This window comes from Esox lucius, chromosome 10 (assembly GCF_011004845.1).
Source record: "Esox lucius isolate fEsoLuc1 chromosome 10, fEsoLuc1.pri, whole genome shotgun sequence".
Classification (NCBI taxonomy): Eukaryota; Metazoa; Chordata; class Actinopteri; order Esociformes; family Esocidae; genus Esox; species Esox lucius.
In genome coordinates, this window is record NC_047578.1 from 3,141,774 (window position 1) to 3,425,403 (window position 283,630).

Genomic DNA, 283,630 nt, shown 5'->3' on the forward strand with positions numbered 1-283,630 from the left:
TTTCCCAGCTTAGAGCAAGGGAGTAGTAAAAGAACTCACAAGTTGCTCGCTAGCCCTAAGAGAGTGTGTGTGTGTGTGACCTCAGAATGACTTGGCTCTAATGGCAATCAGATTGGGTGGGGACACGCCTCCCTTTGGGTTTCATGGAGTGTTGCCCCACCCTGAGGTTGGAATGCTGATTCCAGTCCAGGGTTCTGTTTTTTTCTCTTGTTTATCTCGAAGGAGTTCGGGAATCCTCGGCTGACTCAGCGTGTCTTCCGGGTCCGCGTTGAAGGAACATATCTCCTGCTTTGGTGGTGGTGAAGGAGGTGGTGAAGGAGGTGGAGGAGGATGGAGAAAAATAGTTGAAGCGAGAGAGAAGTAAAATGATGAGGTGGAGGAAGAGAGGAGGAGGCGGCTGAGGAGGTGGTAGTGGACGATAAGGAAGAGGAGAATGCAGAGGGAGTTAATCAGAAGGGAGGACACGCTGGCAAGGACCTGAGAGTCAGTCAGGATCGCAGTGAGGCAGCCAGAAACCAGGCAAGCATCCAAAATGGCTGCTCCTGTCAGCAGAGAGCCGGGCGTGTCACAGGGCATGCTGGGATGGATGGGAGCAGCCACTGCAACTTTCCATCCAACTGGTGTCAGATTATTCTAATCGACATTAAGAAAATGTGCACTTTCCTACCACTGACCTAGTTTTCGTTACCTGTAGTGTGAATAATGTAGTGACCAAGCTGACGGAAAGAGGACTGGTACAATTTTATGAAGGTCGACAGGCACTTGGCTTGCTCGTCAAATTGATAATGAGAGACATTGCGTGGGGATGCCTCAGTGGACGTCCTGTTGTTAAGCTGGTTCAAGTGGTTATATTCTCTTTGGTACCTCCCATGTTTTTCCTCAATTTAGCAATTTTGGATGCTTTTCAAAACTATGCCATTTCTTCTCACAAAAAATACCAACCCTGGAGCCTTGAGGACAAAAATGAGACAGAAACTCTGGATTTGTGTAAATATCAGTTTATCAAGGTTTTCCTCAAGATCTGCTAGCACTCCACAGTTTGATAATGGCAGGTGTCAAAAGAACAATTGAGTCTGCTCTCGCAACCCCCGGCTTCTCTCTAGTGCCTGGGGAAAACCTTCCGTCATGGTATGAACGGATTGGACAAAGGATAGGTTCCGTGCTATCGGGAGCAGGGACGGCAGTGTTGTCGGTCAAAGCGCCATAATTTATTTCCACACACGGACCAGATGGAACACGCTGGGGCTTCGTCAAGGGAAAACACGGCAGCGCGGATACTTTTTTTGTTCAACATAAATTCTGAGAGATCCTCCCTTTAATTTCTACATTGTACAGTCGTTGTTGACATAATTGACTCTAACAACAACTAGCTACCCATGACGTTTGATGTTAGCTGAAAGTGCTTCAAACACAAAGGTAAATGCATCATTGTTGCGGTGACCATCCTGACACCAAGAGGTTTGTCTTTCTTGGTCCTTTGCTGGACAAGCTAGCAGAATTCAAGTTAGTTCTTGATCAGCACCACTTTTGATTTAATTTTCACGCAGCAGTTTATCTGTTTATGCTAAAAAAAATTTTTTATTAAAGTCTTTTAAGGAAGTATTTAGTTCAAGTTGGAAAAACTGCATAGTCAAAGTGATCAACCAAGCATATCCAAAATGCTGGCTGGATTGATGGTAGGTGTTAAGAGGGGCCTGGTCCAAAACCCAGGGGAAAATTACGAAGCCCCCCCACCGCCCAGTCTTATGACCGCAACCCGCCAGCACACACAATGATATGTGGCAGACCTGAACACACACCAAAACACACACCCACAACAAAACACACACACAAACACCTTCCTTCCACAGCCCTCCACGCACGACAGCCCCCCAAGACACCCGCTTAGCCAACCCAGGCAGAAAATTAAATATGAAAAGTGGCATATTAAGTTAAATATGCTGAAATTAGTGAGGGGTGGAGGATTGGGGTAACAGTCTTATCCCGCTGGTCATCTGATCTGACCCATAGGGGACGGGAGGATAACTCAGTGGTAGGAGGCTGGAGACAGGAGGCATGAGGCAAGGGGCAAGCCGGGGGGTAGGAGACAGGGGGTAGGAGACAGGAGGCAAAAAGAAGAAGACAGGGGGCAAGAAGCATTGGGCAGGAGGCAGGGGACAGGAGGGAGAAGTAAGAAGCATTGGGGAGGAGGCACCTCAATTACTGATGGTGAATCTGTACATAATATGCCACTGGAAACAGGTGTTCACATTTTCCCTCCACTTGTTTTCCTTCCTTGTTGAATTGGTCACAGGATTTCTGCGACTTTCCCCCAGATGTGTCTTTTTACAAACTGAACTGTCTGAGCATCTCAAGAAAATCCACCTCAGTTACACTCAGTGGATTATCCGGTGACACACAAGCTTCAGATGATTATCCGGTGACACACAAGCTTCAGATGATTATCCGGTGACACAAGTTTCAGATGATTATCCGGTGACACAAGCTTCAGATGATTATCCGGTGACACACAAGCTTCAAATGATTATCCGGTGACACAAGCTTCAGATGATTATCCGGTGACACACAAGCTTCAGATGATTATCCGGTGACCCAAGCTTCAGATGAGAAATGCAGGGGCGCAATTACTGATAAAAGCATGAAAATTGGAACAACATCAAATATGCGTCAAGAAATGACTATTCATTTCGATGTCTTTCCTAAAGCCTCTGAGAAATACATTTAAGTAATTCAGCAGACTGCTTACCCACAAATTACAACACTGATTGCATTTACAGTATTTTTTATACTTGTCGATGGGAATCGAACCCAGAAAGCTGGCATTACAAGCACCAGGCTCTTGCCAAGTGAGCACCACAGAAGCTACAGTACACAACATAATGTGAAATTCAGATTAAATTGTACTAACTTACTTTTTTATATACCAACAGGGGTCCTAAAACTCCAAATCAAATTGCATAATCATCCATCTTGTGTTTGGAGTCAGATATTCTTTGGACCATGTCACCTGACTAGGCCTTAGAAGTGTATGAGTAATGTACACTGCTGAACCAGCAGCCACCTCTATCAGAACTTGACTACTGAGAAGACTGACAGGTCAGTGAGCTTCCAGTGTGATGCATTTTAAGGGGCGATCTGGAACTGCTACGATTTCTTTTAAAATGTTACATTTCATCATCATGTTCACAAATTAATTTTGAACTGCAGATTGCAATTTTAATGAGCATATTGTCCAATTACTGACTTTCACTGTCCCAGAGGTGATAATCATTAAAATAAGGCTATATGCTACGTGAGTAAAGTTAAAAACTGAATTCAAATTTATGGCAGCTGGCTTAAATATGTTAGCGGTTCACTCTTTGTTGTTGTTGAGGTTTTGTTTCTTTATCCCAGAAACCCACAAATTTCTAAATTTAGCTGTCGGGTTGATCATTATTAGGGTACAATCGTGCACACACACACACACAAAGCAGTGCTGGGCTGTTCGTCCATGTCCAAACAAAACCCTGAAGAAATACACAGCTGTTGTGTTCTCTGTGAAATCCTGCAGCTGTATAAATGGATTACAGCGTATGTGTGTGTGTGTGTGCGCACGCGCACATTTGTGCAGTGGAAAAAGGGCAAAGTGAGAACAAAGCAGGGTTTGGGGGCAGATGGATGGCAAACAACAAACAGCAAAAGAGACCAATCAAGCTGTTTTAATTGGCTTCCTGTTCCTGACACCAGCAGGGGGGTTAGCTGCCAATGAACCCAGCTTTCAGTCAGTGGTTATGCTACAGGTATTTTTGACATGTAAGGTGTGTGTGTGTGTGTGTGTGTATGAAGACACTGAGTAAGTGTAAACATGTGGTTGTACTCCCTGTTCTAACCAGCGTTTAAATAGCCTTGTGGTCAGGTACTAAGGTATGTTCCTACAGCCTCATTCACGTAAACCTCAAAACGGGTCCGAACTCCATAATGAGTCAAAAAAAGAATAAAACAATCATTTAAACACATTTAAACAACGCCCTACAGACTCATCAGTGGTCTTCAGTCAAGACAAACCGAATGAATAATGGAGCAGAGATGTTTTTTTTTTTTTTAATCTGGAAGACTACAGGAATGTTCTTCACGGCAGCCGTGCTTCTCGTTCAAGACAGGAAGTGCCAGTCAAACCGCAGGAATGCCAAGCACCACAGCAGACAAGGTTTTCCACAGGAGGGAGAAAGGTGGGGGTGGGGGGGGGGGGGGGGGGCAGGAAGGGAGCCAGTGAGAGAATAGGTGAAAAAGAGGCAGAGAGAATCAGAGGATAAAGTGAGGGAGGACAGAGAGAGACAGAGAGAGAGAGAGACAGAGAGAGAGAGAGAGAGACAAGGACAATAGATGAATGACAACCCACCACTAGGGGTTTCAGTGTGACCAGGGCTTTCCTGTGGAGATGATGTATCCTAAAATACGGCCATATTGTTAGGTTCCGTCTCCTCTGTGTCACGACCTTCGTATAGAACCACGCTATTAAAAGCTGACTGCTAAGTATCGCTGTCAAGAGAGGGAACCCAACGGTGAAGGCCATTATTTCAATAGCAGGATCCAATTCCCCTCAGAAGAAATTCTAATATTGTACTCCAATCTGACGGGGGGAAATATTAGCTCTCGACTCTTGAAACATTTGGCTGAGCACGTCTGCTAACTAAGAAGAGCGTTCCTCTCCCTGACGTCTCTGCGACCTGGTCAGTGACCTCTGCTAATACAAAACACCCTCGTGGCTTTCATGGATGCGTCCTAAATGGCACCCTATTTTCTATTCAGTGCACTACTTTTGACCATGGCCTTTTAGGCCCTAGTGCCCTGGACAGTGCAGTGTTTGGAACCCACCCAGTGTGTGTGTGTACACGCTGTGGAAGCCCCCCTGTTGAGGAACTAATTACAGACACACTCACATAGTTTGAGTTACACAACAACACACACATACTGTCACATAGCACAGTTATAAAACAACACACACACACACACAGACAAACTGACATTGTGTTGTTATACAACACAGGTGATCAGACACATACTGGTCGGCTGAAGAAAAACAGCAGTGCCTGGAGTCTCATTCCATTTACATTTCATTGTAGTCGCCATGATTAAATAAAAAATACAACATGTAGTTTGGCAGAGCATTCAAAGGGGTTGTTTCAGTTGTTCCAGGTGGGGGGGGGGGGGGCAGTAGTTAGATTTGAACCTCTGACCCTTCTGAAAAACAGCTTAATATATCAGTCCCAATCTGCTGTCGCCTGTATTTTGGACACTGACATTGCTATACAGTTTCTGAGCTCTCTGTGCTGAATATCAGGGAGGCTCTGATCCCAGTGCTCTAAAAAGAGCCCACTGTGGATGGAAACAGAAACTATCCCTTCCCACAGATACAGAAGCAGCCGGGACAGACCTGAGGGTCTCTCCACTTGCCAAGAGTCAGGGACCCGCTCCACGTCGGAGTCAAGAGTTAGGGACCCAGAACCTGATCCACACTGGAGTCAAGAGTCAGGGACCCAGGACCTGATCCAAACTGGAGTCAAGAGTCAGGGACCCGGTCCACGCCGGAGTCAAGAGTCAGGTACCTTGGACCCAGTCCACACTGGAGTCAAGAGTCAGGGACCCGGTTCACACTGGAGTCAAGAGTCAGGTACCTGGGACCTGATCCACACTGGAGTCAAGAGTCAGGGACTCAGGACCTGGGTTAGGTTTAGAGGCAGAGGGGGAGGAGGGAGAGAGGTTGGAGGGAGAGAGTGTGGAGGGAGTTGGGGGGGGGGGGCAGAGTGCCGGCAACGCTTGGTTGTTGGCCTCATTTGAGCCGCACGGAAGAAACGAACGGCGCAGCTCAAGAGTCGGGAAGGTTAGGCGCTGGAGCGGCGGCAATCTGACAGGCTTCAAGGACTGAAAGAGGGAGGTTTTTCAGACCAAATCCCACAGGTGCTCGTTCGAGGCTAGGGTGTATCACATTGCCCCCCCCGCCCCTAAACCCTCTCATAGTTTCCTCTAACCGTGTTCAACCACCCAGTGTGTCCTAAATGGTGCCCTTTTCCCTATATAGGGCAATCCTTTTGACCACAGTCTTATGGAGCACCAGCGCACTAAGCAGGGAAGAGTGTAGAATTTTGTGATGCGGGAGCAGACCGAAGAGGCCTTCCACATTTGGCCCGTCTGGAAGGAATTAAGAGGGGAAAAAGGTGCATGAGGTGGTCGTACCAATTTTCCCAGAGTCAGGGGACACACCCAGAACACTGCACCATTGCCCCCCCCCCCCGTGACACCATCCCAGCCCTCCCTAAAGCTCATGCCGTATCCCGTATCCCCTTCTCGACCTCACATACAAAAAAAAAAGCGAATGAATGCTGGACAGCCCCCCTCTTAACCCCCAAACTCCCGTCGATCTCCAGAGGGCCGCCTGGGTCTGTCGCCTGGTCGGATTTTCAGCGTGCGTTCTAAATGACACCACACCCCTTCAGCAGTGCCCTCATTTGTTCCACAGGAATCCAGTGGGCCCTCGTCAAAAGTGCACTGCATATGAAACGGGGTGCCATTTGTGGCACACAGCTGAGAGCCAGTCGCTGTAGCCGTTGGTCTCTGGGGCTTGGAGACTGTCGGGATACGGACTGTCCCACAGAGAAGCTAGCTGGCTCAGGTTCAATCACGCACACGGTGCCAGATAAGATCAAGAACATTTTATGGATGCAGTTTCAGCATGGTATTTTTCTTCTTCCCTTGCTTTTTCCCCCCCGACGCATTTCTTTCCTCCCTGTCTGTCCCTTTTTCTACTCTCCCTCTCTGTCTCTGATCTCACTGCCTCTTTCTCTCTCCCCCGAGTCTCTCTTTCACACCCTCTGCCTCTTCACTCTCCCACATTCATCACACTCCCTCTTCCCTTCTTTTTCTTCCGTGATTAATCACCTCTTCGGGAAAGCTCTGGTGCTTTGCGGGCCTGGAGGGCTGGGTCCTTTGAGAAGGACTGTCGTTGCCATCCAGTGGCTGTTTGACGCCGCCACAACATCTGACACCAGCTGTGAGGTGAGGGAGCGTGCCTCCCAAATGCAACCCTGTTCCCCATGTCATGCACTGCTTTCGACTATGGCCCTTATAGCTCTGGTCAAAACTATGACCCATTATAAGCAGTAGGGTGACATTTGGGAAATGGCCCGGTGCAGGGTAGTGTTTGATTAAGCACGGCTCCTTGACATCAGCTGCCTTACCCAATTATCGACCAAGGAACACATAGGCCATTTGAAAATAAGAAAGGCCGGAGAGCCTGTTTAATGTCCTGTAATCTGTTACATGGAAGACGTGGCTGAAAGGGGAAAAAATCCCTTAGAATCCACCGACAAGAAGACCTTAGCCAGCAGTATTGGCACACACTCCTCCCCCATAAAGAACGGCACCATATTCCCGACCACATTTATGACCAGTCAATACCCAGCCACAGACAGAGGGTGTAGCTGCTTCCAACAACATAACGCTGCATAAAATATTATCAACAGACCCAGGGAGAGATAGAGGTAAAAACTGCCAAGAAGTTTGTCCGCGTTCCATATAATATCCTATTCCGAAGTCACTGGTTGCCAACCAGGGGTACTTGAGAGTACTCCTGAGACCAAAGGCTTACTTGTAAAACGAATATGACGGGGCACTTTAGGGGTACTCGGCGCAGGACAAAATTCAGCTGGTGGTATAGTCACTGAAACAGGCTGGGATCCACTGTAGGCCACGGTCAAAAGCTGAGCCATTTGTAGGTAGAATGGTGCCAGAGAAGGCAACTGACCTTGGGCTGAGTAGTGCAGTGTTCTCGGAGTAGGGTGTCCTCCCCCAACCAGGGAGGACATTCGTTTAGACTAGGACCCCATATTTAAATCTAAGTAATTTTCAACATACGCTTTTACCCAGAGCGAGGTACGCTTTTATGTACTGGCTTATTAGAGGATGTTACAGAGGTCACTATGCCTACAGAACGTGTGAGACTAAACGTATTTCACTGCCTAAGAAAGTTTCCCAAAATAAGTATTGGTGGGTGATACAGACAGACTCATTGACAAAGCGCCTGAGCATGCTGCAATATCCCATGAAGAACCAAAAAGAAGTTGTTACTCCATACTGTTCCCACCAAAGAAAAGAAACACTGTCTGTTTTGTTTTCCGCTTGGAGGACACAAATAATTCAGCAGTTTGAGAACGCACTCTGCATGTCCCCAACGCCCAGGCGTGAGGGTTTTCACAGCATCACCACAGCAAGGGCCTGGGGGACAGGAGATACAGGCCTACCCAAAGACACAGGAGCGAGGTCACACACTGATGTATGAGTGTGTCCCGTGACCTCTAGGTCGGAGGTCATTCATATATAAGAGAGGAGGTGGGTGGGGAAACGGATGAAGGAGGCAGAGAAGTATGGGAAAGCCGCCATGACAGACATGCAGAGGGGGAGAGAGAGGGAGAATATTCCACAGCAACTCAAAGGATCCCTCATGGGGGAACCCTGGCATCTGAAACACGTTAGAGGCAATCGATGGTGATCCGGCGTGGAGAACGAGGCGGAAAACCAACAGGCCAACTGACAGACCCATTTGGGACTGGGGGGGTGGGGGCTGTGTCCTCTATCTGTTATGCCAAGTGTCCATAAAACGCTGGACATTGTTTCCAGTCTGGTGTGAGAAAGAGCGGGGGCCGGGAGTTGTGGACCGGGGCCAGGCACGGCTTTGTTGGTGGTCAAAGCAACGGCAACATTGGCACCAGAATCGGGGGGGAGCTGCGGAGCCTTGGACGCGAGCCAGGTACAGTTGATCTCTCCCCGGTGTCACTGGAAACACTGACAATGTTGGCAAAGCACATCACCGCCTTGGTCTGGTTTATGGGGGGGGGGGGGGGGGGGGGGGTCGCAAGAGTGCCTGGTCATGAAGGACAATGGTGCCAGCGGACAACATTTAGTTGGCCAACTTCTGTGGGCCAACGGGGGAAAAAGATCTTTGTCATTAATGTTTTCATACTTGAACAGAACCGGTTGAATCAACGCTGGTTTTACTTCACGCCAGGAAGTAAATTAACGTGATGTTGCTTCACCAGCGTCGACCATGGATTGGATTCGCAAAGTCATTCGAGATTTGGGAGAACACTTGGTTGACTTCAGGTTCAATTAACGTTAGTTGTCAACTCAACACGGGTGCTCGTGTGAAGTCATTTCACAGCTTTTGCCATTAGTAACATCACACTTCATAGTAGGAGGATGAACTAATAATGGTGTGTTGTAGGCACGGTGGATTTGCTCATATTTCAACTGAAAGATGCATCAATTACAATATGCGGTAAACTACGAACGCCAAAAACAGAGTATTTAGGGCGAAGCGGCTCCAGCTGTTGAAAGAGTCAAAGACCTGCGGGAGAAAGAAACTGTGTTCCCACAAGGAGCCGTGTTCCCACAAGAAGCCGTGTTCCCACAAGGAGCCGTGTTCCCACAAGGAGCCGTGTTCCCACAAGGAGCCGTGTTCCCACTAGGAGCCGTGTCCCCACTAGGAGCCGTGTCCCCACTAGGAGCCGTGTCCCCACTAGGAGCCGTGTCCCCACTAGGAGCCGTGTTCCCACAAGAAGCCGTGTCCCCACTAGGAGCCGTGTTCCCACAAGAAGCCGTGTTCCCACAAGGAGCCGTGTTCCCACAAGAAGCCGTGTCCCCATAAGAAGCCGTGTTCCCACAAGAAGCCGTGTCCCCATAAGAAGCCGTGTCCCCATTAGAAGCTGTGTCCCCATAAGAAGCCGTGTTCCCACAAGAAGCTGTGTCCCCATTAGAAGCCGTGTTCCCACAACAAGCCGTGTTCCCACAACAAGCCGTGTTCCCACAAGAAGCCGTGTCCCCATTAGAAGCCGTGTTCCCATAAGAAGACGTGTTCACTATGTAGTGGCCTACTTTTGATCAGTGCCAGAGTAGTAGAGCTACGTGAACAGGGAATAGGCCGTAAGTTAGGACAGATGGGTTGATGTTCGCCCAACTCTCTGACAGTTCCCCTGAGACCCTGGGTGGAGCAGACTGGATCTGAACCCCCACAACAGACAAGAAATACAGACCCGTCAAGCACAGCCTGGGGAGGATTCACAGTAAGCCTGGGAAGGATTCACAGTAACCGGGGGGAGTGTGGACCCATCAAGCACAGCCTGGGAAGGATTCAGTCATCGGTGAAGGAAATTGAGGGCGTCCCGTTTGAGATTAGGACGAGATTGACAGCGCAGGTGGTTTTCTCTGTTTCATTGGTGGTATGGGGTGTGCCCCATCTCCTGTTTAGTTCAACAGCTTTGACTGGCCAAGGGCAGCGCACCGCTTTCAGCAGGTGGAGAAGGCGCCAAATTCAGGATCTGAAGTGGGTTTCAGGCATCGCGTGACTGAGAGACTGCGGATCCAGAGAGCAGCCAGGGTGTGGTCCCAGTCCCTGGGGGCATCCCAAATTACACCCTGCAACCTATGCAGTCCACTGCCCCTTCACTGTGGCCCAGCACTCACAGAAAAGGTGTGCAGTACACAGGGAACATGTAGACATTTTGGCTTTTCCAGTAATCTGAAGCAAAGCCTGCATTGGGCTTGAGTGGCCAGACATGGGGCATCCAATGGGCCCCGTCTTCAACCGGTCGGTATGGACAAGTGCCCCTCTGCGTTCCGTCGTCACCGACTGTGAGCGACATCTGCAACCCATTTCACACCCTAATTATCCCCGGGTGAACCTTATGGAAAATGCGACGCAAGCAATTGGAATGTAAACACAGGATAGGAAACTCCCATGTCTGTTCTCTTTGCTGTATATATACCACGAAGAGTGTGTTTTCAGAATTTTTTGTTGTTGTAATTTTCATGTCAATTGCTAGGTTGGTATTTCAAAAAGGGGCCACAGGGGTCAAATATGCACCCCTTTTCACCTATCAAGTATGTTTTCATTTGTTTTTGGTGACATGACTTTGCTGGTGGCGTCAGGTCTTTCTGGTGTGCGTGTCAGAGTGGCAACCAATAGCGTGTCACGCAAAACAGACATTAAAAAGAATTCTCCACTCCAATTTTGCGGCCTGTTTGTTCACAGCACATCGACTAAGAAATACCAAGTCAACCCTAAAAGCAAACGAGCCTGCTAACACATGGGCCGAACAACGTATTCCCGCCAAGCCTGCAGTACAGCTGCACTGAGTTTGTCACAAATGACACCCTACTCCGTATTCGCTTGGTCAAAACTAGTGAACTATCTAGGGTGCAATTTGGAGCACATGATGCAGGTTATGTTAGCGATGTGGCTTCCAAATTGCAAAAAATAAAACATTTAAAAAAAAAAGTGCTACCAATATCCAAACCACTGCTAGAATCATCCCAGCATCCAGAAGGCGCTGTTCCAGAGGAATGTGCACGACACAACAATTCCGAATGCTGAAGCAATTACGGCAAGTCAAGTAGGACGATGAAGCGGTCATCAGAAGCCGCCTGTGTACCCCAGCCAGGGAAGAAGCCGGCTCATCGTACTCAATCACGCATAAAGACAGGGCTGACAGTTTGACGAGTAGGGGGGTTAAACTACTTGTCTCCAATAAGGCCAAGCAAAGGGATCAATGGCCAATGTGTTGCAGGCCTATTACATTTAAGTATGCAGGCACAACACAGCAGGTATTTTTATCTAAAAAAAAATACTTGGTTGACAGCGCAAGACGAATGTTGCTTGGTCTCAATGCAATCCTCTGAGAACTAATTGAATTCAGGCCTTGGGTCCACACTTCTCTTGGATTTCAATCAACTAGTAAGGATAGTGTACAATAACTTGTTGAATTCAAACAAGGGTTCATGTACTAAAAAATAAGTGTACTGTGGACCTTAAGTAATTAATATGTATTCTCTCATTAGTGACAGCGTTTTTATATGAATTACTTAATGGGCACCAGGGAAAAATTCAAAACCCAGGAACAGCTTACTGCAAAAAGCAGGAATGACAGGTTGTGTACTATGTTTTATTGTTTTACATTTACGTGTGTACATAATGTTTTAGTTCCAGATGTTCAATGGGTGAGGAAGGAGTGGGGCCAGCCACTGCATCTAATTCAAGCATGCATATTTGGAAAGAGAGAGAAACTAAGACAGAGAGATGAGTTGGTGACAGAAGTGAGAGACTGGAGACACAGAGATGAACAGGACCTTTAGGTGACAACCCATTTCATATTTAGTGCATAATGTTTAGCCCTAGCCCATATAGGACGGGGAAAGGTACCAAATGGAACAGGATTCAGTAAATCTGGTTGCCAGTCGCCCTGCGTTCCTTTCAGCTGGGGAAACCAGCCAAGCCTGGCTGCCACTGGCCAGCCTCCACTGGACAGCCTGGTAAGTGAACAAGACGTCGGCCGAAGACAGGCACGCACAGTAACACACCTTGTAAGGCACACCGAAAACGTGCGCGAGTCCACAGCCAAGCCATGTGCGCTCTCCCGGGTAATACGGAACTGGATGTTTCTTTCCACTCTCCTCCTTTTGATGGTCGTTCTCACGAACTGACAACTGAATGATTAAAGCTGGCAGCAACAAGAGGCCACCACCGGGCTTCTCTCTGAGGCGGTAAAAAGAGTGAACAATCGGAAAAAATATGTGAAAATAAGACGAGTCATACGGCAGTTACAGACATTAAATATCTTACCTAACATCGAAACCTTGGGAAAAAGCTCTGCTGCTGAAGGAGGGCTTATTTGTGATACCGGGGACCCTCAGAAACAAATGCATACCGAATGTATTGTGCAGCAAACGCGGCCGCACATCACAGTCAAATTGCTGCGTTGCCAGAGATGAGATAATCATCAACAAAGACCAATGTCGGCTATGCGGTCTCTCACCATCAGCACTCAGCGGAACCTCAGAAAGTCGTTAGTCGTAACTCGACTCCCGTGAAGGTGCACGACTCCCGAGAAGGTGTGCATAATTACGAGACTTCGCCACAAAGGCCCAGCACCATATTCACATTATAGTGCTCTAGGCCAGGCATAGCGCAATAGGCTACATATAACCAGGCATGGCCATAGGAAACGAACTGCATGGTAATAACAGTTCCATGTTGGATGCGGACCAGAAAGTGACATAATACCTCGCTGCCATTGAGTGCCGTGGCAACGCCCGGCTGTATTTTCTCTCCGCCGACTGTTGCGGAAAGGCACGCTATTCCATGTACAGCGATCCACTCTGGTCAAAAGCTGTGCACTTTGATAGGGCACAGTGTGACGTTTTGGCTGTAGAATAACACACCTAACCTCAAGAAAACGGTTGCGTAAGGTAATATCCGTCCTAATTAAGGGGGAAAGGAAACATCACTTGAGAATGGGTCGGTTGCGGCTCCGGCCTCTGGTTTGCACCACAAGCGAGGAAATGAGGCCCCGTTCCAGGCTGACACAGAATCCACCAGGGTTCAGCTGGGCTAGGGGCTACACACTAAAATAGGGTCACAAGTTTCGCAAACGCTGACAGAATTCCAGTGATTAACATCACATTTCGGTGACTTCGAAATCAGCATAGGACAGCACCGCTCAACAGCGTCGCCGGGCACAAATCAGAAGAAATGTGCAGACAAGTTGACTGGCTGACCGTGTCCATTAACAATAATTTGCGTAGCATATACTAACGGATACATCCAGGAACACGATGCATGAGCATGACTGAAAGCTACCCTAGTGCGAGACTATCGGCTCGGTGGCCAAGGAAGCCGGCAAACGCCACGGAGGGAGAGGAGCCCTGTAGTAGCCTGTAACAGTGGAACACTTATGCTTCCACAGTGCGGACGTAAGCTAGGCTATAGAAATGCACATTTTAGCGCCCAGCCTCCTGACGTAATGTACGGGTTGGAGCGTACCTTTATATTTCCCACCCGGGAATACTTTAACGCCAGGGAGGAGGGTTGAAGGGCTACCAGTTGGTTTGAGAACCTTCCCACCGCACGCATCTATTCCAGAGCCAGTTTGATTCAACTTGTTAAAAAAACACTTCTGTTAAGCGTAGGCACTTACATGTTCTGAGCCTGTAGTCGGAGCTAGTCTGACACCTGCTGGCGTGTCCATGTTAATGTATTATTTAAAGGATAATTGTAACGACCTTTAATAATGTTACTATAAAACGTTTCACAAAAGGAACTTCAGTTTTCAGACATTTTTTATTATCGCATATTGAGAAAAGTAATATAAATTAAAAACAGGTAGACAGTTACTTTTGTTTTAAAACTGTGGTTATATTTGACTTTTTTCCTACTTTACGGAGTAAAGGCATCAGAATGTTTTATAGTCCAAGATTTTGTAAAATATACAGTTTCATCACAATGACACTTTCATGTCATTAGGTCAGTTTTACAGCACAGTTAAAACTATGATCATCATAGCAACAATCTACAAGTCAGAGCCAATTCCATCTCAATAATCCCAATGGCCAACATTGTTTTGATTTCTTTCACATTAAGAATTGTTTGAGTGTTTAAGAAAGTTTTGAGTGTATGCTTCTCTGAGAAAATAACTTTAACTGAAATGGAATTTAACCAAATGCGGGTCTTTAACGGTCTCCATCCTGCTTAGCTGCTCCATCCTGCTTAGCTGAGAAAAAGATGCATGCCTTAACGTTACTGCAAGAGGCTTGGTCAGGTCTAAGATCTGTCTGTGCGGTTACTTACGCCAATGTTAATCAAGCGGGAAGACCCGAAATAGACCAAAATACAGGTTACAAGAGGTTCCCACACATGCAACAGTGTTCGTATGGGTTTATTATGAACATACTTTACCTTCATGTTGGCAGTTCAATAAAACAGTGTTCAGCAAATATATCCTCACCTGAGTGACAAGGAATACAACTGTAATGGAGTGTGGCTGTGAGACTAACAGTTCACAAAGCAGAGAAGGTGCTGGAAATATACAGGTTACAAAAACCATTTTACAACCCTAAAAACCCAAAGATTAATTTACAGACAACAGTTAGGTTCTGTTTCATTTGCTATTCATATAGTATCTGTCCCTCTCTTATGTCATCATTCATTCATAATAGTATTAATAGCAATTCAACATTTGGAAATACATTGTTAGTGTTGGTGCAGTAAATATCACAAGTATCATGAAATGAAACCAAATCACAAGAATCTCTTTATATTAATCCACCCCCCCCCCCTCCATCTACACCAATATGCAGCCTTCATTTGAATATAAATACAGTTGTACTATCTTAAAAGAGAGACAGGAGGCTAGGTTGAGGCCTTAAGAGCAAGAGGGAAATGTCAGTTGACAGGTTAAAAGTTACATCTAGGCCAATCTCTTTGTGCTGACGCCACTTCCCCAACCCTGACATCTGCAATACTAGCCAAGCACTCTTCAGAAACCGGTCCCCAGATCACCCGGGCCTGGGCTCGTCTTTACGGTCGGGAGGGAAAATGAAATAAATAAAGAGGTGAAAGTAGAGGAGATGGTGGTGTCCGCTCATTTGCTCGCCAGCCAGATGATGATGCCCAGGATGGTCAAGACTAAAGACAGGACCATGGCCAGGATGCACATCTTCTTACGGGACCTTTTCTGTGAGAGCAAACAGGAGGGGGGTTGGTGTGAACAGAGGCATCATTCATCACAACATGTTCAGGCTAGCTGTAGCACTGAGCCAACATATTCAGGCTAGCTGTAGCCCTGAGCCAACATATTCAGGCTAGCTGTAGCACTGAGCCAACATATTAAGGCTAGCTGTAGCACTGAGCCAACATATTAAGGCTAGCTGTAGCACTGAGCCAACATATTAAGGCTAGCTGTATCTCTGAAGCACTGAGCCAACATATTTTTGGCTAGTTGTAGCACTGAGCCAACATATTTTTGGCTAGTTGTAGCACTGAGCCAACATATTTTTGGCTAGTTGTAGCACTGAGCCAACATGTTCAGGCTAGCTGTAGCCCTGAGCCAACATATTCAGGCTAGCTGTAGCCCTGAGCCAACATATTCAGGCTAGCTGTAGCCCTGAGCCAACATATTCAGGCTAGCTGTAGCCCTGAGCCAACATGTTCAGGCTAGCTGTAGCCCTGAGCCAACATATTCAGGCTAGCTGTAGCCCTGAGCCAACATATTCAGGCTAGCTGTAGCACTGAGCCAACATATTAAGGCTAGCTGTAGCACTGAGCCAACATATTAAGGCTAGCTGTAGCACTGAGCCAACATATTTTTGGCTAGCTGTATCCCTGAAGCACTGAGCCAACATATTTTTGGCTAGTTGTAGCACAGAGCCAACATATTTTTGGCTAGTTGTAGCACTGAGCCAACATATTTTTGGCTAGTTGTAGCACTGAGCCAACATATTTTTGGCTAGTTGTAGCACTGAGCCAACATGTTCAGGCTAGCTGTAGCACTGAGCCAACATATTCAGGCTAGCTGTAGCCCCGAGCCAACATATTCAGGCTAGCTGTAGCCCCGAGCCAACATATTCAGGCTAGCTGTAGCCCTGAGCCAACATATTCAGGCTAGCTGTAGCCCTGAGCCAACATATTCAGGCTAGCTGTAGCACTGAGCCAACATATTAAGGCTAGCTGTAGCACTGAGCCAACATATTAAGGCTAGCTGTATCCCTGAAGCACTGAGCCAACATATTTTTGGCTAGTTGTAGCACTGAGCCAACATATTTTTGGCTAGTTGTAGCACTGAGCCAACATATTTTTGACTAGTTGTAGCACTGAGCCAACATATTTTTGGCTAGCTGTAGCACTGAGCCAACATATTCAGGCTAGTTGTAGCACTGAGCCAACATATTCAGGCTAGTTGTAGCACTGAGCCAACATATTCAGGCTAGTTGTAGCACTGAGCCAACATATTCAGGCTAGTTGTAGCACTGAGCCAACATATTCAGGCTAGTTGTAGCACTGAGCCAACATATTCAGGCTAGTTGTAGCACTGAGCCAACATATTCAGGCTAGCTGTAGCACTGAGCCAACATATTCAGGCTAGTTGTAGCACTGAGCCAACATATTAAGGCTAGCTGTAGCCCTGAGCCAACATATTAAGGCTAGCTGTATCCCTGAAGCACTGAGCCAACATATTCAGGCTAGCTGTAGCACTGAGCCAACATATTCAGGCTAGCTGTAGCACTGAGAGCCATCCTGATTAATCTCTACTAATGGAATATAACGTGAAACTTTTTGTGGATTTGTATTTGTGGAGAACTAGCATACACTCACATTCTGAATCACACCACATTCCCCTCATTTCCTTGTCTTATTTTCTACCTTGTCCTACCATGTTTGTCTAGTCTCAAATCATCTTTTGCACCTGTGCAACAAATCCAGCAAAACAAAATGCCTGATTGTTTTCCTACGAATGGCAGCACACCACTAGACTTTCACCTGTGAAAACTTTAAAGGCGCCTGCCTGCCTTAGGAAGGCTGTGGGTTACTTCATGACCGACCAGTCTACACTGACCTGGTAGTAGGCGGCTCTCTGGAGCTGTTCTGTCCCTCGATCCACATGGACTTCCGCACTCTCCACGTTGGCCTCAATGCTATCTGTGAAGGAAACATGGAGGGGTCATCAGTCCCACACACCCACAGAACTTAACATGGTTTTAAAATGCAAAACTGATCCTCGAACAGCAACACTACCCCGAGATCGTTCTAACAGCGATGGGACTCACCAATCAGCTCTCCCTGATCATGAATCATCACCGCTAGGTCCTTGAAGATCTGGTTCACATCTAAGATGTCAGACTGAAAATAACACACACAAAAAAAACATTGCTTTCTTTGCTATGTGACATGCGTAGATAGTTTGCATCAGGCACTGTTTGTATCCCAAACGGTGTGATAAAATAAATCCAGAGCAGCAGTTGTGTGGGCAAAAAAACACCTTGTTCCTGAGAAAGATCTGAGCAGAACGGCCAGACCTGTTCAAGCCGACAGGAAGGCCATGGAAATTCAAATAACTGGTTACAACAGTGGCGTGCAAAAGGGCACCTTCGAATGCACAACCCGTTAAATGTTAAAGTGAATAGAGGCAAAAGGGCTCCAACCTAATCAGAGAAACCTCAATTGAAATAAAAAATGCTGAGAAGCTATCGGCCCGCTCGTACCAGTAACCGAGGAGATCCACTTCCCTGACAGATCTTTACTGGTGCCGAGATAGCGGACACCTACTAATGTAACACCCTGATTGTTCTTGTTCCAAACAACTGAAATGACACAGAGCCAATGGGAGAGACAGGCAGAGGTAGCGATAAGGAGACAAAGGCGCTCTGAAGGGGCCGACCTCCAGCTGTCGGATGTTGGTCTCCCTTTCCTTGATGAGTTCCAGGTCCTCTTCTGTAATGGCCACCTCCTCCGTCTGCGTGGTCGTCTGACCCCAGTCGTCTTGACTGCGGAGAGAGAATAGGCGGCGAATCACACAAGGAAAGACAAGATTCAAAACACTCAGAACCATATCCTAGACCTGACGGAGAATCAAAACCATGTTGAACCTACTTATCAAAAGAAACAAGCTGTTCCTCTGAGGCGGCATCTTCAGCCTGAAAGAGGGGAGCCCAACATCAGATATTTAAATAAAACATAAAAAACATTTTTTTTAAAACACCTTAAGGATTGAAAACAGACAACGTGCCAATGAGACAACGTGCTCGGCCTTCCATTGATATGGCAACGGCCTTTTCAAAGCCTTACGGAGAGACGTGAGCCGGCTCTCGCTCTGGCCACAGATTCCTTCTCCTTCTCCGCAGCCCGGCGCTGGACGGCCTGGAAGTTGTTGAGGGCCGCAGAGAAATCATTCATCAGCCGGTCCTTCTGGATCTTCTGTTGCCTCTGTGGGTTAAGGACAAAAAAAGGGGTCATTCAAACGTCAGGGTTACTGGAAGTGCTTCCTTTGGCACAGACAATGATTGCGTTTAACGTTGTGTGAGGGAAGAATGGTCCTGCCCCCTCCCGGCAACAGGTGATTCTCTGCAAAAACCCTCCCCATGGCAAATTTCACCCTTTTTTATCATGTCCAAAACATATTTGTTAATGATACAGCCAGTTTCAACTTTAGTCTGTGGAAGCAATTGGAAACGGTTTAAAATTCTATCATGGGCTTAAAATCGCTCTTCCAGTTAAAACACCAATTGTGTCCACATTGATCCAAATAATGAATGCCAAAAACGCTAAACCAGGAACTACTCCTGAATCCCTAATCGTCCCTTTCCTCCTGAAGTTGATGGGTTATAAAGCCCTCCCTCCACACAAACACAGGAAAGAGCTTCCTCAGCAACACATGACAACAGAAGGGCCCTCTGAGTGAGTTCATGTGGGGCCGGTCGGTTTGGGATTCACAGAGAAATCTCTCCACGAGAGACCAGTGCCCTCTAGATTCTGACCAGGGTTAAAGGGAAGGACTGCAGAACCAAAGCTGATCCTAGGTCAGTACCCATGGAAAACATCACCTCTTAAACATTCAAACTAACACAAACGTCACTCACACCATCTGATGGGACTAGACACTGACCTGCTCTGAAGGCGCCGAAGATAGCGAAGCAGAGCCCAGGTCTTTCAGATGCTTGTTGGTCTCCTTGGCCAGCTGGTTTGTGTAGTGCTGTACCTGCTGTCTATAGGAACACCAACAGCTTACATAAGCAAGACAGACCGCAAACTCTCAGAGAATACAACACACATACTGTCAACGGGTGTACAAACACGTGTGTGTGTGTGTGTCTGGGGGGTTACTTACAAACGGTCCTGCAGTTCGCTGGTGTCTTGCTTCGTACCCAGCTGATTCACCATGCTCTTTATCTGAGCAGCTGCAAAAACGCAACCTCATTTTATTGCAGCTAAACAGCAGGCTATAGGGTAAGTTTTTCATAGACTATCAAGTTACTGACTCACCGTTTCGTTGCCCACCCACCCACCCACCGCTAACCTGGGGCGTTCCCACCACCCCCTAGACCATCACTTACTGTTCTGTGTGATCTTCTGGATGTTGGAGCTACATGTCTGGATCTGGGTGTTGAAGTCCCGTGGCAGGCTCCGATAGTTTTCCACTTTACCGTAAGACATGGCTGTTGGTGTGGCGGCCTCTTCTGGGGTGAAGATGACGGGCGGCTGGGCGGTATATGCACTGGGAATGTACGACCGTCGTCTGGTGGGTGATTTCTCTGGGGAATGAGAAAGTCTTTTTTTTGTCATCATCACCCAGTGAAAGCATTTGAAGTACGGCTTAGAGATGTATTCATTGTCCTAAGTCTATGAGAGAGTGTGTAACAAGTTGAAAGTGAACAGCTGAAAGTCAGGATTCCACGCCCTTATTTTGCAAAGCATCTTGTCCGGCTCAGCAATATCCTTAAATTCACCATCTTGATCAGGGCCCCTACAGATATTTTTTTTACCTGAACACTGGCACACCAGAATAAAGTAGTCAACTGATCACCAAGCCTTTGACTAATCAAGTGCTCCAGTGTAAGGTAAAAGCAAGAATACTGAACCAATGGGGAGGCCCAAGCAGAGAAGTAACCCTGATCTAGGACAACAAATCCGACTTTACGTTCTTTATTAACGGGGGAAACTCAATAACGACAATGACGGGAGAATTCAGTGTAAAAAATCAAAAGCCTGGCCCCATTGACCGTGTAGCACGATTACAAAAGCAGTTGTTAACTCCCATAACATCAACATCAGACTGACACGTTAGCTCACCGATCTCTGGTTAGCCTTACAGGTCACTATACAGGACATTGCCCTAGTTAATGGGCATTTGCTTAGCTAATAGTGTTACTACTTAGCTGGTAGTGTTACTGTGGAGTTCTTTACTAGCTAGAGGATTTAGCTTGCTAAGCTATCCCGTTAACTAGCTATTTTGCTAGCTAAACCCCCTGTGTAATTAAAATACTACAGTATGACTGCCGATAGTTCGCTGTGGCTGCAAATACCCGTTAGCTAACAGTTTACCTACCTAACTAACAACGTCACGTTAATACAACTCGTTACCGTCCGCTAGCTCGTATGGCTAGCTAGTAGTAGCTACACTAGTGTTAGCAGACAAATCAGATTTGTACGCTTCCCAGCTAATTTAAAATACACGAGTGATTTCATTTTATCGCGGGTTAACTATACATTCACGCAGCTTTACGCGGAAAACAAGACATTCTTACGTGATTAGAAGGTTGCAAAGCATCCGTTCCGCTTCTCTCTTCTTCGTTGATCAGCCCAAAACCCAGCCTCCCAACTGTCAAATGACGTCATTGCGTGCAGGCGTAAACCTTTGCTGAAAGCGCGTGGTAATGAGGTAGATAATCAGTATAATAAGTCTCATTAAAAAGGTTCAAACTATTTTAGATAATTTTATTAAAAACATTATGTACATATAAAATCAAATTCAACGCAGTGGACAATAATTAACAGCTTTCACCTGGTAGCAATACAGGATACAAAATGGCTTTCAGAATCTGCACAAACACACTAGAGTGGGCCTAATCATGCTAAACAATAATCTTTTTAAGCCCCGTCCACTGTGAGTTTCATTTAAGGTCCCTCTGGCAATGATAGCCCGCGCATGCCCTTCAGTCACTGGGAAAACTTGTGACTCTCATGTGGTTTTTGGCATGCCGAGACCTCCCCCTAAAAGCGCTCAGCCATACACAATGTTGTGGAACATTCAGCGAAAAAAGAAAATACTATTTTTTAAGAAGTCTCTGAAAAGTAGGATAATGAATCACATCAGCTCTATTCATGGAATTTCTTTCAACATTCCACAAGGTTGTCCCTTGTTGTAGTCACGCCAGTATAGTTTGAGATACATATGAGAGACGTCTACCTGGCAACACGAAACATACATTTATTCCATCTTTAGAAAAACACATCGACACAGACAAAAGGCAGAGGGCAATATTACATAAGTCACTAAATTGAAAAACAAAACATTGCACAGCAAATGAGAACAGGTAGCTAGTCTCAGTTCAGGATGGGCCAGTCGTTCACTGCCTTTCTAAAAGATGCATGTTAATAAAATGCACAAAATAAAACTACCAGAAAATAATGTCCGTAAGCAAAGGGCAGTTATGTACTAAAGATATGCCTTCAACTTCTCATTCTTACAAGATCTAGAGAACCAAAAATGAAAAGCTAAAGAACACAGATTCCCTTGCTGTTCCATCTAAGGCCTCAACAGTAGATAGGTTCTGGAAGGCTACTTGTGCTGCCAAAGGCCAGTTCTGGGGATTCCAAAGGTTGCCAGTGGCACTCGATAAGTGCATCATACAGTTCTTCACTGTGTTCCATAAACATCCTGTTGGCTTCTAGAACATCCAGCTCTGGGTTTGGATCTACGGTAGAAGGAAAGACCAGCAGTGATTACTTGATCTTTGCTGTGTAACATGAACCCAAGATCCCAGTTGGTCAACAACAACTTAACCATTAGGTCCTTTGGTAGCAAAAGTTTCACATCTTCTGCACAATGATATATCAATACGCTCATTATGAACTACCTCAATCCTTGCGTCATCAAGAGTCAATCAGATGAAAAACACCTACCTTCCAGACCGTCGTCTTCAACAGCTTCACTCTCCTGAAACATTAAATAACTTGTGGTGAGTGTGCGGCTAACATTGCGTTCAAACTTCCCAAACAAAACTGAAGCGGAAAACGCGCGGCACGTATCCAAGTGTCAACACTTGCAACATGTCAAACCGACAGGAACACGGTGAAGTTACCTGGGGATAGTTCTGCGTGTAGTCGTACTGGTTGTAGCCGTAGCCCCCGTAACCGGCTCCGTTCTGGTCGTAGCCCCAGCCACCCCAGCCGCCGCCATATGGCTGCTGAACGTGCTGGTTGTACTGATACTGGTTGTGCCGGTATTCCCCTCCGTGTGACCCCCACCCCCTGTTCTCGGGTTGACTTTGTCTTGTTCTAATGGAGACCGGGGGGGGGGGGGAACATTGTTGGTAACCGACAGAACATTGTTGGTAATGAAAGCAGATTATATCTCTAATCTCTTTATGGGAAACAGATCCGTTGGGGGAAGAAGCTCTGCTAGGGTTTTCTTGAGTACTTGTCCACCAGAGCTTTTGCCAACAGGAATCGTCAAAACGTACGCTGGAAATGTACAGTGAGCTGATAGGGATGGCACTATAACCCTGTGGTCTTTGTAGGCTTTAGTTTTATTATTTTGATCCATATTAGATTTAGGGGGCAACAACACATTTAATACCTTCATTTTAGGTTCCCAAAGGCATAAGAAAAATTGGCTTCACAGTGGTTTCTTAAAAGGCAGATGTGTTAGTTTGCTGTCTAGTCCTGATTCTACACCTTGAGTTTGGGTCTGACAACGAGGACCAAGCAAGTCATCACAATGCGGATAAATTGGAATGAATCAGGATCATGGCCAAAACATTAACTGTGCTAAAATTAACTCTATGGTACGTTATGAACAAAGCACTGGTGAGCTCAATGACTGCAAACAAACAAGAAAGACCACGATAAGCAGATGACTGAAGAACAGTTTCAATGGTCTAAGAATTTTTTTTAAATCTTGATAGTCAAACCAAAAACCCTCTCCAGGAAGTAGGCAAATAAGACAAAGACTACCAAATGCAGTGTATCACATGTACACAAGATGCAAACCACTAGGAAGGTCTTACAAAAAGAACAGTCAGGTGAAAGTTTGCAACCAAGCACTTAAACAGTCATGCAGAGTTCCAGAAGACCGTCTAATTGACTGATGAGACAAAACAAAGAACTTCCCAGGGTGTGAACTTCCTTTCTCACAAAACTGTCTACTCCAGGTCCAGAGACAACTCATAGCATAGCAAGTAAAAGGCAACTCACTTGTTGGCAGCCAGGCTAAGTCGTAGAGGCTTGCTTCCCAGCCCCACGGCACCCTGACACTCCTCCAGCGCTCGCTTCTGAAGCCTCTGATCTGGGAACTGGACAAACCCACAGCCTCTGCAAACGAGAAACGTCCAGGGGTTGTGACTTCGAGTGTTTCGTATGTGTATTTCTAGCTCTGAATATATATTTTGATATCCTTGACACTCTCTGCATTTCAACCGGACCTGCCCTAAAACTTGGATTCAACTTTGGAACTCAGTTCTGCCGTTTGATATTTTTTTTTATACACCTCTAATCAGGCAGTGATTTAGAGGTAATTATTAATGTTTAATGAAAAGCAACAGGCTCCAGACCTCGTATGGTACATGTTGTATATCCCTGCTCTATAACATCCAGGAATCCCATCACTAAACTTCGATTTGAACTAGAACGCTTAAGCAGAGAATATGTTTTTGGTAGCAGAAAGAGTGGGCAGGTAGTCTAGTGGTTAAAGCATCTTACAAAGCATTGTACAAAAAGGACTGCACATCAAATCCCATGGGTAGCGAGGGAAAACATGTTTCTATCCTGGAGCGAGACGATAACCCTAACAGCTCCCGCGAGGGTGTCAATTAAAATTACAAAAATGTGCTGAAAATAAAACAGAAGTGTAACAACGTTACTGCAGTAGTAGGAGTAGTGGGATAGTAACTGATCTCATCCTGTATGAAAACGTAATGTGAAAGCTTTAAACAGCACAGCTAGGCTAAACGCCCAGCATAGTGAATACGATCATACTCCTGGACTCACTTGGAGTTGCCCACGGCGTCCAGCACCACCTTCCCCCCACGACAGGACGGGTAGCGGTTATAGAAGAACTCATACAGCATCCCATCATCCACTTCAGGTGTGAGGTCTCCCACAAACAGCGAGTAGAGTGGACTGCAGCAGAGATAGTCAGGTGTTGATTTCCCCTCCCTTCCATCAGAGCATTTCATACATTCTAAGTAAGCTGTCCCAGTGATATACCTGCTTTCTCCTTGCTTCCCAAAGGTGGCCCGGTTTAACTTGAATCTTCGAGGCTGCAAAGTGCATAGAAAACGTTCTTATTAGTCATTGACAATACGTCCAGATGAGCTAACAAGCCCTCTAATTACAGATCTATTCAGACCGTGGGCCCCAGTTGGATACAATTAACTACCAGTGATCTGAGAACATCAGAGAACACCAGTTGGAAGAGATCAGTACTCAGAGTTGAGAACCCCTAAGCAAAGGGCTAGTGGGCTCTGGTCAAACATAGTGCATCACAAAAAGATGCCATTTCTGACACATTTCAATTAATAATATCCATGCAGCTATATAATGACAGACGGTCGGTATTTACCGGCGTGGCCCCAGGTAGGGCTTTCCCGTTGACTTTGCGGAGACACCTCTCAGCCGTGGCTTCATCTGTCAGCTCCACGAAGCAGTACCCTGCCGCGCCCCTACTGGAGACCAACAGAAAGAAGGGGTGTGGGCCCGACGTCGCATTCACAGATGATGACCACGTCTCACTGCAGGGCGGCTATAGCCTTGGCGCAATTGGAACGTGGTTACTAAACCACATGTTGACAATGGGGTTGAGCAAGGACTAGCACTTGGAGATCGGAGTTCATAACGACAAAAGGTATGTGTTTTTAAGAAAAGTTCCAATTCAGTTCCAGAGAACAACGTTCATTTACACAGAACTGCGTGTTATTCTTTCAGAGCTGAAAACCATTGTTTTTCTATATTAACATTGTTTTGTTGTCATATGTTGCCCAAGCTTTTGTTCAGTCCAGTCAGTTTGCCTAGGTAACATTACCAGTCTGGCATCATGCCACTCAATGTCATTTAAGCATTCCAAAGGCACAGACTGTAAACCAGGCTAATAGAAAACACTTGTCGGTCAAAAAAGTCATAAGTAAAATACTTACCCCGTCATCTTGTTGCGGATGATCCGGACACTCACCACCAGCTCCCCCATAGTCCCAAAGGCTCGGGTAATGAACTTCTCGTCCATATAGGGCTCCAACTACAAAACAAACACAGCCACACGTGAGAATCGTAACACACTCGATATACCAGGCTCCTAAAGCAAACCACCGGCAAATACGTTTGTTTAGTAAACAACCGGCCTATATTGGTTAAGCACGTAGAAACATCTGTACTGTACGTAACTTGGGTCGCAACTGGATCTGTCTCCATAACAGTTTCGAATACTTACTTTTCGACAAAGACTAACAAACCAAGACCGTTAACTAGCAATCTACGTTATACTGACAGCTGCATGTAACCCCATATCAATAACATTAATCTGGAAGTAACGTCATTTATTTCATGGCTAACTAGTGTGGTAGTAAACATAACTTTCAAGCTATTGCACACATACTAAGCTAGGTAGCTAGTTAAGTTAGCGTTCATTAGCAGCTAAGCGTACGTGTAACACATTTCCACTGAAGAGGTTCGAAATACTCACGTTTCCCATCCATAGTGTGCTCATATTTTCGACCTTAATTCATAAAACTTCGTCAAGATAAATTAACAGTTATGAACCCCGGTAATGACCCACATGGAGCTCGAGATTGATCGTTACTGTGTCGTAACTAAGTCAGAAGAAGCAACAAGGGAAGTCGGTATTCTTCTTCTTCTTCTTTCGATTTTGGTTGGCAGATCGCATCCAACAGAAGGTGTATATACCGCCACCTACTGCACTGAAGTGTGGGGTCGGCACCGCTTCCGCACTTCATATCTTCATAAAAAGGCTTGTATTCCAAAGAAAACGCCTTTATCACTACCTCCTTCCCTTTCCCTCACCCAAGAACCCCACCCAAATCCCACACCCGCCTAGCCTCCATAACCTTGTCATATATTGGCTCCCTATAAACCTCATACCTTTCACAGAAAAACAGTATACTCGTCACACAAGCCCGTTTCATGTTTTGCCACTACTCTCAATGCAGCGTTCAAACCCGTGTCCAAACCGCAACCTGCTCCATACCACTTCCTCTCTCCTATGCCCCACAATTCCCATCTCTGTTCTCACAGACCTATGTAGTCTAGAAAATGTCTGCCTGTACTACCCTCACCCATAACTCAATCCCTGCTGCCCATATCAAGGACTGGAACTCCCTGTGGCCCGACCGGATCTGGACACTCTACCTCATTCCTCCTCGCAGCACTTTTCACCACCAAATCAGCCTCTTAATTTCCCTTCAAATCAGCATGTGATGGAACCCAACAAAATCTCACTACCACCCCCAATCTCTCCAATCCCAGTAATATCGCCATCATCTCCCCAAACAAATCCTCCCAGTCTGACCCAACATGTTTCACACTACTAAACACTGTCACTGAGCTGGACAAAATGACCACCCTGGTTTCACATCCTCCACCTATCTCAGACCAGCAGAACCCCACATGCAAATATAATAAAATGTGTTCATATAAGGAAATCAGTCAACTTCAATAATTATTTATGACCTTCTCTATGGAATTGACATGAGAAATGCTTTCGTTTAAGGAGTATTTCTGAGATATTTCATTTCAGCTTTTGAACATGGAACCAACAAGTGTTGCGTTTAAATGTTTAGTTCATTATACAAAGCTGAATCAAAGAGTTGTTAATTTACTCAATTTTATATAATAACTTTACGTTTTAGATAAGATTGAAATTGACGATACGTAATACACAGTAACCTGACACCTTCACCTTTTATTGTGGATTACTTTTTTATTTTATTTGTGGTTATAAAATTTCAGTAGAAAATGTTATTCACAGCAAGGTCATAAGTATACCTTGTAAAAATATGATTGAGATCAAATCCTCTCTTCAAAACCAAGTAACTGGTATGAACTAAAAAAAATACTCCAATATTAACTAGGCTACTAATGGAAAACACCTATCATCCCTGAGCAAATCTCTAACATCACTTGCTAAGGAAATGACAGTAACAGTTTGGAGTTACATACATTTAGAAAAGCAATAAATTAATATTTTTTACTTAGCATGACAGCTACATTTGGAGTGTCTGTGGATCCAGATTTTCAAGAATCATATTTGTCAACGCTAAAGGTAGATAAAGATGCTGAATCCACTACCCACTCAGCTGCTGCGTAATGCTCAGTAAGACAGACTGTGACTCAGCTCCCTCTTACACACAAGTACTTAGAACTTGGCCCAAGAGTTTTATTTAACTGTAATATAAAAGAATGCATAGGTTCCAATCCTAGGGCAAATGTGTTAACAATCGTTGGATGACAGGAATACAGCTTGTTGGGCCATTTAAAATATAGTGGTGGATCTTAGATGTTATTGGGCTATTGAGCATCCAGGATTCCGGGGTCCTTAAGGTCAATGGCATTTTGAACTTTACACAGTAAAGGTTTTTTTGGCCAAAAACCCTGGTTGCCTTTTCTAGGATGCTGAAATGTATTGCTGGATCTTCAGTGATCCAAAGCAAACACCGGAATGGGATGAGAGAGCCTGGTCATTAGCCAATCAGTGATTCTCAACCATGTCAAACTGGTAAAAAAAAAAAAAAAAAGACTTCACAACTGGTAACTCCAAGTTTACCACTTGGTTATAAATGCAGAATTTCATCTTCCCCGTATTGTTCCCTTTTGAATTTACATCAGATTAACAATACCTACATGAATTTGATGTCACATGTTATCCAATGTTGCTCAATTAGCCTGTTAATGAACTTCCACATGCCACTGCCATCTGGTGAAGTTAGCATAGCATTAACATGCACCTAGTTAACTGGGCGTACCAAGAAGCAAGGTAACTAGCTTATCCAGGCAGGGGTGTAAAATTAGGCGGGACGTGGGGGTCATGACCCCCCTAATATTACAGACAGGTCAATGTGACCCCCCTGGAAGAGAGTGAAAATCCAGGGACAGATTGACCCTAAACCCCCCCAATATAAAATCTAAACCTACAACGTTGTATCCAATTAACTTCTGGAGCAACTTTGTAACGTCCTGGGTAACTTCCCGAATAACCCTTACACAAAAGGTAGATACGTTTTACTCAAGGTACGCTGTCATGGCAGTTTACACTGCATCTCTAAACTGCTACAAGCAGGTTATCTTCGTGGTTAACACCAAATCAACTAACCGACATCTGAATCGTAGTACCATTTAATACCAATTTAGAGAAACAGAGTTTGTCAACCCTGACTTTCCTTGATAACCCTGAGTAGGTTAAACTCCCTTTGTAGTACAGCCCTCGGGTCAGACCCAGTACGCCATGGGATTACATTACTTGACACAGTGAAGCATTGGCTGGTGCTTAAATTTTAACTTGTTTCTACTGTTCACAAAAATGCCCCTTATTTGTCCAGTTTGACACCACGCAACCGAAAACGTCAGCCTTGCGAAATCTGATGGTCCTTTGTAAATAGTAAATCATGAACACAGACCTTCATATGTATTCATTGTGAGTTTTATCAGCTGTTGTACAATATTAAAGAGCAAGGAGGAAAAAAACACATTTACTGCTCAAGGCATTGAACCACTCAATAACACGCCCTCGTCAGTACTTGGATATGTGTTTTTATTCAATGATCATTTGTATTATAACATTCTTTTTACATTTTCTAAAATTGGGCTACTGCACCAACTGGTAATATGGACGTTCCAGGAAACCAATTTCACAGTGAGACGTAAAGTTAGAAAGTTTCTTTCATGGTAACGGCTTCACCTTTACACAATGTAAATTCATCAGCATTGGCCATATTTAGGAAAGTGTACAACCAACTTAAGTCGATTTACTGGCTGTGGTCTTTACCGCTAGCCTGGGAAAAAGGCGGGTTGTTCCATACTGCCTACTCTGTCACTTCTTTATATCAAATTATTTGGTATGACAAGGAGTGGCACAATGGCACAAACCGTCTAGCACACAGGCTACTTCACTGCCAAGTTACATATATTATGGTCAAAAGGGAATGTTAAGGGCTTTTATCAAACCAGGATAGGGCAAAATAAACCAGAAAAATAAAAAATCTACCAGAATTAACCCTTTGTGATCACAACCACACGACCCTATTCCAAAATAGACATTTAAAACACAAGCCCAAGATCGTGTCCCGATACAAAGTGGAAGAAAATATTCACCAGGCAAATAGCAACCGCCTTTTAAGTTGGTTGAGTCACACGGATCACTGAGCGTTTCCAAATTCTCATGAAAGAAAACGAAAATATGGCTGATCTTGACATTTTTAATAGCCTCTGCAAACAGGATGTGCTAAGCAAACAAATCACGTCGTAAAATAAACAATATACGTCATAACGAGCCTCTGCCGCCGTTAGAGCACAGAACCGTTGCACCGTAGAGAAGCACGTGTGGGTCAATGACTCCGCCCCCCTCTTGTTCTTACTGCGTAGCTTGAAGGAATATTAGTTCAAGCATTTGAAACGTGACTGCTCAAATTGAAAACATTTTCCTTGTAGTAAATCACTGACAGCTTAACATAAATTCTAACGAATTGCGATGTGTTCTAAAACATTTACGTCATAAACGTCACTACTTCGGTAAATAAGTGCCCCATAATATTAGCACGACGGAATGTGAAATCAGCAGAGAAAGCAACAAATGGTCTGTAATATAATTACGTTTCCTACATATGGTAATACCCTGAAAACCATCAAGTCTATAAACAACAGTCAAACATATTCGTGATGTTAATATGAATTATTAGTATTTATGTACACCCCTCGTCATGTGAGGAGCACACTTGTAAGGCAGAGGTCTACTGTGGAAATGTTTTTTCATCTAGATCTAGTCATTCCCCAAATACTGTGAGAGGTAAACGGAACGCAATGACAAAACGTTATTATGACGGCCGAAAAATCCCCACATGACAGAACCACATTACGGTGACTGGGCTGAACCCTACAGTGACTGAACCAGATCGGTCCAGATAGGAAATAAAAGCAACTCTTCCAATCTCACACCACGACCACGGTCATTTAATGTGTGCAACTAGTTCCACTTTCAAACGAAGTGCAAAAATAAGATCGTAAAATATGCTACAAGCCCTTACCTAAAAAAAAATATTCAAAATAAATACTGTGCATGATTAAGTTCAGATAATGGAGTCATTCCCCTCACCCCATCTTAATTCACCTCCACAATAACTAGCTAGTTTAGTTGGATAGATATGATTTAAATTAATTGTTTAGTAAGGCTCATTACATTCAAGAGGACAACCACAACATTTTCCATCTTTACAATGTACCCCAGTAACTAATAAGTGCACCTGGAAGTGCCAACTGTTCCTCAGTGAATCACTGAAGTTTGGAAGAGAATTGCATTTTAATGACAGTGAACCAAAAACCACAACTGTTACTTAGTGAAGTGGCGCAGCTGAAATTCTCTGGTTTCTTTGCTTTCAGGGAAAATTAAGAATTCTGCTGACGTTCACTAAAGTGCTTATTTCGTTCTGAGACCTGTAAGAACCATTTCTGTGCACCCATAGTAGGTTAAACCAGTCAACGGACAAACTGCACACCAATCATCTAACACCACAGACAGCAAGATAAATTACTGCACAAAATGAGGTCCGCGTACACCATCATCTAAAGCAGGGGTTCTGAACCTCTCCTTGGAGGGCACCAGTTGGCCAATCCACCAGTTGGCCCATGCACTTGATCTATTTCAGAGCTAGAACACCTGCTTCCACTTGCCAACTAATCGTCAAGCTCTCAGATGAATTAGGTCAGCTAGTTCAGGGTAATAACCAAGCTGTGAATGGGGGTCCTTGAGGAAAGAAACACTGGCCTAAGGAACATGGGAGGGCAACAAGACATGGAGTACAAGTGTGGATCTGGTTTCAGACAGGAGAGTTCAGATGAAGGAGTAGGGAGGTGCAGTGGGAGTGGATCTGGTAGCAGACAGGAGAGTTCAGATGAAGGAGTAGGGAGGTGCAGTGGGAGTGGATCTGGTAGCAGACAGGAGAGTTCAGATGAAGGAGTAGGGAGGTGCAGTGGGAGTGGATCTGGTAGCAGACAGGAGAGTTCAGATGAAGGAGTAGGGAGGTGCAGTGGGAGTGGCTCTGGTAGCAGACAGGACAGTACAGACAACCTTCAGTAGATTTGCTGCCTGATGCTCTCCAGTTCTGTGTTACAGTAGAATGGAAACTTTAAGCTTGAGTCCTAAATGACACCCTATTCCAGTGCACTGTAAAGTAAATGAGGACGCATCCGAGGAGGACAGTGTGCTAGTTGGGTCAGTACAGAGTCCGAGCCTCCAGCAACCAGGAGGAAGACGAAGAACAGCGGGATGAAGATGGTGACGAAGGAGCCTGCTGGGCCGAGCTGCTTTCCGTTTAAACACATTCAGTCCATCTTCTCCTTCTGCACAAGTTTGGGGGCGTCCACAAAGTCACGCCCGTTGAAGACGATGACAGCAGCTGTGATGGCGGCCGCCGCTCCCCAGAACAACACGTACGCCAGCGACTCAGTCCAGGTGTCACCTGGGGGGGGGGGGGTGAGGCAAGTGGTTAGAGATCAAGACATCGATGGGACAAAGATACACACCCCACCCCAGATAGAGGGACATCGGAGGAAATATTAATTCTGAAAACAAATGCTAAGTATTTAGACTTCAGCAAAGCTAGCACACGCTAGTGTCCTCCTACCGGCTGTGAGCAGGCAGATGATACACATGGAGAAAGCCACCACCATGATGACAGGCAGCTGTGAGAGAGAAAAAGACACACTTCAAGGCTCTGGGAACAACATTAGAGAAGGAACAGCATTAGCCAGGCGCCGAGACGGTCTACGCCTCAGCATTAGCCAGGCGCCGAGACGGTCTACGCCTCAGCATTAGCCAGGCGCCGAGACGGTCTACGCCTCAGCATTAGCCAGGCGCCGAGACGGTCTACGCCTCAGCATTAGCCAGGCGCCGAGACGGTCTACGCCTCAGCATTAGCCAGGCGCCGAGACGGTCTACGCCTCAGCATTAGCCAGGCGCCGAGACGGTCTACGCCTCAGCATTAGCCAGGCGCCGAGACGGTCTACGCCTCAGCATTAGCCAGGCGCCGAGACGGTCTACGCCTCAGCATTAGCCAGGCGCCGAGACGGTCTACGCCTCAGCATTAGCCAGGCGCCGAGACGGTCTACGCCTCAGCATTAGCCAGGCGCCGAGACGGTCTACGCCTCAGCATTAGCCAGGCGCCGAGACGGTCTACGCCTCAGCATTAGCCAGGCGCCGAGACGGTCTGCGCCTCAGCATTAGCCAGGCGCCGAGACGGTCTGCGCCTCAGCATTAGCCAGGCGCCGAGACGGTCTGCGCCTCAGCATTAGCCAGGCGCCGAGACGGTCTGCGCCTCAGCATTAGCCAGGCGCCGAGACGGTCTACGCCTCAGCATTAGCCAGGCGCCGAGACGGTCTACGCCTCAGCATTAGCCAGGTGTGGTCTTCCATCAGGTGGCACAGCCGTGAGTTTAACTTGGTGACGACGGGGTGTTTGCCAAACGTACGGTAACGGTAGTCTAATCAGTGCCTGGACGTCCTGAAGTCAACAACATAATTCACGTTGAGAGGCTGAAACAGCGAGAGTTTACAGACCGTGAGGAACTTCCAGTCCTTCTGTGTGCGGAGGGGAGTGGCTCCCTCTGTCTCATCCACCGTGTAGTTCCCAAGGAACAGATCAATGGAGTCCTGGTGAAGAAAACAAGTACAAACCTCACCCTTGAGCAACAAAGGAACCAGTGCTGCAAAATACAGTGCCAGTCAAAAGTTTCAGGTGAATTGGTGCATCCAAACATGTGTTGTATATAAATCCCATATGAAAAAAAAACATTGGGGCACTGAAGGAGCAACGAAGTATCTGAAGAAAAAAAAGTGCATATAGAATCCAGTTCAAATCAATGAAGCGGACTACGTGTCGTTCTGTTTAAATGTTAAATATATGGGTCGTGGCTTATGTTGGTGAAAACCGGTCGTACCTGTCTGAAGCCGTCAGAGAAGTTGTTTTTGTAATAGCGGACTGCAGAGTTCCATCCATCCATCAACAGACCCATCTGTGTCCTCTTCCCTGTCCTGGTGAGATTAAACAACAGAACCATCAGTAAACCCCATCTACAAAGTCTCCGGACAAGGACATCACAGACAAGCAAGGTACTTGACTAAGTGCCATAATGTCCACATAGAAATGGCAAATAAACAGCCGCCATCTGGTGGCGAAGAAATAACAACGCTCTCATGTCGCCAGCAACATCTCCCACTTATCAACCAGCAAGCACCTCGAAACACAACCTCACATGCAACCTGAAATTATAGCCCAACCAACAGTTGACCTCTGACACAAGCCTTTTCTCTGGTGACACGGTAAGTCTAGATTCAGTTCAGAAGTCGCCATACCTTGTGAAGTCGGTCTTCAGGGCTCCCGTGCCAGCATACTGCTTAGCACATGCATTGGCGTTGTCGGCCCAAGCTAGCCCAGATGACAGAGACACGGTTAGTAAGCAGACCGGACAGGTCAACGTCATTCAACACACAACAAGATGCATTCACACTGGGGCTAACGGGCTAGCCCCCCCCTGGGGCTAATGGGGCTCCTAAACAACTTAATACCGTTCTTGTAAATCCTCTCAAAGTCCGCCTGCTCTTCGATCCGCTGGCCCACGTGGAGCACCCCCATTCTCTGTGGACAGGCATCAGACAGACACAACTGATTCAAAACCGAGGCAGGGCAGAGAGAACTACAGCCCAGGCAGTCTTCCACCTGGGGCAGTGTGACCCCTCCCACCCACCTGCAGCTGGGACTGGATGGAGCGACGGGCCAGCATGCTCTGGATGACATTGGTGCGGTCCAGACAGTCCATGCAGTTACTGCGGAACGTCCCCTTCTGCTGGGAAACCACCTTTCCCTCAGTGTCCACCAGGAAGTAGCTGTGGAGAGCAGAGACGGTGGGGGGGGTGGGGCTTCAGTGTTTATTTCATCCTTTATGTATTGTGACCTTCATTTAAACCTTTATTGAACTCATTTTAACTTATTTTGGCATGCGGGTCGGCCTGATATCATATGCATCCTATACATAAAACACACAAATGCAAAGAACATTATACATTTGAAACTTTCTGCCCAGTGCCACTTCTGCCGGACTACCTACGAGGAACTGCATCAGTCCATTTGAATATTTCTGAGATTATCCGAATGTGAGGCGTAACAAACAAAAGACGATTTACTTCGGTACCGACTGAAGAGATTGAACCATCACTGAGGCAATGTCTACCTGCCTGTAGGTATGATTCTACTTCATGGACGAGAGCTTTAAACACAAGTGTGCAGTGTGTCAACCTACAAGACCTTCAAGAAGGCCAGCCCAGTTTCTTATAGACTCCTCGGGTGTGCCGAAATACCGTCGCCATCAAATGTAACACGCTGTAATAACCTGCTTAAGAACTGAATACCTCAATGTGCGGTTGACATAGGCATAAGGCTGTGGGTTGGTTATTCAAACCTGTATTCGTCTTGCGTCTCAGCCACGCTGTCCACCAGGATATTCAGCCGATCCCATCTCATCCGGCTACACTCCTTGTGGAAGTCAAAGGCCACATACCTGGAGACAACAGTGCATGAATGGGTGTCACCCTTGCCGACCTCTCACCCAAATGAATCCCACCCACCCACCAGGTCACACAAATGAATCCCACCCACCCACCAGGTCACACAAATTAATCCCACCCACCCACCAGGTCACCCAAATTAATCCCACCCACCCACCAGGTCACACAAATGAATCCCACCCACCCACCAGGTCACCCAAATGAATCCCACCCACCCACCAGGTCACACAAATGAATCCCACCCACCCACCAGGTCACACAAATGAATCCCACCCACCCACCAGGTCACACAGGGAAAAGTAAAAGGGTGGTTCTCACTTAATCAAGCCGTTCTCCATGCCGTTTACCATCTTGGCAAACGCCTGCTCCAGTGGCTTCTCTGACCCCTTCTGGTTGACCTGGAGGGAGAAAACATACCCTCCATTTTGGATCTACACATTTCCAACACTTCTCTCTCACTTAAATTTTACACAGTGACACGTTTGGGCTAATGTACATTCTGTAAAACAAGATATGTTACCAGGTTCAGAATGGTCTGCTTTCCATAGATGAGGACCTGAGAGTCGAAATGCCTCTGGAAACCATCCATCTACGAAAGAAGGTTGTAAATGAATTATTCATATGTTAGAGACACCACCAGTGTTGTTTTGCCAATACATTTCCTCCAAAAAACAGAGACAAATGCCCTGAGCTAGTTTTCTCTACAAAACTAACAAGACAGTATGTGAAGAACCTTACGTGGTTTGTATTCTTGCTGATCAATGGCTTGGGTTTGTATTTCAGGTTGGGTCTCTGAGACCAGAAGAAGGGCATGGAGCCTCTCGTCTGTGGAATGAAAAAGCATTTTACAAGATTTATAAAACGCACTACTGCTACCACCATTACTACATCAACTACTGCATTATCAACTGCTGCTATTACTACATCAACTATTACTACTGCATTATCAAGTGCTACCATTACTACATCAACTCGCCTGTACAAATGATGCCCTGCCTCCATTATACAGGACAATCTGCTCCGTTTCCACAAAGTTAGCTGCGTGGCCCTCAGAGTCAATACCTGAGGAGAAAAATAATAATAATCAGTGAACGACGATGCATGTTCACAGGGCCATTAACGACCAAATCATTGTTTTAACACACCTGTCAAGAGATACAAGCCTGCTTCGTGTCATGAAATATAGGGCATATATTTATATAGTAACAGTGCACGCACACGCACGCACACGCATGCACACGCATGCACACGCATGCACACGCATGCACACACACGCTCCTGTTGTTGTTGCCTACACTCTGTCTATGGTAGTTGGCAATTACATTAGACATGGAAACGACATTCCTACCATATTACTGTCAATCTACATTACCCATTTACCACGAGGAATGCTGTCATGCTAATTGGCTTAACTGCTAAATATGTCTGCGAAATGGGTTTTCTGAAAAAGTGGAGGTTCATCACAATTTCTACAAAAAGTCAACCTGGTATTAGTTGTTGAGAATCAGACATTAGTATAAAAAGATAAGTATGTTTCACAAAGACAGCCATTCAAAAGCTCCTGTGACTGAGCCTGAGTAAACAGCATTTTATTAGAACTATTTATATGCATGTTTTTGGGTCTCCAGAGTGTTTGCCTGTAATTGACAGTATGCCCAGTGTACCGTGGGACTTTAAGCGGTAGTACTCAGCAGATAATGGACCTCACACGTGAACCCACTGCGGCTCTGATATAACCGCTACGCATCGACCGCCGCCGAAGGCCTTAGGGTGCGATTTGGGACGTACCCCGGACGTAGTACCGGACCCCGGCCCGGAAGCAGCTCCGCCGGGAGATCAGGATCCATTCGAAGATCTTCCCGTTGATGCGACACGGCTTCATCACGATGACTGCGGCGTCCAGGTCAAGGACATTAGACAACATGTGTCCCAAATGGCATCACGTCCCCTCCGTTAAGGGCCCTACTTCTGACCAGGGCGACCAGAGGGCTCTGGTGAAAGCGCACGCATGCACGCAGGCACACACACACACACACACACACACACACACACACACACACACACACACACACACACACACACACACACACGCACGCACATGACAGGGGAGCGCTCATCTTCTAAGTGGAGGATGCCGCTTCCCAAACGGCCTGTGGGAATTGACTCATGAGTCAATTTTATGAATCAATTGTGGGAATTAACTTGAGACAAGATAAAACTGGTTCTCAGAACATATGTGAGATGGGAGGGGCCGCGGCGGGACAGTGGAAAGGATACATCCATGGATGACAGGCAGAGCAAACCTGTGGAGCTGAGAGGTACAACATAACATGGCTGGTCACCGGACGGATCAGATCAAGAAACAAGTAACAAAGCCTGTGGTCGTCTAGAATGAGTCGTTTACAAATAGCAGTTCGTTTCGGAGGGGTAGGGATGCATCTTCTAACATATTCTAATCAGAATTTCCTTTATTCACTGCACACACGTTTACACAAAACCTGTATTGGACTTGCTGTAATGGCGCTACGAATGGAAGACAACATACAGGGACAGAATACCAGATATTTACACAAACTTGACATCCATCTTCATACAAGGGGGGGGGGGTGTATTGAGACGTAAGAGTATAGTCTATATGGTCATTTACAGTCAATGGCCACATCTGTAGATATTAGGCTCACTTTTGTCCGACCAGAATAATGACAAGGCCAATGGGGGCGGTGCTTGGACATTCTATCACTTACCTCCGGCTGTGATTGGATCTCTCTCAGAAGGCTTCCGTTCCACACAAACCTCGGGTCTGCCTAAAAGACAGGAGAATCAGTCAATCAGCCCTGCAGTCAGTCAGTAAAGTGACCACAACTCCCTCTCTCTGCCCATCAGCAGCAGTAGTAAGTCATCTCTTTCATCAGGCTGACCTACACAGGAACCTAGGGGGCCATGTTCTGGGCCAGGCTCTTTGTGACAGGTGACGCTTTGGGACAAGGATGATTTCTGGGACAGGGAATGAAATTCTCCTACCCTATCCCCTCATTCTCTCTCCCCACACCACCTTTCTCCCCTCACCTCCTACAGTCTACCTAACCCTCCCCCACAAACCCCCCCCTCCCCCCTCCCCCCTCCTCCCCCCCTACCCTCTCCAGCAGGCTCATCTCCTGGAACTCTGGGCTGACGTTGGCCAGCCTCTGGAGCGTGTGGGTCAGGTCATAGCTGGTGCAGAAGTAGAAACCGTCGGTAGTCAGAACGCTGTTAATCATGGACAAGAACGTCCTGTTGTCTTGCATCTGGAGGAAGGACAGGAAACAGATTTTATCTAGCTTGGCACACATTTTGACACATTTTGTCTTTCTCAGGTCTCATGTGGGTGTAGAGTAGGGCTAGTGTGCATTAGAAACAAAAAGCCGACTAACTGGCCTATAGAAAAATAAAACAGTTTGCACACATTTCACAGCGTCGGATGTTGTGAAAAAAATACACCCTGTCAAAGAACCTGTGTCTTTTAAAACAGAGGTCCATGTTATTGTTGTCCAAGTCACCTCACTTCTCCCTCATTAGTAACTGCCACTTAACTCACGCCCTATCCTTCATATAGGGCACTCCTTAAGCAGGGCCCATCGCGATTGGGGAGCCATTTAGGACACACCCAACGACTTGGTGAAACTACCTAGCAACCCTGGGCTGTTAGTCCCCTCCCACCACATCTAAGGTCGGGGCTAATAGGATCCCCACACCCTCCTCTTGCCATGAGCTCAGCAGGTCACATTTTAAGACATCACGTTTCATTCCTTAAAGCGACTCAGGTCTTTACAGCGAGCTTCTCGCCAGGACATTCTCTGGCTCACATGGCCCTGAGGAGTAACTGAAAAGGTTTTGCGGGGCCGCCGTTCTAGGGGAGGCTTGTGAAACCCGTTTTGTGTGCATCGCCTGCAGGCTTCCACTCCTCCCTGGTACTCGATTGAACAATACGGGTCACTGTTCCGTTGTGGAGAACGCGGAGTGTTGGGGACTTCACTGGACACACTGAAAGAGGAGGCGAGGCAAACTTACACTAAATTGCGTGTCAACTCCCTTCGGGGGAAACAGGAACAAGCACCACAAAAGTAAACAGAGTCAAATTCCACTTATCATAATAAAAGCGGTTAATCTGACCGCACAGTAACATCAGCTGTGTCCCAAATCACACCCCATTTACTCGGTGGTGCTTCTACTTCTGACCTGAGCCCAGTCAGTGGAAGTGCACTTCACAGGGAACAGGGTTTACTTCGGGACACCGGTTATACAGTGACAAGCCGATTCTTTTCTTTCAGTTCGAGGCTCAGGAATAGCAACACTTAATGAATAATACACAAGGCCTGCTTGACTTGACATGAGATACCGGCGTTTGTCTTTTGTGATTCAAGCAGTAGGCAATAAGAGGAGCCGGTCGCCACTCGTTCAAAGCTACTTTGTGGGTGTTCAGTTACCTCACACGGCTGTGGATGACAACATAGCATTGTACATTACTCACTGCTTTTAAAACACCTGGACAGGTTTAGACTGCCTGTCAATCAATCAAATTGATTTTATAAAGGCCTTTTTGCACCAGGTCACAAAGTGCTTTTACAAAACATCCAGCCTGAAACCCCAAAGACCAAGCAATAACAGGGTTGAGCCACAGTGGCTGGGAAAAACTCCCTAATGTGGTCGAAACATAGGAAGAAACCTAGAGAGGAACCAGGCTCTGGGGGGTGGCTATCCCTCATGTGGCCTGTGTGTGGATTTCCATAACACAAAGTGGCAGGTGTGGTCATTTTTCAACATGGTTTGTCCTAAGAGTCGATTTGTAGGTGATCCAGGGTGTCAAACCTACTATCCTGCCATTGTGAGACACGGTCCACGGAATGAGCTACAAAGGACCATGTATTGGAGGATGGACTGTGTACAGACCAACAAACCGGAGTGCGTAAGTCACCTGGTTCTCCATCAGGCTGGAGTGTGTGAGTGCGTTAATCACCTGGTTTTCCGTCAGGCTGGAGTGTGTGAGTGCGTTAATCACCTGGTTTTCCGTCAGGCTGGAGTGTGTGAGTGCGTTAATCACCTGGTTTTCCGTCAGGCTGGAGTGTGTGAGTGCGTTAATCACCTGGTTTTCCGTCAGGCAGGAGTGTGTGAGTGCGTTAATCACCTGGTTTTCCGTCAGGCTGGAGTGTGTGAGTGCGTTAATCACCTGGTTTTCCGTCAGGCAGGAGTGTGTGAGTGCATTAATCACCTGGATCTCCGTCAGGTGCAGCGTTGTCTTCTTGTAGGAGATTATGTCAAAATCAACCGCCTTCCACACTGCTTGGCCCAGCAGGCTGCCGACGTTCCTCTTCTTGGTGATGACAATCAGGTACATCCCTGCGAGGGGGAGAACACACTGAGCATGGCAGCACTTCAGCCCAGACCCGCCCACTAGGATTTGATTGGGCGAGGGCACGGACATACCTGCCACCAGGCGGATGGTGCCCATGATGCCACAGATGGGCCTGGTGTTGGCTGACGGAGGAACGTCCTTCTTCCCTAAAGAAACAGGATGTGAACACTGCATTGTCGACATGGTACCACCAGACACACATCAGCAGAGCAGACTAGTTTAAGTGCAACACGCCAGGCTCAATTTGTTTCTGACCCAGACAGAGTGGCAAAGTTTGTTATATGGGAATATCAAATATTCAAAACGTCCTCCCTTTAAGAACCACATAGGCCTTTTCACACTGCATTGTTCTAAGCCCTGGGCTAAGGTTTAACCCTTAGGCTAAGGATTCACACTTATATTCCTAAGCCCTGGGCTAATGGACAAATATGGCACAATACCATTTACATTCTTTCTGGCGTGTAAATAATGTCACAATACATCTCTGACACATGATCAATGTTACGCTAACATGATTCAATTAATGACTTCATGACATTGGTTGATCAAGATGCCCACCCTGTCGATATTTGCTTTGACAACATGTTAAAACTACGCAAAGAAAGAAAAAAGTGAGCCAACATTAATTATTTCGACAAATTTTCTAGATTTACGTCCAAAGCAAGCTGCAATAATTACTTCGCTAAGATTTAGCAGTTATAATGAAATTACAAAAGTTTGCAGAGTGAAAGGACCAAAACAGAAATACAGAGTTGTTGGTAAGGGAGTGTATGCGTATTAAGTGAAAGGGCAGGTTTTGTGATTGGACAATAAAAAATCTATGGTTTTGTTCTCGACCCTGTTTCAAACTGGCTATTTTGTCATCGTGTCTCTGGGGCTAGCCCTGAAAAGTAGGTGCTAACCCTTCTCCGGAGCAGGACGAGCTAGCCCTGGGCTAAGGGTGGTGCTGGCCCACTTCAAAATATGCAAGTGTGAACACTTGGTTAACCCAGGGCTTAGGAGGCCCTTGGGCTAAGGTGCAGTGTGACCACGCCTCATATGGTTTATGGGTCTTTGGCAAGTTGACCAAACCAACGTTATGGAGGAAGCGCGGCTCCGGTGTAGACCTCAGCCGGTGCACCGCGTTCTGGGACTGTACCGCTCCCGGCCAGCTGTGCCGCAACCTGGAGCGGAACCTGGCTGTAATGGCTCTGGTTGTTGTGCAATCGCGGCCATGCGGCACATATTCAAGATGTTAAGTGACGAAAAACTCTTATTGACCGTTCTCCACATCCGATGCTTCTGACAGTAATGAAAATGGAAAACGGACCCGTTTTCCAATCTGCCTACACCACTTTCCTAAATGCAGAGGACTGCGGTTTCTCACCTGTCAGAGTCATCTCATTGGACACCCTGTCGATGGCCAGGACAGCGTCGGCTCCATCGTCACAGGCCTCAATGTAGAACTTCTCTGAGGTTGTGTGCCTGCGTGGGGAGGAACATGGAAGACCAAACACTCAAAAGCCGACTGGATGAATGGCACATATGTAAAGGCTGGCAACCAACTTCAGTTTCATTTGTCTTGCGCTTTTCATTTTGCAGTGCATTACAAATTGACCCATTTCGCTTGTGGCCTCGTCGGACCAGCCAGCGAGTAGATCTCCTGGGCACCGTGCAACAATGTCCTCTACTTTTTACTGAGTAGGCAGAAGCATTACAAGAACTCTGGTGAAATTATCTCAGCAAGTCAGGAGCAACGTTCCACAAAAAGGCCATCGGGAACCGGAGGTACTGCACACAACTAATGTAGCACAGTTCAAGTTTATAAATGGCAGGAAGTTAGATCATGACAGGGGTGATGAATACATCACTACAGTCTGAAGAAGCAGAGTACACATGACAGCACTGACATCGAATGTGGAAGGATCACGGCGGTAAGCTTCAAACGCCACAAATTCACAAGCATTTCAAGAGTGTGTTTGCTATTTTTCTCTTTTTGGAATTGTTTTGTTTATTACGTAACTGATTCAAAAGAGACCTTGGTTTCAATGGATCGCATCTGTTAAAGGGTAAACACATTAATGATTCTGTTTGGCGTGTCAAAAGTGACCACATCATCTGCGTATCAGTCAGACAGAGGAAATGCCAGAATGTCCAACTCTGGTGGTTTCATTGCTGCTGGGATGGTCTAATTGTTGGCGACATATAGGAAAACATGGCGTGTTCTCTGATGTTTCCAGTTTTAATATGGCTTCATGATAAGATGTTATTTAGTATGCACATTTCTGAATTCATAATGAAGCTTCAGACTGGTTTCTGTTACAAAAATAGAGTATGCTTATCATTTGATGATAGAACAAATCTAATTGTCCAGGCTTCTTTCATGTCAGTATTGGCTTATGGGGATATTGTGTGGCAGCTTCTATTTTAACACTGTTGTATTCTGTATAATGTTGTGCTATTCGTTTGATCTCTGGTGAGCATTTTAGGACACATTGTATTTTATATGAAAATATTGGATGGGCTTCTCTGAATGTAAGAAGAGAACGAAATGCTTTTCTGTTCATCTACGAAACCCTCTAACAGAAACATCGAGCATCACTGACATCACCCATCAAGGTTAAAACGGTCTGACTGGTTAATATTGGATACAGCTCGGAAGGTTACTGAGCTGGTTAAAACTGGTTTTAGTTATTATGACCCATTAATGTGGAATGAGCTTTAAGCAGAGATCAAGCTCAAGAACCTTGAGTCATTTATAGTGTTTAGAAGCCTTCTGTTGGTTTCTGGTTTTGGTACTGTAAATTAATTAGCATTTTAATCTGTTGCCCTAATTCTACTGTGTTAAACATTTTAACTATATTTTAATGTATTAAATATCTTAATGTGTTAAACATTTTAAATGGTTACATGTTTAAAGGTTACTAATTTGTTTTTGTATTTGTCTTTCAGTCATTTCCTCCCTTTTAAATTGTATTATCAGGATACACATGCAGCCTAAATGTGAACTTGTTCTCAGTGCTGTTCTGAATAAAATAAAAAATAAATAAACAATGGAATATGAATCATTTATCTAAAACACAGATCAGATGAATCACTGAAATGCATTGTTTCACACAATATCTGTGTCAGATCTGGTACTTGTATTCCTAATTCTCTGATAGCTGCCTGGACCGACGCACCCACACCAGGGTGGCAAGCCACTTCTACACAGCCTGTCTTCCAGTGAGTAGTGTAGATATGCTGCATTAAATCATGTAGACAAGGAAGCCTGAAGTGGTGCATTCAGCAAGACACAGGAAAAACAATGGGCCTAACCCAACACAAACAGCCTGGTATACATTCATGCCTGAGCAAGTTCGGAGGGTATCCAGAAGGAACAGCAAAATAGGAGAAACCTATTTTGTTAGGCAGGTGTGCCTGGTCATGACTGATTGGCTGTGGTTTCATAAAGCGGCAGACCAACCTGCATGCTGGCTTAACGCCGGAAAATCCTGCACCAGTATAACGTGGCCTTTTTTTAAAGTTTGTTTTAAGAAAATTAATTAAATTAAAATGGCAAAGATTCATAGAGGGGCATTTTAAACCTCGCTTGGCAGCCTGAGCTGAGTTCAAGACAAAAGTCTTATTGTATTGGGCTTAGCTTTACAACATTTCAACACATTCTCACAGCACAGGAAAGCCAGGTTCGCCCGGATATACAGCCGGCATTGACAACCAGTTCATATATGCCGCATGGCTAATATTTTAACTGAAATAAACAACCTAAAGTAGACTACAGGCTGCTAACCCATGCCACTGTAATTATGAAGGCCCGGGACACTGCAATGGGACCATTGTTTGAGGCATGTGTCTGACTTGTAAATGACAACTGAGCTCTTGGATAATCCGATCCCCACCCCAATGTTGCTCAACAGTTCCTGCAAAGTGTCACACCCACTACAGTAAAGACAGCACTTTAAATTTACCCGACCGGACAAAATGTACCGATCTGACGCAAAAGCTCGGCAGATGAAACAATGTCGGCGTGCCAGTACCGTACCGGTCTGCTGCTAGATCATCTGATTATAATGGCTGTTTTCTGCTGTCATCACATGGTTATCCATATGACTTGTCTACTCCGCGGCAAACGTGCCAACCAGAGAACTGAGCCGTTTTGTTGACTAGACAAGTCATATGGATAATAACTACCTGATCAACTAAAAACTAACCTGAGATGACCGGCGACTGGTTAGCTAGACATAATGACTTAGAGCTTAGCTAGGTAACCTACTTCAAGACTCCATCATTGCCACTACATTCAGCAATCTACTGTAGCTGGTTAGCTACATTAGCTTAATGTCAACAACGACTTTTAACAACCATGACAAGATAAGGACATTTCTCCCCTGTAAATCTCTGTAGTTGAGAACCTAGACATGCTATTTGTTATACTTCAATGGCGTGATTAAAAGCGACGCACAGTACTTACAAATTATACCTCTCGTAGGCAGTAACCATCTTCACTTCTTGAAGCTAACTGACCTCAGTGACGTGGGAATAATAACCTTTCGAGGGGGCGAGCCAGAGGTGTGGTTAGCCCTGCGATATGTTGAATCAACTATGCCACCTAGTGTCCACAAATGTTTTTCAACCGTATTCGATAGGATTAAAGCAACTGTAGGCGACTAAACTGTTATTTGTAGATCAGCCAGTCAAAATGTACCCATACGTTGGTGATTTGATTATCTCAAACAGGGCCACTGTGTTGAGTGGCAACCTAATTTGGTACTTATGTACTAATCACCTTGTATTATAAAGACATGTATGAATATTCCAGTCGGCCACAATTCATCCATGAGCCAGTGGGTTAGATTCTCTCGGACGCGCCGAATCAAAACGCAGACATATTATGTCTAATTGTCTGACACAGAGATTGTAAATATATCTTACTGCTAATCAATCAATAATCGTTATTTATGTAGATAAGTTAGTCGGAAGTCGTCTGAAATTTTAGATTTTTAAAAAAATTTCTAGTTAACTTGTAGGGCTATCTGTAAACAAACTTGGAAATGTAGACATTACGATATTTTATAATTAAATAGCCCTACGAAATGGGTCATTCGGTAAAATAAACAAACCTGGAAATGTAGACATTACGATATTCTATCATTTAACAGCCCTACGAAATGGGTCATCAAGTAAGATATAAAAACAGGCATTATACTTGCTACCTATAAATCTGTAAGGACCCATGTCTATAAATACCAACGTACACCCGTTTCCTCTTTCTCTCTATGCAAGGCTCTCACTTGTGTTGACTCTGTGGAGGTCTGGAACGCATAGTAATCATGTCAAACTCGGTTGCAAGACTGAACCTGTGTACTTCTGAGCTCACTGAAAGCAAGTGTGGCTGAGCATGGTCAAGTCCGAAGTTTGCAAGGTAGGTTTATTTCTCATCAAGGAATGCCAAGCAGTTCATCTTAGTTAATTAGCATGAAAGCTAACAGCAACACCATGTGCGTATGTACACGTGCAGATGTTTCTCATACTCTGGGATCATAAGCATGCTTATTATTCTGTTGGAAATATCATGTCAACCTACGAGGTGACTATCGTTTAATTAACCCGCGTTTTCTCTTTCAGACGAACTAATATGAACCGAACATCCTTGAGCTCCGTAGCCGTCTTATGGGGGAGTGAAGTTTATTCGAGGTACGTTAATTATCCAAGACGGTAGCCGTGATTAAATGTATCGCAGTGTGTTTATGATGATTCACTAGACTAGAGTCTCTGAATTTTGGTGATGTTCTTTCACAGTGCACTGAACCGCACTTTCCTCAAGTCGAAATGTCCGACTGAGAAGGTTAATAAGCTAATCTAAACCGTTGCGGTTTTTCAGGTTAGTGGATCCGAATTCCACGCAGCAGTCCATCTCTTTTGACGGTAAGTTTTTCTGGCTTTGATTGGTTAACGTGGCCTGGAAGTTACCTCAACTGTTCTGTACTTACCACGTGTTGAGAAGTTGCAGGGATGTTAACCTAGCGTTAATCCCCGTTTAAAATATGGCCACGTTTCACCTGAATGTTCCGTACAATGTTCCTGACATGTTGCTTGGCTTGCATAGTCGCGTGTTAAATATGATGATTCTGAGAATGGTTTCGCAACTCTACTGAAATTTGTGATGTCATGTTTCTCTTGGCTATCTGATTAACCAGTTAATACTAAAAATGAACAGTTACACAATGTCTTGTGTTAAAGTTTCAATGTCTTGTCCAACATTCCAAGGCTCCTGAGAAGTGAAACCACATGGTCCTGATGAGTTCCTAGAACTTGGCTGGAGCCCAACACCAACCAAGGATCGTCAACACATGTAGGTGTTATGCCAGTCAGTGAGGGTTTTGGCCACATCTGCATTGATGATGATTTCCTAGACTAGAGTCTCTGAATACAACATGAAGTTAACTTCACAGTGCACTGAAAATGCCCCCTCTGTATAATCCTGTGTTTTAAGTGATTTCCTGTTCTGAAGAGTTGTTCTCTTTTTAGGTTGAGAATGGAAGATTGCTGCCTTCTGTTAATGCTGCTCCCGCCCAATCTAAAGGGATGCCTGGTTAACGTTAAGTCTGAGTAAGTGGCCCCAACTAGCTGTTGGTGTAAAGCAATGTCCCACCCTGTGGCCGAACTCTAGTCAGTGATGTTCACAATTGTAACGCATTCGAGTTTAACGACCATGATAATATCTTACATGCACTACCATCTGAGACATGAGGCGACATATTTGAGTAACTACAAACCTGTTAGCTGGCATTTTATAACTTGTTTGTGTCCACCATTCCAGGTTCTTGGGCCTTCCACTTGGTTGTCCTGCAACTGTTGTGGCAAAATTCTGGTGAGTTATCGGCTATTTTTTAAATCAGACCTGCAACTAAGTTATTTACACTGGTCTGTTATAGTTGCCCTTTTTATTAAGCAAGTGTCCATAGCTTTGACTGTCTATGATGATTGCGATTTCGGTTCCTGAATTAAACTGATGCTTTCTCGCAGCGCACTGAGACAAAATTAAAAACATCTTAAATGTGAAGGACTTCCGACTGTCTTAAAGGGCTGTTCATATAGTGGCCATCACTAATTAAGGTCTCTTGGTTTTTCAGGGGAACCAGTCTCTGCCACCATAACTGCCTCCTTTGATGGTGAGTTCTTAGTTAATTTCTGGACGAGTAATGTTAAATTATGGATGTTCAATTCAGAAATGTATGCATTGATGATGATTTCCTAGACTAGAGTCTCTGAATACAACATGAAGTTAATTTCACAGTGCACTGAAAATGCATTCTCACTATCATACCTTCCAAGAAATGCATGTAGCAGTTTTTAGTTCTAAAATACCCCCCTCCCTGCCAGGTTTTCCAGTTGAATGGAGATTATTCTGGAGGTGTCCTGTGTTTTGGTGAGTAATGCACTGGTCACAGTTCAGTGTCCCATACTACACAACTCCCTACATGGTGCATAGTTGGGTTCTGAGTAAATGCATGGAACAGTGTGCAGACGCACAACAGTGTCTTTAATACAAACCAGCCAGTGGGTTCTGGCATGAAATTATCATTTCCAGGGCTCATGTCAAACCAAAGTTATTTCAGTGCTGTGACCACATTGTTACTTGCTGATTGGGATTTTCATCCAGCAGTGTGGAAGGTTACAACCTGAAGTTCTCATTGTGGCAATGGATTTTTTAGGAACTGAATACTAGTAAATCTCATCGTGGTTATAACTATCAGACATGCATGACACCCTGTAGTCAGACATACCATGCAACCTAGTAGTGCATGGACACGGCAATTTGTCAACAGTTCACTTATGTGTAATGTTTTCTTTACAGGATGTGCTTGTCTTTGATGGGAGCGGTTCAGAAGCATGCCATTGGTGAATTCCTGTGATGTGATTGCAATGGATTTTGCAGTATTTGAATAAAATCCCATGAAATATGTATCTTGTCCTTTCTGTCACCTTAATGCGTCGTGTCTTATAAACCAGTTAAAAATGTTTGAACAGTTTTCTGACAACTTGGTGTCGAGGCGTTCAGGACAATCTGGTTTTCTGATCTACTCTGACCCTGTTTCTCAGTGGAACGTGTGTAAATGCCATTCACGAAAGTGCATTGTGTGGTCAGCCTCATTAATACATAGGGTCCGAAGACATGACCACGTTATTTTTATATATAGTAAAAGCCTGGTCTTTAAGCTATCCCGATGAATTATGGGGGGAAATACTTCACCCTCGTCACGTCGGCAATGTTGCATCTAAATGAAAAGCACATTTTAAATGACAAACGGTTTCTTGTTGGAGAAATTAACTTGTCTATTTTGGGACGTAAAGGGGTGGAGAGACTGATAGTAAGAATTAATATATAGCAACAATTTGAAAGCGGGGGAATATGGGCCGAAGTGTTGAATACTGTAATATGACTAGGTCTAAAGACGAGCATTTCAATTGCGTTATTGCCGCTGTCCTTTCTAACGTGACCGACATAACAAAGGCCAGCCTATGAATACGTTACAAAGTAGAAGGCACTGTGAAATCGCTAAACCGAGGGCAATGATAATTACTCGCTTAACTCTACTTGAAGAAATTTCATTGAAATCATCTGGACTTCTACAGGAGAGCTGTGCCATGTTCCGGTACTGAGTAATGCGGCAGACGTTCAATTGTCTAGTGTTGAAAAGGCTATGACCATGATGCCTACTTCCAGATGAAGTTCACGCGCAATCTGATGTAAGCAATTTCTTCTTGTTTTCCACCCCACGGATGTATGCCAGCTGTTTCCGGTTCCAGGTATGCTAACCAGTTAGCAACCTAGCCTAGCTGAACCACTATGTAATCAACGTTAGTTGGTGGTCGTGTGTTTTCAAGTAAAAGGTTAGCTAGCTGGCTACCTATCTAGCTAATGTCGTATATTCGTCTCCGTAAAATATATTGGTCGACTGAGGGAATAAATCCACAACCTGTAACAAGGGTTTCATTTGAGACAAATCGACTTTGACAAGAAGTTATCGACGACGGATAACGTTTGCTAACTACTGTATTGTAGCTAATTAACTGTCAAACGGGACGAGGTGAGTGCAGCTTTATCAGGTCAGGACTTCACCCAACTGACGATCAACTGTAGGTAGTGTTTTTATTAGTTTGGCGACACTTTTAAATGGCTTTGTGTTAAAATTAAAGTTCAACTTTAATTTTCGGGAGCTTGACAGCTCATTGCTGGTATAAGTGTAGATGTGGCAAGATTTGACAAGCTAGCTAGTTAAATTTAGTAAATTCGCTAAGGTTTTCGAACAAGTACAATAGGAAGCGCTGTGCACACTGATTTATTAATTATGCATTGTAATAATTAGTTAACTGAGTAATTGCAATGTTTTTCCTTCCAAGGATACACCAAGAAGTGGAAAAGCGACTACACGCTGTTGGATCAGAAGATAAATATATATAAATATATATTTTTTAACCAAATCTCTGGGACTGAGGAATCTAATTGTTGAATATTTGTCGCCACACATTCTTCCACTGACGTAGCTAGAAAATCTTCAGCTTGTATAGTCAGCTGGCCATGTACTTTAGAAAGTACCTAAAAATATTGTAGCTAAATAGCCTAGTATAATTTCAATGCTTTGTGTATGCTACTTTCAGAAAAGCAGGTTTTTCTTGTCTAGTGTACTCTAAAGACGATTGGATTCTGACCAAAGCAAAGATTTTCGGATTACAACAAAAAGGTACTATTTTGGCAGTTGGTGGATAATCACTTTTTATAAGAGGAAAGTGTAATTGAGGAAAACATGTAGCCGGTAACTCCTCTCGTTGGAATTTTTCTTTGGGCGTTGGGGTTACACTCTACCTATCGGAGCGACGTGTGTCCTTAGGTACACACTCCCTCTAAAATATCCTTCTTAGTGATCTAACCGCAAGGAGTTGATTTGACTCATTTTATCTATTGTACTAGCCAGATTACAGTCTAACTAAAACTGACGATACAATCTCAGAACTATCGCAAACAACACTGTTGGTATTCTCAATAACCACTAATCTCAGTTTAAAGTCCAGTCCCACTTGAGAAAGCTAAATTTGGGGAGGCAGCATGACAGCTGTCTTAGGACGGGTTTGGGGGTGGGTACGTCCGACTGTCTCCTACCGCCCCTGGGGCAGCAGAGCAGCACCTGATAAAACCACGGGTGGCAAACTGGTCAAAGACGAGGGGCAAGCGAAAGGCAGCTGGGGCTTGGGGAGGATAACAACCTGGGTTTGGGGAGACGGACAGAAAAGGCAAACGAGTGACCAAACAACAGTTATTGACCAGTACTGGGAAGCGAGTGAGGAGAATATACAGTCCATGGAAATTGAAGATCTCTGCGCTGGCAAGCATGAGACTGATGGGAAAGCAGAACGTGTTGGATCCAGGTGGTGGAATAAGGTTCTGCCGTACCCCTCAGGCTTTCTTTGGCCAAAGGCAACTGAACCCGGTGGGATCAGGCAGAGGAAATGTGTCGGGGGTGGATGGGACACTGAAAATGACGGGGAGTGTTCTGACTACGGAACCCCTCCGCCTTCTCCAACACCCACCTCCTCCTCGTCTGCGTTTCGTTTTTTCGAACGCGCCTGGAACGGGGAGATTGTTCCGGAACACTATGAGATCTGCTTTAACTTCCTTCGCCACCTGTTTGACCTGTTTGTGGTGGGTTTCTTATGGACTGTCTCCCCCCCCACCAAGTTGGTCCTGGAGGTTCTTGGGATCCAGGGGGGTTTGAAGCTGTGGCTGCACGGAATGGCCATGTTCTTCGTCTCCACTGTGGGAATGGCTGGATTGCTTTGGCTGGTCCAGGAGTATCTCCCTCAGTTTGCTCTGGTGTATGGCATCGTGCAAGCACTGGTGATCTCTGTCAGCGTCCGGCAGAGTGTGATCCTCGGAGAGGGGGTTGAGGAAGAGGAAGAGGAGAAGGAAAGGCAAAAGGAAACGGAGGAAGAGGAAAGGGATACCGGCGTGAGAGATGAAGGGGAAGTTCCAGAGATGTACCTGACAACAAAGGAGTACATCAGAAGACAGATGATTCATTAATGAATGTTTGTTCGTTAGGTAAGTTCTCTATCAGAGACCTATGGGCCCTCATTGCCCTGAATGATAATCCTTGTATTTTTCTCTTTCCTGATTGACTCTTTGCTTTCCAGTTGTTCTTCATACTAACTTTGTATGGATTTTAACCCTTGTTTTGTGTTCACCAGTATTTTATTACATAGTTTCTCTAGGAAGTTATTGTTTTGTGGTTGTCATGGTTATTCAAGTGCACAGCTCGACTATGGAGCTGTTCTGCTTGGATCTATTTTTAAAGCGTGCAGCTGGTGAAAAAGAACTGTGACATTCTCAGAGTGGTGTGAAACCAGCCGAACTAATTACATTTATATTTGTACCATTAAGATTATTTTTTTGTCACTCAACCGACTTGATTATCCCGAACAACTTGCAGGAGCAGTTGGTGTTGAGGCCATACACCAGTGGGCCAAGCTGCCTTTACTTTGATTTAATTTCATCCATGCCTGGACATTCTCATTAATATTCCACCTCTGAATACTGCAGGTTGCAAATGCATATTGAAAAGATTAGCTGGGGAATGGTTTGTGAAGGGGAGCCGGAACGCATAATGGCGGTTGTCCTGCCTCAGCTGATGAGTGGTAACATTTTCTGACTCTTGCTTTTTGATAATTCCATGAAAAACAACAGATGACACAAGAAGGGCCAGTGTCTACACAAACTACATCTGGGTTCTAAACACCCATGGGAGCTCTTTCCACTGTAATATTTCTGCTGCTTTGTCATTGCCTGAAAAATAAAACGCTTGACAGTCTTCGTACAGGTGGGTCATAGCATGGATTGACAGACAGCTTGTGATTGAAATTTGCAAGAGCTCTTCCTCTAAGTAGCCACTCCTCAGCTGCCACTCACCAGAATTTGAAAGTAGGCGGGTTTGTTCTGTGGTTCGGTACATTAAATGAGCATTCATTCCACAGGCAGGTGGCTCTCAAACCTGTCTTTGGGGGAAAAAAACTGGCATTTCGCTAGGCTACATGTCTTTTGAACTAGCTTATTTGATTCAGGGCAGGACACTTAGCTGACAACTTGAATGAAGTGTGGTATGTATATATCCATTACATGGACCAGTTATTGGTCCCTGACAGGATGTTTTAAGTACCTAAGCCAGAGACTGAAATCTCTCCACCCAACTATGGTAAAGAGGAGATGCATTTTGGTTCATTGCTAGAAATTGCTTAGAATAACGTTTAAATCTTTGTCATAAATACAGTGCCTTCGGGAAAGTATTCAGACCTCTTCACTTGTTCTATATTGTTTTGCCATAAATCCTCACACAGTATCCCATAATGACAAATCAGAAATGTTACATTTAAAATATTTGTGACAATTTATTGAAAATAAAAAAACAGAAATGTGTGCCTTTGGCTGTGGTCACAGCTTTGACTCTTCTTGGGTATGTCTTTAACATCTTCTAGTACTGTCTGTTGGTGATTTGTTTTTGTTTTATTGTTTTTGTCCAATAGAAATTGTTTGAGAACCTTTCACAACTAGAATAGTTGTACTGTTTGTTGTCAAGTGAATATCACTCAGATTGTTCCATATGACCTTCCAGTGTTTATGACCTTTGGGCTATTTAAAAAGCTGTACACTTTTTTTTTTTTACTGATTAGTTTTGTGTTTTTCCACAGGCAGTCAAACTGACATGGAGCCAAGGATTGAGAGAAGTTATGTTTCAAGAGCCAACCAATGCGAAACGTCACAACCAGAGCTGTGCGGTTTGCATTGAGGAAACTGAGAGGCTGGCGGACTTTAAACTTACATTTCACCTCATAACTGTGGTAGTTAGTAGCGCTGACATCAAAGCACATACACTTTATGTCTTGGTCACAAAGGCTCAGTGATAAGTTTTATATTTCACCTCAGTTCTGCTGGGGAAAAGCACATCCACTACAAACCAGTGTCTAGTCGTATCCACAAAGCATATGAGATTTGTCCATAATGTTAAGTTCTTAACTGCAAACTGAACTGTCAGCACTACTACTCCTAGATGCTTTTGGATGTGGACCCTGGGCATAACAGCACAACTATAACACACTTTCCTATATTTTAGTGTAGTTCTATTGTTCTGCCTTGTTATAGAATCCTGATTCTCCCTGAAATACTTGTTTTGTGACTTAACTTAAAGCCAATGAATCTTCAGTGGACATTGCAGGACGACAGGACAGAGTACCAGCAGCATTTCTGCAATTCTTTTCAAGCATTCTTTGATGTTCTCTGTAGAAGATATGTTTCATTTGCCTTTGAGGTTTCCTGTGCCATAGTAACATGTGTACTGTGTAGTACAACTTTTATTGTTTTACTATATTATACCTTCTTAATGGTACTCATGTATTGACGTTTTTGTCCCCTGTCTTCTCACAATTATGGTTCCTGTTTTTAAAGGTAGCCCTACAGCCTTACAGATCCGAATTACTAGAGTAACCATTTGAAAAGATACTTATTTTATTTTTAAAAATGTGGTGTTAAAATTGTCCAGTTGCAAATTTTGCACAAGCCCATACAAATCAACAGTGAATCTCAGGAAATCGAAATTACATCAGCAAGTATTTCTGTCTGCGTGTATGCCACAATATATGCATGCATAACAGGGACCTCTGTCAAAGCGCACCCGTGTTATGGAGGCTTTGAAAAACATTTGTTTCTTCAATGGCATTTTTAAGTTGTTTTCGTACGGTGGCAAAACGAATAGTTGTCAGAATGTTCTAGTGTGGTAAAAACGTCTACCCTCATGATGTACCGATAATGGGACCGTTGAAAGTGATACTAAATACACAATTCTTCTTTGCCTTTTTTTTGTTCTTGTGTTCGATGTCACGTTTTAACATTTTACCCTGTATGTCAATTATAAATGAGGATGTTATTTTGAAATGTAAATGTGCAATGTTCCCGACGAGTGCTGGACCACTGTCTTATTCTCAAAAACAGTAAGGCTGCAAAACAATTGGATTAAAACCCAACGCGGTCACGTTCTGTAGCTGACCATTGCTTAGTGCGGCTGTTAGAAAATAACCAAAACTGCTTACTCTTTTGCTTATGAAGGTATGATGGTTCTACATCATATATAATTCCTTCTGACCGTGCCACAATGTTTTCCTGCTAAACACGCCCGTGTCGTTCGAGCGGGACTGCAGGTGAGATGTAGGCCGAGGCACGTGTTTGGCAGGAAGGCTGACTTCGGATATGACTCTGTCTTAGATTAATGTACACTGACTGAGCCTGAAATACTTCACTGGGTAAATAAAGCTGTGGTCTTTTTCTAGATTCCCACGTCTCTGTATAATAATTTCCCCCCGGTAGTCAATAACCTCATGCTGCGTTACATATGCGACCGGAGGCACCTCCGTCCCAACAGCAAGGTACGAGTCTCACTGCACGTGAAAAACGTGGGCCTACTGCCTTTTTCTAGGGAGACCCTATGTAGCACTCCATTATAGGGAATAGGTTTATTTGAGACACCCAAGGCAATGTACTGAGAACGGGGAGCTCTGACACTTTCAGCTTGAGGACTGGAGGACCAGAATAACCCTACTGATGCCAGTCCCTGAATATGACGTGTTCAATTTGACTTATTTTTACTACAGTTTCCATGGCTACCAACCACTAATTCTGTCTTCCTGTGTTGACCCAGTTGTCATCCACTGTGGGAGATCTGGTGGGTTACCGAGCACTGAAACCTAAACACAATCGTGGTTTATCATTAGTGCAAAAAAATTATATTAATTGCTAAGGAAAATCTTATTGAATTAACTTCAAATGAGCTCTCTCCCCTTAAGTGGTTCCCAGCTCCGTCCTTGACAGTACATTTTTATTGTAGGCCTTTTTGAGAACTGGAAACGGGAACCACTGTTCTAATTGATACTTCCTGGCTTGAACATTTTCAGGATTGTAGTTAAATGTCCTTCCTAAATAACATCACAAACCAAAGTTCATATACATTTTCAGGCAACCTTGGACTTTTTTTCTTCTCTTCCTGTAACATCCGGTTGAATTAATGAAACACACGGGGACACAAAGATTTAATCACATGTCACACCTTTTTTATTTTTTTTATTCACATTAAATTCACTCTCATGTGATTTATTTTATGTACAGAAAGGTGCATTGCCAACAGGAATGTGGATCCAGAATAGAAGATGTGGTGGCGTTTTGTGTAATCCCTTTATGCATATAGTATGTTGTGGTTGTCATTCCAAACACATTTGAAGTGGTATGTTTAGAACCACAGGGGACAAAGCCATAGACAGTGAAATGTGGCAAATTGATACAGTCCTGAACACAGCTTAGGTCAGCTTTTCACCATGCACCTTCACCCTAAAAATTCAAACCCTGAATCTCCCTCCCACACATTCAGTTTAAGTGCCCAATCTGAAATGCTGCCTACCGTTTTCAGTCCAACTTGATTTAGGTTTGGTACAGTATGGAATGTACACAGCTCTGAAGAAAGTGATTTGTCATTAAAAACTAAATATTATGCTCATCACCACAGATAAGGCAAAAGCAATGATTTATTTTCATCCACATGGCAAACTTAATTGAAATGCCAACCACCCAGCATGCAGCTGAAGACGGTACCAGGATTCTACTGGTGCATTGATACTAAGAGGGGGGTAAATTAATAAAATGACCACACCAAAATGGCAATATGTTGCATATGCATGAGGTCGAAGCAATTTCTGATTTGCTGACATCAATTACAAAATAACCTTTCAATGGCAACATACAAACAGCGTCTTTTTCATGGTGCTGAGACTAAATTACTCAACACTTAAGGATTGTCTAAAGAACGGAGAGAATTCGGCATCAACCAAAGAAAAATCACTGAACTCCTCAACCAAAGCAATATGCAGTCACATGAAAAACAACACATTTCTCTCAAACCTTTCCTCAGGAGAGTCATAAATAAAAATGTTATTGGCCAAAAAGTTTGTATAAAAATCAAAGAAATAAGATCAGCAACACCTAATTTCTCAAAAGAGACTATTGCAAGTTGTGTGTACTCTTGAGTGTGTTTGTGTGCGGGATGGGGACAAGCTTTTACTAGCAGGCTTTATTTGTTTATTACCTTTCAGGATGACTGAAACTAAAAGTGATCAGTATTACTCCAACCTCAGTGTGGAAATACCTATCAAAACACAGAACAAAATACATTATCCATTTCACTGGGCTTTTAATGTTAAAATAAGCTGCTCCACAGCAGCTATCCTAAAACTCTTTTCACTGTTAATTTGAAGCAGTAGTGAGGTAGGATGCATCCCCAAAGCCACACTAGTACTCATTTAGTGCACAAAATGTACACTCAAGCCCATAAGGTAAGTGCACTATGCAAGGTTCAATTTGGGACGCACCCCTGGTGTTAGTCTGGGAACCAGGCTATTTTTGCTCTCTAAAACATTTCATCATCCATTCTTTGTTTCACAAGCAGAAACACTGTCTGGCAACCAGTCTAGGATATTGCAACATAATTATGAAAGATTAAGTATTAACACAAAGAAATAAATAAGGAAAAATGTTCATATATATATATAAAAACAATTATTGTATTATATACAATGAACTCCAAACCCCACAAGATTTTTCTAATTGAACAGGCAGAAGTGTAGACTTATTTTTTCTTGCCTTCTTTCCCCTCCAAGTAACACAGTGACTGACCTAAATGACAGTGTGTTGTGTAGTAGTATGATGTGTCATCAACAGAATTACCCCCTCAATTCCTCCCTTACCGCTACTCCTAATCTCTAGTGGGCGTGTGAACCCCCAGAGCTCGGTGGCACCGTAGTACCCCCGCCCCCTCCTCTGTGTCCATGCCTGTCTTTCCCGTGTCCCAGAATGCAGTGCGCGCTCCCACAGCCCTCGTCACCCTCATCCCCTTCACTTTCGGAGGAAGACTCTCCAAACTGTTTGGGCTTCTCGTAGACGCAGCAACCTGCAAAGGTGTCAGCAACATTTTATCCATCGATGACATCCAGAGTTGCAGCACGCACAGAATAGATAAGGACATCTAAACACTCAGAAACCAAGGAGGTGCAAAAAGGAATTGCGCAGCAGTCAGCCATCTGCAATTGCAGCATGCATACAACAAAGGAATTTAGAAATGTTCAATGAATGAAATGTCAAAGTCAAATTAACACCTACATTTGGAAGACCTCCTTCCCAGATGCTCATTGTCAACTGTATCACTGGACCACTCCACCTTCTTGTCAGTCTTCCTCTTCCTCAGTTTAATTGTCAAGCTACGTCCCTCCTGAAGAAATTACACAGCCCCATTGTTTGAAAGTTTTACGTATTCTTATCTTCACCTTCGTGCACACAGACCTTGTGTGTTTCCCTTATCAACAGAATATTATAGGCAGTCAACATCAGATATGCCGGTGGGCTAACAGGCCGTTAACCCTGGCAACATACTACATTTGTCAGTTAGGATAAATCAAGTAAAATCAAATAATTTCGCAATGATGGCATGAGCTAATATCATTTAAACCTTCTTCGAAATGCAATGATAACCTGTTAACTAGCTAACGAATCTGCAACTTGCCATCTCTGAAATGCGGCTTCAACTGGGTTACGGTAAACAACAACTAATAGCCAGTTCGCCTGTCCTATTCATTTTTATACCAAGCTAATTACTCTGTGTGCCGTTTTAGTTTACCTGCTGGGGCGGTGGCGGTGTGTTAACTTGAACGGTCTCCGTTATTGTCTCGCTAGAAGTACCTGGCGCCTCCGCCATCCTGACGATGTTAGTGTGTCGGTTTTCAGGTCGCGCCAACAAGACAAATGTAAACTAGCGTTATTTTAGGCACGGCGACCACTCGGTTTCTTCAACCCGACACGTTTTATCAAATGAAACGTGATCGATTCTGCCGTGGAAGCTAACTGACTCCTCTTCGGATGTTCGGCTTGAAGCCGTTTGGAGGAAGTAATTCCTAGACGGACTTCTTCCGGTGGCTTTGCGCACAAATAATTCCGATGGAAAACAATATACATCTATATATTTTTTTAATAATTTTATTTTTAAACAAAAAATTCAAACAAACATGTATTTATTTTTTTACAAATATTTCATCAACGTTATACTCATAATATAGTTTGTATTCAGGTGTCATAACACTTGCAGTTATAAGTGAAACACAAGTGCATTGTTCGGTCGAAGTTGAAAGGTCGCAGTTAGCAAAAGATGTCTGCGCCCATGACCGCATCATAGAGAAGGTAGAGTACCTTCGTGTTCTTTACTACTGGCAAAATGTTATCGCAGTTTATGAGTATCCCGTTTCTGAATGTGTGACAAAGTGAGAGAAGTCTATGAAGGGTCGCTGAAAAAAACATATATGTACAGCTCGTGAAATGGAAGGTTTTGAGTGAGGAACAAGGGTTAAAATTAAGAGACCACAGCAAAGTGAACACTTCTGTTCCTCACTCAAAACTGTCCTTTTCAAGTCTTTGGAAAGGAAAGAAAAAGGTGCAGTGGTCTCTTAATTTTTTCCGGAGATGTATATATATATGGTATTTACACTCACGTCTGAATTCTTCATTTAATGCGTCACTCAACTCTCATGCATACACTTCTCCAGGCATCAAACCAAAAAGAAACCAAATAACTGGCAATCTGGGACCAAATCGAATCATACCTGAAATGGATGAATCGAATAGATTTAACATTGTTTAAACATTTTCACTCATCAGTGACTTGTGCAAATCAGTGTTCTACCAAAGATGCAGAATTTGGCGAATAACAAGTGATAATTTTTTTGGCCAGATATGTAATATGTTGTTTACATGTGCATAACGTATTACTAGAACAACTATCATATCTCAGTTAACCAAGAAATTATACTTTTGAAAGCTTTTGATGACATGGGGCACATACCGTCGCATACATGACAATCATACCTGTTCCGAGACCCATTTTGGCACGACAGGGCCACTCTTATAACCTGTGACCTAAAATCCTGGAGTGCGTCTTTAACAACTCAAAATGAAAACACCTTCCTGTGAATCCTGTCTTTAGTTTTGCGGTACTCGTTCAAATTACAGCCTGTGATTTGATTTGCAGGAGATGTGGAGGACAGCTTGTGGTCTCCCTGTACGGGTAGCAGAAAGAGGGGTACAGAGGGTGTGGGAAACATGGACCTGTTCTTACACTTCGTCAAAACCCTCTTCTCAATCAGCTCCCACTCTTCGGACTCGGGCTGAGAAAGAGAGGCGAAGGAAAGAGAAGGAAGAGGCCATACTTGGCAGTCAACACAATGTATGGGGACATGGATTCCTATAAAGTACATACAGCAGATATAAACATATTCACCACACTTTTTGCCCGTTTGGTTAGCTTACAAAATTGCATTGGTATTGGTTCAGTTTAGAAATGTTAGGTGACTGATTTACTAACAGTATGATAGTACAGGAGTCTGGAGTTGGATGCTCCAATTCCACTAAAAGACGAGAGCTTTTTGAAAGCCTCTTCATTGAATACATTTTAATCCCATTTTGTGGTGCACAAAAATGTGAAATGAAAATCAGAGGAAGGTGAATACTTCTTATATCCGCTGTACTCCCAAAAAATGTAGACAAATTAATCTGACACGACTACAGTAACTTACTCCACCATCTGGACTACACATCTGGAATACACATTTCGACTACACATCTCGACTACACACTAGCCTAATTAGTCCTTGACATTTTCACATTTTGACACTCATGCAAGTTGATTTCATAATACATCGATTTCCTTTTAAGGGTCCTGAAGATCAAGGAATGAAATGGAGTGATAAGGAGAGAATAGCATACAGTGCCTCAACTCCTCCAGGCAAGAAGAAAGGTGATATATTTCCTACAGCCTACTGGGAATGGTTGGGTTTGTCTGTTAGAATTAGCCTGAATGTCATTGGCTTGCCTCATTGCCATTTCCATGTCGGGTAGATTATTATTATTATTCTGTTATTCAGTTATTCATAGTGAAAATGTAAGCACCCACCACTGTTAGTTAACATGGATAAAAGCGTCTGCTAAAATAACAGACATATTCACAGCAGTCATGTTGGCAGACACCACGCTGCCCTTTCCTTCCTCCTACAGCCCAGAGTATGTGGAGGCCAGCTGGTACCAGTGGTGGGAGAAACAAGGGTTCTTCACCCCGGAGAACCACGTAAGAGAGTCCGACACGCGAGGACACACTGAATGACCTTACAAACAACGTCACGACACAGTGTAGCAGCAGCTTATTCATTCTCACGTTATTCAGTCTGTGTATTCATCGCAGTGCCTGTATGTTCCCAACCAAACGTTTAGGACAATCTACCGGGAGCTGTGAATCGGTCTTTCTCCATGTGTATCCCTCCACCTAATGTGACTGGCACGCTTCACCTTGGTCATGCTCTCACAGTGGCCATAGAGGATGCGTTGGCTCGCCGGTATGTATTTCTCATCAACAAAGATGGAATAACTCAGAGTGGTGTCAAAGCTGAAACATTATGCTGAGTGAGTTCTTATGTGTTTCACTTGGTTTAAGAGATCGGATTGAAGAGCTGATGTGGTTGACTTGGTTTAAGAGATCTAATTTAATGGCAAATGTGTTTGACTTGGTTTATGAGATCTGATGGAATGTGTTGTTCTACCAGGAGGAGGATGCAGGGTTACAAAGTGCTCTGGGTACCAGGCTGTGATCATGCTGGTATTGCCACACAGGTACAGTGTCTCACCACCTCACCTGGCTGTCCATGTTCTCTGTTCCTCACCTGGCTGTCCATGTTCTCTGTTCCTCACCTGGCTGTCCATGTTCTCTGTTCCTCACCTGGCTGTCCATGTTCTCTGTTCCTCACCTGGCTGTCCATGTTCTCTGTTCCTCACCTTGCTGTCCACGTGCTCTGTTCCTCACCTGGCTGTCCACGTGCTCTGTTCCTCACCTGGCTTTCCATGTTCTCTGTTCCTCACCTGGCTTTCCATGTTCTCTGTTCCTCACCTGGCTGTCCATTCTCCTTGCATGTTCTTTACAGCTCTAAAGGATGTCTCTACAACTGTCACCTGACCCCCGATTCAAAAGGCCATGCTGGTCTTCTTCAAACATGCTGTTCTGAAAAAGTGATCTTACATCATCTTAGACACTTACAAATCCCAATCAAAATGAGGTCAGGTTTTTGGGAGGAGAAGTCACTTCTATGTCTGTTTCAATGGGCTGTAATCAGTTGTCACTCATGTTTGTCTTTTTTTAGCCTTTTATTTTTAATTATATCCTATTTTTCTAATGTGAGTCTTCCAGCACATCTGGTGCTTACCTGGTTGTTACCACACTGGTGCTTACCTGGTTGTTACCACACTGCCCGCTCAACCAGGACATTTAGAACAGAATCTTTCTGCACCTTTATTTTTTATTTTTAAACCTAAGATTGGTTTACCAGGTGGGATTTTTCCAACGGATGATCATTTCAGATGGATGATCGTTTCAGATGGATGTTAGTTTCAGACGGATGATCCTGTGAATGCTGTTTCCTTTGAACTTCTTCAGTCCATGGGGTGAACTTTGGGATCAGTTATCCTGTGTTCATCCGCCTGGTCTGTTCCTCAGACGGTGGTGGAGAGGATGTTGTTCCGGGAACACGGGAAGAGAAGAAAAGATCTCAGCAGGGAGGAGTTTCTACAGGAAGTGTGGAAGTGGAAGAAGAGGTAAGTATGGGCTCTCTCTGTCTCTTCATCCTTTTCCTTATTTTTTTCCTCTGTTCTACTGCTGACATGTGGCCAGAGCTTCTGACTATTAACTGAATGTATGCTAGGTCAAATCCAGCTTGCAGAACAAGAATACATCTGTTAGTCTGACCCTGATTTTCCTGATTATGTCACCTCCTGATTAGCATCACCTCACCTCCAATTTGAAGTGGTTGAGTTAAAAGAGGAGGTCACATTTCAATTGAACCGTGGCTGTTTAACTGACACATGGGTGAATTGAATCTCTTACCTTAATCCTCCCTCTTTTCTGTGAGCCAGTGCTTTCCCCTGTAGTGAGTTTAATCACATTCAGTAGATATACTGCATGTCTACCTGAGAGTTAATACGATCCAATTTTTGTGTCTCAAGTAAAGGAGATGAGATCTACCATCAGCTGAGGAAACTTGGTGCGTCTCTGGACTGGAGCAGAGCCTGTTTCACCATGGATCTGGTAATACAGTGCTATTACACCTATAACTGTTATCATATACAGTGTTATTACACTCCTATTACAACATTATCATATACAGTGTTATTACACAGCTATTACAATGTTATTATACCTAGTATGATCACACAACTATGATCACACAACTACTGCATATCATATACAGATTTATTACTGTATTATAGAGAACAGTATTGCTATGTTATATACAGCATTATAGCAGCATTTTAGCACCACAACAGCTTCATTATAATAATTGACTACTTATTATTGTAATACTAGTAACATGGTTTGATGATTTCATCACAGGCTCACTGATTTCTTCCTTTGTCACTCCTGTTTGGTGTCTGTGTCTGTTTGGTGTCTGTGTCTGTTTGGTGTCTGTGTCTGTTTGGTGTCTGTGTCTGTTTGGTGTCTGTGTCTGTTTGAGTGTGTCTGTGTCTGTTTGAGTGTGTCTGTCTGTGTCTGTTTGAGGGTGTCTGTCTGTGTCTGTTTGAGGGTGTCTGTCTGTGTCTGTTTGGTGTCTGTGTCTGTTTGTTTGGTGTCTGTGTCTGTTGAAACCCTGTGTATTTCTAGGGTTTCAGCAGTGCTGTGACGGAGGCCTTTGTCAGGATGTGTGATTCTGGTCTGATCTATCGCTCGGAGAGGCTTGTGAATTGGAGCTGTGCTCTGGAGTCTGCAGTCTCTGAAATAGAGGTCAGTCTGCCGTCTCTGACACAGAGGTCAGTCTGCCGTCTCTGACACAGAGGTCGGTCTGCCGTCTCTGACACAGAGGTCGGTCTGCCGTCTCTGACACAGAGGTCGGTCTGCCGTCTCTGACACAGAGGTCGGTCTGCCGTCTCTGACACAGAGGTCGGTCTGCCGTCTCTGACACAGAGGTCGGTCTGCCGTCTCTGACACAGAGGTCGGTCTGCCGTCTCTGACACAGAGGTCGGTCTGCACAATACTTTTTCCCCCTGGCTTTTATTTTGAAAGATCTTTTGATGTTGTTTGCAGGTTGACTCTAAGCAGCTATCAGGAAAGACACTGCTGTCAGTTCCTGGTTACCAAAAGAAGGTGGAGTTTGGGACCATGTTTACCTTTGCTTATCCTTTAGACGGTCAGGGTGAGTGGATATGATTAGTACCATTTCACATCTACTTTAATTGCTCTAAGGTCTGTTGTTGTTGCACAAATAAAACTTGAAACCTGCTCCACGCCGTGTCAGATGGGGAGGTGACAGTGTCCACCACTCGTCCCGAGACCATGCTGGGAGATGTGGCCATCGCTGTACATCCAGAGGACCCGCGTTATCAGGCCAGTAGACCTGGCTGCCCAGGGATCCACATATCCGGCTTTAGGTCTTGAGCTGTGTGATTGTTGAACCCTTGTTTTGATGCAGTATGGGTTTGACCTACTGGTAGACGCTGGGGGTTCTCTTCTGGCTTGGACTTGTTTTACTCGCATTCGGTCGCCTTTTTATTTTATTTCATTGGGTCTTCCAGGCAGTTCATGGTAAACACTGCCGACACCCCTTCACCGACCGACTCATACCCATCATCACAGATGCGACGGTGGACGTGGAGCTGGGTACAGGTACTTTAACTGTAATTCTGAAATCAACAGGGATGGTCGAACAGCAGCGAGTCATGTTTGGGGCTGTGTTAGTGTGGTCATAATCAAACACCCTAATAATTCATCTAAAAAATTCATCTCTTATTTACTTGTTTTCCATATTCTCTCTCTTGCCTCATCTCATTTAATGTCCCTCCTTTTCTCATTCCCTCCTTATAAGGGGCTGTAAAGGTCACTCCAGCTCACGACCACACTGACTTCCTGCTTTCCCAGAGACACGGTCTTCCTTGCCTTACTGTGATTGGAGGAGATGGCGCCATGACCCCACTCTGTGGCCAATGGCTGGAGGTACAGTAGACAACGTCAGCCTAAAAATGTTGTCTGTCTCTGGATGGACAGTCAAGCCTCTCATAACTGAGGTAACTTTCTCAGAGGGAGCTCATCTTTCTCTACCACCCTCTCCTCAGGGAGTGAGGCGCTTTGACGCCAGAGAACATGTGATCGATGCACTTCGAGAGAAGAAGCTCTTCAGAGGGAAGGAGGATCATGCCATGTCTTTACCCCTCTGCAGGTAGAGGGCGACACATTCAACCAAATACATCCGCTGCCTCTCTCATACTGACTGTCTCTCATACTGTCTGTCTCTCATCCTGTCTGTTTTTTTTATACTGTCTGTCTCTTTCACTGCTGTTTGTTATCCTGTCTGTCTCTCTTGCCATTAACAGTGTATTAAACCCACATTCTGGGATAAGTCAAAAGCATGATACTTTTTGATACTCTTTAATTATAACGGACAGTAAAATAAACATGACCGTAAGTTAGAAACAACTGTCCCCTCTCGCTTAGAAAAGAGAACATGTCTGAATTTTGTTTCCTGGCCCACTTCTCCAACCTAACGTGTTCTTCCTGTCTTTCAGCCGCTCTGGAGATGTTATTGAGCCTTTGTTGAAGAAGCAGTGGTTTATGCATTGTGAAGAGATGGCCCAGAGAGCCATACAGGTAATGAACTTCTGTTTCTCTTGTAGTCTTTGCATTTAGTTCCCCATTCCCACCATAGTGTGTTCATTTTGTTACCAGGGCCCATGTCCTGTAGGTCAGAAGGCCTGTCTTTAACCAGGGCCCATGTACTGTAGGTCAGAAGGCCTGTCTTTAACCAGGGCCCATGTACTGTAGGTCAGAAGGCCTGTCTTTAACCAGGGCCCATGTACTGTAGGTCAGAGGGCTTGTCTTTAACCAGGGCCCATGTACTGTAGGTCAGAAGGCCTGTCTTTAACCAGGGCCCATGTACTGTAGGTCAGAGGGCCTGTCTTTAACCAGGGCCCATGTACTGTAGGTCAGAAGGCCTGTCTTTAACCAGGGCCCATGTACTGTTTGTAAGAAGGCCTGTCTTTAACCTGGGCCCATGTACTGTTGGTAAGAAGGCCTGTCTTTAACCATGGCCCATGTACTGTAGGTCAGAGGGCTTGTCTGGCTCATTTGAGTCAATGAAGTGGATGTAATGCATGACACTGACTCTCCCTGTCTTCCCCTTTCTCTCTCTTCTCCCTGTCTTTATCTGTCCCTTCTTACTCTCTCAGGCAGTGGATGAGGGACAGTTAGAAATAATCCCACACTTTTATACCAAAACCTGGAAGAGCTGGCTCTCTAATATCAGGTCAGTGCGGTGGCACAATGCACAGGTTTGGAAAACAAATTGTCTGGAAGATTACCACAGTTAGGAAGAATGAAACATTGCATCTGGAACGTTCCACGTATGATGCAGTAGACCCTGTTTGTTGATCTGGGAACAATGGTGGGACGTGTCAGAGATTCAAAGACCTGTGTGTTCCTGATCTCACTACTGCTTGACTGACGCCAGTGCTAAGCAACACCACGCCCTGCCGTCACTGCCTTGAACCTCTGACCTCTCCTGTCATGAAAGAGTCTTTGTTATGACTTATGTTATTTTAACAACGGCCTGTCTGTTTGTGTTGTCCTCATCAGTGACTGGTGCATTTCCAGGCAGCTTTGGTGGGGTCACCAGATTCCGGCCTATCGAGTGTCTCTTCCTGGTTCAGCAAACACAGAGGAGGTGGGGCTTAGTCAGTCATAATCAGTCAATCTGGCTGTAGCAGTGAAGCTATGCTTCAAAGCTGTTCTGCTTTCGTACATCAGGGGTTTGTTAACATACCCACGAGAACTCCACAACACTCGGCCATTACCGTAATGAGTGATCAGTGACGCTGCGGTTTTTCAAGACAGATTTCACGTTCTCACAAGCGCTGTCACACATTTCAGCCGATGCATTTGGAGGCTAACAGTGGTGTGTTATGAAACACGCTGACTGGCCTTCCTTTTCATTCCTGCAGGAACTTTGGGTCTGGGGGCGGAGCCAGGCGGAGGCCAGGGAACGTGCCGCTGTGAAGTACGAAGTGACACCTGACTCCGTTACTCTGACTCAGGGTGGGGTCCCTTAACATGCCTTCCACTCTGCCTTAAGATCTCTTCTGCAGCATTTAAAGCCATTGAACAACTACTGACACCAAAGGCCCCCTGGGCGCCATGTAGCTTCCAGAAGATACTCACATGGGGCTTAACCCAATGTATATTGACATTTGTTCTCCCTTTACCACCCCCCCCACATGCCACTGGTCAGACCCTGACGTTTTGGACACCTGGTTTTCCTCTGGGCTCTTCCCTTTCGCCATGTTGGGCTGGCCACAACAGGTACCGGCCTCCTGTTCCCCCCATATCTGTCACTCCCTGTGGAGGTAAACATTGTGTTGCCTATGACTGACGGGACATCACTGGTACATCCTGTGAAACGCTCTCCGTCTTGTACTGTTCTGTCCATGACAAATATCTCCCCTTTAGACGAGTGACCTGAGGCAGTTCTACCCAAACACCATACTGGAGACAGGAAGTGATCTCATTTTCTTCTGGGTAGCCAGGATGGTAATGCTGGGAACAGAGTTGACTGGACAGCTGCCCTTCAAGCAGGTAGCTGATGGTTGCCAGTTGATAAGTGTCTGATATTTACAACTGCAGTGTCCGACGTTAACGCTAACACTGTCCGACGTTAACGCTAACACTGTCCGACGTAAACGCTAACACTGTCCGACGTTAACGCTAACACTGTCCGGCGTTAACGCTAACACTGTCCGACGTAAACGCTAACACTGTCCGACGTAAACGCTAACACTGTCCGACGTTAACGCTAACACTGTCCGACGTTAACGCTAACACTGTCCGACGTAAACGCTAACACTGTCCGACGTAAACGCTAACACTGTCCGATGTTACCGCTAACACTGTCCGACGTTAACGCTAACACTGTCTGATGTTAACACTCAGATGTTTATGATAACACTGTCCAGTGTTTACGATAACATTCCTGATATTAACGATAACAGTGTATAACTACAGTGTATTATATTAAGTATCACAGCTTTTGATATTAACATTAACCACGTTTGCTATTAAAGTGTCTGATATTAACAGCACCAGTATCTGCTAACCAAGGCTAAAGCACTCAATACATTTCTCCTTTCCTCCCCCCTCCTCTCCCTCCCTCCCTCCCCATTTACCTCAGGTGCTCCTCCATTCTCTGGTGAGGGATAAGCATGGCAGGAAGATGAGTAAATCTCTGGGAAATGTCATCGACCCTTTAGATGTCATCTCTGGCATCTCTCTAGAGGTACGCACACACACACACACACGCACACACACGCACACACACGCACACACACACACACGGACGCACGCACACACACACACACACGGACAGACGCACACACACACACACGGACAGACGCGCACACACACACACACACACGGACAGACGCACACACACACACACGGACACACACACACACACACGGACACACACGGACGGACGCACACACACACACACACGGACAGACGCACACACACACACACACGGACGGACGCACGCACACACACACACGGACGGACGCACGCACACACACACACACACACACACACACACACACGGAAAGACGCACACACACACACACACACGCGCACACACACACACGGACACACACACACGGACGGACGCACACACACACACACACACACACACACACACGCACACACACACAGGAGATCCATCCATTTTTATGAGTAGGAACACAGTTTATCCTAGGGAAGATAAGCTGGCTGATAAATCCTGAGGGTGCTGGAATGACGGCGCTGCCTCAGAATTGATGTTGTTGTTCTGGGCTGTAAAAACAAGGTTGAGGATTATATTCATGCCTCAGTAAACTCTGCAGTGATAGGTGGCGATCTGCTGTGGACAATCAGTGGAGCTGCTCTCTCATTCTGTCTCTTTCTTAGCCATACACTTTTACATGCCTGTCTCTTTTTCGTTCTCCATCTTCCACCCACCCACTACTACATCTCTCTTTCACTTTTTCCCTCTCTCCCCTTTGCTCTTTTTCTTTTGTCTTCTCAGAGGCTCCAAGAAAAAGTGAAAGAGGGTAATCTTGACCCTCGTGAGAGCGTGGTTGCCATGGAAGCACAGGTCAGTCACTTGCCCAGCACCATCCCTCGACTCCCTCCTCGTTTCCTCTTCTCCGTCCCTCCTCTCCCTCCCCTGACTCCTTTCCTCGTCTCCTTCCTTCTTCCGCTGTCTCCTTCCCTTGACTCCTTCCCTTGACTCCTTCCCTCGACTCCCTCCCTCAACGCCTTGTCTCCCTTCCTTGTCCCGTTAGTTATTTGTAGAGTTTCTGTTCTGTCTGATTGGATGGGTTCATTACATCCTCTGTGAACTCTCCCTGACTCCCCTCTCTTTCTATCCCTCTTTCTCTCTCTTTTCCCCTCCATTTGCTTGGGCAGAGTAAGGACTTCCCTAAGGGGATTCCAGAGTGTGGAACCGATGCGCTCCGCTTTGCCCTCTGCTCATACAAGGCCCAGGGTGAGTGGTTTTCTCCTCAGGCATTTCGTCTGGAGAAAGAAAAAGGGCAAACACCAGATCAGTCTTTATTCTGTTATTTTACTCTTGGCAGTAGCCCATCTAGTTTGGAAGTTCTGCGCCAGCTCCACAATAATCGCATTCATAACTCTACAATATCAATATCTCCCTTGCTAATGTGTCTCCCTGTCTGTCTGTCTGCCTGTCTGTCTCCCCCCCAGGTGAGGACATCAGCCTGTCTGTGTCCCAGGTCCTGAGCTGCAGACACTTCTGTAACAAGATGTGGCAGACGGTTCGGTTCACCCTGGGTGTGCTGAAGGACAGGGGGGCGGAGCTACTGCCATTGGAACAGGTAATTGGTCATATACCACCATGGGTGTGCTGAAGGACAGGGGGGCGGAGCTACTGCCATTGGAACAGGTAATTGGTCATATACCACCATGGGTGTGCTGAAGGACAGGGGGGCGGAGCTACAGCCATTGGAACAGGTAATGGGTCATATATCCTGAGTGTCGGCGGGTGGTGCAATGGATTAACAAACCGCCGGCTAACACACATGCCTGCAGGGTGGTTCTGAATCAGGGATGTCACGTCAATGGCATAACCAAAATTCACAGATAATCCTTTGTGTAAAACATCAGGAGCCAGACCATAATAACCACTGATCTGTTGGCATAGAATGCTCTCGCCCTCTAGAATGCTGACAATCCCAAATGCTGCTGTAGCTGGACATTTATCTTATAAATATTGTCCACAAAGAAAATGAACTCTCTTCTCCACTAACTCTCTGTCTCTCTTTGTCTGTCTCTCTTTCTTTCTTTCTGTCTGCCTCTCTCTTTCTCTGCCTTTCTCTCATCTCTCTGCCTCTCCCTCATCTCTCTCTGCTTCTCTCTGTCCTTCCAGACTGCTCCTCTGAGCGGTATAGACCGGTGGGTGTGTTCTAGGCTGTACAGCACGGTTCTCCAGTGTGAGCAGGGCTTTGACCGCTATGAGCTCCACTCCGTCACGGCTGCCCTCCACTCCTTCTGGCTCCACAGCCTCTGTGACATCTACCTGGTGAGGAAACCCCGTCCTGGCCACGGTTTCATTAGGACACAATGAAGTACAGGTGCCGGTCATAAAATTAGAATATCATCAAAAAGTTGATTTATTTCAGTAATTCCATTCAAAAAGTGAAACTTGTATATTATATTCATTCATTACACACAGACTGATATATTTGAAATGTTTATTTATTTTAATTGTGATGATTATAACTGACAACTAATGAAAATCCCAAATTCAGTGTCTCTGAAAATTACAATATTACTTAAGACCAATACAAAAAAAGGGTTTTTAGAAATGTTGGCCAACTGAAAAGTATGAACATTAAAAGTAAGAGCATGTACAGCACTCAATACTTAGTTGGGGCTCATTTTGCCTGAATTACTGCAGCAGTGAGGCGTGGCATGGAGTCGATCAGTCTGTGACACTGCTCAGGTGTTATGAGAGCCCAGGTTGCTCTGATAGTGGCCTTCAGCTCTTCTGCATTGTTGGGTCTGGCATATCTCATCTTCCTCTTCACAATACCCCATAGATTTTCTATAGGGTTAAGGTCAGGCGAGTTTGCTGGGCAGTTAAGAACAGGGATACCATGGTCCTTAAACCAGGTACTGGTTGCTTTGGCACTGTGTGCAGGTGCCAAGTCCTGTTGGAAAATGAAATCTGCATCTCCATAAAGTTGGTCAGCAGCAGGAAGCATGAAGTGCTCTAAAACTTCCTGGTAGACGGCTGCGTTGACCTTTGACCTCAGAAAACACAGTGGACCAACACCACCAGATGACATGGCACCCCAAACCATCACTGACTGTGGAAACTTTACACTGGACTTCAAGCAACGTGGATTCTGTGCCTCTCCTCTCTTCCTCCAGACTCTGGGACCTTGATTTCCAAAGGAAATGCAAAATGTACTTTTATCAGAGAACATAACTCAGCAGCAGTCCAGTCCTTTTTGTCTTTATCCCAGGCGAGACGCTTCTGACGCTGTGTCTTGTTCAAGAGTGGCTTGACACAAGGAATGCGACAGCTGAAACCCATGTCTTGCATACATCTGTGCGTGGTGGTTCTTGAAGCACTGACTCCAGCTGCAGTCCACTCTTTGTGAATCTCCCCCACATTTTTGAATGGGTTTTGTTTCACAATCCTCTCCAGTGTGCGGTTATCTCTATTGCTTGTACACTTTTTACTACCACATCTTTTCCTTCCCTTCGCCTCTCAATTAATGTGCTTGGACACATCTCTGTGAACAGCCAGCCTCTTCAGCTATGACCTTTTGTGTCTTGCCCTCCTTGTGCAAGATGTCAATGGTTGTCTTTTGGACAGCTGTCAAGTCAGCAGTCTTCCCCATGATTGTGTTGCCTACAGAACTAGACTGAGAGACCATTTAAAGGCCTTTGCAGGTGTTTTGGGTTAATTAGCTGATTCGAGTGTGGCACCAGGTGTCTTCAATATTGAACCTCACAATATTCAAATTTTCTGAGATACTGAATTTGGGGTTTTCATTAGTTGTCAGTTATAATCATCACAATTAAAAGAAATAAACACTTGAAATATATCAGTCTGTGTGGAATGAATGTATACATTATACAAGTTTCACTTTTTGAATGGAATTACTGAAATAAATCAACTTTTTGATGATATTCTAATTTTATGACCAGCACCTGTATTTCACTTTGAGGACGTTGGAGTTAACCATTGTTTATTTTCACAGTCTGTGGGATCTGTAGGAACCTGTAAGGTTGCGCATCTGTTTCCGCCTGGTTGTCGACAGTATAATGTCTTCTGTGTAGAGCCAGGCCTGCCTGTGGTGGCCTCTCTCTCGACAGCAAGGCCATGTTGGATGAGTCCGTTCTCAGTCATGCATCCTGCCTGTGTGTACTCTCTGTTAAAGGGAGGGCCATTATTCGTTGATTCTTTCAAGTGGGTCATAGTTCTCCTTTATTTTTTTTTCATGTGGTTGTGTCACTCTCAGTCTCAGTTTCCTCTGTCCCCTCTCCTGCCTCTCTGTCCGCCTGTAGGAGTGTATCAAGCCGGCGCTGACCCAGCAGGCCGGTGGAGGCGTGGCGTCGGGCCAGGTCAACGCGGCGGACAGCGGGGTCGGTCACGGAGAGGCCCGGGTGTCTGGCAGTGTGCTCTTCCACTGTGTGACCGTCTCCCTGGCGCTGCTCTCGCCCTTCATGCCATTCCTCACCGAGGAGCTGTGGCAGAGGCTCCGCCCCCTCAGCGGCCAGGGAGAGGATGGGGTCACGACCAGCCTGTGTCTGCAGTCTTACCCACAGTCGGCACACCTGGTGAGACATGAGTGTGTAGTATGTAGTACACATGAAGACACCCTGTTGTCTACACTACAATGGGCAGTTTATTAGGTGAATCTTTTCACGAGTCGGACAACTTTGCCTCCAGAACAGCCTGAATTCTTCAGAGCGGGGGTCTCTATAAGTTGTCATAAAGACGTGTGTGTGTGTGTGTGCGTGGTTGCGTGTGTTCCCGAGGTACTGTTCTGCACACAGCTTTTATACTGGATGGTTATTTTTACGAATGTGGCCTGCTTGTTGGCATGCATGGTTCCTTCCCTTTTCTTGTCGACCGGCTGTGTTCCCCAGAGACATCTGCAGCTGACTGTTTCATTTGTCGCACTGTTCCCTGTAACCCTGAGACACTGTCGTGCGTGAAGTCCCCAGGTGGGCAGGCAGTACTGGAAATGGCGCTTCTGACATCAACACTCGCGTCGCACTTGGGTTTCTAGCTCTGCCATTCTGATGTCCAGCCAAACTGTAACTGCCTCACAGCCTGCTGCCATGTTGCGTGTACCGAGGAAGGGTCCATTTTTGGCTACAATTGGGGGTGTACTTAAACTGGCTGCTGAGTGTGTGTCCGGTGTACGGCCTAAACCACGGCTGTTCTGTCGCTGTGAAATTAGGGACCAAGTAGCTATGGACTGAAGTCCTGCTGGCTGGGTATCGGTGATGATTATCAGGAACGCAGGAGAGTTTCACCATGGCGAAGTCACAGGGAGAATACAGTGATATCATGTGGAGAATGCAGTGCTGTCCGTTCTGTTTTGGACTTCCCTACTTCAGCTTATTGTTTTTTTCTTCCCTCACACCCACCTTTTCTTTTTTCCCCTCTCTCTCTCTCTCTCTCTCTCTCTCTCTCTTTCGCCTTCTCAATTTACCCTTTCCCTGTTCTCTCCCTTTCCCTCATCCTCTCCCTTTGCCCTTTCTCTTCTCCCTATTGTTGTTTTACTTCCTGTCAGGCACACTGGCACTTCCCCCAGGAGGAAGCAGACTTCTCTCTGGTCCAGGAAGTGGTGAGGGTAGCCAGGTCTCTCAGGGCCCAGAGTGGTGTGACCAAAGAAAGGCCTGACAGTAAGTCCCACTTATCAAATGTATTTGATGCAGCACTTTTTCCATCAACAGGTGTCACAAAGTGCTTATACAGATGACCAGCCTGAAACCCAAAGAGCAAGAGAAAATGAGAAAATAAACTAAGAAAAACTCCCTAATAGGGTCAGAACCTAGGAAGATACCCAGAGAGCCTGTCTGAGGGGGGGCCTAGCCTTCTCTGATCCTTTTGTATTATAATTGTATCTTTGTTAATGGGAAAATTATGGTAATTCTTTTAATTTGATGATAAGTGTCAGTTTTAGTGATGAGAGGATTTAATCTGCCAGATGCTAAATGTTTTATAGGGTGTGTTCATGCAGCCTTTTTTTTGTATAATAAAATAGTAATAGTATTGTCATTAACCTGAAATAGCCTAATTAATCAATAAAAACAATTCATTTCATGCATTCCAGTGTGGGCTGCAGGCAAATCTGATGAAAATGTCTTAAGATATGCGGAATCTTTCTGCCGTTTCCAGTGTGGGCTGTTTGTTCGGTCAGCCAAGCCCAGACTCTCGTCCGCTTTGGCCCTGCCATTCAGACCCTGGCCAGGATCTCTACCTTGCACCTCCACTGCCCCCGTGAGGCCGGGGGAGACTGCTCCCTATTCTCCCCCTCTGCTCCACCCAAAGGCAGTGCTGTGGGTGTGGTCGACCACTCCTGTCAGTTACACCTCCGGGTGCAGGTATGCAGCATGTGGTTCCTTTTCAAAGACACAGTTGTTACGCCTCTGTGCTGTTGGTTGTGTTGGTGTGGCAGTGGGCGTTTGGTTTTCGGTGGTACCATAGCATTTGGTGCATTGATAATAGTCTATTTACATTTCACTGTTGCCTGTTTTCTAGGGTTTTCTCTTCCAGGGCTGTCCTGTAAAGTATTGGTGTTCTGTAATATGATGCAAAATATCTTTCTGGGGCGTTTCAGGGTGAAGTGGTGTTGAACAAACGTGGTCTGCAGCTTTCCCAGCGCAAAGAGAAGCTTCTCTGTAAGCTTGAACAGTCGCTGTCTCGAACCCGGGTGCCAGAGTACTCCGAAACGGTTCCAGAGTGGGTGAGGCTACGGACTGAAAAGAAGGTATGTTGTCAGTGCAGGGAGGTGTGTGTCAGTCACAGATTGATGAATGAGCCGATGTTGGAATGCTCCCATTTTCCACATTCCTCTCTTCTGTCACCAACAAAACAACTGCATGGAACTTTTGGTACCAATAGATTTCTAGTGTTAACCGTTTTAGTTGAAAATCACCCTTGACCTCTTGCCCCGCCCAAGTCAGATTGTGGGGTATAGAAGATGGAATGAAACCCTGAACTTTCCCTACAAGCTGCGGATCTCCGGAGAATAAAATGTTTACTGTGCTCTCTATGGGAAATTAGCATGTTCCGGCTTTGGCAAACCACAGCAAAACAAGCATTTGTCACATGAGCAAACTCTCTTTCATCTTGCAAACAAATGTGTTGATGTAAACTGGAGCAATGTGTGACATGTTATCCCAATATGCACCTTAATAACTATACTGGGCACTGGGGTCTGGGTTAAAAATGGTAGAAAGTAGCACACTATATAAAACACATGGTGCCATTGGTGTTGCAGTCATTGATTAAGCTTGAAAAAGAAGTTGCTTTGTGTTTCTGTTGCATTTATGTCTTTTCCTTTCATCCTCAAAATGCATCTGTTCAGATCTCAGCCTTGCAGCACGAGCTGAGAAACATTGAGGAGCAACTGACAGCACTACAAGGACCAAGACAAGACAACTGAAACGCAGATAGTGTATCCTGAAAGGCAATCCATTTTCATTAAGCTTGGGTCAAAATAATTATTAAAGCCTCCACTCCGGACTGTCACCAGGGCTTCAATTCGGACATTAATCATGTAAATGATGGACCCATAGGTGTTCTGGCAGTGAACACAACTGCACACCTTGCCCTAAAATAACCAAAGTGGTAACTACCGTACTGTAGTGATCCTTGCTTTGATTCAAGTCACATAGTTCCTGAATGTAAAATATTAAATTATTCAGATACCACTTTCGTGTCATCCAGTTTTTTTGTCTTATAAAAGTGTTCATTGAAATACACAATTACTTTTCTTGACATACATTATTTACTGGAGGTTTAAAGTTGTGTGAAGTATTGTGTGGTATGGTTTGACAGCTTGTCAACGGATTGAAGTGAATCCAGCGCGAGAGGAAAGGGCGCAGTTAACGAGAGCAGGGAATAATTCAGATGACACTGCCAGGTGATTAGGTAAGTGGCAATGCCGGAAATAATTTACAAATAATCGAAAATAAATGTAAAGGCACCGAGTTCTGTTGCGCAGAACTTGCTGACTGACCACTGACACGGTAGACTGCACAATTACAATGCCACAATTTCAGGGGAGTGCCACCGCCTCACGACGGTTGTTAAGGTACATTGTTGCTAGGGAAAAATGTAAAGGGGAGGAGGAACGGAGGAGGTTAGGGGTTGGCCTTGCTTAATGAGTCAATCCGGAAGTGTGGAGAGTACATTTAGCGGTGGTGTCAAATAGAAAGATAGAGACAAGTACCAGTAAAAGACTGACACTTGGTTAGAGAACAGCTGTGTAGAGGAATATGGTTGTCGGAAATTCATCTCAGTGAATTCAAATGCCGATTTTAAAACGGAACACATCTAAATGGCGGGTCCAAGGTAGTGAGGGGTGAAAGAGGGGGAAATGTGAGCTGGACATTCAGTAAGGTAGCTATTGACACGGCAGAAGGGAAAGGAAGAAAAGTAAGAAAAGACGATCCAGCTAAAAAACCCACATTATCAACATCCCAGGTGGCTTTCCAGATAGCATGCAACACGTCCTACTGGGGCAAATGGCAAAAGGTGAGCTTGTAATTGTCGTCCTACTTAGTTAGCTAGCTAACATTAGCTAGCAGTCTGAACTGAAGCTAGCTTGATACAATTTTGTACTTGATTTACCTAGCTCGTTATGGAACTATGCTGTAGCTTGCCATGTAGCTGTAATATTTTATTTCTGAACAGCTAAAATGCTGAGACAGCTAGCTAAAGTGTAGGCTAGTAAGCATCAACAGTATGGAGATTTAAGTATTGCAATTTCCAAATATTTAATTAAACAAATTAGGGTTACCATGGTGTAGAAATTCAGCCAGAAACATTACTTTGATAGCTTGCAATTCAGTCCAGTCATGCATACACTAGTAAACCATTTTTCACGTTTGTATATTGCTCATTGTAGCAGTCTTCTGACATTCCATTAATTTGGCAAAGGCGTTTACCAAATTGTTGCTGTGCGGCTAGTTGTTTACAATGTAGTCTTTTTCGACTGGCAAGAGTCGAGGTGCAATGTTGTACGCCGTTAACCTAATGTCAAGAGAAGCGATGATGGCATGAACACATTTGCTTCGACTGACTTCAATTTACTTTATCAAGTACTGATTTTGTCTAATAGGCTAGTTCCTCTCCTTGGTTTCTTGTCGTATTCGATCTTCCATTTATAACTAATAACGAGTTTTGATACGTATCTACTCGTCTTGAAAATCCATATACTGTACTCCGCTAATTTCAAGACGACTACCCGTCAATTCAGTTGACTTCAACTTTGACCTTCTAACGCCTGTATTTAAACCTACCAGGTACTTACACGTGTCAGTGAGAGAGCGAGAGCGAACGAGAGGGCGAGTGAGGAAGGGGAAAGGAGGGGTTTGAAAATGAGATTTCGTTTTAGTTTACTGTTTCTGTGTGAGTGGATGTCATACGGTCTGTAGTGCATGTGAGGAACAGTTCACTCTTTTCTACCAAGTTGTCCCCTTCAACCCTTTTGTCTTTAAACTTTATGAACATGTGCTGAAAGAGAACCACTGGGAGAATTGGACGGTTCGCTACTTCAGGTACAGAATAACAAAGCTTTTTTTCTCTCCGTCTGGCAACTTATTTTAAACCCCAGACTTTTGTGTATCATGTCTCTTTCTATGTAACCCTTGATTGTCAAATTATTGTTTAATCTTGTTTTTTTTTTCTTCTTTTACGTTCAGCATTGATGTTTCTGTCCAACCGTAAGTCTGTGCTGTCTTTTCGTCGCTGTCTGTGAACCCCCATACTTCCATACTTCCAGTCTTCTGTTTTTTTGTCTTTCCCCTAATCTGTTCTGTTCCCTCCTCATCCCCGCCTGGAACTGCTGTTGCAATCCTATCACGTACATGTGTTTTCCATGTAACGTTAACCCCGTGTGTGTGTGTGTGTGTGTGTGTGTGTGTGTGTGTGTGTGTGTGTGTGTGTGTGTGTGTGTGTGTGTGTGTGTGTGTGTGTGTGTGTGTGTGTGTGTGTGTGTGTGTGTGTGTGTGTGTGTGTGTGTGTGTGTGTGTGTGTGTGTGTGTGTGTGTGTGTGTGTGTGTGTGTGTGTGTGTGTGCGCGCTAGTTAGTATCCACTGAAATAGATGTTTTCTCTTGGCGTGTCATGTGCAGATGGAGGAAAAGGGTGGGAGAGACTGTTGTCTCCCCGGATTGTGTGGAATTTATTGATTTCCTGTAATTCAAAAGAAAATTGTTGGTATAACTACTGGTTTCCTGGTATTTGGACTGTTAGCAGAATGCAGAGAACAGGTCCTGCTGTAGCCAGACCGCGTTCTTCATCCAAGCCAGGAGATCCCCTTTAAGCAGGGTGGGTACTTAGTCTCATTGCCAATGCTTACTAGATAATCACCTGTCATTCGTTTTGACACCCTGTTACCTGTATATCGCTCTACCCTCGTCTCGGGCCCTGGTAGATTTCAGCGCACCATAAGATAATATTGCGATTAGGAGCACAGTGTCGGTCCTTCCCTCCCCATGAACAGAGATTATTTTAATATTCACAGGGGTGTTTCAGGATGTGAGCCTAAGGACGGTACTAGGTTGGGTCAGGACCTAGACCGGATCAAATGCCTGTGCTTGACGCTTAAGGTAGAGCAAACTGCTTATTGGTCTGAAACTGCATGTGAACCCGTTTCTCTGATATGTGCGTTTGGTTTATGACACTGGACTTTGTCAGGTCAGCACATTTTTATCACAGAGGAGGGAAAAAAATAAATAACGTAAGCTGTGTCCCTGACCCGCTTCTGGAGCTTGGATATGATGCGGTCAGCTTGTCTAAGTATTTACAACATTATAAATTCAATGGGAAATTGGTGGCAGCGTCTGGCTGTTTGTGTGAGGTGAGGGAGCGCGCTGGAACGTCTTAAATCATCAGCGTGTCGATTTTGTGTGGTTCTCAGTCTGTTAGTGACTTCATCAGCAGTAACTCATGATCTGCGACTGAATTTGGCTAACGGCAGAGGGATTTATTACCAAGTTCCTTTTCTTTTGAATGTGTGACGTGCATTATATGACAATCCTCTGGCACAAGCCTGGTTTCAGTACGAAAACACTAAGTGAACATATTCACTGTGAACGGCTTTAACGGAAGACTAAATGAGAAGGATACCCAGCTTGCCAAGACCAGAGGAATGGTATTTCTAAAACCATCTGTGAGCAAAGAAAAGAGGGTCTCCTGACCCTGACAGAGGGGTTTAAGGCACCAAATTGATGTGCTGTGGCACGGCTACACCCTGGGTTCTACCCCCAGGGTGTCACTACTGATCGTGACCGGGAGTGCAAGTGGGCGGTGCACAATTGTAAAGGTGCATAAGGATTGAGGAATTAATCTTGGGATTGCCAAGCTCCGACAAAACAAAAGACCTGAGATGCACCTCAAGTTCTCTTTCTAAAAAAAAAAAAAAAGTGTGGAGTACCTTCTGTCCCTCCAGTCACAAACACTGTCCCTCCATGTGCAAGTTTAATTTCTTGTTAGGGGGATTCTTGGGCACCAAACTGGCTCTAGCTCAGAGATGCCCTTTGGGTAATCCTGCCTGTGTTCTAAATTGCCCCCTAGCCACTGTTCAGTACAGTGTTTTGCCATGGGCCTTGAGTGGGGGATAGGGTGTGGTTTAGGATGCACGGTGGGGTGGAAGGTTTGGGGGTGTTAAAAATGGAAATGTTTCATGAATGTTAATGATGTAAACAGTCTTGTTTATGTTCATCATCTGGAGAAACCTGCAGGTAGCGAGCCATAATAAAAACCCTCAAGTGCTGTGTGACAAATGGCACCCTGTTCTGCTCGTAGTGGGCACTAGATGGGATATAGTGTGCCATTTGGGACACCGTCCCGCTGCGTCTGTTTCCCAGCAACACAGAGGCATTGAGAGGGACCAAAGTGATTGTCATTTAGGGCCTTATTTGCTCTGAGTGTAATCCGCTCCTCAGTCAGGAAAACTGAGTGTGTTCCAAATGGTTCCCTTGTGCACTTCTTTTAACCAGTGTCCATAAGGGCCATTTGGGACATGCTCAGTTCCTTTAGATGCTCTGTTTAGCATGTTTATTCTCTGGTGGGTGATTTAAATAACTTTTTTAAATATGGCACGTGGGGTTGCTATGGGTAAGGTCCAGCTAAATGTTTACACAAAGTCAGTTTTTTAAATATTATAGTACTACAGGATACTGGGGTATTATTTCAGGCTGTACCCTTTTGTGATCATATTTTACATATTACTTGACTTCAATTTCCACTGTTTCCCATAGCAACAAAATATCTGCATAACATTTCCTGAATTCGCACTTTCTTTTGTTTCAGGATGATGGCCAAGGGATAACGGACAACTGCCACCCGCTCCACCCAACTGACCCAGGTTCTCCTTCCTCTTATCCACTCCTTCCTGTCATCCAGCGCTTTCCTACTTTTTTCTTTTTTTTTTTTTTCTTTCCCTGTTTTTCTTAATTTCTCCCTGCCTCAACTCCGTCTCCTGCTCTGGTGTTGCTCCGAGGAGATCCCAAGCGATACTACAGAACGCTACAGTTTTCCATGCTTCTCCTCCATCGGTTTGTCTCTGCTGTAGAGGTCCACCACACTCCTGTCATGTTATCCATCACCTCCCCCGCTGATTGGATGAGCTGCAATGATCATGTGATCAGTCCTCTGTCCTCGCCACTCCTATTGGATGCCCTCTCCCTCTTATCTTCGTGATTGGTCAGGACCCTGTGGGCTGTTGTCATTTCAACACTCACATTCGCTGTCCTCTTTTCCTTGCTCTAGTCCATTCTCTGGTGTCATTGGGCCATGGTTCGCAAGAGAGGTTCCCTTATCTTGTGTGGAGCTTTCTTATTTGTCGCCTGCAATGGCTTGCTTCTCCTCTTCCTTTGGGGAAGGCCTCCCGTTGGTCGATTTGGAGAGGGTGGAGGGGCTGAGCCTGGCGGACGGGAGGAGTGGGGAGTGGCCAAAAGAAAAGGGGGTGGGAGCAATCTGGCTGGAGAGGTGATACGGTTGGCTGAGGAGGTAGAGTCGGAACTGGAGACCCAGAAGGAACTTCTCAAGCAGATTCAAAGCCACCGGTCCTGGTGGGAGAAAAGAAATGAACCGGGAAAACGAGAGGCCGACGCAGGGAGAGGGGAGGAACGCGAATCCCCGCCCCCGCAGTGGCCACCAGCTTTACCTCCGAAGGACAGTCCAGAACACAACGACCAGCGTCAAGAAAGAAACACACAGCCGTTAATTGTAGCAGCAGACCTTAAAGAAGACGCCAAACCAGACAACAACGTAAGAGAACTGCGAAACGACACCAAACAGGAAGTACCTGGGTCCCAAGTTGTCATTCCTGTACTGGTCATCGCCTGCGACAGGGTGACTGTGAAAAGAAGCCTGGACAAATTGATCCAGTACCGCCCCTCAGCAGAACTCTACCCAATCATCGTAAGCCAGGACTGTGGCCATGCTGAGACGGCCCGTGTGATTGGCTCGTACGGCAGTCAGGTGCTCCACATTAGGCAGCCGGACCTCTCGGACATCCGGGTGCGGCCCGAGCACCGGAAGTTCCAGGGCTACTATAAGATCGCCAGACACTACCGCTGGGCTCTCAACCAGGTGTTCACCGTCCTGTCTTATTCCACTGTGGTGATAGTGGAGGATGACTTGGAGGTAAGTGACATGCCCACACACACACACACACACACACACCCCGGCCTGCAGGTACGATTAGCGAAGAGTAGAGTGTCTGACTTCCTGGTGATGTGCAGAGGCCAATCTTAAAAAACAAGCTCCCGATGAGTTCTGCTCACCACTTTCACATTGGCACCAAGTGAGAGGAGTTTATAGGGACATGCCTGAAGCGCAATATAAGTAGGTCGGGCCCTAACATATTTTGATATAGTTTTTTTAAGATTAGCCGTTGTGCTCCAGCGTTGGTATTATCCCCGGGGCTTAACTTCTTTAAGGGTACCGACGACCCTGTGGCCCGCTACTTAACATGAAGTGCTTCGTTTGTACTGCAGCACTGAGCTTCAACGAAGCCCCGTTCTGCTGCAGCGTACTGAAGAGCCAGCCTCGCTCTGCCGGCTCAGCACTTTCCATAGATTTAAATGGGCCTTTGATGGGAAGGTATGCAACTACATCTGGCTCTGATTCAGATGAGGGACAGTGTTGATCCAAAGTGTTCCTCATTTGTATGGGACATTCATTGTAATCACCGAAAGCGTAGGGTTCCTATCTGAAACTTTTGTAAATGTTTTTTTTATAACTGGTCTACATAATTGTTTTCGAAAATTGTGCCTTGTCGCTAGAATATTAATGCAGCGTGGCTATGACTGTTGAGTGATTTGTTAGAACTGAACTTAGAATCTAAATGAGAATCTTTGCCCGTGTCGGCTTTTGATTTGACTGACCTGTAGAGTCCCAGGCAGGCTGTCGGTTCAGGCACTGACACCAGAGGCCTTTCCTTCTGTCACGTTTAACTGACCACCAACTGCATGTGAGTCATGCCAAGTTGGCCAGAGAGGAGTGGGTACATGGGGAGGAGCCTGGGAGGCTCGAGTGGGTACAGGGGGAGGAGCCTGGGAGGCTCGAGTGGGTACAGGGGGAGGAGCCTGGGAGGCTCGGGCGGGAACAGGCAGAGCGGGCGGGGACAGGCAGAGTGGACAGGTCTAATCCCTGTGTCTAATGCAGTGGACAGCTGTAATCCTGGTATGCATTCCCAGATTAGCACATTTAACTGATTAGTGGATTAACCAGGCTGGCTCCAAGCAGGGAGGGCTTGGGATCCCTTAACTCTTCCTTGTTCATTATTTCCCCCATCAAAGTCAGACAAACTGGCCCAAATGGCACCCTATTCCTTATTAATCATTGAGTACTCTGTAAAGGACAGAGTGCCAATTGGGACACGCTCCAATAAAACTGCCATCTGGGTAAATTCATGTCTTAAGAGGGGGAAAAAAAACGACATTGCCAGAATTCGGCACGGTACATGCTGTGAGAGGTCGGGGAAAATGCGTTGTTCCCATGAGTCATAAGTAGCCTTTCGGCTAAACCTTTACCCCTTAAATCCATCATGGAGAGAGGGGGGGGGATCACTTGACTTAGAACTGTGTCCACTTATGCAACTGTTTTCTAGGTTAGTTTTTAACACACTGTGTACTTAACTCAAAGACCAAGGTTGTTTTGGCAGGTCATATGGTGTTGACAGGACTACCTTTGGATATCTGATCAATGCAAGGCCAAAAAGGGTAGATGTCCTTCTGTCCCCAGTTTTTAAATGTTTTTTATTGGACCTGCTTAAATTTATTTGTTTTGTGGATGTTCGTAGACATTACCCACTCTTTCACACCACTTTCTGTACAGATCTGCACAAAATACCTTATTTCAGAAGAATGTTATAGAACATAAAAATAAATCAACTAAATTGATAGCGTATGTTTTCATTCCCTAGACTGAGTTCTTGTTTGAAGCACCTTTGAAAGCACAGGAATAACAATAACAACTTGTTTCTGTACCTATTGTCTCAAGCTCAGTAGATTCTGTTAGGACTATAATGTTTCAACATTGTCAATGATTTTAAGCAGATGTAACCACTCTGGAACAACCAAGACCTCTTGGAAAGCCATTCTGGTGTGACTTGGACATAAAGATATGTGTAACAACATTATACGTCATGGTTTGGCTTTCAGTGGGTCAAGGCCGTCTAATTCGCTGGTCGATAGATTCACGTGTGAAGTATTTCATGCGGTATGAGTCTGACTTTCACCTGCAGGACTGACCGGTCGCGTATTGCAACAGGATTTCCGTTGCACTGTCATAAAAGTGTAGGTGTGTGTTAAGCGCGTTGACCAGGGCATGAATTTTCAAGGTCCACGTTTTATATTTAAATAGTCAAACTGCGATTTAGGATGACCTTTGACTTTATTTCGATCTGATATCCAAACATGGTAGATGGCCTCAGTCCCCAGGTTCATTAGACCTGATCAAATGTGTTATCTCTCGGCATGTTTTGCATAGCTTCATGATCGTTCATACCAGAGGTACATTTGCTTCTTATTAGTGGAGTAGAAACTTGCTTCCCAATCCGTGTCCCAACTAGCGACTATTCCCTATCTAGTGCAGCACTATGCACTCTAAAGAGGTGCTAAAGAACGCTTATGTAGGGAATAGGGTGGCATTCAAGACACAACCTTCGTTCTCTCACTGTAACACCATTGGCTGACCAACACTCTCTCCCGTCCAGGTGGCCCCAGACTTTTTTGAATACTTCCGTGCCCTGCACCCCATCTTGACCTCTGACCCCACCCTGTGGTGTGTGTCGGCCTGGAACGACAACGGCAGGGAGGGCCTAGTGGACCCCGGGAAGCCAGAACTCCTCTACAGGACCGACTTCTTCCCTGGGTTGGGCTGGATGCTGCGGAAGGATGTCTGGGCCGAGCTGGAGCCCAAGTGGCCTGCGGCCTTCTGGGACGACTGGATGCGTCATCCCGAGCAGAGGAAAGAACGTTCCTGCATACGACCCGAGATCTCCAGGACTATAACCTTTGGGCGCAAGGGCGTCAGCTTGGGTCAGTTCTTTGACCAGTACCTGCGCTACATCAAGCTCAACTCCGAATTTGTGCCTTTCACCAAACAAGATTTGTCTTACTTAATGAAGGAGAACTTTGACGTGAACTTTGTGAAGGAGGTTTACAGTGCCCCACTGGTGAAGGTGGAGGAGGTCCAACAAGGTGGCGGCTTAAGGGGAACCGGTCCATACCGAGTCCAGTATTCCAGCCGAGACAGTTTTAAGGTCCTCGCCCGAAGCTTAGGGGTTATGGATGACCTGAAATCGGGGGTTCCCCGGGCGGGCTACAGGGGCGTGGTCAGCTTCCTGTCCCGTGGACGACGGATCTTCCTGACCCCACCGGAAGGATGGACGAAGTATGATGTTAGCTGGAGCTGAAAGGGCCGAACCCGACGCCACGGACGGCGACTCTACCTGTGACCGACTGACTCGAGAGGAGCTCCCTCTCAAACCAAAGAAAACTGACACGAGATTACATGAAGGATCTGAGGTGACTGCGCCAAGTTACAACCAGCCGGTTTGGTGAATGAAGACATTGGATACATGAAAGTAGGTTGAAGGAGAGTTGGGCCCTCATTGTTTTTGAATACGAGTGAAAAGCTGAATGCAGTGTAACAGGGAATGATACCACAGAGAGCTGTCTCTCAGGAAAAAAAAGAGAACCATTTAGTATTTGGTGGTTCTCCTGTTTCCGCCTGGTGTTGGAGAGGTTGGTGTTTGCTTCGACGTGGCGTTTTTGAAAGGAGATCTGAGCGGGTCCTAGGTTTGAGCGGGTCCCAGGATTGATTACATCGAATGGGAGGCCAACCCGTTGGCTCTTTGTGTGGTTTCCCGTACTGCTAAGTGGAGGCCAAACCCTTACTCTCTATGTCCCAAAAGGCAACCTGTCTCCCCATGTAGTGCACTTCACCCAACCCAAAGTGTGAAGGGAAAGGGTGCAATTTGGGAAAGCCTGTTCAGAGACCTTAACCGCAATCGACTCACTTTAAGTGAATGGATGGGGTTGAGTATACAGTATTATACTGATATTAATTTAATTAGTAATATGTGATTATCAGAATTGATTTATTCATAACATGAAAACGTATGATACATTTTATTTTTTTTTGGGGGGGGGGGGGGCTGCTATTTTGTGAATTATTTTAATTAGCTAAGTGGTTAATGGTTTGCAAACCAAACCTCCTACAGCCGGCTGGAGGGTCATACACATCAGGCGCTCGTTTAACCTGATGTATGAGGCATTCTGTTGGGTCCTAAATGAGTCTAAGCCCTATATACGGCGCTATGGACTAGGGTTTCCTCCAGGAAGCAGCTATTGACCACACTTGACTCTCACACAAAGGGTTGGTTGTAATTCCATTCAGTTCAAACAATGGTATTTTACACTTGGGTTTGTTGAAGAACCGAATTACTTTTTTGTTTATCCTTTTACATGATGGGCATAAGTGGGTGATAAGTGATGAATAAAGGATTTTTGTTAATGTACTGTATTTAGTTCTGGGGAAGTGGTGAGGAAGATTGATTGATCATGTGTCTATATGGTAATGTGTAAAGAAACACTGCCTGGTGTGTTCAAAACTTTAATAAGTCAAATAAAACTGACTATTTTGATATGTCTACATCTATTGTCTTTTTTGAGCATCAGCAGTTTTAATATTCTCACCTTAATGGATCCTGTTGTTTCTAGCCATTTTCCAACAATTCACAGTTCTGCTTGTGACCTCCTGTGTCCCGGAAGGGACCCTATTCATAATAGTGCACTACCTTTGACTAATCCCACATGGGCCCTGGTTCAAAGTAGTGCACTATGAAAGGAATAGGGTGCCATTTGGGGTTCAGACACTGCTAGTCTATCCTTTCCCACTTTCTCATCCAGTATCCTGTTGACTCCTCCCTCCTCTGACTCCTCTATTCTATTGACTTCTCCCTTACCTGGACAAACCCAATCAAGTCTTTCACATGTATCACCTTAATCAGGTCACTTCACAATACCATGCAAATCCTAGCTGCTCTGCACTGAGAGGGTTTGATTGGATGAAATGGGGTTAATGTTTCACCCAGCCAGGGGGCAAGAGGGAGCCGCAACAAGATCACCTGTCAAACCATCTCCGATGTCCACCAGAGAGAGCATGGGCTCCATTTGGGACTGGGCCCTAGGGATCAGTTCAGGTGTTTTGATACTACCAGCTCTGTCCTTCCAAATAAGTCCTGGGAACATGATTCTACTATGGCTGATACCATATCTTTTGCTTTGTCTGTTCTGAAATATATGTTTAGGTCTCAGGGGTACTGTTCGGTACTAAAGCTCTGTCTAGGAAAGTCTGTTACTGGGTTCAGAGGTACTGTTCTGTACTGTAGGTCTGTTACTGGGCTAGCAGGTACTGTTCTGTACTATAGGTCTGTTACTGGGCTAGCGGGTACTGTTTGTCAGCAGCAGGTGTGATGTCAACCTCATCTCTGCAATAGGCATCAGAGATCACCACCAACAGATGTTGGCACTAAACCGTACAACGCCTGCATCCCAAATGACACCCTTTTCTCCATGTGCTCTGGTCAAAACTAGTACAGCACATCGGGGATAGAGTGCCATTTTGGATGGACACAGAGGCTGTTCACAGTCAGTCTAAGCAATGGCAGGAAGTTTCTTTGACTGTGACACTCCTCAGATAGCATGAGATTAGATGTTGGGAAAGTAAATCTGAGTCCAACAAATGTATGAATCCACACAGAACAGACCTTTATTTGTCTTTATCATTAGAACACTGTAACACTTCCCACATATCATTTCCTTCATAAACAACCTCTTCTGGCTGGTAAACAACATTTATAGAATATAAAATGCAGCAATTTGCAATCCAAGAACATAAAAAAACATAACTTAAATTCTCTTTAAGAACTACCTAGTCTACAAATAAATACAACAAAATAACACTTAAACAAACGGCAATAGAAGTGACACGATGCTCAGAGACGTTCCTCCACCAGTGGCCCTATTCTGCAGTGGTCCAAATGTAGTCATTCTTCAGGCAATGTAATGAATGCCAATGGATAAGGAAATGATTGTACTGATCTGGTACGCCTACTTCAGCTATTGAGTCAAATTCGGTGGCAATTTCAGTAGGCCAATAGAGCTTGTCTTCTTTACCTCGTTGGTTCAACTGAGGAGAGATGTAAAGAAAAAAATCTGTTAAAGCAAGGCTAGATCTCATGACAGTCTCTACCTCCGTCTGGGCGTTCATGCGCACCCTTGCAGTCATCACAGGTGTAGGGGCTAAATAAACCTTCCCATGGCCCCCGCAGAGTGAAACCACACCTCCTTTCACACAAGGAGTGAATTTAGTGTCGGGTTCACGCACATTCACACTCAAGATTGGATATTTGTGGTGGTGGGGGAACCACCACCACAGCCAGTTGAGAACCACTCGTCTGAACTACACTAGCATGGTGCTTTGTATAGAATGTTCACCGTCGCCATGGTACGTCCTGCTGTGGGTGGGGGGGTGTCAGAGATCCTTAAGAGACAGGGTTGTCGTGATTCTCAAATCAGCCCGTCGCACCGACCAACCTGCTTGGAGGGCTCTTCTTCGTCACTGGCTTTTTGATAACCCGTCAACTCCACCCACAGCAGGACGTACCATGGCGACGGTGAACATTCATTCAGTCACAGCTGTATGTGTAACTTCTTGTTTATAAAAAAATACACACACACACACACACACACACACAAGGTGCATGTTAACATTCTGGTTCTTAGCTGACTTGTCCTGTTCATCCAGAACATGAGCAAAGACTTATTATTGACAGGGAAGTGTTGATGATGTTGTCTAATGTGACCGCAAACCTACTGTCAAACAGCACTACAAGTCGTTTTCAGCAACCTGGTTTACACATTTGGTCTGGAGACAGAACCGTCTTGAGGACCGCCCAGCGCTAAAACCACAAAACGGTACGTACTGTAAGAGGAGATGTCAATCTCATCGGGCAGCTCACTGATGTTGACTTCGAAGCGGTCCTGGACATCGTTGAGGGTGCGGGCGTCAGTCTCATCAGACACAAAGGTGATGGCCAGGCCTTTGGTGCCAAACCTGCCTGCCCTGGCAACCTGGGTAAGACCAACACGATAACCAGTTACTTTTAAAACATACAATCTGAAGCAGTTAACTTTCTTGGCAGTACACTATTTAATAGGTGCTATTTCATAGTTTTGACATCTTCACACATTTTCTACAATTGTTCCGTAAATTAGTAGGTGTGTTCAAACTTGACTGATGAACTCAATAAAAATATGGGAAAACTGCACAGATTTATGGAACGGATTTAGCCGCTATCACTCTGTATACATATTTGGAATAATCCTTCTCTAATTAAAATCTACAAAGACGGTACATTCAAATATAGGTAGAATAGGAATACTTTCCCCTCCTTTATGAGCCTAAGTGCATTTCCAGTGTTTCTCGATTTCTCTATGAACACAATGTGAGTAAAAATGCCTTTACATTTCCAGTATGTGCAATTGCCTCCATCTCCAGGGAGAGGAGCACAGCTGAGAGCAGGAGGTGGCGTGGTGAGTGTGGCGTTATCAGAGCCTTGGTGGCGAGACCACCAAAGGACAAAATTCATTTACATAACATTTACATAATAAGAAAAATGCTATTCTCTATTCACACCAGATAAGGTGAAACTCTCCCTGGGCCAGAGGTACATCATTATGCTCAACACACACGTTGGCCTCCTGTCCTGGAGGCGTATAACGCAACGTAAATGCACACTGAGTCTCTGTGGGTCAATTTAGACAAACCAGTTTATGTTCAGTTCCTGATCCGCCCCATGTGTAAACGTGTTTTAACTATTTGATCTGGTACTTGTGTGACGGTGTCTCCATCTGGACTTGTTGCAAAGCCGTCCTTTGGGTCCAGTGTGTTTTGTTTTAGGTTAATACAAGTTCACTTTAGCAATCAAGAAGAATGCCTGAGTGAATCATAGGAACAAACTCAAACAGGCAATTGGAAAAATCAGTACTAAGATAATCAAAACCAGATATTTTGACTGAGTTACTGTTTGGAACAACTTCTTGTGAATGTGTCCACTGTTTTTTATAAAAGTAATATTTTCAGCCTGTCACTTTATACTTGAGTAGTGACAAGTGTTAAAGATTGAACCTAATCTTCAAAGGCAGGCAGGTAGAACTAAAAGTTGATTTCCAAACTGATGATACCAAAAACGAAAAGGAACATTTTTCAATCTGGGTGAAACTTTTGAGGCAGAAGAGGAGAAGTGTTGTTATGTGAGACCTGTCAGAAGAGAAGTGTCGTTATGAGACCTGTCAGAAGAGGAGAAGTGTCGTTATGAGACCTGTCAGAAGAGGAGAAGTGTCGTTATGAGACCTGTCAGAAGAGGAGAAGTGTCGTTATGAGACCTGTCAGAAGAGGAGAAGTGTCGTTATGAGACCTGTCAGAAGAGGAGAAGTGTCGTTATGAGACCTGTCAGAAGAGGAGAAGTGTCGTTATGAGACCTGTCAGAAGAGGAGAAGTGTCGTTATGAGACCTGTCAGAAGAGGAGAAGTGTCGTTATGAGACCTGTCAGAAGAGGAGAAGTGTCGTTATGAGACCTGTCAGAAGAGAAGTGTCGTTATGAGACCTGTCAGAAGAGGAGAAGTGTCGTTATGAGACCTGTCAGAAGAGGAGAAGTGTCATGCAGACCAAGAGACTCACCCTGTGTAGATAGGTGTCTGAATCCTCAGGCATGTCATAGTTGAAGGCAATGTTGACCCTCTCAATGTCCATCCCTCGGCCAAACAGGTTGGTGGCCACCAGGATGCGCCTCTGGAAGTCTTTAAACTGCTGGTACCGGGACAGGCTGAGGAACCAGGTGGAAACAACGGTGAAATTAGGAAACAATGAAAGCAGGTTAATAACTAGCTGTTACCATGCCAAATACAGACCTTATGTACATAGAATTTGTAATGTATGAACAATGATCTACAAACCAATGTACTGTAGTTACATTCCTAATCCTTTACACAACAGCCCAAGACAGAGCTCAGATGCTGGAGTTGTATTTTCCCTTACGTTAAACCGAGCCCCAAACTTAATCTCTAAAACCCCAATCATAAAGGAACATTTCTCTTTCTTTAACAACCTGATGTTATATTATAGACAAACAGTAATCTGTGGTTTAATTTTCGTTAAACAGCCCTGGTAAACTTTAGCAAAATCTAGCCATTGCTAGCTAAAAGTCTATATAAGTAATAGGGGCATATTAGCATGTTTTCAAATCAGTTTTGAGTAACACCAAATCGAATATGTGTCTTTGAGAATTTTTGTAACACATGGCTTAAATTAGCACGTTTGCACTTTCCGGTTCAAAGGAAACCGAAACACAGATTCCAGCTGATCTTGGCCCCACAGACTGCGTTCGGGTTAATGAACCATGTAACAGTAAGTTGTAAAAAGCTGAGATTGTCTTTTAACCTGAACTGCTCCCCATCCCCCCCCTCCCCGAACACACCGTTCCTCCTGGGGCATCCCGCGGTGGATGGCGATAGCTGGGAAGTTCTGCTCCACCAACAGCTGGGCCAGAGCCACACAGCGCTGCACCGACTTCACGAAGATCACCACCTACAAAGCCAACACACCGATTACAAACAAAACACACACAAACACACAGGCATCTTGCAAAAGAAACTGATCCCAGCTCCCTCATATTTGTTTAGTCCGAACATTTAACAACATTAAATAAGAAACTAGACTTAAAATTCAATGTTTCATCATAATTATTCAACGATTCGTCATTGGCATTTTGGAGCGCATGACCTTCCTGCGCACAGCCTCCACGAAGACCACCATGTTAGCACGAACCATGGACCAAAACACACATTTCACCAGGATAACACCGCAGTCTGCATTTGCATATTTCTCCGGTCAGCAGTTTCATACACTATGTCTCCTTGCCATGTGATTCTGTGGAACTACTGCATCCTGTTTCCCAGGACCTGGTTGAACTTATAATTTGCGCAACAAATTCTCCCCGGCCAGCAGTTGCTTTTCCCGCTCGGTTCCTCCTGCCACGTTCCATTGTGGGGGACACAACCTTGTGAACTCGAGTACCTGGTTGAACTCCAAGACGTCAAGGAGATCGAAGAGCTTCCTGTTCTTCTCGTTGTCCTTAAGCTTGACGTAGTACTGCTGCAGCCCGTGGAGAGTCAGCTTGGTCTCGTCGTCGACAAATATTTCCATAGGCTGAGTGGAGAGGACAGGGAGACGGGTCAGGAGGGGGGGTGGTTGGGTGGGAGGGAGGAGGGTTAGGGTGGGAGGGGGGAGGGTTAGGTTGGGGAAGGGGTTGGTATATATGGAGCACAAAAGAGGGAATGGGGTTTGAAGGGAGTTGTGGTGGGTTTTGGAGAGGTGCCCGAGTTAGGTAATTTAGGGGTTTTTAATGGTTAGTTTGAGCCCCGGAGTGTTGTGGTGGGGGTTTGAGAAGGAATGAGGAGTTGGAGGGGAATACAGTCATATAACAAGTTCAGGACAGAAGGTATACGGGTGAAGGATGGACTCGCAAATTATAGGAATTGTGATACAAATGTAAAAAGTGAAGCGGTGAGAGGGAAATCAAGGAAAGTAGAAAGAGAACGTTTGGCGGAGTTGGATGGACGTTCCCCTCCCCCAACACCAGATTTGAACTCCCTCAAACACACCCAGAAACACAGACGGACAGACTTCCAGACATGCATTTACAGACAAGGTACAAACTCAATCTGATGGAACAGGTTAATATAGACAGACAGACGGAGTGACAGACAGGTAGGCAGACAGACAGGCATGCTATGCTATTAAACAACTGATCTGATTTCATATTAAATCCCACAGAGCTCAGATGAAATGGAAAGTTATTGTAAAATGTATTAAACTAAAGTATTTCATTAGTGCTCTATAAGGTCATTAAAACCCTCATTAGAGTGACTATGGCTTCCCACTTACTAAAAGATCAATACCTCTTCACAACACACACCCACAAACACAATCATCAAGCCACTAATTTGTCCCTGTCCATCTGGCAAATAAGATCATTGCACAATACAATCAGCATGCTAGGAGAATGTTTCCTGACTGTCTGATTGGCTGACCGACTGACTGTTGAAGGGGCTGCCAGTTAAAAAAAAAAAGCCTGTTGAGCTACATTTCTGTTATTTTGTATAAGACATACAGGGCTGGATTCGGAGATACGGATTAAGCATAGTCTAGGACAACAAAATAAATAAGGTTCAAGAGAATACTTCACTGAGACTGTAGTTTTAGTCCTAGACTAGACTAAATCTGTCTGTGAAACCGGCCCAAAGTCTTCTGAGGGTAGCTCAGAGTTACCTCGGTGATTCAGAGTTACCTCTGTGATTCAGAGTTACCTCTGTGATTCAGAGTTACCTCTGTGATTCAGAGTTACCTCTGTGATTCAGAGTTACCTCGGTGATTCAGAGTTACCTCGGTGATTCAGAGTTACCTCGGTGATTCAGAGTTACCTCGGTGATTCAGAGTTACCTCGGTGATTCAGAGTTACCTCGGTGATTCAGAGTTACCTCGGTGATTCAGAGTTACCTCGGTGATTCAGAGTTACCTCGGTGATTCAGAGTTACCTCGGTGATTCTAGATCCACTGAAGAACAACATTATCTGTGAATCTCTCGTAAAACTCCCACACTCTCTCTCCTCGGACCTTCGTCATCGTATCCTTGGTTGCCGATCCAGTCTTCCTCACGTAACACCACCCTAATATTCCTCCGTTTCTCAACTCCTCACAAACACACTCAAAGTCGGAACCTACTGGTTGTGTCGGACAACGTTTCATTTCTGTGATTTATTGGTATATTGTTGCCCGGGCGGCAGCTTAGGACAGAATTTATGCCATTTTCGGTTTTCGAGACTGTGCTGATTTTCCTACAGGGCTGATCGCTTATCTGTCTCCAGACATTTACCTCAGTTCCATTTAAAAGGGAACTGGCTCGACTCAGCGGACCCAGGCAATTCCACAGTGCTTTTCTTTACACATTCTTGGTAAAGCAATTAAATGCACAGGTCTCAGAAAGCCAGGCAGCTTCCACTGCAGAGTTTTGGCTCAGACATCCTCCTGGTATCTTTATTTGCTCATTTTATTTGTTTGACTTAGGTTCTTTGGAACACCTCTTTCTTTACATTTGCTTAATTAGGCTTTTTTGTCCTCTGAGAGTTTTGCCGGGTTGTTGGCTAAATTAGTAGTTACAGCTCCTGGGAGTGCGTTCTGTATTAACTACAGGGCAATGAGATCAGGGTTTTATTAGCAGCGCTGGAGCAGAGCGGAGACACTCGTGCCAGAACGGTAAAGCAATTTCCTTAAATTAATAAAAGGTGGCAGGTCAGACGTTGTTATAAAGTTTCCGAAAAAACTAAAATATCCCTTAAATGTTTTTGACCAAAAGAGCACTAAGGAACAAACGCCATGCCTACCTGTTGGCAAAGTAACCTGAAAGAGATGAGAACTTGCGAAATGCAGAAGTGAAACCCGGACCTATTTTCACCCCACAGTGCCGCATGTTTCAACTGTTCAAATGCATATTTCAACTGCACAGAACTGCACAGTCTCAAATTTCAGCAGACGGTGAACCAGCGCACTCTTACTGCTAGGTGTTAGTGTACTAAAAACAGGCCCCTGATGTAGAACAGGCCCCTGATGTAGAACAGGCCCCTGATGTAGAACTAGGGCTCTAGTGTCCATGAAAGACTGGCGTGCAGGGAGACACTTCGCGGTCCCTTTCATCTGACGGCTGACTCAGTGGGGTGCGGGACTCCACCCCTCCATCCTACCACTCCACCTGGCAGGGCAGAGCAGTGGGGTGGGAGGAGGAGGACCAGGAGGAGTGGCGCATGCAGGCAAAGGACAGGAGGAGGCGCATAATTACATCTTGCATGAACTTTCGGCAGACAGGGCGGATCTCCTTGCTCAGGGTGGCGCTGAACATCATGACCTGCTTCTCGTGGGGGGTGATGCGGAATATCTCCTGGACGTCCCTGCGCATGTCTGGGGGGGGGATATTCAGAACAGCTGACTGTATGAAACGAAAGGTACCTCAGAGTGGAAACACTGGATGCATTAAGCTTTACTTTTAGTTTAACGCTGAGCCTGAGCAGCGGGTAAAAGGTTGACGATTCAAGAGTCAAGAGACTACACACACACAGCAAGACATTAACAATTGTCGGTGAACTGTTTCTCAATAAATGAAATAGGACAACACACTCACCAAGCTGTTCCAGCATCTTGTCACACTCATCCAGGATGAAGTGCTTGATGTGTCTCAGGTTGAGGTTCTTGTTGCGGATGAGGGCCAGGATGCGCCCCGGCGTTCCGACCACCACGTGGGGGCACTCCCTCTTCAACACCTCCTCGTCCTTCTTTATGGACAGGCCACCGAAGAACACTGCCACCTGTTGTTGAGAGAAATGGAGAGGAGTCTTCAGGTCAGCCCATGATTTCTCGGGCCACGGACAACCTCCGCTTGGAATCTCTGCAGTGCAGCGTCTGTTGTGATCACTGTACTGCATGTGACATCACTGCCCCTCAGAGAACTGTGCAATAAAATGTTGGGTCCATAAATATTTTGTGCGTCTGACTGTGGGAAAGAGGCTGTTTATCAAGCTCAAGTTTGTAAAAAACACTTTTGACACTGATAAGAAGACTTGCTGAACTGTGGGGACACCTGCTTGTTCCAGCCAGCTGGGGTTCAACTGCAGATTGAAGAGAAAAGGGTCCTTTGCACTTGCCCCATAATCTTAACCATAATCAGTTCTGTGATTTCTAAACTTAACCTAACCATAACAAAAATCAGTACTGTGATTCCTAACTTTAACCTTAATAATCAGTACTGTGATTCCTAACCTCAACCTAATTATAACCATAACAATAATCAGTAATGTGTTTCCCAACCTTAACCTAACCATAACCTTAACAATAATCAGTACTGTGATTCCTAGCCTTAACCCTACCCACAACCAGTACTGTGATTCCTAACCATACCCCTAACCAGTGCTGTTATTCCTAACCTTAACCTAACCATAACCTTATCTCAAATCTAATCAATAATCAGTACTGTGATTCCTAACCTTAACCCAAACCATAACCAGTACTGTGATACATAAATTAATCTACACAGAATGTGTTACGACAATGCATTGACACTCTGGTTGATTCTTTCCCTCCCAAAGTGTGTACTGCACCTTGATAGTTGGCATGTATTTGGAGAATCTCTCGTACTCCTTGCTGATCTGAAATGCCAGCTCCCGTGTATGGCACATCACCAGCACTGACACCTGGTTAAAAATACAATAGAATGAAACAGCTCTAAACAACTGTCTGACAGACAACAACAGAGAGAGAGTGAAACAGACTGTAAATCGCTCTGGATAAGAGCATCTGCAAAATAACTAAAATGGAATGGAATGATGGGACAAAATACTGAGAGTAGAGGGGCTGAAGAACAGGAGAGACACAGAACCAGACTGATGGACAGACTGGCAAAAACATAAAAGGAGACAGAAACAGAGAGACAGGAACAGAGATTACTTGTCCAGTGACTGGCTCCAGCTGCTGTAAGGTGGCCAAAACAAACACGGCCGTCTTGCCCATACCAGACTTGGCCTGACACAGGACATCCATGCCCAGGATCGCTTGGGGGATGCACTCGTGCTGAACTGAAATACATAAACAATAACATGGGCTCTGTGCGCAGGCATACATCACTAATAACTACCATAACAGCCAGTCGCTAATACATTCACTCCCTGAAATTGTACTCCATGATTAGCCAACGAATACAGCCTAGATCCTTGATAGATCTTGACTTTGACTCACAACACCGAGTCAAACGTCAAATCTGATTTTTACTCATATCGCAGTGTCTACCTTCCTGCCTGACTTTGACTCATATGGCAGAGTCTACCTTCCAGACTGAGTTTGACTCATATGGCCGAGTCTACCTTCCAGACTGACTTTGACTCACCCTCAGAAGGGTGCTCAAAGCCACAGTCCACTATGGCCCTCAGCAGCTCTGGCTTCAACAGGAAGTCCCGGAACCCGGAGGAATGGATGGACACATAGGAGCCCTTCACGCCTCCCTTCTTCACGGACAGCACGTCCCCCCCGGCCAGATCCCCAACCGCATCCACGTCCTCCTCCTCGTAATCCAGCAGCTCATTGTCCACATCCTGCTCAGTCATTCTGCCTGGGACCCGGAGGGAGAAACAGTCATTTCAAAGCATAGCGAAGCCGTTTCTCAGTCAACTAACGCAGAAGGTGTCGGCAGGTGTCCCGAGCAAGATAACATTTGTTCACAAATACAGATAACCAGGGACCAACAGTGATTACAGCGATCTACTGTATTCTCCAAATAAATTCACTTGTGAAGAGAGTTTTGAACCCAAAACAACTGTTCTTCCATGGGAACATTACACCGTACTATAATTTTTTAAGCAAAAAAAGAAGAGCTTAATGTATTAGACCATCGTCCCCTCAATTGAAGTCAAGGGCAGAGGGGGCAGCTTTTGTTATTTGGACTCAATGGCATGTAAAAAAAACATCTGATTCACCCAAAGGAAAGTTGAGAGAGTTAGGGCTCGGTGTTAAAAATGATATGTCCTGCCAGAGGTTTTGTTGTGTACGGGAGTACATAACTGCTGAGAGGAATTAACTTCTGTAAGTACACGTAGAGCACAGATGAGCTTTGACCTTTCCAAACCCCAACAACATTACCAAAAATGTGCTTTCAACAATTATAACATATATGGACATGAAAGGCACGATTCAGCTAATGCATTAAACTGTTTGGAGTTGACAAGCTTGTAAAAACAGTAGCTATATTTCAGTTTAAGTTAAATTAGAGAAGGCCATAACTGTCAAATAATTAAAGTTATTCATATAACTAATTATTAAACCTGCACTGCTCATTGGGGAGAGCCGGCTGCTACCGTATCTATCATGACCGCAAGATTATCAGGTGTTTCAACTCACAACATTCCATTACGCGTGTATTTATTTTGCCAAACTGCAGAACGAAACGGGGAGGGAAATACTTGCAACTCTGTTTTTGATTCAAATGCTTTGCAACTAAAAGGTCCCAGTTTCGTTCTGTTCTGGCAGTTTAAATAAACATTTTTCAACTAACAAAGTATAATTTCTTATGAGTAGCTAGCTAGGTAACCGTTAGATAGCTGCAGAAGTAGCTAGTTGCCTAGCAAGCACGACTCAGTCGTGAGGCACATTTGTGTGGTGTACGTTCCTGCAGAGCAGATGGCTAAGCTAGTCAGCTACTAGCTATTCTGCTATATTCTACACGTTTTGCAACCCAAAAAATTGACACAACGAATATTAAGGATTACCGTTTTTTTCTGTTGAACGTTGGGATTGTTTACCTTGTTCGTGATGATGAAACGTAGCTACAGCCTTAGGAATTGACAGCTAACTGCTTCTGACGTCATTAACGTGCGACTCTGTTAGGACGCGTAGAAAGTGGTAGAAAGTCCCGTGCGTGAGATAAATATTTTTTGTCTGAGAAAGTGTTCAGTAAGGACAAAACGTTTGTTTACATTTGTATTTCCACGCCGATAAGTAACAACAATAAGGTAGCTAACAAACCTTGCGGAAAATGTCTAATTTTTAGCTTTGTGACAGCTATTTATTGTGTTGTTAACGTTGGTTAAACACGTGTTGGGAGTATATTAAGTGGCCTCGGTGGTACCGTACTGTATCTAGTTTTATCCATATACTCTCTATATAAACTGTGACTACATATCTTAATAGATCGCTCGGTGTATACCTATATATCTTGAATATGTTGCTCTGAAAATATCGATATGTCTCTGCATATAGCTACAGTGTCTTCGGTAATTATTGGGACAATAAGTCATTTATTCTTTTGGCTCTATACTCCTAAGGTTTATCTAAGAAATCAAACAACTACTATGTATTTAATGTATACATTAATGAGTGTATTTGTGTACATATGGGTTTCACAGTTTGGTAATGACACCAGTTTTGTACATAGTTCCCCAATTTCAAGGCACAAAAATGTTGGGAGAATTTACCTGACAGGTGTTTCTGGTTAGTCAGGTGGGTTCCGCAGAGAATCAATACTTCATCCTCACAATAACTGTTTGATTCCAAATCCCAACTTTTGGAGTGTCATGCCAAAGTATTTGTTTTACCGTCCCAATAATGGGTCGGTATATCTTAAAAAAATTGTTCTGCATAGTTTTGTGTTGTCATAGATCGTTCTGGCGGGGTCAACCCTCACATGGTTAGTTACTGACAAAAGTCTGTTGACTTTGTTTACTGAAATCGTTTATCTAATGAAAAATGTTTATCTAATAGATACTGATGTCTTGTTTCGGTGGAGATCCCAATTTCTGCCCTGAGTGTGGCAATGTGCTGCCTCTTCCTGGGCTGCACGACACGGTCACCTGTCCTCGCTGTGCTTTCAGCATCCCTGTCCGCGGTGAGGATTGTTTTTTCTTTTGTCATCAAAATGTTCCTGTCGGAAATTAAGATGTAGGATAGTGACTGTAAACAAGCACTAAGTGGTCAGAGCTATTATGCCATTTACTTATCACATTATGACTGGCCATTTCAGGGATCGTGCCTGCTTTTCACGGACACAAGTCATAATCTGAATGTTATATTCAATCCAGCCTGTTTATATTTTCCTACATATTTATTCTGTGTGTTTTTCAGAATTTTCTAGTCAAAAGATCACGTCTACGGTCGTCTTTAATACTTTAGAACTGTCCTCTGTTACTGTGGAGGACGAGGACTCGGAGCTCAAGGGTGCTGTGGTAAGAAAGCAGGAACTGCAATAAAGCTTTGGGTATTTAGAACAACCTGTCTGATGTTTGTCTGTCTTTGACCTCCTCAAACTTGTGCATCCTAGATTGACAGGCGCTGCTCTCGCTGCAATAAAGAGGGGATGGTGTATCACACCAGACAGATGAGATCCGCAGATGAAGGACAGACAGTATTTTTCACCTGTATACATTGCAGGTAATGTAGAATGTCAACAACGACATCAACTATAGCACACTAAAAAACAAGTTTACCAAAGGAATTCTAAATGGTTCTTCAATCACCAGATTTATCAATTTGTTAATTATAGTTTGTTCTGAATTACAATATGAAAAGCACTCAGACCACATACTGTAACTATAAATATTCCTTGTTTTAGTTTGTATTCGATAATGAGTGGATATGTTATATACATAATATGTAATTTGGGTTATATTTCTGCATTCAGATATCAAGAGAAAGAAGACTCCTGAGAGCTTGAGTTGCGCAGATGCTTCTCCATTCCCCTGGACCTCAGTATTCTGTTCTTGTGCATTTTTGTCTGTAAACAAGAATGTGCTTGATCAATGTAATGCAAACTTTAAATGTATTGTAGTAAACACAATTGGTATGCTACTGTGTCCTGCATTCCTTCTTATGAGGCTTGGTTGGTTGCTTTTGTATGCTAAGCATCATTTGCAGTCGCATCATTTCACTGCATTTTAAACTGGTATGGGATTTTTTTCCGCAGAGTTTGGTAAGTGATACGTGTAATACAAAGAGGTGTTAGAAAAGTATTGGTTGGTTTGATGTGAATTCTTTTTTTCATTTCTACCTTTTTTGAACACGAACAGTGAATTTGCGTCATATACATGTTAACGTTTAAACATTTGCAAGTGATAATTTTATTAGTTTGGCCATCAGTATTTATCAAAAAAAGTTGTAAATAATCATTACACTGCTACGCTTCGTGGGTAGAACAGTTACTGCAATCATAAAGCTCCACCTAGCGGATGTCTGAATCACGTGATCATCCAACATGGCGTTGCCTCAGCCTCTTGTTCACCAAATATACTAAAGATTTCTGAACTAATTCGTTTATAGGAGTATTTTGGACACTTCCAAACACAAGATATCCAAACACAAGGTAAAACAATAACAAGTCGATCCATGTGGGTGATTGAACGTCTTGCTCACAATTAAACACTGCCTTCAAACTTCATTAGCGTAGCTAGCTATCAAAGCTTTTGTAGTCATAAGACTTGTCCGTTGCAATAGAAGAGCAACAAAATCAGTAGATTCCGTTGTATTTGTCCTCTACAGAAGATGAAGCTGCGCGTGCAGTTACAATGCAAGAACCTCCACGAATATCTAAAAGAGTTAAGTCCCACTATCTTGGACAAACTGTACAACCACCCTGCCACATGTCTGGCAGTTTACAGGTATAGTATGCGCCGGATCGATCATATTAGACAACCGCATCAAAATAAAATGCACTGCACACAAAACGACACCATGTGGGCCATATTACAATTACATAAAAGCAGAATGCCGTCTTCAAACACGAACATGTTACTTTACACTGACGTCAGTACCTGTACCAGGCAATGTACAGAAATTGTAAGAGAAATTGACAAGTGATTTTTGTCTGCTCGTGTTTCATCTCTGCCTAACAGGGAGCTCCCCCCATTGGCAAAGAATTATGTGATGCGGATGCTGTTTCTAGATCAACCACTTCCCCAGGCGGCCTTGGCTTTGTGGGTTAAGAAAGACAGTCAAAAGTAAGTTTGTGTTCATTTCAACCATTTAACACCCATCAAGTCTTCTATACTTAATTCAAAAAACAATTGGATTGTTAGATGACTTCCTCATAACCAATCTCTGTGGTTTATCTTCCCCAATTGTGGAACCTGCTACCATTTGAAGGGAGGATACAGAGTCCCCATCCATTTTCTGATAACTACTGAAATCCTACTTTTTGAGAAGAGTATCGAAAATAACCACCTCTCCAATATAACTGCTGTAAAATGTAACCTCCATAGTTTCGTCGTCTCTTCCCTTCTCTTTCCTTAGGGACCATGATGAGTGTGTCTCGGTTCTGTCAGGGCTCCGACTCTGCCATACCCAACAGCTCCAGGGAGGCCTGCAGGGGAACATCCTGAACCCCATATTCAAAGACAACCTGAGGATAGCGCTACTGGGAGGGTACGTTTAATGGGTTCACTTTCAGTAGACATCCAGGCCACATTCTGAACAGTTGAATGTCTTGTTGAACAGTTACAAGACATTCAACAGCCAAAGGAGACATCTGTTGACTCGGATGTCTGGCTTATTGCGTTTCAGTATAGTTAGACCTACAGAACTGTGTTGCGGTAGAGTCACCTCATCCGTCTGTCTCGTGGAACAACGCTGAACGTTTAAAGTTCGCTTTGTGCCTTTACTGCGCTCCCCTCCTCCCTCACAGGGGCAGAGCGTGGGCCGACCAGGGGGACAGCCTGGGTCCTGACAGACATGCGCGGGACGTGGAGAGCCTGGACAAGTACGCCCTGGAGCGCTGGGAGGTGATCCTGCACTTCATGGTGGGCTCGCCTAGTGCTGCTGTCAGCCAGGATCTGTCCCAGCTCCTCATTCAAGCTGGCCTCATGAGAGCGTATGTACCACGCCGTGATGCACCCGTTACTATACACACGTGTTGTCATGACCTCCACTCTGTATCGTTTTCCGTATTTTAGTTCTTGAAATGAGCTGCGAATTCACAACCTGAAACTGGACTCTGAGGGGTTTTCACAATAAGAGTTTACCAGTCTCCTCTTAAATATTTTATCTTGACCTTTTCTCCTGTCTGTTATCTCTCCACTTCCTGTTCCTCAGTGAGGTTGGCGACGCTCCCTGTATCACCTCTGCTGGTTTCCAGTTCCTTCTCCTGGACACTGCCTCCCAGCTCTGGTACTTCACCCTACAGTACCTCAACACGGCGCAGGTATGTTGTTTATCTCAACACAAAAGTCCCTTCTGTGAAGTGCATGTCCTGACTTGTTCTCTCGCTTTCTCTCTGTCATTGTTCAGACTCGTGGGATGGATCTAGTGGAGATCTTGTCCTTCTTGTTCCAGCTTAGTTTTTCCACATTAGGCAGAGTGAGTGTTGTAGCATGGATACTTAATTGAATTTACACTCAAGTTTTACCTTTGATTGATTCCCTAGTGATTGATAGTGTGTTGCCATAGAAAGACAAAACATCTCATTGTTATGGACTGAATTAGTTAGAAACCAAATAGCTTCTTCCAATGACTGTTTAATATATATTTTTTCAGGATTATTCTGTGGAAGGAATGAGTGAGTCCTTGCTTACATTCCTTCAGCACCTCAGAGAGTTTGGCCTCGTGTTTCAGAGGAAGGTGAGATACAGTGAATATCAAGTCTCAGGTCCTCCCTCTGATTAATCATCCAAAATGCTGAACTGCATGTTTAATCAGAATATTTTTGGGGACACGCTGGAGACAGCACTACAATAAAATAAAATAAATTACATTTACACATTAAGCAGCCAGATGGTTGGGGGACATTATGCAACTGGATCTAGAACATTCCCTCACAGTGCTCGCCCCAGCCTAAACTAATTTTAAGGGACACGCTCCTGTCATTACTGTCACAAACCGAAAGAGGCAGGGAACTGGAGAGCCTTTCTTCCCAGCTCTGTAAGGGCTGTAGGGCAACACTCAACACAACAGTCATGTGAGCATGGATGATCGTTTTCGATTGTTCACTGGACAATGTAGCTACTCCAGTAAAATGAGCAGTCTCTTATGCGGCTTACATATAAAGATGTTGTGACACTGGGCTCTTTTATCGCTTACCAGTTTCATGTCAAATAAACCGTGTAAAAGGTGACTGAACCCTAAAGGATAGGCAAGAGAGCCCGTAAAAGTCCAGGCTGATGTAACATGGTTTCACTCATGTCCTTCTACCTCCCCTCAGAGGAAGTCCAGGCGGTACTACCCCACCAGGCTGGCCATCACCCTGTCCGCCGGCACCACCGCCAACTCCTCCTCAGCCACGGGCGTGGTCCCTGGGACGGGAGACTCGGGTTTCATCGTCGTGGAAACCAACTATCGCCTGTACGCCTACACAAGTATGTAACCGACGGACGTCCTCCCGGGTGAACTTTCCGCGGGTTGTGGCGCCGATCTTAACGAATCACCTCTCATTTGACAACACTGACTGGATGACACACACGTACGGCGATCGTGTAGGTAACGGCTGTCATGACCGGAGCCTAGTCTGCTTGTGGCAGGAGACTTAACCGTGTCCCGTTTCCTCTCCCCAGACTCTGAGCTGCAGATCGCCCTGGTGGCTCTGTTCAGCGAGTGTCTCTACCGCTTCCCCAATGTGGTGGTGGCTCAGGTCACCAGGGAGTCGGTACAGCAGGCCATCGCTAACGGCATCACTGCACAGCAGGTAGCTGGTTACTTCAAAGGACGGAACAACATAATGGAGTGTGTCTCACTATATTGAGCTTTTTGGTGGTGTATTTTTTTGTTGTTTTTTTTTTATTTTACTGTTGTACTGGTTTGTTTTGAAGTGTTTCATGTTTTTTTTCTTTTCTTTTTCTACCCAGATTCTCCACTTCCTAAGGACCAGGGCTCATCCTGTCATGTTAAAACAGGTGCCTCCCAGGATCCATCTGTTCCATTTCTTTGTATTCTTCTTTTCTCTCTCCCTTGCCTATCTTCTTCTGTCTTGGCAATTTGGGCCTCTACCACCTATTCTGTCTCTCTGAATGTCTGTCTCTCTGAATGTCTGTCTCTCTGACTGTCTCTGTCTGTCTCCCAGAACCCAGTGTTGCCCCCCACCATCACAGACCAGATCCGACTATGGGAGCTGGAGAGAGATCGACTCCAGTTTACTGAGGGTGAGACTGTGTGTCTGTCTCTGCGTGTGTCTGTCTCTGCGTGTGTCTGTCTCTGCGTGTGTCTGTCTCTGCGTGTGTGTGTGTTTTGAAGAGGGATTAATCATGTACCTCTCACTAAAGTGTCTGATGACTCCCTCCTGCCACGTCACCCAGGGGCAACCAGGGTGTGGTCCTCATCTATGGCCACATTACAATGAGCTGTGAGGATAACAATGGTACTGTGAGGATAACAGATCTGGGTGTCCCCTGTCTGTCTTAATACTATGACTATTATTCAGGTCTAAAAGGCTGAACTGATCCCAGATCAGCAGGCCCACACCGAGGTGGTCAACCCCAGTTGTTTCTCTTGCTTTGTCTCAGAGACCTTTAGCTGCTCTTTGAGGAGTTACCACGCTGACTGATTTCTTCCCCCAGCAGGCATGAATGACGTGAGGTCGGCTGTCCCTGTAGGATAGCACTATGTCAAACGACAAATGTGCGTGTGTTGAGTTGTAACTTATGCTCTCAGATCTGCTGTATCCTGGAAATAACTGACACGTTATTGATGGGGGATGTACCTTTAACCTCTATCTACAGGGAGTGTCAGATTAATTGTATCACTCTGGTTCCCGCTCTGTATTTCTCCCCAATCTCTTTCTTTCTCTCTACCTCACTCTTTCATATATATATATATATGTGTGTGTGTGTGTGTGTGTGTGTGTGTGTGTGTATACATACATGCATACATTGAATCAGGTCCATCTGACTTTAATTGTTGGCAAATAGCTCAAGATCTTTTCCTCTCTGTTTTTCTGTTCCTGTCTGTCTCCATCTCAGGAGTGCTGTATAACCAGTTCCTGTCCCAAGCTGACTTTGAGGTGCTGCGGGATCGAGCTCAGGTCAGATCTCTGTTTTATTCCCTCTCAATACACAAAGGTCACAAAGTTCAGCATTGGCCAAGCCAAGTGATAGGAATGAAAATGTCAGTAATAACAAGAAACGGCTCTGCTACTCTTCCGTCTCCAGTGTCAGGCCATGGCATCAGCCTCAAAGCTTTAAGGGAATGTCTCCCTTCAAGTATATGAAAGCTGCTTTACTTTGAGTTCACTGACCTAGACCAAATTCACCAAGAACTATCAATGTTTGATTAAAGTAATTTTGTGGTGTAGCGTGTAGAATATCACATTCACTCAGGGCTCAGAGCAAGGCAACGAAACATGTAGTGTGGATGGAAGAACTGTTTTCATTGTTGGATCTCTCTCCATCAACAAGCTCCTGTGTGCATAAGAAAATGTAACTACTGTTAAATGAAACAGTCATCCTGTGACATTTTGAACTATGAAACCTGACATTCCCAGGCGTGTCATATGTAAGTGTGCTGTAACATACCATCTCCTCATTTTAATGTTTTCTCTCCCAGTGCAACCTTGAAACTCTTTACCTGCCCCAGACACTGGCTGCAGTCTCCAAGTTGGTCCCAAATGGCACCCTATTCCTTATAAGTGCACTACTCTCAACCAGGTCTAAGCTGCATTTAGACAGCCTTAACACCAAATTCTCAAGAGGTTAAGATTAGTGGACTGCATAGGGTGCCCTCCCGTCCAATCTCGAACCCTGATGTCGTGCTACGCAGGGATTGGGGGGGGGCAGGGTGTGGGGCTGGTGTTTGGGATATTCTGTCTCATCGTGTGTCCCTCTCCGTCCTGATCTCCAGGGTATGGGCTGCCTGGTGTGGCAGAACGTAACTCATCGTGTCATGGTGGTGTCGCCCCAGGGACACAGCGAAGTCAAGAGGTTCTGGAAACGACAGAAAAGTCACACGTGATGACAGACGAGAGCGACGGGAAGTGAGGCGAGAGATGGAGGGGTGATCTTGCTTTCTGTGACGGAGGGACATTTTTTTGACAGTTCTGTTTAGATGATCCTCTGAAGGGGAGCTCTGGTGAGAATGCAGGATCTTCAAAGGGCACAGCAATGCGAGGACTCCAGCCATGCCCGATGTGCTCTCGTCCTCTGTGGTTGTCGTCGGGCCAAACACGATTGGCATAATTTGAAATGGAGTTCGCGAGAGATTTGTGCGCCCCCGGGGTTACAATGACTGTAAATGGAGCGAGCGAGTAGCTTGGACTTCTGTTAGTGATTCAGTCCATGTGGTTCACTTGGTGGGCAAACAAAATATTTTGAAGAAATTTGTGTTTCTGATTGATACCTGTAATTGTAAGCAATTTCCAGCAAGCTCATATGTTAATTGTTTTCACAGGCAAAAATATGGAAATTGGGAATTTTACAATCTTGGGCTGACATCATGCAATGCATTTTCAATATTAAAGCAAATCTGTATACATTGTTTTCTTGAAGTAGTGGTCTATCATTTAATTATATGAAAAAGTATATCAATTGACCCATTGCAACACCCCACGTGCGGCAATCAGTCAGTTCAGCATCAGTTCAGTCATCTGTGCTGCCGATGACAGAAATGTTGAAGGAGACTGGGGTGTGAGAGGAATCTGTTTATCAGATAAACACTAAACGAGTGCCTCGTTTTGACGGCCGTTTACAACTTCATTTGCTTCTTGATTTGTCGGAAGACTCAGCCCGTGGCCAGAAATAAGCAGAAATACCGGCTTGTCTAAGCGTCTGAAGCTACAAGGCATTCACGATGACGTTATCTGGTGTAAGTGGAGCTTGTGCTAGCTCGCATGTACCTGCAAGTTAGGCGACTAGCAGCTAATAATAGCTAGCGTTGTTAGCCTGCTAAGGAAAGCAATGACTTGATTGCAGCATTTAGTTTCCTTACGACATATGTAGATGTCTAGTTTTGCTAGGAGTGGACCGACAAGCTGCTTTTTGCGAAAGTGAATTTCGAGCATGTGGTGCACATATAGTTCCGATTTTAAGATTTATACGACTTAAAACAAATTGACGTTTCATCTGTTTTCGATGACCCACGAACGCAGCGGGCCACACTATAATGGAACCAGGGTGCTCGCGTGAAAGTCCATCTGGATCTGGAGGTCCGGAACCAGCCGACCTACGAGAGGAGACCCCCGGGGAGGAGGCTGAGGATTGTGATAGCAGCATCCTGAAGGCAAGAGGAGGAGAGGGAGATGGAGGCAATGAGACCAACACCGTGGACAAGATGAAAACAGTACGCGAGGATGGCGTGTGTACTGAGAAAAAGACTGAGGACGAGGAGGAAGAAGGGAAATTTGAAGAAGAATTGGACCCTAGAATTCAGGCAAGTTAATTGTCATGTTTTCATTTGAAGTGTTTATACAATCGCCGCCTTGTAACTATACGCTTGTAACTATACGCTTTCCTTATGTCTTCTCATTGCAAAAGCATACTTGATACTGTATATTCACTACGGCGCGGCGTGAAAATAGCTAAATGAGCAATTAACAAACAAAATCAGTGTGGCAGCGGCTTGCGCCATTTGTGAAACCTAAAGCTCATCTGCGTTCCAAATTTCTCCCACAGTTTTACATTGTTTCACGCTTGCTGTAAGGACGTGTATCATGCCAACTGAAACCCATTTTCGACACTTGTAGTGAAGGCCAGCGCTAATGCTAAACCTCTTATGCAGTATTCCCACTTTCTCTGTCTCTATCCCTGTCTTTTTCTCGGTCTGTCTCGCAGGAGGAGCTGGAACACCTGAACCAGGCCAGTGATGAGATCAACAAGCTGGAGCTGCAGCTGGATGTGAGTGAGTTGTCCATCACATAACGTCAACACTGGGAGCTACGTCTAGTCCGTGCTCAGCGAGACCCGGCCTAGCTGGCAACTAACGGACCTCTGGGTCTCTGTGGTCCGTTTGCCCGAAAGGCCTGTATTCTAGCCCAACGCTTCGTGACATTTTTTTTTTTCTCGGGGTGTAGCCCGCTCGGTCTGTTTCCTGGTGTTGAAATAGGGATTATACTAACCAATATGTGTAACAGGATCTTAATTCTCACCTTAAACCATGAAGTTAAGCACTTACCAGGTCCTCCAACACTCGCCGTTACGTCAGTGCGTGTGGTAACACAATGTGGAGGTTGGAATTTGAATGTCTGCTCATGTTGCCTCAAGGTCTGTTTTGAATATCTCTTGTCATTGTTGTTATTGCTGTTACTGCTCCATTGATGTCTCATCTGTCTTTCTAAAGGGCTTTGGCAACAAACATTTGATTGAATTAAACAAACCAAACAGATGTCATGCTTGTGTTCAGGACGCCAGGTCCAACTACAGGAGGATTCTAACTGAATCAGCCAGGAAGCTGAACGGCCAGGGGTCCCAGCTGGGCACCTGCATCGAGAAGGCCCGACCATACTATGAGGCCCGTAGGCTCGCGAAAGAGGTGGGTGGTGTGTGTGTGTTTATGGATGGTTGGGTGTTTGCTGGTGTGTGTGTGAATTTTGGTTTCTGTGCATCTATCAGCCCCTGATGTCCCTATGGGTGCACAAAGAGAACTTGAACATCGTGGGGGCGTTTGGCAAATCCCCATGAGGGCTTTCTGGCTTTAATTTAGGGAAAACCTTTAGTTTTTTTAGAATTGGGGTTTCTTTTAAGTGTAGGCATTACTGGTTAAGTCTAGAGTTGGACTTTATCACAGTTTTAAGTGGTAATTGGAGTTAGGATCCATTTTAGGGCTAGGAAATGGGGAACGTGGACTTCCCAGTCAGGGTTAGGTACCCATGAGGATAGAAAAACAAAAGTGTGTGTGTGTGTGTGTGTGGAGTACATTCCAGGCTTTTGAAGATTATCTTGTTTTACAAAACAGCTATTTAGTCAGCCAGCCTTTCAGTCTAATTTATTCTTAGGACTTGTTCTGGACATGTTTGCATGAGTACATTTTCATTAAGATGCTAATATGAATGTAACCTTCATAAATTATTTTTGGCATGTTGCTTGGAGCCTCTTAATGAATCCTCCTAATTGATTACTTACAACTTTTAACCCTTGATGAGACAGGACCAGAGTGCCCGTCTCATTCACCCAGAATTGGGTAATCTCAAATTGTAATTAAACTAATGCCAGTCATCAGGAGAACCATTAAGGGATGTTATTTGAACCAATTTACTAAATAATAGATCGGGAAAAGTGACTCGTTTGGCGGCGACCGATCCTGTGGACGGTGCCTTTAAAGGGCCGGATGAGACCGGAGAAGCAGGGTGTGATCCCCTAGCCGTGGCGGGTGTGATCCCCTAGCCGTGGCGGGTGTGATCCCCTAGCCGTGGCGGGTGTGATCCCCTAGCCGTGGCGGGTGTGATCCCCTAGCCGTGGCGGTGTCTTATTCTATTCGCTGGGACCGCGTAGCGTCTGCCTCATGGCCATTGAGCCGGATAGGCAGTCGGTGGAACCGTGCTGGGAAAGCTATAACAGCCGCGCAAACCCGAGAGCCTTCATCAATCTTCGACTAACGACCTTAAACTTTGGGCAACCTTGTGCGTCGACACGCCCCACACACACACACACCCCACGCCTCCTGTCAAAGTTGGTCGGCCTTGCGTTGGTGTGGTCCCAAATGTGCAACCTGTCCGCTGTGTAGTGCACTCCTTTTGGACCAGGGCCCTTGTCAGAAGTGGGGCCGCTGTGGAATAGGGTGCCATTTGGGACGCTCGCCGTCTCAAATTCCGTTCTGCTTCTCTTCTCCGTAAACCGACGTTAAAAATGTTTTTTTCTTTGACACAATTTGCAGACTGGCCAGACTAGAATACAGTCGGCTATTTTTATGTTTCCCTTCTCTGAATGGATTATAGCCATTTCGTTGTTGTGTAGCTGGCTAGTTGAAGTGTCACCACAGCCACACTCTCACTCTCCTGTTTTAAAGAATAATCCTGTCTTCCATTTAGGTATTAATCAAATATGCACTTAGTCATGCATTGATGTCAATGGGAGACATCAATGAAAATTGGCTTCCGTGTCAGATTTCAGCGTTGTTAGAAGAGTGGCTGTGGAATAGATCTCATTTCAATCAATGAAAACCGTTTCATTTCTGGCGTTGCGTCTTCCTGCAGTGTGTAACTGAAAACAGATCCTGGGTTCTATTTATGGCAGCTTGTTCAGCTTAGAGCTGTATAAACCTATTTCAGTTTGTGGAAACATAACAAATGAACTGATCAAATGTAGGCCTTTTATTCAGTTGAATTAAGAGCACTGACGTCTGCTAATGTTGCCTTGTTTTCCTGAAACGTCTTGCAGTGTATTTCAGTTGAGTTGTTTCTTTATAATCCTTTCCTGTTCGGACTCCAGTGTGCCCACGCATTCTTTAAAATGTCCTATCGTCACTTGTCAATGCATGCCGAGACGAAGTAGACGTTTAAGTTGTTTTTCTATTGTTTCAGCCACTTGGTGTTTAACAACCAAGACCGGTCTGTTGACGTTCACTTGTAACTTACATCGCCCTGTTTCTTTGATGTGATACCGCCATGTTTTGTGCGAGACATGCGATCCAATTCCTAACGTGTCCCGCTTAATGTCCCGCTGTGCATCTTTGGGGTATCGCTAGGATTCACCGCTTATTCATAGGTTGAGTGGTTCAGTGTTGTCTGTCGCTGATTGGTTGTGGTGTCTGATTCAGATTTTTCACTGAATTCTGGTTGGTTGCTGTCGTCCTAGGCCCAGCAGGAGACCCAGAAGGCAGCGTTGAGGTACGAGCGGGCCGTATCCATGCACACAGCCGCCAGGGAGATGGTGTACGTGGCCGAACAGGGTCTGCTGGCTGACCGGAACACTCTGGACCCCACCTGGCAGGAGATGCTCAACCACGCCACCTCCAAAGTAGGACATGGCTTTATTACAAAGAAGAGTGGCTGTGTCCGTGGAATGGGTTGGGGCTGTGTCCGTGGAATGGGTTGGGGCTGTGTCCGTGGAATGGGTTGGGGCTGTGTCCGTGGAATGGGAGGGGCTGTGTCCGTGGAATGGGAGGGGCTGTGTCCGTGGAATGGGAGGGGCTGTGTCCGTGGAATGGGAGGGGCTGTGTCCGTGGAATGGGTTGGGGCTGTGTCCGTGGAATGGGTTGGGGCTGTGTCCGTGGAATGGGTTGGGGCTGTGTCCGTGGAATGGGTTGGGGCTGTGTCCGTGGAATGGGTTGGGGCTGTGTCCGTGGAATGGGTTGGGGCTGTGTCCGTGGAATGGGTTGGGGCTGTGTCCGTGGAATGGGTTGGGGCTGTGTCCGTGGAATGGGTTGGGGCTGTGTCCGTGGAATGGGTTGGGGCTGTGTCCGTGGAATGGGTTGGGGCTGTGTCCGTGGAATGGGTTGGGGCTGTGTCCGTGGAATGGGAGTGTGATTGTAGCTTTCATTGGTTGTGACTGTAGACAGTGGAACATACACCACCTCCACATTAGAACAGTGCTACTGTGACGACACTGTGAGACAGTTGATCAGTCATAATCATTGTGTGACTCGCGGGGCTGCATTAGTTTTAATTAGCGCATTAGGTGTAATTAAAGGCTTGTGGGGATATTTATTTAATTCACATTATTATTGGTAGGGCCACACATTGCCTGTGACAACACGGTCTCCAGCAGTGTCAGAGTCGCGTTATTCCCCGTAGGCAAGTTGCCAGGGCGCTGTACTGATAGCTGTTAGTTAGCCACGTCTGTCAGGCCAACGTGTAAAACCGTGTGTGTGGCGGTCTCCACACAACGTGTGAGGTTCATCGGTACAAACGGTCCCTCGGCTCCTACGTGAGCGTGCGTTGGCCTGCCGAGAGCCACGCCGTGGAATGACGGGGTCTCTATACGAAACGTTGAGCCTACAATTATTTGGTTTTAAGCAGACCGGGAAATGAAAGAGAATTGTTTTCTGCATCATGCTGGGTAAATATGAGTTTAGTTTAATTGTGGCTGTATCCTAAACATTTGCCTGAACCTGCCGTGACCTTGTGTCCGACACTGGGCTGTGTTCAGAGGGTATCGTGTATGTGGACGGTGCTGAATCTCCTTTGTTTCCAGAGGTTTTTTGTTCTAGGGGACTGAAGGTCGTTTTACTCTGTGCCCAGTTGTGCCACTTAGATACTTGAGCTTGGGCACTGCCATTGAAATCCATTAATGAATGACCAATAATTCATTTTCTCTCACATTATGTTGTTTTCTCTAATGGTTGGGGCGCTGGTGAGTGAGACAAATCAATGCATGTTGGTTGTTCTCAACGTCTCATTCTCACACTTCTGTTTTAGTCTCTGAACAAAATATGAGCAGTATTTCATATTGTGGCTCTGTATTTGCCGACAGGCTTTAAAGGGATTATTTTTGTGCTAGACAGTGAATGCTGATGGCGAAAGCTGTAAATCTACTGTTAGAATCTATTTTTTTATTTAATGTAAAGGACAGTCTAATTATTTTTTAGCCAAGTAATTAAGTGCAGACTTTAAAGGTCTGGAGGCACTGGAAAATTCTTAACTTAATGATCTATAATATACCTCCATTTATTACTAAACAGTCTAATTTCATGAAGTGAATTGAAACTGCGCTGGACAGTTGGGGGACACAACAGAATAAATCTAGAGAATAGTTGAAATGGTTTACGACTATCCAAGAAAAGCAAGATTGGCGTAGGAGGGAATCGCTTATGAAGAGAATATCCGACTGGGGTGAAGCTTCTTTTTTTCCGGACAAATTCCAAGTTATTTGGGAAAAAACATCTGATGGAAAATCTTTCGCTGGTATTTCTTAACAACTGTATCATAATGTTCACCAGACTGACAAGCAGTAATTCATAGCAGCGTCTGTACGACTGAGGCCTTAACATCCGTTGGAGTGGAGCGAGTGTCGGCCTACAGGATGATACTATTCAGTTTTTCACCTGAATCCCATCACAGCCCACTCATCGAAATGAACATTGTTCTGGTGGGTACTTGTACGGAGCTGGTTTGCCGGCTGAGTCTTTAGGAGTTTGAAGGTGGCACCAGAGCAGGTGGGAGTCCTGCTTCTAAGTCCTTGAACATGGTTCACTGTGGGCAGTGAATCGATTGAGTCCTTACACCGAAAATGTCCCGGAAAAACTCTGATCTGCAGATGTCCTGTGGTTATAATCTTTCAGAGAGGGAAGAGGGTCTGTTTCAGATTGTCTGTGACTGTATCCCTGGGTGAAACTTTCAGAGGACCGTCTTTATCTTCCTATCTTTCCTGAAACGCCTTGTTACTTCAGTGTCAGCACCTTTGTTTTCGTGTCAGCAGTGACAGTGCAGAATCCCTCCTCAACAGTTCAATCACAAAGCACAGAATCCTGACAATGCGAGCCACATGAATAGTCTCAAACAGCCTCCCCTTTGTTAGTTACCGCGGTTTCGGTTTGCCCTTTACCGCATCGTGAATTAAATGGGATGTCTGTCCACAGTTGCTGTCCTGGGTAGTTCCCCCGTGACCTGGCCATAAAGGTCCCGCCTGACCCCAATCCCCAAGAATGCTTTTGACGTCTGGATTGGAGATTGCTTTATCCCCGTTACAGTCGTAAATTCTGTACAAGGACCATGTCTTCAATCAGTGAAGTCTGCTCGTAGCGGCAGGGAGCTATAAGGGCCGTCATCCCTGGTCTTCTTATCAATGTGTCTGGCTTTTGACCCAATAATGTCCTGACACTAGTTACCGGACTGTGAATATTTGTCAAGGAGCAACATCTCTGTAGTGGACAGTGGATGCTTGTGGCTAAAGCTGCGACATATCTCCAGGGGTTCGGCTGAGTGGAAGTATTCACAGCCCTTTGACCGTTTCCACGTTTTGTCGTGTCACAAAGTCTAATTAAAATTGATTTACTGTGCTTTTATCGTGGTTGGGCTAAAGCAAAGTATTCTATAAGGTCAACGTGAAAATACGGCGCGGAAAAAAAACAACACGTTATTGAGCAAATGCATCCTGATTTTCAAGCGTAATGGCATGGGTCCGCTTTAACCTGGAAAGACTGGGGATTTTTTAGTTTTGTTTTGTTATGATAAGAAATGCATATGGGCAGACAGAAAAACCTGCATCTATTAGCTTTAGAAATCCAGTTACTGTCGGGGTGGGATGGCTGAGAGGCCACAGTAGGCGGAACGAAAGGCCCTGATAGGCATGTTCGTTTTGAGCAGAGCCTGCCAGTTCATCTTGCTGCTCCGCAGTCAAGCGCCGTGGTCTAGCAGTGGATATGAGCTTCGGCTGGAAGCCAGTGGCTGAAGACACGTCTGTAATAGGCAGTGAATACTTAATAACCGAATCCCGCCGAAACCGAATAAAGCTTATATCCGTGAACTCGACTGTGAACACCGGCCAAAAGCTAAATCCATGTAGGAGACGGTGAATTATCACGGAGAGGCTTCGGCGAGGACCATCCATCTCCTCATCCTTGAGATTGTGCTTGAATTAGGTCCAAATGCAAATGTCAAGTCATTGAGCCTCCTCGTCCGTTTGAAGTGGACGTTCATGGGCGGGTCCCAAGCGGCAGCCTGTTCTGTAGACACTGGGCCTGACCGTGGCCCTCCGTAGTGTACTTCATGGGTAACGGTGCCATTTGGGACAGCATTTGAACAGCTGTTTAGTATGTAGTCTGAGACCTGCGTGGCGCGGGGGGGGGGGGTCGGACTTTCTCTGCGTTTAATCAATGATGATTAATGTCGACCAGTACTCTTATAAAGATCAAGGTTGAGCGTCCTCATTCGCATTCGCCAGAGTTCCTGCTCCTCTGCTATTCTGCGCCTGGGAGAAATTAATCTATTGCAGCAGAAGTGACTGGAGTGAGCGGCGGCACACTAAACTCGTCTTTATTGGATTGAAGGGGGTGTCTGCGGGTCAAACCGGGTCAGTGGTCTCGCCAACAACCAGGTATTATCATCACCGGTTGGTAGTTCTGCTGATGGCTTTGTGATGACGCCGCCCCCCACGGAGTTGAGTGGCGAAACCCAGGCACCCGGCTCTCGGGTTGATTTAGTCCGAGGAAAGGCTCCAGGCGTGATGATGGCGCTGGTGACTGATGGAGACGGAAGCAGGTTGGACATCCAAGGGCATGATGGACGGCTGCTGAAGTGTGGGTGTGTGTGTGTGTTTGTGTGTGTCCCAGGTAAACGAGGCAGAGGAGGAGCGTCTCCGGAGCGAGAGGGAGCACCAGCGTGTTACCCAGCTGTGCCAGGATGCTGAGCAGCGTGTCCAGACCCTCCAGAAGTCACTCAGGAAGGTCATTGTCAAGTCCAAACCGTACTTTGAGCTCAAGGCTCAATTCAACCACATACTGGAGGTATTGCTTTGTTTCTTTTTCTGGGGAGGGGGGTGCGGTTTAACTTTGATACGTGTTCAAATACATTTTTAAATACACTTGAATACATTATTTGATTGCCCTATGGCTCTGTAATTTCATTTCGGCTAATCGTGTAGGAGAGTTTATACGCTTGGTGTACAATTTTACTTTGGGTCTACTGTTTTCCTTTGTTGCAAGTTACATGTTTTGAACTTGTGACTTGCAACAAAGAATACCTGAAAATCCTAACTTCTTGTTAAAAATAAATAAAGTTACTCCAACTAAAAACCTCACTCATTCCACCTTGACTTGTCAGTAACTCCAACACATCACATCAGGTACCCTAAAGGTATGTTTGTTGTTTTTCAGGAGCACAAGGCTAAGGTGGTTCAGCTGGAAGAGAGAGTTTCCAAGGTGAAGACGCGCTACTCCGTCGCCCTGCGCAACCTGGAGCAAATCAGCGAGCAGATCCACGCCCAGAGGGGGAGTGGCCGTGCCACCAGGGCCCGCCCTGTGGCCTGTGGTGGGAGGAGCTCCCCGGTGGGGGCGGAGGCTGAGGTCAAAGCGTCCGTCAGGATTCAGGTTGAGGCGGTGTGTGCTGGAGGCGGGGCACTGGAGGGCAGCGAATGGGTGGACGGGGAGAAGACACGCCTGTGGGTGGAGAGGCACAGGGAGCAGGGCTGGGGACACAGGGAGAGGGGCGAGGCTGGCTCCGACTCCATGTCTGTCATAAGTCTCCAGACCATCGCCTCGGACCTGGAGAAGTGCGACTCCGTGGAGCACCTGGGGGACCTGAGCGACGTCAGCAGCCTGGTCGGGGAGGACTGGGAGAAAGAGCGGGCCTTGACAGCTGAGAGCAGGGAGGAGAACAGGGCCACAGGGGTCAGGGAGGTGGTCGTCCCCACCCCGAGGCAGGACAGACTCGAGGAGGTGCGGGGGGCGATGGGCAGGGAGAGACAGGAGAGCTTCGTCAAGCAGCACCACAGAAGTGTGAGCCTGTGAGACCAGGGGAGCAGTGACTGGCTGATTGATGATGGCTGATGGACGGCTCAGATAAAGGATCCCAATCAGAGGCCAACGTGCAGAAGAACAAAGACTGAGATTGTAGGAGTGATTTTAGACAAGAGGCATTACAATGTTCCGTGGAACACCGGTTCTGATTGAACCTTTAGGCCGATCCCAAATGGCACCCTGCTCTCTTTACAGCGCCCTGCTTTTATCCAGGGCCCGCGTCAAAACTAGGGCGCTAAGTGGGGAGTATGTTGCTGTTGGGGACTCAGACAGCGTCATTGTGACAGTGCAGAATGGGGTATCTGGAGGAGGGTGGCTGGGACGCCGTTCACACATTAATGAATCACAACGGGAGGCTGAGACAGAGAGGAAGTGTACACTGATTCGCCGGGTCCCCCTGGGACTTGTAGTTCTCACACTGTGATCTATCAATTGCTCCACACGCGCAACAAATTGTCAGCGACGGAGACCACAATGCATGACAAACACACTGAGGCAAAGCCAGTCGAAGCATGTTACTGTACTTTACATATAGACAGAGACAGAGACAGAACGACAAATAGTGCTTACTCTACTGATCGTTTCACATGATAGCTATTTTAAGATTGTTGGAGGTTTTGGTTTAGTCAGAAAACAAAACATTTTGTTGCCTGACTCAGTCCATGAATGCTTGCCTTTCCCTCAATATTGATTGAATAACCACAGACTTAGTTTTTTGGCTTGCCCTTGGAATGAACAAAAAGCATTAATGGAACAATACTACCATCTCTCGCTCTCCCTAGAAACATAAAAGGAATATAATTATTGTATTCTGAACACCTGAAGATAATTAAATACAAAACATGTTTTTTTGTTTTTATACCTCTTTTTTTAATACTTTTCTTTTTTTTTACTAATTCTTTCCACTGCAGAGATCCTATTAAATTATTCTATATGAAAGTAATTGTAAGTTGGTTTTTTTTTACCCCCCAAACGAATGTTCTGGAAATGTTCCCAGCACGTAGAACAACAGCAACTCCTAGACTAGTGAAGTGTTTCACAGATGACACCATTCTTCTTTGTAGTGTACTCGTTATGGCCGGTACTCTATGTTCTCCTGGTCAAAAAGAGGGCACTAAATGAGGAATACTGTTCCTTTTTGGCGGCAGCCTGTCTCTGTCATTACTGCACATTAACTTAAAACTTCCACACAGCTTCATGCTTTGACCTTTCACGACTCCTGCTTTCTGTTCGTGAGGAAATTATGTGTCTACTGGCCTGTACACCGTCAGTCCCAAATGGCACGCTTTTCCTTTCCTGGACCATGGCCAGCATGGCTCAAAAGTGTGCTGCATAGGTGAAAGGGCCATTTGGAACACTTCGTTTTTGCGCTGCGTGGCGGGAAATGGATCCAACTGCTACAGAGGGATACATGTGAATTTTAATGTACTCATATTTATTTACATCAAGTGCCTTGGGCCCTCCAAATTGTAACATTCTGTAGGGGTTCAACGCACAAATGCACAGTAATATTTTTAGTAGTAAAGGAACCACGATTCTAATTTCTCAAAAGTGTCTTCATTGAATACTGACATTATTTATTAAATTGTTTAGATTTAAATTTCCTGTGTTTTCCCTAAGTTGATCTTGTTGAAACGTTAACTTTAATTTCAAATGCTCTTAACGTGACAGTGTTACACGCCCATCCGGTCCTCTCCACCCTAGACAGAAATGACACCCTATTCTCTGTATAGTACACTAAGCCTCACCCGGGTCCATAGGACAGTGGTCAAAAGTAGTGCTCATCGGTAGGGAGTAGACAGCAGGGATCTGTTTGGGACACCCTCTGGGGTTGAGCCAGAGACCTATCTCTGCACCACAGCTGATTTGAGGTCAGCATTTTCAGTGTGTAGTATTAATGGAATGTCTTCTTATTTGTCTATTTAGATTGGTAGGGTTGTGTATAGTGTATAGCATGCATGTTAAGTGCTACTGATCTTCATACAAAGGGCACTATTTTCTACTGGAATAAAGCAGTGGACTATACAGGAAATGGGGTATCATTTGTTATGGTGCGGATAAACAGTGATGCTGATAGCTTATTAATCATGTAGATGGTAATGTATGGAATATGATGCTGATGGCTTATTAATCATGTAGATGGTAATGTATGGAATATGATGCTGACAGCTTAGTAATCATGCCGATGGTAATGTATGGAATATGATGCTGACAGCTTAGTGATCATGCCGATGGTAATGTATGGAATATGATGCTGACAGCTTAGTGATCATACCGATGGTAATGTATGGAATATGATGCTGACAGCTTAGTAAGCATGCCGATGGTAATGTATGGAATATGATGCTGACAGCTTAGTAATCATGCCAATGGTAATGCATGGAATATGATGCTGTAACAATTATTAAAAGTGTATTTAATAATTTTACATTTGCGGAGTTCAGCTGTGTTGGTGCTGCTAGACGGCAATGCAGTAATTGTTTTTTTAACTCTGCATTTCTTTTCTTTTTTTTTGCTGATAGACTCCGTAGAATTAACCAGTCGTCCCTGGCGGTTACTGTGCCATTGCAAGCCCCATAGGGTCCTCAGGGCAAAGGGATGTGCCTGGGCAGGCTGTGGTCCGAAAGCAATGGAATAAAGTCTGATATCTGGCTTCAACCACTTTACTTCGTTTGCTGTTGTACGCTAAATGGTTTAGAGCTCTCTTCCAGATGTGAATTCTATACCATTCTTGTCACAGTCACGCGTCAGCTCCATTACACTCAAAGGTAACTTCAAAGTCTGTCAGTGAATGCTAGCCATGGCTAACTATGCAAACCATTCTGTCTGTTTCCATGAGAGTCGGCATATGTATTTTATTTCAGAATGAAATAGGCAGCGTTGAGACTTATATGCATGGGCACCAATTATTATATATATATTTTTTACATCCATCCCCAAGGCAAGAGGTGTGGCCACTGTGAAACTCCATCCTGGAGCTATTGTAATGCAGTCCGAGCCCGACGCAGCGTTAAAATAATAGAGCACTAGTGATAACAGCCGTCCCACAGAGGTTGATTTCAAACGGCACCCTATTTCCCACAGGGCTCTGGTTCTAAGTAGTGAACTGTGTAGGGAATACAGTGCAAATTGGAACGTGGCCGGATGCTGTGCCGTATGTACAGGAACAATGCATGTTAATTTCTATTTCGTGGAAAGTGTGAGTATTGCGGGCGTGTGGTGAATGGGCGGAGGAAGGAGTCGCATCTGGGTGAGGACCACACCGTGGGCTGAAAGGGGTGGTGAATGAAGACGGGTGTCTCATTTGGCGGGGGGGGGGGGGGTGGTGTCATTTGAGACCCCCCCCCCACACGTGGCACGCTACACAGGGCTCTGGTAGCACACTGAACAGCGTGTCGTTTGGGTCGAAGCCAGAGAAAACTGAAAATTATTCTCTGTCTCTCCAAGCTTCAATTATTCAACACTGATATAAATATAGAGAAGAGCTGCGCTTAGAACCAAGCGGTCGCGTGGGGATGGCTTTTGGGGGGGGGGGGGGGCGGACTGAAAGAGGTGAGAGGCGGACGAGTCGTGGAGAAGTGTGATAATTGATTTGTGATAGAGGACGATGAATAAAAGGGTTAGTGACAGGCAAGTTGAGGCAAAAACATTTAAGACACATTTTGGGGCTTTAACAAGTAGAAGGCAGAAAATTATGGAGTTAGAACTCACAAGGGACCACTGTGAAATGGAGAGCAGATGTGAATCTGATAGAAAGGATAACTGCCCTTTGAAGAGCTTTAGTTTGCATCCCAATTCCAAATACTACCCTATTTCCTAAATAGTGCACACCCTTTAAACAGAGCCCTAATGACCGTACTCAAAGTAGTTCACCATTTTTAATTAATATATGGGGATATGGTGCAATTTGGTGTCGAAGCTTCGTCTTTATTAAAGACATTTAATGCTTTTTAGAGCTCACCTTTCAGCCTCACATAATAGAGCACTCCTTTCTGCACCACAATCTAGAACTGTCAGACCCGAATCACCTTCTGAAGATGTCCTTTCAGCAGCGGTGCCGTTCTTCCAGTGAGTGACAATCTACAATCTATCAATGCATCTGTTGGAGATGAGGTGGAGTAGACAATACACCAGCCACCATCAGGGCCGGTTTAATCTGTGTCGGCGGAACATAATTAGCCTGCTGAGATAACAGAAAAGCACAGCATTATGAAATCTCATTATTTATTGTGGACAGGGTGTTATTTTCTTTACACTGAGAGCTGGTTTTGCAGACAAAGTTTAGCCTACTCCTGGACTACAAAATCAAGCTCACTGGAAATGGCTTAAAATGTTTCTGCGAACCAGCCCTTAAGGAGGTTGTTCTCTTTTCTTCTGACCAAGCTTAGATCCAGGAGGAAATGTTCCGTATTCAAGCTTGTAACATTAAAGACCTCTGCTGTTTTTGACAACCAACTGATGCATTGAAAACAACACCATACCCTGTAACCTGGATACATATGGCCTCGAGCACTGATTTGGTCTCGTCTAGTTTAGTTGGTAAGACCATGATGCTTGCAATGCCAGGCTTTTGGGTTTGATTCCCACTGGGACCGGCACGAAAGCGTATGCCCTCGGTACCATAGACCTAAGTCTCACAGGGAATCTGCTGAATTAATGTAATGTCTACTAGCTGGGTATCGATGGACGAATATGGATCTTCTAGCAACTCCAGAATCTGGTCCTTAATTGTGGTGGCCAGTTAAGAGTCCAGATCAGAATCGGATCCAAACCCAAGATAGAGCTGTTGGTGGCGAGCGTCCCTCAAACACTGAAGATCGTTACTGCTGGAAGCGTGGTTCCCAGTATAAATGCACAGGGTGCTTTTTCATGGTTGTAAAACTAATTCTCCAGATACGTTGGTATCTTATTTGGACCACGTAATTGGTCTTTGTTCTGTTAATTCAAAAGGTGAATTTGGATTTACAGTAAATAAATTGTAAACTACAACAAGTGGTGAAAACTCTTTTACTACTTTTTTTTTCTTTTTTTTCAATTTCTGTTGATGAAAAAATAAATAATCGGGAACCAATCGAATGTGTGTTTTATATATTTGGACCCAATGTTATTTAATACTGTTAAAATTAGGGCGCATTTCCCAAGCTCAATCTTTCATGATGCAGAGCTGAGACAGGTCTATTTGTCTTTTGGTTATGGCAGATCCATTTTCACCTACACGCTCCCTTCTTTCTGTTATCATCCCTCGCCTAAAAAGGACAGGACAGTGTAATCTAAACTGTTTTATATATTCAAATTAAAGGCAAAATAAACGATAAACGTTTAAATCCCTGTAATGACCCCGTTCTGTAATAGAACAACCCTGTGTACCTCACAAATGCCACACTATTGCCTATGTAGTGGACTACGTTTGACACGAGCCTTTGGGTGATCTCTGAGGATTTGGTCAAAAGAAGTACACTACATTAGGAACGTGGCGCCATTTACAAGGAAGGCTTCAGCCAGCTAGGAGACCCAACCGTACCCGCCAACCAGCCGCAGAATGTGTTTATTACACTCGTAGAGAGACTACGAGTATAAAATCAAAATGACGCGGCCCAGGGAGAAGGATGAGCCGAACAGAGGGAGTTGATTGGCTAGCCGCTGTTTGCCATCAACGCGGCTTAGGGGGAGGTCTGTACTATTTATCTATGATGTTTGCACCCCATCTGTCTTTCCGTCACCCAATAAGCGCACTCATTTCTCCCACCGCTCTCCCTACTAGCCTCAACGAGGCCCGTCCTCGTAAAGGCTACACCGACACACTGTTCTCCACTGCAGATAAGAGGGGAAGAGTTAACGTTGCGTCTCGCCCGGTGACGTCGTTGGTGAGTGAGCGACTGAGGACTGGGGATCGAAAAGAAGGAAGAGAAGTGAGAGAGAAAGAGAGAAAGAGAGAGAGAGGAGGGAGGTGCACACTGCAACATCGCCTGTGCTGTGTGTGTGTGTATGTGTGTGTGTATCGTGCTTTTCGCGACAACATTTTACACCCGTCAGAAATACAGCGAGATTTTTTTTAACTGGGTCAGAGCATAGACGTATTGCAGTCTTGGTTTTCTGGGCAACATTTGTTTGAACAAACCACACTTTCGCACAGCTTTTGACATTTACATGTATATTCTCTTTCTGCGAGTCGTTTTCGATGGGAACATGGCAATTGATCGAGCGTCTAGTATTTGTGAGTATGATTCGGATAGCGGGCAATAAGCTGGCTTAGGTAGGTGAAAACAGTATGCGTTAGCTTTTTTGTACTTTGATGGACTGGTAATTCACATGCACATTTAAATGAATGGGATTTCACTTATTTAAAACAAAGTAATACGGACCTATTGGCACGTGTAAGTTATGCTACTTCATAAACACATATGTTGATATTTGGCTTTGATTTTTAAGCGCGACTGTTAATTGGTTTATTTGATGTAGCCTGGTTAAATATCCTACATGTGTATTTCTAATCTTTATAATTGTGTATGTAATGGCGACAGTTATAGGCTTAACTCGGCATTTGACCCGTTCCTGGTTTTGTATTTCATCAGTAGCCTTTCAGCAGTTTTCCCCGTAAGATTCGGTCATATTGAATACATTTAGGCTGCCGCTTGTCAGTTGAGGTGGTCGCTTGTGCGCGTGCACACGCACTCTCACTTACACGCAAACGCGCATTCACTGGCGAACGGATCAACACGCACGCTGAATTTACACCAACCAAACCTCTTTTTGGGATCGTCTCCCTCGCCAACTGTCAGCCGGTGCCAGAAGCTGAGCGGGCGGTGCAGCAGTAAGTTTGGACGTTGCAGTTGTGTCTCGCTGTGGTGCTGCAGAGCTCGATCATTTCTCGTACATCCATCTCTCCGTTTTTCATTGTCATCGTTTCATCCCCTCTCAGCATTAGACGTGTGAGTGCTGTTTTGGCCCGTTACGACCCCTCTGGATTTTGAGTCTCAAACGGGAGGGGTCTCATTGTATTGATGTGACAACAAAGACCAGTGTAGAATGAAGTGCCAGTTTTATGTTTCAGGTGGTCACTGTATACCCATATAGGGCTGAAAGTGTGCCTCTATAGGTTTTGAATGTCACAGGGGCTAATTCATTGCCGTGACAACAGGGAGTCTTTTCTGACATGAGCCCTCACTTTTTCCTCACTTAGGTCTTGTGCAGAACCAGACGTGGGAGTATATAGCAATACATACTTATTACACTGCATGTGTGCCAATCTTGTCAACACTCGCCAATTACTGAAATATGCGCTTGGTCAATTGTGGGTTTTAAATGACGTCGCTGGATTTTGACAAGCACACAACATTGTTGGAAGCTTTCATCTTACACCTGTGGCTCTGGCTGAACCGTTTTAACTATGCTGTTATCCATTCGTTTTTATTGAACTCCGGGCCCGGAGGGGTCGATGTGCTGCTGTTTCCATCCCTGGTAATTAATTGACGAATTACAGACATTGATTGGTCTCGAGAGTTCTCTCACCTGGCGTTCCTCTGTGTCAATCTGTCCCTAATGAGTTGAGTCAGAACCAGCAGGACTGCGCTCCGGCCACCTGCAGGACGGCTCCATAGCGCTGCGCCAATACGCTTTCAGCGCACGACACTGTCCATAGTTCTGAAACGTATGTAACCGACGTGTCTGAATTAATTGTTCTGAAATGCGTGTAAAATGACAAGCTCGTCAGTAATGACAGGCCTTCCGTGTATTTTCTGAACGTAGAACCATTGCCACAGCTTGTTACTTAATCAATCACAATGGAATACTACTATTTGGGTGGGTGGGTGTGTGACAGGAAGATGGAGGTATTGTGTAAGAAACTGTACGTATTTTTTGTGACAGGATACAAAACAGCATCAGAGTATGTGAGTGCTGTTCCAGGTCAAATTTCTAATCAGTTCCAGGCCTGTACTCTCTTTTATAAGCGTAGACCTGTCTTGTACCATGAGGCTGAGTTCATGAGTACTATGCTCAGATGTGTACATCTTGGTGTGTATATTCCATATTGGTACTAGCATATTTCTTACTGGTGTGTGTGTATTGGTGTGTATATTCCATATTGGTACTAGCATATTTCTTACTGGTGTGTGTGTATTGGTGTGTATATTCCATGTTGGTACTAGCATATTTCTTACTGGTGTGTGTGTATTGGTGTGTATATTCCATATTGGTACTAGCATATTTCATACTGGTGTGTGTGTATTGGTGTGTATATTCCATATTGGTACTAGCATATTTCTTACTGGTGTGTGTGTATTGGTGTGTATATTCCATGTTGGTACTAGCATATTTCTTACTGGTGTGTGTGTATTGGTGTGTATATTCCATATTGGTACTAGCATATTTCTTACTGGTGTGTGTGTATTGGTGTGTATATTCCATATTGGTACTAGCATATTTCTTACTGGTGTGTGTGTATTGGTGTGTATATTCCATGTTGGTGTGCATATTCCATTTCGTCATGTAAACAATCCACTTCATTCTACTGACTGCTCTCTCTGGATTCCATCTGGCTGTCTTTCAAATGCCACCCTATTTCCAATGTAGTGCCCTACTTTTAACCAAAGCTTTATGCGCCCCATGTATCCCCTATGGGCTCTGGTTTAAAGTAATGTATACTACAAGGAATAGGGTGCTATTTCAGATACTGTTTTATTATATTGTGTTGACTGCTTTTATTACTCTGAGACATAAACCCAGCAGCCCGGCCATCATTGCAAATTATCACTTTTCATTAATTAACATATTTTGCCTGTAAAGTGAAAGTAAACATCTAAATATTGCATTTTCAGTGCACCCGTGTGATTTTGCCAGCATTGTCTGCAGTAGGCTTCACCTGTCCTCCTGCCACTGCTTCCACAGCATCACTGGCAGAGACACCCGACCCCAAGTCTCTATTTAAAACGTTGTGCTCTTCTCGGCATTACATCTGCAGTGCTGTGCGAGTGCCTTTGGATGTTGTCTCTCCGATTTATTGGGCTGTACCGCACATTGTATGCGTGTGTCCCTGGCAGTTACCCATCCTCTGTTTGGGCTCCGAGTAAGTTCTCCTGTTCACCTCTCTGTCCGCGGGCTCGGTGAGGATCCTGGGTAGGACACTATGTTCTGGCGATTCATTTTGTTTAACTTGTGTCTCATTTCCAGGATCCTGTCACTGCCTCTTGGTTGTGTCTTTCTGCGGTAATGTGTTTCTTACATAATGTTTCTCCTGTGTCCCAAAGTACACTGCACTGCTTCTAGCAGTCCTTGGTACTTCGAAATATCACAGAAGAGTCTCGATGGGTGCTAGAAGTTTATTTCTTTTTCAGTTTTATGGACGAACTCTGTTGCACCTTGTGACAACTAATAAAGAAAAGATTACAATATAATGAGTTTGTGACAAAGCGATTTGTTCTAATATACATTCATAAAAAAAAACTTAAATGTATTCAGTCATTTACAAACGAAGACACGCATCACATTCCCACATAGCATATTAGCTTGACGTATACAGAACAAAACTTATGTACATACTCTGAATGACATTCTGTACAAACAAAACTTACCTCGCTCCGCGTACCAAGACTGCGAAGGTAAAAAGTGCGTGATGACTTTAGTGAAAATCTTTATAGCCAACGTTGATGAGAAAATGTGTGGTTCAGTTGGTAAAAGATGAAAAGATGCAAGCTTCTAGAAAACGTGAGCTGAGCTAATTAAACTCTGAACTCTTGACCTCATGATCTCAGCATGACTGATAGTGGCCAATGAATGTGTGGCAGTTACTATACCTGTCCAAAATCTTAAGTAAACCGTGTGTGTGTGTATACATGTGTATAGATATTATTTATTCTAAAGCTAAGATTAGTCAATTTATGTGGACATTTACACTGCTTTTGAACTAAGCCTTATGGGATACAAAAAACACATGTTTTGGGCACTATATAGGGTGCCATTTGGGATGCATCCTGTGTATTTTTTTCAGCAGTGGATTGCTTAATGTGTGTGTATGTGTACAGGTGTGTGGAGCTGGTGGGTGTAAACAGGGTTAATGGATGTTACCATGGTGAAGTATGGTGTTATTTTTACAGCGCTATAGCGACCCCCCAGGGAGACTGTGGGGAGAGGAGGTACTCTGTTAATTGAGTCACTAATGAAGAATTGGGGGTTCACCGTGGTGTGTCCCCAAGTTTGCTGACGGTGCGATAAATGTATTGTGTTACCGTGCAATCATCACACAGGCACCCCGTTTCTGAGAAATACAGCTTTCCCAGGAACAGTGACTGAGGATTACATCTGCACACAAACAGGAGAGAGGGAGAGAGAGCAAGAGGACAAAGAAAAGGAGATTAGAGAGAGAGAGAGAGAGGAGACAAAGGGAGATAATTCCAAGACAAAAGGAATTGAGAGAGAAAGAAAGATGAGAAAAGAGTCAGAAAAAGAGAGCTAAATAGACAGAGGCCATGGAGAGAGGAGAGAGCGAGAAGGAAGGAGAGGAGAGAGCGAGAAGGAAGGAGAGGAGAGAGCGAGAAGGAAGGAGAGAAGAGAGCGAGAAGGAAAGAGACAAGAGAGCGAGAAGGAAAGAGACAAGAGAGTGGGGGGGCTAGGAGAGAGAAAGGAGAGGGATAAGGGGAAAGAAAGAGAGGGAAGGATAAAACGAGGAGAAAGGGAGGGCTTTGAGGAAACCGAGTAATAGGAGAAATAAGATGGAAAGAGAGTGGGAGTGTGTTAATGGACAGAAAAGAGAGAGAGAGAGAGAGAGAGAGAGAGAGAACAGGGAGACAGAATTGAGAGGAAAAAACAAGGTAGGAGAGAAATAAGTTAGAAGGAAGTAGAGAAAATAGAGACAGGTCAGGCAAAATGATTGAATATGAGGTGTAAGTGGCACACATCTAGGTGCCAGGATCAAGGTGACTTGCAGGGCTTAGTCTACAGACCTCTATCTGACTGACCAGGTGACTAGCAGGGCTTAATCTACAGACCTCTATCTGACCGGCCAGGTGACTAGCAGGGCTTAGTCTACAGACACCTATCTGACTGGTCAGGTGACTAGCAGGGCTTAGTCTACAGACACCTATCTGACCGGCCAGGTGACTAGCAGGGCTTAGTCTACAGACACCTATCTGACCGGCCAGGTGACTAGCAGGGCTTAGTCTACAGACACCTATCTGACCGGCCAGGTGACTAGCAGGGCTTAGTCTACAGACACCTATCTGACCGGCCAGGTGACTAGCAGGGCTTTGTCTACAGACACCTATCTGACCGGCCAGGTGACTAGCAGGGCTTAGTCTACAGACACCTATCTGACCGGCCAGGTGACTAGCAGGGCGTAGTCTACAGACCTCTATCTGACTGGTCAGGTGACTAGCAGGGCTTAGTCTTCACAATGTTGTCATCAGGGAGCTCCAAGCCATCTATCTGTGATACCTGAATGACTAGATGTTAAGCCCACCCCTGACGGGAGACTTACAGAGACGTTTCCTACAGTACAATATGAAATGTCTCACAGGGCTTTGGATGATACTGGTCATTAACACCCTGGAGCCACCAGCAGAATTGTGTGTGTGTGTGTGTGTGTGTGCGCAAGCCGACAGTAAGAGCTACTTTCATCCTGATGGACAGTGTAATAGAGTCTCCTCTCACCTTCTCCTGTCTGAGTGGAAGATATATAAACACACACACACACACACACACACACACACACACACACGCACATCCCTCCTGATCGGTGGGCCAGCCAGAGAGTGATCCCCCCTTAATGCAAACCCACTACAGTTACTGATTGACAAATGGAAGTGTCTGCTGCCAGGTAACCAGCCTTCCAGTCTGGCTCCGGGGTGTGTATCCCAAATTCCACCCCATGCAGTGCTCTACTTCTAACAAGGGCCCTGACCCAAAGTGGTGTGCTGTGAATGGAATAGGGTGCCATCTGAGATGCAGACCAAGGATTAGTGTCTGAACTGGACATGAAACACGCAGAGATTTGATCAGTCATTACCTGACTGTCTACCTGTCTGTTTCCCCTCGACAACCATCGCAGAGATATGATTGGTCTTTACCTGACTGTCTACCTGTCTGTTTCCCCTCGACAACCATCGCAGAGATTTGATCAGTCATTACCTGACCGTCAATCTGTCTGTTTCCCCTCGACAACCATCTGCTGCTGGACATTCATTGGCTGTCACTGACCATATATACTGACTTGGCCTTCCATTTCTCTCCTCATTTTATCCCTCTCTGTAATTCTCACTGTCACTTTTGGTCATATTTCTTCTAATCTGCTTCTCCCTTGCCCCCTCCCCATCTCTCCTCCCTCTCTTGCCCACTCCCTATCTCTCCTCCCCCTCTTGCTCACCTCATTTGCTATCCGCGCAGATGGTCAAAGCGGTGAAATTCTAAGAATCCGCTGAATTTATTCATGTTCATTATAATTTTCTACCCTTTTCATGCACCTGATTGAGTGGAGAGTGGCTCTGTGAGAATTTGTGTGTGTGCAATCTTTCACATTAATTTGAATGGGCTCTGCATTTGCTGTGTATTTGGTGTGTATTTGCAAATAAATTAGAAAATGTGCTTCTTCCAAAGAGGCTGAACTCTTTTGCCTTAAAGGTCTAAGAAGATTAGAAAAATGGGCAGTATAGCACTGGTGACTTGGAATAAATTGTGAGGGTACAGTATATTTGATTGGATTTGACTGACAGGTACTTACAGTATTTCCAGGCTGCACATCAGCCTGTGTCCCAATCCAATCCCTATGTCCTGTTTCGATCTGGGCTGTCGTTCTCTGTTAGTTTAAACTCATTGTAAACGAAGCATGTGATAAAAGTCTGAGTTATGAAAAGGAAAAAGTTTCAAAACAATTGTTGTGCTCCATTAACCTTTGAACTTAGATGTGTTCTATAGCTCGGGAGACAAATGCCTCGAACCAAACAGGCCAAAAGCATCTGGTCCAGCTCTCGGAGGGATATCTAGAGCCTTGTGCTGGCAACACCATGCCGTGCTTGTGTGGAGACTCCTATAGTATTGACACTACTGTAAACATTTTCTTGCCGTTTATCAACCTTCTATAGAATAGGAGCTAACGACTTCACAGGAGCTATTGACTTTATGCAAATATAAGCAGGCCAATGTTTAATAACAACTTTGCCACCATCATTATAATTATTATGTTGTCAAATTTACTCAAGACAGATATTATCATTAGCGATAATAATCATTCAAAATATTTTAGCTAGCTCAAATCAAGTGAACTCCCCTCTATTGTAGCTAGAAGCTAACTACATTTTACAGTCCATCTGGTGACATCCAATTTGTGACAAAATGTTTTCCCTCTTGTTACCCTTCTTTAGAAACAGCATTGTATATTTGAGTTTTCAGTAATACACTTTAGACCAGTGTTTCTCAACCCTGCTCCTGAGCGCCCCCCTGCCCTGCATGTTTTTGACCTCTCCCTGCTTCGTCACAACTGATTAAAATGACCAGCTCATTATCAAGTCCTTCATGAGCTACATCAGATATGTTAGGGCAGGGAGAAACCTAAAACATGCATGGCGGGGGGGTGTCCAGGAGCAGGGTTGAGAAACACTGCTTTAGACCAATACTTCGTAAGTGCCCTTCCAGGAGGCATTGAGTAGATAACGCAGTTAGACATACATTAGTCCTAGAATTAATGTCAAAACAATATTTTGACAAAATGTGCAACGCATAAATAGATTCCAGATTAAAGAGTTACCTCTCAGAGCTCTGTAGATGAAGGGTTACCTCTTGGAGCTTTATGTGCAAAGGGTTAACTCACAGCTTATTGGATGAATGGTTTCCTCTCAGACCTTCGTGGTTGAATGGTTTCCTCTCCGAGCTTTATGCATAGGGGTTAACTCCCATAGCTTTATTGATGAAGGTTCAGTAATTGGAAATATCAAATAGTCAAAAATTTCTTAAGTGTAACATTTCGAGTGTTTCATTTAAATGATTTGTTTTGTTTGCATGTACCCCGCCTCCCCCGAGATGCCCTCAGAATGCCAGGGATAATGCATTATTTATGACAATCAGGGGGCAATTATGGTTGTGCCCTGCTCAAGGGCAGATCCAAAACACATGTCCACCTTCTTGGATTAGGGATTTGAACCAGCAATGTTTTGGTTACTGGCCCATTTCGAACCAACCTGGGTGAGCTGGTTTGTGGACAAACACATACATTAAAGTATGTGGATGAGTTAGGGAATGCATTGGTGAATGGACGAGTAGCTAAGCTAATGTTAGAGGTAGTTGGGATGCAGCCGGTGACCCAGGGTGATTGAGAGATAGTTGGGATGCAGCCGGTGACTCAGGGTGATTGAGAGATAGTTGGGATGCAGCCGGTGACCCAGGGTGATTGAGAGATAGTTGGGATGCAGCCGGTGACTCAGGGTGATTGAGAGATAGTTGGGATGCAGCCGGTGACTCAGGGTGATTGAGAGATAGTTGGGATGCAGCCGGTGACTCAGGGTGATTGAGAGATAGTTGGGATGCAGCCGGTGACTCAGGGTGATTGAGAGATAGTTGGGATGCAGCCGGTGACTCAGGGTGATTGAGAGATAGTTGGGATGCAGCCGGTGACCCAGGGTGATTGAGAGATAGTTGGGATGCAGCCGGTGACTCAGGGTGATTGAGAGATAGTTGGGATGCAGCCGGTGACTCAGGGTGATTGAGAGATAGTTGGGATGCAGCCGGTGACCCAGGGTGATTGAGAGATAGTTGGGATGCAGCCGGTGACTCAGGGTGATTGAGAGATAGTTGGGATGCAGCCGGTGACTCAGGGTGATTGAGAGATAGTTGGGATGCAGCCGGTGACTCAGGGTGATTGAGAGATAGTTGGCATGCAGCCGGTGACTCAGGGTGATTGAGAGATAGTTGGCATGCAGCCGGTGACTCAGGGTGATTGAGAGATAGTTGGGATGCAGCCGGTGACCCAGGGTGATTGAGAGATAGTTGGGATGCAGCCGGTGACTCAGGGTGATTGAGAGATAGTTGGGATGCAGCCGGTGACCCAGGGTGATTGAGAGATAGTTGGGATGCAGCCGGTGACTCAGGGTGATTGAGAGATAGTTGGGATGCAGCCGGTGACTCAGGGTGATTGAGAGATAGTTGGGATGCAGCCGGTGACTCAGGGTGATTGAGAGATAGTTGGGATGCAGCCGGTGACTCAGGGTGATTGAGAGATAGTTGGCATGCAGCCGGTGACTCAGGGTGATTGAGAGATAGTTGGGATGCAGCCGGTGACCCAGGGTGATTGAGAGATAGTTGGGATGCAGCCGGTGACTCAGGGTGATTGAGAGATAGTTGGGATGCAGCCGGTGACTCAGGGTGATTGAGAGATAGTTGGGATGCAGCCGGTGACTCAGGGTGATTGAGAGATAGTTGGGATGCAGCCGGTGACTGAGGTTGTGAGGACAGTGTTTTGTTATTTAGGCCCAAGCGCCATTGACGATGGGCTGTATCCCAAATGGCACGCTATTCTGTGTGGACCGCTGGTCAGGAACAGGACACTATAAAGGGTTTAGGCTGCTTATCACCTTGGTAACCACAGATTTTTCCAGGTCTGCCTTTTCGTGTCAAGCGCCTGATGCATCCAGTTCGTGTCCCTGTGTCTGTTTAGGGATATGGGCGAACAATTTGAGTTGTGAAGATTTCTGTGATTGTTGTTCCGCAGCATGAATGACAAATACGTCTCAATTTGTCTCCCCTTGTTAAATAATAGCTAAATTAACATACATTAAAATAGCACTATATGGTATATGAGGGCCAGTTCGGCGCCTTCAAGTGAGTCGGGAAAACAGAGGATGCGATGACGCATGGAGCAGACTTGCTTGACTGGCTGTTACTGGAACTAAATGGCTAATAACGGTGTTAATGGGGATGGCAGGCAGAACATACGATTAGCTTGATTTCCAATTAGACCAGTGAAGTCTCGGTATCCACTACTCGCTGCCAATCACCCAGGTGATAAAGCTGTGCACTGCATCGGAAATAGGGGTGCAATTTGGGAGGCCCCGCATAGCCTCTGGGGGAGGTCACTGATGATGTGGAGGCGCAGTTATTATGGACAGTCCCAAACCAGAGTATGTGAGTGGAGTTGAACGGCAGGATACTCCGCTCCTCACTCTCAGTGTGGGTAGTCAGGCCCCGCGACACGCCTTTCTTGAGCGCTCCACTGAAAACAGCTCTCGCTCACATGAAAAAGAAACTGGCTCCAAATTTGCCCCATTCATTTTCTGTTTAAAGTCATAATTAAAAAGGACGGCTAAATTTTTTCACTATGTAAGTTGACCATTTTATTTTTAAATAGGCCTATTGAAACAGCCATGTCTGATTTGAATGAAGCCTATGGCCAATAAACATGAACATTTGACTGTATAAGAGCTTAATCTTTCAAAATAAACTTAATGTCATAGGCTATGAATTTTGAATAAAATGTTTATTATTAGCTTATTATTCAAACTATATAAGCCTACCTAGCTTATAATGAAAAAGTAAATCATTTGCTACATCCCCAAGGCTGCCAGAAAAAGAAAAAGTTATAATAATTTAAAGAACACCATGTGTCTACGCTGTATAAAAACTAAACACACGTGTTTAGAATGTATATATTTTTAAATGACCTAGACAACAAAGCCAAACGGTTTGTCTTCATAGTAGGCCATCTGCATGTATAAATCAAGAGCTTCTAAGTCAATCGCAGTGATAGTATCTTCCAAGACATGGTAGAGAATGTTTTCTTTATTACCTACACTGCAGAAAGAATCGTGCCTGTCGGTATCCCGATTCTTTCTGCATATTCCCAGGGCTTGTAGAGTAAGGTGACCAGATGTCTGAAATGAAAATGGTCAATATATCATTAAAGTATCTGATGTTATTATCTATGGAATAAAAAACGGGGGACAATTGCGGTTTCTTGTATTTAGTCTGGGCAGAATAACAGCAGAAGAGAACATGAGCAACATTTTTAAACAAAGCCAACAGACTTTCTTCTACAACAATCGTTCTCCTCTTTTGTTCACTCATCTTTCTTCGTTCTTCCTTTCCTTCTCTTTACCTTTCCACCTCATCTTTTACAGCCTCCTCGCTTCACTCTTTTTACTCCCTCAATTTCTCCTTCTCACTCTCTTCTACCCCCTCTCCTGTTTTTAATAATAAATAGTACACTATTAGATAAAGTACTTTGGTTAACAGATTCCCATTGCTTGCTTAATTTTTTTATTAGATCTCAAAAACATAGTTTGTAATAATAAACTGGAAGGCTCTGTAATCATATCTATACCTTTCCTCCTCAATGTCCTTCAATCTTCTTCCTGTCTAGTTTTCCTCCTTTCCTTCCTCTCCACTCTATAACAGAAAATATGATGCTAATATTATCCATGAAGAACATTCCACGGACGGCCGAGTGTCTGCGGGTTTTTCCTACAAATTGGTCCCAGTTCACACCTAAACAACCAGGTGAGAAACTAAACAATTAGTAACAAAATTAGTCAATCAAGTACAAGGTGAGAGTGAAAATCTGCAGATACTCGGCCCTCCGTGGAACTGTTTGGACACCCCTGTCCTACATAGCTAACGTTAGCTAGAATAACCTATTTAAAACCTTTTAATCTATTTACAAATGAATTGTGACATTGTAACATCACTAGCTAGTATTTAAAACGATTGAAACCTGTCTCGACAAAGACGATTGTGGTGATGTTGTGGATTCACTTGACACATGCTAGCTTCTGGCTGAGTTTCCCACAGCAGTTTTCTTTAAAACTAGCGTGAGCAAGTAGAAAAGTGAATGAAGTTCCTATAACGAGCAGCTCCCTCTGTTGGCCAAAAACAAGCTCAGCGCGATTGAGACGTAAATCAGTTGGCTCTGCTGCCCGGTCTTTTTTGCCACGTAAAATGTAATTTCACTTTGCGGTCTCTTTAACGCACAGTTAAAAACGGGAACATTTCCTGGGACATGCCACAAAAAACGGGGACTGTCCCCGGAAAAAGGGGCCGTCTGGTCTCCCTATTGAAGAGTGTGATTTGAGCTTCTCTCTTCCTCCCGCCACACCCAAGCTGCGGGTGTATTACGGGCTTTTCTCCGGTTGTTCGCCCGGGATTATCGTTCTCTACAAATTAACTAATTACTATCCCAATAACAGCCTACGTTAAATTCCCGCCAAAAGAAACCTGATTATAAACATTTTGTGGGTCCCCTAATCTAAGTAAGTCACCTTTCATTACTCCTCTTTGTCTCATTAGTTTCTTTATGGAAGTGGCAATCTCAATATCATCTTAATCATAGAGCTTAGCAGCACACAAGTGTCCTCCAAAAGCATGCGGAGCGGAGCAGCCCTGACCACGTTGAAGTACCCGAGCGATATTGAGCGACAGCATTTGGCCTGCTTAAATATCAATCCACGCGCCACTCAAATTGGGCCCGCTGCGCTCCCACTCCGCTCCGCTCACCTATGCCTACTCTGTCCCAAACACACACACCAAGTCAGGTTCATTACCGGTTGCTATGGGGAATAATTCAACCCCCGTTAGCTTGTGTTTGCCTGCCTCGCAGGGATTGTTTTTACACAGCGTTGTTAGTTCAATTTTTCAGCATAATTCCGAACGCAGCGTTGAGCGTTTCAAAACAGGATGCGTTCAGGACGGCTGGCTTCAGTCATTGTGATTTAGCGTTATGAGGTGAGACACACTGACTGGCTGTTCCCCTCGACATCCTGTGCCTCTCTGCACAATGAGCCTTGATTACCATGCGAATGTTTGGCCCAGATTGCAAATGGGGGTATTCATCTCTTAGCGGGACACGAAGCGCAGCTCAGAAACATTCCAAACGGCACCCTCTTCCCTTTGTCACGAACTTGTTTGACACAAGTGCACGATTTAGGGAATAGGGTGTCATTTGGGCCACGAGCCTTGGCTTCAGGAAGATTTTTTATTTTTTTTTGCTCTTCACAAGAGGCTACAACCACGATAGCAAACCATCACACAGGCGCGTGCACAGACAACCCCCCCTCCCCCCCGACACACCTTTCCTCCCCTGCAGGGAACAGGAGCAGATATGTGTTTCAAAATCACTGTTGCCTGAACGCGGCTAGAAGCTGAATGACACCGCTATCTCCATCCCTTACATCTGGACCGGCAGAATATTCCTCCGAGTGGTTTGGAGGATTTCCGCATCCAATACTAATGGAACTCCTTGCATTCAATTCATCTTTTCTGGCGAGACAGATAGTGTTTACACAGCTTAAGCCTCTCAAGTCCTCTTAAGATGTGTCAGTAGCTTAGTTATAAGGCCCTAGGGATGGTTGTTAGTGTAGAGACCAGATATAAAACTGGCTGGCTTTCCCCCTGTTGGGATCAAGGGAATGTCCAGTTTCTGCTGGTGGTTCTCTAAAGCTCCTGTTTAATGGGCTCAAGCGGAGTTCGGTCACACCCCAAATGGTGCCCTATTTTGGCCATGCGGTAGCGCCCAACCAGAGCCTATGACTGATGCCATTTGGGAAGCGACCCGACCTGCACTTTTTACTCATTTGCGATATTCCTGGGATTGGTTTGAATCTGTGCCACTAAAGTCACTTGTTGTTCTGCTGAGATCCAACTTCAGGTCACGAGAATAACCAACCTGTAGACTAATGCAGTAGATAATATTTTGGCAGGGAAGGGGTCTGGATGTCCATGCTTTCAGCTTACTGCTTAGCTTGGTGAGTGTGACACCTGATTGCAAGTGTAGATAGAGTACCAAATTGTATTTACATATTCTGACTGCAGTGTTTTATAGAGCAGTGAATGTTTGGAACTCCCGTCTGTCCTCAGTGACTGGAACATCAGCATGACCTTTAAATGACTGATAAAACCATATCACGTGGCACAGAGAGGACTGTGAACCAACGAAAACACGTTTACCCACACTAACACTCCCATCTACGGACAATGGTTTTCATTGTATTGTAATATTTTATATTTTTGCGACTGTTCCAGTCGATCCATGTTACCAGTGTTTTTGTTTTATGTTATGTTTTCCGTGGACCCCCTGGAAGAGTGGATGCTGCTTTGACAAGAGCTAATGGGGACAGACTGAGAGACAGACATGCTGAGAGGGTGTCAGACAGAATGAGGGACAGAGACTGAGACACACACACAGACTGATAGAGAGACAGACAGACTGAGAGGGAGACAGAAAGACTGAGAGTCAGACAGATTGAGAGACACACAGACTCAGCGAGACTGGGCAGAATTGGCTCTGGAATGCGTCTCCTCCATTTTAATTACTCTGGTAAATGAACCTGCCCCGTGTAAACAATCTGGAGAAAAAGATTTATCCAACCCTCAGTTTTCTCTTAAGAGAAGATGTGGAGTTATTCAGAGTTAAAGATGCTGAGAACCAACCCTTGGTTTTCTCCCAAGCTCATTTAAAAATCGGGAAAAGCTTAACCAAGTCATCAACTGAACACAAAATCCAATTGATATTTGACTTCCCCTTTCAAACCAACACCTTGGTCTGCCACATTTGGTGGCTTGGGAGCAATTAGCATTAACCGTCTTGATCAGGGACAGAGCCACAGGCTGCTCACTTTGCCACCCAGCGCCAGGCCAACAGACTTCGGCAATCTGTCAGACGGCTGAGAACCAGGTGTTGCTTATATTAAGGTCAAAACAAGGTACCATGATCTGTCCAGATCTATCTCTGCTGGTGAACCATGTAAATAAATTATAAATAGTTAATGTACTATGCTGTATTCATTCCTCTTCTTTCCTGCCTAAAAGTAAGTTCTGTCTGTCAAACAAAACTCAAGAAAAATACAAATAATTCAGGGTCCTTACAATCATTTTGTCTTGGCATACTTTCCCCTGCCTCTAACTGGCCCAAAGGTTAATTCATCAACGTTTAGTGAATATTTGTTTAATCAGTTCACTACCATGGATTCCATCTGATTTGTCCAGGAACCGATGGGTTGGACCAGAGCCAGAACATACGTGGGTTAAGCTACCTTCACAATATCGTTCATTGGCTTTGATTCTCTGATTGGTTATCGATGATCACAATGATTACTGGCTGCGTTGTTTTACAGAACATTACTTTTGATGTCACAACTCCAAAGGGAAGTATTCCAAGACTGAGATATGTAACAAACGTCAGTGTAGCTGGAGGGTCGTCAGGCAATCACCATCTCTCTACTCTGGCTTGCTCCCTCTCTATCTCTCTCTCTGCTCCTCCCATCTCCCACCCACCTCCCACCCATCTCCCACCCATCTCCCTCCCATCTCCCTCATCTATCTCCCTCATCTATCTCCCTCCTATCTCCCTCCCATCTCCCTCATCTTTCTCCCTCATCTATCTCCCTCCCATCTCCCTCATCTATCTCCCTCCCATCTCCCTCCATGGTCCCTCCCATCTCCCTCATCTATCTCCCTCCCATCTCCCTCATCTTTCTCCCTCATCTATCTCTCTGTCATTTGTTCCCATGTCCATCTTTCTCTCCCACTCTTGATTCAATCTCAAGTTAAGAGATGGCATGGGAAAATGGGTTTACATTTCCAAAGCAAGTTTTAAAAAAAAAGCTACATAAAAATAGCAAAAATGAAAACAAAAATGAAATATTAGGAAAGTTTAAGTAGACATTACACACCCTTTCTGACGTCCTTGTTTTTGGCTGTAGGGAAGGAATCAACCCCCCCACTCCACTTTCTTACTCGCTTGCTCCATTTCCCCTCTCTTTCTTGCACTCCCTTCCTTGCTCCCCCCCTTCCTTGCTCTCCCCCTCTTTTGTCCCCCTTTCCCTTGTGTCAAGGCTCTGTCTTCAGAAAACCAAACTCCACGAGGTGTCTCATCTTTTCAATATCAAAAGTATATATCGAAAGTAATAAAGAAATTATGCAACTTATCTAACACATTGTAGTAAGGCGCAGACATGCGAGACATGACGAGAAACAGTCCTTGAAATGTCACCCCTCACAGGACGTGGAGTGGAATTTGAGAGTGAGGAGAGGAATTAAGGCAAGGGTCAAGTAGAGCTATTCACCCGCATTTCAGTATACTAGCAAGGTTGTGTGTGTGTGTTTGCGTGCATGTGAGTGTGTGTGTTTGTGGGTTCGTGAGTTTGTGTTTGTGTGTGTGTGTCTGCAGTCAACTTTATTTTCTTTCTCAATTCAATCCAATTTAAATTATTTATTGGCATGGGAAAGATATGTTTACATTGCTGAAGAAAGTGGAAAATGAAAAGCTATGACAAATAACAAATGTAAAAACAAAAAGTAAACAACACACAAGTTTAAAATGAAAAAACAATATTTATTTCCTCTCTTTTTCTTTCTTTCTTTCTCTCTTGTTCTCTAGTACATATACAATCCACATATCAATCCCAGTACCACCGTGGAGAATACCAAAATCTGGTACTCAGAATATAAATAAACAGAATATAAATAAACAGGATATAAATAAACAGGATATAAATTAACAGAATATAAATGAACAGCATATAAATGAACGGCATACAGAGGGGCATACAGTGGGATTTTCTGGATTTTTGTTTTAGATTCCGTCACTCACAGTTGAAGAGTACCTATGATAAAAAGTACAGACGTCTACATGCTTTGTAAGTGGGAAAACCTGCAAAATCGGCAGTGTATCAAATACTTCTTCTCCCCAATGTATAAATAAACAGGATATAAATGAACAGCATATAAATACACAGGACAGAATATAAATAATCAGGATAGAAATGAACAGGAAATGAACAGGATATAAATAAATGGAAAGTGACCAGTGACCAATGAACATCGGACGGCAGCATCGACTGAACGTGTGCATGCGAGGGGAATGTTTTTGTGTGTGTGAATGTGTGTGGATGTGTGTGTGGGTGTGTGAACGTGTGTGTGGGGGTGTAAATGTGTGTGTGGGTGAATGTGTGTGTGAAAATGTATGTGGGTGTGGGTGTGTGAATGTGTATGTGTGTGTGGGTGAATGTGTGGGTGGATGTGTGTGTGTGAATGCATGCGTGTATATGTGTGTGGGTGGATGTGTGTGTGGGTGGATGTGTGTGTGTGTGGGTGGATGTGTGTGTGTGTGTGTGTGTGGATGTGTGTGTGGGCCGGCTGAAGAAGTCTAAGGTAGAGTGCTGGATTGACAGGTCGTTTATTTAACAGTTTGATTGCTTGGGGGTTGAAGTGTTTCTTTTTTCTTTCAACCTCTCTGTCCTGAACCATCTCTGTCTACCAGATGAATGATGGATCTGTGGCTGAGGTCCACCATGACCTCTCAGGCTCATAATGGACATCTGGGGAGGAGATAGTCTGAAGGGGTGGGGCAATCCGAACTCCTCCCCCTCTGAAGGAGCCGCGCCTGGCAGTGGTGTGAACTGAGGGTTTGCTCAAGATGGTAGATGCGTCCTGGTGGATTTGGTAATGTGTTAGAGTGGGTAATGTAGAAACAGTTTACTGAGTAAATGTGTTCCATGTGTTATTGGCTAATGTGGTCATGTTTTTCTAAGTCATGTGGTACTGGGTCATGTGCTACTGAGTAATAGGTCACTAGGTAATGTGGTAATGTGTTACTGGGTCAAGTGGTAATGTGTTACTGGGTAACGAGGTAATGTGTTACTGGGTAATGGGTTACTGGTGAAGTGGTAATGTGGTACTAGGCAATATGGTAATGTGTTACTGGGTGAAGTGGTAATGTGTTACTGGGCAAAGAGGTAATGTGTTACTGGGTGGAGTGGTAATGTGTTACTGGGTGAAGTGTTAATGTGTTACTGAGTAATGTGGTAATGTGTTACTGGGCAATGTGGTAATGTGTTACTGGGCAATGTAATAATATGGTAATGTGTTACTGGGCAGTGTGGTAATGTGTTACTGGGTGAATTGGTAATGTGGTACTGGGTGAAGTGGTAATATGTTAATGGATAATGTGGTAATGTGTTAATGGTTAAAGTGTTATGAGGTAATGTGTTGGTGGGTTTCACTTTTAGAACAATAGGATTTGAAATGCCAGAACTGAGCTGCCAACTGAAAGATAAAAAAAAATTCTACTTTTGTGAAGTATCAAACCACATTATTCTGAAATGTTTTGAAAATTATTTATATTTAAAACATTTATTCAGGAACTGGGAGGAACAAAGTTTGAAAACACTATTTTGGGCTTCCCAGATGGCACAGCAAGCTGACCACCACAGTTTTGGTTTGAGCCTTTACTGTGTTACTAGCTGACAAGTGGGCATGAAATTCAACGGGCAATGAAAATCGCCCAGCATCGCCCAGGCAGTTGGCCATGACAACATCCAGCGGATTTCTCTCAGGTGTCTGCAAACCTAACTGAGTTTGTCAGTGTGGTCTCACAAGTCTCGGCTCGCGTGACTTCCTGGTTCAGAAAGAGCCGTGAGATAAAACATTGACGCGTACAGACACAAATAGTCTCACAAATTGAAGATTTGACAGTGCCACAAAATACAATGGATATGGATTTTATTGTGGTCTGTGTGCATGTGTTTAGTCTGTGTGTTTATTTATTCACCGTCCTCTTCATGCTGTGTGATATTGTTTTATCAGTCTTTTAAAGGTCATTGTGTCATTTGAGTAGTTGAGGATGTAAGAGCGTTCCATTTGTTCATGGCTCTGTAAGATACTGTGGACATCTGGGAGTTTATATTAGACTTATTAGACTTATCTCTTATATTAGATATTAGACTTATCTCTTATATTACACTTATATTAGATATTAGACTTAGACCAGTGAGGAAGTCTTATGGGCCGTGTATGGATACCTGAGCTCACTATACAGGTGCTGGTCATAAAATTTGAATATCATCAAAAAGTTGATTTATTTCAGTAATTCCATTCAAAAAGTGAAACTTGTATAATGTATACATTCATTACACACAGACTGATATATTTCAAGTGTTTATTTCTTTTAATTTTGATGATTATAACTGACAACTAATGAAAACCCCAAATTCAGTATCTCAGAAAATTAGAATATTGTGAAAAGGTTCAATATTGAAGACACCTGGTGCCACACTCTAATCAGCTTATTAACCCAAAACACCTGCAAAGGCCTTTAAATGGTCTCTCAGTCTAGTTCTGTAGGCTACACAATCATGGGGAAGACTGCTGACTTGACAGCTGTCCAAAAGACAACCATTGACACCTTGCACAAGGAGGGCAAGACACAAAAGGTCATTGCTAAAGAGGCTGGCTGTTCACAGAGATGTGTCCAAGCACATTAATAGAGAGGCGAAGGGAAGGAAAAGATGTGGTAGAAAAAACTGTACAAGCAATAGGGATAACCGCACCCTGGAGAGGATTGTGAAAAAAAAACATTCAAAAATGTGGAGGAGATTCACAAAGAGTGGACTGCAGCTGGAGTCAGTGCTTCAAGAACCACCACGCACAGACATATACAAGACATGGGTTCAGCTGTCGCATTCCTTGTGTCAAGCCACTCTTAAACAAGACAGCGTCAGAAGCGTCTCGTCTGGGTGTCTCGGACTGGACTGCTGCTGAGTTATGTCCTCTGATAAAAGTACATTTTGCATTTCCTTTGGAAATCAAGGTCCCAGAGTCTGGAGGAAGAGAGAAGAGGCACAGAATCCACATTGCTGGAAGTCCAGTGTAAAGTTTCACAGTCAGTGATGGTTTGGGGTAACATGTCATCTGCTGGTGTTGTTCCACTGTGTTTTCTGGGGTCCCAGGTCAACGCAGCCGTCTACCAGGAAGTTTTAGAGCACTTCATGCTTCCTGCTGCTGACCAACTTTATGGAGATGCAGATTTCATTTTCCAACAGGACTTGGCACCTGCACACAGTGCCAAAGCTACCAGTACCTGGTTTAAGGACCATGGTATCTCTGTTCTTAATTGGCCAGCAAACTCGCCTGACCTTAACCCTATAGAAAATCTATGGGGTATTGTGAAGAGGAAGATGCGATACGCAAGACCCAACAATGCAGAAGAGCTGAAGGCCACTATCAGAGCAACCTGGGCTCTCATAACACCTGAGCAGTGCCACAGACTGATCAACTCCATGCTATACCGCACTGCTGCAGTAATTCAGGCAAAAGGAGCCCCAGCTAAGTATTGAGTGCTGTACATGCTCATACTTTTCATGTTCATACTTTTCAGTAGGCCAACATTTCTAAAAATAATTTTTTTGTATTGGTCTTAAGTAATATTGTAATTTTCGAAGATACTGAATTTGGGATTTTCATTAGTTGTCAGTTATAATCATCACAATTAAAAGAAATAAACATTTGAAATATATCAGTCTGTGTGTAATGAATGAATATGATATACAAGTTTCACTTTTTGAATGGAATTACTGAAATAAATCAACTTTTTGATGATATTCTAATTTTATGACTAGTACATGACATATTTCCATTTCTTATTTCAATAATTTATTTTCAAAAAATTTTCTAAATAGTGTTTTTCGCTTGGCGATTATGGGGTCATGTGTATGGCAACTTCATGGAAAACTCAAATGTTGTCACCTGGAACAATGTAAACCCGGGTTAAAACATTAGGATTTGGTGATTCTGTAAGGGTTTTTACTCTGTGCTGTGAGACGCTCCTCAGATTGGCACCAAAAGCGATAACTTTGCTGGAAGGACCGGTGACACATTTTTCTCGGTTCTGCAGATTGACAGTATGTTGGATATCTGTTACTGAAACGGACAGATAAATGACCTTAAAGCCTGTTTAAACAAAGAGGACTGTGAAGTGACCTGAAGACACACCTGCTCAAAATCCCACATGCACACTCGTACGCTGTTGTTATGGTCACTTTGTTAGAATATAAATTGTGTTTATATATAGATGTTTTTTTTTTTACAACTGCATTTCCAAAAAAGGATGCTGTTTAAATGTATAGAAAAACAGAATTAAATGATTTGCAAATCATTTAAACCCTATATCCCATAGAAAATGGTGCCCAAGACAACATATAAAAAAACTGATACATTTTATTATTTTTGGAAAAATACATGCCCATTTTGAATTTGATGCCAGCAACATGTTTCAAAAGTTGGGAGAGGGACATGTTTACAACTGTGTTGCATCACCTCTTCTTTTTACAATACTCTGTACGTGTTTGGGAACTGTGGAAACCAATTGCTGTAGTTTTGAAAGTGACATGTATTCCTGTTCTTGTTTGATATAGGATTTCAGCTGCTCAACAGCTCTGGGTCTCCTTTGTTGTATTTTTCATTTCAGAATGCGCCAAGTGTTTTCAATGGTGACAGGTCTGGACTGCAGGCAGGACAGTTTAGCACCTGGACTCTTTTAATGTGGACTCTTTTACTACAGAATCGTGTCTGTTTTTAATGTAGTGACGTCTGAAGCCCGAAGATCACGGCCATCCGCTATTGGTTCTCGCGCCTTGTCCCTTGCGGACAGAGATTTCTCTGGATTCTCTAAATCTTTTAATGATATTATGTACTGTAGATGATGAGATCACCAAACTATTTGCAATTTTACATTGAGAAACATTATTCTTAAATTGTGGCACTATTTGCCTGAGCAGTCAATCACAGAGTGGTGAACCACCCCCCATCTTTACTTCTGAAAGACTCATCCTATCTGGGATGTTCTTTTTATACCCTATCATGTTACTGACCCGTTGCCCATAAACCTAATTAGTTGTGAGATGTTCCAACAGTTTTTGTTCTTAGCAGTACACAATTTTTCCAGTCTTTTGTTGCATCTGTCCCAGCTTTTTTGAAACATGTTGCAGGCATGATATTCAAAGTGGGCATATACTTTTCAAATAACAATAAAATATATCAGTTTCAATATCTGATATGTTGTCTTTGTACTATTTTCTTTTAAATGGAGTGTTTAAATTGTTTGCAAATCATTGCATTATTTTTTCTTTTCATTTTACATAGTGTCAACTTGTTTACAACTTTTTTGAAAACGGGATTGTACAATTTATATTTACAATTTTCTTTTAATTTCAAATGTGCTGGATTTTTCTAGTCTATCAATCTATCAGGGTTTTGTTCTTCATTGTGTTCTGTTGATCCCAGTAAGTGTAGATGTTGTTTCAACAGGAGCTAATTGGGATTTAAATGTAGAAATAAATATAAACTGGTTTGTTTTCATTGTTGGCAATCTGCCATCATATTACAAATGTCTTTGTGTTGTGCGAGAGCATTCCCTTGTTATGTGGTTAGTCCTCTTGGAGCATTTTTCATGCATTGGTTTGTCTTCAAAGCAATATCTTTTTGACAAGATAAACGTTTAGACACGAGCCGCGAAGATCAGTAAAATTACTGTTATTCAGCACACTACAGAATGGGGGTTCCGCAAGGTTCTTTGGGAAATGTGATGATTTGTGCAGAATGTATGACTGCAGTAAGTGACTGCGTAATAGAGTCAGATAGGAGAACAGCTTATAGTTCACTAACTCAGCTCATGGTTCTCAATATTCTTCTCAGGGAACCCAAGCTGTTCCAGAGGTAATTCTTTCAATTAACACTATAATAATAACTATGGAATATTCTTTGTTATGTCAGACATGAAAATAAATAACCTGTGTAGTTCTTCAAACAAATCTACAAAAAATACTTTCTCTATAATGATTCTAAGATCAAGATTTTGTAGCTTGGAACCCTGATTGATTTATGTGGTCCTTCAACCAAAGTTGTGATTGGTAGATGTGGTCCTTCAACCAGATTTGTGATTGATTGATGTGGTCCTTAAACCAGATTGATGGTTTAAGAACCACATCAACCAGAGCTGTTATATATGTTGTACTTCACCCAGAGATGTAATAGATGTGATCCTTCAACCAGAGATGTAATAGATGTGGTCCTTCACCCAAAGTTGTGATAGATTGATGTGGTCCTTAAACCAGATTGATGGTTTAAGGACCACATCAACCAGAGATGTAATGTATGTGGTACTTCACTCAGAGATGTAATAGATGTGGTCCTTCAACCATAGATGTGATTGATGTGGTCCTTCAACCAGAGATGTAATAGATGTGGTGCTTCAACCAGAGATGTAATAGATGTGGTCCTTCAACCAGAGATGTGAAGGATGTGTTCCTGCAGCCAGAGTTGTGATTGATAGAGCTGGTCCTTCATCCAGAGGTGTAATAGATGTGGTCCTTCAACCAGAGATGTAATAGATGTGGTCCTTCAACCAGAGATGTGAAGGATGTGGTCCTTCAACCAGAGAAGTAATAGATGTGATCCTTCAACCAGAGATGTGTAGGATGTGGTGTTTCACCCAAAGAAGTTGTTGATAGATGTGGTCCTTCACTCCATGCCGTCACTCTTAGTGAACAGGAAAAATACATTTCACAGTAACTGGAGGAGACAAATTGTCACGATGGGTTAAATGTTGAAAAATTTGAAACCTGACAGGGAGAAAAAGAGTCTACAAGAACGGTTGCCAAGCAACATAATTAGGCAGCGCTCAGCTTAGGTTCTGGAGAACAGAAGAGACGACCCTGCTGTCTGCTGTCCATGTTCAGACTGTCACCTGGCACCAGCTCAGGGCTTTATTTTAGCATGCGTCCGTCCACGTGTGATTCATGTAAAATGTGTTGAATGTGGACGTGCTGTACCTGTATCCATTGCTCTGTCTCTGTACATGTGCAAATACATGCAAATGTCAGCGCTTGTGCCCTGAAGATCCACAAGGACACTTCTCAGGATCTGTGTTCTGGATGCATGAATTCCCATCACCTGAGGAGTGGCTAGCACGCTCACGGGCCGGAAGGCTGTCCGTGCTCAGACGCGGGAAAATGTGGGTTATCGAGAGTGGTGGTGTGACAGAGAGAGAGCGAGGGAGATTGAAAGAAAAAGCAGAGCGAAGAAAGCGAAGCAGAGAGAGAGGGGTGGAGAGAAAGAATGTTCCTGCCCCCTGCCTGGTCTGACACTGCAGGTGAACTAGATGTGTTCATGGTTCCTTGGCCACATTAACATGAATGTTTATCTGAACACTGTGACTGTTAACCCTCTGTAGACAGGTCTCACTGCACTACTATGGTCCCTCTGTTGACAGGTCTCACTGCACTACTATGGTCCCTCTGTTGACAGGTCTCACTGCACTACTATGGTCCCTCTGTTGACAGGTCTCACTGCACTACTATGGTCCCTCTGTTGACAGGTCTCACTGCACTACTATGGTCCCTCTGTTGACAGGTCTCACTGCACTACTATGGTCCCTCTGTTGACAGGTCTCACTGCACTACTATGGTCCCTCTGTAGACAGGTCTCACTGCACTACTATGGTCCCTCTGTAGACAGGTCTCACTGCACTACTATGGTCCCTCTGTAGACAGGTCTCTCTGCACTACTATGGTCCCTCTGTTGACAGGTCTCACTGCACTACTATGGTCCCTCTGTAGACAGGTCTCACTGCACTACTATGGTCCCTCTGTAGACCGGTCTCACTGCACTACTATGGTCCCTCTGTAGACAGGTCTCACTGCACTACTATGGTCCCTCTGTAGACCGGTCTCACTGCACTACTATGATCCCTCTGTAGACCGGTCTCACTGCACTTCTATAGTCCCTCTGTAGACCGGTCTCACTGCACTTCTATAGTCCCTCTGTAGACCATTCTCACTGCACTACTACGATCCCTCTGTAGACCGGTCTCACTGCACTACTATGGTCCCTCTGTTGTCAACACAGGATCTCTGGTTCATGTCAAACAGACATTCATTTCTTATAAGAAATTGGACTCAGAAAAAACATTTTTTTTAGATCGCAATTGAAGGAAGAAATTGTCTGCAACGCACGCTCAGCTCTCCCTGGTTGTAATGCAAGTTGAGTCAACCAATTACATGCCTTTCTTCCAGCACCTAAAGAAAACCGTGTCCTGAGCACAAAAAAATATGGATTTTCCGTGTGCCTGTCAAATATATGTAATAAGCAACTTGTGTCTATTTCGCGAAACCCTTTGATACTGTGCTGGTATTGGGGAAGACTATAGACCAGGGCCTGGAGGGACGCTCACACGGCTCTCTGGAAAAGAAGTGCACTATAGAGTGAACAGTGTGTCCATGCAGACTCAATCTGTTATACCAGAAAGCAATACGACCGTTCATTGTGTGAATTGTAATTCAAGGTTATTTTTTGGGGTGGGTGCTTAGGAGGGAATAAAGGGTTAATGAGTGAAATTCATTTAAAAATATCACAAGTTCACAACTAGACTACAAGTTTGCCTTTCCGGCAGCAATGGAGCAAATTCAGAGGCAGCATCTGTTGACATGATGGAAAAATCATAGATTGGGTTTTTTGATTAAATCGCTTTTTTTTTCATTGACTTCGAGATCAGCCTCACAATTCCACGTAAAATAACAGTGAATGGAACTGGACACATTGTCATCTTAAACGGTAGAGGTGGCAGCAGCGCCTTGTCACGCGTCAGAAGCTTGTTTGTGCACGTGTGACGGACTCCGTCCATGAAAACGCAGCTAGGAGTGTCGAGAGTGTGGGTCTGCATGTTAAATGGCTTCCTATTCCCTATGCTGGTCAAAGTAGAGCCCTATAAAAAGGCCAATACCACACATAGTGGTTTGGAGCGTCACGTGTGGACTCACTCCAGGGGGGCCACTCATGTGGTTCAAAATAATAACACATCAATCCAATTACCCCGCAATTTACTGCAATTTACTGCAATTTACTGCAATTCACTGCCTCACTCCGGGTCTTGGGCTGAGCAGGGCAGTGACAGTGAGGCGTTGATGCATTGCTAACGGAGTTCTGTCAGGCTGGGTCGGTATCGTCCCGTTCACCAGAAGGTTGGACTGGGGGGCTGAGGGAGGTGCACGTGTCAGATTTTAATTTGCTACAGCAGGAACATTCCCTGTCAGTGTCTGTAGACACTGATTACTATGCAACCAATATAATTAATAAAAGAATGTGTTGATACATTTTTCATTGGGGTAAAATCAAATCTGACAGTCGTGGAAATTACAAACTGTAGATGTTTTCCTTTTTTTTCTCCCTTCAGTACTCACAGCAGGGCTCAGCCATTTCATTCACATTGTGAGATTAGTACCTGAAACAATACTGCTGATGACTTCACAAAGGAAATAACATGTGACTGGCTTCAGGACTTGGGTGGTGACACAGTGTAATGGGACTGGATGCTAGGTGCCGGGGTTTAGGGCTGGGTGCTCCTTTTTCATCTGTGCTTTAAATATGTGTAAGCAATGAGGGTGTAAGGGATGTGGCACATGGCCAAGAGCTGTTCTTAGGCACGATGAATCGTGGAGTGCCTGCACACAATGCTTAGACATGTTATATTGGCAATATGTCACAAATCCCTCGCGGTGCCATCTTGCGATTATAAACCGGTTACCAACGCAGTTAGAGCAGTACAAAGTGATGTCATACCTGTAGTATACAGTCTCATATACCACGGGTATCAACCAATCAGCATTCAGGAATCAATCCCACTGGTGTGTAAATATGTATATATTTTGTAGCATTATTCTTTCTCTCGTTCCCTCTCTCTTACTATATGGCTCTTTGGTAACTTTTCAAGCCTCCACCTTTTCCGTCTTATAATATATACCTCTGTGTCTCTCCATCCTTTACCCAGAATGTTTTTGGCCCTCCATGCCACCTGTAACTCTCTCTCCCCCCGCCCCTCTTCTGTCCTCAGGTGTGGGGATGGCACCGTCATTCATTCCTTTAATTGTCTTGCTGTTCCCACTGCTCACTGTGGCCACACACAATACAACTGCAGGTAATGACTCCATGCTCTCATATCAATGAGTGTCACTGACATGACAGATGTGCCATATTTCTGTGTGTGTGTGCGTGTGTGGTGTATGTACTGTCTCTGTGTGCGTGTGTGGTGTATGTACTGTCTCTGTGTGCGTGTGTGGTGTATGTACTGTCTCTGTGTGCGTGTGTGGTGTATGTACTGTCTCTGTGTGTGTGTGTAGTGTATGTACTGTCTGTGTCTGTGTGTGTGTGTAGTGTATGTACTGTCTCTGTGTGCGTGTGTGGTGTATGTACTGTCTCTGTGTGTGTGTGTAGTGTATGTACTGTCTGTGTCTGTGTGTGTGTGTAGTGTATGTACTGTCTCTGTGTGTGTGTGCGTGTGTGGTGTATGTACTGTCTCTGTGTGTGTGTGTAGTGTATGTACTGTCTCTGTGTGTGTGTAGTGTATGTACTGTCTCTGTGTGTGTGTGTAGTGTATGTACTGTCTCTGTGTGTGTGTGCGTGTGTGGTGTATGTACTGTCTCTGTGTGTGTGTGTAGTGTATGTACTGTCTCTGTGTGTGTGTGCGTGTGTGGTGTATGTACTGTCTCTGTGTGTGTGTGTGTAGTGTATGTACTGTCTCTGTGTGTGTGGTGTATGTACTGTCTCTGTGTGTGTGTGTGTGTAGTGTATGTACTGTCTGTGTCTGTGTGTGTGTGTGTACTGTATTTACTGTCTGTGTGTGTCTGTAGTGTATGTACTGTCTGTGTATGTGTGTGTGTGTGTGTGTGTGTGTGTATGTATTGTCTGTGTATGTGTGTGTGTGTGTCTATGTGTGTGTGTGTGTGTGTGTGTGATTACAGGCCCTCCGTCTGTTTGGCTCTTTTTCCCTTTTCTCATCAGCCAATCGGTAAGCTCCTTGGCCTGACATTACCATAGCAGCCCCCCCATGAGACCATGGCTGCATCCCAAATGGCACCCTATTCCCAAAATAGTGTGCTACTTTTGACCCTAGCCGCAGTGGCCACCGGCTCAAAGCAGTGTGCTGTGTGAGGGCTTAGGTTGCGGTTTGGGACGCGGGCCTAACCAGAGACAACCAGCTGCCACTTCTGACCCCCTCCAACAGCCAGGCCTTGGCAGCCTAGCATGAACCCTGTGGTTTAATGCCAACAGACCAGAGAGAGGAGAGCGGTGCCATAACACGGATGGCCGTTTGTTGTTAACACCCGCCGCTTGTTGCGAGCACCACATGTTCCGTACTCTGTCCCAGGGAATGGTTTTACGTTCCACCACTCAGGTTCCGCTGTAACACCGGTGTACCCTGTCCCAGGGAATGGTTCTACGTTCCACCACTCAGGTTCCGCTGTGACACCGGCGTACTCTGTCCCAGGGAATGGTTCTACGTTCCACCACTCAGGTTCCGCTGTGACACCGGCGTACTCTGTCCCAGGGAATGGTTCTACGTTCCACCACTCAGGTTCCGCTGTGACACCGGCGTACTCTGTCCCAGGGAATGGTTCTACGTTCCACCACTCAGGTTCCGCAGTGACACCGGTGTACCCTGTCCCAGGGAATGGTTCTACGTTCCACCACTCAGGTTCCGCTGTGACACCGGCGTACTCTGTCCCAGGGAATGGTTCTACGTTCCACCACTCAGGTTCCGCTGTGATGCCGGCGTACTCTGTCCCAGGGAATGGTTCTACGTTCCACCACTCAGGTTCCGCTGTGATGCCGGCGGGTTCTATGAACCTGGCTGATGTTGACATTCCATAGTGTCTCCTACATAGAGTACTGACTAACACTGGAGAACATCTCCATCTCCCTCTAGTTATTCTCCCTCTTCCTATCTACTCCTTTCTCTCCTCCTCAATCTCTCTGTCTCCTCCCCGTCTCTCTCCTCCACTCTCCCTCCACTCTTTCCCACCCCCCCTCTCTCCCCACTCTGTCCCCCGACTTCTCACCCCCCCCCGTCTTATAAATAACACACTGTGTATGGACAGGGTTTCCATATGCATCACATTAAATAGATGTTCATTCCATCAGACTGTCATGGTGCAGAATGAAACATTAACCTCCTTGTCATTGATGTCATGTCAAGTAGTTTGTTCTGTCCTCTTCTATTGATGGATGGGATAGTGTGTGTGTGTGTGTGTACGTGCGTGCTTCACTGTGTGTACTACCAAATGAACTAAAAGTAGAATCTGCATAATAATTCACATTTTCTCATGCTGCCTGATCTTTTTTTGCTTGCTCTACTACTCTACGAAATGAATTAAGTAAGACCTTGGGATTAGATGGACCTATATATCAGAAAGTGTAAGTCTCATATAGCTCAGTTATGGCATTAGCAATGGCAGGCTTGTGTGTTCAATTCCTATTTGGACCTGCATGCTAAATTACTAAAATATAAAATATCTAAAACTTTAGCTCTATATGGTAAAAACAAATGAATACAATCAAATTTGTTAGAGCATGTTTAATAAAAAAAGTTAGAATTGATTCTATGGCGCTTTTCATTGCGAAAATAATCTCAAAGTGCTTGCATTAAAAAAATAGAAAAGAAAGAATGGTAACATAAAAACATCTAGCTACTGTACATAACAGAATAGGTCTGGACTACTGTATATAACAGTGTAGGTCTGGACTACTGTACATAACAGAATAGGTCTGGACTACTGTATATAACAGAGTAGGTCTGGACTACTGTATATAACAGTGTAGGTCTGGACTACTGTACATAACAGAATAGGTCTGGACTACTGTATATAACAGAGTAGGTCTGGACTACTGTATATAACAGAATAGGTCTGGACTACTGTACATAACAGAATAGGTCTGGACTACCGTACATAACAGAGTAGGTCTGGACTACTGTATATAACAGAGTAGGTCTGGACTACTGTATATAACAGAGTAGGTCTGGACTACTGTACATAACAGAATAGGTCTGGACTACTGTATATAACAGAGTAGGTCTGGACTACTGTACATAACAGAGTAGGTCTGGACTACTGTATATAACAGAGTAGGTCTGGACTACTGTACATAACAGAGTAGGTCTGGACTACTGTACATAACAGAGTAGGTCTGGACTACTGTACATAACAGAATAGGTCTGGACTACCGTACATAACAGAGTAGGTCTGGACTACTGTATATAACAGAGTAGGTCTGGACTACTGTACATAACAGAATAGGTCTGGACTACTGTATATAACAGAGTAGGTCTGGACTACTGTACATAACAGAATAGGTCTGGACTACTGTATATAACAGAGTAGGTCTGGACTACTGTACATAACAGAGTAGGTCTGGACTACTGTACATAACAGAGTAGGTCTGGACTACCGTACATAACAGAGTAGGTCTGGACTACTGTACATAACAGAATAGGTCTGGACTACCGTACATAACAGAGTAGGTCTGGACTACTGTACATAACAGAGTAGGTCTGGACTACTGTACATAACAGAATAGGTCTGGACTACTGTACATAACAGAGTAGGTCTGGACTACCGTACATAACAGAATAGGTCTGGACTACTGTACATAACAGAGTAGGTCTGGACTACCTTACATAACAGAATAGGTCTGGACTACTGTACATAACAGAGTAGGTCTGGACTACCGTACATAACAGAATAGGTCTGGTCAGCGACTACAGCAGATTACGCTTAGAGAGGCACCATAGCAGGCTGTGTTTTGGGTTCTAATATTGATGTGCCTCCTTTGGTGGTCATTATTCTTCCTTGTCTTGATAAGCCAGGGCTAAGCCCGTACTCCGAACAATCCCGGTTAAGTCAGGAAAGATTCATGCCTCCACTCCAGCTATTCCTCGGCTTAAAGCCTAATGGTTTGAAACAGCCTAAATACGGACTTCCTTCCTACGCAACAAGTCACAATGTTTCAATCGAATTAGGCTACTTCATGGTTCTGTTGGACAGTAGGTACACAGCTGTCCGCATAAAACTACAGCATTCAAGCTGCGCACGTCACATTCAGTGAATAGCAAAACGTGTCTGTTACCGAACACCAAACAGCTTAATAACATGCTGAGGACGTCCAGCCATGTCTTCGATACTGGGCACAACGTGTGTTTGTATGCTGACATACCGAGCAAAGCATGATGTCAGAGTGCTCTCAGTCAGTCCTCTGGGTGTTTTATGCGTTGCTTTTTGCTTGTGTGGTTAATTGGCACAGAGACGTGTTGGTTGAAATTTTTATTTGCATAAATGTTCTGTAATTATGAATATAAATGTAAAATGATGTGCAGAGCTGCGGTCCAGTGATTTTAATCTTGCATCCATCCTTAATGCAGGTCCCTGCTGAATACCGTGGTTCTGTCCCCGGTGTCCTCCTATCAACTTAACCTGTCCATCTCCCACCGCTTAATCTGTCTGTCAATAGAGCATTACCAAACACGTGACTCCGCCATTAAAAGAAAACAAAGAGCTGAATCAGGATCGAAATGTTGAAAATCTAATTTCCCCTGGCCGATCATACTCTGCAGCCAGCTCTGACCGCAGGAGCTGGAGCCCATCTGTGAAGGTTGGCAACCTCTCAACCTTTCGGCCCGTAGCGCAGAGTGGCTTCCAACCGTGCCACATTACCCACGCTTAAGTAGTAGCTAGCCTCGATATCATGTTATTATTAGCCCTACCTGTGGACACAGTCATTTAAGTACATTTTATAGTAAGTGTAGTGTGTGCACGTTTTTGTTATTGTACAAGCTGAGGTATGAAAATATGTGTAGTGTTTTGTAGAGGTGTAGGTTTTTTGCCGGACACCGCGTTGAACCTGGCCCAGTGTTGATGTTAAGTCATTTTAGACCGCAAACACCTGCAAAACAGGTATTTCCGTCATCCTAAGTAATTTAACTACATGTCCAGTCCTTATATTTGGCGTACACGTCAATATAGAAAATAGGGTATCCCAAAGGCCAAATAAAGTCATATAAATTAATTTAAAGGAATGCGGTATGTTTGCCTTTTGGGGAATGAAAGTTAAGGGTTTGTGACTGCAACGATTTGAGCTTTCTACATTATATTTTATATATATATATATATATATATATATATATATATATAAAATATATATATAGGCCTATATGTTTTTTTGTTGTTGTTTTTTTTACAGTCTTCTATGAACTCTGCTGTAGCTTTTATCACGTACATCGACTAATTAATTCATGCTATTCCGCTACAGCAACATATCTTTTTAAACCATTCCAGTTTGTTGCTTGGCCTGAAGCGGTTGTTCCGGGTCAGATGTTGAAAGCAGTCTCGCCGTTCCAAACCTTAGAGGTATTCTGAATGTATGTTGCAGGTAAACCCCCCCCACCCACTGTGGTTTGTATTCCAATCAGAATGACACCACATCACTCTGCTGGCCAGCATAATGCGACTGTCAGGCCTGACGTAAACTGCGGTATTATATTGACTTAAATAATTACATTTAAATGACTACATATTTACTGTAACAGCCAGTCCTCCAGCACCAGGAGACACAGGACTGGGCGCTGCTGATACATCTGGAATTCACTTTCCATCACCCTGGAAAATATGCAAATCAGGCTTAAATCCATGCAGCCGGGCTATTTAATTCCGTTCCCAGATCGCCAAGACATTCAGGGTTTTCAATTTCTGTATGAATTCATGAGTTTTTTTTTCATGGGACCTTGAAATGGTTACTCAAAGGCATCGCTTTCAAAAAAGTGTTTGATTCCAAATTGCTTTTTTCCAGTGTTACATGGACTCACTGTCATTGTGTTATTTTAAATGGCTACCTTATTGTTGTATTGCGGCATAGTGTGTGTTGTGTATGTATGTATGTATGTGTGTGTGTGTGTGTGTGTGTTTAGCCTGATATGCATGTCTTTCCTCAAAACACATTGGAGAAGATCAGACAGAATGGAATCTCCAATACAGTTGTATTCCAGACAGAATCTCCAATACAGTTGTATTCCAGACAGAATCTCCAATACAGTTGTATTCCAGACAGAATCTCCAATACAGTTGTATTCCAGACAGAATCTCCAATACAAGTGAGGAGGCAAGGAGTTAGGATGAAAGAATTGACAGAAGACATGTGGCTCCACCTAGAGGTGTACATGAAAACAGCTTCCAGAGACCCCACAGATTGTTTACGTCCCAAATGCCATTCTATCCTCTATTTAGTGCACTAATTTCTGGGGTTCCCTGTGGGTGGTGGTCCAAGGTAGCGGAGTATAAAGAAAGTAGGATGGCATTTGTGAAACAGACATAGGGCAGGGTTGGCTAGCTGGTGGGTCCAGGTTTTTCAAAACACATGCATCTCTCTTTCTGCTTCTCAGGAGGCTGTGCCATCATCCGCCCTCCCAGAGATGGAGGGATCAGATACAGAGGGCTGACACAAGAGCAGGTACAACCGGTGGCTGCCTTCAGCTTAAAAAAATCAGCTCATGTATTTAAGAGCTAATATCCCAGCAGATAGAAATGAACCACTAAGAGCTTCCCTGGAATGTCAGGAGTTGGTCACATTCCCCTTGATGTCCTTAGGATGTTGCCTGTGTGCTGGGATATAGTTAGATTGGCAAGTGATATAAAAATTTGACTTGCTGCAGTGAATGGATTGCAAAATACAACAAGATGCTTCATAGCATTTTATTTTTTCACTGGTGTTATTTATTATTTAGATGCATTATCATGTCGTGTGTATTGCTATGTTAATAATAATCATGTATTGTGATGTTTTATTTTTGTTTTGATCCCTGGAAGAGGTTATCCATAGAGGGCCAATTGGGAATCAAGATGCATAGTGAAATACTGAAAGCAGGACTGTGACCACGGACTCCAGCGCTAGGCTGTTGTTGAGAGAGAGGACCATTTTAAATAAAATAATCAGCTCATCACATCCTTTCAGCAGGTTAAACATTTAACAATGTTGAATGATGTGATGTGTCTGAATCCAGAGAGTCAGACATAAAAAAAGAAGGGAAATTTAAGGCCAAAACTATTACTATTATAGAAATCACTGTACAGGATTGATGACCATTTGATTCATGGCCTCAAGTGCCCCTGTTATTCAACAGTGACCCAGTGACTGACAGTGTGTTGCTGTCTGTTTCACTGTGCTCGTCTGTGTGTGTTTGTGTTGTGTGTGTTTGTGTTGTGTGTGATCGTCTGTGTGTGTTTGTGTGTGCTCGTCTGTGTGTGTTTGTGTTGTGTATCCTCGTATGTGCGTGTTTGTGTTGTGTGTGTTTGTGTTGTGTGTGTTTGTGTTGTGTGTGATCGTCTGTGTGTTTATGTGTGCTCGTCTGTGTGTGTGTGTGTGTGTGTTGTGTCTAGATACGCAGCGTGCAGGTGTTGCCCGTGGACTATGAGATTGAGTACATCTGTAGAGGAAACCGGGAGATTGTGGGACCCAAGGTGAGGAAGTGTCTTCCCAACAACACCTGGACGGACCTCACCCAACGCAGCAGATGTTGTGAGTACAGCTGCTCTCATTCCCACCTTGGGATGGGCCGTCTGCCTATCCGGGCAAAACCCATTACGTCTTGTATATGGAATGGCCATTGCCTAGCAGAGGAATGTACTGTAGTTGGAGGCGGGTCGTGTGTTAGAAATGCCAGTGATGACATTCTGGTCCCAGTCCGCCCCTGTACAACCTCCTTAACAGACTGTCCATTGGTCTACCTCTTCCTAGGCTCCACCCCTCACTGCCTTAACCGCACCCCTCCATTTCCCGCCCCCCACTCACACAGGGGGACTGAACTGCTAGGACTTGACAGACCAGGCCGTAGGTTTTGAAGGTTTGAAGGAGGTAAGGGACTCCAGACTAGCTGTACTCTACTGCAGTCCGCTCGAGGCATGACACGGGGGCGCCCCGGATAAGCGACAAAACACCTCACAGGAGGAAGGCACACTAATCTGAGTGTGTTCCACTTGATGCCACGCAGCTTTGGTGCTCATCACATTATCGCATCAGGGAGAGTAATGAATAGGCACTGTTTACCCTCCACTAATGCACTCTGATTCACTGGCCTTCTCACTCACTCACTGCCCCTTTGTCTCAAGCTGATCACTTAGACTGACTGGCCCTCTGTCTCGCTATTCCTCACTCTGATTACTGTCTCACTGGCCCTCTGTCTCACTGGCCCTCTGTCTCACTGGCCCTCTGTCTCACAGGCCCTCTGTCTCTGTGTCTCACAGGCCCTCTGTCTCTGTGTCTCACAGGCCCTCTGTCTCTGTGTCTCACAGGCCCTCTGTCTCTGTGTCTCACAGGCCACCAGTCTCTGTGTCTCACAGGCTCTCTGTCTCTCACAGGCCCTCTGTCTCTCTGTCTCACTCTGACTCACCTCTGTCTCACTCTGACTCACCTCTGTCTTACTGGAGATGTTTCTTCACACTCGCACACCTGCTTGTCTTCACTTTGTCCAATGCTGTCCCTACCAAGCAAAGCTCTTCATATACTCTACTCTTGTAGACTTTTCCCAAGTCCCCTTCAACACTAATCCACCCCCCCTCCCCGTCTCAGTACTACAGTGCCCAAGAAAGTGGACTTCCCTGGAGAACGGGCGTGTGTCCGAGTGGCCCCCGGGTTCCCTGGTGGAGGGGACCGAGCTGCAGTACAGCTGTCTGCCGGGGTTTGTCATGGTTGGCAGGAACTCCACACACTGCAACAACATGGGGAACTGGGACTCCCCGAAACCTGTCTGCCACTGTGAGTACAGACGACGTGGCGACACGTTCTTCCACAAGGACTCTCCACTACAAGAACTAGTCAATTTGTTTCGAAGTAAAGATTTGAGTTGCCCTCGGCCAAATCCAGACTTACTTTTGGATTTGTAGCATATTCTAATTGCAAAACTACATAACATTTTGCGGGATGGAACACTGACACGATGTTTGGGACTGCCCACATCATAAAATCAGGGACCTTTTTTTGGCTTGCGAGAGTTACCAAACATGGCTGACATTACAGCAAAACTCTGTAGCAGTCCTTCTAGAGAAGCCATGTCAAACCCCTTCCATGGAGGGAACTGGACTGGTCCCAGTGAAAGTTCCTATTCGGTACATCATACTACGGAATATGCATGCATATTGCGCCCATAGCTTGACACGCTTCAACCATGCCTCTCGAGACCAATGAGGGCTCAAGTCTGTCTGAAGACCCACCTTTCAGGTGACATAATCACACCGCTGCCATTCTCAGCTCTTCATTGCATTCAAAGGAAGGATTCACCCTACTGAGTATAAATTCTCTTATTCCCTGCGAAGCACACCCATAGCTTGATGCTCCCACCACCACGCTTCACCGAAAGGGATTGTATTAGCCAGGTGGGTGATGAGTGGTGCATGGTTTTTGCCTGATGTAGCACTTGGCATTTAACCAAGTAGTTTATGTTCTCATCGGACCAGATAATCTTTTTCCTCATGCTCTCAGAGTCCTTTAAGTACTGTTTGGCAAACTTCAGACAGCATGTCAGGTGCTTTGTACTCAAAAACGGCTTCAGTCTCATCACTGCACCAAGACCCGATTGATGGAGTGCTGCAAAGATCAATGTCCACCTGGCAGGTTCTCCAATCTCTGCAGAGAAACTCTATAGAACTTTTACCTTTGACATGCAGCGTGAAGTGTGGGACGTCTTTCAAAATTGTATTGTCTCCAATTAAGTTCTAGAGACATCTCACGGATGCTGAAAAGACACAGAATGCATCTGAACTCAATTTGGATTGTCATGGCAACGGGTCTGTATACTTATGTACAAGAGATATTTTATCTTTTTATTTTTAATAAATACAGTATCTCACAAAAGTGAGTACACCCCTTACATTTCTGTAAATATTTTATTATATATTTCCATGTGACAACACTGAAGAAATGACACTTTGCTACAATGTAAAATAGTGAGTGTACAGCTTGTATAGCGGTATAAATTTGCTGTCCCCTCAAAATAACTCAACACACAGCCATTCATGTCTAAAACGCTGGCAACAAAAGTGAGTACACCCCTAAGTGAAAATGTTAATAAAAATGGACAGGAAAATGGTGAAAGTTAAAAAGAAAAAAGCAAGAAATGCAAAAGTGCAGAGACACTTGTCCTTCCATGGAACGGGTTTGACGTGATTGGAAGGATGCCTTGCTGTTGATTACCGTACATATATAGTATAAACCATCAATATTCAGTCTGGGTTTAGTTGCTTGTAATCAATACAAGTATTTATCTTTTTTCCCCGCCATGTGTCCATTCATTTGAAGACGACAGAAACTACAAAGGTAAGAGCTTCAACATTTTCCCACTCCGATTGTTGTTCATTTGTTTGCTATGAGTTTTGCACTTTGTGTAACTATGTTTCGTGAGAGGTAACTTGCCTGTAAAAGCCCTTATGGTTTGCACAGCCCCTTCTCCGACCACATGATGGCAGTATTGCGCTGAAGATGCATCCGAGTTGCTCCAAAATCCTAGTTGCTCAGCATTCCTGGATTGCACACGATCAGGACTATTTCTGTGATCAGGGTAATAAAGAAAAGATAGCGTATGCGTGTTGTGACCATGTCATGTAAATGATCACGTTCATGTAATTCAACGCATCAACCCAATAATAAAACCAGGGATCTCGGGATACACAATACATTACAATATCCTAAATCCATCGCATGCATCCAATTCAGTGTGCTTTTGTATGTCTTGTAGGCGATTTCAGATATGAGATTACATTTTTTGTCATTGATCAGTTTTATGCAGTATTGCTTCACTGTCTTTGGTGGCAACGTTAGATGAGGACCCAATAACTGCGCGCAGTACTTATGAACAGGGGGGGCAGTATCAGTTTGAACAAGTAAAGTGATTATAGAGTTAATGAGTTAAACCCCAGACTGTTAGACTATGCCTTTGTGCTGGCTACTGGAAACCACAAATCATTGTGTCAACATATTGTTATAACTACTAGGAGAATGTCTATGCACACTTAAGGGCTTTACAGAGTACTGCAACAGTGTCAGTTGGTGAATGCGCGTAGAAAGAATATAGCTCCGCATGTTTTGGTTGTCTATCTGTTCAATGGCCGATTGCTTTTCGCGGTTTGTTATCATTTCGCGTACTAGCGGATATGAGCTGCTCATCCTATAAGCGTTTGTTTGACGCCCAGCATCACATAATACGCACAACGCGTTGTTAAGAATTGGGAAGTGTGCACAATAGAACCTCTGCGTGCCACGGCTACCCAAAACGCCTTTCTCTGCGGCCCTTTGCGGAGCTGTCTACGTTAATCTACGGAGAAGTATAGCCTAACGCCTCGATCACACCTACGGCGTCAAAGCAGAAAGCTTGCAGAGCATTTTGTGCAGCTACACAATTACTTAGAACTCAGTCATTCTCCACAGATGTTGCATGCTGCTTTTGATTGAATGGATAATCATTGTCGCTGAGCATATTGTGTGTCAAGTAGCTACCTACGCAGGCTACCAATTATTGGTTAGCTAGCAGCTTGCTAACATAACCATATGTTTTTTAGATTTTGTCTTTTCATCCCTCTATCAGTACCATTTCTCATTGAAAAAGCAAAAACATTGTGAAAGCAGGTTACGTAACGTGGGCTTTTTTTTAAATAGTTTTTTACAAGCCTTACTTTAGATAGTTTAGTTCTTAATTCCAGTTATGTTGAACTTTTTTTCAGTAATTGCAAACTTTTTCTTATAAAAATGTTTAACATATATATTTGTTGATAAATCACTAACTACATATTTCAGAAAATGTATTCTGCAAGCGTATCATATTTGACAGCTATAATATATTCGCCCTCTAAAATTAAAAGCTTGGAGGTTATTACAAATCTTAATAGTCAAGATATTGATAGGTTCATTCAACAATGAGACCAATGGCTGAGATCGCGAAAACAGGATGGGACTTCCACCGACTGATTGAGGAGCTTCGGCTTTCAGGAGAGGAATTTCGTAGCTACTTTCGTCTGGACCAAGGCCAATACAATCAACTGTTCCAGATGGTAGGACCACGGATCAAAATGGACAAGCAGCCCAATTACATTTGTCAGGTTGAACGCCTGGTCATTTGTCTCCGGTAAGAAAAATGTAATTGATGTGTAGTGTTTAATACCGTAACTGAAATTAGGAACTAAACAATCTAAAGTAAAGGGCTTGTAATAAAGCCCATGTTACGTAACCTGCATTCACTTTCTTTATTGCGTTGAGTTTTCATGAGAAATGGGACTGATAGAAACATGGAAAGTCTATAATGTTTAAAAAACATACGGTTATGTTAGCTGCTAGCTAATTGGTATCCTACATAGGTAGCTACTTCACACACAATATGTTCAGTGAAAATTATTCTCTCCTTTTCATAAAAAGCAGCATGCAACATCTGTGGAGAATCAATGCGTTTTGAGTAATTGCGTAGCGGCACAAAATGTTCTGCAAGATTTTAGCATTGACGGCGTAGGTGTGATCGAGGCGTTAAACCAAGTTTCAAGAGGTCGTTTGTTCCCGACTTCAAAATTAGTTTAGGGTGTCAGGGTAGCTTAATAGTTGGAACATCTGACCATTGACTGAAAGGTTGTCTTCCACCCCTTTTGCTCCCAGGTTGCTGCTGAAAATAATGTGTTCTTAGTCGTACTTGTCTTGTAGACTCCCAGGTTGCCCAGCAGTTAAAATGTTGGTCCATGTGCCAACAAATGTGCACATTCTGTCATACTCAACGTCTAGGGGTGGTTGGTTTCAGAAAGCACGCCAACACACCTGTACGGTGTGTGGAGCAGTTCAAGACGATCAGCCCGTCACACAATCAGACGATGTACCACTGTTTAGTTCTCCAGCCAGCCGCTTGAGGGTAGTATTAGAGTTTTCATCTATTGAGGTCATGAAGTCCAACGCTAGGTGGCAATATAGCATCAGAATCACTGGCTCCTTTTGCGGTTCTTTCTGTTTCTCCCTTTCGCAATAGTTTAGACGTGCTAGTTTTATTGTTCTCATGCACATGGGAAGATATTTTTATGGATCCAGCAAAAGCGCTTATGAATCCCAGTACGATGCTGTCGGTTTATTATAGTTTTACAGTGCAAAAAGGAAAGGGAGATTCCAAAATCTACAATAAAAAAAGTACATATAAATCAAGTAAACGGGATATGTGAAATAAATAAATAAGAATAGGGACATGCAAAGGGACCAGTGTAGGTGATAAATCAGCCTGGACTGAATATGTGAGTGAGTGTGTTTATGTGTGCACGTCGAGTGTGTGTGAAAGCGAATTAACACCGTAACCTTCAGGGGACAGAAGCTTGATTCCAGTCTTCCGTTCTGGTACTGTTGCTCCTATACTGTCTTTGTCCCCCGAGAATCTTGAAGGTGCATCGCCAGAACTCTTTAAGGGTGCTTAGGGACGTGATGACTTTCTTCAGTCTCTTTAAAAGATGAGGACTCACTGTCAGGCTACCCGTATAACTTTTATATGGGGGGGGGGTGCTTTCTCTTTCATCATACCTCGTCATATGTTTCATCACATGTCGAAACACAGACACCATGTCTACACTGAAATTGCAGTTTGTCTTGAGGAGTTCCGGTTACACAGGAAATCGTTAACACGGCGGTGATGGCATTCGTTGTTTTTCCCGAATGGCGCCACGGCCCGGATCGCCCGGAGTCCCAAACGGTGCCCTAACTCCCTGCTTAGTGAACCAGGGTAAAAGAGGCGCACCTAGACTCCGGGGACGTGCAGCGAACTGCATGGAATAGGGCGGCATTTGAGAGGCGCTCTGAGTGTCGCGCCCCGGACGGCGTTGGATAAGTGGATTAATAGCTGTGTCCGTGTCACAATACGCACGAGTTAGAAGATACAAATAATGCTTATGGGATATGAGAGAGAGGGGGGGGTGGGGGGGGGAAACAAGAAGAGAGAGAGAGCGAGGGAGAAACGGCGGAAATGGAGGGAGAGCGATGGCTCTGCCACAGTAATCAGCCGTTGAGCGAACGTTTCCCTTGATATCAACGAAAGCCGCTTCGCAGCCAATGGCAACGGAGGAATCGCCAGGCTTTGATTGTTGGATAGCTGACACAAGTGTTGGTCCTACATTTCTAAAGGAAATAATGAGGGTAGCTTTTTGTCTCCGCTGTTGAAGGTAGGGCATCACTCTGGCGTGAGCTGATGGCAATAATACAGCCGAAAGATAGGGACCGAGAGTGAAAGAGAGAGGAGGGAACGAGAGAGTTGATCAAAATAGAAAGGGAATGATGGAAGGAACCATGACAGAAGAAACAGTGATTGGGGATCGAGGGAGATGAAGACAGGGAGGGAGAGACGGAGAGAGAGATGGAGAGAGAGATGGAGAGAGAGATTTGTCTGCTGTCTATTTAGCAAATGGCAGAGAGTGTTCTGTTATGACCCCATGGAGGCGGAATGTTCCCTGCCTTTTCGTCAAATTTGCCGCAAACCCACCTGAGTCCTGTGTGTCGGCTGACTAACTCCAGAGTGTCCTGGCTCGTCTGCCACTTCAGCCCGCCTGGACTCTTAATATCTCACCCGGCACAGCCAGAAGAGGACTGGTCACCCCTCTGAGCCTGGGTCCTCTCTAGGTTTCTTCCTAAAATTCGACCTTCTTAGGGAGTTTTTCCTAGCCACTGAAATTCAACACTACTGTTGTTTGCTCCTTGGGGTTTAAGGCCGGGTGTCTCTGTAAAGCACTTTGTGACAACTGCTGTTGTAAAAAGCGCTTTATAAATAAATTTTGATTGATTGATTGATGAACAGCAGAGACAGTTTGCAGCAAGGCACATGACATGGCGGAAATAGTGTTTGTCCCAATAAAACATGGTTTTTTAAAGTAAAACATGGTGGAAATAGATTTTGGTGAAATAAAATGTGGGCAAAAATAGTTTTTGTTATCATAAAACATGCCAGAAATTGATACTGTTGAAATAAAACATGCCGTAAATAGTCTTTGTTAAAATAAAAAATGGCAGAAATTGTTTGTTAAAATAAAACAGGGCAGAAATAGCGTTTGCTTCCATAAAACAGGGCAGAAATAGCGTTTGCTTCCATAAAACAGGGCAGGAATAGCGTTTGCTTCCATAAAACAGGGCAGAAATAGCGTTTGCTTCCATAAAACAGGGCAGGAATAGCGTTTGTTGCCATAAACCATGGTGGAAGTAGTGTTTGTTCCAAGTGACTAGGTTGGCGGAAGTCAAAGGTCACTTCAGACCTCCGAGACTGGCAACCACTGCCAGCGAAATAGCTAATCAATCAACAGTTGAGGTAGCTATATCCTTGGTATTTTCCTGCCTGTTCTTTTGCTTTTAGTGTTCCATGCAGCCTAGTTTTATAACGTCTACCACTTCAATTATGGATAAGACAGGCTGTGTCCCAAATGGCAGTCAGTGCCTTACCTAGTGCACTAGATTTGAACAGGGGCCACTACTGTACGTGCGCACAGAACAGGGTGCCCTCTGGGCCGCAGCCACGGACCGGAGTAAATCGCTGCGTCCTCTCGGGGAGCTGACGCCAGGCAAACACTCAATTGAACACCCACAGTTCCAAGCCACTGGGTTAAATCGGGCATCTTGTTAATAAGCGACGCGAGGAGACAGCGTTGCTGCAAACAACCAATAGCGTCCGTCACGGCCCGGGTCACGCGGCTGTCACACGTTGGACACGCATCATCTGCTGTGCAGGTCTGTCATGCATTCAGAATAGATTCAAAATAGGATTCTTTTTCTAAAGGTGTTTCTTTAGGTCAAAGTCGACCTTTGACCTAAAGAAACACAATGATCTTGTAATCTCAGGGGGCTCATTTCAACATACAGGGCCTTTGATTTCAAATGCATTTAATAATGACAGTAATATAGTTGCTCGCTGCTATAAATGTTATAATTGTGAGGTGTTCTCCAAGCCGGTCTGTGAGGTGTTGTTCTAATCGTTGGGTGTAACGTGGGTGTAACGTAATATTGTACCACAGGCTTTCTCTGTAGCATGGAGCTGTGCACTCTATGTTGAGGCTTGCATTGTCAAGTGAGACCGAGCATTAATCTGGATGTCGGCAGTGATGTCAGAAGTGATGTCAGCAGGGCCCAAGACAGCAGGTAGCAGCAGGAAGTAGATCTTTAATTAAGACAGAGAGCTGAGCAGTGGGAGGTCTTTGGTCACTGTGGGACGTCCCCCTGCTAACCCCAACTACCTGGAACGAGCCCAGTGGGGGAAAAGGTCAGAGCGGAGGCTTTGTGTGTGTGTGTGTGTCTGTCTGTGCGTGTGTGTAGGTGGAGGAGGGAAATCTGAATGTAAACTTAAGGCATGTGTGTGTGGCAACTCTGTATAGTGTATCTATATTTTGTTCATATATGTGTGTAGGAAACGCATGCTTATGTGTGTTTGTGTGTGATCGTGTGTGTGTGTGTGGGTGGAGTGATTGTGAGGGAGTGAGTTAACGTGGGTAGCCACTCGCCTGGGAAACGTAAACACTGTCGCAGAAGGTCCCCCTGAAGGTCCCAACCCAGCGTGGTCTTCCCGTGACATTATGAACGTGCATTTTCCATTTCCATTGCAGTCGTTCAGGAGTCACCCTCATCCAGAGACTCACGGCTAGAAGCACGACGTGCACAGCCTCTTCTGCTGAGCGCTTCATGAGACTCTGGGCCATTTGTAAATTAATGAGCGAGATAAGGAGAGAGCTGTTTATATTTAGTGAGAAAAGACGAAGGGAACGAGAAAGTGAGAGCAGAGGAGAAGAAACGAGATAATAAAACTGAGGGGAACGGCGGATGAGTGAAGCGTGTTGTAAACGCGGCGTAACATCACAGATCAACACTTAGCGCCGCACATGAATAATTCAGCAGTCTCTACAAGGGGAGTAATGAAAAGCACAGGGTTTAAAGGTCACAGACATGTCTTCCAGGAAGTAAACGGGCAGCTGGGGGGTGCATTAATGTCCCACCAATCAGATGGGGCTCCCAGGTCACATCTGCTGCTGCACTAGTGACAACACACACTAATTCCACCACTCCTAGTTTAACCTTCCGCACCTCTTTACTACAGCACAGCAGATGTTTGTTTTGAAAGACACACTATTTGCTTTATAGTGTGCTATGCTCACCGCATAGGAGGTTGTTTGGGATACACAACCTCGGCATCACCCCGGTGTCCAGTAATGTTCTTCACAGCAACCTGGCCAAAACACCACAGCCCACCTGGTCTGCAACATCTCAACCCGGGCAAAACACCACAGCCCACCTGGTCTGCAACATCACAACCCGGCCAAAACACCACAGCCCACCGGGCTGCCATTTGGGATACATGTCCAGGCCTCTCTCCTCAAAGCAGTGCCCTGTAGGGAAGTTTTCCATTTGGGACAGACCCTTGGCGTCCTCTGCCACTGATGTCATGGTCGTGACAGCTGGGATTTATCGTTGTTTCCATCACTGCTCCCTGTGTCTTCCGGGCCGTGCTGGAACAACGTGCCTTTCCTGAAATGGGGAGGGGTGCCTTCCATTCTGCCTTGAAGTCTCGGAGCCCAGAAACGAGCCGGACGTTCTGGTTGGACAGGATGCACGTCACGGACGTCACGGAATGAAGCGTGTGTAGAAGTAGACACCCCAGCGGAGTTTTGATGTCCAGCTGTCAACGGGGCCACAGAAGGTGTTGAAAATGATTGCATCCCTGTGTCAGAGACCCTACCAGAGAACAGCCCTTAACTGTGGTATATTGACCATATAGCACACCCACTTGTGCCTTGCTGCTTACCCATTTGAGCTGTGTATGTCAACGCATATTTACACTGGAGTGTATGTCACCGCATATTTACACTGCAGTGTATGTCACCGCATATGTACACTGCAGTGTTTTTCAACGCTTATGTACACTGCAGTGTACATTAATGAATATTTACACTGCAGTGTATATCAATGCATATTTATAAGCACATTTATGTCGATGCAGCTTCTACTGCAGGGATTAGGGGGGTGTACAGTAGAATGGGCTGTATGGTGAGTGTTTATATGTATACGTGTGTGTGTGTGTATATATGATGAGACCCCAATGGTAGTTGTCAGTGACAGGGTCATTCCTTCAGACACTCTATTACACTTAGCATTTTCTTCCTTGAATTGGGCATTCAGAACAAACTGAAAACTGTTTTGTTTTTGAGATGTTGTATTACGGATACAAACTAGCTTTTCATTCATTCATCCAAGCTTTATTTCATAATTTGGTAAATGTCGCATTCTTATTTCATGACACTTGTTCACTGCGAATGTGGAGTTAGAACGACAATAGTTGCACCCTAAACATGAGGAATTGGGGAGCCCGAAATAGCTAGGGCACGATCCACTTCACACACTGACAGCCAGGGAGATTAAAGTGTGTTTTATGGATGCACTGCAGCTCGCGTTAACATTATTACATTGAACAGGAATGAGAATGAGAGGAGTGAGAGAGGAAGATAGAGGGGCAGAGAGAGGAATGGCGTGGAGAGAGAGTAAAAAAAAGGGGACCGGAGAAAGAGACGAAGCGGAATGGACACAGTGAGTGGAAGGAAGTGTAAAGCAAAGGAAATCAGTGTTTGACCGGAGATGGAAGAGGTTCAGGAGCGGTCTTATTCAAAGCCGGTCTTCTGGTCCAGTGTGTCACGGCCCTCTCCTCACTGCTCCTCGTCAAAATCCCAGAATAATTGGTGTCTATTTGTGTCCTGTGTATCCAGCCCGGAATCATACCCAATTAGTTTTTATTATTTTATTGTGATCCTCATTAGCCGCAGCCAAAGCAGTGGTTACTCTTCCTGGGGCGTAGATATACATCAAAATAGACCATGTTGAGTGCCTACCCAATAGCAATTCACTACACACATACATAATACCTAATAGGTTATCTGTCTCTTCAAAGTCCCAGTTGTGCTTTTTTAAAATCTGTTTTAAGAGCCTTTCTATTTTAAGTCCCTTTTCTGCTATTAGGTGTCATTTTATCTGTTTTAAGTCCCCTTTGTTGTTTTATGTGTTTATAAATTAGATGTTGTTGCTAGCCTGAGTGTCAGAGTTGTAGTCAAGTCTCTGTTCAGTGATGTGGACTTCGAAGACACCGTTCTGGGACCTGGGGGTCTTCGAAGGGACCTCCAATGGAACGCCTTGTGTGGTATTGCTGGGTGTCTGAGCCGTGTGTTAACTGTCTGAACACAACATCCTAGCACCTTTTACACATCTACATCTCTTACCAGAAACAATAGTGAAGGAGTCGGTGTGTCCTTGATTCAAAGCCAAGAGGGAGTGTTGGACGTGCGTTGAGGTTTCCTCTCTGTGTATGTTTCAGGGTGATGCATACTGCGCGGTTCTGCACCAAGTGCAGCTAACCCTGGTTCTTCTGTGAGACACATGACAATGTGACCGGGTGGAAGCTCAGGTGGGAGAAAACTGAGGTCTGCAGGACTCATTATGTCAAGAAAGCGGAGCGGAATTTTTACTGTCAGCATGTTGTCAATTTAAAGAAAAAAACTTGTTTCTCAGTCTACATTGGGTGCGCTGTTTTGTTGTTCTAGTCATTTATGGGATTGCTTGGGTGCCCTCGGTGTTGGTGGCTGAACAGAGGAAGACGCCATTTGCATTTACTATACATCAATGTCGATATGAGAGTGCGCTGGCCTGCATCACCCGGGCCTACGCCTCGAGCACGCCTGTGGAATGAAATATCCGTCTGTGTGGGTGGGTCTCCTTGTATGAACCGGCTTGAGTGGGACTTACAGTGTCACTTCACTGAAGGGCTCTTAACACAGTGCCAACACAGAAGGATAGCAGACTGGCTTGCATTTCGATGGCATTTGTTATAGCTAAAAACAGTCAAAGAAAAGGGCCAGCAATTGGATCTGCAGTGGTCTCCCAGCCAAACACGTAGAGACCACTGATGACTGCACGTTTCCCAGTCCCGTCGCATCGATGTCTCAGGACCCAAGACAACACAACTCCTGTCAGACTCAAGAAGGGTTGCAGGAAGCTTTTTCAAGGCTTTGAGATTCTCTCCTGAATGTCATAAGTTGATCCCACATGAATAACTGTGCTTTGTGGCTAGGATTTAAATACGGATGCTTGGAAAAAGTGTGTTTAAATCACAAATTTCAAGATGACCAGTTTCTGATTTTGGCCCGGGGTTATTATAGCAACTTCCAGCAAGTTCGGGAGAGTTGGAGTTCAGGAATTGGCGTAACCCTGGCTATTTCATTGGGTAAGGTGTGCTTAGTACCCCTGGGCTGTGTGGCTGTCCCACCTATTTCAGGATGAAAGTGCTATTTCTTTAAGACGCTCAGGATAAGTCTGCTAAATAACTGAAAAATATATGGGTTTATTAATGCCCTGAAGCAAGGGTAAATTGGTTAAAAACTACATTTTTAAGTGCATGTCAAATTGAGTACGTCTGTCTGTTTTAGTGAAGGAATGTGCCACTGAAATAAAAGAAAATTACCCCGTCCCCCATTTCAGGATATCCACTTTGTAATTTAAGGCCCAGCTACTTTACATAACATCTGGTAGACCAGGTGCCATCTACTTTACGTAACCCCTGGTAGACCAGGTGCCATCTACTTTACGTAACCCCTGGTAGACCAGGTGCCAGCTACTTTACGTAACCCCTGGTAGACCAGGTGCCATCTACTTTACGTAACCCCTGGTAGACCAGGTGCCATCTACTTTACTTAACCCCTGGTAGACCAGGTGCCATCTACTTTACTTAACCCCTGGTAGACCAGGTGCCATCTACTTTACATAACACCTGGTAGACCAGGTGCCAGCTACTTTACGTAACCCCTGGTAGACCAGGTGCCATCTACTTTACGTAACCCCTGGTAGACCAGGTGCCATCAATGTCCAGATTCATATGTGATACATGAGATACATTCTCCGGTATTCTACCTTGATTTTGCTCACAGGCGCCCAAACTGCCACTAGAAGTCACTAGAGGCAAGACAACAATATTCATTACTAACCCCCTCCCAAAAACAGGACACTGCCATCCAATTTTCTATTTTCTATCCTGTTATTGTTTGTAATACTTCCCTCCATTCAACCATGTCTCAGAAGGGCCTTTTAACTTTCCTATCTGTATAATATCTGCCAATACTGTCCTAAAATTAAATATTTTTCCCAAGAACACAACATTTTCTATTGACTGACCATAATTCCCCAGGTCCCTTAGCAGTACAGACTTCAGGCTCAATCAAATCCTGCAATTATGATTTGGCAGCCATTCCTGGAATTGACTGTTGTCTTGTCTCAAGGAGATTTCATTATCTGTTTAATTTATTTAGTCTTTTGCAATAGCTTATGTAAGTCATTCAAAAAAAAAAAAACATCCTCTACAATAGGCTAGATTAATGGTTCCCAACCAGGGGGACAAGGACCCCTGGGGGTACTTGGCCTATCCACACGGGATACTTTCTTTTTTCATGTTTTTACCAGTTATGCTGGTGAAATTAGGTTATTTGAAATTTGATATTTCTACTTTAATCTTTGAAACAATCTGAAAAAATTGTTACATAAGGCCATGCATTTCTGTAAGCGTTGTGGCCATAGTTAAATCATAAGAAAACAGGTTCGACTGAAATGCCCCTTGCGTACTTGAGAAACTTTTCCTCAAATTGAAAATGTTGTCATTTTCTAGACCGCTCCTGCGGTCAAACGTGGAAGGGTATGTGGGGAAGAAGAGAAAGATGAAGACATCTGTGTGAGATGACGCAGGTGTATGTGATGTATTCGGAGGACGAGGAGGACAATGAAGAAAATGACAACCTGAAAAGACTGACTGTATCCCAGTTTTGGACTTCATCCGGTTTGCTTGTGAAGCTTTTCTGATGCCGCTGCTGTGAGGAGGGTTATAAGGAGGGTGGACTATATTACACTGGACTGTGTTAAGGGGAACAGGGGAGGGAGGAGGGTTAAGGACTTGAAGAGAGGTATATACACTCACCTAAATAGGAACACCTGTTCAATTTCTCATTAATGCAATTATCTAATCAACCAATCACATGGCAGTTGCTTCAATGCATTTAGGGGTGTGGTCCTGGTCAAGACAATCTCCTGAACTCCAAACTGAATGTCTGAGTGGGAAAGAAAGGTGATTTAAGCATTTTTGAGCGTGGCATGGTTGTTGGTGCCAGACGGGCCGGTCTGAGTATTTCACAATCTGCTCAGTTACTGGGATTTTCACGCACCACCAGTTCTAGGGTTTACAAAGAATGGTGTGAAAAGGGAAAAACATCCAGTATGCGGCAGTCCTGTGGGCGACAATGCCTTGTTGATGCTAGAGGTCAGAGGAGAATGGGCCGACTGATTCAAGCTGATAGAAAATAACCACTCGTTACAACCGAGGTATGCAGCAAAGCATTTGTGAAGCCACAACACGCACAACCTTGAGGCGGATGGGCTACAACAGCAGAAGACCCCACCGGGTACCACTCATCTCCACTACAAATAGGAAAAAGAGGCTACAATTTGCACAAGCTCACCAAAATTGGACAGTTGAAGACTGGAAGAATGTTGCCTGGTCTGATGAGTCTCGATTTCTGTTGAGACATTCAGATGGTTGAGTCAGAATTTGGCGTAAACAGAATGAGAACATGGATCCATCATGCCTTGTTACCACTGTGCAGGCTGGTGGTGGTGGTGTAATGGTGTGGGGGATGTTTTCTTGACACACTTTAGGCCCCTTAGTGCCAATTGGCCAACGTTTAAATGCCACGGCCTACCTGAGCATTGTTTCTGACCATGTCCATCCCTTTATGACCACCATGTACCCATCCTCTGATGGCTACTTCCAGCAGGATAATGCACCATGTCACAAAGCTCGAATCATTTCAAATTGGTTTCTTGATCATGACAATGAGTTCACTGTACTGAAATGGCCCCCACAGTCACCAGATCTCAACCCAATAGAGCATCTTTGGGATGTGGTGGAACGGGAGCTTCGTGCCCTGGATGTGCATCCCACAAATCTCCATCAACTGCAAGATGCTATCCTATCAATATGGGCCAACATTTCTGAAGAATGCTTCAGGACCTTGTTGAATCAATGCCACGTAGAATTAAGGCAGTTCTGAAGGCGAAAGGGGGTCAACACAGTATTAGTATGGTGTTCTTAATAATCCTTTAGGTGAGTGTATTTCTGGTGTGAAAGAAGAAGCAGCAGTAGGAGGAAGAGGAGGGAGGGTTCCATAGCCAATGATTCACAGTTCAGATAACGGTTCCGATAGAGACAGTTCAGATAAAAACAGCTCTGTTAGAAACGGTTCCGATAGAGACAGTTCAGATAAAAACAGCTCTGTTAGAAACGGTTCCGATAGAGACAGTTCAGATAAAAACAGCTCTGTTAGAAACGGTTCCGATAGAGACAGTTCAGATAAAAACAGCTCTGTTAGAAACGGTTCCGATAGAGACAGTTCAGATAAAAACAGCTCTGTTAGAAGCGGTTCCGATAGAGACAGTTCAGATAAAAACAGCTCTGTTAGAAGCGGTTCCGATAGAGACAGTTCAGATAAAAATAGCTCTGTTAGAAACGGTTCCGATAGAGACAGTTCAGATAAAAATAGCTCTGTTAGAAACGGTTTCGATAGAGACAGTTCAGATAAAAACAGCTCTGTTAGAAACGGTTCCGATAGAGACAGGGATGGTTTATCTTTTGAGGAATAGGCCTGACTGATTCTGTTGTATTCTCTGTCTCTTTAAATGTTCCTCCACTGCCACCCATATGCAACTAAATGCATTCTTTTTTATCACCATGTGTGGGAGGTGTGCCTTTGTTTTGTGTACGTGTGTGCGAGCGTGTGTGCGTGATCCTGATGATGTAATTTGTGTCCCCCAAATGTTCATGAACAAATGCAATTTGCTGGGAAATTGAGCAGATTGAGTTGCCTAGTCAATGACTGCATTCCATGGCGCAATGAAAAGGATGAGCAGGAAAAGGAGGATGAGTAGGAGGTTAAGGACTAATGCTACAAATGAGACCAGCCTTTATCCTCTCTTCTTCCTATCTCTCTCCTTTCAGGGCGTGATCTACTTTGAAAAAACTAGCCTGTTAGATTCATGTGGTTTGGAAGAGAGAGGATTAGATTTCAGCAGGCCCCCCTCAGGCCCCCTTAGAATTTCAGTGTGAGGTACATTTCAGCTTGTTCCCTCCGTTGCCCACGGTGATCTGGCAGCCTGTGGGGCCAATCAGATGCCCTGCTGTGACCTGGAAACCTGAGCAGCCAATCACATGGCCCCACTGTGACCTGGTAACACACACGGCCAATCGTATGTCCTCGCATTGTGAAGGCAGCCACCTGAGTCACCCCCCCCATTCTGACCAAAACGTATCATTCAGGACTTTAATGAAAGCTCTGATTTGCACCCCACATGGTGTGACACACTTCAGACCGAGGCCCAGAGGAGGGCAGTGTCAGAGGATAGGGTGCCAATGGGCCTTGGTCAAAAGTAGTGTACCATTCAGTGATATAAGGCCCCAAGTCTCTGGACGTTGTGCCCTATGTAGGGAATAGTGTGGCATTTGTGAGTTAGATGTAGTGTCGCTGGTTTTATTTTCTCCCCCTCCGTCCAGATGGTGTGATATGGTAATGAGTGTGTGTGTGTGTGTGTGTGTGTGTGTGTGTGTGTGTGTTAGTTAGTGTTCGTGTTGTGGTGACTCTGGCTGTCCATTTTCAATTTGGCTAAAGGAGGAGTAAATCACCAGTCAGGGATTCATTGAGTTTAGAAACAGAACAGACATGCTGAACAAGACAGACATATTGAACAAGGCAGACATATATCAAGCTGTATAGACCCATCTTCAACAGGACAGACATACTGAACAAGAGAGACAAATCGAACAGTACTGACAAATTAAACAGGACAGACCGTAAATGGGACAGACCCATCTTTAACAGGAAAGACATATTGGGCAGGACAGACATTTTGTCTGTCCTTCTATTGGAAATTGTAAAAAGAAGTCTCGATAGACCAGACCGCCATACAGTGGGGAGCACAAGTATTTGATACACTGCCGATTCTGCAGGTTTTCCCACTTACAAAGCATGTAGAGGTCGGTAATTTTTATCATAGGTACACTTCAACTGTGAGAGATGGAATCTAAAACAAAAATCCAGAAAATCACATTGTATGATTTTTAAGTAATTAATTAGCATTTTATTGCATGACATAAGTATTTGATACATAAGAAAAGCAGAACTTAATATTTGGTACAGAAACCTTTGTTTGCAATTACAGAGATCATACGTTTCCTGTAGTTCTTGACCAGGTTTGCACACACTGCAGCAGGGATTTTGGCACATCCTCCACACAGACCTTCTCCAGATCCTTCAGGTTCCGGGGCTGTCGTTGGGCAATACGGACTTCCAGCTCCCTCCAAAGATGTTCTATTGGGTTCAGGTCTGGAGACTGGCTAGGCCACTCCAGGACCTTGAGATGCTTCTTACGGAGCCACTCCTTAGTTGCCCTGGCTGTGTGTTTCAGGTCGTTGTCACAATCCATCTTAAATGCTCTTACTGAGAGAAGGAGGTTGTTGGCCAAGATCTCGCGATACATGGCCCCATCCATCCTCCCCTCAATACGGTGCAGTCGTCCTGTCCACTTTGCAGAAAAGCATCCCCAAGTAATGATGTTTCCACCTCCATGCTTCACTGTTGGGATGGTGTTCTTGGGGTTGTACTCATCCTTAATCCTCCAAACATGGCGAGTGGAGTTTAGACCAAAAAGCTAAATTTTTCTCTCATCAGATCACATGACTTTCTCCCATTCCTCCTCTGGATCATCCAGATGGTCATTGGCAAACTTCAGACATGCCTGGACATGCACTGGCTTGAGCAGGGGGACCTTGCGTGTGCTGCAGGATTTTAATCCATGACGGCGTAGTGTGTTACTAATGGTTTTCTTTGAGACTGTGGTCCCAGCTCTCTTCAGGTCATTGACCAGATCCTGCCGTGTAGTTCTGGGCTGATCCCTCACCTTCCTCATGATCATTGATGCTCCACGAGGTGAGATTTTGCATGGAGCCCCAGACCGAGGGAGATTTACCGACATCTTGAACTTCTTCCATTTTCTAATAATTGCGCCAACAGTTGTTGCCTTCTCACCAAGTTGCTTGCCTATTGTCCTGTAGCCCATCCCAGCCTTGTGCAGGTCAACGATTTTATCCCTGATGTCCTTACACAGCTCTCTGGTCTTGGCCATTGTGGAAAGGTTGGAGTCTGTTTGATTGAGTGTGTAGACAGGTGTCTTTTATACAGGTAAAAAGTTCAAACAGGTGCCGTTAATACATGTAATGAGTGGAGAACAGGAGGGCTTATTAAAGAAAAACGAACAGGTCTGTGAGAGCCGGAATTCTTATTGGTTGGTAGGTGATCAAATACTTATGTCATGCAATAAAATGCTAATTAATTATTTAAAAATCATACAATGTGATTTTCTGTATTTTTGGACCTCTACATGCTTTGTAAGCAGGAAAACCTGCAAAATCGGCAGTGTTTCAAATACTTGTTCTCCCCACTGTATGTTATCGTGAAAACAGAAAAGGACTCGGGACAGATAGGTCACAGCACTTTTTGTTCAAGGGGTTCTTTAAAGTCAAGTTTCTGTTTGTGATCTATTATATGACGATACTCACAAATATACAAATAATAGTGCACACATTTTTAGGAATATATTGTGCAATGTATTGTATTGGTATGTAAAACCTCTTCATGGAATCTTTGTGATATGTGATTTGTGTACAGTAACTAACTACCCTGAGACAAGGACTGAAGGTGTTAAATTACTAAAATGTAAATGTTAGCAATGTCATAATTTGTGTAAATAATGATCATTAATGATACAGCAATAAATCAATTACAAAACTTCCAGTAATGTAACAGTTCCTCCAGAAATCTTGTTATTACAAATCCTGATTTCTCAATGGTTCTCCCCTGATTCCAGGAATCCAGCTTGTAGGTCCAGGGCATTTCTTTGTTCTTAGCATTGCTTATTTAGAGATTTTGCTCAGTTTGTTCCAGCGCTTATTTTCCACAAATCCAGTGTCCATTCGTCTTTTTCCATCACTGTGCACCTTGCACTATAGACATTTTCATAAAAACAAAGCTCATTAGCCGCCATTCCTGCAGACTGTCGTTCTAGTCTCCGTACCCTCTGACAAGATTGTGAAAGTTTTAGCTATTTATTGTCCTCGATCGGTGCTTATACGGGTGTGCTTCATTCGAATCGATTTACTCCCTTCGCTGAGTCAGGCTGTAGGAACTGGCAGGTGAATAGACATGCACACCCCGTCCCCCTTTACTCAGCCAACCGAGCCCTACGTTCCAGTACCTCGGTGCCCACCAGATCCACCTCTCTCTGCCGATGTGTCTCAGGAGCTACCGATTTATAAATGAAGCAGTGGCTCCCAGTCTCCTTCACTTTGTCTGAGCCAGATACACAGAGCCCATGAATACCAGATGTAGCCTGGAACCAACAGTCCCATCAAGCCCATCACAGAGATGCCACCAATGCCAGCTCCAATCTCTGCCACCCCCCCCCCGACATCCCACCCGGCCGTTCACCATACCAGGGGCGACAAACATGTACCACATTGTTTTTTTAAAAGGGGCACACAGTCCAATCAACCCCGTCACAGAAGCACAGCTACTGCCAGGCTATATCTCTGCCCCCCCCCCAGCACAGCTACTGCCAGGCTATATCTGTGCCCCCCCCCACCCCCCAGCACAGCTACTGCCAGGCTATATCTGTGCCCCCCCCCACCCCCCAGCACAGCTACTGCCAGGCTATATCTCTGCCCCCCCCCACCCCCCAGCACAGCTACTGCCAGGCTATATCTGTGCCCCCCCCCACCCCCCAGCACAGCTACTGCCAGGCTATATCTCTGCCCCCCCCCCCCCCCCACCCCCCAGCACAGCTACTGCCAGGCTATATCTGTGCCCCCCCCCACCCCCAAGCACAGCTACTGCCAGGCTATATCTCTGCCCCCCCCCCCCACCCCCCAGCACAGCTACTGCCAGGCTATATCTCTGCCCCCCACCCCCCAGCACAGCTACTGCCAGGCTATATCTCTGCCCCCCACCCCCCAGCACAGCTACTGCCAGGCTATATCTGTGCCCCCCTCCTTCCGTGACACCAGAGGGGACAGACATGCACCTCATTGTTTTTTGAATGCGCATTGAAGGGGAACAAATGTGATTTTTCTTTGAATTAGTTCTGGCTGGCATATTTCTGTTCAACAATGGCTGAAACCGATGTCTGATACTAGCCGCATCAAGCTCTGTGGCTAGAGCATACATGAATGTGCGTGACATTGAGTGTACATGTTCATTCATATGTGTGTGTGTGTGTGGGCTTGGTCCTCGTTAGTCTGTATGGTGAACACACTGCAAACAATTTGTGTCCAGAATGACCCGAAGACGCGTTGCTACATCACTTCCTGTCAGTGCCCTGTTCCGTGCCGTGCATGTTGGGTAATTAAGGTGTTGTCTCAGTACCACTCCTCCTGGCACGGCGCTGGGTAGGCAGTGCCTGTTAAAGGCTTTGGAGCTAGCTGGCGCACTCCTGCAGCGTGAGTGGTTTCACATGTCCCAACACTACAATAAGTGGAGCGTATCCGCCGAAGTGGAGAGAGAGAGGTGGAGAGAGAGAGAGGTGGAGAGAGAGAGAGGTGGAGAGAGAGAGAGGTGGAGAGAGAGAGAGGTAAAAACAGGAGGAAAAAGATTGAGATCAAGAGAGATAGTTACATAGCTACAGAGAGAGAGAGAGATGTTGAGTTGTACTTGAGTGTTGAGGGAGAGTGTTGTTGTAGTGGTAACCGGCTGATATTATCTGTGTGTGGGAGTGAGAGTGTATTTGTATGTGCATTGATGCAAATGCATTGTGTGTGTGTGTGTGTTTGTACTGATCTAGATTTTTCTCTGTTGGTGTGTTTGATCTTCCAGTAGGAGTCTGTCCACTCCGTCCTCATTATCAGGGAAAGGTGCCAAGGTCTCGTAGCACGAGTCCAAAGCAGCGCCCTGCTCCCCCTGTGCAGTGCACTACCTTGAACGATGACCAGTAGAGCTTTTGCCAGGGATAGTGCGGTGTTTAGGGGTTAGGGGGATGTTTGGGATTGAACCGTGGCTCCTTCCTCCCCGCGCAGCGTACTGCACTGTGCCCAAACTCACAATGCTGACACCGTCTTCTGTGTCCCAATGGAGGCCGTATTCTGTCTGAAGTGGCCGACCGCGGCGTGTGTGGCAGGCATATGCCGCGCCCTGACACAGGGACTCTACACACGGCCCAAATCACAGCCTACTTCTGTTTGTTCGGTGCTTTACAGTTCCGCGCCGTGTCCCCGGCGACTGACAGGATGGGCTGTTTTCTCACACAGGACTTCATCTCCCTCCCGTCGGCATAGAGACTGGCCCGTCGGCATAGAGACTGGCCCGTCGGGCGTCATGGTGCATACCAATTCCGCGACAGGCAACCAAGCCGGACGGCTCTCACGGCTGACAGGCCCGGCACCTCCGGCTCCTCGAAATGACAACAACGAGGGACGCCCAAGTTGGCATTCAGATCGGATTGAATTAACCTCGTTCGGATCAAGGAATCCATTAAGCAGCGCCATGAATTAATCATCGTAGATTTCTGTGGAACAGCCTAATGAGCGGGCGGGATAGTGGAATGGCCGACTGACGGGCCTGCTGCTAAGATACTGTAACCAAAGCTATGTTTTTCACGGTTACGTTCTTATCACTGGCTGGGGGAAGGACAAGGGCCTCAGTGTGACACCTAGATGGTAGGACACTTCTGAGCAGAGATGCAAACTCCAAAAGCTAAGCTCCTTCCTTCATTGAGGCAGGTGGCTTATTTATAACAAAATCCCTTGATAGGGCCAACCACTCTAATTACTTATTTTCTGACAAGATAAGCAAACCTAGACACGCCAACAATAAACGCGTAGCTTTTTTTGCATATTCATGTGTAACCGACCGGATAATGAAAGACAACCACTGTCATTTTGAATTCCGCAAAGTTAGTTTGGAAGATGAAAACATTATTGCTGTCTTTAAACAAGGACAAACCACTTTGTACCCGACCGCCTGGATGTTAAATTCCTGAGGTACAGGTAGCAGAAAGCATACCTAAAACCCGACCACCTGGATGGTAAATTCCTGAGGTACTGGTAGCAGAAAGCATACCTAAAACCCGACCGCCTGGATGTTAAATTCCTGAGGTACTGGTAGCAGAAAGCATACCTAAAACCCGACCGCCTGGATGTTAAATTCCTGAGGTACTGGTAGCAGAAAGCATACCTAAAACCCGACCGCCTGGATGTTAAATTCCTGAGGTACTGGTAGCAGAAAGCATACCTAAAACCTGACCGCCTGGATGTTAAATTCCTGAGGTACTGGTAGCAGAAAGCATACCTAAAACCTGACCGCCTGGATGTTAAATTCCTGAGGTACTGGTAGCAGAAAGCATACCTAAAACCTTGGCCAAAAAACTTCAGTTTATGCGCAGAGTTATGTCAGCCCAGGATCTAGGTGAAAGTCCTTCTGCTGGTTGAGTTTAGGCCATCGATGGGAAAAAATTTTGTTTGGTCAAAACACGAAATGAGCAGACAGCTAAAATTCAGCATGTTTTTAGGGAATGGCACTAAATATGGTCAGCATTGACAGAAATAGTTGGAGGTTCATGGTAAGTGTGTGAGCTTCCGTGTGAGACGTCACACCAGCTTCAGACATCTCTGATCTGATCAGTGTATTGGATCAACACCCCCTAACGGAAAACCGGGTACTCATTAACGGGTGCCTCTTTAACCAGGGCATTGCTGAGTCCCACAAGGCAGCTGGCTTGGGCCTTCGGTGTTGTCTGTTTTCACAAATGACCTTCCCTCACCTTGAAGAGAGCCTTAGTGTCTTTGTATGCTGACGTCCCAGCAGCATACTGTAGACGTAGGCTAGAATAGAAAAATAACTGATCATCTTAACACTGAGCTCTGGTCAGCCTGAAAATGAGCAAAACCCATTGTATTTTACACAAATCACTCCCTCAGCACTGAACCTCGTCAAAATATGACTGAATAGACTACTCTGCTTGGTGTAAATATAGATAGCCAGCTTTCACGGTCAAGACACATCATTGGTAAAATGTGGGAAGAACTTATTGCACAGCTCCACTCTGCTTTCCGCTCATCTCAGCCAGACAGGTCCTAGAGCTGCTGCTATGACAAATGACAGTGGGTCCAGAACAGAACAGCACGCGTTCCACTTCAATCTACATGGATGATGAATGTCAGTAATGTTTATGTAATTTCTCTCCAGGGTTAAAATCGCTTCATTGTTGGTCTTTGTGGTGAGGTGTTAAAATTAAACTGTCTGTTCACGCGGCTGGTACAAGGTTCTGACACACCTCGGTGTTGTACGAGGCATTTCCCTGAGGTCTCCGGTTCAGAACAGAGGCTGGGAGACATACAGTTTTTAACAGAGCCATGACTACATGGAATAGTCTTCCACCACAGGTAACTCCGGCTGGTGAAAACCAGATAGGAAAACAACTGAATAAACTACGTTGAATACTTTTTAAATTACTGTTATTGTATTTTTTTTTATGGTGTTTTGCATCCTGTACTATATTATATGGCGTATTGATATGTGATTTCTGGTTGTGATACGGCTTGATGTAGGTGTGACTGCAACCTCGGCTGGCTGGTATTCTGTCTGTTTGTCTTGGAGGGAGGGAGTGTTGTTACGTACAGTAAAATATGCATTTTCCTTGAGTTGTGTTTGGATTCCTGTTAAAATCCAAGCACCACTCAAGTACAGGTAGCAGCTTAATAAATACTAAAATACAAAAACCTACGGCACATCACAGCAACACTCCTTAATAGTTCGCTCCAGCAACAGTTGTAATTCACCTGCCTATTCTAATATCACAGATGATAACTGGAATGGGGTGCGCCACATTATGGTACTGTGGCAGCCGTTGCCCAAGCGTGTAGGGGGAATAGCACATTGCCTTTGACCAGAACCATGTGGGGTTCCACTACGAACCTGGAGAGGTTCTTAGATTTTATCTTCTGTGCTTTACCATCCTTGGCAGAGATTCAGCTGGCTTCCCTCAGCAACCACAGTGGATAAAGATGAAGCAGGCGGACCTCCATGTCAAGCACTGCCTCTGGCCTCATACATTGATGTAGTATAGAAGCACTGCCTCTGGACTCATACGTTGATGTAGTATAGAAGCGCTGCCTCTGGCCTCATACGTTGATGTAGTATAGAAGCACTGCCTCTGGCCTCATACGTTGATGTAGTATAGAAGCACTGCCTCTGGCCTCATACGTTGATATAGTATAGAAGCACTGCCTCTGGCCTCATACGTTGATATAGTATAGAAGCACTGCCTCTGGCCTCATACGTTGATGTAGTATAGAAGCGCTGCCTCTGGCCTCATACGTTGATGTAGTATAGAAGCACTGCCTCTGGCCTCATATGTTGATGTAGTATAGAAGCGCTGCCTCTGGCCTCATACGTTGATGTAGTATAGAAGCGCTGCCTCTGGCCTCATATGTTGATGTAGTATAGAAGCACTGCCTCTGGCCTCATACGTTGATGTAGTATAGAAGCGCTGCCTCTGGCCTCATACATTGATGTAGTATAGAAGCGCTGCCTCTGGCCTCATACGTTGATGTAGTATAGAAGCATCGAAGCACCTTATATGTTGAGGCGAAAGTAGAAATATCACCTCATGAATAGAGAGTGAGAGACAAATGGAGGGTTATGATGGAATCAGCAGCCCCATGTGCTGCAGACATTTTCTTCCAGCACCGAGCCACTTAATCTAATTCCCTACTTACAAAATTACCCTGTCATTTAAAAGGTCTCCAGGATTGCCAATCAGCTTTGCATGTAAATGTCAGTTAAATCTATTGACAGCTGAGGTATGCAACCTGCAAAGCACATCGGAACACTGTAACAAACTGACTGGTTCCCTTTGACGATACAATTTGTTTTCATTTGCATTCCAGTTTGATTTGAACATGCTACAAGTGACACCCCTGTTACACATCCAGAGCGAATTCAACGTAGAGCTAATTTAGGGCGCTGGGGAAGCCAAAGCGAAGTCAGAGTATTGGGAGGCAGGAGGGCGAGACATCGCTTTCGAACCAGAAGGAGCATGAAAATTGACAGAGAGAAACAAAAAGAGACTGAGAAGTGTGAAGGAAAGAGGGGGAGGAAGAGAGGTGGATGGCTGGGAAAACTGATCGAGGGACACTGGAGATACAGAGATACACATCAAGATGCCAGAGAACATTAGAGGAAGTCCAGTGAATTGCTGTGTCAGGAAGACTGGCAGAAGAAGGAAAAAGTAGAAGACAAAGAAGAGAGACAGATAGAGAGATGGGAAGAAGGGAAGAACGGTGCAATGTCCTGCCTCTTCTGGAAATGAAGAGATGGATGAATAAAGAAAAGAAGACAAAAGAAGTGATGAGATAAGGATCATTGTCAGGCATCAGTGTGCCTATACATAATTAAAGATGCTTTTACGCACACACAAACATGCGCACACACACAGATTGGTTTGGTGTGACTGGTAGATTTAAGGGGGCAACTATTAAGTCCATGTTGACCTGTGTGTTGGAGTGGGACAAAGAAGTGAATAATTTAATCATAGTTTCATTTGCATTATAGTAAATGTCATGATATTTTTTAAATACATTAAGAATATGGTAAAGCAACAAAAGAGTAGATCAAAAAGGTGAAGAACCACTTGAAAGAGGATTGGGGGTGGTTTGGGGGAGACGGAAAAAGGCAAAGAAATGAGAGAATCCAAGTCTACTTTGATATTTACTTAACATTTGTGATGAAAGTATTGGCTTCTAGTAGAGCTCTCGCTGCAGTATGTGGCAGAGGACTGAATGAGAGCGAGAGCAGCTCCTAAAACCGGGAAGGAAGGCAGTGTTGTGTGTAGTTGGCTGGTATGGATGAAAAAGGAGAGAGGAGATATAAATGAGACAGGCCGTGTTAAGGGATAGCAAATTCAAAGTGGATAGTGACTCCCCCCATATTAATCTCTCACACACTGCAGCAGTTAACGGAGAAAAATTGCTCGGATCTGTTCGGTAGAAATGTACGGTCACTCGAACGCTGACATTACCGTCTTTCTCCCGTTCTTTCGACCGCTGAACAGTAACTGGGATCAAGGCGACTCTCGTCATCTGCTTTCCCGTGGTTTGGGATTCCGTCGTTCAGATGCGGAGTTGTGATCACGCGCTTCGCTAATAGACAGCGCGCGGCGAGAGGGGATGGCAGGGACAGACAACTGTGGCATGTTTATGTATTGCGGCGGTCCGTCCTACACAACATGTAGGCTACGTTAGCTAACGTGCGTTTTAATTACATCATAGCGCAATACCTTCAGGGAGAGGAGTGAGTGTAGGGAATTGGAAAGGGCAAGGACAGAGGAATAAAACAGGCACGGTTGAACAGTAGACTAGCGTTGGATGCAGGCTGTTCATTTTCCTTTTAAAATTGTTTATTGTATTTTACTGAGGGGAGGTAAGGAGTTGCTGTCCTCTTACCATTTCTCTTCTTTCAATTCTGTCTGAGACTTTAGGCAATTGGACTATTTTCACCCGCGCCCAGTGATAGCTACGTTACATTTCAGAACCCTGGACAGCGGAAATACTGACACAAACAATTGTCGCTGGATAACCTACTACTCATTTTGTACATCTGCAACGTTTGCGGTTTGGTGCTATTGATATCGATCGAGCACGTCCAATTAACCGACTTCCAACTGGCTTGTGTTGTTTATTGACCCTTATGTCTCTGTTTTGTCCACTTAACTTACACTCAGCGATTGATTGCGTTTACCGTGTAATCTAACTGTAAAGATATCATTCTACTCTGCTTATTACATCCAAACGGCTTGATCATTTGCTTGGCGTCAGTGGATTTGGCTCATTTTCGTACTATTGTTCCGAGACGAACACGTGTTGAGTGTCGAGACAGGACACAGAAAATAGAATATAAATAGAACCACGATTTTACATTTCAGCTTAAGTAACTAGTGTTCAAAGAAGTTGGATATTTTATGGCTTGGCGAACACGCACTGCTTTACGCACGAACAAAACAATCCTCAACCATCAGTAGCATATACAAACATTTGTTTTTCTTTAAAACCACGCTTCAAAGAATCTAAAACGTCCAACATGGCGGTGTTCTGTCAAGGTCTACCCAGTGGTCGACGCTCCACCCTCGGTCAGACAATGATCCTCGCCTCGCTGACTTTACTCCTCTTTTGGTCCTGCCCGGCTCTAGGCAAGAAGAAGCTCTACATCGGCGCTCTCTTCCCCATGAGCGGAGGCTGGCCCGGGGGCCAAGCATGCCTTCCTTCCGCTCAAATGGCCCTGGACTTGGTGAACAAGAGAACGGATATACTGCCGGACTACGAACTGGAATTGATACACTATGATAGCATGGTAAGTGACCCTTCTAAGTTACTAACAACTTATTAAAGAGTGACATTGGTGGAAAGACGTATTTTCCATCTATCTTAAACAAAAATACGATATTTTGCGGGCATTTCTGAATACACTCAATCAATTTAGCCAGTCTCAGTGTCCCTCTCCGGTTGTTTATTAGTTTTATTAATAATTCAGACTGAATCGTTGTTAGTAGTATTTCTATATAATGGATTGCTTTTACTGCAACTTTGTTTTGGTTATTTGCATAATATGAATACCCAGTCTGAGTAAATGTACGTAGGCATAATGCGTGCCTTAATTGGGATAATAAGCTCTCCTCTGTGAATTGTCTAATTTCCTCAGTTGTTTTGAATGAGCGCCAACAGACTGTGTTTCTTTGATTCATGTTCTCTATTACGGGATAATGTCCATAGAAATTATATCTTATAGCAATGTTTATCACGATGTAGCCTGTGTTATACTGGTTTAAGCCTCTCAAGCTATTTGTATCATCACTTTGTCTATTTTAATCGTATGTCTTTATTCTTTGAATAATTGTCCTTGTGTATCTTTATTACTTGAATGTTAGTCCTTGTATGTCTTCATTATTTGAATGTTACTCCTTAGTAAGGAGTAAGTATATTACTTAAATATGACTGCTTGTATGTCCTTATTATATGAATACATTTCATTCTCATTTTTAAAATAATTTATTTCTGAGAGTCCTTTGGCCATTGAAATGCTCAGTCTGATTTTGTGGGAAACAAGAAACCAGTTTGATGATGCAGACTGCTAGCAGTAGAGCTGCATCTCACTGCTGGCTGGCCTCTGATGCTAAGCAGGGTTGGTTCTGGTCAGTCCCTGAAGCTAGGCAGGGTCGGTTCTGGTCGGTCCCGTCCCAGGATATGAGACCAGATGCTGCTGGCAGTGGTGTTGGAAGGCCAGTTGGGGGCACTCTTTCCAGGTTCGAAGGTCAAATCCCAATGCTCCAAGGCAGTGAAAGGGACATTGCCCTATGCTGTCTTTCAGATGTTACACAGGAATCCAGACTGTCTGCAGTCATTAAAGATCGCATTGCACTTATTGGAAGAGTAGGTTTGTTAACCCCGGTGTCCTGGGTTGTTCATACCCTCTACTTCCCCTAAACTGTTCCTAAAGTTGTTGCTATAAATGAGATACATAAAAAAAAATACCACAGCCCGATCGGCTTTAAGGCGCATCTAGAGGCCACCCACTTACCCAGATGAACGGTCTTTGAAGCGCAACGGGTTTAATCTTGATTTCCAGGCAAAAACTTCAGTCCCGCATTCAAGAGTAAATCAACCACAAGCTCTTAGTGAAATGCATACATTTGAGCTTTGTCAAGTGGCATAAAATATAGTATTTACATATAATCATGCATTCTATCTGTAACTGAGGCTATGGATGACTTGTGATGTGAAAGCAAATACGTTTTTGTATCGAATTAAAAGAGATCCTTTTTACAATTTATTCAATGCTACAGCCACTGGACTAAAATTCAATGCAGTTTAAAATGACTAAATGCCTTCACGTGTCCTGTGCTACTGCATGGAACAGCCACGAAACGGGCTGCTAACGACAACTATAGTAGTTTATATGGAGGACACAGAGAGAATTTCTCTGTAATTTGCTGTTTGAGAGACAGAGCTGAACTACAAATATGTTTTGTCAGTTAGCCCGAGCCCAGGCAGAAGCACTGTCAATACTCAACAGCAACATCTCCCACTTGTGCTTCTCAAAGACCTGAGCTAGCTATTTGCCGTCGACGACAATTCAGGTTTGATAGACCCTGAACATGTATTTCAAGGTTGCGACAGACTGCATGGCTGAAAGCTGCTCTTATAATCTAGGCTACTGTAACATCAGCTTGGTGTTGAGCTCGCTTTCAAGCACTGCTAAGAGACAACCTATTTTACACTTAAGAATGTATTTCATAACCCGTCTAGTTATTAAGGAAGCAACCTTTTGTATTTAGCCTTATTTTTATTTGACTGTGAGCCAATGACAGTGTACCTATTCTATTCCTCATGTCTGCGCTCCATTGATGTCTTTACTGCGCTCCATTGATGTCTTTGCTGCATCTATTCCATGGGCTAAAACAGCAACATCCCATTTTGGACTGTGCTGGGGCCTTCAAATAAAATCAGAATCCAAATCAACTTTATTCTCATGAAAGGTAGATTTTTGTGTAGCATACCAGTCATTTGACCTGGTATAATTATACTGACAACAATAAACAGATTATAGAAACCGGGAATGTTGGAGAAAGTTGTGTGGAAATGCTGTCGACACTGAAAAAGTACACTAATACATAACGGCTCTCCTGTTTAACCTTACACCCTCCTCCAATTGCAGTTTACTTCACTCTGTCCAGTCACATCGTCTGTGTTTTGACACGCTGCCCAAGTAGCATATTTCCTTTCTCCACTAATTGGTCTTTTGACAGATCAGCTCTGAAGAAAAGATTTGATGAAGATCTGAGCACGTATGGTCAGAATTGGGCCACCTGTCAAAACGGCGCTCTCCTCTTTCTTACATTGCATATCTTTCCCCTCTCTCTCTTTCTCTCTTTCTGTCTCGCTGTTGTCTCACCCTCTCTGTGTCTTTCTCCCTCTCTCTTTTTCTTCCTCTTTCTCTGTGTCTCTCGCCCCCTCTGCCTCTTCCTCCCACCTGCGACTTTCCTCCAACCCCCTCACAGGAGATAGATGCCAACACGCCACCCCCACCGTCTGGAAATAGTTAAATGCGCTGTGACTGGCTGGTGTTGCTAAGTGTGTTGCTCTGATTGGTGGAAACTGCTCTGCATTGGAACTCTATTTCAATAGATGGTTGAGGTGCTGTTGGTTGGGGTGGGGGGGGGTGTGTGGGGGTGTGTGGATGATGGGGAGGAGAGGGAGTTTGGAGGTTGGCATGACAACAGTAACCAAGATGACTGCAGTTCAAACAAACAGAAATACCGATTTCTCTCAGAGAAAAGAGAGAAGATTGTGGCACTTAAGTGTAACACCGTTGCCTGAACGGAGAAATGGACGGACAGAGAGATGGTGTAGCGTCTCGCCCATTTCGGGAATCTCCTATTTAGTGCTCACTGCAGTTAGCCGAATTTAAGAAGTGTCTCCAGTCAGAGCGTTCATCCATCACTCATCCATTGTAGCCGCTTACCCGGTTGCAGACAGCCAGGCCAAAAGCCGTGCCGGGTGTCTGTGGAATGAGCTGGCGAACCCCCCTTCCCGCGCAGACTGGCGGAGTAAATATTCTCTGATGGATCTTGGGGGTTCGGGACAACAGACAGTGACACTACTGACCGCACAGAAGAAGTGCCTGGCTTACGTCCCAAATGGCTCCCTATTTTCAGTATGTTAGCCTCGTTAAAAGACCTAAGTAGTTCTAAGTAGCAAAGTATAAAGATGGTGTAAGAGGCTTGTCAAATTTGTCGCCTATCACCTGGAGGTAAACCCCACTGTCCAACAATACCCTCATCTGTATTGACTGGCTCTATACAATTAAGAATACAGGAAATTAGATATATTTATATAGGGAAAACCTTATAATGAAATCATCAACATTGGACTGCAGCTTTGTACAATAAGTTAACAAATTAACAACTTAAGTACTTACAAACAAAAAAAAACTAAATAAAATAAACACAGAGGCTTACCTTTGTAGCTAACTTGTGGTGAATAAATTAATGTTACTTTTTTTTCAAATGCAATGTATTTATTTTCTAATATTATTATGTTGCATGTTGCTGTATAAAATGACAGACTTCCCTGGCTGTGGGATGTTGATGGGACCGCTGTCCCCATTTGATTCTTCTAAGATGAGGCTTAGCCAAGAAATACCTTTTGTTCGCTCGGTTTGCCGTAACAGTGAATGCCACTGTCCCCCATTATACAATTTATAGTCCTATAAATATTTAAGAGGCAGTATGAGAAATTTAAATGACAAGCTACATTCGGGGATTTGTTTTTCATCAAAAACATCAGACTTGTCTTGGCAAACAGTTTTGGGATAAGGAAGAAAGGAATATGTGGTACATCACAAATGCGAGGGCAAATTGGAGCTGCAAACATGACAGTCCATGACATACATCTTTTAAACAGGGGTCAAAACAATGTTATATTTTAAAATAACAGGGTGAGATAGTTCAAAAGTAGAATCAATGGTTAAATAATTGAAGTCACCATTACTTAGATTCCCAGTCTGTCGCTTAGACAGCTGTAGTGTAGTAACTTTGCCATTTAACTCAGGGAAGATTTCCTATCCAATGACTGAAATATTTACATTGCAAAATTCACCTCAGGTCTGTGAGACTTGTCTCCCCTGGCTGTAAGACTCTGCTGGGACTCCCTTCTGATCCTGCTAATATGTGATGAGAGAAATGTTGTGTATTGAGTACCGCTGAATTATGTTACAGCTTTATGACACTGTGACAATGGCAATATTAATTGATAGGTAATTGACTCAGCAAACTGACATGTACGGACACTATATGCTGTAGGCTCCCCAGCTGTAGGCTCTAATCCTGTGCTTTATGCTCTTAATCCTCACCTTCAGATGTAACTATTACGAGGGATGCGTTTAGTCCTAAGTGTAGGATTAATGGGTTTAATCTGCAGCCTAGGTCCATAACCTTTATTGTAACCCCTCTGACAGAGATAATTCAGTTATGGTTTATGGACCATTCTGGTTTATTATACGGATTGACTTTTGCGACCCTCTCTGAAAATCATCTGATATATTTAAAATGCACTATGAAGACAATATCATACAGTCAACAACAGTGAAATTATGTGAATTTTATATGCATAACGTACATTTCAGTGACTCCAGACCCATATTGTTTTGGCTCTAGACCCAGGTTTTTCTGGCTCCAGCTCCAGGTTTTTTGATAATCCAATAATGCTGATATATCTGACCCTTTTATAAATTATATAGTAATTAGTAGATTGAATTTGGAACCCGGCATTTCCTTCAAGATGAATGGCTTTGACCACAGAGGTTTTGCTTGGCTAAGCATTGCTGCCCTGAATCAGAGCAGCTGGAAAACAGCTACACCACTAGTGTCTATCCAACAATGAACAGGTGCCAGCAAAACCTTTCATTAAAATGAAAGAAACGGTAAAATAAACTGTTATTAATACAAAGCCTTTGGAAGGTATTCAGACCCCTTCACTTTCTTCTCATCTTGTGGTTTTATAGAAATGTTGTCGTTCAATAGATCAGCTTTGCACACCTGGATTTAGGTAGTTTCTCCCTTTCTTACTTGTACATCCTCTCAAACTCTGTCTCGATTGTGTGGGGAGCATCATTGAACAGCGATCTTCAGGTCTCCCCACAGATGTTCAATGGTGTTTAATTCCGGGTTCTGGCTGGGCCACTTAAGGACATTCCCAGACTTGTCCAGAAGCCACTGCATCGATGCGTTGGTTGTGTGCTTTGGTTGTTGTCATTCTGAAAGATGAATCTTCACCCCAGTATGGGGTCCTATGCACTCTGGATCTGGTTTTCTAGGAGCTGTCTATATTCTATGTGGTCATCCTTTCCTCGATCTGAACCGGTCTCTCAGTCCGTGAGCTATGACTTGACACAATTCTCAGAGGTCTACAGAGATACCTTGGATATAGTTTGGCACTGACGTGCACTGTGAATTAAGTCTGAATACTAATGTGCCTGAGATATTTCAGTTTTTCATTTCCAAAATATTTGGCACACATTTCCAACAAAGTGTATTTGTCATTATGGGGTAAATGATTGATGGCAAAACATTTTTACTAAATGATTATATTAGTTCACTGAAGGGGTCTTGCATGCTTTCCAAAGCCATTGTACGTACCGTATATACTATACTGTGTGTGTGTGTGTGTGTGTGGACTGGTCTCAATTCTAAACTCAGTTGCACATGGCTCTTTAATCTAATTTGTATTTTAAAATTGCATGTGGAATTTAAATTAATAAAATCAATACAATTCACATGGCTAGTTCATTCTCCACATCACCATGATGTCTATTTTGACATCTAGTGTGTTTACCAATATCATTACAATTGAAACCATTTTAGATACTTGCTGTTGTCATAATAAGATCTTGTTGTGTGTTTTTTACTGTTACTCTTCCCATGAAAACCACAAATTACCTGAAGACATCTGAATGAAGTTAATGTTTGAGTGCATGAGATATCTGTCTACACGTTTGCACTGGCTTGCAGTCTCATACTCGCTTTAAAAGGCGCAAGTTCTCTCCCCCCCAATAATATTCCGGTCTCGTTCAATCCTTTTCTATGCCTGAATAAAGGAAAAATGCCGACAAAAAATGGTCTTCCTTCACCTCCGTTTAGAAATCAGCTTCATGATGGCGTGTGGCCGATTCAAATTCACTGTTTAACTTTAATTCAAATATTCCGCTTAAACCCTAAGTCTGGTGTGTGTTAACCGATTCTGTTGATTTGTTACGTTCATTACTTACCTTAGCAACGTGTTGTTACGTATCCACGTGCAAACAGTTAGAAATACCAGCACACCCACACAGATGAGTTTGTGCTGCCACGCGTTTCTCTCTCCCTCTGTTTCTGTGTTTTGTTTGTACCGCGTGTTCTGTCTTTCTGCTTGCGCGTGTTGTTGGGATCGCAGATCCCGCTTACCATGTCCCAGCTGCGGCTCAGTTCATACGGCGGAAGGGGAGCTCGTTGCTCGGCCTCTCCTGGGTGGGGGAGAGCGTGAGAGCGGGAACAGCGTGTCAGAGGGGGGCGTAAACAAATTTTGCTGATGGCCTCGAGGGGTCTGCTGTACCAGTTGAGACTCGCGATCCCCAAACACGACACACGATAGGGAAGGAACAGGCAAGCGCTGTAGCTGATTGCTGTTGTCTGACTGGCTTTAGCTCCTCCATTTTGGAACTGGAGGCATTATTACGCGTGCCAAACGAAACACGGCGCAATCAAGAGTAGCCTGTGCACATGTCTCAAGTGATTGGGAATGTGTCTGGCCCTGCTTTTCATTCCAGTCCGAATCGGAGGTTCTATAAATAGCGAGCCAAACAAGACCCATTGAAGAGTATGGACTGTGTTCCAAAGGGTGCCCTATTCCCCATGAAGTACACTACTGTCAAACAGGGCCAAGAAGAGTATGGTCAATAGTGGCGCACTATTTAGGGAATGGGGTGCCAATCTCTCTATAGCACTAGCCAGCTGAACTTTTCTCCTTGCTCATAATGGGACCAAATGATGGTTTGGTGTGTGTGTTTCCCGTGGAATGTTTTTAATTTAGACAAGGGGAGGGTCTACACTGAGAGCAATCACTTAATACAGATGTAGATCTGGCCGGTGGATTTGGCGATTTACTTCTCTCCTATAATTAAAATTGCTGGGGAACCGTAGGGTCACATCCAAAATGGCACACTACCCTTACGTATTGTACTATGTCTCGCCCAGTTACATAGGACTCTGGTCAGAGGAAGTGCACTATGTACAGAATAGTGTGCCATTTGGGACTTACTCAAGGTAAAGCGCTGCAATTATATGCCTCGGTAACAGGGAACGCTGTTTGTGGTTAGGGAGAGGGGAGATATGTGGCCTCAGGGCACGGCTAACTTGATTTGTGTGATTGCACAAATCAAACAAAATCACACTACACTGTATAAGCAGTCTGAAGTAATTTTTTCCTCTCCGGGCGGTTTGGAAAAGGTGGATTGGCAGTTCCAAGGAAGGTGTATGAGTTGAGGAGCAGTTGAACGTAGAGAAGAGTTTCAGCAACACGCCGAGGACAACGAGGAATTTCAGCTTTTAAGAACCTATTGGTTCTGTTTTTTTGTTGTTGTGAAAAATACATTATTTTATTTTAATTCCATTGTTTCTGTGCTTCCTCTCTTTACACTGTGCCCAAAATGAATTCCCCGTTAGCACTCTACTTCCCTACATAGTGGACCACAGACCAAAACGCTGAATTATTGCACTGTAGGGAATCGTATGTCACTTGGGATTTACACACACTTCAACCCTCATCTCCGGCACTCCAGGGTCTCCTGACATTCAGCGTTGGTGCAGTCGAACCGCCCAAATGTGGTTTCCCTCTCCCGAACAACCTAATGAACAATGATGCCCCATACCCGAACCATTATCATTTAAATTGAATATCGATTTTTCATTGACTGCATGTTGAGAGAGAGAATTGGAAACACCATTTGTTAGAGGCTTTGACCAAAGACCCAAGTATTTGACTGTTGTTGGGAAAATGCTGTCCCAGCATTCAGATAAGTAGGTGAATCCCAAACCACACCTGATTCCTAGAACGGTGTGTACTATCTTTAACTGGAAGCCCATGGACCCTTTCTGCCCTCGTGGGAATAGGGCTTGGAAAACCGGGGGTTGTTTGGGAACAGATGAAGTTGTCTTTTTGTTTGTTTCGTTTCAGGAATAAACTTTTCCCGAGGACAAATCCGTGTGCCCTTGCCTCACCTTGGCTCTGCCTCTAGACGCTCCTGTTTACTGGCTGTGTTATGTGCAAACCAGTGTGAAATGAATCGCTGACTACCTCACTCCTGCCATAGAGCAGTTTACCATGCAAATAGCACTTGAATGTTTCAAAGTTTTATTTTATTTATGCAAGGTGTCATATGCCATCTGTCTACATCACTCTCACTCCTTTCTCTTCCTCCCTTCTCCCACTTGACCTCTCCTCCTTTCATTTTTCCCTCCATTTGACCCTCACCCACCCATTCCATTCACCCAAATTCTCTCTCTTGTTCTTTTCTATCTGTTTTCTTTTTTTCAGTTGGTTTCAGGATGGGTTTATTTCATCCTTGTTTTCTGTTTTCCTATGCAGTGCCCTCCTTTAGAGATTTGTCCTCATTTGTCTTGTTCTGTACCCCTTTCTGTCCCTCTAATTCTCCCCCATTTCCAAAGGTATTTCTAGGATAAGGGTGATTCTTAAACCTCCATGTTCCTCTAATCAATGTGATCCAAGACGATTCTAGAACCTTCATGTTCCTCTAATCAATGTGATCCAAGACGATTCTAGAACCTTCATGTTCCTCTAATCAATGTGATCCAGGATGATTCTAGAACATCCATTTCCCTCTAATCAGTATGATCCAGGATGATTCTAGAACCTCCATGTTCCTCTAATCAATGTGATCCAGGACAATTCTAGAACCTCTATGTTCCTCTAATCAATGTGATCCAGGACGATTCTAGAACCTCCATGTCCCGCTAACCAATGTGATCCAGGACGATTCTATTTGTGTGTTCATTTAACAGGCGCTCCCGTCCAGAAAGATTTGCAACCACACAGCCCAGTTGTAATAAGACTGATGTTTCTCTGTTGCAGTGTGACCCAGGCGAAGCCACTAAGTTGCTGTATGACCTGCTCTACACAGAACCCATCAAGATCGTCCTGATGCCTGGCTGCAGCTCTGTATCCACCCTGGTGGCTGAGGCTGCTCGCATGTGGAATCTCATAGTGGTGAGTGTGGCTCTGTGAACCCCAATGTGCTGTTGTTACTCAAAGCCGTTCAGGAAAACCATGACTCACAAAACATAACCAAGTACAGTTAATTAAAGTGCCATTGTATGGGTCTGGACTTTGGTGTCAGCTTGAAAATGTTGAGTAACATGCTCATGCCCTCCAATATCCTTTCCCAGCATGCACTGCCTTTGCCTTTTTGAATTCTAGACTTTCCACCCATGACTGTGTTTGTTAGTGACAGAGACAAATGGATGTTGAATGTGTTCACCTTCAGTCATTTGGTCTCCCAAGGCGAATGTTGTCATTTTTGTTGAAGTCTTCATAAGTTTCCAATAGCCATGTGTTCTGAGGCCTCTCTTACAATTGTAGATAGGCAGGAGAAGTAATTGTTATTGAATTCCAGTTAGAGTTGGAAGATGCAACACTTACATTCAACCTGCATTTATATTGAATAGAGTAAGGGGACTATTGAATACTTTAAAATTGGAATAATAATTACAGTAGTGTGTTGTCATCAGTCCCTCAATGTGTATGTGCAGAAACACAGTACCAATACATCAACGAGCTGTAGAGCATGCTCAGGAAAAATGCATTCATTATAGTGGCTTAATAAAAAATGTAATGGTTTGGTTTTGAGTCAGTAACACAAACATTCAAAGTAAAAATAGCTCTTCTTTCACTGAGTAAAATGTACTAGAAACTAGAAATAAAAAAAATGCCTGAGGGATTACAATGACTGTGTGTGTGTGTATGTATTTGTTTGGGAGTGGGGGCTGGGCATGTGTCAGCCGATTGGCCTGCTACATAGTTAGCCTGCCTGTCTGTCTGTCTGTCTGTCTGTCTGTCTGTCTGCCTGTCAGTCAGTCTGTCAGTTAGTCTGTCAGCCAGTCTGTCAGCCAGTATATGTATTAGAACACACTGTACCAGATGTGATTGTCTTTTTATCTCAGTCACGAGCTTCTGGCACCTGTCAAGGGCCTGTGTCCTGAATGGCAATGAGCTGGCCTGTGCTGTGCACCAGGGCCCCAGTAAAGAGCAGCTAGCTGCCCTGGGAATAAGGCTCCGTGTGGGACACCGGCCCCCAGTGTCAGTCAGATAGCCGACAGGCCAGTGGTCTCTGCAGGAGCTCCGGGGAGCTGGGGATGCTTGAGGGCCTCTGTCTATGAGCTGCCCTGGCACCTGACAACGGACCTGACAGACCGGCACGCGCCTCCAGTCTGGCCTGCTGGTCGGGTGAAGGGGTGGGCGGCGGGGGGGGGGGGGGGGGGCAAATAAGACTTGTTGAGGAGGCTGAGGAGACTTGTTGAGGAGGCTGAGGAGACTTGTTGAGGAGGTTATGCTGGGACTAATCACACAGGTTTGTCCCTCCACGGGTTTCAGTTAGAAATGGGGCTCTTGGGTTTCTGCAGGGCGGGTAGAAAGTAGTGCGCTACAGAGGATGTAGTGTGTTGTTGAGGACGTACCCGCGGTCATTTAATTTGGTTGAAGGCTTCCCTCTCCGTCACACTTGGACGGACTCTGTCCCAGAACATGTCGCTTACGGTCAAACGACTCGTGTTTTGTACGCTGTCCATGTGTGGTTATCCATCATCTTCACACAGACCGTAAGCGACATGGTGGGGGGGCATGGCAGGGCAGGGCAGCGGGGTGATATCTGCATGCTAACGGTTACACAGTCATTATTTCACCTCCTTTTAAGGAGGCCTGGGTAAAAGTGCACACTCACTAGAAAAAAGTTCACAGAGCCGAGGCTGTTTGGGAACGACCCCGTTCTTTCACTTTTTCATGCACGTTGCTATTTCGGTCCCAGTTTCCCTCATCGGGCTTCATGACCCACATTCCTCTGTCGTGCCTCGGTATCGGGGAGTCTTACACGGCGTCCTACTCCCTACCTTTGTAGCGTGTGACTCTCTTCCACGGAGACGGCGCTGTATAAATGACCGTGTCACCCTGCAGCTGATCAATGTAGCCGGTTAATACGCCACTGTGACCTACTTTACTAGGAATGTGGCTCAGGGATATTAGACCAAACTGAGTGGTGTGGCGCTTTGACTTGATTATGCTAATTCTCCAGTTTTATTTTCCCGAGTCGTTTTTATTAGTTTTTTCCCAGTGTTTCCAATATTTTTCTTTGTTTTTCTTCATTCTTTTTCGCGTCTTTTCTTTCTCTTCCTCTTGCCTTTTCCTCTCGCTCCCCACTTCTTTTTCCCTACGACATAGTGGTGACCCGCCATTTTGTCTCCAAGTATCAATCTAACAGTCTCCTAGTTATCCCCTTATTCTCCTAGTTACAGTGACAGTCTCCTAGTTAACCCACTAGTCTATCCTAACTGTCTCCTAGTTATCTTGACAGTCTCCTTGTTGTCTCCTAGTTATCTTGACAGTCTCCTTGTTGTCTCCTAGTTATCTTGACAGTCTCCTTGTTGTCTCCTAGTTATCTTGACAGTCTCCTTGTTGTCTCCTAGTTATCTTGACCGTCTCCTTGTTGTCTCCTAGTTATCTTGACAGTCTCCTTGTTGTCTCCTAGTTATCTTGACAGTCTTCTTGTTGTCTCCTAGTTATCTTGACAGTCTCTTTGTTGTCTCCTAGTTATCTTGACAGTCTCCTTGTTGTCTCCTAGTTATCCTATGGGTCCAGTTCTCCAGCTCTCTCCAACCGCCAGCGTTTCCCAACATTCTTCCGCACCCACCCGTCAGCAACCCTACACAACCCCACCAGGGTGCAGCTTTTCCAGAAGTGGAAATGGACCAAGATCGCCACCATCCAGCAGACCACGGAGGTCTTCACTTCAGTGAGTGTGGAACCCAACCCTAAATGTCCTTTTAGAATATAGGTCCAATCTAGAACCCACAGTCTTCCACTGTCTTCAGGAGCCCTTGAAATAACCTATTTGCTTCCACATGGAACCCAAACCGGGTTCTCCTATAAGAACAGTCCAGTACATGTGTGTATGGCACAGGACCAATATAAACACTCTATATTTGACATTTAACCTTTTAAGACCCAGATTTATTCGAGGATGTTCCTCACTTGGCAGATGGAGACCGTCAGTGAATGCATGTTTCGATTGGATCATGAATTCGTTTTGTAGGTGTAGCTGTGGTATGAGACTGTGACCGCGGCTCAGCAGATTGACTTGGCCTTCTAATTTACACATAATCAGGTGTTTTAGTGGAATTCTTTGTCTTTTCCTCGTCTCACCGCCACCTACCCGTTCCGTGAAGCTCCGCTCTCCTTTCATTAGCCTTGACACACCACATTTCTCAGTTTTTCACTCACCTCATTCTATTGGCTATCTCCACTTCCTGTCATCAACCACCCATCGTCTTGGCAACATCCTCATCGTCCTCTCCTCTTCTCACCTCTTGTTATCTCGCTGCCTTTCTGTCTGTCTGTTCTGTGCTGAAAATATAATAAAGCCAGAATTGCATCCGAATCAAGAGTTGGCCCTGTTTTCTCTCTCCTTCCCGATGTATTTATCTGTCTTTCCATTTTTCTGTTAGACGCTGGATGATCTGGAGGCGAGGACAAAAGAGGCAGGCATCGAAATCAGTGTTCGTCAGAGTTTCCTTACAGACCCCGCCCCGGCTGTCAAAAACCTCAAGGTTTCAGTTCACCTTCCATCTACCTCAACCTCCGTCTCTCTCTTTTTTCTTTTTCTTCCTTTCTTCTCTGCGTCTGTCCCTCTATCCCCCTGTTTTCCCCCACCCCGCTGTCATGGCAACTGCCAGGTGATTGAACACATGAGATCAATCATGAACAAACCCCAGAAAGCCTGTCTCACACACACACACACACACACACACACCATTAGTACATCGTCTCAGCGGGGGGTGACTAGACATAGCGTCAAACATAATCACAGCTACCGTCGCTACTGGAAAAACACAGCCATCACTGGAAATCCTGGCTTTTATTTTGAAGAGAATCCATTTAATTGGAGACCAGGGATGCACCCCCCCCACACACACACACACACCCCCCCACACCCCCCCCCCACACACCCCCCCCCACACACACACACACACCCCCACCTCAGCTCTAGTTCTCCCCTCTCCCTGAAAGCTTTGCTTTCTTCCTGATTTGCGCCCATTTTAGCGTAACCTCTCCTGGCGTGCCGGCCTAGTTTTGGTGTGAGGGATTAATTGGCTATTTCAGTAGGAGCCGTGGTAGCGACATAAATATAACAGACCAGAGGGGACAATGAGTGCTGTGCTGTGGGTTGGTATGGGAGGAGGTGTGTGTGTGTGTGTGTGTGTGGTCGGTCGGTCTCCTCAACATTTAGTTTCGGCCCCATGTTGTGTTTCACTGTCTCCTGTTCTGTTCCTTGACACTCCCATCTTCCTGTGAACCCAGCGGCAGGACGCCAGAATCATTGTGGGTCTCTTCTACGAGACGGAAGCCAGGAAAGTCTTCTGCGAGGTACAAAAGCAGTTTGCCTGTTACAAATTGGTTACAGGCTCTGTGTATTGATATGTTGAGATGTCTGTAGATGATGAAATCCTTTTGTGTGTCGTCTTTCGGTGTAGTTTGATAGCGGCTTGTATTGCTCAGTGCTGGCATCATTCTCTCCAGCTCAGCTTTCAGGCTTTTGTTTATCTGTGTCTGTGTTATCTCACTGGTCCATACACACTAACATCCAAGTTACACTGCTCATCTACCCCCCCCCCCCCCCCCCCACACCAACTCCCCCGCTCTCTATTCTCACTCTCTCTCTCCCTGTCATTCTCTCTCTACTCTCCTGCAATCCGTCTCCCTCTCAACCCCCGACCCAATCCTCCTACCCAACGCCCCCCCCCTCCCCATGCAGGTGTACAAGGAGAAGCTCTACGGGAAGAAGTACGTCTGGTTCCTGATTGGCTGGTACGCGGACAACTGGTTCAAGATCAAGGACCCGTCGATCAACTGCACGGTGGAGCAGATGGCAGAGGCGGTGGAGGGCCACGTTACCACGGAGATAGTGATGCTCAACCCCGAGACGGTCCGCGGGGCCTCCAACCTGGTGAGGAGTTTACACTGCCCGGCCTGTGTCCGAGATGACACCCTACTTCCCGGGGAAAAGTAGTGCGCTGCAATGGGAAACAGTGAGCCGTTTAGGACGCGGCCCCGGTCTGATGCGTGGGGCACCTGTTCTGCTTTGGCACCAACCAGGTTAATAATCATCTCTGAGTGGGTTTGTGTTCCCTCAGCAGTTATTAGTCAACATACCAACAACCGGCACTGCTGTGAATTTTTTCAACTGATTGGAACTGACTTACCACACAAGCAGGAGGCACCCAGTCCGTATGTCCTGGGTGATTGGGTCCTGGGTGATTGGGTCTTGGGTGATTGGGTCCTGGGTGATTGGGTCCTGGGTGATTGGGTCCTGGGTGATTGGGTCTTGGGTGATTGGGTCTTGGGTGATTGGGTCCTGGGTGATTGGGTCCTGGGTGATTGGGTCCTGGGTGATTGGGTCCTGGGTGATTGGGTCTTGGATTATTGGGTCTTGGGTTATTGGGTCCTAGGTGATTGGGTCCTGGGTGATTGGGTCCTGGGTGATTGGGTCCTAGGTGATTGGGTCCTGGGTGATTGGGTCCTGGGTGATTGGGTCTTGGGTTATTGGGTCTTGGGTTATTGGGTCCTGGGTTATTGGGTCCTAGGTGATTGGGTCCTGGGTGATTGGATCCTGGGTGATTGGGTCCTGGGTGATTGGGTCCTGGGTGATTGGGTCCTGGGTGATTGGGTCCTGGGTGTTTGGGTCAGATGTGCGGTAGACCTTGTGAGGATTTTATTATAATGCTTGACGTGCATCGCAACATGTATCACTGATTAACTGCTTGTGTAACTGCTCAAGTCATCTGTCACTCTTTCCTGTAGAGACCTGTTGGCTCTGGTCTATAATACTGTGCTATTTAGCCATTGGTGTTGACCCAGTCCACCTCTCCTGAACCTGTTCAGTACATATAACTGTATATAACACACACACAGGAGAGTCATATGAGCGTCCAATGCTATCCAGAGCAGCTGTTTTATTAGCCGTGTACTTTGAAGTTTCACCTGGTGATGTTGTTCTCCGTAATGGCTCCCCCGCGCCGCAGCTTGTTTTGCAAATGACCGCTTCTGGCCTGCGGAGGGGCTGGAAACGACAGAACTGCGAGGGAAAAAAGCTCCTGTTGGGGCTGGTTGTTCACTAACCTCGCCGTCACACCGTGGTGTCTGATGATGTCAACTCGGCTGCAGGGCGCTCGCATCCCAAATGACACTTGAAATCCTACACGGTGCCTGGCTATTGCCCTACGGGCCGTGGTCTGAAGTACTGCTCTGTGAAACAGGATTGCCAATCATTTCGGGGGACAGTTGTTGGGCTGTTCTGGGGACAATTGTTGGGCTGTTCTGGGGACAGTTGTTGGGCTGTTCTGGGGACAGTTGTTGGGCTGTTCTGGGGACAGTTGTTGGGCTGTTCTGGGGACAATTGTTGGGCTGTTCTGGGGACAATTGTTGGGCTGTTCTGGGGACAGTTGTTGGGCTGTTCTGGGGACAATTGTGTGGGCTGTTCTGTGGACAGTTTTGGGGCTGTTTTGGGGACAGTTTTGGGGCTGTTTTGGGGACAGTTGTGGAGCTGTTCTGGAGCTGTTCTTGGGACAGTTGTGGGGCTGTTCTTGGGACAGTTGTGGGGCTGTTGTGTGGACGGTTCTGAGGCTGTTGTGTGGACAGTTCTGAGGCTGATGTGTGGACAGTTCTGGGGCAGGTCCAGCTATTGTCTGTTGCCTGGAGAGTGTGTGTGGGGAGGGAAATGGGGTGTGTAGGGAGGGGAAGCGTTGTTTACCATTCCACTTAGTCCAGTGGTCCTCTATACCTCCACTTAGTCCAGTGGTCCTCTATACCTCCTCTTAGTCCAGTGGTCCTCTATACCTCCTCTTAGTCCAGTGGTCCTATATATCTCCACTTAGTCCAGTGGTCCTATATATCTCTTCTTAGTCCAGTGGTCCTATATATCTCTTCTTAGTCCAGTGGCCCTCTATATCCAGGCTAACATCCTGACCTTCAACATGTCCAGTTTTCCACATCCCCACAGCTTTAATTGGTTGAGAATCATAATTTCCCCTTTGTTTTGGTGTGGAGCATTGGAAAGGACCTGACAGCTTTTTGACAGACTTGTTTACTTCGGTTATGTGCAGCATGAGTAGAGACAGGCCTCCAAATAAATGTCCCCCGCATGATGGCAATTTCATCCTAAAATGCTCCTGCACAAAAAGGGAGCGCAAGGGCATTCTATCAGAGGGCAAACACACACACGCACACACACATCTGTCTGATTAAGTAGAAGAAACCATGTTTCCAGCCCTCCTGTGGTAAAGGATGTGAGATGAGGTCTGTATCTTTCTGTGGATGTGTGTGTGTGTGTGTGTGTCTCTGTCTCTGTGTGTGTATGGGTGTTTATGTGTGTAAAGCATAGTCTGTGCATTTTCTATTAACTCATCCTTAATGGAAAAAAACGCTGCTGTTTCTCTGCGTGTTTCTTGGTGTGCTTTACGGATCGAGGAGGTGCTCCTTGTCGCGGCTAAAGAATGGACTGCTGATAGTGGCTTTGATGGACAAGAGGAAGGGATTTTCTAGGATGGATGGAGAGTAGGCTCTCTACCTGATTTACATAATGAATACCCCCCTCTTTTCCCCCTCTTTCAGCAAATCTTTCTCTCTGTCACTGTTTTTCTGTTTTTTTTGTCTTACTCAATCTTTCTGTTTCTCTTTGTCTTTCTGTCTTTCTCTCTGTTTATCTCTCTCTGTCTTTCTCTCTGTTTTCGCTGTCTTTCTTTCTGTCTTTCTCTCTCTCTCTGTCTGTGTGGAACTGAGGAGCGAGATATCGGGTTTGAAATAGACGCTGTTCAAAGTAGCAAACTAAAGTTTAGAGCTCCATGTAATTACTCTGGAGAAGACGGATGATAGCGTTTCCATTCTGAGGAAACTCAGCCAGAGGACGCACTGCTTAGAAGAAACCCTTTTGCAGTTGATCAGGAAGTATTTTTTGCTCAGACCACTTCCTACAACGAAGACGCACACACACGCAAAACAAGTTTGAAATAATTTCTCAGTCAAGCAAGAAGAGCGCACACAGACACACAGACACACACACACACACATTCAAGACGTCACAGATATGTGAAAAAATTGGTTTGAAAAAAAAATACCCCTCTAAAACCCTCTCTATACCTCCTTCCATTACTCAGACATCACAGGAATTTCTCAACCAGCTGATGTCCAAGTTGGGAGGGAAGAACCCAGAGGAGACGGGGGGTTTTCAGGAGGCCCCCCTGGCCTACGATGCCGTCTGGGCCTTGGCTCTGGCCCTCAACAAGACGGTGGGGCCCCTGAATGCCAAGGGCCGCCGGCTGGAGGACTTCAACTACAACAACAGGGACATCACGGCCGAAATCTACCGCGCGCTCAACACCAGCTCTTTTGAAGGAGTGTCGGTAAACATGGAGATTATTAATGATACTGTGGTATACTGTACACTGATATCGTTAATGTGATTGTAGCCTGACCACTTTGGGGGAGGGAGGAACAGCAATGCATATAAAGATTAGAGATGCTACCAATTGTCCGGTTGATAGTCTTGATAAATGACCGTTATTTTCAGGGTTCCCCGGGCAATATATGTTATGTCGTTCAAATAAAATGTAAAAGAGAGAAAATGCGGAAGAAAGTATGAGGCAGAGAAAGGGAGAGAGAGAGAGAGAGAGACAGAGATAAAAGACAGGGCAACAAAAGGAACAGACATTAAAACAGGATATGGCATTAGTCCAATTCGGTGGTATGGTAAATAATCTGTTTCTCTGTGTTTCCGTCTTTCAAGCGGTAGAGTTTAAGCGTTCTGTCATGTGTGTTTCCAGGGTCACGTTGTGTTTGATGCCCAGGGTTCTAGGATGGCCTGGACACTCATCGAGCAGCTACAAGGTAAACTACTGACTGGGATTATCAACCACTTAACCCCTTCTGGGGTTTTTCATCCATGTCGATTCACAGTTCATTCACACAAAGCTGCCAAGTGGGTAATTGTCAGGGATGAAAATACAACGTGTTCCATATACAGAATTTATCAACAATGTGACTGTTCTTATCTCCACTGAAACACATTTTTTTGACGAGGGGTTAAGTTTCGGTATGTGTGCGTGTGTGTTTCATGGATGAAGGTCTCAATATTTTCCCGTGGCGCTGTGGTACTTACTCATAATTAAATTATATAGCTGGGAAAAAAAGAAATGTCGTATGCATAAAAAGTTAATATAACTGCTTGAATATTTCATAGAGTGTTGGAAGGTTTCACGAAAAGCCACTTTCAAGATGCTGCCAAATGTGCTTTTCTGAAATGCAGCGGTTTCTTTTTTTTTTCAGAATGGCAATGAACCCAGAAGTATCCACAATGTCCGGTCCCTTGGTTTAGCAGAAAACCTGCTGTAGCTACGTTTAAAAACTCATCATCTGGAGAGACAGAGAGACAGAGAGACAGAGAGGGACACTGGCTGATTAAGATATTTGTTTACATAAATGACTACACATGGAGTTGCGCAGTAGCCATGGTAATCAGAGAGGTTGTAGCCATGGTAATCAGAGAGGTTGTAAACAAGTACCTCATGTGCCAGTTTGTGTCAGGTTTGAGATAGTGACTTCCCCCTTTTCTCCAGTTTCAGCCACTACTCCGCTTCTAGTGCACTCCTCTGCCCCCTCCACTGTCCGCTCCTCTTCTTCCTCCTCATCATCATAGTAGTCGTTATGAGGCCGTGTGTCAGTAGTGGTCCCCAGTCACGGTTCCCTCCGTCCGTCTCCGTATGGCACAGAGCCCGGCTATCGTGTCTCCGTGGCAACACGGTTGGATCTCTGGTTGTGTCGGCGTCTCGGTTTGGCCGTCCGCGATGTGATCCTTGTGCCTGTGTTCTCGTGTTCAATCTGTCTGCCGCTTTGAGTCGCCACTGACTGAAGTGCTGTCATGTCCGGGACGTTCTTTCTGTTTTCTGGGGCCGATGAAAAATTAAGCTTGTTTTCCCAATCTTCTCCTCCCCGCCCGGTTCTGACTCAGAATTTGTTCAAGGCTAATTGGATTGGGTCTTTCCTGGGGCTTTGGATTCGGGTGGTATAATGTGGCCTCTCGGTTAGCCAGCTGCTTTTATCATCTCTGAACATCTGACTGACTTGGCTCATGGTCGGATGACACACAAACAATTTGTTTTTCTGTCCTTGTGTGGACCAGAAAATCTGAAATCCATGTTCTCTATCCCCCCTTTTCAAACATACACAAAGAGTTAAAAAGATGTCCAGAATGCTGGTTTTCCTTTCTGTTTGCCTCATGATTTGACGGCTTCTCCGCCCTTCACATCGGAGCGTTGCTACTGGCTATATGTCTTGACCAATCAGGTTCATGGAAATAGGAAGGTCATGGACTCCGCAGCACCCTGCCCCCAGTGTCAGTGTAAACTAAATGGGAAAATGTGAATTGGACAAAATAATTAATATTTAAACTTGGATTTATTTGGTCTTCCTGTGCATTTTCAATCCTAAACCGTTAACAGAAATAACTCAAGAAACACGGCAGCAAAGTTTGCGATCGAGCCTGTCGTTGCATAGGGGGGAGTTAACCAATGAAGCTCCGCCCTGCAAGTCTACCATCCAATCCTGTCACTTTCCGTTTGTCTACCGGAAAGTCTCTTTTAGTTTGAATTGAATCTATAAGTTAAAATATTTATAATATGTACAGTTAAGTACAAGTTTGCCACAGGACAGTTACAGTGGGGAGAACAAGTATTTGAGACACTGCCGATTTTGCAGGTTTTCCCACTTACAAAGCATGTAGAGGTCTGTAATTTTTATCAAAAATCCAGAAAATCACATTGTATGATTTTTAAGTAATTAATTAGCATTTTATTGCATGACATAAGTATTTTATACATCAGAAAAGCAGAACTTAATATTTGGTACAGAAACCTTTGTTTGCAATTACAGAGATCATATGTTTCCTGTAGTTCTTGACCAGGTTTGCACACACTGCAGCAGGGATTTTGGCCCACTCCTCCATACACTCCTTCTCCAGATCCTTCAGATTTCGGGGTTGTCGCTGGGCAATACGGAATTTCAGCTCCCTCCAAAGATTTTCTATTGGGTTCCGGTCTGGAGACTGGCTAGGTCACTCTGGTGTTCTTGGGGTTGTACTCATCCTTCTTCTTCCTCCAAACACGGAGAGTGGAGTTTTTTCTCTCATCAGATCACATGACCTTCTCCCATTCCTCCTCTGGATCATCCAGATGGTCATTGGCAAACTTCAGACGGGCCTGGACATGCGCTGGCTTGAGCAGGGGGACCTTGCGTGCGCTGCAGGATTTTAATCCATGACGGCGTAGTGTGTTTTCTAATGGTTTTCTTTGAGACTGTGGTCCCAGCTCTCTTCAGGTCATTGACCAGGTCCTGCCGTGTAGTTCTGGGCTGATCCCTCACCTTCCTCATGATCATTGATGCCCCACGAGGTGAGATCTTGAATGGAGCCCCAGACCGAGGGAGATTGACCGTCATCTTGAACTTCTTCCATTTTCTAATGATTGTGCCAACAATTGTTGCCTTTTCACCAAGCTGCTTGTCTATTGTCCTGTCGCCCATCCCAGCCTTGTGCAGGTCTGCAATTCTATCCCTGATGTCCTTACACAGCTCTCTGGTCTTGGCCATTGTGGAGAGGTTGGAGTCTGTTTGATTGAGTGTGTGGACAGGTGTCTTTTATAATGGTAACGAGTTCAAACAGGTGCAGTTAATACAGGTAATGAGTGGAGAACAGGAGGGCTTCTTAAAGAATCACACATTTAAAAATCATACAATGTGATTTTCTGGATTTTAGATTCTGTCTCTCACAGTTGAAGAGTACCTATGATAAAAATGACAGACCTCTACATGATTTGTAAGTAGGAGAACCTGCAGAATTGGCAGTGTATCAAATACTTGTTCTCCCCACTGTATATATTCATATAATATATAATCCTAATGGTTTTCGCTTAATTTAATTTCTTCTTTTGTTGTGGGGGTGGAGTCACAGCATGACAATGAGTGGAGGACAGAGGGAGATATGGAGAGGGAGAGAAAAAGACAAAGAACAGGAAGGAATAGAGAAGGAGACATTGAAGGAGGGAGGAGAGCGAGGGAGTGGGGGATATAAATCATTCCTTCCTAATCCCTTTTCCCTGTCTGTCAAACTCCGAGCCAGTTCCATTTTCGTATTTCCACAGTAACCTGCTGAAAATGGAGTGGAACCAGCATGGGGGTCCAGATTTGAGCACTACTGCTCTGTAAAGATGCCGGTTTGAGTTGATGACAAAGACAAACAAAGATGAATACAAACAGACACACAAAGATGCAAAAGAGATACAAACGAGATACAGAGAGAGATACAAACGAGATACAGAGAGAGATACAAAATATATAAAAAGGGAGATATAGAGATACATGAAAGACTGAGGTTGATGTGGTCGTGACAGGGGAGGTGCAGACAGAGATTACATTTATTCTACAAAGACATTTTTCTAAATATATTCTAGATTATAAATGATGAAATATGGAGAAAACTTTTTAAATTCTAATGGGCTAAGAAGTGCTAGCTTTTCGTGCAGCCAAATGTGTGTTTGCCTGCCATAGCCTGAGGGACACCGAGTAATTAAATCTATATCAATACGGAGTAAATCATGCCATTATGGTTTTTATTATAATTTGTTGTTGTTATTGCAATCCAGTGTTACAATTATTTTGATCTATTATTTACATCCTTGTATTGTCTATGGTATGTATATAACTGTGTACTTGGTCCTAGCTTGAGCATGGTTTTTAAAGGGGTTTAGCTCAGGGCAAATCTTGATTCTGAGCCAATTTTTGTGTGGATCTTAAGGAATACTTTGGATCGGTGTCCTGCTGAAAGGTTCAACGACAACCCTGTTTTAGCCTCACGACAGAGGCAGACAAGTGACTGAGTCCATCATACCATGTGTTCTAACCAGGTTCCCAGGGCCTTTGGAAGCAAAACAGCCCCACAATGTCACAGTTCCCCCACCATACTTCAAACTGGAGATTTTTTATTTTTAAGTCTTGATGAGACTAAATTATTTCTTCTGGCTAGACATCAACACAGCTCGTTGGCCTGAAGTTGCCACCTAATTGTTGTTTTCAAGACTTAATGACCCAGAGATTGAAGTTACAACATACATTTATTTATTATTTCACCTTGTCATTAAGTAACTCATTGCAAATTGTAACGACTGTACACGTTTAACTAATGTAATTTAATATCTGAAGTGAAATACTTTTTCATTTTTAATGTGTGCTCTATTTTTAAATGATTATTTTCGTATTTTTTTACTTGCTTTGGCAATGCTTTCGCTGTCTTTCACTGCCCGTCTCTCGCCCTGTCTTTCCACGTCTCTCTCTTCCTGTTCCTCATTCCTTTTCTCTCTCTCCCTGCATAGGAGGAAGCTATAAGAAGATCGGCTACTACGACAGTACAAAAGGCAATCTGTCCTGGTATGGCAATGACAAGTGGATAGGTGAGACCCGTCCTGTCCTATATTCCACTGTATTTCTGTCAGACACACACTCCCTCATTCTACTATACATGCACACACACACACACACACAGGCGCGCGCACACACTTACACACCCACGCTCACACACTCGCACACTCTTGCACAAGCATGCACACACGCATACACACACTTTTGGGTTTTGCTCTTTATCTCTGCATCTCTCTTTTCATTCCTCTCTTTTCTTCTCCTCCGTTGGCCTCTCGTATTTTATTTCACCCTTTTTCCTCTCCCCCCCCGCCAACACTAACGTTGTTCATCAATCAATCAGTCAGTTTTTATTAAACTTGTCATCAGAGATGATGCTGCGGATTGCTTTGCTGTGAGCACGGCCCTACCAGAAACACACCCACGCTGAAACGCGTTTTAACACACAGGGAAACAGTGAAACAAACACTGAAACACGCAGTGAAACATGCTGTAACAAACACCGAGACACCCTGGAACACAAGGTAATACACTCTGAAACAAACACTAAAACTGACAGGGCTGCTCTGAAATATCTGGCATTATTTAATACAGACGATAAATTGAGCTGGCACGCTGAGTGGATGACGGCTACGCCACGTGTGTACCGCACGAGGCAAATTATTTCATTTAATTTTCTAATTAAACATGATGACCGGTTTGAGGCGGACGACTAGTGGAAGATGGATGAGAGATGCCTCTTGACAGTCAAAACGGAGAGCCCAGGCGGAGGCAATCTCCGAGGCAATTTAACCGGGACCGACTGCGTGACCTTGACTTGAAGGGGCGCCGACGGAGGCGGCGCCGGTCCAATCAGCATGGCCGAGGAGCTGCCGCCGGGTTTACCTACGTGTCAGGGCATGTGCCCCCGGCTGTTCGCCCTACGCTCTACCTAGCGCACTACCGCTACGGCAGCAGGGGACCAGGGAGCCATTTGGGACTCAATCTGAGTCCGTTTTGCCCCCGCGAACACTGAAAAGATGCACATTTAACTAACAGACACAGTGCCTAATGGGTCGGGAGAAATGTTTTTGTGCATTCTACTGTGTAACCGAGGCTACGGCCCAGTCTTGGCGAGTGTTTGATTTGGTTGAGCAGGAAAACAGTGCGAAAGCTCATCCGCTGAACTGACGTTAATAAGGCGTTTGTTCATTTCCTCTTAGTTTTTTTAATCCATGTTTTCCTTTTTGATTAATTGGTTGGGTAAGGTGTCGCTGGACAGCCTGGCGCTTTGGTAACTGTTCGACGTCTCACCGATTAAAGGGTTGGCAATGGGGGAAATCGTTGTTTGCCCCCCCCCACCCCCCGCGCCCCCCCATCATAGTCTCTCTCTCCTTTATTCTCTGTATCTTCCTTTCACTATTTCTCTGTCCCCTTCCATCCTCTTCCTGGTTTCGGTGTCATGGTGCTGTTCAACCTGTTCCGTCCTTGAAGGTCACTCACACCCAACCTAAAGAACATTGCTGATAAAACACACAGCGACAGAGCCTGTCTGATCATGTCACTGCTGAGACCTGTGTCCACCTGAGCCAGGCTATTCCACGCTGAAATGAGGGTGTAGAAAATGTCATCAAGTGTATGGAGTATGCCTAGTCGCCGAGCCGTTTGTTTTCATTCAGTGACAAGTAAATCGTCTGACACCACAGGCAGACAGGTATTTTCTGTTTATGTCAATGGCTGGCGTGATTGGTCTGTAAATGTAATGTGTGAAAACTGATCGATGCAGGAAAAGGTGCTGGAGGACATGGAAACTAAAAGGGGAACTCCAAAAGGATTTGTTCTACAGGAGCGAAGGCAGTCATTATGTCGGATGAATGTGGAGAATGCTGTGGACGTCGTGTACTGCAAATGGGAGTCAGGGGACACGTTACACGTTTCATTCATTTAGCAGACACTCTAATGCCTGTAGGATGTTAGCAGTTACGTTTGACAGGTTTGAGGTCAGATTTGTTGCTAGCCAGTCTTTGATGGTCAATTATATCGTACAGTATATTAATATGCAACTGCTTGTAAAACCATGTGATTACAGATGCTGTGTCCTAATTTGACACAGTTGGATGAGGATGGGCTGGAATCCTGCGGCAGCAGGTTAGAATCAAATGGAAACCTCAAGCTCCAGTTCAACGCAAGCTGTTCATTTTCTGCACTGCATCCGATCCAGATCCCACGCCTGTGGTGGGTCTTTTAAGATCCCCCACGCAACAACAGCAGACCCTGACCTGTAGCAACGTCCTCGTCCCCACCCTGTCCGTCTTACTGGTATTTAAGGGGGATTTGCTTGTAATGTTCGTGTCATCGTTTCAACCCAGTCCATCCGAGCCCCTAGCCACTTACGTCCCAGTCCGACTGCCTCCATTAACAATGAGCTCCCTGCTCCGTGATCACACTGTGTGTGTGTGTGTGGGTGTGTCATTATCCCTGACATGATGTCACAAGCTGGAAGGTGCCGGGCTGTGATTTCCTTGCCCCCCCCCCCCCCCCCCCCCACGATGCTGCACTTAGCAGGATGATGTCATTCCGGACTCCGGTCGCTGCGTGGCGGAGTGGGAACGTGTCTGGATGTTAAGTGGCCTGGTCGGCTTGACAGCCTCGGCGTTCAGGAGCTCTGCTCAGTTTTAACGAGTCCCTAAGGGTGGACACTGTACTGAAACACTACACACACACACACACAGACACACGCACGCACACACACACACGCACACACACACAATGCTGTGCTACACAGACACAATGCTGTGCTACACAGACACAATGCTGTGCTACACAGACACAATGCTGTGCTACACAGACACAATGCTGTGCTAGTCTGGGGGTTGTTAAAGAGGCTGTTTACCAACAGCCTTCCGGTCATAAGCAGGGTACCGAAGTGAGAATATGGTGGCCTTTTTTTGGCCTGATGTCACTGGTCCCCAGTGGCACCCTATTTCTTGGGTAGTGCACTACATTCAACCAGGCCACATGGTGAACAGAGTGATATTTGGAACACGTCCTGAGCTTTGGCTCTCTCACTCTGTCCTCCCGCAGGGCTCTGGGCTAAATCTAGTGCCTTGTGTGGTGAAATTGGGGGTTGTTTAGGGGAACGCATGAGCACGCCGGATCCCGCTGTTTTCCTTTCCACGCCACGTGTCCTTCTGCTTGTCCCCTGTCACGGCACCATCACCTGGGCACGTGGCCGTTCACGACGCCACGTCGTCCGCACGCTGGCCCACGGGGGGGCTTTCTTTGGGAAACGGAGCAAATGAAATGACCGGGTGGTGACATGACAGAACTGGGCCCGATGAAGGAGACTGTGACTTTGGTCCAGATTGCTCAGCGACACGTGTAAAACCACCTGACGTCTACAGCCCCGGTCCGATTTTCGCTCTCTCACTCTCCTTCCCGCTTTTCTTAAAGCGGCTCGTAGGCGTGGAGGACGAGGGCAGGGGAGTCGGGGTTAACATCGTAACAGTGACTGGCCTCCGTCTTGTTCCGGTCAGCTCTGACACTGGCCATCCCATCTGTCTCAGTCTCACTCCTCAAATTGTTGTTGTTCTGTCTCTCTCGCTAACCCTCTTTCTGCCTCCACCTCTCCTTTTTCTCGGGCTCAGGTTGTCTTCATCCTGTCCTCTTCTCATCTCATATTCTCAAATCCCCCCCCCCCCACTCTCCCCCTCTCATCTTCTGTCATCTCCTCCCATCCTCCTCCCCCCCTTTCGTCCTCTCATCCTTTTCTGTCTTTTCTTTCAGCCTGCGTTTACACTCTCCTCCCTGCTCCTCCCTCATTCCATCGGTTGCCCTGACAACCACTGCATCGCTGCTTCCCTCTCGTATCACCGTGGTAACCGTTATGGATTCCGGTTGTCATGGCAACACAATGTCCCGTTTCCTCCATCAAGGGCATTGAGATGCAGAGAGAGACCACACTGGACAGTAACAGACTCACACACACACACACACACACACACAAACTGGTCATTCAGTTTATGAGAGATTTGATTTTAGTTGTGTTTTGTTTGGACTCCTGGAAGAGTAGCTGCTTTTTCGACAGATAATTATTCAGGATCCAAATCACACTCACCTTGGTCGACACTTCAGGAACCAAAAGAGTCAATTGACCCCGAGATCGGGTTTCGGTGAATGTTTTTTCTTTGCTGCGGGACTGAGGTAGAGTATGTGGGCTGCTTGTGAGAAGAGCGCTGTAAAGACAAATGAAGTAATGACGCGATCAAGGGGACTGCCCACCTTCTGATACAGGGTGATTGAACCTGTCACCTGTGATAAAGCAAAGAGTGTCATGGTAAAGTGCATCCATGGGTTTATTCTGACAGATGGGGTTACCGTAGAGGAGAACAGGCAGGGACATGGATGGCCTATTTCAATGAAAGAAACTCACCTTGAATCTCAGCCTCTTACAGTGCTACTAAACTCGTGGATTCAACCATGTTTCCAAGCTTGAAGATGTATAGTTGCCATAAATGAAATCTTACAGGCGTTGTCTTGGGCCTGTGGTCTCATGTGGTCCTATGTTGGCATCAGGACGGGAAGGGGGAGATTTCAATTTGTTTCTCCTTGCATCCTCTGTCCTTGATTCCCTGTCAAAACCCATTGGATACAAAGCCAGAGGTCAGAAACTCATTGGATACAAAACCAGACGTCAGAAACCCATTGGATACAAAGCCAGAAGTCAGAAAAGGGAGGAAAATCTAAGATTTCATGGATTACGTTCAGTTTACTTGATAACTTGAGTTCTGCCAACTGTGGAATTCTGGAGGTCCAAAGCTCATTAGCTTCTCATCAGCATCCATGGATGTGGTCATTTTCACGTCTCCATACTTTCATGGAAGGAAGTGCAAATGACATGGGGATCTGTGAGAATCATAAAGCAATGTATTGAGTGGAATTAGACACACATTCGGACAACTGATGAACACCGTACTAACTAAAAACTAAAGAAAATGTGTCAGACTTAGTTGTTTTTTACAAGAGACAAGAGCTACAGTAGGTTAATTTGCAAATTTGCCATCTCATTCATCTCAGCAGTAAAAAAAAAAATTTTACAGGCCGTGGCAAAAGTGCGACAAAGCTCATTACCAGAGTATTCGCTGTTGATCATGATAAACTCCTCAACCATTTGCAGTGTCAAAATTTCCTCATGTACTTTTGCTGTCTGTCTTCCAACCCATATTACTGTCCCAAATGGCTTTCCATACGCATAATAATAAGACCTTAACTGTCTGACAGAGGGCATTAATCAATGGAAATTAATTTGATTTTCAATACAATGGGATGGTTTTCCGGACACAGATTAAGCCTAGCCCAGGATTAAAAATAAATACCCATGGAGATTCTCAATTGAGGTAGATTTTTTTTTTTAGAAGTGTGGATAGTGTTACTTGAGTTCAGCAGCTAGTTAGTGAGGTGATCCAGATATCGTTCAAGCTAGTGAACCAAAATGTAACCTGCATTCAGATATTATGGGCGATCTGAATCTACTGCACAGTTGTAGCCACAGAAAAACAATATTCTGATGGAAAATAAAGTTTCTAAGCTTTATCTAGGCTCTTGTGTTTTTTTAGCTGATTAATAATTTGGAAGATAGCTCCAAAAATAGGTTAGCAAACTATGTTATCACTGATGTATAACCATCACAGCCCTGTAGCTTTACTGTGTTGACATTGTTGGTCAAATTATTTAGTTTTTTGGTTAAAAACTAATTAACCAAAAGACATTTCACTCTCTTTGATTTACAACCTGATTTATATATTTAACTACCAAGCAAAATATTGCTGAATTACACAGTAGTCATCATTCATTACTGTACATCATGACCTTTTTAATCAAATACAACCTATTTATTATCATCTCAGCATCAAAAAAATAAACGTTGAATATCGTCGTGCTTCATAACTCCAAATTAATTCAAATGCTGCCAGTTCCACTTTAAATTACTCTACTGTTGGACAGGTTTGAGGGATTTGGCATGTGCAATTATCAGATAGCAGCTTGTTCTGTTTATTTTTGAAGTGATGAGGCATGACGAAAGTTTCAAGCTTAATAGTCTTTTGAAGTTTTGTTCCAGTCACTGGCAGCAGAAACTGAAATGATTCGACCATGGGAAGTGTGAGCTCTTGCAGTGACCAGAGAGAGAGATATCTAGAGGAGTGCAGGATGCTGTGAGAGTAGCAGATGTTTGGAAGAGGGGGCATTTGACTAAAAGGGAAATGATAAATAAATTGGTAGCAGAGAGCCTAGCATCTGTTTGCCAGTTTACCAGAGTGTAAAGGTCAAAAGTGATGAGTGTCGAAGTGGGCGCAGGTTACAAAGGGTCACTGTTGGATGTTGCCTTTCCTTTCTATTTCCCCATTATTTGACAGGTATGTTGATTGACAACCAATCCTCATTTACAGTGATGGCCAGCCAAAGGTATAACGACTGCAAAACCATGCTTAGTCAAGCATGAAGATTAAAGAAACAATCAATGAGAGTAAAAACAAACAACAACAATATATGCAATGCAATAAGTCAGAATGTCAGTCAATTACAACAGAGATGTTTACAGATGGAAATGGTGTGTTGAAACCAGGGGAATAAGGTACCAACCTGTTCCCCTCATGAGGTGACATAAATACAGATGGGTGAGGTGACATAAATACAGATGGGTGAGGTGACATAGATACAGATGGGTGAGGTGACGTAGATACAGATGGGTGAGGTGACATGGATACAGATGTGTGAGGTGACATAAATACAGATGGGTGAGGTGACATGGATACAGATGGGTGAGGTGACATGGATACAGATGGGTGAGGTGACATAAATACAGATGGGTGAGGTGACATAGATACAGATGGGTGAGGTGACATGGATACAGATGGGTGAGGTGGCATGGATACAGATGGGTGAGGTGACATGGATACAGATGGATGAGGTGACATGGATACAGATGGGTGAGGTGACATGGATACAGATGGGTGAGGTGACATGGATACAGATGGGTGAGGTGACATGGATACAGATGGGTGAGGTGACATAAATACAGATGGGTGAGGTGACATAAATACAGATGGGTGAGGTGACATAGATACAGATGGGTGAGGTGATATAAATACAGATGGGTGAGGTGCTTGGCATTTGCAGTGATACATCAGCAGCTCAGATAGTTTGAATTGGGACAAATATGGGTTAATGAAACTGTTAAGTTCCAGAGCGTTCTGCGGAAGGTTCTAGTCTTTGACAACAGATAGTTGAAAAGAGTGACGGCTGAACCACATGCTGCCTGTAAGACTTCCATCAAATGCATGGCGCTCTCTTACGGTAAACATATGGACTGCACCATTATTGTTGGACGGTCATGTTTCCAGGGGGTGTGGGTGAACAATGCCTGGTTGCCGAAACCAGAAACCCTTTCTGGATTGAATGTTTGACTGAAGGTGGATGAAACAGTATTAATCAGACACCGCCATCTCCCAAGCTGCTAAGCAACAGTGTTTTGACATTGCACTCATCCCTGTATACCAGCAAAACAAACAACAGCACAATATCTGGCAGTTCATTTCCAGCATGTTGCCTCCGTCTCTCTGCGTTTTGGCAATGTTTGATCACTCCGTGTCTAGCCAGTTAATAATAAACGTCTTGTGGGTTGACAGAAATAGTTTTAACTTTCCCTGAAATCTTCTTAAAACTGTGAGGTAGTCTTACCTAACCACATTTTTTTTTATCAATATGCATGTGGGAGGTATTATTTGTGCTGGTATAAAATGTCAGCAGCCGAAGGATCAAAGACCAACCTCGACCAGCGCATTCCTGTCTCCAATACAGGGCCAGACTTAAGGGAAACAACACTCAAAAATGTAGTTTTTGTTTGAATCCAGGTGTTACCTGGTACACAGTATCTCACAAAAGTGAGTACACCCCTCACATTTTTGCAAATAGTTGATCATATCTTTTTTTGTGTGACAACACTGAAGAAATGACACTGAAGAAATGACACTTTGCTACAATGTAAAGTAGTGAGTGTACAGCTTGTGTAACAGTGTAAATTTGCTGTCCCCTCAAAATAACTCAACACACAGCCATTAATCTCTAAACCGCTGGCAACAAAATGTAGTACACCCCTAAGTGAAAATGTCCAAATTGGGCCCAATTAGCCATTTTCCCTCCCAGGTGTCATGTGACTCATTTGTGTTACAAAGTCTCAGGTGTGAATGGGGAGCAGGTATGTTAAATTTGGTGTTATCGCTCTCACAAGACAAACTTATTTGGTTCAGATGGTGTCAAGCGTGTGTGACGGCAACCAGGGGTGGAGTACAAAGACAAGTGTGTCTTGCCTACAGTCAGGCATGGTGGTGGGATTGTCATGGTCTGGGGCAGCATGAGTGCTGCCGGCACTGGGGAGCTACAGTTCATTGAGGGAACCATGAATGCCAACATGTACTGTGACATACTGAAGCAGAGCATGATCCCCTCCCTTTGGAGACTGGGCCGCAGGGCAGTATTCCAACATGATAATGACCCCAAACACACCTCCAAGACGACCACTGCCTTGCTAAAGAAGCTGAGGGTAAAGGTGATGTACTGGTCAAGCATGTCTCCAGACCTAAACCCTATTGAGCATCTGTGGGGCATCCTCAAACATGAAGGAGTGATGTCGTCATGGAGGAGTGGAAGAGGACTCCAGTGGCAGTGCTGGAAAATGATGGTGGCCACACAAAATATTGACACTTTGGGCGCAGTTTAGACATTTTCACTACTCACTTTTGTTGCCAGCGTTTTGGACATTGATGGCTGTGTGTTGAGTTATTTTGAGGGGACAGCAAAATTGACACTGTTATACAAGCTGTAAACTCACCACTTCACATTGTAGCAAAGTGTCATTTCTTCAGTGTTGTCACATGAAAAGATATAATAAAATATTAGCAAAAATGTAAGGGGTGTACTCACTTTTGTGAGATACTGTATATTCACACAAAACAAATTGAACATTAAGGGCTTGGAGAAGATTCACGGGAGAGAGGAATAGAAGTATCTGCCATTTTGAAATCTGACATGTTTAATATGGTGACACACACAATACCTTGCCTCTAATCCAGGGTCAGATTTCCTATTTGACACAAGCTTTGTTATAGTTCAACTCCAATTCAATTGTTCTAGCGTAACGCAGACACAGCTTTGTGTGCTTGTTATCCTATTAAGGTTGGGTTCACAAAGAAGAGAGAGGGTGAGAGAAGTGCTGTATTGTATTAGTGGTTGTTACCATTTGTTTGGAAATGGGAGCTGCTTGCTTGGTTTACTTCCAGAATGTTTCTGGTAATGGTTTTTAGATCACTCTGATCAGTGCTTAGTGCAGAGAGGGCAACGTTTTACTGGGTCTGATGGACATCTCTCCCTGTGTCTTTATCTCTCTCCTTCTCTCTGTCTGTCTCTCTGTCTTTCGCTTTGTCTCTATCTCACTCTCTGTCTCTCTTGCTCTGTTTTGTGTGTGTGTTTTGCTCTGTCTTTTTATCTTTCAATCTGTCTCTGTCCTTTTCATGATGATAAAGTTATGAAACCTACACATCTAGCGACCTTCTCAGTGATGACATCTAGCTCCTTCTCAGTGAAGACATCCAGCTACTTTCTCCGTGAAGACATCTAGCTACCTTCTCAGTGAAGACATCTAGCTATCTAGTTAGATGTGGCTCCCTGTCATTTATTTTCAACAGTATCTTTTTTGGACTCTTCTTTTTTTGTTTTACTCTCTTTCTTTGTCTACATTCATTTTCTCTTTCCTGTTCACTTTTTGGTTTACTTTCTTTCTTTGTCTACATTCATTTTCTCTTTCCTGTTCACTTTTTGGTTTACTCTCTTTCTTGGATTCTATTCATTTTCTCTCTTTTCTGGTCTGTGTTTGGTTTCTGATGTGTTTGCTTTCTGAAGCATCTTCCCGTCTTGTTAATTCCAACCCCACCTCTTTCCTCCCTCCTTTTTCCTCCCTCCTCTCAACCCAGTTATTGTCAGCCTCCTCCTCTCGTTCTCTCTCACCCCTCCTTCACCCCTCCCTCACTCCTCTCTGATCCCTCTCTTAACCCTCTCTCATCCTTCCTTCTTGTTCACCTTTTCTCTCTCATTTTTCTTTCTAGCTTTCTCAAACCCTCTTTCACTCAACCCTCTTTCTTGCTCTATTCACCCTCTTTCCATCTCTCCCCTGTCTCTCCCCTGTCTCTCCCCTGTCTCTCCCCTGTCTCTCCCCTGTCTCTCCCCTCGTTCCTCCATCCCTGTGGTGTTCTGAGTTCTGCTGTATGTGTGCTGCATGTCTCTGTCACGCTCGTCTTGTCTAGTTTTTGATATGAACGCTGGGTGAACCCAACCGTGCCCGGTGATAGATAGAGCCAGACACTTATTAGTGCATGGGATCGTGTGTGGATGTTAATGGGCACTCCACAGGGGAGGGAAAGGGAGGGTGTGTGTGTGTGTGTGTGTGTGTGTGTGTGTGTGTGTGTGGCAGGGGGTGGGGTGGGGGTTTGACTGAACAGCAGTGTGTTAGAGGCAGAAGCTAGAAGAATGCCATTATGACGTAGGCTTAATCAAGTCATTACCTCCCTGACCCCTGGCTTGAACTCTGTCCACTCCATCTCTGTTTTTCTTTGTCATTTCATCCTTGTTTTTTCTCCTTTCATCTCACTCTTTTCAACTTCTAAATATTGTACTTCCCTCTTTATCTCCCTCTGTCTTTTCCCCTTCATATCTCGTTTTTTTTAATTTATGTAGCTCACTTTCTTCCTTTGAACTCTCTTGTTCTCCATCACAATCCTTTTCATTTATATCTCATCCCTTTCTCATCCCTACTTCATTCCTCCCTCTTTCTCTCCCTTCATATAATCCTCGTGCCTTTCATCCATCCTCTACTAATATCATCCATAACTATCCACTGATTCCAAATGTCTCCTCCTACTTCTACTCCGATATCATCACTCATCCATGTTTATTCAGTCTTTGGCCCCGCCCCATCGCCCTCTGGGACCAATCAGCAAAGATCACATGGTTTTGTGTTCTAGAACTTGCTGTCGATGTAAACGTCTGTGGGCGTGGCATAGTGTCACAGGCAATGTCTGCCTTTTTCCAGACAATTTGGAGATTGTGTATTGAAGCAGGTGACCCGATTTAGGTTGGCATGTTTGGAGTGAACTGGTTGGTCGGTTGGTGTTTGACCTGGGCTGGGACAGCTGATATCTAAGATCTGTTTGTTTCGTCACACCAACTGAGATCATATAAGCCTGAAACTGTTGTTCTCCCCTACTGGTTCTGTTAGTGCTCCCCTCTTTGTTTTCACCCTGTCCTACATTAGTGATGACATTTATTTTGGTTTGCATTTTCTGAGCTAAATTTAGTAGGAACTCATGGTGCGTGTCTTTAAAACCCATTTTCCTTGTTTGACAACATTCAGTGGACGACTCCCTGAGTGTCTTTCAGAAACCCTTTTTGACAAGTCTTTGGTTTTGGTTTATTTCTCAAAGCAACTCCTTTGTTACTTTCCTTCATTTTTGGGCAACAGTATTTTTCATTCATTATTGAGGAACGGAACAGAACGGGGGTGGACCGGAGATTGTTTCACATTGGTAGCCGCTTTCTGTCACTGATAACCAACGGTGGTTTCACGATTGATTAAATAATTTTTGATGTTTCACAAACACACAGACTTCAGACAAGAATGACAGACATGAACAAAACAAACCAACAGACTTGAAAGCACTTGGGGAAGAACCGACTTGTGAAACTCAAGACTGATGTACTTAAGGAAGTCTGATTGACATTACAAAGCGGCGTATCTTCTGGCCAACCAAGAGCAGTAGTTATATAGCTGCTCCAGGCTGCTTTGGTGGAGACGGTAATCCTCCCTGAGAGAGAAGCCGATGGAAAAGTGGCTCCTTTAGAAGTGAAACTGAATCTCAGGGAGCCAAAATCAAAGGCAAGATTGGAACAACAGAAACTGGAGTTTAAGGAAAGAGAACAAGAACATGGGCATTCAATTAATGAGCAAGAATAAAAGCATGCCTTTCATGACTTAAAGAGATGTGGCATTCAGAAATATAGAGCGGACGGAATGCATTTAACAAAAATTGACAGAAAATCCATTCAAACACTATATGTCTGTTAATCAACACCTTGACCAGATGCATTTCATCCAGGACTCACATGTACAATGGAACCAGTGATGCCTTTTCAATGTAACGTACAAGAAACATGATGATTCAATACTAATCTTGTTTGTCTGGAACAACTGAGGGGTCAGAATTTCTGAGTTTCATTTATTCAAGCGCAAGAGATACGGTAGGTCTTTTTTCATTTTTTTTTTTTTGCCGTGTCCCCCAGTTTATCTTGGTTTATTGGACAGCCAATCAGAACATTACATGCTTCTGGAAAGATTGTTTAGCAGTGATCTGGCAAGATGATATTGCCTCATGGCTTCAAATTGAACAAGCCCCCCCTGCCCACATGCCTCTAGCGCTGCATTCCTTTATAGCCCAGAATGTGAAGAAAAAAACCTATCTAGATTAGATACAATTCCACACTTCAATGGAGGCTCTCATCCTTGGGTAATTAACCAGAGCAGCTAGGTTTTACTGTCTTATTCAAGCGGAGAACGACTGATTCTTTGCGTCATTGTCGCAGGGATTTGATCTGGCAATCTTTTGTTCCCTGGTGGATGCGTCAAGCGCTAGGCCACCTCGATGCTCTCCTCTTAGCACACCCAGGGCAGACCCATGCAGTCCAATTAGCTCACAGTGAAGGGATACGATTCATGCATTGACAGTCGTTTTGCTTCATTAAATATATTAGAGGGTTAATTTAACGTGCCGGCAAGAATCTTTTTTCTGATACCTCAATATCAGTTCTGAAATTCTTCAGAGCACATATCCCCCAGAATGACTCAGGGCCAAACAATTGCACATTGGACAGCTTTGTCCTTGTCAGACCTCATTCTAAGTGTCAGTGTCTAGATGATAAGGTTTTCATAGACTGTTTAATGGACATGGGAGCTGGCAGACATCTCAGATGAGGTCAGGGAATGGAAGACAAAACCTTGTTCATTTTAAGTTACCTCCCAGTTATCGAAGGCATTTTAAAAGATTCTAGCATCAGACTCACCGATTGGTCAGATTGATACAATTGACTTGAATAGCCAGAAAATCTCTCCCTGCACTCTATTTACCACATGGCTTATTTTGCTACTTTGGCCATTTGAAACTGCATCACTTTTCTGCAGAAGACTATTTTCAAGACATGTCACAGACAACAGATTTGGAGATTGTGTATTGAAGCAGTTGACCCGATTTAAGGTTGGCATGTTTTGAGTGAACTGGTTGGTCAGTTAGTGTTTGACCTGGGCTGGGACAGCTGATATCTAAGATCTGCTTCAGTTGGAATGAGAGAAGTCGAGACAGCAACACCTTCAGTTGTTTTCTCACACCAACTGAGATCATGTAAGCCTGAAACTGTTGTTCTCCCCTACTGGTTCTGTTAGTGCTCCCCTCTTTGTTTTCACCCTGTCCTACATTAGTGATGACATTTATTTTGGTTTGCCTTTTCCGAGCTCAATTTAGTAGGAACTCATGGTGGGTGTCTTTAAAAGCCATTTATCTTGTTTTACAACATTCACTGGAAGCCTCCCTGAGTCACTTTCAGAAACCCATTTTGACAAGTCTGTGGTTTTGGTTTGGTTGTCAAAGCTGGATGGAAATATCTTGTCAGTAACTCAACCCAAAATTTTCTTCATCAACGTGATAATCTTTCTCGTTCCTTCACCCCCTCCTGTGCCCCTCCCTTCATTATCTCTCCCTACCCAGGTTCTGGCCCCCCAGCAGATCAGACAGTGGTCATAGAGGAGTTTCGGTACCTGTCACAGAAGCTCTTTGTTTCTGTGTCGGTGTTTGCTGGCCTGGGCATCTTACTGGGAATAGTTTGTCTCACGTTCAACATCTACAACAGGAATGTCAGGTACACAAAACATGCTAGCACTTGTGGGAGTGGATGTGTGTGTGTGTGTGTGTGTCTATAGAAGAAATATGTGAATATGTGAGAAATGGCCTGCGTGCCTGAAAACCTGGCAGTTAGTTCTCTACACTCTATTGGTAAGTGTGTGTGTAAGTGTGTGTGTAAGTGCATGTGTGCTTGTATGTGTGTGTGAAGCAGCAAATACAACAAAGACATTGTTCTTTTCAGCTAAGCCTTACAGATCTGTCCAATCTTTAAAGTTCTTGACACACTGTACCGTTCCCAACAAGGATATTCACATCAAGCTGTGAGCCTGACAGCTAATTCCTTAACTTAGTTTGCATTTGTGACCGACAGCTGATAATCTCCTGTGCTGACAGAAAGGTCCGCCTGTGTGTGTGTGTTTGTGTAGAGGAAGATTGTGTGTTTGTGTGCGTGCATGTGTGTGGACAGGGATTGTGTACCTGTGTGTGTGTGTGTGTATGTAGAGGGGGCTAGTATGTGTCTATGTGCTTATGTTGAGGCAGAGTGTGTGTGTGTGTGTGTGGGTGTGGGTATGTAGAGAGATAAGGAGAGCCTGACAGACAGAAATGTGTAGGTGAATTTGATCTCAAGTGGTTCACAGCGTGTGTGTATGTATGCCTGTGTGTGTGTGTCTGTGTGTGTATAACAGGTACATTCAGAACTCCCAGCCCTACTTGAACAACATGACAGCGCTGGGCTGTATGATGTCTCTGGCCGCCGTCTTCCCTTTGGGACTGGACGGACACCACATACACAGGAAGCAGTTCCCCGTTGTCTGCCAGGTACGCAGGAAGTAAGCAGGAAGTGGCTGTAACACTAATGCATTGTGGGGGAATTGTATGGTATAACTGGGAGAGACACAGGGAATGGATACAGGGCAAGGGTGTAGGGCCCACGCAGAGCGTTTTATTCAAATGAACAAAGATGGTGCAGTAGGTGGAGGTGAGAGAGCAATCGCCATCCCTGCTGGCTGGCTCTGGAAGGTTCTGGAACCTGCCGTCTTTCTCCTTTGTGGTGCAACGCTGATGCAGCAGACTAGCATGTTGATGAGGATTCTCCCCAAACAGAAAACTGACCCAACCGCAGCACCTATGGACATGTTCAGCCTACGTTTACAGATGTGTTTTCACCACACATGATGTATTTTTGGAGGGTTGTGTTTTATGGACATGGTAGAACTCTGAAGGACAAGTTGAGGTCATAATGAATAATATTAACATAAGAACCTCTAAGAATGTATTTGAAAGGGAATTACTATAAAGTTTTTTTTAATGAATGAATGCATGTATTAACAATTCATTTCCCTTTTTCTTTAATTAGTGTTTAACAGATACGTTTAATTATTGCACACAGTGAATGATTGATATGTCTGTCTGTCTCCTGTCAGTTCCGCCTGTGGCTTCTGGGCCTGGGGTTCAGCGTGGCTTATGGCTCCATGTTCACAAAGATCTGGTGGGTCCACACCGTCTTCACCAAGAAGGATGAAAAGAAGGACAAACGGAAGGTTAGTCACGACCAGTCGGAGTGACTGGCTGAAAGAGCCTGTCTAACTATTATTGAGAAGAGTAAATCGAAAAAAGGGAGATGATGGTGCCTGACTGGTTGTATGGCTGGCTGGCTGGCTTTATGGCTGGCCAGCTGGTTGTATGGCTGGCTGGCTGGTTGAATGGTTGGCTGTATGGTTTGCTGGCTGGTTGTATAGCTGGCTGGCTGGCTTTATGGCTGGCCGACTGGTTCTATGGCTGGCTGGCTTTATGGCTGGCCGTCTGGATGTATGGCTGGCTGGTGAAATGGTTGGCTGTATAGGTGGCTGGCTGGTTGAATGATTGGCTGTATGGTTTGCTGGCTATTTGTATGGCTGGTTGTTTGGCTGGCTGGTTGAATGGTTTGCTGGCTGGTTGAATGGTTTGCTGGCTGGTTGAATGGCTGGCTGGCCGGGTGGGTGTCTGTATGGCTGGCTGGTTGTCTGTATGGCTGCCTGGTTGTTTGTATGGCTGGGACACTGCTCTCTTATTTTGGCCAGAGTTAGCGAAGTCCCATGTAGTGTGTCGATGACAACGAGGTGGTCCCCGTCAGTGTTGCCTTATCGGTCCAGGAAACCACGTGTTCCATCGTGATGTCATCCGGCTGTCTCCCTCTACCAGTCCAGGTCTGCAGGAGGCGCTCTGACAGGCCAAATGTGTATTTGTTGCCGTGCCCCGACTGTTAAAGCTCTTTAAATTGAGCCCACCACTGAAAGGTCTCCCCCGGCCGGAAAACTCCCCCAACACCTCCCTGCTCCCTCTAGACTAAGGCCTTGTGGGACCTCATGTGTACGTGTTGGGCATCACGTTTTAAAGAACACGCTGCTCCGCGCGAGAGAGAGCGACAGATACACAGGGAGAGAAAAACACAAAGAAAGAGAAGGAGGGGGTGAGAGGGAGGTAGAGAGAGATACAAGCAGATACAGAGTGGGGGGGGGGGGGGGGTGGAGGAGGAGGAGGGGTGGGTGGCTGTGAAGAAGATAAAGCCCATTACTGAATATTTATGACTGCTGTCCCTTGCAGGAGAGTTGTATCTGAGGGGGATTATGTTCTGGAGAGCCGAGTCAAAACTGATTGAGTTCACTTTGAGTCACTTAATGCCACCACTGAGACTGCATCGCCCAGAATAACCAGCAGGTCAGCCAGAAGCCTAGCCAGACGCCCCCATTCCTAAAGCTTCACTCCCAAGGAGCTGGAGAGACAGGGGGAAGAGAGGAGGAGGAGGAAAAGACAGCAGAGAACAGGAGAGGAGCGGACGAGCGGAGGGAGTAGGGAGTCATTCCTCTGGGGGCTGGGTTGTCGTCTCAGGCCGATGCTGTCTGTCACAGCTGTCCCGCAGCTTTGATTCCCTCTGTGGGTGTGACGCTGTGGGATTCCTCCCGGGTAATGTGTTCTGGCTCTTCTGGCGTTGTCAACGGTAATTCTGCCAAGATGCTTTGGGACACACTTTAAGGAATCCTTTTGTACTGTGTGCAGGGATGATACGCTCCTGGAAAATAGAATCGGCGGGATAAATATGTTTCCATTTCAAGTGGGCATTAAGTGGAAAATGCAGTTTCTACAGGGGGCTGTGATTGGAGGTCCTCACCAGTCTTCTTACCAAGTTGTGTATGTACGCACAGTATCTGGTCAACAAGTAGACTGCTGCCAAGTGCGCCATGTGACTTATACATTTTTCATTCTTGCATCAACATTTTGCAGCCACTTTTATCCAGGGAAATTGAGAATACACTAGGTTTTAGGGCTGTGAGTGAATTGCTTAACCGCACAGCGATATACTTTTTTGCTCTGGGATTCAAACCAGCAACCTTTTGTTATTGGCCCTGCACTTTAACCACTAAGCCATTTGCCATTTGGAAAAGAGATCTCCTGTTTATCTTACTGTGAGGAGATAGTCATTCTCTAATCCTCTGGTGTAATGCACCAAAATCAATATTCCATTTACGCTTTTTGGTCTTAGTCTGTCCTTGCTTTGTTTTCCTTTCAAAACTGAAAGATAAAAGTGTATATTTTCCCCACATTGATTCTGTCGTGGAGCGCTGCTCGTCTTGATTCGATGTGGAACCTTTTTGTCCGTTTTCAATGTTATGACCCAAACTGTCGCTTCGGGGCAAATTGAATCCGGCTCTTAGTGACGGATCATTGTTTTCTTTTTAAGCTCAGATTGCAGTCTATTTCTGGTTTTGTATGGAGCCAAACAGGCGTGTGCAGGGGCTGGGCTGTGGAAGCATCTGTCTGGATGGACATGCCAAACAACACCCTACACTCTGTACACAAGCTCATATATAATCATTTGACCAGTAAGTGCTCTTACTGTAGTGCTCCCTATCCCCAATACAGCGCACTTTTATTTGTTTGAACGTTTGTTTGTTTGAAGGAGACGGTGTGCTGACAGAGCAGATGTAAAACCACGCTCACAGTAAATGTCACTTGATGAGCAGCTCGTAGTGCTAAACCTCCCCAAAGAGCACTAATAAACTTCACCGATCAAAAGTACTATATTGATCGGTGATCATGGGTACTGCATTCTTTCTGGAAACGTAGCCCAACTCACCAGACGGTCCTCCCATCTCCCATGATTCCTTGCAGCACCTGGAGCCGTGGAAACTCTACGCCACTGTTGGGGTGCTGCTGGTCATTGATGTCCTGTCCCTCATAATCTGGCAGATAGTGGATCCACTGCACATCACTGTGGAGGTATGAGATGGCAAACACAGGCCGCTCTTTTACTCTTTATCATTTACCATCCCTGTCTCTCTCCTCCTCCATTCCTCTTTTACTCTTTATCATTTACCATCCCTGTCTCTTTCCTCCTCCATTCCTCTTTTACTCTCATTCCCTCTCCCTGTGTCTCTCTTCCTCCATCCCCCTGTAAAATCATCACTGCACTTTCGGTAAACATTTGTTTTTGTTAAAAGATTATCAGCTTACAGTTCATATGATTTATCTTGAATGGTGGTTGCTAGTAATTGTGGCGATGACTGTATGGGTTTTGATTTGCCGGAGTCAATTGTTTTGCCGGATGCGGTATTTCACAATGCAGTGGTATCCGTTTTGCCATCTTTTGGTGCAATAAGTGGAATGAGAAGAAAACGGGTCAGCAATGTGTTTTTATTATTATGGGCCCTTGCCGAGAATATACGGCACTGCTGTGTTCAGTGATAATGCAGGCTCCTTGGGAACCTTCTGTTTTCCATGAACTGTGACTCATGTGTAATTAGGATTAAACTACACACTACATGCTGTTTGAATCTGTTGCATTACTGTTTCACAAGGTCGGAGCACGATAACCTTGAGATATCTAAAATCATAGGAAAGAACAATAATGATGATAGTCAATGTTCTGAAATTCTTTTTTTTGTTAAAGAATTGCACAAACCCCTTTGAACTTTACATTTCTGCAGTCTGCGACTGGATCACATGATATGGTGGTGTAAAGAATGTGTTACGTAAAGCAAGGAACTTATTGAGTCATGAGACTAAGTTAGGAATCACAAACCTTTCTGAAGGATTTAGATAACAGAAGCTCTATCTCATGCAGGCCGCGTACAGCCCACCAGACATGCTGTTTTCCCTTGTTCTATACCAATAGGAAAACACCAACATGAGGAGGATTTCACAGAAATTACCAGATTTCCCTGATAAATAGCAAGTTGTTTTTTGATGATTTCTAGTCACAGAAACATAATTCAATACCAACAGTACATTTTGCCTGTTAGTTAAATGCATCATCTATCAGTAATCTTAGTAATATTCACATTATGTGCTAGTTTAGTATAATCTTAATCAAGCCCCGAGATGTGAACTCTAATAACAACCAACAACTACAGTAAAATGCTGATTCTTTTATAGCTTAACTGCTTCCTCGGACTGTTCAGAAGTCGCTTTATCCTCATTGATGTGAGCAGCACGTCGATGTTGCGCACCAGCAGTCGCATGCTGGGTTTACTCCATATGGCTAATCCAATGGCTAAACCTGATGGAAATGTGTTACACTGTCAGGAGAGAAATGGTCGCCTCACCCGCCCAGGCTCGTCTCTCTAGAACCTTCTATTTACTATAACAATGCCTTCTGCCTATAGAACCTTCTATTTACTATAACAATGCCTTCTGCCGATAGAACCTTCTATTTACTATAACAATGCCTTCTGCCGATAGAACCTTCTATTTACTATAACAATGTTTTCTGCTGATAGAACCTTCTATTTACTATAACAATGCCTTCTGCCGATAGAACCTTCTATTTACTATAACAATGCCTTCTGCCGATAGAACCTTCTATTTACTATAACAATGTTTTCTGCTGATAGAACCTTCTATTTACTATAACAATGCCTTCTGCCGATAGAACCTTCTATTTACTATAACAATGTTTTCTGCTGATAGAACCTTCTATTTACTATAACAATGCCTTCTGCCGATAGAACCTTCTATTTACTATAACAATGTTTTCTGCTGATAGAACCTTCTATTTACTATAACAATGCCTTCTGCCTATAGAACCTTCTATTTACTATAACAATGTTTTCTGCTGATAGAACCTTCTATTTACTATAACAATGCCTTCTGCCTATAGAACCTTCTATTTACTATAACAATGTTTTCTGCTGATAGAACCTTCTATTTACTATAACAATGCCTTCTGCCGATAGAACCTTCTATTTACTATAACAATGTTTTCTGCTGATAGAACCTTCTATTTACTATAACAATGCCTTCTGCCTATAGAACCTTCTATTTACTATAACAATGCCTTCTGCTGATAGAACCTTCTATTTACTATAACAATGCCTTCTGCCTATAGAACCTTCTATTTACTATAACAATGCCTTCTGCTGATAGAACCTTCTATTTACTATAACAATGCCTTCTGCTGATAGAACCTTCTATTTACTATAACAATGCCTTCTGCCTATAGAACCTTCTATTTACTATAACAATGCCTTCTGTTGATAGAACCTTCTATTTACTATAACAATGCCTTCTGCTGATAGAACCTTCTATTTACTATAACAATGCCTTCTGCTGATAGAACCTTCTATTTACTATAACAATGCCTTCTGCTGATAGAACCTTCTATTTACTATAATGATCCTTTCTGCCGATAGAACCTTCTATTTACTATAATAATCCTTTCTGCCGATTGAACCCTATATTTACTATAACAATGCCCCAAGCTGTGGAACGGTGTATTTAAAACCCACAGCACAGGATGGATGTCTGTATAAATGTGTAATGACATCTTAACAGTTCAGTCTGAGCAGAAGAGTGGCCCAAAACGGGCACCTGGGTTGCCAATCATGTACCCTGTATGTGTTTACCAATCCTTGCGCTGGATAGAGTACTAATTACTATAGGACATTAAACCATGAGATTCGAGTGTGTGTGTGTGTGGGCTAGGGTTAAGGTTAGGGTTAGGGTTAGGGTTAGGCCCGTGGAAGACCCGTGTCTCCGTCCAACTGACACATGATCACGTTTCTTTGCCGATCCTCTCTTTGTTTTTTTTTTGTCTGAGCAGAAGTTTGTGAGGGAAGCTCCCAAAGGAGACCTGGATGTTCTGATTCAACCTCTCCTCGAACACTGCAGCTCACAGAAGATGAATACTTGGCTTGGTGAGAGGAAAGGACTGGAAGAGGGGGAGGGAGGAGTGGAGGGGGCTCGGCCAGTGTCTTATATTTGACCCATCTGTCAATCATCTTATCCTCCACATTAAAGCCAAGGCTGATGCTTCGGTGATGTACTGAATACTAAAAACCTCTGATTGAAATAATGCCTCTCTCATTTTCTAGGGGTGGTGTATGGCTACAAGGGCTTGTTACTGCTCCTGGGTATATTCCTGGCTTATGAGACCAAGTCCATCTCCACCGAGAAGATCAACGACCACCGAGCTGTGGGCATGGCCATCTATAACGTCTCTGTGAGTTGAACTGAAGCAGCTGTGTGTTTGAGTGTCTGTTTTTTGGACCATATCTGTCAATCTAGGTGTGATGTATGTCTGTCTGTCATCTGGGATTATCAAGCTTACCTCTTTTACCCGGCTGTGTGTCTTTCCTGAAAGTCACTCTTCAAGTTTGGATCTCTCCACTTCCTCTCACTCATTCCCTCATCTCTCTCTCTCTCTCTCTCTCTCTCTCTCTCTCTCTCTCTCTCTCTCTCTCTCTCTCTCTCTCTCTCTCTCTCTCTGTCTCTCTCTGTCTCCCTCTGTTGAGGACTGGCTCAATGTCCTGCACGGTTCCTCTCTGTCTCCTGACTATCTACAGCTGGCTGAACGCTGCTCTCGATGTTCAGAAGTAGTGCGAAGGGGGTCATTTGGAAGCCTAGCCCTACTTTTCAGCTGTAATGAGGAAGGATGTGGGTCTGAGGAGCTGGGCTTTCAGCATGGGAGCTGGCCTAAATGACTGCACTGTCACAGCATCCGGCTCAGTTAGGGCCGTGTGCATGATAGTCTGAACTGGCCCAGAAAACTCTGCGTGTTCACCGAATGGGCCTTCCGCATGGCAATCTAAATCATCCGTCATTGTAACATGGCCCAGATTGCCGGTTGTGTGTGTGTGTGTCTGTGTGTTTGTGTGTGTGACTGTGTGTTTGTGTGACTGTGTTTGTGTTTGTGTATGTGTGTGTGTGTTTGTGTGCATGTGTGTGTGTCTGTTTGTGTGTGTTTGTGTGCGTGTGTGTGTGTCTGTTTGTGTGTCTGTTTGTGTGTGTGTGTGTGTGTGTGTGTGTTTGTGTGTGTAACGTCAGTAACCCGAGGACTCGAGATAGAAGGTAGTAACCAGGGAAACTCCCATCTCTAATCACTTCTCACTTTACGTGTGTGTATGTATGTGTGTGTATGAATGTGTGTGTGTACGTGTGTGTGTGTGTTCCTAAACCCCTAAGCCCACCACCGGAAACTACATTGCCTTGGTTTCCAGGCCTCTCGAGGGTTTCCGGGCCTCTTGAGGACTCTATCTGGGCCCGTTCAGTGTGGATCCCTTCTGACAGGCATGTCTCCCTCCAGTGGTGCTCGGTGAACATGTCAAACTCATCTCTCTATTTCTATAATTGGCCCTTTCTGAGCTGTTGTCTGTCAGATAAATAAACACTTATAACATGCTCGATGTAATGTGTCCAAGAGATTCCCCACGTCCAGATTCCACTCGACAAACTGATAATGTTCGGCGCGAGCCACCTCGGACGTGTTGAGTGTGGTCGAGTGTGGAAATACTGAACACAGTTCTCGACTTTCCCCGCCTGCTCGGTCAGCACTGCGGCGGTGACAATGCATTTTAATCGAGTGCGGTATATTTCCGGACCCATCTCAGAGGATTACCTGTTTTGCGCTGAACCCAATTTCAGCATCAGTGGAAGAAGAGACCTGCAAATTGCCAGTGGAGTCATAATGGACCTGTATGGCTGTGCGACCTTTCCTGTTCACCTCTCCTCCTTTACTCAACCTCTGACTGATTGTCTCTGTTTCTCTCCCGATTTCTCTTTTTCTGTCTTCATACCGTTCCTTTCCACTCCAGTCGTACCTTTCTATACCTTTCATGTATAAACCCATTTCCAAAATAGTTGGGCTGCTGAGTAAAATGTTAATAAAAACAGAATGGAATGATGGGCACATCATTTAAGTTCATATGAAAATAGTAGGCAACATATCAAATGTTGAAACTGAGACATTTTATTGCTTCTTGAAAAATACATGCCCACTTTGAATTTGATGCAACATGTTTAAAAAAAGTTGGGACTGGGGCAACAAAAGACTGGAAAGGTTGTGTAATGCAGAAAAAACTAAACCTGGTGTGGAATATCACAACTAATTAGGTATATTGGCAACAGGTCAGTAACATGATTGGGTATTAAAAGATAATCCCAGAAAATATGTTTTTCAGAAGTAAAGATGGGGAGGGGTTCACCAATCTGTGAAAGACTGTGCAGGCAAATAATGCAACAATTTAAGAATAATGTTTCTCAACGTAAAATTGCAAAGAGTTTGGGGATCTCAGTAAGTAACAACCAACAACTGCAGTATGTAATATAATTAAAGATTCAGAGAATCTGGAGAAATCTGTATTTAAGGGACAAAAGAGTCCGGGTGCTAAACTGGCCTGCGTGCAGTCCAGACCTGTCACTCATTGAAAACATTTGGCGTGTCATGAAACGAAAAACACTTGGCGTGTCATGAGACCCCGAACTGTTGAGCAGCTGCAATCCCATATCAAGCAAAAATGGAACAACATTTCACTTTCAAAACGGGAGGTACCCATTATCTGCTTGGTAATATATGGATATTAGAACAAAAAAAATCTATTAAGGATTAATCATGGGGGAGGCAGGTAACATTCAGGATCCTCGTCCTCAAATCCCATAAAAATAAGTGGACGGAAATTGGGAAGCGAGTCTTAGGAGCCAAGGTGAAACTGATCCAAGACTAGTGTTCCCCAATGGCACCCTATTCCCGTTGCAGTGCCTTACTTTTAAGCGTTGCCCCCTATCACTTTGGAGTGTATATGGGTCGTGACTAATATTGCTGTCCCTTCCTTCCATGACCTGTCCGCTGTGATTAATGGTTTTTCCACTGGCTGTGCTGGATGGGACTGTGCAGATGTTGGGAGGAGGGATGAATTGCTGTTTCTTCACACGCGTTGACCCCCCCCCCCCCCCCCCCCCCCCACAGGTGCTGTGCATGATCACGGCCCCCGTCACCATGATCCTGTCGTCACAGCAGGACGCCTCGTTCGCCTTCGCCTCCCTGGCCATCGTCTTCTCTGTCTACATCACCCTGGTGGTGCTGTTCGTTCCCAAGGTAAAATAGCCAAAATGGCCGCACGGTATGTCTCAGGGTGCTAGAATGAGATATAATTAAAGATCCAAAATGGCTGTCCAGCTGCGCAGTGTGTCTCAGGACATTAACACGGGTGAACAGCGAGACAGATTGCACACCCGTTTTATAAATATGAAAAATCAGGTCGTAATTTTCATATCCCATCAGGGGAGGAAACTCAGTGGTCAGAGAGTAGAAGCGGCAGACTGATGTTTTGCCAATTTTCTTCGCTGGTTAAATATTGCGTCTTCTCTGCTCACTTGGCTTCAACAGCATCCCACTGTGAACAACAAACTGTGGGCTGTCTTGGTTAACTTATGAGCTGAGAGTTATTAGGATGAGATTAAGGAACCATAGTGCTGTCCAGAGTGAGACGTTAAGCGTCAGGTGCAATTAATTTCCTTTCAACACAGCATTTAAGTATCCTTAGTTGCTTTGACAGATGTCAGCTTAAATACTGAAAATGTATTGTTGCCAGTAGGACAATTAGTTGCTAACTCTTTTGATAACCGTAAAACACTTTTAATGGCTCTGCTTGCGTGACTAACATGTTCAGGGGAGGTGTTTTAAACTTCATCAAGTTACTATGTGTTCCTCAGAACCCTCTGATTAACCCTAAACCTGCCACAGAGGAGATTGCATGCTTCATTGCGCCGTGGTAATAACAACTTTGCCATTCAACAGAGCAGTGTTGGGGGCAAATTGAATCGAGTTCAGTTAACTTTGTGGTACCATAGATATTAGCAAAGCCAGTATGCCTCCAGTACCGTATATGTTAGCAAAGCCAGTATGCCTCCAGTACCGTATATGTTAGCAAAGCCAGTATGCCTCCAGTACCGTAGATGTTAGCATAGCCAGTATACCTCCAGTACCGTAGATGTTAGTAAAGCCAGTACGCCTCCAGTACCGTAGATGTTAGCATAGCCAGTACGCCTCCGGTACTGAAGATGTCACTGCTTGAGAACAATCCAGCGTGTCTCCCTGTGTTTCGGCAGATGCGTCGGCTGATCACTCGAGGGGAGTGGCAGTCTGACACCCAGGAGACGATGAAGACCCAGGGCTCGTCCACCAACAACAACGACGAAGAGAAGTCCAGACAGCTGGAGAGGGAGAACCAGGAACTCCAGAAGATCATCCAGGAGGTGATTCAATGGTTCCTGTCTATTGTTTCTGTGTCGATTAAATACACTTTGTCTGATACAGTGCTTGACTTTATTAAATACACTTTGTCTGATACAGTGCTTGACTTTATTAAATACACTGTGTCTGATACAGTGCTTGACTTTATTAAATACACTGTGTCTGATACAGTGCTTGACTTTATTAAATACACTGTGTCTGATACAGTGCTTGACTTTATTAAATACACTGTGTCTGATACAGTGCTTGACTTTATTAAATACACTGTGTCTGATACAGTGCTTGACTTTAGGAGATACCTCGGATATGAGACTGGATTTGGTGTCTTTTCTCATATGAAACTTTTGCTGGGAGACCACACGATCTAACCAGAACATTAAGGGAGACCTGTTATTTTGATCCCAGAGTTTTGCCTGTTCAGATGATCTGGACAAACTCGGTTGAGACAAGAATAAAGCATTTGCCCACCACTGTATTGGAAGATGCAGAGCAAGACAGAGTAACATCAAAATTATGCTTTTTACTGGGTTTTGAGGCTGCGTAGTGTCTATCTGCATTAACTTCTTATTGTATTTGTACATACATTGTTGGTAAAATTAGCTTGTATTTTGGGGTTCTGATAATGAACCACAGTGAAACCAAGTTTAAGAGCCGTTTGTTATCGTGTTTAAGAATGCAACAGAGAACATGGCCTCTGCGGACTTGCCCTTTAGAGAATAACTGCCATTACAGTTTAAAACGAGGCCCTCCTTTCTCGCTCCCTCCTCCAGAAAGAGGAGAGGGTGTCAGAGCTTCGGAACCAGCTGGTGGAGCGCCAGGCCCTTCGCTCCCGGAGACGACCCTCCGCGGCCAACCAGAACAACAGCACCCCCCTGCTGCCCATCCCCTCCAACAACGATCCCAAATCCCTCGTCCCCCCTCCAGGGTACCCGAACCCCGCGTCGGACAACCACTCGCTCCCCCCGTCCTTCTCCAACTCCTCCAACCTCTACCAGCCCGACGGGAAGATCAACAGGAACAATTGTCACACCAGCCGGTTACAGCTGCTCTATAAGTGAAGTGCGGGACGAGTGCGTCGACTGGGGGGAGGGGGGGGTTGGTGGATGAGTGGATGGATGAGGGATGGGCTAAGAGACGGGAGTGTGTGGTCTGGGTGCGGGTTGATCGCAAATGTGCAATAGAGTATGTAAAGGATTATGAGTGATAGAGAGTATAATTAGTGAACAACAGAAGGAAAGGCAGGGCCAGGGGTGTGGCCAGGGGTGTGGCCAGGGGTGTGGCCAGGGGTGTGGCCGGGTAGGACTGGGGGTGAGGGAGTGTCTAGCTAACCTTGGGGCAATACTGCAAATCAAACTGCATATAGGCAGATCAGTTTCACCTCCACCTCACTTTCTACCTCCCCCTCTCGATCTCCCAACTTCAGTCTCTCCCCTCCTCTGGTCTCCAGTCAGGGAAGTCCTACAATATTACTAACTAATTCAGTCTTTCATTTCTAAATCATACCGTCCTGCTCTGACCTCCGAACGTGACACACAAAACCATCTGGAATTAGTAGATATTTGGTCTAGTGAGGTCCAAAAGACTCTAATCTAATTTATCGTTTGATATGACACATCTTTATTTTATGTGGATGATAATGCCTGGGAGAAACCAGATACTACGATGGAGCGTCTTTTACACTTAGGACTGGTTTCACAGACACCGATTGAGTCTTGGACTAAAACACCAAGGTCAATAGAGACCTTGAAGGGCTTTAGTCTGTGCCCCTGAAACTCCTCGTTGAGGTCCTAAGGCGAGAGCGCCTCTGACTTTCAAGGCTCTAAGACGAGCGACTGATTGTACGGAGACAGATGAGCCAAGAACACCTTCACCTGATCCAGATGTCCGTACGATGTACGCCAAAATATTTTTTTCATCCCACGTAAAGTGACTGTCTATTCATTATTTTTAAACCATTTTAAATTATTAATTTTATAATAATCCTATTACCCTTTGTTCAAAGAGATAGCTTTTGACTTTAACGTCATTTCTGTCGATTTCCCCTCGCTGGGTACGATAACCTGAGGTCCTTCCAGACTGTCTCCTGCTGTATGCTGATAATTGGGGTCTGTTCCATCTGCTGTGTAATAGTTTTGTGGGCTGCAGGTCAGGTCAGGTCTGGTCAGGGTGCAGATGAGGCCTTTTTTATTTTTCTAGAAAGTATGTAAATTATGCTGATTGCCTGAAACATGACTGGCACTGTTGTTCTAATGCAAACCACGGCTGTCGCCGAAAGAGATTTCACACACAAGATGGAAAGAGAAGTGTCCAGAAATCCAAACAAAAAATACCTATCCAGTTTACTGCAGAAGACAGGCAGCAGGCTGGACCCATGGAACTGGCAGTATGACACTAAGCCATCAGTCACATTATTGCCCTTTCTGAACGTTTATTTTATGTACCCTTTATCAAGTTCAATAAGAAATACGGCAAAATTTATTATTTCTAAAGTGCATTTTACACACAGACTAATTTCAGTCCAAATTAAATAGTTACAGGAAACATGAATGAGAAGTAAATGATGTCCCACTGAGAAATACTCAGTTTTACAAGGGAAACCCAGTAGCAAGTAAACCATTACAACATTTAAAGTGAGTTTTTTATTCAGTAATTTCAGATCAGAGAGCTTGGAGGAGGTAGTATGCAAATTGTTAAACCTAATATTGATGCATTGGATGTCAGTTTGAGCCTGAATTAGAAAGAGGAACTCCCAGAATGCACTGAACTATTCAAACAGACTTACAAATAAAATGTATCCCAAATCACACCCTAATTCATATTTAGGGAACTACTTTTGACCTGGGGAGCTATTTAAGCACTGTGCTTACTTAGTCTCATGGGTGTTTCTGCTTTGTGGTTTAATGTTTCTGTTCTCTTAGTGCTATGCTACTTCCTAACAGACATACAGGATCACATTCAGGGTGGCAAACGTGTTTGGACAGCTTAGCATTATGTAAACCAATCATGTATCATTAGTAATGATTAGTAGTAGTTTGCATATTCCTTCCAATGCAATGACTGCCTGAATTCTGCAACCCATAGACATCAGATGATGGGCATCTTCCCCGCTGATGCTCTGTGAGGCCTGCATACATTTCCCGTTGTTTCAGGGTCATATCCGAGCAGACAAGGTGTTTCGGTACCCTGCTATAATCACCAGTCCCACCTTCAATAAAAAAAAAAAAATCACCAGTTTCAGTTGCAGACCGCAACACCTCCTCCGCCATGTTTAACAGGTACGGTGGTATACTTTGGGCAAATTAGCTTTGTCTCATCTGCCAATAGGACTTCACTAAGTATTTTTTCTTAATGTACCGAACAGATTTTAGCACACCAAATGTTTTGGCCATTGCTCTGATCAGTTTGTTATGATTTATTATCTGCCTCATGTAGGCTAGCTTGACTTGCACTGAAACAATTCTTCAGTCCCCATGTTGTCAGACAGCAGCAGATGACAACTTCTGCTTAATATGCAAACAGTTGTGTAACCAACTGTCCAAATACTTTTGCACTCTACATTGGGGGGGAATATGTTCAAAACATGTTATACTTCCTAAATAGTTAATCTGATATGGAGGAAAATATCTTAAAATGTAAACTACTTTTACCCCGTAGTATAATAATAATTGTTACTATCTGAAAGCTTTTTCCTGTTGGTCTTTTTTTCTCTGTGGTCCAGAGATAGTGCCACCAAAGCACAAACCACAAACTTGGTTTCGGGCACCTTTCTCTTTTCCGGTTTCAAATGAAAGTATCTGTCAGCTAAGTGTGGTTGAATCATTGCTACGTGCAATAGGCTCTGGGTTAACTCTGGGTTCTGTAAAACCAGAGGGTTGGACGGGTTTGATTGGGGCGGGGGGGCGAAACAGAGAAAGTGAAACTGGTTTGACAAGATTATCAGTATTGGGATGTTGAGAAAAAGACAGGCATGCAATGTTTTGGCCCATACAATAGAATACCTTTTATTTTCAGAAAGTAAAAAAATAACGTTTTCCCCCCATATATAATTTCGGACTTTTCAATCTACCAGATGTAATATGTCCTCATAAACATGTACGCGGTAAATTATCCAGTGATAAATTAACACAGTATTAAAGTGGTTCCATATCAACACGGTTAAATCTTGATTGTTAAACATTTATTACCATGGATGCTTGATTAACTAAAAACAATAAATCCATGGGTGATGACAAAAACACACAGGGCACTCTGGGAAATAAGGTTTAACAGTGTTTATTTATAATCGCTTTTAACACTCAATATTAACATTTAACACTGGTCCTGTGTGTGTTTTTATCTAGTTTTAACACTCAGAGTGTTTAGCACTTGGGAAATTGCTGTGTAATGGAAACTGGGTTAGGAATAGTATGACCTTCAGTCCTTGACCTTCCTTAAGGCCCAGAATGCTAGCCTTGGCCTTGCTTAACCTTTGAACTAATGTTTATTCTCTTGCCTCTGGTACGGTAGCTCAGCTTGTTCATGACTGCGCTGTGAGTTATCATAAGCACTTATGAATGTCAGAGTAGTGCTTATGAAGCTATAGCGCGTTACCGTGAGAACATTGTACAATGCCGCAGTCCTCATGTCAGATCTTTTGTTTACAATCCTTCGTGGTGTACATCTGTACATAATATTGTCAGTATTCTGTATGTAAATGTAAAGCGATCTCTGTGTAGTCAAAATACAGTAATGATACCAGTGATGTTTATATGACATGAGGACATGCACATTATTGACGGTGTGAATTATTATTATTATTATTATTATTTATCTTGCACATATATGCGTACGGTATTCCTGTCCGGGTATTTGCATTGTATTTATTAATAGCTGTGTGGATGGTTGACACTTGAGATGATGTAAAATGCAACAGGAATGATTACATGAAAAAATAAAGTAATCGTTCTTTATACAGAATATGCGTTTTTCCTCACAAAAACGTGCAACCTGGGGTCTTTTTTCAGTCAAATCATGATGATGTGGAAGATTTAAAGCTGGTCTGTGCAGTGTGACCTCCAACAGAATTTCATAAACAACTCATTCTTTTCTAACTTAGCTATCCGAATGGTGACACCAAAATACAGTGGATGACCTTTTAAAAATGAGATTTGTACTGACCATCACCTGAACACCACAAAACCCACTCATGACAAAAGAATAGATTTTCTTTTTTTTTTAATGGGGGGACATTTATCTGATTGTCGTCGGTCATAGTTTGGGGGACTTTTCTTTGCCATTTATATAGCAGAACCTGTTCAGACGTCACACACCCACACAAACAGAACATCACCACTAGATGGTATTTAGTTGCATTGCAGTCTTACCTGTTTTTCTTCCCTTCTTGCATCAGTGTCATGCTGTCAGAGTTCCTCCAGGCCACTCTCTTTTCTATTTACAGTTTACATCCCAAATTCTATTCCCCACATAGGGCACTAATGGGTCAGAAGTAGTTCAGTGAATACATTTCACAGAGATGAGCTTGAGTTTCACTTTGGACCCAAAGGCTTCATACCACTGCATAGTGGGCTCCTGAAGGCTTCATGTGCATGGGAGCAGGAGGAGCCCAGCTACGCTACACTGACTGTGGTCTTTTTGCCACCCACTTTGTCTCAGGCAATCAGTCATGGCCCCATTACAAGAGGGAGTTTCCCTTGTTGGCTAAACCACGCTAGCTGTTGAGGAAATGCAGCTCACAGCGATGAAAGAACACATTCTCATTTCTGCACTGTAATGGAAACAGCCACACGGAGGGTTTCTAAGAGGAACCTTTCCAAATGAATGTTAATATGTATGATTCGAATTCAACTAATATGCATAGCACCTACATAGCATGGGTAATTCACAGCCACAAAGGTGGGATGCAAAATGATTCGACATATGTAATTTACAAGGCCTTGTTCGGAAGGCTTTATCCAGTGAGTTTTTTATTATCCATTTCAGCATGCATTATGGACATTCATTTGAGTTTTGAAAAACAGTTTGGTGGAATTTGATTTATTTTCTGGAAATATGTGGCCGTACATTTTTTTAAATATAAAATTATATAAAATCACTGTTATGTTATGCTGTTACGAAACCTTCATTAATGATCGTAGATGTTTCACAAACAATGCAGAAATGTATTTTCTTTCATTTGACCTTTATTGATGCTTTGTATTTCCAAGACAAAATAAATAAATAAATAAATTAATTTACTTAGAAATATGAAATGCAAATAAATAACAAATCAATTCATAATTAATAAATTAAATAAATAATATAACACTTGATAAAAATCTACAATGAATAAACATTAAATAAAATAACAATAAATAATCACAAATATCGGAAAACAGATAATACATTCAGAATCACTTGATGAAGTGAATACAATAACATGTAATTTTTCTAGTTTCTGGAATACAATCATGTCTGTGTTCAGATAGATGTGTTTTGTGTGTTGTGTCTTGTGTTTTGTGCAGGTAGTCGATTGCAAGGTCCTGAGAGTCCAACTGTTCCGTACATCATATAAATACACATTCAGTACATCATATAAATACACATCATATAAATACACTCACACAGAAAATAGAGTGAAACTACATTTGTTTAACAATAAACGCTGAGTGTAAACTGGTGCAGTTCACAGTGGTTCCTAACATTCTTCAAGCATGTTTTAATATAAAACAACAATGCCTTGGTCTAGTTCAATGCCAGCAGATGAAATACCCTCAGTACTATAAAGCAAACAAATTAGTTCCCTTTTTTGTATTAACTAATTGAATCCCCTTCTCCTGAACGCAGCCCAGTAGTCATAGCTAGACTAGCTACCAGACAATTTATTCATTCAGTCGCCTCTCTCCTGCGTCTTGAGTCCCAAAATACAGCATAGGGTGACCCATTAGAGACGCTGAACGACCCCCGCTCCGTTTAGTCGGGGCCGCCTCGTCCCCCTCTTACAAGGCAAACACACCGAAGACGTTCTTCCCGGGGCCGCTCTCCAGCTGCGGGAGGATTCTGTTGTCTGTGAACGTCTGGAGTCGGTCGTCTTTCTCCAGGCTGAAGACGGCTCCCATGTACACAGCGCTGTACCACTTCCCCTCGGACCCGGCAGATGTCCTGCACACGGTACGCAGAGAGTGCAGCAGGGGACGCCAGTCCATGTTGTATTGGTCCCCGATGGCCGAGGTCAAGCGGCTGACCCTGTGACTGATGTGGATCAGCTCGGACTCGGAGCGGGCCTTGTGCTGGCAGCTAACTCGGAACGACACCTGGCTGTAGACGAAGTACAGGCCATTCCGGGGGATCACTATCCCATTGTTTTCTAGCTTAATATCCCCCTGTTGGAAGGCCTGATCTACTCCGTCATACCACTCCACTGAGGTATTGTATGTTCCGTGAGCGTTGTAATCACCTGGGGAGGGAGAGAGGGAGGGTTAACACGGGAAATAGGGCAACACCAGAGGTGTGTAAAGTTTTAAGGTTTATGGACTTCACTGTAAAATACTGAATGCTGCAAACTGTCTCTATTTTGGTCCAGTAAAAATTCAAATGATGTTATGTTTCATTCATTTAGCTGACGCCAGTGACCCACAGTGACTTTGAGCCATCTGAGAGAGCTGATGGGTAGGTCTGACAGCTCGTCAAACAGGCTCGATTCATTCATAGCTTCAAGTCTACATCATGTGTACACCTGATTTACACGGTCCTGATTTACACTGCATATTTCTCTGGGCTCAATCACCTAGCCGACACGATAATTCCAGTTCCACTGTGCAGATGAAATCATTATTATAATACTGCACCCTGAGTAAACTGAAATCATTAGCAGGTAGTCTGTTCTTACCTTCTAAATGAATAGCATCCTTTCCACTCCCAGAAAGTTGTCTCAACGTATGCTGAATTTCTGAAAAGAGTAAAAAGACAGATTTAGAAACAGTGACACAAGGTTCCGAGGCTCTGTCATCTTAATTCCATTAGATAATGAACTGCGAATGGTGACAATTCACGAAAGCTTCCAGGTTCACTGTTCCTAATATACAATGATGATTTCTCTGTTGTATGAACTTTGAGTATTATTTTCTGTGCATGCCTATCCTGTTGCCCCTGCCTGAGGTGACATTTCCCCTTAAGTAAACAAACAAACCAAGTGTGAACTGAAGGGTGCAGAGGTATAGCTTAAATATTACAGTTCTATTCTAGCAGTGCTGGACTGTATAAGAAAACAGACACAGGGAAATAAACTCACCGTTGGTTTCCTCGATGTGGTCTTGATTCTGAGTAGAGGAAAGGTGAGAAGAAGACATGAGTGAGACATTGTGGTTTTAGTTCAACACTAAACATGAGGTGTATGAGACATGCAGAATAAAATGCTGGTACGTTTTCACGTAAAACTAAAATGCAACCAATCCCAATTAATAAACAGCACATTGGGGCAGGATCTGCGAAGTGTGCGTTGGGTTTCTCACCTTGGCGCAGAACGTAAAGAAAAGGGCCGCCGCGACACAGAGAGACATGGCCAGCACAGCGCCAACTAGCGTCCACTTGTTGGTGCGAGTGGACTTCTCTCGTTCCAGGGTCACGGTTGTGGGTCGGTACACCAGTCCGCTGTCCATGTCCAACATCACTGAGCTGTTGTGGGTTTCCATTACAAGGTAAAAAACGTAGGTAGATCCTGTCTTATCCAGAAACAGCGTCCCGAAGAGTTCTTATTCAATGTCGATTGAGGTCTTTTGCGGTCTGTAGAAAACTCGGTAAAGGCTCTTTGAAACAAGTCTGATTGGAGCTGACTGTGTTTGGCAGGTAAGTGGATGATGTTGCTGCTGCCTCTCTGACTGTTTGAATGAACCACTGAGTGCACTTGACTAAACTTATAACAGCAGCGGAGTTGGAAACTCCAGTGTGATGTCACTCAGTGGAGTGTGCTGGGGGAACCGAATGCTCAAGGGGAAGGTATTGGGAGGATTGTAATGGCTTAGGAAACCTGTGGCACAAAAAAACACATCAAATGACACTCCTCACACCCCCTCAAACCCACACACACACACACTTACATTAAAAAAAAAAAACCATGTGAATATGTTGAAGGTAATCTCTGTTCCTTAATGGGGTTTCCTTTTCCTTTTAGTCTTATTGGGATTTCCCTTTAAATGTGATCATGTTCCCAAGTTACATTGATGTGTTTTCTACTTTTAATATTTTCATTTTCATTTAAGTCAGAATTTTAGGGGTAGGGGCAAGGGATGAGTAGTTTAATACACAAACGATGACAGTTCAGTATCGTTTTACCCTAGTTGTACAAATTAATGTGATATGAATGATCGAATTCCAAAATGTGTTTCTGTATGTTGACATGTCATCACCCTTAAAGAACATTAGCAATGTTATGCTAAACTACACCTGCAAGTCAGCGCTACATTTGCCCAGAACACTGTCATGAGCAAATATTGTCAGTGGACAAAAAAGATGTGTCATGGCTTCTATCTGTAATATGATCTGTCACTTCCTTCCGTGTCTTAAAAATAGCCCAAACATGCAACTACACATTAAAAATGTGTAGTGGAAAACATATATATATTTTTTTTTAAGTATTTAAACGGCAAAACTTATTTTCCCACCATACTCATGAGCATGTATTCTCAATGTAAGAATTAAAATAGATAAATAGAAAAAAGTAGATAAATACGTTTTTATAGAAAGAGGGAAATGTAAGAAAATGCCTTCAGGAGGAAGTAACTACTGAGACAAAAATCGAATCTATACCGTTGTTGACTTTTCAGTCTGGACATTTTCCAGGGCTACAGGTTAGACCATTTAAAAAAATAAATAGCATGACACCTTGATTTCTATGGGCGACAACATCAGGTGACATCCGTAGGGTGCATGTGATTGCGTGGATGGATTCAAATCACAGTAATATCCTAAATGTTAGTCACCCCAGGCTTCTCACACTGGAAAGATTTAGAAAAATGCTGTAATAAACGTTACCCAACAACTAACAACCCACAGGTCTGTATTTCTACCAGGTGATGATGCCTTTTGAAGGATTAGCCCGGTCCAGGTTAATGGATGAATAGTTACCTTTGACTACCACTTGTCTTTTTTGGGTGCTCGGGTAATCAATGAGAGACAAAAATTAGCAATCTGTTCTGTCATTATGGCTCAGGATAATATGATATATCTATTCAAAGGACTGATGAGGTAACAACCTCATGAAACACATGATGTAAAAGGAACTTTAAGACATCACTGAGTCTGAGGTATTGTCTAACCACAATAAATGGTCACACATATTAGTCATGGATAAATCTTTATGATGTGTGTTTATATATGTATATGTTTGTAAGTATGTGTGTGTGTATGAATGCTGTACATATACTGCTAAAATCAAGGGAATGACATCACATGGGTCGGGTCTCGATTAATGAAATATATTATAGATCGGAATCTTTAATGTACATTGTGTAATTCGTTGAGGACAAAATGACATAACAACGATCAATGGAAACGAAAATCACCAACCGATTGAGGGCTGGATTCAAACTCACACTGAAAATCAAAGAATTTGTTTTTAAATAACAGGCCTTTCCAACATGTTTGAATTTCATCACGGCAACTCATAATGTGACTCAGTAGTGTGTATGGCCCCCATGTGCCTGTATGCACTCGACAACATCTGGGCATGCTCCTGATGAGATGGTGGATGGTGTCCTGGGGGATCTCCTCCCAGACCAGGATCAGGGCATCAGTGAGCTCCTGGACTGTCTGTGGTGCTACTTGGCAGTGTCGGATGCACCGATACATAACGTCCCAGAGGTTCTCAATTGGATTCAGGTCTGGGGAACGTGAGGGTCAGTCAATGGCATCAATGCCTTCATCTTCCAGGAACTGCCTACACACTGGCCACATGGGGCTTGGCATTGTCCTGCACCAGGAGGAACCCAGGGGCCCACTGCACTAGCGTAAGGTCTAACAGTGGGTCTGAGGATTTCATCCCAGTACCTAACAGCAGTCAAGGTACCATTGGCTAGAATGTGGAGGTCTGTGAGACCCTCCAGGGATATGCCTCCCCAGACCATCACTGACCCACCGCCAAACCGGTCATGCTGGAGGATGTTGCAGGCTGCATAATGTTCACCACAACATCTCCAGACTCTTTCACGTCTGTCACTTGTGCTCAGTGTGAACCTGCTCTCATCTGTGAAGAGAACAGGGCGCCAATGGCAGACCACGCAGACAGACAGACAGACAGGTACACAGACAGACAGGCACACAGACAGACAGCCACGCTGACAGACAGACACACAGACAGACAGCCACGCTGACAGACAGGCACACAGACAGACAGCCACACAGACAGACAGACACGCGGACAGACAGACATGCGGACAGACAGGCACACAGACAGACAGGCACACAGACAGACAGCCACACAGACAGACAGCCACACAGACAGACAGCCACGCTGACAGACAGACATGCGGACAGACAGCCACACAGATGGTTTCATTCCATTTCTGTGGAATATGTACTACATTACAGTGTTTTGTGTACCACTCAGAGCCTGACCACATCAAGGCCACCACTGTGTTGGAACACTGTGTAAAAGGTTCACTACATGGTTAACAAGGTGGACTTCACAGGAAAGGTGAGGCAATGTACTGATGTTTAGGGCAATTCTGACTTTACAACTTGAAAGACCAGCGAGAGAGTATCAGCTCTCCCTGAGAAAAAGGGGAAGTCCCATCTTTTCACCTAGAAACTTTGATTCTGTTTAAAATGTTAGCCTGTTTTTTACGGCAGCGTTGAAACTTTACCTTTAATTAAAGACGCCTTCCAGTTTTTTAAATGTTCCTCTTCATCATGTTTTTTGCACTGAACCTAACATTGATAAAACTAAACATTGAAAGAAAAATGAGAAGTTTCTTATATCACGAAACAGTGATAATGATATTGAAGATGCTTCCAATGACCTAAGAATGGTATCTATTGAGGAACACTGGTATTTTTACTTGAACCGCGAAACTGTATGTGGGGGAGTCTTTTCAACACCAAGAGAAATAATGTCAATTGGTAAATGCAATTCAAATTCACACTGGTGGGCAGACACAAAGGAAGGCAAATATGCACACATACATACAAGTTATTTGCATAGTTTAGGTCCTTTGACTATTGGCTGATTTTGATGAGTATGACACCAAGACAATTTTTTTCTCCCCACATGCCTCTTGTTTTTCATTTTTCCTTCTGGTAGAAGAACACCATGAAACCTACAAGGGACCATTTAAAAGGAATCCAATGTGTTTTTACTCTGAAACAGTGAATCTGAAACATGACACTTCATAACACCGAAGGAGGGTCGATTTAAATACCCGGAAAATATTTGAAACTTTCATTTTGAATAGTTCAGTTTCAATGAAACTTCAAGACATTTATCTCACAGACCACGATTTTAACACCTACACCCGCTCACTTATCCCTCACTAATCAGTTAACACAAAAAGGACTAAAGACCCACATGTTTCCCTTCTATTCTCTCCTTCTACCCATTGCTTTTGAAACATAAAAATACCCCCTTTTTCTCCCCTCCCACATTTGTTAAGTTCAACTTCAGCTCATTGGCCCTACCACAAGGCAGCAGGACTGAATGAACCCAGTGGAGTCGAAAATCGAAACAACTGTCCCCCGAAGCACGTTGCAAAGCTGTTCTATTTAACACACTGCGCACCTAACCCGGGAAGTACTCACCAGCACCTACGCGATTGGAGGAGAACGCATTGCCCGGCCAGCAACCACAATTCAGTCTGCAGGTGCCTGACCCACACAAGGAGCTGCTGTAGTGTAACAAGATAAAGCAGCCCCACCAACAGCCGTCCCATCAACCCCCTGGGCCGTGCTGAGACGATCTGCACCACCACGCACAAGGCCCCCCAGCAATGACGGCAGACCACAAGCAGGAATGTAACTGTTGGCTGCAATGGCACAGCTGTACGGCGAGTTCCTGTTAATATAAATGTCTTTTAAATTATATTTTCATTGTAGATTAGATTCGACTTTATTGTCATTGAACAGTACAAGTACAGTACAACGGAATGCATTTAGCATCTAACCAGAAGATATTGTAGATTCTGATTGTTGTTCTTAATGTAAGTCTTATTTCAATCTTAATGTGTTTTTACACGGCAGTGGACGAGGCATTAGTCTCAGTTCCCTTCTGTCTAAATACATTTAAAATGAAACTGAAGAAATTCCTCTGTGCGGTTCAACAAACCTCAAGCTGTACTTCTGTGTCTCTGGATGGATTCTATTATGTCTATAGTACAGGACCGTGAATTGTGAGATATCGTCCCCGTACAATGTTTTCACGACAGTTGTCATATAAGAGAGTTCTATTTCTTCTAAAAGAACATTGCCTACAGTTATGCTCAAAAGTTTGCATACCCTTGGAAAATTGATAATATATGTACCATTTGTAAAGAAAACATGAGTGAGCAGGCAAAACACGTCTTTTATTTCTTATGGGATTTATATTTAACTGGAGGTTAACAGAATGGCACAATCATAAAACAAAACATGGCAACAAAGAAAAAAATGAACTGACCCCTGTTCAAATGTCTGCATACCCTTAGTTCTTAAAACTGTGTATTGCCCCTTTAACATCAATGACAGAGTGCAGTCTTTTGTAATAGTTGTCTATGAGGCCCCGAATTCTTGCAGGTGATATAGCTGCCCATTCGACTTGGCAAAATGCCTTGCACAAACTGCATGTTTGAGATCTCCCCAGAGTGGCTCGATGATATTAAGGTCAGGAGACTGTGATGGCCACTCCAGTACCTTCACCTTTTTCTGCTGTAACCACTGGAGGGTCAACATGGCCTTGTGCTTAGGGTCATTGTCGCGCTGGAAAGTCCAAAAGCATCCCATGCGCAGCTTTCCTACAGAAGAATGCAAATTGTCTGCCATTATTTTTTGATAACATGCTGCGTTCATCTTGACATCAATTTTTACAAGATTGTAACCCGTCTTTTTTGTGGCATTGGCACAGTAAAGGCTTCTTTCTGGCAACTCGACCATGCAGCAGATTTTTGTTCAAGTATCGTCGTATTGTGCTCCTTGAAACAACCACAACGTCTTTTTCCAGAGCAGCCTGTATTTCTCCTGGGGTTACCTGTGGGTTTTTCTTTGTATCCCGAACAAATCTTCTGGCAGCTTAAACATAAATCTTTCTTGGTCTACCTGACCGTGGCTTGGTTTCAAGAGATCCCCAAATGTTCCACTTCTGAATAAATAATTTTACAGTACTGACTGGCTTTTGTAATGCTTTGAAAATATTTGTATATCCTTTTCCTTTATAAAGTTCCATTACCTTGTTACACAGGTCTTTTGAACATTATTTTCTGCTCCCCGTGGCTCAGTATCTAGCCTGCTCAGTGCATCCATGTAGGGGGAACAAACTCATTGACTATTTATACACAGACACTAATTGCAATTTAAAAAGCCACAGGTGTGGGAAATGAACCTTTAATTGCCATTTTCACCTGTGTGTGTCACCTTGTGTATGTCTGTCACAAGGTCAAATATTCAAAGGTATGTAAACTTTAGCTCAGGGCCATTTGGGTGATTTCTGCTATCAATATGATTTAAAAAGGAGCCAAACAACTATGCTAACATAAATGGCTTCATATGATCACTATCCTTAAATAAAAGACTGAAAATATGACCAGTCATATTTTCAAAATAAATGCCATAATTTCACAATTTCTGCCAGGGTATGCAAACTTATGAGTACAATTGTAAGTATTATTATCTAATGCAATAATTCTCAACTGTTTTTGCCTCTGGGCATTTTTTTGTGTATTGATTTTTGCTGTCTTATTGGCAAGTATCTATTGCAAAACAAACTGTCTCAACAGGCTTTTTCCTGTTCAAATTAAAGGACAATAAAATCAATAGGCTACTGTTTTATGTTTTTACAAACCAGACATGACAGCCATTCATTGTTAGAAAGCAGTAATATAATAAAACTGACCACCCAGCAATCAAATAACTTGTGAACAGCTTAAAAACACTGAAGTGTTTATTTAAAAATGCAAGTTATGTAAATTGTATAATTACAATAAAAACACATTCATGTTTTTTATCAACCTAATAATGACATAATCATAATAATTAATGTGCAGAAGTACTTGGCTCCGTGTCAAGAAGGCTACAAGGCAACGTACAGAAGGGGGCATAAGAATATGTAGGAAATTTGGTCATAAAACACACCAGCCAAAATAGGGATTCCTAGGGTTCGCCTGGTCATCTACAGGACTCAACTGTGTGTGCCAAAAAATTGCTAAATCATTGATCCAACTGCTCCTTCAATCATAGTAACTAAGCAAATCAAACTAGCTTTTGTGACATTGTCCCATTTGAAAATGTGTTTTGTGTTTCATCCAGAGCTGCTGCCAGTTTGACAATTAAAAATGTCTTATCAAAGAATTTCAACATTTCTTACATGAGTTATTGTTTTAGATTTTGGTTAATTCTACGTGTCTTGGTTTATGTAGCGGTAGCCCTTGTTTATTGTAATTTTTTTGTTTTTCTTTAAACATGGCGACCCAAATTTGGACTTTGAGCCACCAGTTGAAAAACGCTGCGCTACTACATTTTCTCGGAACACTGTTCAGAGGGAGTGGTCCCATCGTTGTTTTTTTTTAAAAATCTCAGTTCAGTGGAATGTGTGATGCGTTGCATCTCTTTTGAGTTGCTTCTCTGATGCGTTGCTTCTCAGAGGTTGACCACATCAAGGCCACTGGGCTGGAACACTGCGCAGGAGGAAACACTGACAAAGTGGGATTAAACAGAAAGGTGAGACAGTGGACTGAAAGTAGGTCAATTGTGTTTGTGACAATAAAGCTCAAATGTCCGCTTTCCCTGAGAATACGGGGAAGTCCCATGTTTTCACAGAGCAGCTAAAATTCTACTCAAACTATAACGCACTTTTTTTTGTCGCAATACTCAAAAAAAAAGAAAATTGTCAATACTTAGAATTTTTATTTAAGATGTCTTGCAGTGCTTATTTTGGGTTTAAGAATCCTGTTGAAAAGAGAGGTCCCAAGTTTAAATACAACAAAGACGAATTCCATGTATAAATGCAATTTTGTAAAACGCAGTAAAAACTAAATTATTGTGACATATTTTGAACATTTTGAAAAGTTTCCCATAGAATACGAAATTTTGGTCCTATGATGCTGAAGGTACTTCCGATGACCAAGGAACAATATTCTGGGTATGTGTAAATGGACTGTAAACATAACCAAAAGGCGAGTAAGAATCTCATTCATATTTGTCAGTTAAGGATACGCAAACACATTATTAAATATTTTAGATACGTTAAGTTCAAAACGTCTCCCACACCATCTGAAACAGTGTTCCCATGATTTTAATGTAATGTCCAATGACCAAATACATTTTTTATAATTAGAAAAAATCACGTTCAATATTAAGGGGAAGTTCACCATATTGAACATACATTTTCACTATTTTTGTGCTTGTAGGTGATATCTGCCAAACTGTTTTCTTTTCTTCTAGATAACTGTTTAATAACAGATAATATTGCTTGGCTCCAGGTAATGAATGACAAAATGCATTATTGCCTTAGTAGGTGATAATACACTCGAAAACAACCCAAACAAACTAATTGTACAGCAGAATCTTATTCTGAATGATGTCTGTGCACAAGATAAATAATTATTTATGTTATCCTTAAATACATTTTTAATTTGCATTGTTTACAACATCAACAAAAATATGGAAATATGGATATATAGGGCAATATATATCATTTATGCAAGAATATTATAAGTAAGATGAGTTGGTTTGGAAGGTTTTAGAGGCATGTTATGTTCAGACAAAACTGATTAAATGGAATATTGTTTGTAACAAAACAAAATATATAAAAATAAATAATGAAGATCACTGAAGGCTATATGCAATAAAAAACATGGAAGTAAAGACTAAATTATACCGAAACCAAAAGAGGAATTGAGAGATTAATGCAATTCTTGTCAACAATACATTTAAGATGATGAATCAACACTGTCATGAGTGAAAATAATTTCACATTAAACTCTATGAAGGAAAAGCCCACATTGTGGAGTACTGGCCTTTTTTTAAATGATGTTTGAGTTGTTTTGAAGTATTTTAAAGTGTGAGGTTCCGTGTCTGCCGGTTGTGTTTTATTTTCGTGTACTCTACAAAAATAGAAAACACTAAAATATTATTATCTTATCATCTCTCTAGACTTTTCATTTGCCTGTCTAGACTTTTCAGTTTAGCCTTCATAGTGTACCAACTCCAACTAAACATGTTGACTATTCTGCCTTGCATTTTTCCTTGCATTTTTCCCAGACGTTTTTGACTACCTGCCTGTCTCCTTGACCAACCGCCTGTCTAGTGTTTCGGTACTTTTGCCTGCCTGTATTGGATTACTGTGTTTGGACAATTTGCCTGCCTGACCACGATTCCTGCTTGAACCCTTTAATAAATCGGCCTGTCGCTTTGGTCTGGGACCAAATCACTTCTGCCTGTGCTGAGTGATTCATGACATAACGTTTTTTTTCTAACATTATAATACATATTTTCATAATGGGCGTGATGATATCCAATTTTCCTAACACAAAAATAACAAAAACTCACATTATTTTGAGAGTCCCAAAGGTTGGTCTGAAGATACTCTACAGATTATATAATGACTATTAACAAATATGTAACTATTGGCCTTAACCCTCCCTAACTCCAACTTTAACCCTTATCCTAAACGTTCTAATTAAACCTGAACCTAACCCTAACCTTAGCAACCAGTTACTTATCAGCTGATAGTCTGTTGATAGTATTACTATACACCAAACATCTAGAAATGAAAATTGGAACTCTCAAAATAAAGTGACTAAAGATAAGGCCATGTGTAAACAAATACATGGAAGTAAAGGCCAAACAATACTAAAATAAAAAGGGGAATAGAAAGATGAACTTAATTCTAGCGAACAATATATTTAAATTTATTAAACACTGTAAATGTGAAAATCACATCAAAATTCCAAGGAAATGCCCACATTGGGGTGTATTGGCTTTTATTTGAATTATGTATGGATTGGTTTAGTGTTTTAACTGTCTTTGTTAACATGATAATTGAAGACGTCCAATTTTCTAAAACAAAAAAATAAATGTAAAAAGATACATTTGAGATGACTAAAGATGAAGCTGTGTATAAACAGAAAGTGGGAAAAATCCTAAACCATATTATAGCAAAACGGGGAACTGAAAGATGAAGGTAAGGCTGGAAAACAAGATATTCAAAAATGATGCAAGACTAATATGAAAGAAAGAATTTCACATCAAAATCCATGAAGGAAAGGCCCACATTGTGGAGTATTGGCGTTTTGTTTAACCACACCCAAATACACACACACACACACACACACACACACACACACACACACACACACACACACACACACACACACACACACACACACACACACACACACACACACACACACACACACACACACACACACACCTATTGCTTTTACTATTGGCTTGGAAGTGATGCAATATGCCTTTTCTGCCCTGTGGCTCAATAACAGATGTTGACAAAAAGGAAGGGGGAAATACTGAAGGAAAGACTGAGGGGGAAAGGAGTGGGTGAATTGGGTGTGTGTGAAGGCATGACCATGAAGGTGAAACTGTCAGGTATTGAGAGAGAGAGAGAGAGAGAGAGAGAGAGAGAGAGCGAGAGAGACTGAAATGAAAACGGGAAATTCACATTTGACTGGCGAGACTGTGTGGCTTCCGTCATTTTTCTCTAATCAGACGCTATTAACACCTGCATCCCCGTTCTGAGCTGGGTGTTACTACATCGGTATCACTGTAATGATTTGTATCTGTGTTTGGGTATTTGTATCTCAATGAAAAACCTTTTTCAGTGACTAAAGCATTATTTTATTTTTTAAATGCAGTAGCAACAGTACAAAACAAATGTAGTTCTATTGACAAAAATGCAGCACCTACTCACCGTATTCACCTAACCCAGTCACGCCGTTGTACTCAAATAAGGAAAATATTGAAATGAGATACCAAATACAATTTGGTTCCAATGCCTGAAATGTGGAGTCAGTATAAAGTTAGTTCGAGTGTCTATACATTAACATTCGTACCTCCAGCGTCAATCAAACATTTTGAGAAACTTTGAAAGAACATATAAAGCATATGTACTTTAATCTTTATTGCAAATTATGTATTTTTTTTGCCCATTGTTGTTTTACCTGCTGTGAGCCCAATTATGACACTTCTGTAGTTTCTGAACCAAGGCCAATGCTGTTACCATACTCAATATAGTTCTTGGATACATTTTATGAATTTGAATGTAAATACATGTTCAAATCTAGATACAGTGTTCAGAGAATTTTGTGAACCTTTTACCATTTTCTATATTTCTGCATCCATTGACATGTGCGACATGATATCAAATGTAATCAGATCTTTTGAAGTCGGGCTAGGGTTTCAATAATTATGTTAGCACGAAATGCGCACACTGAGGTATTCGCTGTTGGAGTTCAATAAGAATTCAATGACAAATTAAAACGATAACGCCATGCGCTGCTTTTATTCCTCCAAAGTAATTGTGTTATATTGTAGGCCTATATAAAATGTTTCCCCTGCATAACTTAACGCTTACAATCCCACTATATCTAAATGAGCTCATCGTGTCACACGTAGTAAACAATATCTAAGAAAATTCACAAATTAAAACACCCCTAGAGTGTTTCAAACACAAGCTAATCAAATGCTAAAAAGTTATGAAAACTTCCCAAACTTCTACGTTTTGTTTCTTCTCTAAACTTCTTCAACACAGTGTACAGATGTTTGTGGTGTCATGCATTCGGAGGCACACGCGAGTATTGACGTCCGTGGTTTGTTGTAGAGGGACAGAAAGCCTTATGCTGTACAATATTATCTAGGAGGGAGTGTGAGTGCTTGTGAGTGACTTTAGATATAGTTTTTCTATGCATTTGCAGACCCTTGTTATGATTTAAACATGTTTAGGCTGCTTAGATGTGTTTATTGTAAATATTCTCTAACTTTTTGGTCTGTTCAATACTCAAATGTATTCAGATAAAATCGTTTTACTATTCATTTACATTGATTTATGAAATTCTGCAGGTTTTAAAAGAATAATCCCACGTGTCCACTCACTCTATAGACAAATGCTTCGGCCGATCTAAAAACAATTCATTAGATTTGAGCCTCGGTAACTTCTTAGAAGAATAGGCTATAGCAAAACAAACTATATGTTTCCATTATGGACATGAATGGGCTAGTCCATGGGGCGTGATAATTATTTGAACAAGTCTGAGTTAGCTAGCTCCGAGAGAGATTAAATGCGTGGAACGACTGAGTAGTATGGTGTGTTCCAGAGGAGGTTTTTAAGAAGCCGTGAGTACATATAACCATTTTGAGACACAGCTTCACTGCGCATAGCCCCACCAAGTGGTCATTCCTGATAACAACAAAGGTTCTCAAACCTCTGTTCTGGAACGCAGCTCAGTTCAATGTCCTTGGTCCGGTCCAGAGCCACCAAACTCCTGATTTCAGCTGTAATCGTCTATACCACTTTGACATCTAGGCCTAATCAACAGACTCATCAAGGAATCTAAATGGCTGTGTTACAGACGTCAATCAAGAGACTGGGCGGTAACTAAAGGTCCGTTACAGACTTCAATAAAGGCTCGGCGGGAACTTATGGCTGTGTTACAGACGTCATGCTTGGTGAGGACTTCTTCCTCCCCTGTCCGATGGTCTCACTCTGGGCTGGAACCAGCGAGGCCTCTGCTTAACAACACACTTGTATTTTAGCACATTTTAATGTATCAATTTAAAGGCACTACAACACTTATATTTGTAATATTTAAGATTTATTTTCATGCTGTCTATATTCCAATTTCTACATTCTCTGGAATTGCTGCATGTCCATATTGTTATGTACACTCACCTAAAGGATTATTAGGAACACCATACTAATACTGTTTGACCCCATTTCGCCTTCAGAACTGCCTTAATTCTACGTGGCATTGATTCAACAAGGTGCTGAAAGCTTTCTTTAGAAATGTTGGCCCATATTGATTGGATAGCATCTTGCAGTTGATGGAGATTTGTGGGATGCACATCCAGGGCACAAAGCTCCTGTTCCACCACATCCCAAAGATGCTCTATTGGGTTGAGATCTGGTGACTGTGGGGGCCTTTCAGTACAGTGAACTCATTGTCATGTTCAAGAAACCAATTTGAAATGATTCGAGCTTTGTGACATGGTGCATTAACCTGCTAGAAGTAGCCATCAGAGGATGGGTACATGGTGGTCATAAAGGCAAGGCAAGGCAAGGCAAGGCAAGGCAATTTTATTTATATAGCACATTTCATACACAATGGTCATTCAAAGTGCTTTACATAAATATCCATTTGACAGAGGAACTGTTACAGAAATAAGAAATAATAAAAACCATTAAGAATATAAAATCAAATACAGAACAGTGAAGAAATAAGAAAAATTAAAACCGTTAAGAATATAATGTCAAATACAGTTTAGAATAAAAAATATAATAAAATAAAGGACAGTGAAAACAGTCGGACGGACAGTGGCACAGTGCTCATTCATTAAATGCAAAGTAAAGGGATGGACATGGTCAGAAACAATGCTCAGGTAGGCCGTGGCATTTAAACGATGCCCAATTGGCACTAAGGGACCTAAAGTGTGCCAAGAAAACATCCCCCACACCATTACACCACCACCACCACCAGCCTGCACAGTGGTAACAAGGCATGATGGATCCATGTTCTCACTCTGTTTACGCCAAATTCTGACTCTACCATCTGAATGTCTCAACAGAAATCAAGACTCATCAGACCAGGCAACATTCTTCCAGTCTTCAACTGTCCAATTTTGGTGAGCTTGTGCAAATTGTAGCCTCTTTTTCCTATTTGTAGTGGAGATGAGTGGTACCTGGTGGGGTCTTCTGCTGTTGTAGCCCATCCGCCTCAAGGTTGTGCGTGTTGTGGCTTCCCAAATGCTTTGCTGCATACCTCGGTTGTAACGAGTGGTTATTTCAGTCAAAGTTGCTCTTCTATCAGCTTGAATCAGTCGGCCCATTCTCCTCTGACCTCTAGCATCAACAAGGCATTTTTGCCCACAGGACTGGCGCATACTGGATGTTTTTCCCTTTTCACACCATTCTTTGTAAACCCTAGAAATGGTTATGCGTGAAAATCCCAGTAACTGAGCAGATTGTGAAATACTCAGACCGGCCCGTCTGGCACCAACAACCATGCCACGCTCAAAATTGCTTAACCTTTCTTTCCCATTCTGACATTCAGTTTGGAGTTCAGGAGATTGTCTTGACCAGGACCACACCCCTAAATGCATTGAAGCAACTGCCATGTGATTGGTTGATTAGATAATTGCATTAATGAGAATTGCATTTGATAAATAAAATACTTTGACTATGACCACTCTCCTTGACAACATTTCGCTTGGTTGAGCCATACCCCTTTTGAATGGTCCCATCCACAAAAGTTCAGTTGAGTTGTGCAGATATCTGCATATTCTTAGCCTTGTTACACCTGCTCATGACCAGTATTCGATAAGCAGTACATCATCTTGAATTGTTACTATGGTAAGGCGGTAAAGCTATAATCACATTATACACATCATGAAAATGATTTGTTCCCAGACTGGCAATTCGCTTAGTTTATGGAAAGTTAAGGCAACTATATATCATTTATTCTGTGCGACAGACAAAAATATACTGTCTTTTAAAGCTGTCTTGGCTGCCAAGATAACTGCAGACATGTATTAGTTGCGCGCTTCCTTTGGCCTCTGGGCGCGTTCATGAGACACCTATGCTTTCCTAGCAACCACACGGACTCGTTTTACCGTATGGCATCGTGCATATGCATAGGATTAACTTCAGGTTTATCTTGGCGATTTTACACACTGATATTGTTTTTCAATTAAGCAATTTAACGGTTTGCAAATGTTGGTAAATTATTATAAACATGTTTTGTCATCATGACAGTTACGGATTAATTTAACGCTTAGGCCGATATTTTTGTTATTTTACGGTATTGGGTTACCGGGGAGTGACTTCACAACACAGACAGACACACACAATGGATAGACAGACTGTACTGGTACAATATAGCTATCCTTCCGCTGCATGGCCGGCATTTTAATACTGTATAGTTACAGTAGCTGGCTCATTGGCTAGCCATAACATGATTTAATGACTGCAACCATGCAAATGCAGTGTTTTCTGATGCTTTCTGATTCATGATTCAGATTTCTGCCAATGCTGCTTTATCTCGATGTAGCTAGCTTTGCTAACACTTCTATTCTTTTTGCAGAAATCTGCTAACATTCGCTTGTCAGCCTCCACGTTCATTAATAACGAGCCAGCAACACCGGCAGGGAATACATTTTCTAACGTTATATAACGGACTCAAGGAATATGGAAACCACAATTGACATAAACCATATTTTCCCCGAAAGGATTACAGTTTTGGATCAGAACCTAATTGCAAGTCGAAAATCGTCGGGAAGGTAATAAAATATTGGCTTTGTGCAAACAGCTTTTTCATTTTGTCTCATTCATTCTTCGTAATAAATTGTGTTTGAAGACAATCTCATGTAGCCTCCGCCCAGTCAGCCAGTTTCATAGTAGTGTGCATGACGTCATTTGCTATTGTATTGTCAGTCAGTCAGTCTTTCCGGTGTGCAAATGCACCGTAACAGCTGTCACTTAGCTGGCTAGGCAAATTGCTGAAAGTGCTATTAGTCAGAGCTAAAAGTAACCATAATTATATTTCATTAGAATGACACATATTAGGCTATTTTAAAAGAAACAGACTACCACTTTAGACCAACATTTTGACATGAATCAAACCCCACCATCTTATCTATTTACCTTTATCTTCTCTTTTTTTATGCATTCATTATTTTAGGTCAGATCCTCAACCCCAAATTGCAGCTGTTATTGATGAACTTGGAAGAGCCTCGGCCAAGGTGTGTAGCCAAGCTTAGACCTGCATGTGTGCGTGCGCTGTGCGTGTATATCACAATGGTGTCACTGGATTGTCTTCCCCTAGGCCCAGCACTTGACAGCCCCAATCACAAGTGCATCAAAGTTGCAGACCAACAAGCACCATCTCTACCTGATCAAGGACGGGGAAAGCAAGGGGTAACACTTCCTCCTCTCAGAATTTTCATGCGCAGCTTCTTGTTTTTGTTCTCCATGTCCTCTCTCTCTCTGTAACACAGAAATACTGTCATGTGAAAAAGTAAGTATAACCCCTGAAAGGTGCAGTTGTTATTATTTTGATTCATGGATGTGTGTCTTCACTTTCACACATTGTTGACAGATACATGTAACCTTATTTAATAATATTCACTGAGAGATTATACTTAGCAAACCCACTAGCTTAAATAACTGGCGTTGCACCTTTGGCTGAGATGGCGTAATGTAGCCATTTCTTGTAAATGTCTATCGGTCTCTTAACTGAGAGGAATGTTTGCTAACTTTTTCCAGTCGGCCTTCAACTTTGTCATGTCTAAGGGCTTTCTTGCATGCACTCCCCCCACCCACCCCACAGCATTTGATAGTATTGAGATCTGGGCATTGACTCAGCAATTCCATCACCCCCATAATGCAACCACCCCCATGCTTTACGCTTGGTATGACGTTCTTCTGTGTGCCCTCCCAGACCCATGCGCATCAATTATCTTTCTTCTGGGTTGGTCTATTGATCTGGGCAGGATGTGTTACCTCACACCCATATGGTTAAGACCAAACCAGGCCAAGTTTCTGATCTGTATGGTCCTATGTTAGGTGTCATGCTACTCAAATTCTTTTCTGATAATTTGCACCTGTTTTAATGTACCTTGTTGTAATTTTTGCCATTTTATGTGATGGTAAAGGTAGTGTGTACCAACCTTTTCCCCATAAAGAAACTGCATTTCTGTTTATTTTAATTGCATGAATGGTTTCAAAGTAAAAGCTTTTTTTTGTGTGCGATTTGTTAAATTGGGTTACCTTTATCAATGAATGTGGTTGGAGTTTAGCACAAATATCTATGTGTCCAAATATGTAAAACAACATCAACAAAAAAGTACACAGGGTGTATTTTCTTTTTCCACTTTTGTGTCATGTAACTAGAATGGTGGCAGCCTATCCCATCACTGATTAGATTATAAAAGGTAATCATCATCTCATGAGGCAACTCAATCCGGTGTCAAATTACAGACATAAGCATTTATTTCCTATCTTGGAAAAGACAAGCTCAAGAATGTGCTTGTTAGCATCCTACAGAAGCAAAACCTTCTCCAGGCCACCTGGGAACTCCCAGAAAACAATATATACATTTTAGTTTTGTTGCTTTAATGAGTCATGAAATTAGCTGCATTTGTTAGTGGATTTATGAGGTCAGAATAGTTTTTTTTAACAATTTCAAATATTAACTATTTATTTGGTTTTGCGTGGCCACTCCTCCACATTGCACTGCTTTGGAGGACCAGATGCTTGTAAATTGTCTAGAAAGGTTTGAATGGAATGTTGACTCTCAGTGGCAAGATTGTATTTGCTGGATGTCATTTTTCAGGAGCATGCCTGTTGGTGCCGAGGGGTCGGTTCTCCAGCTACTAAGGCATGAACCCACCTATTTCTACAATTTGTCTTAAGATTATATTGGGACCCTGTCAACACTGTTAGCCTCATGCCAAAAGTTAAATAAGGACCAAAATGCTAATTTTGTCATGACAAAGAGTCGGAGTACTTGTGTACGCAAGATATTTCCCTTTATCATTTTCAAGAAATTTAAACATTTAAATTAAAAATAAGTTTTTCCTTGGCCAATATATGGGGTACTGTGTGTGTAGGTTGATGTAATAAATAAACACACATTTAATCCATTCTAGGTTTAGCATATAACACAACCAAATGTGGACAAAAGTAATACTTTATCAAGCCACTGAATATGCAGTAGGTTTCACCACATAGTTTGAAAACGTATCTGCAGTATGTACTTTGTCTTTGTATATAAGTATCATCACATTCGGTATAATTGTATCTCTCTGTAAATACACGATCACCTCACAGTGTGTAATCGATTGATCTCGCCTCTTTGCTACTACCCATTATACATTGTTTATTTTGAGTACTCCATGTGTAACTTTGTGTTGTCTTGCACTTGGGTCTGGGGTCTGTTGTCGGCTTCCCGGGTTGAATAAAGGTAACGTAACACACTGTGCGTTTTTCACGATGTGTTCCTACACCGATTGTGCAATTCTTCCACCACAAACTTTCCCGGGCTTAGTGGTTTAGGTAGCCTAAGCCTGACTGAATTCTGCCTTTCTGTGGTTCCGTTTGATCTGTCTCTTCTCTCCCACCCCTTCTTTCTTGTTTTTACCTATCCGTTCTCTGTTTATTTCACCCACACACAGGGGAAAAGGACTTGTGGTGGGGTTCCTTAAGGTTGGCTATAAGAAGTTATTTCTGCTTGTGAGTACTCCCATCTTTACTTTGAGTACAACTGCCAAATTTGGGAATGTTTGTTTCTATAAATATCTCTGCATAGTGCCCCTAAACAAATGCCTTCACGTGGGTTTTTAAACTTGTTAAATGCTAGTTTACCTCACTGCAGTGTTTTTTTGTCTTCTAAAATGCTCAATTGAACATTTAAGTTGCACTTAGTTGGATCTAATTGAGTTTGACCGTTTCCCCAGGACCAGCGGGGGGCCCACGTGGAAACGGAGCCTCTGTGTGTCCTGGACTTCTTTGTGAAAGAGGATCTACAGAGGCACGGCTACGGCCTGGAGCTGTTTGAATTCATGCTGCAGGTGAGAGACCCCTGAGACAGGGAGTGTGGACAGTAGCCCCAGTCACACCAGGACGCAGCCCGGGCTGTGTTGAAAAGGGTCCGAACCAAACCACCACCCGTGAACTCCGTAGTGGGACATTTCCCTCTCGCAGGAAGTGCTTCTATACAGCTCGCGCTCACGAACGAGCCCTCCACACGGTGGAATGTGGGGCAGTTAGAGTGATGCGCCTTGACACGGAAGTTTTGGCAAATATTGTGTGGTAAGATGTTAGGGGCTCGTTGAGGCACATCCTAATGGTTTTCTTGTTTGCGTCCCTCCCTCCTCGCCGTGTTCAGCACAAGAAGGTGGACCCGGTTATGATGGCTTTCGACCGGCCCTCCCCAAAGTTCCTGTCTTTCTTGGAGAAACATTACTGTCTGAAGAACAGCGTACCTCAGGTAAATAAAAACAAAAACAGTGATAATCAGTAAACCATCACAAAAAGTGTGCACTTGTTTACTGATCTGAGGAATAAGGTGGGACACTCCCGCTAGAATGTTTTCATCAATCAGATGCCTTTGGGTTTGTGGGAAGGGAAGCAGCGAATGAGTGCGCAGTGGAGAATAAATGAGATATAATAGGGAATGGGGACACATCCCATCTGGCCTGTGATTGCATCATATTTTCTTTTTGTTCCCCCTGGTGATGTAATGTAGTTGATTTGTAGCCTGGGGATGATCAAAATGAATATGAACATATCAACTGTTTATTTTTGAGCTTAGAGAAGAGATGAAGTGGGCGTGGCAGGCATGACTGCACCAGTTGGACTGAGATCTGATCCGAGAAATATGACTAGGGAGTTGGATGGTACTGTTATATAAAAGCAGATGTGCCTTTCCATCTGTACCCTGAATCCAGTTGTTCAGGGATGGTCCATTGGGAGATCCTGAATAGGACAGGATAAAATGCATAATAAAAATAAATAAATGTTAAATGAGTTTAATGGGGAATCCTGTCATTTCAAAAGATCACTTTTGAAATAATCTTTGCTTGAGTAAAAATTGGATGTTGAAGTAGACAGGCCCATGAAAAAGACAAAACAGTGTAATTAATAAAGCATTTATACACAAACATTTGTGATGGACTATTCTTTTGAAGGTCAAAAGTCTAGACTCAATTTGTGTGAGTTGAGGTTGTTTGAAGCCAAATGAGAATGAGCAGGTTAATGCCATTCTGTGATGTCAGTTTAGTACCATTCTGTGATGTCAGGTTAGTGCCATTCTGTGATGTCAGGTTAGTGCCATTCTGTGATGTCAGGTTAGTGCCATTCTGTGATGTCAGGTTAGTGCCATTCTGCGATGTCAGGTTAGTGCCATTCTGTGATGTCAGGTTAGTGCCATTCTGTGATGTCAGGTTAGTACCATTCTGTGATGTCAGGTTAGTGCCATTCTGTGATCTCAGGTTAGTGCCATTCTGTGATGTCAGGTTAGTACCATTCTGTGATGTCAGGTTAGTGCCATTCTGTGATCTCAGGTTAGTACCATTCTGTGATGTCAGGTTAGTGCCATTCTGTGATCTCAGGTTAGTGCCATTCTGTGATGTCAGGTTAGTGCCATTCTGTGATGTCAGGTTAGTGCCATTCTGTGATGTCAGGTTAGTGCCATTCTGTGATGTCAGGTTAGTGCCATTCTGTGATGTCAGGTTAGTGCCATTCTGCGATGTCAGGTTAGTACCATTCTGTGATGTCAGGTTAGTGCCATTCTGTGATCTCAGGTTAGTGCCATTCTGCGATGTCAGGTTAGTACCATTCTGTGATGTCAGGTTAGTGCCATTCTGTGATCTCAGGTTAGTGCCATTCTGTGATGTCAGGTTAGTGCCATTCTGTGATCTCAGGTTAGTGCCATTCTGTGATGTCAGGTTAGTACCATTCTGTGATGTCAGGTTAGTGCCATTCTGTGATGTCAGGTTAGTGCCATTCTGTGATCTCAGGTTAGTGCCATTCTGTGATGTCACCCGGGCTGGGCTCATCGGGGACTCAGAAAATAGTACTCCAAACAAAAGGACACTCATCGGGCAAATCTGGTTCTCGATCATTTAAATCACAGAAAATAATGTGGGAAATTGTAGGTATTAAAACCTAACAGCACTGACAAATGTGTTTCTGGGGCAATGTGGGCCATCAGTAGATCAGCACTAAAATGACCTGTTAACACAAAGGGTTACTGGATCAAATCCCCAATCCGGACAGGTGAACATCGGTGATCAAGTCCCTAACTAAGAGAGTTAAGCCTAATTCCTGCAAATTCCGGAAAATTTGAATATGTTCTTAGTCAACATAAATGTTAAAATTAGGTTAAAATGTTGTGTCAATTTAAAACTACGAAAATGTCTTGTTCACAAATCTTAATTTCAACTTTTTTTTCTTTACCTTTCCACCCTTGGCATTCTGAGCTCTGAATGTTTGGTGACTCCTCTGGTGATAGTGAATGATGATCAACATGTTCCACTCGGTTAGTGTGGTAACATGGTCTGATGTTCCACATGTTCCGCTCGGTTAGTTCCTTAATGTGGTCTGATGTTCCACATGTTCCACTCGGCTGTGCCGTAACGTGGTCTGATGTTCCACATGTTCCACTTGGTTGTGCCGTCATGGAGTCTGATGTTCCACATGTTCCGGTAGGTTAGTGCCGTAATGTGGTCTGATTGTCATGGTTGGAGTTTATGAGTAGGGTCTTTCTAAAAACACCAAAAAGTCTGCATCCAAAATGGCACGGCATTTGCTTCGTAGACCATCACTTTTAGCCAGGGTCCATAAAGCCTTGATAAAAAGTGCGTTGTAGAGAATAGGGCATAGAGCCTCCAGTATGAGATGACATCTGAACTTTTCTCATCAGTCTGGGCCTCTAATGATCGGTTAATGGTTCTGTTAAACAGACAAGGATAAATACGTACCTTGAATGTCAGTTTCCTCTACTGGAGCTGTCTAGTATCAAACTCATCTCATTATTTGGCCTGCGGAGAGATGAGTCATGACCCATCCACCATCTCTCTCCTACTTTCTCTTTTGCTTTCTTTCTCTCCAAATGCTGATGTCTTCTTGCGGTTTCAGGACTCTTCACAGTAGAACTCTGGATATACTAAAAGGGGTCATTTGATTTGGGTCTACTCCTGTTCAATGTCTCACAATCTCACTGAGTTAATTCTAGGTTTATCATGTTTAATGTATACAGTCCATTATTATTAAACAAGTCTTGTCTGAAAATAAAAATAATAATCTCTCTAACTTTGTCTCTCTCTCTAACTTTCTCTCACTTGCTTTCTGTCTTTCTTCTCTTTTTAGGTCAATAACTTTGTGGTGTTTGACGGATTTTTTGCCAACAGATCAGGTAATTGTTAGTCTGTCGCCTACATCTCTCTGGGTTAAAGAAGGGTTGTTACCTTTTGCAGTGTCTGTAGTTTTTGATGGGTTGTTTTGGATGACTGGTTGTTTAGGATGGGGGCTTGTTTTGGATGAAAGGTTGTTTTGGGTGAGTTGTTTTGGATGACTGGTTGGGTTATTGTTTTGGATGACTGGTTCTTTTGGGGGACTGTTTGTTTTGGGGCGGGTGCTTGTTTTGGGATACTGGTTGTTTAGGATGGGGGCTTGTTTTGGATTGGTGGTTGTTTTGGGTGAGTTGTTGTTTTGGATGACTGGTTGGTTTGGTTGGGTTATTGTTTTGGGTGACTGGTTGATTAAGATGGGAGCTTGTTTTGGATGGAGGGTTGTTTAGGATGACTGGTTATTTGGATGACTGGTTGTAGTTTTGGTTGACTTGATATTTCTGTTGACTACCGTGTTGTTTTGGTTGACTAGTTGTTTAGGGTGGTTTCTTGTTTTGGATGTCTGGTTGTTTCATTGGATGACTGGTTGTTTTGTTGGATGACTGGTTGTTTTGGATGTAGTGTGATACCCTGCGTCCAAAAAGGCTCCCAATTCCCTACCAAATTCCCAACCACTTTTGAAGGGGCTGTGATGGTGCTTAGAGGAGCAGTGTTTGGGCTAGGGTGGGTGGCCCACACCCTCACCGGTGCCGACCAGCGCCACACCCAAAGCCGAGCATGGTGCCTCTCCAGGAGGAACAGCCCGGTCCAGTGGCTCGCAGGGGTCGGACATGGATGTTATGTCATCCTGTCAATGAATGCTTCTGACTTTAATGTGCTGGACAGCGTCCTGCCCGACACAAATCTGATGCGCCACCCCATGTTGTGACTTGACGTCGGTTCGTAGAGGCTCGCTGAGGAGATTTGATACGTCGCAGTTCATTCCTGGTGGCAAGACGGCCAGCAGTAGCTTGAAATAAACTAAATAGATACTTGTAATTGAGCTGTCAAAATATATAATATTGTTTATTCTGTTTTTGTTAAAACGCACACAAGTAGTCATCGAAGAAATGTCGGTTTTCTGCTTGCACCCTCCTTCATTATAATGTCAATGTTTAGATAGTAATCTGTGCTGTGAAGTGAACTACTTCAGAGTTGGGTTTCTGTTTCACTGCAACTCCTCCAGGCCCACCTCTCCCCCAGACGGATCAGGGAATGTACGGCTTTTTGTAAGCAACTCTCAATCTTTTTCTTCTTTCTCTTTCCCTTGCATCCACTGTCCCCTTTGTTTATCTCAGGAAACCCCGTCACCCCCATATCTATCTTTCTATCTATCCCTGCCTCTGGGTCTCCATATCTCTCTATCTCCTTCTCTCTCTCTCAACCTCTATGCCTCACTCTGTGGAGAGGAGGATGTCTGCCCGGTTTGCTGTCTTGTGCCACTGCCCAGCTTTTCTCCCAGGCTAGGTCCGATATGCATCACAATCTACAATACGTGCATCTGTCGTACTGTAGATGTGTGATTGGAGCTGGCAGGCTCTACTGTCAGATAGACACACCCCCTGTAACTAATGCCCCTTGCTTCCTCCCCCCCCCCGTCCCTCCACCCTGATTATATTGATAAGGTGTTTGTAGTCCTGTGCTACCAGAGACATATTTACACTACATATATCAAGCCAAAGGCTGTGATCTTCTCCGACAAGGGTTGTCAAGTATCACGCCATGGTGATGTTGTATCAGCCCTACCCCAACAACCCCACCATAACTCTGTTTTTTTCAACAGCGGTCCGGTCGAGAAAGGTTCCCCCCAAAAAGCCGGACGGAGAGATCAAGCCCTACTCGCTAACGGAGAGAGAGGGTAAGCCATCGTTGAACAACTGTGAACCCTGATTACGACTGTTCCTGGAATAAAAGATAGGTTTAATGGTTATATCTCAGTGCTTCTTAGCCTGGGACTAGTCTCTGTCTGTGGCTGTAAAACCTGCTGAAATACACTGATGCACTGAACCATTCACTAGGGTCAGTCTACAGAAATACTGAACCATTCACTAGGGTCAGTCTACAGAAATACTGAATCATTCACTAGGGTCAGTCTACAGAAATACTGAACCATTCCCTAGGGTTAGTCTACAGAAATACTGAACCATTCACTAGGGTCAGTCTACAGAGGCATTGAACCATTCACTAGGGTCAGTCTACGGAGACTCTGAACCATTCACTAGGGTCAGTCTACAGAGACATTGAACCATTCACTAGGGTTAGTCTACAGAAATACTGAACCATTCACTAGGGTCAGTCTACAGAGACATTGAACCATTCACTAGGGTTAGTCTACAGAAATACTGAACCATTCACTAGGGTCAGTCTACAGAGGCATTGAACCATTCACTAGGGTTAGTCTACAGAAATACTGAACCATTCACTAGGGTCAGTCTACAGAGGCATTGAACCATTCACTAGGGTTAGTCTACAGAAATACTGAACCATTCACTAGGGTCAGTCTACAGAGGCATTGAACCATTCACTAGGGTCAGTCTACAGAGACATTGAACCATTCACTAGGGTCAGTCTACAGAAATACTGAACCATTCACTAGGGTCAGTCTATAGCAGGTCTGCTCAGTCCGGTTCCTGGAGAGCTACCACCCTGTAGGTTTTCTCTACAAACATAATTTTGCACACCTGATTCTAATAATGAGCTGGATGTAAAGCTAAGTCAGGTTAGTCACAACTGGGGTTGGAGAGAAAACCCACTGGATGGTAGATCTCCAGGCCCAGGGTTGAGCAGCCCTGGTCCAAAATCCCATCCTATCAGGTACTGTGGAGTGGCTTGGTTTGATTTGTCAAACCCGCTTCAGTTAAGTGTCAGTACAGTTGGATAGAGTTAATTCAACCAATCTACATGACTTAACCTTATGTAGAAAGTAATATGATTCTCTAGCTAACCCTTCTATTGAACCAATCACTCTAGTGAGGATGTGCTGTTCTGAGGTCAGTTAGTGTTAGCCTCATAGACATCGCACTGACACATTATTTGACTTTTATCTCTGTGTCCCCCTCAACTGCCCCCCCCCCCGCCCCCGGTGGTTCTGTCACTCTCTCATCCCTTCTAGCTTTGCGAGAGGAGCAGAGGGCACTTCCCTGGCCGATGAGTCGCCCTGCACCTCCCCCCCCCTCTCCCCCACTGTCGGGATCCTCCCTGTGCTCCCCAAACAGGGGCCGCCAGCGTCCCGACCCAGCCTTGGCCCCCGCCCTGGCCAATGCCCCTGGGGGCTACAGGAGCCCGACTCTCCGATCCCCTCTCACAGACAGCCTCCACAGCAGGGAAAAGCGCACAAGGTATGGTACTGTGTGAGCAGAAAAACGCTCCGACCAAAACTCCCAGGTATTACAATCCAGTTTAGAGTGATTTCTGTCTCCTGGAATCCGTGAAATCCTCCTGGGAAAAATTTGATTACTTTTTTTTGGTTAAACAGTGGACTGTTGGGTAATAGTCACAGGTTTTGCTCAACTTCAGGTCAGCCGTTCGGGTGTTGACCTCTGAGGTCTCGGTGACCTCTTCCGCTCTGCCACTCGCCGGTCAGTCTGAATGGCAGTGTGTTCCCACCGTCCAGATCCAACATTCCTCTCATTACTGTCGCTGTGCTCCACACAAAGGCCGTGGCCCGCGTCCCAAATGGACCTCGGCCCCCTGCTCAGGGTGCCACGTCTTACCGCGGCCCAGGGCCCGAATGGGCCCGGTCAAAGGGAGTAGGGTGCCGTTTGGGACACTTGTCGCCTAGTGCTTTCTCTGATTCCGGGCGCCCTACTGGTCCCGCGTGACCAGCACTGCTTTCTGCCACTTCTCTATCTCTCTAAACAATGTTCTCTCTCTCTCTCTCTCTCTCTCTCTCTCACTCCCCCCCACCCCCCTCTGTCTGCTCTGTCCTCTGTTCAACAACGCTCAACTGCCATCTTCCCATCCCACCCTCCCTCCCTCCCTCCCTCCTTTTTTCACACCATGTCCACACGGAGATAGTTCCCTTAACCGATCGAAACTCAGCTTCCGCTGACCGCCCTTCCCTCCGTTGTCAGGGGTAACCCCTGTTGATGGGACGGCCCTGGATTTTGGGGCCCGTTTCATAAACTGTGGCTGCGTCCTAAACCTCCCTCCCTCCGCCCCCCCCCCCCTCCACAGGGTGCACACGCACACTTCCTGTCATGAATATAACAACAGGAAACAGCCCTCCCACCAATGTTTACAGTAGGACAGTGTCTTTAAACCTTCGACGACGTAGCGAACCGTCCAATAATATACAACTCTGGGAGAAGGGCGGGACAGACAGGACACAACCTCTCTGCCTATCACGGCCAGGGAGTTTAGTATTGTTTTAATAATTAATTTGCTACGAAATGGAGAATAACAAATGAGAAATAAAATGGCTCCTGATGTCAGTTACAGCTTGGTCTGTCTTTCCCGATGTACTCTGATTGAGAGGTTATGACGCTGCTTGTAACTGTTTCTTGCATTTCTGTGGAAGAAGCCATTAAAAAGATCTCCAAGAAAAATGCAGCTGCTCTCGGTTCACCTGGAACACCGTTCAGAGATGTTGAAATTGTAATTGATCTCTGATTTACACTGAATGCGTTTGATAGTGGCTGAATCTTTACATTTAGATGGCTTTGTGCAAAACTAATGTTTTTCCCTGTTCTCGTTATTCATGGCTTCCAGGTGATTGGCTTGAGGGAACTTTTTTGCCCCGGAACACTATTCATATCATCTCACGTTAATATTATTTATTTTGTTTTCAGCTATTGTTTGTATAGTTTGAGAAGCATTCAACTCTGCCTTGGTTCTGTTTTAATTTGATGTTTTTCTTTTCTGTTGAATCCTGGGCCTGTCTTTTTCCCTTTCTATTGGTCCTGTACTGCATCCACTTCGTCTCTGTCACTATACCTCTTCATTCACTCCTCCTCCACCTCTGTCCTGTTCTCTCCTCACTCCTCTGCCCTTTTCTCTCCTCTGTCCCATTCTCTCCTCTGTTCTGTTCTCTCCTCTGTCCCATTCTCTCCTCTGCCCTGTTCTCTCCTCTGTTCCGCTCTCTCCTCTGTCCCATTCTCTCCTCTGTCCCATTCTCTCCTCTGTCCCGTTCTCTCCTCTCTGTCCTGTTCTCTCCTCTCTCCTCTGCCCTGTTCTCTCCTCGCTCCTCTGCCGTTCTCTCCTCTGTTCTGTTCTCTCCTCTGCTCTGTTCTCTCCTCTCCTCTCTGTCCCGTTCTCTTCTCTCTCCTCTCTGTCCTGTCCTCTCCTATCCACTGTTCCCTTGCTCTTTATCTCTCTGCTCCATCACTGTGGTAGCCAACAGGGCCTGGTAGCCCGGAGCAACCTGTACAGTCGCCACACCAACACCCGGGGCGTTGGGCTGCAGCTGAACACACCGCTGAACCCACAGATGAACACCGTCAAACTGCCAGGTAACCCGCTCTGATTGGCTACACTGTAACCACAGAACAGAACAGTCACACTGCCAGGTAACCCGCTCTGATTGGCTACACTGTAACCACACCACTTATCTCCTAAATGACACTGTTCCCTAAATGACGCACTACTCATGACCACAGCCCCGTGGGTGATTTTCCAGGACTCGACCCACTCAATGATGTCAGGCTCAAATGGGCAGGGCAGACAGGCCATCCCATCTGCCCCTTCTAACAAGGCCTGCGTTTAGATAATGACTACCTCCGAACAGCAACAACTGGGGGAAAACATGATGATTGGTTGAGTAGTCGCTGAGATAACATTTAGCGTCTATTTTCGATGCAGTAATTGTTAGGAGACTTATGGTTAAACATAGGTAGTAGGTAAAGCTGGCTGAAGAGCCGGTTAACCGGGTGAAGCCGCTTGCGATAACGGCTAGCACCTTGCTACAGCAGGTAGGTTCACAAAAGCCTTAAAATGTATTCACAATCCCAAAGCAGTGTGACGTGTATTTATACAAGCAGCATATCAATTATTTATTCTCTGAGGCTCTAAAAACTGCCAATCACACACACACAAACATCCTGCTGAAAGCACTTCAATACATAAGGAATAGAATTGGGAGAGGGTTTTAGATGCTGCCTACATTACCCAGCATGCCCCGGGACCATGCAGTGTTGTGCCTCCACAGGTTTGGAACCAGGGCAGAGAGACAGAGGGACAGACACGGGGGGACAGACAGACCCACTGGGACAGACAGACAGGTTGGACACTCGTCACATGCCATCAGAGAGTCCTAATCCACCCTCACACTGTGTCCAGGAGGCAGAACCTCTGAGCTGTAAATGCATGTGAAGGTTCCCTAGTTGGGTTGTAAAACCACCTGAACGCACACAAAAAATACAATGGAGCAGTTTCTCTTCCTCTCCACTACAATTGTCTTGTTTCTCCTTGGTCTTTTTCTCCTTTATGCTGTCCATTTATCCAGCGCTCGTTGGCCTCCTTCGTCCATCTGTCCTCACACGTGCCTCTACTTCTGTCCATCCTCCCGTCTCTCCAGATCTGTGCATATCTCTCTGCCGCCGCTGTCCCGGAAGGAGTTGCTTCCCGCCTCCCTGGCCATCAGAGAACCAGGCAGACAGGCCGACAAGGACGCCAGGCCTCGGAGGGGGGTTGGGGTAGGGGAGGAGTCCAGGCCACCCAGAGGGGGAGAAGGCGGGCCCTTGGAGGGGGAAGAGAAGCGGGAGAGGGGCCGAGGGAACGGAGGCTGGTCATGGACGGTGGGCGAGAGCCGCTGCAACGCCCAGTGGGTCCGGCAGAACCAGGACCGGCGCAGCACCAGGCCCTGGTGACAGATGGACCAGACATTGACGGATGTAATCAGAAAATGCTTGTGTGTATATATATATATATATATAGATAGATATATATATATATAGAGAGAGAGAGAGAGAGAGAGATGTCAGGCAGGCAAATGTTGGTTAGGGAAAGAGAATAAGCAGAGTGAAGAGATGAAAGAAGGAAGAATGCTATAGTTACAGATGAGAGGAATGAGGAGTGGAGATGAAGCCCATGAACCCCCCACCCCCGCTCGGCACTGATAAGCGGTTCTGTGTTTACAGGGAGGTCCACTGGTATGCTACACTACAGTCAGCTAGATGTAACAGGCTGACTCCAAAATGACAAACTCCCTATGTAGTGCAATTCTTTCGACCAGGACTGTGGTTGTGCCCTACGCCGGGAATAGGGTGCCGGTTGGACGCTGACAGCGTGGGAGGGTGTAAAACTGGAGGGGGGGGGGGGGGTTCGGACACAGTGAGGAGAATGTAGCAGTGAATACTGTGTATTAGCCAGTGGGCAGTTGCTAAGTGGTACTAAAGCTTTAGAGAACACTGAATCTGACACGGAAGTGGCCATTTACTTGAAGGAAAGGCCTCCGCGCTGCTCCGCAGCGTCTAATTTAGACTTCGGCTAACCGGACAAACACCACTATGCAGATTTCACACCACCTTTATGTATTTATAAGTAGTTTATCGCAATATTTGTAATATTTGATGGGAAACCTCAATGTTTAAGAATGAATAAATTGCCTACACTGATCACCCAATCAGTCTTCTCTTAGTTGAATTAGTATGTCCAAGTGTGATGACCTAAATGTTCATAATGTGCTAGTATCCTTAAATCCTCACCACCAACCTCCTGTACTGCCCTCTGCTGGCTCTATGCACCACTGCCACAAAAATGCAATTTGGGAACTTCTGATGTATTGTTCTATGTTGCAAAACATTTCACAACTGGGTGCTGTAATGAACTCAGCCGAATTCTGACATTTCCTTCCTGCTGACAGTAAACTAGGAAACCAGTAAAATATGAGATATAACCTTTTATGAGATGTAATAGTGATGTTCAACCTGCATTTTTTCCAAAAACAAAAACAGTTGGCTGTATTAAAGTTATAATAAATACATTTCATATTTCTATATGCAAATTGTTTATGTTAAACATTCACTAGTCTGAGTCAGTAGCTTTTACTGATTTTTTCTGATTACATGTAAAGCTTTCAGTAATGAGTCAGTAGCCTTGATTACATGTTAAACTTTCAGTAATGAGTCAGTAGCCTTGATTACATGTTAAACTTTCAGTAATCTGAGTCAGTAGCCTTGATTACATGTTAAACTTTCAGTAATCTGAGTCAGTAGCCTTGATTACATGTTAAACATCACTCCTGGAGGTCTTATAACATTTTCAGTGTGTGACAGTATGATTTTTTCCATATACGTTTTTCCACACACAGGCCAGATTAAGTTCAAACACAAAACAACGTCACCCAAACTATTTTGGTGGTCCGGAAGAAATACACTACTCAATTTAAGAGACTGAACTATGGGTACACAGTGAATTTTATTTACAGCATTTAACTTTATATTCGTCAGTGTGTACATAACATTGATTTGATTTATAACACTCCTGTAGTTGGCGGCCCTGGTGCATCACAAGTCTGAAAATGGGGAGCTTCACGCCGCGCCACACGGCGGTCAGAGCGCGTTCTTCCGGGGGTGCAGGAGCCAACTCATTTCAATAGGAAAGAAAAACAGGCGGATCCCTACAGCGGGGAAGATAGAAATATATCAACTAATCCCATCGAAATAGAAACACAGACAGCTAATCATTCACATATTAGTCATCCATCTTAAGAAGCTAGGTCAAACAACCAGATAACTCCAACCAGTATTCACTACATCCTATTATTAGAAGTACATTCCCCCAACGAGCGTTCAGAACTATCCCCATGCAAGTTCACTCCAAGGTTTTCCCCCAGTGTGTTTATCTAGGAGAGCAGGACTATGAGGATGACACGTACGGCACATCCCGTCTCATCTGGCTGTGTCCCCTGGTGATGACACGTACGGCACATCCCGTCTCATCTGGCTGTGTCCCCTGGTGATGACACGTACGGCACATCCCTTCTCATCTGGCTGTGTCCCCTGGTGATGACACGTACGGCACATCCCGTCTCATCTGGCTGTGTCCCCTGGTGATGACACGTATGGCACATTCCGTCCCATCTGGCTGTGTCCCCTGGTGATGATATATATGGCACATCCCATGTCATCTGGCTCTGTCCTCTGGTGATGACACGTACGGCACATTCCGTCCCATCTGGCTGTGTCCCCTGGTGATGACAGGTACGTCACATCCTGTCTCTGTCCCCTGGTGATGACACGTACGTTACATCCCGTCCCTCTGGCTCGGGCCCCTGGTGATTTCACGTACGTTACATCCCGTCCCCTCTGGCTCGGTCCCCTCGTGATGACACGTACAGTACACTGCAGACTTAGTATCCTGGCGACCCATCGACCAGACAAGGAGATGGTTCCTCTGAATTGCACATCTGCAAAATGTAAATTGGCTGTGTAGTGAAATCAAAAGGTGAAAACAAACATTTCCTTTATGGCATTTGGGGTGGTTATGGTCAAGTTCCAATGTGAGTTTTTTAGATGTACATACATACATACATACATCCATCTTCTTCCGCTTCATCCGGGGCCGGGTCGCGGGGGCAGCAGTCTAAGCAGAGATGCCCAGACTTCCCTCTCCCCAGACACATCCTCCAGCTCTTCTGGGGGGACACCGAGGCGTTCCCAGGCCAGCCGGGAGACATAGTCCCTCCAGCGTGTCCTAGGTCTTCCCCGGGGTCTCCTCCCGGTGGGACGGGACAGGAACACCTTCCCAGGAAGGCGTTCCGGAGGCATCCGAAACAGATGCCTAAGCCACCTCAGCTGACCCCTCTCGATGTGGAGGAGCAGCGGCTCTACTCTGAGCTCCTCCTGGGTGACCGAGCTTCTCACCCCATCTCTAAGGGATCGCCCAGCCACCCTGCGGAGAAGGCTCATTTCGGCCGCCTGTATCCGGGATCTTGTCCTTTCGGTCATGACCCAAAGCTCATAAGATGTCTTAGATTTTATTTATACTTTCAGTGTAGAAATACAATCTGCAGACAACTCATTGATCTTGCTTTGTAGTACACTTCTGGGAGGTCTGATCTACTGGTTCTATTTCTATATGTCACAACCCTGTGTGGGAAGTATGTCAGCTGACTAATACCAATTTAAAATTGTTGCTATGAGCAACCTTAGAATGTTTGGATACTGTAAGTTAATACTACTTAATATTCAGGTAAATAATTAATTTTTAGGTAAATAATACACAATAGTTAGATAAATAATACTCAATGTTTAGATATATAATCCTCTACATATAACTCTGTACTGTGATCCAGTAAAGCAGGACTACTGTTGTATGTACAAAAACTGATATTTATTTCTTCATCTTTAAAATAGTCCGACCAACAAAACGAGGCACAAAGGAATGACACAACTTTAAATAAATCTTTTATCCTTTATCTGTGGGACTCCCTTCAGATTCCTGCTTAAAATATCTACAGTAGAGCCTGGAGTGAAAGTGCTGTCCTCTCTAGGGTCAGCCCAATTAAATTAGTCTGTGTTCATCTGCTGTTCGGACCACAGCAGTGCAGGTCCACAAAACCAGCGTCATACAAACAGATAATGACTTTTGTCTGCCAGAGGCCTGATGTAGCTTTCTTTTCATACCTGTGTACGATAACTGTGAAGCAAGACTCAAGCATTTCAAGTAATTGACTAGTGATACATTATTAAAAATTATTTAGTCTTCCAGACGATCTGAGGGATTCTAAGAAGAGGGCTTTGGAGGGAAATCCTTTTGCAAAGCAGTCCGCAAAAAAAGCAGTTCCTGGACGTCATTCTTAGGCAAACTTTACAAATGTTAATTGTTTGGGCCCCTTCCCTCGACAACCGGAGTCCAGCGCTCCGGCGTCCACCCACACCACATAAGTAACTCCAAGTGCTTTGACCTTTTTAACTAGAGTGCTCCGTCTTGCCTGGCCTGTTTTTCCCTTTCTGTCAGCGCGGCTGTCCGTGCGTGCTCATTGGACCGCGGGGGGACCTATTGTGGGGGACTCTGCTGCCACTGAGGCCAAAAGAAAAGAGGATGTTTAATTATTACAAACAACGAGACCGGCATAGTTTCTCCCCGCCTTGGGCTCACTTTCGCCAAGTCATGGAAAAAAAACTGGCTCCCGTCCCGTAGTCTTGTTTTGTTCGCGTGACAATCTCCTTCCATGCAAACCCCTCCCCTAATGAACAGCCCTGCTCATCAACTCTACTGGAACGACTACACCCAAAACCCCTTCCCTTATATCCCTTACTCTTCATTGTTTAACTGAACCAACTACATCTGTTATCCCACCCACATTTACAACAGGTGGACCGTCACACAAAGATGTATCCACTTGCACTCTTCTACTTACTGACGGCCCCTCATTTCTGCAAGCGCTGGCCAGACAGACTGCTGATTCTGCCGTGGTCAACTCCATGCAAGAAAGTGTGCAAGTGTACACTTTGGGAGAAGAGCGGAGGCTGGGGGGAAACTGGGACTCGAGCCTCAGGGCCCAATTGGACCCATCTCATAGGAGTTCAGCCACGTTGGCTCAGTTAAAATGCACGGTTCCGATCCAATCACGATGCACACGGATGAACACTGTCTGTAAATGTGGGGAATTTGGCGGAAGACGTTCGATCGCGTCCCGCCGAGGTCCGGGCGCACTGAGTGAATGGAGCCGTCGGCCTCTAGTCGGCTTCATGGAGCAGGGTGAGGTAGATGGGGGACTGGAGGAAGCGGGGGTAACAGTCGGTGTCCAGGAGGGAGTAGATGCGCTTCTGGGCGTGGGACAGTGACGTGTGGGACGGAGCCTGCAGGAGCTGCCGAGTCAATTCTCGAGTCTTACTGTCCAAGTTCACCTGAGGAGAAATCAAGGGAGGGCGGGGAGAAGGGGGAACAGGGGAGTGGGGGGGTAGAGGGGGGGATGGGTGGCAGGGGAGGGTAAATGAACTGGTTCCAGATCAGTTGGATAGATGCAGATGCTGAATGATACGTTTTCATTTTGGTGGGACTCGAACCCACAACCTTCAACCCACAACATTCATGAATTCTGCTTAGAAGTCTGACGCCCAATCCACCGCGCCTCCAAGCCCATTTATAGACCCTGAGAAGGGTTGGCCCACCAGCCCGACAAGGGGTCGACCAAGGGTGTTTACCTCTCGCGGCGCCCCCGTCTCTATGTAGGTGGCAGTGATTTCCTTGGCCCGGCGGTGGAGGCTGAAGTTGTTGGATGAGTTCCTGTACTGCTCACAGGCCAGGTAGAACTGCAGATTCTCCTCGCTGAACTCTGAGCGAAGGAATGCCCCGAAGACAGACACGCCCGCTGGAGGACGGGAGGAAGAGCGTAAGGGTTTGAATACCACCCTTACAATGTCACAGCAGAGGAAGACGAGGGTGGGCTATCCCCGGTCACATATACGCACACAAAGCAATGACAAGGGAGCGTGTGTAAATGTTCACACAAATACAAAACATAAAAGATAATGACACTGTAAAGATCTAATCAATAATAAGATGTTTTTCTAGTACATTTTAAATTATTTACATTCATTAATTATGTTAATTAACACGCACCACACCCTCCCCCACCCTCCCCCCCCTCCTCCCCCCTGTATTCTCACACACTTCTTGTTTCTGCTTGGACAGCGGGTTGCAACATATTTTCTTTGCGCAAAGCCACTGAAGAGCGTGAGGGTGGGGAAAGAAAGGAAGGAACACAGTGGATTGCTGACAGTGGTTAGAGTACTCTGCTGTTCACAAGCTGGCCAACGGATAAACTGGAACCAATGTGCCCCAATAGGGGGTTGGTGACCTTGACACATTTAGGCTTGTCCTGAGGGTTCAGGTAATGTACTACAATAGGACATCTGTTTTTATTAAATATCCTTAAAGAGTTCATTACAATTACACCGAAATGTTGTGTAAGATTTTGGGTTTGCACAATGTCTGTAAAAGCAAACCAGAGAACACGGCCCGGGTAACGCTGAACAAAATTTCATAACCGTTTAACAGATTTCATTTCAGCCACCCGATGCAACAACCAATGCAAAACAAAGTACGAAATATTGTCACCAAGCTTATTGCACCGGATCTAGATCCGATCGACCCGATTCAGCTGCAACCCTGTGCAACAAGACACCACCCCCCCCCCCCCAGCTGCAACAGGTTTCCCAGCATATCGCAAATCCACCCCACACTGTCCACAGGGCGCAAAAGTGACTCCCAACTGAAGAAATTCGACGTTCTACGCCAGGTCTTCTCTGGATACCGTCGTTGCACCACTGTGCGCCTCCTGACCAGCCGCTCCCCTGCCTGGTGTGGGTTCCGGTCCGACCACGACCACTGACCCAGGGGGAGCTAAAGACGGTAGTTCTAGCCCATCCAGCTCATATGTCAGAATGGGAGGGGGGCCTGTGGCTTTATCGGGGACCTCAAATCGATCTGGCCTAACGTTATCACAAACTGCGTTCTGGGAACATTCTCCTGCAACATTACACGAAAGTGCTTGATAAACAGTGTGTAATTTTTTTTATGTTATAACTTTTGGGGCCATCGAATGAATCATTCACAGAGCCAATTTTGTTTCTCAGGGCCTTTTGGGTCGGGACTAGGATTCACTTGGTCTGGGAAACAGGCAGAGACAGAGGACAACTCCAGTAGTACAGGACACATTAACGTCAGCCCTGCCTGGGTCCAAAATGCCACTGTAGTTCCTTTATAGTGTACTCCTTGGAACTAGGCCACATACTGCTCTGCTGAGAAGTAGTGGACTTGAGTTTACAACAGTGGAGTGTTTACACGATACATTCAAGATTAGGTAGGTGTATGTGTATGTGTGTGTGTGTGTGTGTGTGTGTGTGTGTGTGTGTGTATATAATATAACTGATAGAAGCTTTGAACTTTGATTTCTCCACAAAAAGGATTCTATTTTATGGAACTAAGGTTGATAGTGTGTATTTATTATGTGTTCATTATAACATTAAGGCATATTGTTGGTGTCCTCGCAGTCGGCTGACGACACATTACCATTCAACATGTATGGAAAACAAAGCTTTGACTATGACTCAACAGCCCTGCCTCTCCATAGGCCAAGTCTTATCCAGGGGATGAGTGTAACGGAGCGCTTGGCATTCAGGCCTAACGGTTAGATTTCTGTCTCATCAGACCAGATCATTTTAGTCCTCCAGTTCAGTGCTTCAAATGGCGTGTCATATGCCTTTTACTCAAAACTGGCTTCTGTAGAGCCACTCGACCACAAAAGCCTGACAGTTTCCGAAGACACTTTATCTATAGGTATATATATATATACAGCTCCAGAAAAAAATAAGAGACCACTGCAACTTTCCAAAAAAGTTGAAAAGGAAGGTTTTGAGTGAGGAACAGAAGGGTTAAAATTAAGAGACCACTGCAAATTGAACGCTTTTGTTCTACACCAATTTTTTCAAAATGTTTTGCACTGGTCTCCTAAATTTTTCCAGAGTTGTATATACACAGTTTTGCTCAAACGTTTGCATTCCCTTGGAGAATTGGTAATATATGTACCATTTGTAAAGAAAACATGAGTGAGCATGCAAAACACGTCTTTTATTTCTTATGGGATTCACATTCAACTGCAGGTTATAACAAAATGGCACAATCATAAAAGAAAACATGGCAACAAAGAAAAAATGAACTGACCCCTGTTCAAAAGTCTGCATACCCTTAGTTCTTAAAACTGTGTATTGCCCCTTTAGCATCAATGACAGAGTGCAGTCTGTTGTAATAGTTGTCTATGAGGCCCCGAATTCTTGCAGGTGGTATAGCTACCCATTCGTCTTGGCAAAATGCCTCCAGGTCATGCAAAATCTTTGGTTGTCTTGCATGAACCACACATTTGAGATCTCCCCAGAGTGGCACAATGATATTAAGGTCAGGAGACTGTGATGGCCACTCCAGAACCTTCACCTTTTTCTGCTGTAACCACTGGAGGGTCAACTTTGGGTTGGCCTTGTGCTTTGGGTCATTGTCGTGCTGGAAAGTCCAAGAGTGTCCCATGCGCAGCTTTCGTGCCGAAGAATGCAAACTGTCTGCCAGTATTTTCTGATAACATGCTGCATTCATCTTGCCATACATTTTCACAAGATTCCCCTTGCCTTTAGAGCTCACACACCCCCAAAACAACATCAGTGAGCTACCACCATGCTTCACAGTGGGGTTGGTATTCTGTTCACTATAGGCCTTGTTGACCCTCTCCAAACATAGCGCTTATAGTTGTGACCATAAAGCTCTATTTTGGTTTCGTCACTCCAAATGAGTGTGCCAGAGGCTGTGAGGTGTGTCAAGGTGTGGTCGGGCATATTGTAACCAGGCATTTTTGTGGCATTGGCACAGTAAAGGCTTCTTTCTGGCAACTCGACCATGCAGCTAATTTTTTTTCAAATATCGTCGTATTGTGCTCCTTGAAACAACCACACCGTCTTTTTCCAGAGCAGCCTGCATTTCTCCTGAGGTTACCTGTGGGTTTTTCTTTGTATCCTGAAGAAATCTTCTGGCAGCTTTGACAGAAATCTTTCTTGGTCTACCTGACATTGGCTTGGTATCAAGAGATCTCTGAATTTTCTACTTATTAATAAGTGATTAAACATTACTGACTGGCATTTGCAAGGCTTTGGATATCTTTTTATATTATTTTCCATCTTTATAAAGTTCTATTACCTTGTTACGCAGCTCTTTAACAATTATTTTCTACTCCCCATGGCTCAGTATCTAACCTGCTCAGTGTATCCACATGAGAGCTAACAAACTCATTCACTATTTATACACAGACACTAATTGCAATTTAAAAAGCCACAGCTGTGGGAAATTCACCTTTAACTGCCATTTTCACCTGTGTGTGTCACCTTTTGTGTCTGTAACAAGGCCAAACATTCAAGGGTAAATAAACTTTTGATCAGGGCCATTTGGGTGAATTTTGTTATCATTATGATTTAAAAAGGATCCAAACAACTATGTGATAATAAATGGCTTCATATGATCACTATCCTTAAATAAAATAAGCTTTTTTTTCTAAATCAATGCCAACATTTCTCCCAGGGTATGCAAACTTATGAGCACAACTGCATTTGCACCTGCACCAAGCCATTCAACTTTACCCCCATTTCCATGTCCAACCACAAGGTCAGTCAGGTCACCACCTTTGAAAACAAGGTCAATCTACTAACAACCTCACTAAGCTTTTTCAGGTGCCACGCCCACCTGAGGGAGGCGCTTGTTGACTACGCCACACGTCAGGCTGTCTCACCAGCCAGTAACAACTTGACCCTAGACAGAGATCGGGACAGAGAGAGGTGGACAGAGAGAGAGAGATACAGGGAGAGAAACAGAGGGAGAATGTCAGAGTAACAAAGAGAGAGTCACAGAGAATTAGAGACACAGAGAGAGTTAGAGAGACACAGACAGAGTTAGAGAGACAAAGAGAGAGTCAGAGAGACAAAGAGAGAGTTAGAGAGACACAGAGAGAGTTAAAGAGACACAGAGAGAGTTAGAGAGACAAAGAGAGAGTTAGAGAGACAGAGAGAGGCCCACTGTATAAACAAGCATACATGGTTGTTCACTGACCCACCTTCCTGTAGGGCTGCATTACAAAGTGGGGTGTGTTGAGACAAGCGTAACCATGACAACCTACTGCTTATCTTAAACGGACAGTGACGTCATTAGGACAGTAATGATATAACTTCAAACATTCTTGGAGGCCAAGCCCACTTTTAAAGCTTTCCTGGAACTAGCAGTGGTGCGTTCCTGGGACAACCCTCCGCTGCTATTTTGATGACTTAGATAAAGGCAACAAACTTCATGATTGCAATGTCACAACAGCCAACGACTGGCAATGACTGTTTTCCTCAGTAACTGGGTGTGTCCCAAATGACACCCACTCCTTACTTAGTACACTACCTTTTGGTACACTACCTTTTGCCAAAAGCAGTGCACTACATGGTGAATAGGGTGCCACTTGGAACGTAGGCCATACTTTCTTATGACGGTTCAAAGTTACCACCCATGGCAACTGCCAACCAGAGGACATACTGTACCAAGTGCAACAGCCAACCAGGGGACTTACTGTACCAAGTGCAAGTGCCAACCAGAGGACATACTGTACCAAGTGCAACAGCCAACCAGGGGACTTACTGTACCAAGTGCAACAGCCAACCAGGGGACTGTAACTGCACTCACTGAGGAATTCAGAGGATCTAAAATCACTGTAATGCTTTATATCCCGTGCGTGTACTGGGTACCTAATCCAAGGTCAACACTCCCCCTCTGAGGTGTTCATCAAGTACACGTCCGTTTTCAATTAAACGGACAGTAAAATATTTACGGAGTCTGACTCACTAGGAGAGTGAAAATGGAACCCAATTCCCTATTGACCCTGGTCACATGTAGTGTGCTACGCTGTGCGCAGAGTGCCATTTATGACCGGTCGGGGCGGGTGAGAAATTAGCGTGTGCTGTGCTCGGCTTCATGACGCGACACACAGAAACCCTGTGGTAAACAACGCTACTCAACACGGCCCTGTGACGCTGGCAATCACAATGCGCTGCAAGACAGTCGTGAGCGGAGATAGAAGAAAAAAAGATTAGGACATGAGACGGGCTCCTGCCCTTTGTCCTCATCGCATACCTCTGTCAGCAGACTGTGGGACGCGCCGACTCACGAACAACAAGGTTATTATGAAAATGTTTGCATTCCTTTTTTGCCACAGATCATTTGGACAAATGGCAATTCGTCAGATTTGTGCATGTTTAAAACGTTTCTTGAGCGGAAATGGGGACGTTTGTCTGGTAGACTTGACAAAAACCTCCAGTGGGTGGACCTAGAGCCCTTGACTCTGCAGATTTGTGTTCTGGGTTGGCGAAATGACCCCGGCCCAACAACGTCGATCCTGTGGATGTGTTGGGAGGAGGCAGCTCAGAATCAGAAATCAGAATCAGGAAGAATTTAAGCTCACCTGCCAGACTGCATCTACCTGTATGGAGAAGGGCCAAAGGGAAAGGTCAGCCTAATGGTTTAGGTTTGGCTTTACTACTTAGTCCCACTGAAATACAGCTTGTTTTGTAGGTTTCCATTGACATACTGGCTGCACTTGGTCCGGCAGAAGCCTCCATCAGGTGGAACGGATGTTGGTCGAGGTTGCATTGCCTCGTTGCGCCGTAGCGACTCCTTGTGTTGGTATGGGTGCCTGCAAGCTCAACTGTGGTCATTTGCATGGAGATGCGCGCTCATTAATGCGAGTAGTTTGCCGCAAATGTCCTAGTTGAGCATGCTGTGTGATATACAAATGGCCTGGCTGGATGTGCCCCGATCTACGGTGAGGCAAAGCCATAATCACGATGATGGGAAAACCTGTGCGCTACTACACACATGAACAGATACCAATTCTACTCACTCCGACTGGCCAGAAGGGCATTCAGCGACTCGGCCCACTTATCGAGTTCCTCCCGGTTGAACCTGGCCTTGCTGTGGCCCACTTCACTCCATTGGCGCAGGAACGGGAGGCGAGACCTCCTCTCTTTAGCACTGTAGGAGGAAGTTCAGAGGAAGTTTTGGGTTTGGTTGGGTGCGATTTCATGATTACACAGCCCTCATTTCCAGAACTGGTTGGCACAGTATGTGTTTAACCCTGCGGGTGGATGATGTACTTTCAAACTGAAACCTTCAAAAATGGCACCCAATTCCCCCAGTCAAACAATATGTAGTGTACAGGAAAGAGGGTGTCACCTGGAAAGCAAGCGAAGATGACACTAACCTATGAACTATTAAAGGGTCTGCTCTTACAAATGTCTTATTAAAACCTCTTAGTGACTAACCTCATCCCCAGGCTATTGTGGCCTTATTGCAAGCATACCTGTGCTATCATGCCAAATAACTACAGAGTTGGAATGAAGGTTAAACAGCTTGGGGAACGGGCTAGGGCGATTGTGGACAGATTAGCACAGACACCAGTAACTGTGCGGTTACTGAATACCAATGATAAGAAGTCAATCACTTGACAAACGTACCGGTCTTTCTGCTCTTTCTGTTCTGGGTTAAACAAGTTGGAATGGGATGAATGAGGACTCTGAAACATGGAGACAATTATTTTACTAGGCAGTCAACACACACACACACACACTTCACACACACACACACACACACACACACACACGCTACGGTTTTAGTCTTGTTTGTAATGTAACATATAAGGAAGCTCTGTTTCAGTTATATTTACCTGTCACTAAAAACATCCTGGATTCCAAAGCAGAAAATATTCCAACTTCACCAAAGAGAAAGGCAAGATCGCAGAAAAGGGGGCTATTCATCATTAGTTGTAGCCATTGCTATTTACCAGAGTCAGACATTCCATTATGAAAATGTATGGAACGTTACAATCCTTGTTATTTAAAACATTTGAAAAGAAGCAATTAAACAGTTTTGAGACACAAAAATTGTAAGCATGCAAATATTCAGGTAAATATTTGACCGCAGTTAGTGAAATGTGTGCCATTAGCCCTGACTGAATATCATTTGATTATCTAAACACTTTCCAACTCTGCGTATGACCTAGTGAAGTATGTGAAGAACACGAACACGGCGAGTCACTCAGCGATGGACCACCTTGACTTCAAACAGCAGCTTGCTTTATCAGTAGCACTATCTGTTGGATGCTCAAGGTGAGCACGCGGCACATAAGAGGAAGAGGGAAAACACTCGGCCGACAGCCATCAAACATTAACAGGCTTTAACTAATATTCAATACCCTAAGAACACAGTCAAAGAGACCACAAACAACCGCTGGTGCACTTTCATGCGGGATTTACCCTGGTATTTTTAACCCAGAAGGTTCAGACTTTCCTTTGCCTATCCAAGTGGGCCAACGCCGTGTCCCACCGGGCCCTACTGTCACTTCGGGGTCAAAGCCAGACCACTGGTACACATTTACAGCACGATGGCCATTTGTGAACTTTGACCCTTCCCACAGCAACGGTTTCGGTTAAGGCTCGCTGACTTTCTGAGCATCAGGGATCAAAATTCGCTTAACTGACCAGGCCTCCCCGGGACTCTTTACCTGTCCGAAGAGGCTTTTCAGGTGCAGCTTGGCCGCCGACAGCTTGGCCCTGGCGTGGTGCCGTTGCTGAGACTTGAAGGAGAAGTGGTTGGGACTGTCGGCCGAGTATGACGGGGAGGGTGGCGGCT

At 44.5% G+C, this 283,630-nt stretch overlaps 14 protein-coding genes, 3 long non-coding RNA genes and 2 other non-coding genes across 52 annotated transcripts in view; 11 read left to right on the forward strand and 8 right to left on the reverse strand.

The window, feature by feature from the left end:
• Positions 1-14,723: 14,723 nt before the first annotated feature.
• stx12 (syntaxin 12) lies at positions 14,724-21,233 on the reverse strand. 3 transcript variants are annotated; one of them, XM_010873084.4, is made up of 10 exons: positions 21,103-21,233; positions 19,912-20,109; positions 19,686-19,755; positions 19,464-19,563; positions 18,647-18,784; positions 18,452-18,495; positions 18,240-18,345; positions 17,629-17,701; positions 17,418-17,500; positions 14,724-15,539 (listed from the first exon to the last, which is right to left on the reverse strand). In XM_010873084.4, exons 2-10 carry the CDS (start codon positions 20,009-20,011, stop codon positions 15,447-15,449), a joined length of 807 nt encoding a protein of 268 aa, XP_010871386.1. In that variant the 5' UTR covers positions 20,012-20,109; positions 21,103-21,233; the 3' UTR covers positions 14,724-15,446. The 3 variants fall into 3 exon arrangements, with proteins under 3 accessions (XP_010871386.1, XP_010871387.1, XP_019906024.1); XM_010873085.5 differs by lacking the exon at positions 21,103-21,233 and adding an exon at positions 20,904-21,087; XM_020050465.2 differs by lacking the exon at positions 21,103-21,233 and having other exon boundaries at positions 19,912-20,126.
• Positions 21,234-21,769: 536 nt separating this feature from the next.
• Positions 21,770-26,431, reverse strand: LOC105012327 (tRNA selenocysteine 1-associated protein 1). The gene is made up of 9 exons (XM_010873087.5): positions 26,253-26,431; positions 25,711-25,808; positions 25,140-25,242; positions 24,785-24,837; positions 24,566-24,697; positions 23,774-23,890; positions 22,660-22,855; positions 22,481-22,514; positions 21,770-22,272 (listed from the first exon to the last, which is right to left on the reverse strand). Exons 1-9 carry the CDS (start codon positions 26,274-26,276, stop codon positions 22,112-22,114), a joined length of 918 nt encoding a protein of 305 aa, XP_010871389.1. The 5' UTR covers positions 26,277-26,431; the 3' UTR covers positions 21,770-22,111.
• A 2,878-nt stretch (positions 26,432-29,309) lies between these two features.
• Positions 29,310-45,288, reverse strand: sacm1la (SAC1 like phosphatidylinositide phosphatase a). Its single transcript, XM_029122852.2, has 20 exons — positions 45,193-45,288; positions 42,109-42,206; positions 40,814-40,888; positions 40,599-40,726; positions 38,488-38,637; positions 38,098-38,157; positions 37,631-37,664; positions 37,142-37,243; positions 36,330-36,415; positions 36,092-36,178; positions 35,874-35,942; positions 35,672-35,751; positions 35,248-35,346; positions 34,537-34,675; positions 34,358-34,427; positions 34,145-34,217; positions 33,730-33,823; positions 33,350-33,442; positions 32,419-32,476; positions 29,310-32,253 (listed from the first exon to the last, which is right to left on the reverse strand). The coding sequence occupies exons 1-20, from the start codon at positions 45,219-45,221 to the stop codon at positions 32,117-32,119; spliced, it is 1,761 nt and encodes a 586-aa protein (XP_028978685.2). The 5' UTR covers positions 45,222-45,288; the 3' UTR covers positions 29,310-32,116.
• Positions 45,289-45,983: 695 nt separating this feature from the next.
• Positions 45,984-48,687, forward strand: LOC105012329. Its single transcript, XR_828149.4, has 9 exons — positions 45,984-46,143; positions 46,347-46,415; positions 46,603-46,646; positions 46,989-47,073; positions 47,250-47,330; positions 47,542-47,592; positions 47,855-47,893; positions 48,105-48,150; positions 48,580-48,687. It is a non-coding gene; the product is annotated as an uncharacterized LOC105012329 (long non-coding RNA).
• Positions 46,836-46,914, forward strand: LOC114840082. Its single transcript, XR_003782410.1, has one exon. It is a non-coding gene; the product is annotated as a small nucleolar RNA SNORD53/SNORD92 (small nucleolar RNA).
• Positions 47,388-47,470, forward strand: LOC114840075. The gene has a single exon (XR_003782404.1). It is a non-coding gene; the product is annotated as a small nucleolar RNA Z195/SNORD33/SNORD32 family (small nucleolar RNA).
• A 697-nt stretch (positions 48,688-49,384) lies between the features above and the next one.
• c10h6orf47 lies at positions 49,385-54,620 on the forward strand. 3 transcript variants are annotated; one of them, XR_002197249.3, is made up of 3 exons: positions 49,385-49,532; positions 50,127-51,822; positions 53,463-54,620. It is a non-coding gene; the product is annotated as a chromosome 10 C6orf47 homolog (long non-coding RNA). The 3 variants fall into 3 exon arrangements; XR_002197248.3 differs by lacking the exon at positions 49,385-49,532 and adding an exon at positions 49,547-49,832; XR_828150.5 differs by lacking the exon at positions 49,385-49,532 and adding an exon at positions 49,547-49,813.
• A 1,229-nt stretch (positions 54,621-55,849) lies between these two features.
• ppp1r11 (protein phosphatase 1, regulatory (inhibitor) subunit 11) lies at positions 55,850-58,759 on the reverse strand. Its single transcript, XM_010873089.5, has 3 exons — positions 58,481-58,759; positions 57,967-58,075; positions 55,850-57,757 (listed from the first exon to the last, which is right to left on the reverse strand). Exons 1-3 carry the CDS (start codon positions 58,556-58,558, stop codon positions 57,570-57,572), a joined length of 375 nt encoding a protein of 124 aa, XP_010871391.1. The 5' UTR covers positions 58,559-58,759; the 3' UTR covers positions 55,850-57,569.
• A 181-nt stretch (positions 58,760-58,940) lies between these two features.
• On the forward strand, positions 58,941-75,877 carry vars2 (valyl-tRNA synthetase 2, mitochondrial). The gene is made up of 30 exons (XM_010873090.3): positions 58,941-59,037; positions 59,882-60,076; positions 60,565-60,646; positions 60,873-60,973; positions 61,117-61,238; positions 61,446-61,512; positions 62,390-62,487; positions 62,896-62,977; positions 63,551-63,670; positions 63,971-64,079; positions 64,182-64,270; positions 64,459-64,549; positions 64,749-64,876; positions 64,996-65,099; positions 65,446-65,527; positions 66,106-66,182; positions 66,512-66,599; positions 66,877-66,970; positions 67,164-67,234; positions 67,382-67,507; positions 68,100-68,204; positions 68,985-69,053; positions 69,368-69,446; positions 69,665-69,795; positions 70,347-70,499; positions 72,500-72,772; positions 73,738-73,849; positions 74,346-74,551; positions 74,788-74,937; positions 75,538-75,877. Exons 2-30 carry the CDS (start codon positions 59,885-59,887, stop codon positions 75,613-75,615), a joined length of 3,279 nt encoding a protein of 1,092 aa, XP_010871392.2. The 5' UTR covers positions 58,941-59,037; positions 59,882-59,884; the 3' UTR covers positions 75,616-75,877.
• Positions 75,878-76,350: 473 nt separating this feature from the next.
• Positions 76,351-86,342, forward strand: mgat1b (alpha-1,3-mannosyl-glycoprotein 2-beta-N-acetylglucosaminyltransferase b). 12 transcript variants are annotated; one of them, XM_010873093.5, is made up of 6 exons: positions 76,351-76,709; positions 77,698-77,734; positions 77,879-77,899; positions 78,430-78,504; positions 80,491-81,828; positions 84,404-86,342. In XM_010873093.5, exons 5-6 carry the CDS (start codon positions 80,974-80,976, stop codon positions 85,103-85,105), a joined length of 1,557 nt encoding a protein of 518 aa, XP_010871395.2. In that variant the 5' UTR covers positions 76,351-76,709; positions 77,698-77,734; positions 77,879-77,899; positions 78,430-78,504; positions 80,491-80,973; the 3' UTR covers positions 85,106-86,342. The 12 variants fall into 12 exon arrangements, with proteins under 12 accessions (XP_010871395.2, XP_019905981.2, XP_019905984.2 ...); XM_020050422.3 differs by having other exon boundaries at positions 78,433-78,504; XM_010873097.5 differs by lacking the exon at positions 76,351-76,709 and adding an exon at positions 78,701-78,785 and having other exon boundaries at positions 76,726-77,734; positions 78,433-78,504.
• Positions 86,343-87,443: 1,101 nt separating this feature from the next.
• ddx39b (DEAD (Asp-Glu-Ala-Asp) box polypeptide 39B) lies at positions 87,444-98,241 on the reverse strand. Of its 2 annotated transcripts, none has more exons than XM_013135458.4 (11): positions 98,154-98,241; positions 96,746-96,967; positions 96,310-96,437; positions 95,964-96,056; positions 94,991-95,174; positions 94,652-94,770; positions 91,834-91,965; positions 91,235-91,344; positions 90,439-90,583; positions 88,682-88,829; positions 87,444-87,885 (listed from the first exon to the last, which is right to left on the reverse strand). In XM_013135458.4, exons 2-11 carry the CDS (start codon positions 96,960-96,962, stop codon positions 87,869-87,871), a joined length of 1,293 nt encoding a protein of 430 aa, XP_012990912.1. In that variant the 5' UTR covers positions 96,963-96,967; positions 98,154-98,241; the 3' UTR covers positions 87,444-87,868. The 2 variants fall into 2 exon arrangements, with proteins under 2 accessions (XP_012990912.1, XP_012990913.1); XM_013135459.4 differs by having other exon boundaries at positions 98,121-98,214.
• Positions 98,216-100,194, forward strand: polr1h (RNA polymerase I subunit H). Its single transcript, XM_010873105.4, has 5 exons — positions 98,216-98,363; positions 99,112-99,235; positions 99,472-99,572; positions 99,668-99,777; positions 100,028-100,194. The coding sequence occupies exons 2-5, from the start codon at positions 99,118-99,120 to the stop codon at positions 100,050-100,052; spliced, it is 354 nt and encodes a 117-aa protein (XP_010871407.1). The 5' UTR covers positions 98,216-98,363; positions 99,112-99,117; the 3' UTR covers positions 100,053-100,194.
• A 336-nt stretch (positions 100,195-100,530) lies between these two features.
• gtf2h4 (general transcription factor IIH, polypeptide 4) lies at positions 100,531-106,796 on the forward strand. The gene is made up of 14 exons (XM_010873106.5): positions 100,531-100,705; positions 100,882-101,000; positions 101,235-101,339; positions 101,632-101,763; positions 102,023-102,208; positions 102,430-102,538; positions 102,625-102,693; positions 102,871-102,954; positions 103,535-103,688; positions 103,884-104,014; positions 104,175-104,222; positions 104,390-104,468; positions 105,285-105,346; positions 106,162-106,796. Exons 2-14 carry the CDS (start codon positions 100,885-100,887, stop codon positions 106,270-106,272), a joined length of 1,386 nt encoding a protein of 461 aa, XP_010871408.1. The 5' UTR covers positions 100,531-100,705; positions 100,882-100,884; the 3' UTR covers positions 106,273-106,796.
• Positions 106,797-106,871: 75 nt separating this feature from the next.
• On the forward strand, positions 106,872-119,301 carry sh3bp5lb (SH3-binding domain protein 5-like, b). The gene is made up of 7 exons (XM_010873107.3): positions 106,872-107,121; positions 107,405-107,685; positions 108,087-108,149; positions 108,655-108,783; positions 111,045-111,206; positions 115,459-115,632; positions 116,002-119,301. Exons 2-7 carry the CDS (start codon positions 107,419-107,421, stop codon positions 116,632-116,634), a joined length of 1,428 nt encoding a protein of 475 aa, XP_010871409.1. The 5' UTR covers positions 106,872-107,121; positions 107,405-107,418; the 3' UTR covers positions 116,635-119,301.
• A 3,102-nt stretch (positions 119,302-122,403) lies between these two features.
• On the forward strand, positions 122,404-238,190 carry gabbr1b (gamma-aminobutyric acid (GABA) B receptor, 1b). Of its 6 annotated transcripts, none has more exons than XM_029122772.2 (24): positions 122,404-122,507; positions 149,273-149,356; positions 155,648-155,715; positions 156,642-156,780; positions 157,831-158,016; positions 159,556-159,573; positions 184,597-184,757; positions 194,087-194,221; positions 196,845-197,015; positions 197,728-197,829; positions 198,581-198,646; positions 199,035-199,226; positions 202,432-202,677; positions 203,098-203,161; positions 207,694-207,771; positions 221,578-221,728; positions 222,399-222,531; positions 223,137-223,253; positions 225,862-225,969; positions 228,791-228,884; positions 229,062-229,189; positions 231,932-232,060; positions 233,074-233,220; positions 233,989-238,190. In XM_029122772.2, exons 2-24 carry the CDS (start codon positions 149,281-149,283, stop codon positions 234,274-234,276), a joined length of 2,997 nt encoding a protein of 998 aa, XP_028978605.1. In that variant the 5' UTR covers positions 122,404-122,507; positions 149,273-149,280; the 3' UTR covers positions 234,277-238,190. The 6 variants fall into 6 exon arrangements, with proteins under 6 accessions (XP_028978605.1, XP_028978604.1, XP_028978606.1 ...); XM_029122771.2 differs by lacking the exon at positions 122,404-122,507 and adding an exon at positions 122,581-123,454; XM_029122773.2 differs by lacking the exons at positions 122,404-122,507; positions 225,862-225,969 and adding an exon at positions 122,581-123,454.
• A 1,417-nt stretch (positions 238,191-239,607) lies between these two features.
• tnfa (tumor necrosis factor a (TNF superfamily, member 2)) lies at positions 239,608-242,066 on the reverse strand. The gene is made up of 4 exons (XM_010873113.4): positions 241,705-242,066; positions 241,485-241,512; positions 241,083-241,142; positions 239,608-240,650 (listed from the first exon to the last, which is right to left on the reverse strand). The coding sequence occupies exons 1-4, from the start codon at positions 241,882-241,884 to the stop codon at positions 240,193-240,195; spliced, it is 726 nt and encodes a 241-aa protein (XP_010871415.1). The 5' UTR covers positions 241,885-242,066; the 3' UTR covers positions 239,608-240,192.
• A 13,140-nt stretch (positions 242,067-255,206) lies between these two features.
• atat1 (alpha tubulin acetyltransferase 1) lies at positions 255,207-271,381 on the forward strand. Of its 6 annotated transcripts, none has more exons than XM_034294807.1 (14): positions 255,207-255,223; positions 256,681-256,876; positions 257,278-257,338; positions 257,422-257,513; positions 259,772-259,829; positions 260,054-260,167; positions 260,485-260,586; positions 263,469-263,514; positions 264,675-264,717; positions 265,272-265,346; positions 266,601-266,826; positions 268,823-268,938; positions 269,634-269,706; positions 270,003-271,381. In XM_034294807.1, exons 2-14 carry the CDS (start codon positions 256,785-256,787, stop codon positions 270,363-270,365), a joined length of 1,461 nt encoding a protein of 486 aa, XP_034150698.1. In that variant the 5' UTR covers positions 255,207-255,223; positions 256,681-256,784; the 3' UTR covers positions 270,366-271,381. The 6 variants fall into 6 exon arrangements, with proteins under 6 accessions (XP_034150698.1, XP_034150697.1, XP_034150696.1 ...); XM_034294806.1 differs by lacking the exon at positions 255,207-255,223 and adding an exon at positions 256,226-256,247; XM_034294805.1 differs by lacking the exon at positions 255,207-255,223 and adding an exon at positions 256,285-256,467.
• Positions 271,382-271,824: 443 nt separating this feature from the next.
• On the reverse strand, positions 271,825-273,009 carry LOC106024468. The gene is made up of 2 exons (XR_002197280.2): positions 272,304-273,009; positions 271,825-272,045 (listed from the first exon to the last, which is right to left on the reverse strand). It is a non-coding gene; the product is annotated as an uncharacterized LOC106024468 (long non-coding RNA).
• A 729-nt stretch (positions 273,010-273,738) lies between these two features.
• Positions 273,739-283,630, reverse strand: part of si:ch211-152p11.4 (regulator of G-protein signaling 1) — an 11,834-nt gene continuing 1,942 nt past the window's right edge. For 2 of the 8 annotated variants that reach the window (XM_020050367.3, XM_029122814.2), the window contains exons 2-10: positions 283,503-283,630; positions 282,457-282,515; positions 281,844-281,974; positions 281,532-281,648; positions 281,406-281,423; positions 279,656-279,721; positions 276,047-276,100; positions 275,578-275,744; positions 273,739-275,280 (exon numbers count right to left, since the gene is read on the reverse strand). The exon at positions 283,503-283,630 is cut by the window's right edge and continues 555 nt beyond it. In XM_020050367.3, coding sequence (XP_019905926.2) covers positions 275,110-275,280; positions 275,578-275,744; positions 276,047-276,100; positions 279,656-279,721; positions 281,406-281,423; positions 281,532-281,648; positions 281,844-281,974; positions 282,457-282,515; positions 283,503-283,630 — 911 coding nt within the window. In that variant the 3' untranslated portion in view covers positions 273,739-275,109. The remainder of the gene's footprint in view (positions 275,281-275,577; positions 275,745-276,046; positions 276,101-279,655; positions 279,722-281,405; positions 281,424-281,531; positions 281,649-281,843; positions 281,975-282,456; positions 282,516-283,502) is intronic. The other 6 variants (XM_029122815.2, XM_029122816.2, XM_029122818.2 and 3 more) reach the window with 6 other exon arrangements.

What these genes read in the sequence shown, in the direction of transcription:
- stx12 (XM_010873084.4), bottom strand. Translation starts at nt 20,011, where the DNA reads ATGTCTTACGGTAAAGTGGAAAACTATCGGAGCCTGCCACGGGACTTC. An exon ending in GAGCCGGCTCACGTCTCTCC is followed by an intron (nt 18,496 to 18,646) that starts GTAAGGCTTTGA and finishes CCCCTCTTTCAG; the next exon opens with GCTGAAGATGCCGCCTCAGA. An exon ending in CCAACATCCGACAGCTGGAG is followed by an intron (nt 17,702 to 18,239) that starts GTCGGCCCCTTC and finishes TGTTATTTTCAG; the next exon opens with TCTGACATCTTAGATGTGAA.
- LOC105012327 (XM_010873087.5), bottom strand. Translation starts at nt 26,276, where the DNA reads ATGAGCACACTATGGATGGGAAAC. An exon ending in ATCCGCAACAAGATGACGGG is followed by an intron (nt 25,243 to 25,710) that starts GTAAGTATTTTA and finishes GTTGGTCTCCAG; the next exon opens with TAGGGGCGCGGCAGGGTACT. An exon ending in ACACGCAGAACTATCCCCAG is followed by an intron (nt 22,515 to 22,659) that starts GTAACTTCACCG and finishes TTAATGTTTCAG; the next exon opens with GAGAGTGAAGCTGTTGAAGA.
- sacm1la (XM_029122852.2), bottom strand. Translation starts at nt 45,221, where the DNA reads ATGGTTACTGCCTACGAGAGGTATAATTT. An exon ending in TGCACCTGACGGAGATCCAG is followed by an intron (nt 38,638 to 40,598) that starts GTGATTAATGCA and finishes TCCTTCCTCCAG; the next exon opens with ATGCAAGACAACAGGACGTT. An exon ending in TCTCTGACGGCTTCAGACAG is followed by an intron (nt 33,443 to 33,729) that starts GTACGACCGGTT and finishes TTTCTTCACCAG; the next exon opens with GACTCCATTGATCTGTTCCT.
- ppp1r11 (XM_010873089.5), bottom strand. Translation starts at nt 58,558, where the DNA reads ATGGCGGAGGCGCCAGGTACTTCTAGCGAGACAATAACGGAGACCGTT. An exon ending in CACCGCCACCGCCCCAGCAG is followed by an intron (nt 58,076 to 58,480) that starts GTAAACTAAAAC and finishes TAATTTCTTCAG; the next exon opens with GAGGGACGTAGCTTGACAAT. An exon ending in GGGAAGGAGGTCTTCCAAAT is followed by an intron (nt 57,758 to 57,966) that starts GTAGGTGTTAAT and finishes ACACCTTTGCAG; the next exon opens with GTTGCTGCGTCTACGAGAAG.
- vars2 (XM_010873090.3), top strand. Translation starts at nt 59,885, where the DNA reads ATGTGGAGGACAGCTTGTGGTCTCCCTGTACGGGTAGCAGAAAGAGGG. An exon ending in GGACGTGGAGCTGGGTACAG is followed by an intron (nt 64,550 to 64,748) that starts GTACTTTAACTG and finishes CCTCCTTATAAG; the next exon opens with GGGCTGTAAAGGTCACTCCA. An exon ending in TGTTGGGCTGGCCACAACAG is followed by an intron (nt 67,235 to 67,381) that starts GTACCGGCCTCC and finishes TCTCCCCTTTAG; the next exon opens with ACGAGTGACCTGAGGCAGTT.
- mgat1b (XM_010873093.5), top strand. Translation starts at nt 80,974, where the DNA reads ATGGTTCGCAAGAGAGGTTCCCTTATCTTGTGTGGAGCTTTCTTATTT. An exon ending in TAGTGGAGGATGACTTGGAG is followed by an intron (nt 81,829 to 84,403) that starts GTAAGTGACATG and finishes TCTCCCGTCCAG; the next exon opens with GTGGCCCCAGACTTTTTTGA.
- ddx39b (XM_013135458.4), bottom strand. Translation starts at nt 96,962, where the DNA reads ATGACTGAGCAGGATGTGGACAATGAGCTGCTGGATTACGAGGAGGAG. An exon ending in AATACATGCCAACTATCAAG is followed by an intron (nt 95,175 to 95,963) that starts GTGCAGTACACA and finishes TCTCAACAACAG; the next exon opens with GTGGCAGTGTTCTTCGGTGG. An exon ending in ACGTCTTGGAGTTCAACCAG is followed by an intron (nt 91,345 to 91,833) that starts GTACTCGAGTTC and finishes TTGGCTTTGTAG; the next exon opens with GTGGTGATCTTCGTGAAGTC.
- polr1h (XM_010873105.4), top strand. Translation starts at nt 99,118, where the DNA reads ATGTCTTGTTTCGGTGGAGATCCCAATTTCTGCCCTGAGTGTGGCAAT. An exon ending in TTTCAGCATCCCTGTCCGCG is followed by an intron (nt 99,236 to 99,471) that starts GTGAGGATTGTT and finishes TGTGTTTTTCAG; the next exon opens with AATTTTCTAGTCAAAAGATC. An exon ending in CGGAGCTCAAGGGTGCTGTG is followed by an intron (nt 99,573 to 99,667) that starts GTAAGAAAGCAG and finishes TGTGCATCCTAG; the next exon opens with ATTGACAGGCGCTGCTCTCG.
- gtf2h4 (XM_010873106.5), top strand. Translation starts at nt 100,885, where the DNA reads ATGAAGCTGCGCGTGCAGTTACAATGCAAGAACCTCCACGAATATCTA. An exon ending in TCGCCTGTACGCCTACACAA is followed by an intron (nt 103,689 to 103,883) that starts GTATGTAACCGA and finishes TCCTCTCCCCAG; the next exon opens with ACTCTGAGCTGCAGATCGCC. An exon ending in TCGACTCCAGTTTACTGAGG is followed by an intron (nt 104,469 to 105,284) that starts GTGAGACTGTGT and finishes TCTCCATCTCAG; the next exon opens with GAGTGCTGTATAACCAGTTC.
- sh3bp5lb (XM_010873107.3), top strand. Translation starts at nt 107,419, where the DNA reads ATGGAACCAGGGTGCTCGCGTGAAAGTCCATCTGGATCTGGAGGTCCG. An exon ending in AATTGGACCCTAGAATTCAG is followed by an intron (nt 107,686 to 108,086) that starts GCAAGTTAATTG and finishes TCTGTCTCGCAG; the next exon opens with GAGGAGCTGGAACACCTGAA. An exon ending in CCCGTAGGCTCGCGAAAGAG is followed by an intron (nt 108,784 to 111,044) that starts GTGGGTGGTGTG and finishes CTGTCGTCCTAG; the next exon opens with GCCCAGCAGGAGACCCAGAA.
- gabbr1b (XM_029122772.2), top strand. Translation starts at nt 149,281, where the DNA reads ATGGCACCGTCATTCATTCCTTTAATTGTCTTGCTGTTCCCACTGCTC. An exon ending in CCACGGAGGTCTTCACTTCA is followed by an intron (nt 197,016 to 197,727) that starts GTGAGTGTGGAA and finishes TTTTTCTGTTAG; the next exon opens with ACGCTGGATGATCTGGAGGC. An exon ending in TGGTGCTGTTCGTTCCCAAG is followed by an intron (nt 232,061 to 233,073) that starts GTAAAATAGCCA and finishes GTGTTTCGGCAG; the next exon opens with ATGCGTCGGCTGATCACTCG.
- tnfa (XM_010873113.4), bottom strand. Translation starts at nt 241,884, where the DNA reads ATGGAAACCCACAACAGCTCAGTGATGTTGGACATGGACAGCGGACTG. An exon ending in TCTTTACGTTCTGCGCCAAG is followed by an intron (nt 241,513 to 241,704) that starts GTGAGAAACCCA and finishes TCCTCTACTCAG; the next exon opens with AATCAAGACCACATCGAGGA. An exon ending in GGATGCTATTCATTTAGAAG is followed by an intron (nt 240,651 to 241,082) that starts GTAAGAACAGAC and finishes CTCCCTCCCCAG; the next exon opens with GTGATTACAACGCTCACGGA.
- atat1 (XM_034294807.1), top strand. Translation starts at nt 256,785, where the DNA reads ATGGAAACCACAATTGACATAAACCATATTTTCCCCGAAAGGATTACA. An exon ending in ATTTTTTGCCAACAGATCAG is followed by an intron (nt 263,515 to 264,674) that starts GTAATTGTTAGT and finishes CAACTCCTCCAG; the next exon opens with GCCCACCTCTCCCCCAGACG. An exon ending in AGCAGGGAAAAGCGCACAAG is followed by an intron (nt 266,827 to 268,822) that starts GTATGGTACTGT and finishes TCACTGTGGTAG; the next exon opens with CCAACAGGGCCTGGTAGCCC.